The sequence below is a fragment of the Chiloscyllium plagiosum genome, unplaced genomic scaffold (genome assembly GCF_037043375.1).
Source record: "Chiloscyllium plagiosum isolate Xiang-an unplaced genomic scaffold, Cpla_swu_hap1 HiC_scaffold_14, whole genome shotgun sequence".
NCBI classification, from domain to species: Eukaryota; Metazoa; Chordata; class Chondrichthyes; order Orectolobiformes; family Hemiscylliidae; genus Chiloscyllium; species Chiloscyllium plagiosum.
In genome coordinates, this window is record NW_028270152.1 from 17,228,320 (window position 1) to 17,516,677 (window position 288,358).

The window sequence follows — 288,358 nt, forward strand, 5'->3', positions numbered from 1 at the left end:
AAAATAGATTCACTGCCAAGGCTCACTGGGTAACAGCAGTAGATACTAAATATTAATAATTTCTTTACAGACTGTCAAATCTGTTTTCAGTAATTCCAATGGGCTAATTTGAAATCTTTGTACCAGAGCCCATTTAAACTCAATCTGAAGAAATCTTGATCAAAATCAGCCTTTCTGGCTAAAATAGTTCAGGATTAGAGGATTAAATTGTTGATGTGCTCACTGATAAGATTTTTAAAAAATGGCAGGAGATATGGAATTGAAAGGGTTTTGAAGGACGACATCTTTAATTTATTTTACCAGCTGGCTAGAATCAGGAAATTCAGGCATGATGGGCCAAGAGGCTGCTTTCTGTGATTTCTCGTGCTTCTAATGTAGCGATGAAAGACCAGACAGCATTTTTGACATTTAATAATAAGTTCCACTGGTATCTGTCTCTTTCACCAAATTGAAATGGAGAGAAACCAGCTGGATAGTCAGAGACATCCCACGCAGAAGTAAAAAGTTGTTTTTAAAACTGCATCCCATTTTGATAAGAACACAAAATAAAACCCAAATGGAAAATCTCACCTAAATCAAGCAATAATTACAGAATAAAAGACAGTTTCAACTAAAAACCCGATTACTTTTCCAATATAAAGGATAAATTACCTTTGATTTCCAATTACAGTATTAATACAAGATTTAGGAAGCAATTCATGGTTCATAGGAGTTAACCTTCTTATTTTTCATTAATTGGTTTTTGAATAAGTGCTATATTTATGAAGGGCTTTAAAAATATTTAATATTATCCTAAGATTACAACAACTGGAAGATTTTAACCTTATTAGATGCACTTGCTGCCTACGATTTTTAAAGAGGTAGTCTCATCAACAAGGACCATTCTTTTGAAATCATCAAAGGCATCCTCAATCAAAAGTTAAAAATGGTAAGGAATTAGCCACAGTCCGCAAAGGACGAAAGGCATTTTCTCTCCATTTGAGACAATTGTTTGTATATAGTTTGATGGACACTGCTTTTTTGGCACAGTGAAGAAGCAGACATCCTGAATTATCACCGTAAGAATTATGGTTACATGTTACAGCGAAAGTTCAGCACTTGCATAAGCAAAGATTGACTGAAAAACAAATGACTGAGCCTGACAATGGAAAGGGATGAATATCATACAAGCTCCAAGAAGTGTTGAGCCTGCCTTTGTGCTGTTGGCTTTCTCTAGAAATGTTTGTTCAGTATCTGTGTGCACCATCAGGTCATGCTTAGGAACCTGCCCCAGCCAGTTTCCTCAATGCCATCGGTTGTCATATTGAAAGAAAATAGAAACAAAAATGGATCATTACTACAGTCTAACAAGTAGCCTCTACAAAAGTCATTTCACATTACTATAGGACTTGAGAAACAACAGCTAAATCAGTACGTACATTAAGTGTATACTACAGTACAGAGAATTGAGAGCTTACAGATAAATGGCAATGACCCATAGACAGGTGGAGATGTTTGATACCACAGTAAGTTACATGAACTGACTACTTTTGCTGTGTGTTTGTAACATTAACATGACAAACCATTCAAACTCTTCCACTAGCCAGGAGTCTTATGGTGATTGATGTGACATGCGCCACCAAATTGTACACTGATGTGTACAAAGTTAGCCTACTATTTCAAAACGGTGAAAACGTCGCAAATATAAAAAAAAATTTGTTCAAAATGATACTGAAACCTAATAGCCAGTGACAGGAATCTGAAGAGTCCAGACACTACTGCACCCAGTGTTGAACAGACATTTGTATTGAGGAGTCACTGGCATATTATTGTCAACAGGCTGTTCCATTTGTGACTCAAATAGGTAGGTTAACTCAGCCCAGGGATTCAGATGATCCAGAAACATAGGAAGCCCTTCACTAGGTAACCATGAGCTAAACCCTGGGACTCGATTAACTTCAAATCCAACCAGACTTTTGGAATGTCAGTCACTGCTAACAACGTCAATTCAACATGAAATGGACTGGGACTGGCTCAGAAATATTTCTTGCAATAAGTTGCTTCAATATAAGTTTGGATAGTTTCAAAAGTTACAACCTCATAAATTCCTACTTTAAAGCCATTCCAATTTGGCACTGTCATTCAGGGAGGGGCCCACTCAAGCAAACAGGAAAATGTCACACTTGTACAAATAAATAATGGTTGCCTGACACAGCACAGAGATATACTCTTCACCTAACCCATGCTATACTTGACTTAGGGTGTTTGATGCTGGATAAATAAAGTGTATTCTCCAGTACAAATACCTCACAAGCATGAGATAAAGCCAAAGCAATATCTGTTAATATTCATAATACGAGATCTGATTTCAATCAAAGTTCTTCCACTGTTTACAGTGTCACCTTTTGTTGAGTAGGAGTTTTATTTAACATCATGATGATTTCTCCTTTTTGGAATGCCAATAAGTTAATGCTTTCAGGGATTAGAGTAACATCAGTAGGCTGCCTGGAGCTGAAATGGTTCAAACATTGTGAAGAATAACAGGGCTTTTTGACCTTGGGACTATTGACTTAAACAACCCTGTAGTATATTTAGCTTGTCTGTCAGTTAGTGCAGGCCAGCTGCATTTTTCTAGTATGGTTTCAGACACTGGTGTCAACATTAACATGCTACTGCAGACCTGGCATTCAGTTCAAGGTCAAGTTGCATCCCTGAAGTTCCCGAATCAAATCAGGAAATCCTCCAACTTGTGCTGCTTGCAAATAGAGGGCTTGACAGCTGTCCGAGACACCTTCTTCCTCTTTGCCTTTAATGGCAGTGGTCGAATTTCAGTCATTTTGGTCTGAAGGAGTGTTAAAGAAAAGCAATTTTTTAAAACAAAAATGCAATATTTTATAAAGCTATTATTTCCTTCTTGGTATTGTTGAAATGACACATACGATTTGTCCACCAGGAGAATGAAGTTTTCTGGATGAAAAGTTCCTGGCTAGAACACAATCAAACGTAGTGGTTGATAAGAATTGAAAAATATTTTAACTTATCAACTCAGATTTTTCCCCATTTCCCTACCATCTGTCTCACCCCCTCTGTCTGTGATGACAAACTATTTGCTCAATATCCATACTTAGGGGAGCCCCGATTCCCACATATTCTGTCTCCTTGCCACTGATTCCATCCTCCCACTTTACTGTCTGATTGACGAGATGGTTTGCGATTTTGTCGCCAACCTGGAGCCAAGTTTCAGTCTCTATGTCCTCTCTAGCACAAAGTGTGCTGAGCTCCATCATTCACCAGATGCCCCATCTCTGCCCGTCTATTTCATTTCACTCACACAAACAACTTGAAAATCCAGCAAAGGATACAGGTTCGATAAACTTAGTTCTTCCCCCCATTCCATCGAAGCCAGTCCGCACCTAAGGGGACAAAGCAAATTCAGAGAAATTAATACTGGGTTGGATTTTGGGTAAAAATGGTGAGGTTATGGAGGACTGAACTGGACAGAAACTTCCTAACTCTGCACAGAGCACAGTTAAATTGCAAAATCTAAAAGCTTCTATCTGATTTGCTTTACCCCGTAAACTGTACCACATGTGCCTCACTGAGAGGTTCGACATTCAAACACAAAAGAACATAAAGGCCTGGTGCTTACCCACCAGCTACTCATGAAACATGTCAGAGAAAGTGTGCATTTACTCATTCAATTACTAAGTACATTTTTGTTTTAAAAGCATGATTAAATCTTAATTACTAGCAACTAACCTCACTGGTTTGAATATCAGCTTTTAGAATGGAGTCATATTCCTCCATCTTTTAATTATTTTTGGGGATTAAAATATGTTAATTTTCTATTTCTTATAATACTTTCAATCCCATTTTCCCTTCCCTCTCTATTTTGCTCTCAGCACATGATTTTACATTGTACCAAATATTCTAACAACACTTTCTGGTTTAGATTGTGTGTGCCTGATTTTCCAATCTATTTAGTTGAGCAGATGCCCAGGTTTCAGACTGCTTGTGGACGGTACGCTGTCCTGATTGGATAACCTCAAACTGCAGTGAAAGACTCTCAGCAATTCTATGGGCCTGTATGTGCAAAATGAAGAGTAAGTGTCTTGGTTCGCTTTGCAAAATTTGAGCCATTACAAGAGCGATACACCAATTAAAAAAAAAACTGAAGAAAGCATCTGTACCCAGCCTGCTTCTGAACAACAATTCCGAATTTAACAGAAGGCAGGGTGTGAAATTAAGGGATGTTAATTGATGTACTATGATCTATCTCAATACAGTCTAATTCAAGCTGCCTTCTGCAGACGTTTGATGTGACGTTTTGAGCACAATTGAAAAATAATGTGAAGTCCTCCTTTTTCTAGACACTTTCTGAACCACCAGGTCAAAATTGGTGAGCTTGATCCCAAGGTGGATCACCTCAGGATTTAAACTCAGAACCACGTGGGTGCTCAGTGAGTGCTGATACCCAAACTACCTCCCTAACCTCTGATCAGTCATCCAGGCTGTTACTGCTCCTATCTTAGGTTTTTATCATTTTTTGTATGGATATTCCTCCTGCATAACACGTTCGTGAATTTATTATGTAAAAACCAAAATCGCTGTGAGGCAATAATGTCAAATAGTATTTCCTAAACAGCACAAAACCTTAAACCCCTCAATTCCACCCACCCCCCAAATATCTACTGAACAATTAGAGAATTCAGGCACAAGTCTTAACAAAAATGGTTAAGGTTAACAATCCGTCCACGCATCAATGAATTTAATACACGCCGTGACATTGAACAATTCTTCCGTCGCCTCCGCCTCCGAGCTTACTTTCACAATCAGGGCTCCCGCCCACCTTCCGAGGACCCCTTCGCCCACCTCCAACACACTGCATCCACCTGGACACCCCGCGCTGGCCTATTACCTGCCCTTGACCTCTTCATTTCCAACCGCCTCAACCTGTCTACCTACCTCCCTCCCCGACTCCAACCTCTCACCCTCACAACGCACAGCCCCCCAATCCCTCTGCTCCAATCCCAACCTCACCATCAAGCCAGCGGATAAAGGGGGCACAGTGGTAATCTGGCGCACTGACCTCTACACCGCTGAAACGTCAACTCGAGGTCACCTCTTCCTACTGCCCCCTCGACCATGACCCCACCCCCCCATCACCAAACCATCATCTCCCAGACCATACAGAACCTCATCACCTTAGGAGATCTCCCACCCACAGCTTCCAACCTCATAGTCTGGGAACCCCGCACTGCCAGGTTCTACCTCCTTCCCAAGATCCACAAGCCTGACCACCCTGGCCGACACATTGTCTCAGCATGCTCCTGTCCCACTGAACTCATCTCTACCTACCTCGACACTGTCCTATTCCCCACCCCGCCCCCCCCTCCCCACATATGTTTGAGACACCACCCAGGCCCTCCACCTCCTCCAAGACTTCCGTTTCCCCGGCCCCCAATGCTTCATCTTCACCATGGATATCCAATCCCTCTACACCTCCATCCGCCATGACCAGGGCCTCCAAGCCCTCCGTTTTTTCCTCTCCAGACGTCCCCAACAATACCCTTCCACCGACACTCTCATTCGTTTGGCCGAACTGGTCCTCACCCTTAACAATTTCTCCTTTGAATCCTCCCACTTCCTCCAGGCCAAAGGGGTAGCCATGGGCACACGTATGGGCCCCAGCTATGCCTGTCTCTTTGTTGGCTACGTAGAGCAGTTGATCTTCCGTAATTACACCGGCACCACTCCCCACCTCTTCCTCCGCTACATTGATGACTGCATTGGCGCCACCTCGTGCTCCCGCGAGGAGGTTGAGCAATTCATCAACTTCACCAACACATTCCACCCTGACCTTAAATTTACCTGGACCATCTCTGACACCTCCCTCCCCTTCCTGGACCTCTCCATCTCTATTAATGACGACCGACTTGACACTGACATTTTTTACAAACCCAGCGACTCCCACAGCTACCTGGATTACACCTCTTCCCACCCTACCTCTTGCAAAAATGCCATCCCATATTCCCAATTCCTCCGCCTCCGCTGGATCTGCTCCCAGGAGGACCAGTTCCACCACAGAACACACCAGATGGCCTCCTTCTTTAGAGACCGCAATTTCCCTCCCCACGTGGTTAAAGATGCCCTCCAACGCATCTCGTCTACATCCCGCACCTCCGCCCTCAGACCCCACCCCTCCAACAGTAACAAGGACAGAACGCCCCTGGTGCTCACCTTCCACCCTACCAACCTTCGCATAAACCAAATCATCCGCCGACATTTCCGCCACCTCCAAACAGACCCCACCACCAGGGATATATTTCCCTCCCCACCCCTCTCCGCCTTCCGCAAAGACCGTTCCCTCTGTGACTACCTGGTCAGGTCCACACCCCCCTACAACCCACCCTCCCATCCTGACACTTTCCCCTGCCACCGCAGGAACTGTAAAACCTGCGCCCACACCTCCTCCCTCACCTCTATCCAAGGCCCTAAAGGAGCCTTCCACATCCATCAAAGTTTTACTTGCACATCCACTAATATCATTTATTGTATCCGTTGCTCCCGATGCGATCTCCTCTACATTGGGGAGACTGGGCACCTCCGGGATACCCGCAACAATGAACCACACCGCCCCGTGGCCCAACATTTCAACTCCCCCTCCCACTCTGCCGAGGACATGAAGGTCCTGGGCCTCCTTCACCGCCGCTCCCTCACCACCAGACGCCTGGAGGAAGAACGCCTCATCTTCCGCCTCGGAACACTTCAACCCCAGGGCATCAATGTGGACTTCAACAGTTTCCTCATTTCCCCTTCCCCCACCTCACCCTAGTTCTAAACTTCCAGCTCAGCACTGTCCCCATGACTTGTCCGGACTTGTCCTACCTGCCCAGCTCCTTTTCCACCTATCCACTCCACCCTCTCCTCCCTGACCTATCACCTTCATCCCCTCCCCTACTCACCTATTGTACTCTATGCTACTTTCTCCCCACCCCCACCCTCCTCTAGCTTATCTCTCCACGCTCCAGGCTCACTGCCTTTATTCCTGATGAAGGGCTTTTGCCTGAAACGTTGATTTTGAAGCTCCTTGGATGCTGCCTGAACTGCTGTGCTCTTCCAGCACCACTAATCCAGAATAAGGTTAACAATAGTACAGTGTAACAAATATGTGATTTTCTCATTAGGTCTGAAGGAAGCTAGGCTCAGTTTGGTCCCTACAGCACATGAGAATAGGAAGGAAACAATCCCATCACTTACTGATCCTTGGTTTGCGTGTGGATTCATGAAGCTGCCACAAGGTTTTTTTTGGAAGAGCATTGAGTTTTTGAGGAATGCTGGGAGAATATGATCATCCTCATCACTGTTCATTTTCTTAAAGATAAAAGAGAAGCTTTTTTAAGGTTGCTGCAATTCAGATCTGAATTGATTAGATTAGATTAGATTAGATTAGATTAGATTACTTACAGTGTGGAAACAGGTCCTTCGGCCCTACATGTCCACACCGCCCCACCGAAGCGCAACCCACCCATACCCCTACCTTTACCCCTTACCTAACACTATGGGCAATTTAGCATGGCCAATTCACCTGACCCTGCACATCTTTGGACTGTGGAAGGAAACCGGAGCACCCGGAGGAAACCCACACAGACACGGGGAGAATGTGCAAACTCCACACAGTCAGTCGCCTGAGGCGAGAATTGAACCCGGGTCTCTGGCGCTGTGAGGCAGCAGTGCTAACCACTGTGCCACCCACAAATTGCTTGAGGTGAAGTCTCCACCCATCGCTTAACCAGATAAAGCCAATCAAATTGTCAAACCTAACTCATGTTCAGGTTGATAAAGTAAATGCTGAGTTTCAAATCAAAACTAGATGTTTCAGATTTTTATCCAGATTTTTAAAGTACATGCATCAGGTTGCCTTTCCTTCATACACAAACATAATAGTAATGACAATAACTTAAAGTGAAATACAGAATACCAGTTTCTAATAGTTTGGGAGAAGGCAGATGCCTCTTGGTCCAATCCATCAGGAGAGCTGCTTCCAACCTCACCAACAATTTTGTCTAATATTTGGGTTTATGATACTGAACATTACCATAGAGAGGCAACAATTATTCACAGTACAAGATTTCATAGTGAGCCACATTTGTACAAATAAACACATTAAAAGTTTATTAAGGGACATTTTTACATTTGTATGTGTATAGTTTGAGTCAAGAATGACGACCCTGCTGGAACTCTGGCACAGATTTGTCAGGTTTCCCACAAAACAGATGGCACAGTGGGTAATGCTGCTGGATTAACAATCCAGACACACGGGTTAATGCTACTAAAATTAGTGTACAGTGAAAAATGTTATCCAAGATTGCAAAGAGGTCTTGATCAATTGAGTCATTATTGAACCAGTTGGGTTTTCCAACTGGTTTCATGGTCATCAGTAGATTCTTAATTCCAGACTTTTTTTTGTATTGAATTCAAATTCCACCATCTGCCATGATTTGAACCCAGATTCCCAGAACATTAGCTTAGTTTCTGGATTAATAGTCTAATGATAATACCACTAGGCCATCGCCTGCCCTTTACAATTAATACTTAACTGCCATCTGAAACCGCCCCAGCAAATCAGAATTCAAGGACAATTAGGGATAAGTGTGATTTAAGGTGTCAACATTCAGATAGATTTGACATATTTTAACATATATTTTGGAATTTTGATCTTGTGACATTTGGGTTTTCTGTGTAATGGGTTTTAATGACCAATTTATAGGTATTTCTGTAGGCCTGATGATTTCTTTAAAAAAAAAGATAGTTTGTGGAGGTTCATGGAGATTTGTTTATATTGGGAGTGTTTCAGTGAACAAGCCTAAGATTTTCAAATAAAAGATTCTGGAATTTTTTTGAGGGCTTACAAGAAATACCCATAGCTTGGGGACAAAAAAAACCTATTCGTTTCTGATTGGACAGCTTGGCAGAAGGCGGATTTATAAAGCAGCTGCTCCTGTGAAAAGGAGGTAATTTAAAATGGTCAAAAAATCTCAGCTGAGATCAGAACATGAATAACAGGCTTCAATGTTGACTGCTAAAGTGAATATTTAAATATCACATAATAGCATCGAGACTCTTTATTAAGTATGACATATACAAAATTACATTGGTGGCAAGTATTTCATACAGTTACTGCTCCACATGTTGTATTTGTTTCAACAGCATTGCTATAAGTCATCAAAGCTCTTCAGATATGCTACAATTTGACTGTTTTGGTTTTTATTCTGTAATGAGATATCAGCATTGCTGGCTGTACCAACATTTGAACTGCAATAACCTTTGGGGTGTGGGTACTCCAAGGGATTTCTTTCATTCAAACCTAAATTTTGTGACAGAGTGGAACATAATTCCAGTCAGGTTGGAGTGTGACTTTATTAATAATCTTATTTTTACAGCATAATAGCTGCTAATGGCCAAACATCCTGATATGACTCCCATTCTTGTCTGTTATAGATCATAAACTATCTTATAATTTGCTCACAACCATTGTTGAAAAAGGAGCATTTTTGGCTGATGTTTGGTGATTAATATTCAAAACACCACCCATTTAGCATGAAGGACCAAATACATTTTGTCTCAACACACCTTTGTTTGCCATATTAGTTTCATTTTTGGAGTCACATGTCAGGTTCAAAACATGTCAGTAGGATGGGACAAATGACCTGAAATAACCTTACACAAACTGACACTGAATTTCAGGCTCAGGCTGCGTACGCATTATACTCCTGAGGCCATTGTGTAATTTTGATGCATCATAATTACATGATAACACGAGCAATGGAATGCAAGTATATCTCAGAATGTCCTTAGACAGGGAAGAAATTGATCAGTTTTGAAGTGAATATTGGATGGAAGTTAGGCATACTCACTTCTAGGAAGACCAATGAGGGTGCCAACAGAGGGAGTATACTGCCACCCTGTGGGCCCAGCAAGGAGCTTCACTAGGGCAGTAACACGATTTGCTTGCAAGTGCTCCCGTTGAGCACAGAACTGCATTACATTGCAAGATCACTGAACAAAGATTGGTTCATGGAGTAATTATGACAAAGGAGGCCATTTGACCTATTGAGTTCATGCCCTGTTAACATTCATAGCTTTGAGTCTTGGTATCTTTCTTCCTTGTATTTTCAAATTAAATTTCACAGTAAATAGCAGATTCATTGATGACGGTGTTAACTTTGCAGTTATTAATAACCAAGTATGATTTCCACGCATCAGTTAAAGGGCACTGATTAATGACGGTGTATTTATAGTAGGCTGCAAAAACATTTAAAACTACATTGTACAACGTTCCAGGTGGTTAAAATTCCTATAATTTTGCTTGCTTGTTCTGGGTTCCAAAAACAGTCCTGCAATGATTCAACATTGCAACTAACCTTGACATACACCTGAACCTCTGGTTAGATTACATGGCAATTGCTATTTATTTTCAAGACGATTTAGCAAACTCAATCGTCACAGGTAGAGTTGGAACAACTAGTTATGCAAAGTTTGTAAGTAAATACTCGCCTTTGATTTGTCCACTGATTTAGTAGACTGATTTAACCTTGGTAACCTACAAAATAGAAGGGGTAAGGTAGAAAAAAGACCAAATACAATTAGTGTGTCACATTAAGAAAAAGGTAATTTTGGTCTGGCTCAACACTGACACCTTTCAAAAAGGATTATACTGTACCTTACAAAAGCATAACAATCACATTGCCATTAGTACAACATGGAGCCTATAGAATCATGGGTATAACATGGTTATAACATGGTTTCCAATCATCAACTCGATCCTACATGTCTATTTTTGTGTTCCTTACCTAATTGCAATACCACTGTTGCAGATTGACAGTCATTTGTTTAGTTGTGGGAGCACCAACACAAGCTCCATAGCAAAGAGGGAAAACATATAAATCAAGAGATTTGCTAGTCTGATAGATTCAAAGTGAATGGAAACAGTGGATTATTGTTAATCAAATAATAAATCTATTGCTGAATCTGAATAATTTGAATCCAGCCTACTAAAAGGTAATTTAGATTATAGATTACTTACTTACAGTGTGGAAACAGGCCCTTCGGCCCAACAAGTCCACACCGACCTTCCGAAGAGCAACTCATCCAGACCCATTCCCCTACATTTACCCCTTCACCTAACACTACGGGCAATTTAGCATGGCCAATTCACCTAACCTGCACATCTTTGGACTGTGGGAGGAAACCCACACACACACATGGGGAGAATGTGCAAACTCTACACAGACAGGCAGGAATTGAACCCGGCTCTCTGGCGTTGTAAGGCAGCAGTGCTAACCACTGTGCCACCGTGCCGTGATGTAAATAGTGTGAATCCTGGTTAGATCCACGTTTATTAAGCAAAAATATATAACCACAACAATTTAAAGAATTATTAATTTGATGCATATTCTGAAATGATAGAATCAAACTATTTGAAATCCAAATACTGTAGTGACATAGCATTCAGTTTACTCCCTAAAGATATTTTGACTTCAAGTCCGATAGACATTAATGAACTATTGTACTGCACTTACCCAGCTGTATCTAGTTTTATTTTCTTCAACGAAGTACTGAGGGGTTTCGGAGGAACATGATCAGGGGTATCAAAGTCATATGTCAGAGACAAATCAATATCCTCTCCAACAGCTGGCTTGTGCAGTTTAGGGTATTGTAAATCCACGGGAGCAGGGCTGCAAGCACCAGAAATCATTTCAGCATTAGTTGACAATAATAGACCAACATCATTTGTGAAGCTAGCAAAAACTCACGTGTAGTGCTGTAACTCACAGGGCAGTGAACTGAGTGCTAGAACGTGGGATTAAACCGAAAGCTCTTTTCTGCTGGCATAGACACAATGGGTTGAATGGCCTCCATCTCTGCCACAAACTTTCCAAGTGACCTGCAGTGTCACTGAAGCAAACTGAAGAAGTCAGAAATACCTTCCCACAGCAATGAGCCCAGTAAAGGGAAAAATAATACATTTACGTTGCCAGCCCCAGGGACGGTATGCAACGTAGGACAGACACAAAAGAGAATGGGGAGAAACTCCAGGTTTCTTGAATAGTTATAAATCAAAAGCCACAAAATAACAGATATGGAACCTTGAGAGCGAGAATTGGTTCACCCACCTCTCGAAGATTAAGCGGCTGATTGCCTCGTTGGTGCGATTTGGCGTACTGAGGGACTTCTGGAGGAACTCCACCTTCTTCTTTAGGTTCTACAAAATGAATATTTCATATATTTATCAGAACTGGAAAGTGCAGTCCTCTGCAATATGGAGTGGGGAGAGGGGAAGTGTGTAGGATGAATTTAAGGGCAGAAAAAAAGAAAAATGAATTTTTTTAACGAAACTATGGTAGATGTGAATGGGGTTGGGGACTTTGCCCTTTACGAAGTGAACAGATTCCACAATGAGACTTTTTTATTTTAAACAAAAATTGTGCCTACAGCCATGTTTCTCTGCCTAGAAAAGACCGTGAAATTGACCTATGGATAGTATAATGTGTCACTGATGGTCATTTATTTTGACAATGAAATTGACTGGTTTATTTTAAATTTGTTAACGAATATTCAAATAACAAGTCATACAATTGCAGACTAACTCCTGGGCATAACTTCAAAACAAAGGTTTGTAGTTTCTCATCAAATGTGAACTGAAACCACTTAGACTAAAGCACTAGTATGAGATGGAGGGCTTTACAGCTTCTCTGTGACATTGCTGAAGCTCTTTGAACAAAGAACAGGTCCTTCGACCCTTCCAAGGCATCAGTGACACATTTTGCCCTTCCACACTAAAACTGCCTTCACTTACAGGATCCGTATCCCTCATTCCCTTCCTACTCATGTATTCGTCTAGGTGCTTCTTGAATGCTGCTATTGTGTCTGCCTCAACCAGCGTGTTCCAGGCACTCACCACCCGTTGTGTGGAAAAACTTGCCATGCACATCTCTTTTAAACTCCTTCCCCTCGCACCTTGAACTTGTGTCCCCGAGTTATTGACCCTTCAACCTTGGGAAAAAGCCTCAGAAGTTCCACTCTATCCATGCCATTCACAATCTTTTAAGGTCGCACCTCAACCTCCTGCGTTCCAGTGAAAACAAACCCAGTCTATCTAACCGTTCCTCATAGCTAAAATCCCCCATACCAGGCAACATATTGGTAAACTTTTTCTGTACCGTCTCCAAAGCATCAACATCCTATTGTGGTGTGGTGACCAGAGCTGAACGCAATATTCCAAAGTATTCTAACTAAAGTTTTATAAAGCTGCAGCAGAACTTGCCTATCCATATACTCAACGCCTCTTCCAATGATGGCAATCATGTCATTGGTCTTATCTACCTGCGTTGCCACTTTTAGGATTTGTGAATATCGATTGTTCTAAAGGTTCTGTCGTTCACTGTATAATTTCCACCTGTACTTGAGCTTCCAAAATGCATCACTTCATGTTTGTCCAGAATAAACTCGATCTGCCATTTTTCTGCCCATGCTTCTAGTGGCATCCCATCTATAGGGTGTGACAAGCCTCAAATTGGAGTTACAAATCAGAGTTTGCGACAGAGCCTCAAATTAAATCACACATGTAGCTGAGTGAACATCTTACAAGACTTGATAGTCAAATCCCACAACACGTGAGAATGTAACCTATGAGGGAGGTGTAACAACATTAGCTCTTTGTGACCTCGATTAGACATTCAAATTGCTCACCTGTATTTTTTTAATCTCTCTGAAGGCAGACAGAACAAGTGCTAGGTCTGGTGAGGTTGCGTTATTTGGTTTATTTCAAAGCAAATGAACCAGCACAGCCACTGTTTTGATCAGATATCCTAGGTTTAGATGGGAAAACTTACCTTCAACTAATCAAAAAAAAACAGTTTCTCCACATCAGTGGGTCATTTTATTTGATAATCTAGATCATCCTTCTATTTTTAATCATGGCTCCAGTTTCAGGCCTTAAGTAAATGTTTGTAATTTGGAAACCTCCCTATAATTTCATGCTCACCATCACTGAGACTAGATTCCAGATTTAGTAAGGAATTGAAATCCCACCAACCTCTGTAATGGCATTTGAGCCCACGGCCCTGGAGCATTAACCTGGGCCTGTGCATTATCAATCCAGCGACTACACCACCTTCCCTCTTTAAAACAAATATTGGAGAAATGCACACCTCTCTCTGCCTCCAAAATAGACTCAACAAAGGCTCAGTGATAAAACAAAATGCTGGAGGAATTGGCTTCAATTCTCTGGGTCAATTTGCAAACCTACCGTGATCTCTCTGTCAGCATTGCGCAGATCCTCATTTGATGCACGCAGCTCCTCTTTCATTTTCTCCAACTGTGACACATTTCTCTCCAACTAAATAAGCACAAAAAAAAACTGGCTTCTGATTAAAAATGGCAAGGGTTTGCACTGCAACACAAGGCAGCGTCATGTTGGTGGGGACAGCACAACACAATGAAAAATATCAAATAAAGAGTGAGACATTTTAAGTTATCCATAGAGACATGAACTTAAGAGGATAACAATGAGGTCTCAGTGGCTGCCTATAAAGTTTAAATCCATATTCCTAATTATTTCAATTGCTGATCTCGTCATTCTGATTGAATAATTATCCCCAAATTAGCATTAAAAACAGTCCTTTTCAAACAGCCAGAAATCGCAAAAGGGCAACCCAGAGTTTGCAACTATGACTGCAGATAGGCTTCAGAGTGTCTGGGCTTTGAAGGCCAGCTTGTAAGAGCAGCCACCAAATCCTAAGGCTGTCCTTCCCAGCAGTTGTTCACTGTGTGGCAGGATGCACACTGGCCACCAATTTTGTCTCGGATATCATATACATTTACACTGCTCAGGGCAGTGATAAACATCAGTGAACTGCAATCCTTCTCTGAAATGGCAGTTCAATTGAAATGTCACAACGGTGAATTTCTGACTGAAGAGGCTTAGTATTAAAAATAATCCCAAATGTTTCTCTTGGGTTTCAGATGTTCTAATGTTTAATTTAAGGGAGGGTGTGAGGTTGTCTGGAATCAGTTGAGGAATCCACAACTGGGGCTTGCCAGAGGTTGTTCTGATCTAATGGCAGGACAGCTTGCATTCTTTATTCTGTTTTCTATGCCAACTGCATCACCAGCCTCACAGCTTCACTGACAGAAAGACCAGCAACATAAGGCCACAGCCAGGGATGGGTTTCAACAACTGGTAGGGGTAGTGAACGTCTGGTTAAACTTGTCTGGGCACAGACAGAGTGAGAGAATGTGGAAGCAAGAGCGAGACAGATCTGGGATATGAGGGGTGGGTGTGGCGAGCAGCAAATGGGATGGCAAACACACTTGCCTCCCCTTCATGGGGTATTAACATCACAGCTTCTGTCTATCATCAACTTCCAACATCGCTGAAGACAACAGAAGCTCCTTGAGTCTCATTCAGTTAATATCAGCTCGTGCTGCTAGTCTCCAATATAATTTTCAGATGTGGCTATTGAGCTATAGAAGAAAGCAAGATCCCAAACCAAATGAGAAATACCTCAATTCACAAATTAATTTTATCCCTTCTCCTACTCATACTGATTTATGCTTTGAGCACCACAAAATACACAAGATTATGACACTCAGCATTACTGGCTCAGAGACCGACATACTTAACCCATTTAATTACATGGAAAGACACTAAATTGGGCAACAGAGAAACATAAATGGACCTTCCCTATATTTGTGAATCTTATACACAGTATTTAATGTACAGAAACAATCCATTTGACTCAACTTGTCCATATGATGTAAATGTTCTGCTCAAATTTCTTCCCTTTATCTAATCTCCTGAGTATCGCCTCCTCATCTTGCAAATCATCACTGTGTTCAGTGTTTATGAAGTGGCCAACGTATTGGTGCAGCAACCCAGTTATTGTCCAGTACAAGAGACACTGACATGATGAAGTCCATTCTGAATGAGAAAGTCATGCAAGTTTCTTAAACTAGAAAGACTGAACACCACCCATGCTCTCCTTCAACCAAATCCATCTCGACATTAAATGAGAAAGTGCTGGGAAAGCTCAGTAGGTCTGGTAGAACCTATGGAGATAGAAACAGTTAACATCGAATCCAATTTGACACTTCTTCAGAAAGGTTTTGACACAGGAGAAAACCACAGGCAGCTTAACCTAATGCCTACCATAGTGAATCCACTGAGGAGGTTATAGCAGGACTCTTAGAAATTCTTAATGCAGTCAGGCATAGTCAACATGGTTTTGGTGAAAGGGAAATCATGTTTGGCAAATTTATTAGAGTTTTTTAATTCACTTGTGGGATATGGGCATCGCTGGCTGTCCCAGCACTTATTGCCTTGTGGTGGTGACCTTCCTTCTTAAACCATTGAAGTACATGTGCTTTAGGTAGACAGGGAATTCCCTTTAAGTTACGACAAAGGGGAACTGGTGATGTGCTGTACTTCGCCATAAGGAATTTAAGAAAGTGCCACATCAAAGGTTTGTAATGTAAATCAAAAGCTTGCGGTGTTGGGGGTAATATATAAACTCAGATAGGGAACTGGTTGACGAATAGGAAGCAGAGAGTGGGCATTAATGGTTCAATTTCAGATTGTTGAATGTGACGAGTGGTGGGCCTTCGGGTTCAGTGTTCAGGCTTCAACTATTTACAATCTACATAAACGACTTGGATGCAGGAATCATATATACAAAGACAGAGAGGAAAGAAAGTAGTGAAGAGGTCAGAAGGAATCTTCAAAGGGATATAGATAAAGCGAATGGGGAAAAAAAAGGGTAGATGGAGTTTAATGTGGGAAAATGTGAACTTGTCCATTTTGATGGGAAAAATGGAAAAGCAGTACATTAATTAAATGCTGAGAGATCGCAGAAGTTGGAGATAGAGAGGGATCTGGTAGTCCTAACACATGAACTACAAAATTTAGTTTGCAGGTACATAAAGTAATCAAGAAGATGAATAGAATGATGTTATTAATTGCAAGGGGGAATGGAATATAAAAATGGGATGTTATAGAGCAGATGTACAGAGTGTTGCTGAGGTCATATCGGGAGTACGGTCTACAGATTTGGCCTCCTTATTTAAAAAAGAATGTTAGTATGTTAGAAGCAATTCAGAGAGGGTTCCCTCAACTGATATCGGGGATTGGATTATTTTATGTGGAAGGGTTGAATAGGCTTGACTTCTATCCACTGGCATTTAGAAGAATGAGAGGTGATCTTGGAGCTTTGTATCAAATGGAGTTTAAGTGAAGTGATGCATTTTGGGAGGTCAAATGCAAGAGGGAAGTATAAGTAAATGACAGGGTCCTTAGGAGCATTGATAGACAGAGGGATCTTGAGTTGTAAGTCCATAGCTCCCTCAATGAGGCAACACAAGTGGATAAAGTAGTAAAGAAGGTGTATAGCATGCCTGCCTTCATTGTTTGGGGCAGTGATCATAAAAGTTGGCAAGTCATGTTGCAGCTGTGTGAACTTGAGTTAGGCCACATTTGGAATAGCAGTTCTGGTTGCCATGCTATAGGAAGGACGTGGAGGCTTTGGATAGGGTGCAAAAGAGATTTACCAGGATGTTGTCTGTACTGTAGTGTATTAGCTATAAGGATAGGTTGACAAACTTGAATTGTTTTCACTACAGCATTGGAGACTGAGGGGACAACATGATAGAAGTACTTAAAATTATGAAAGGCATGGATAGAGTGGATAAACAGAGTCTTTCTCGCAGAGTGTAACAGTCAAACAGTAGGGGGCATAGATTTAAGGTAAGAGTGGGAGAAGTTTAAACATGTGCGAGGAAAGTTTTTTTTTTACACAGAGGGTACGAGATGGTAGAAGCAGATATATTAGCAAAATGTAAGAGGCATTTATATAGACACACAAACAGATAAGGAATAAATGGATATGGACCATGTGCAGGCAGCTAGGATTAGTTTAAAATGGCATTATGGTCAGCACAGTCATGAAGGGCCAAAGGGCCTGTTATTGTGATGTTCTGTTCTAAGTTCACAAGATGAATGCTTCGAGAATGTTTTACCTTGTGGAGAGACTCAACCCAACACTTTAAAATAAGGGTCTTCCAGTTTAAAGAGAGATGAGGAAGGTTTTTGTCTTTTCTCAGAGGGTTATAAGTCTTTGGAATTCTCTTCCCTAGAGAATGGAGGAAACAGGGTCATTGAATAAGGCAGAGGTCGAACAGCGTCTTGACGAACACTGGAGTCACAGGTTTTTGGGGATACATCAGAACGTGGGGTAGAGACCACAATCAGATCAAATCAGATTTTAATGTAATGTTGGAGAAGGCTAGAGGAGCTGAATGGCTTACTCATGCCCCTAATTCTTATGCCTACAGGTTCATAAACTGGAACATTAACTTTGTTTTGCTCTCTGGAGATACTGCCAGACCGTTACAGTACTTTCAAGCACTTTCGGATTTTACATCATGGCCAGGGTGAGTCAAATGGTCTGCTTTTGTACTTTATCTCCTGGGTAATTCAGTGCGACCACCGGACACCATGGTGAAAATAACTATCAAAGAAATAGTGTTATATATTTGAAAAGATAAAATTGGAAGGGGCATGGAAGAAGTGCAGGGACTCTCCTAAAGAGCAGGCAGAAGCGTGATGGGCTGAATGGTACGGTCAGATTCTTGTTAAAGTATTTAATAAAAGTGGAAAGTTTGGAGTGCTTCTTTTAAATAAAAAAAAATCAATAATGGGAGTTATACTAAATTTCACAACTTCACAGAGTCAAACTTCCAGATTGACAAAAAACCAGTGATAGACGTTTCATACTGTTAACTTCCTGATGTCGTACTAACCTTACAGGTGGTTAAAAAATGTTCTCTTTTCAGCTTCTCAGACACATCAACGGAAGTTTTAAATGTCTCCTTCAGGTTTTCATATTCCCTGTGAACAAATTCAACAGGAACAAGATGAGATAGTGAAGATGGCCACCTGGACCTCAAAAGCAGCTCAGGATCCTGATTAATCAAGGTTTCATTTCATTAAAAAGTGGTCACAATAGACTACTCAGATGTACTATGAAAATGCATTCCAGCACAGACTGGTAATCATGATTATACGTAGGTTACAAGATGCTACACGCTTGTGTTTAACCAGTAACTCATTTGAAAAGCACATTTTTGGGTTAAAGCAGAACAGATCGCTTAGCTGACTTCAAGGCAGAAAACAGAAGGTAGGAGTAAAAGGTAAAAGTAGAAGGCAGAAGTTAGGCGTTTCGTAAGGATCAGCACTGGGACCACTACTGTTCACAGCTTATATTCAGAATTTAGATTTTGGAACTCAAAACAGAACTTCTATATTTGGAGATGACATCAAATTAAGTCAATACGAAGGAGGGCTGCAATAAATCAAACGAGGACATTATAAGCTTGCATAATGTGCAAATATTTTTCAAATGAATGGCAATACAGATAAGTGCGAGGTAGCACACTTTGGTGGGAAGAATAGAAAGATCGCTTATTACTCAAAGATGCAAGTCCATGTGGGATAGAGGGTCAAAGGAACTGGGGAACTCAATCAATAAAAGTTGCATCAGAGGTTACCAAACACTAACTTTTGTTTCTAAAGGGATGGGATTGAGAAGCAGGGACGTTATGCTCAACTTTACTGATTTGAACACGCATAACAGAAATGCTTGCAGTTCTGGTTGTCAAATAATATAAAAGATATAGAGAAGCTGGGTAGGGCATAGTAAAGATTTACAAGGATGACATTGGAACTACATCATCAGACACATTAGGAAGGGATTGACAGGCTGAGGGGTAACTAACCAGAGGCCTTTGAAATGAATAAAGATTTTGATAGAGTGGATTCAAAGAGAATGTTTCATATCATGGGCAACAAAATATCAGAATGCTTTCAATACAAGAGTCACCAAGAAATCCGATTGGGAACTCAGGAAAAACTTGCTTACCCAAAGAATGATGAAAATGTAGAACGTAATATCATAGGGAAGTGGGTGAAGTCAATAGCATAGATGTATTTAAGGGAAACCAGATGAGGGAGAAGAAACATGAGAAGCTCAAGTGCAGCATGAACATCTTCAATGAACTGGTTGGGCCAAATGATCTGTTTCTATGCCATATATCCTATCTATACAGATCAATTTGCAGCCATTTGGAGTTGACCTTTTTTTTAGCCACAGCAGTGGAGGTGTTATAATTGGCCACACTTCCCTCAGCTGGAAAATGGGGAGAGAAAAATTAAATTAGGTGTGTGTTCTAGATTACTAACCAGTGAATACCAATGAAAGGTGTTCTTTTGGGAACAGGGTTTAGCTTAACTGTGATGTTCATCATGTTTAAGCAAGTTGAATTATCTGGGTTACACATCGTAGCAATGCACAGGGTTTGTGATAATTCTGCAGCTGCAGATCAGCAGGCGTTAGAGAGCAGGAGGCATGTAAAAGGCTGCAAGGAAGATTTATGTTACAGAGGTCAAGCACCGGTTCTTGTCTTCAGTTGCAAGTCTCGCTGCCTCTACTGAGTGTTGTTTAGATACATGACCCTGCATTTCCAGGCAGATTACATCCTTACCTTTTATTCTCAAATGGATTCTTGTAGCAATTTAACCGAAAGCACAAGGAGTCACAGACAACTAGACCAACAAGGTTACAAGCTACTCCAGTACTTCAGCAGCATTTGCCATAAGTGTGAATAATTCAATTGTTTTGTTTTTTCAAATTAAATATTAAGAAAACTAAGGCCCTACTTCAAAATCTGGTCCGTAGCTACTGAATCTATCCCTCACCTCGGGATTGAGACATACATGGTCTTTGCAACCTTGGTGTTGTATCTGACTCCAAAATTACCCGTTTACCACACATACATGCCAATAGCAACACTACTTCCATGTCATTATCATCATCTAATATTGCCTGTCTTTGGTTGTCTGCTGCTGGAACCTTCACTCATTCCTTTATTATCTCTAGACTTCACCATTCCAATGCAGTCATCTCTGGTCTCCCATATTGAGGCTCTCCAAAAAACTTGCTGTTCATGTCTTAACAAACAAGAAATCCCACTTTCCCATTAGCCCTGTGCTCGCTGATCTACACCAACATTTGGGCAAGCAAGATTACACATTTAAAACTTCAAATTCCTTCATGACCTCATTCCGTCCCTATCTCTGTAACTTTCTCTTGCTCCACAAACCTGAGATATAAGCCATAAGACCTAGGAAAAGAATAAGGCTGAGTCTGCACTGCCATTCAATCATGGCTGATGTGTCTTTCAACTCATTCTCCTGCCTATGTCTGTCTTAAATATACTTAGTGACTTGGTCTCCACAGCCCACTGAGGCAATAAGTTCCAGATTCACCACCTTTTTGTTGAAGAAATTCCTCATCCCTGTTCTAAAGGGTTGTCCCTTTGAATCCTTGTCTCTCTTACTAGTGGAAACATCTTTCCCACTCTATATTCGAGCACTAGGAAGGAAATTGAAGTACAGGTCCTCAAGGATCATAATCTCTGGATTACTGCCCGAGCCACGTGGCAATTGGAATAGGGATAAGAAAATTAGGGAAGTAAACACGCGGCTAAGGGATTGGTGTGGGAAAGAGGGATTCCACTTCATGGGGCATTGGCATCAGTTTTGGAACCGGGGGGATCTGTACCGTTGGGACAGTCTCCACCTGAACCGATCAGGTGCCAATGTTCTAGCGAAGAGGATAAATAGGGTAGTCAGTAGGACTTTAAACTTCTGAGTTGGGGGATGGGAAAGTGAAAGCAACAGGGAGTATGGAGTTAAATGGAAAGATTTCCAGTGCGAGCAGCAGCGAAGGTAAGACCGTTTGGTTTTAAAAGTACTTACCGGTAGCGAGCAGCGGTGTTTTTTTTTCTCATTCACTCTCTCTTCACAGAAAGAGCGGGAGCACCAGGGGGAAGTGACGACGACCAGAGGGGCAGCCGGGAAGGAAAGCGGTGAGTATTTATACTCACCCTTCGAAGCCGTCGGTCATTTCCAGTGCGAGCAGCAGCGAAGGTAAGACCGTTTGGTTTTAAAAGTACTTACCGGTAGCGAGCAGCGGTGTTTTTTTTTCTCTTTCACTCTCTCTTCACAGAAAGAGCGGGAGCACCAGGGGGAAGTGACGACGACCAGAGGGGCAGCCGAGACCCGGAAGCAGTTAGTGTAAGCTTACCTGGGTAGGTTTTTTCCCCCTTTAAAAGCGCGAAGGAGAGGAACCCGAGGCACTACACAGGTAGTGCCTCCCACCCGCCCTCCTCCTCTAACCTAATAATAACACCTGTTGTGGTAAGTAGGTAAGTGCTGAATTTTGCTTGTTGTATTCTTTAGACCCAGTTTTTTTTAAAATAAAAGTTAGCTTTAGAGGGATGGCAGTGAAGGCAGTGCAATGTTCCTCCTGCAACATGTATGAGGTGAGGGATGCCATCGACGTCCCTGCCGATTACACTTACAGGAAGTGCACCCATCTCCAGCTCCTCCAAGACCGTGTTAGGGAACTGGAGCTGGAGTTGGATGAACTTCGGATCATTCGGGAGGCAGAGGGGGTCATAGATCAGAGTTATAGGGAAGTAGTAACTCCAAAGATGGCAGATAGATGGGTGACAGTGAGGGGGACTGGGAGGAAGCAGCCAGTGCAGGGACCCCCTGCGGCCGTTCCCCTCAAGAACAAGTATACCGTTTTGGATACTTGTGGGGGGGATGACTTACCAGGGGTAAGTAACGGGGCTCAGGTCTCTGGCACGGAGCCTGTCCCCATTACTCAGAAGGGAAGGGTGAAGAAGAGCAGAGCAGTAGTAATTGGGGACTCGATAGTTCGGGGCACAGATAGGCGGTTTTGTGGGAACGAGAGAGACTCACGTTTGGTATGTTGCCTCCCAGGTGCAAGGGTACGTGATGTCTCTGATCATGTTTTCCGGGTCCTGGAGGGGGAGGGGGAGCAGCCCGAAGTCGTGGTCCATATTGGCACCAACGACATAGGTAGGAGGAGTGCCGAGGATGTTAGACAGGCTTTCAGGGAGCTAGGTTGGAAGCTCAGAGTTAGAACGAACAGAGTTGTTGTCTCTGGTTTGTTACCCATGCCACGTGATAGAGATTCGAGGAATAGGGAAAGAGAACACTTAAATGCGTGGCTACAGGGATGGTGCAGGAGGGAGGGATTCCGGTTTTTGGATAACTGGGGTTCTTTCTGGGGACGGTGGGACCTCTATAAACAGGATGGTCTACACCTGAACCTGAGGGGCACCAGTATCCTTGGCAGGAGGTTTGCTAGTGCTCTTGGGGGGGGTTTAAACTAACTCTGCAGGGGCATGGGAACCCAGATTGTAGCTTCAGGGTGCAGGGCCTGGAGTGTAGGGAGGTTAGGAACATGGCATCAATTTCAAAGGAGGGTGCCTGTAAACAGGAAAGTGGCTTGAAGTGTGTATACTTCAATGCAAGAAGTATACGAAATAAGGTAGGTGAACTTGCAGCGTGGGTTGGTACCTGGGACTTCGATGTTGTGGCTATTACGGAGACATGGCTAGAACAGGGACAAGATTGGCTGTTGCAGGTTCCAGGATTTAAATGTTTTAGTAGGGTCAGAGGTGGGGGTAAAAGAGGGGGAGGTGTGGCATTGCTTGTCAAAGATAGTATTACAGTGGTGGAAAGGACGATGGATGAGGACTTGCCATCTGAGGTAGTTTGGGCTGAGGTTAGGAATAGGAAAGGTGAGGTCACCCTGTTAGGAGTCTTTTACAGGCCTCCTAATAGTCCTAGAATCATTGAAGAAAGGATAGGGAAGGTGATTCAGGAGATGAGTGACAGTAATAGGGTGGTTGTTATGGGGGACTTTAACTTTCCTGATATTGATTGGGAAAGCTATAGCTCAAGTTCGTTAGATGGGTCAGTGTTTGTTCAATGTGTGCAGGAGAGTTTCTTGACACAATATGTAGACAGGCCAACAAGAGGTGAGGCCATACTGGATTTGATTCTGGGTAACGAACCAGGCCAGGTGTTAGAATTAGAGGTAGGTGAGCACTTTGGGGATAGTGACCATAATTCGGTGATTTTTACTCTCGTGATGGAGAGGGATAAGTGTGTACGACAGGGTAAGAGTTATAGCTGGGGTCAGGGAAATTATGATGCGGTGAGGCATGACTTAGGATGTGTGGCTTGGAAAAGTAGACTCCAAGGCAAGAGTGTAAATGATATGTGGAGCTTGTTCAAGGAGCAACTATTGAGTGTCCATGATAATTATGTACCTGTCAGGCAGGGAGGAAAGGGTTGTGCGAGGGAGCCGTGGTTTAATAAGGAATTGGAATCCCTTGTTAAATGGAAGAGGGCGGCCTATCTCAAGATGAGACGTGAAGGTTCAATTGGGGCGATTGAGAGTTATAGGGTAGCCAGGAAGGACCTGAAGAGAGAGCTAAAAGCAGCAAGGAGGGGACATGAAAGGTCCTTAGTCGGTAGGATTAGGGAAAACCCTAAGGCTTTCTATAGGTATGTTAGGAATAAAAGAATGACTAGGGTAGGAATAGGTCCAGTCAAGGATAGTAGTGGGAAGTTGTGTGTGGAGGCGGAAGAGATTGGGGAGACACTGAATGAATACTTTTCTTCAGTATTTACTCAGGAACAGGGCATTGTCGTCGATGTGAATACTGAGTCACAAATAAGTAGAATGGATGGCTTTGAGGTATGTAGAGAAGAGGTGTTGGAAATCCTGGAAAAGGTGAAAATAGATAAGTCCCCTGGGCCTGATGGCATTTATCCTAGGATTCTCTGGGAAGCAAGGGAGGAGATTGCAGAGCCATTGGCCTTGATTTTTATGTCCTCTTTGTCTACAGGAGTAGTGCCAGAAGACTGGAGGATAGCAAATGTGGTTCCCTTGTTCAAAAAGGGGAGTAGGGATAACCCTAGTAACTATAGGCCGGTGAGTCTCACTTCTGTTGTGGGCAAAGTCTTAGAGAGAATTGTAAGGGATAGGATTTATGCACATCTGGATAGGAATAATGTGATCAAGGATAGTCAGCATGGTTTTGTGAAGGGCAGGTCGTGCCTCACAAACCCTATTGAATTCTTTGAAAAGGTGACGAAGGAGGTTGATGAGGGGAAAGCGGTAGATGTGGTATATATGGATTTTAGTAAGGCGTTTGATAAGGTTCCCCATGGTAGGCTACTGCAGAAAATACGGAGATATGGCATTGAGGGTGAGTTGGACGTTTGGATTAGGAATTGGCTGGATGGAAGAAGACAGAGGGTAGTAGTTGATGGCAAAGTTTCTTCATGGAGTGCCGTCACTAGCGGTGTTCCGCAAGGATCTGTTTTGGGACCATTGCTGTTTGTCATTTTTATAAATGACCTGGAAGAGGGGTTAGAAGGTTGGGTGAGCAAGTTTGCGGATGATACGAAAGTCGGAGGAGTTGTTGACAGTGAGGAAGGATGTGGCAGGTTACAGCAGGATATAGAGAAGCTGCAGAGCTGGGCAGAAAGGTGGCAAATGGAATTCAATGTAGCTAAGTGTGAGGTGATTCACTTTGGGAAGAATAACAAAAAGATGGGGTACTGGGCTAATGGTCGGATACTTGGTAGTGTGGATGAGCAGAGGGATCTTGGTGTCCATGTACACAGATCTCTGAAAGTTGCCACCCAGGTAAATAGTGCGGTGAGGAAGGCATATGGCGTACTGGCTTTTATTGGTAGAGGAATTGAGTTCCGGAGTCCTGAGGTCATGATGCAGTTGTATAAGACTCTGGTGCGGCCGCATCTGGAATATTGTGTGCAGTTTTGGTCGCCATACTATAGGAAGGATGTGGAGGCACTGGAACGGGTGCAGAGGAGGTTTACCAGGATGTTGCCTGGTATGGAAGGAAGATCGTATGAGGAAAGGCTGAGACACTTGGGGCTGTTTTCATTAGAGAAAAGAAGGTTTAGGGGTGACTTGATTGAGGTGTACAAGATGATTAGGGGGTTAGATAGGGTTGACAGTGTGAACCTTTTCCCGCGTATGGAGTCGGGTATTACAAGGGGGCATAGCTTTAAATTAAGGGGGGGTAGATATAGGACTGAAGTTAGGGGTAGGTTCTTCACTCAGCGAGTCGTAAGTTCATGGAATGCCCTGCCAGTTGCAGTGGTGGACTCTCCCTCTTTATGGGCATTTAAGCGGGCATTGGATAGGTATATGGAGGATAGTGGGTTAGTATAGGTTAGGTGGGCTTGGATCGGCGCAACATCGAGGGCCAAAGGGCCTGTACTGCGCTGTATTCTTCTATGTTCTATGTTCTATAAGCGGCAGGATAGCATAGTGCAGGCAGATTTAAACTTGAGACAGACTGGGAATGCAGCAAAAAGGAAGGATAACTTAGGACATCTAATAACTTCCAATATCTCTAATGATAAGAAAGTTAACATTAAGGCACTTTACCTGAATACTCGTAGCATTCGTAACAAAGCAGACGAACTAATGGCACAAATCATCGTGAATGATTATGATGTGGTCGGCATCACAGAGACGTGGTTACAGGGGGGTCAGGACTGGCAGTTAAACATCCAAGGGTTTTCAACTTATCGAAAAGACAGGGAGGTGGGCAGAGGGGGCGGGGTTGCCTTGTTAGTTAAGAACAAAATTAAATCTATGGCACTGAATGACATAGCGTCGGATGATGTGGAGTCTGTGTGGGTGGAATTGAGGAACCACAAAGGCAAAAAAACCATAGTGGGAGTTATGTACAGACCTCCTAACAGTGGCCAGGACCAGGGGCGCAACATGTACCGGGAAATAGAGAAGGCATGTCAGAAAGGCAAGGTCATGGTGATCATGGGAGACTTCAATATGCAGGTGGACTGGGTAAATAATGTTGCCAGTGGATCCAAAGAAAGGGAATTCATGGAATGCTTACAGGATGGCTTTTTGGAACAGCTTGTCATGGAGCCCACAAGGGAGCAGGCTATTCTGGACCTAGTGCTATGTAATGAACCAGACTTTATAAAAAATCTTAAAGTAAGGGAACACTTAGGAAGCAGCGATCATAATATGGTAGAGTTCAGTCTGCAGTTTGAAAGAGAGAAGGCAAAATCGGATGTAATGGTGTTACAGTTAAATAAAGGTAATTATGAGGGCAGGAGAGAGGAACTGACGAAAATAGACTGGAAGCAGAGCCTAGCAGGGAAGACAGTAGAGCAAAAATGGCAGGAGTTTGTGGGTAAAATTGAGGACACTGTACAGAGGTTCATCCCCAAGAAGAGAAAGATTATCTGGGGAGGGATTAGACAGCCATGGCTGACAAAGGAAGTCAGGAAATCTATCAAAGAAAAAGAGATCCTATAAAGTGGCCAAGAGCACTGGGAAATCAGAAGATTGGGAAGGCTACAAAAACAAACAGAGGATAACAAAGAGAGAAATAAGGAAGGAGAGGATCAAATATGAAGGTAGGCTAGCCAGTAATATTAGAAATGATAGTAAAAGTTTCTTTCAATACATAAGAAACAAACGACCGGCAAGAGTAGACATTGGGCCACTTCAAACTGATGCTGGAAGCCTAGTGATGGGAGATAAGGAAATAGCAGGAGAACTTAATAAGTACTTTGCATCAGTCTTCACAGTGGAAGACATGAGTAATATCCCAACAATTAAAGGGAGTCAGGGGGCTGAGTTGAGTATGGTTGCCATTACAAAAGAGAAAGTGCTAGAAAAGCTAAAAGGTCTTAAAATTGATAAATCTCCTTGCCCCGATGGGCTACATCCTAGAGTTCGGAGGGAGGTGGCTGAGGAAATAGTGGAGGCGTTGGTTGAGATCTTTCAAAAGTCACTGGAGTCCGGGAAAGTCCCAAATGATTGGAAGATCGCTGTTGTAACCCTCTTGTTCAAGAAAGGATCAAGGCAAAAGATGGAAAATGATAGGCCAATTAGCCTAACCTCGGTTGTTGGTAAAATTCTAGAATCCATCATTAAGGATGAGGTTTCTAAATTCTTGGAAGAGCAGGGTCGGATTAGAACAAGTCAACATGGATTTAGTAAGGGGAGGTCGTGCCTGACAAACCTGTTGGAATTCTTTGAAGAGGTGACAAGTAGGTTAGACCAGGGAAACCCAGTGGATGTGGTCTATCTAGACTTCCAAAAGGCCTTTGATAAGGTGCAACACGGGAGGCTGCTGAGCAAGGTGAGGGCCCATGGTGTTCGAGGTGAGCTACTGGTATGGATTGAGGATTGACTGTCTGACAGAAGGCAGAGAGTTAGGATAAAAGGTTCTTTTTCGGAATGGCAGCCGGTGACAAGCGGTGTCCCGCAGGGTTCAGTGTTGGGGCCGCAGTTGTTCACATTATATATTAATGATCTGGATGAAGGGACTGGGGGCATTGTAGCAAAGTTTGCCGATGATACAAAGTTAGGTGGACAGGCAGTGGGGAGGCTGCAGAAGGATCTAGACAGTTTGGGAGAGTGGTCCAGGAAATGGCTGTTGGAATTCAATGTGAGCAAATGCGAGGTCTTGCACTTTGGAAAAAAGAATACAAGTGTGGACTACTTTATAAACAGTGAGAAAATTCGTAAAGCCTCACCGTGACTAGGACCCGTGGACACAGCCTTAGAATTAGAGGGGGTAAATTCAGAACAGAAATGCGGAGACATTTCTTCAGCCAGAGAGTGGTGGGCCTGTGGAATTCATTGCCACAGGGTGCAGTGGAGGCTGGGACGCTAAATGTCTTCAAGGCAGAAATTGATAAATTCTTGATGTCACAAGGAATTAAGGGCTACGGGGAGAATGCGGCTAAGTGGAGTTAAAATGCCCATCAGCCATGATTGAGTGGCGGAGTGGACTCAATGGGCTGAATGGCCTTACTTCCGCTCCTATGTCTTATGGTCTTATTCTTCTATTGCTCCTCATATGACAAGCCCTTCACCTACAGGGTCAATCTATGAACCTCCACTGGACCTTACTCAATGCCAGCATAACCTTCCATAGATACAGGGTCCAAAACTGCTCACAATATTCCAAATGTGGTCTGACTACAGCCTTATACAGCCTCAGCAGTAGACCTCCGCTCTTATATTCTTGACTTCTTGAAATAAATGCTAACATTGTATTTGCCTTCCTAAGGGAATCCTGAATGAGGACTCCCAAGTCTCTTTGTACTTTAGACTTTTGAAGCCTTTCCCCATTTAGAAAATAATGTTTGTTTTTTTCTTCCTACCAAAATGCGTGATCTCACGTTCCCATATTATATTCCATCAGCAACTTGTTTGCCCATTCTCCTAGACTGTCCAAGTGCTCTGCTGCCTCCTTGCTTACTCAACACTGTCTATCCCTCCACCTATCTGTGTCATCTGCACACTTAACAATAATTCCCTTAATTCCTTTGTCCAGATCATTAATGTACAACTTGAACAGTTGTGATCCCAATACCGACCGCTGCAGATTTCCACTAGTCACAGTCTGCCATCTCAAGAAAGACTCCTTTATCCCACTCACTCGAAATTACATTGAATTTGCTCAATCAGAAGATGCTTCAGTGCTTGTGCAGGGTATGACATTTGCTTCCCATTGGACTGCTGGATTCAAATACTTGTATTATTTAACATAGAACAGTTGCACTCACTTTTTTAAGGATACACAATAAATGGACAGCTGCTCCACTGCGGACTGTCCTATTCCTATTTCCCGGATCATTTCCTCAACTTCTGGCCTCTGGCTTTGAAGCAGCACCTGAATACTGGAAACAAGAACAAAACACTAGATGGGTTAAGATTTCAAAGTTTGTGCAGCAGTATCTATAGTACAAACAGAAATGGAGAGTACACAATTCCCCTGAAATTGTCAGATGAGTAATAGAGCCATACAGAGTAGAAAGTTACTAAGTCTGAACTGTGGTTGACACTGCATTAGCTGAACTCATGTTAATCAGAGTTACAACTGCTGTCAACAGGTCTAGAATAGTGGGCATTAGACAAATGACATCCCTGCTTATATATTGGTGAAAGTGAGGACTGCGGATGCTGGAGATTAGAGTCAAGATTAGAATGGTGCTGGAAATGCACAGCTGGTCAGACAGCATCCAAGGAACAGGAAAATCGACATTTCAGGCAGGAGCCCTTCATCAGGAAGGGTGATGAAGGGCTGTTGCCCGAAACGTCGATTTTCCTGTTCCTTGGATGCTGTCTGACCAGCCGTGCATTTCCAGCACCATTCTAATCTTGCTTATGTAAGTGATTGAGGTAGCTCCTCTTGATTTTAATCAAACAATCCTTATTGCAAGTAGTAAATACATCATTCAGGTGTTAAGTGTGAATACCAAGTAAGATGCCAGCACTCACTGTCAAGAATCATACAAAAGACACCAGGCAACTGAAGATAGAATGGACACTTAGCAAAGACTTAACACCTCAGGGTAGTTTGGAGGACAAAATATTGATGAGAAACAAACAAAAAAAAATTGTTCTAACTGGGAGGAAGAAATCTATCCATTAGCAACCTTTGAGAATCAAGACACTTTCTGCACCTTTCCTTTGTCTATGATTATATATTTGTAGAAATTCTGTTTCGCAAGATAATTATTTTTGCACGAAGGCGCAGAATGCCTCTGAGACTTTCTCCTAAGCTCTTAATTTACAAGGTACCACTTGGGCCCCAGCTTTGCCTGCCTCTTCATCGGGTTCATGGAACAGTCCATCTTCTGCAGATGCACCGGCACCGTTCCCCACCCTTCCTCTGCTACAGCGATGACTGCATTGGTGTCACCTCATGCTCCCACAAGGAGGTTGAACAACTCATCAACTTCACGAACACCTTCCATCCTGACTTCAATTTCACCTAGACCATCTCAGGCACCTCCCTCCACTTCCTGGACCTCCCCATCTCCATTTCTGGCAAATGACTCAACATGGGACATCTACGTCAAACCCACAACTCCCACAGCTACCTGGACTACATTTCCTTCCATCTCTTCTCCTATAAAAACATTATCCCTTACTCCCAATTCCTCTGTCTCTGCTGCATTTGCTCCCAGGAGAATCAATTCCACTCCAGAACATCCCAGACGGCCTCCTACTTCAAGGACCACAGTTTCCCCTCCCACGTGATTAACGATGCACTCCGGCGCATCTCCTTCACTTCCCGCACCTCTCCCCTTGAATCCCACCCCACCAACTGCAACAAGGATAGAACCCCTCTGGTCCTCACCTTCCACCCCACCAATCTCTGGATACAACGCATCATCCTCCGCCATTTCTGCCACTGACAGTAAGATCCCACCGCCAGAGATATATTTCCTTCCTCACCCCTTTCAGCATTCCACAGAGGCCATTCTCTCTGAGAGTCCCCTGTTACTTCCATGACCCCCACCAACCCACCGTCCACTCCCAGCAACTTTCCTTGCCACCGCAAGAGGTGCAAAACCTGCACTCACACCTCCCCTCTCACCTCTGTCCAAGGCCCCAAAGGATCATTCTACATCTGGCAGAGATTTTCCTGCACATCCAAACACTTCATCTACTGTGTCCGTTGCTCTTGGTGTGGTCTTCTCTACATTGGGGAGACAGGACACCAACTTGCGGAACGTTTCAGAGAACATCTCCGGGACGCACGCACTAAACAACACTGCCCTGTGGCCAAACACTTCAACTCCCCTCCCCCTCTGCCAAAGACATGCAAGTCCTGGGCCTCCTCCACTGCCAAATCCTAGCCACCCGCTGCCTGGAGGAAGAATGCCTCATCTTCCGCCTTGGGATCCTCCAACCACATGGAATCAATGTCAATTTCACCAGTTTACTCACCTCCCCTCTCCCCCCACCTTATCCCAGATCCAACCCTCCAACCCAGTACCGCCCTCTTGAATTGTCTTATGTGTCCATCTTCCTGCCCACTTATCTGCTCATACCTATCACCAAACTCCCACCCACCTTCATCTACCTACTGCATTCCTAGCTACCTTTCCCCCAACGCCACCCCTCTCCCATTTATTTCTCAGCCCCCTGAGTTCACCATATCTATACTGACAAACAAACACCAAACAACATTAATCCCATTTACCTGCACTTGGCCCATAGCCTACAATGCCATGGCTCAGTAAGTATTCATTCAGATGCTTCTTAAATATTGTGAGAGCACTTGCCTCCACTCTCGCGGGGAGAGTGTTCTATATTTCAGGCACCCTCTGGGTGAAAAAAGAATTTCCTCAGATCTCCTCTAAACCATTTACTTCTCACCTTAAACTTATGCCCTCTGATCTTGGATACAGCTGCTATGGGGATGAGATTCTCACAATCTGTCAATGCCTCTCATATGTTATATACCTCAATCAGATCCCACCCTTCTCTGCTCCAAGGTAAACAAGCGCAGCAGGTCTGGCAGCATCAAAGGAGCAGGAGAATCGATGTTTTGGGCATAAACCCTTCTTAAGGAGTCCTGAAGGAGTCCCATCTTCAGTTGATGCTGCCTGACCTGCTGCGCTTTTCCAGCAACACATTTTTCAGCTCTGAGCTCCAGTATCTGCAGTCCTCACTTTCTCCAAGGTAAACAAACCCAGCTTATCCAGCCTCTCGTCATAACAGACTTTTCATTCCAGGTAATATCCTGGTGTATCTCCTCTGTACTCTGTCTACTGCAATCATGTCCCTCCGATAGTGTAGCGACAAAAACAGCAACAGTTTTTGATCTGTGACCTAACCAATGGTCTATAAAATTATAAGACAACTTTGCTTGCTCTTATAGTCTATGGTCCAGCTATTGAAGGCAAACATCCCACATGTGGCCTTCACCATCCTGTCTAACCAAGCTGACGCCTTCAGGAATCTATGGACTGGTCCCTTTGTTCCTCAGTACTCCCCAGGAATTCAGCATTCATTGTGTATATCCTTTCCTTATTAGACCTCCCAAAATCCCAATTATATCTTCTTTGAAACAATGATTCTGGATCTTGGCATAGGTGTGGTGGGTCAAATAGCCTCTTCTCGTCCCGCTTCACCTTATGATTCCCATTAAATCACTGGGACTTCAACCAAGTAGTACGATAGTCTGAGGATGGCACAGAGTGCTCAGCACAGCTTGGAAAGAGAGAGGACAGAACTAGAAGGAAAAGTTTAAGCTACACTTAATTTTTGTTTAATCTACTGACCATTTCACTTCAACAATTTCTGTAAAGTAGTTATACCATTTAAGAATTGCTGCATGCTTGTAACTTGATCATTCAAAACCATGATGCCCATTGCCTAATTCACACTAAGTCCCACTCACTCCTGTGCTTGTGGCTCGAGTTGACTCCCGTGTTCAATTTTGTTTGCTATCCTCATTGCTGATGCCTCTCCCCATTTCTGTAATCTTCTCCAGCCCTACAACCTTCGAGATTTGTGTTCCTCCGTATCCTGCCTCGTGGTACATTCATGTAAAACTCGGAGCTTAAAAACTGCATGAATTTATGTAAAACTCTGTTATCTCACTTTTTAGATTGGAATCAATCTAAACATCAGGTCATAGACAGAGAACACAGGGGGCTAACACCTTCAACATATTGTCTAGCTATCACCATTGTTAACAGCTAACCTGAGAATGCAACTTTAAAAAAAAGGGTTTTGTGATTTACACATGAAAGAAGTGAAACTATCACTGTATTCTAACAGATGAAAGGCTTAACAGACAATCAATTCTTCAATGTATAATTTCAGTTACATCACACTGCAAATTTTTGCTATAAATTCTGTGTTACGATCGAGCCCTCCACAATCACCTGATGAAGGAGCGTCGCTCCGAAAGCTAGTGTGCTTCCAATTAAACCTGTTGGACTATAACCTGGTGTTGTGTGATTTTTAACTTTGTACACCCCAGTCCAACACCAGCATCTCTGAATCATGCCTGGGATGAAAAGTCTGTTATGACGAGGGACTGGATAAGCTGGGCTTTTTGACCTTGGAGCAGTTTGAGGGAAATAACATTATGAGAGAATGTGGGCATATTGGCGAGGCCAGCATTTATTGCTCATCCCTAAATGCCCGGAGACCACCTGCTGCTATAGTCCAGACCAGGTAAGGGTGGCAGAATCCCTTCTCTGAAGGATATTAATGATCCAGCTGGGGTTTTCTTTTTACAATGGTTACATGATTCCAGATTTGAACCCCTGTTGCCAGAATTTGGTCCTGGGACTCTGGATTGTTAGTCTATTGGCAAGACCACTGTGACAACAACTTCCCTTCACCATATATAGTTATCCCTTCAGCCTAAAGCTCTGTGCTCTGGAATTCCATTCTTATAGTTAAGAGATGGAGAAGAATAAGATGCTCCTTAAAACCTGCTCATCTCCTGTAGATGTGGTTCAAAGTCAAGCCTTGTCTGATGCCCTTCTGGTGATACACTTTGGCCTAAGGAACAACATTAAAGATGTAAGGTAACTGCAACTTGTTATTCTGATGGCTACTGCTGCATGCTGTTGCACATTCTATGTAATTAACAAAGAAATTCACAAGGCTGTTTATGGCATATTTGCAACAACCAGAACCCCTCAAACCAGAATACTCCTAAATGACATCTTCAATACAACCCCCAATCACCAATGTGCACCTCAGTAAATGGAAGACTTTCTGACACAAACTTACAACAGACTGTTGGATAACATTATGATTCAAGTCAGCACTCAAATGCTGTTTTGTGTGTGTGTGTGTGTCGGGGGCGGGGGGGGAGGGTACACTGACAGGCACAGCTTGAAGAACTCTAGACAAAGATGGTTACACTACTGCCATTAATTAGACTTAGGTTAATGCAGTCATAACCAATTATGGATGGATACTTTGCTCACTTATTGGGAATGATGTCACAATTAAACATGAGAAAGCAGCAAGCACTGTGTGTTTTGATTTATCAGCTTGTCCTGGTCCCTGTGTGTGCTGTATACTGCATAATATCAAAAAGCAGATTTCACCATACTTTTCCAATGTTTGCAATTTCTGTCGCAGCCTGCGTGCCTCCTCTTTTGAAGATTTGGAATCATCTTGCTGCTGTTCCAGATATCGCACCTGCTTCTGTGAAAATAAAACCCAGGAGCAAAGTAAAGGCAAAGTCAACAAATGCAAGCATGCAACCTCCAATCCTATTGGAAAGCCAAGGAGATGTACAAATTACCTTGAGAGTCGAGCACAGCATTTCTGTTTCATTCAGTTCCTTGCTCAAAGATTCCACTCTTGCGTTGCGCTCATCCAGTGTGCCCCTCAGTTTATCAATGATTGATTGCCGGTCTATCTTCTCTTTCTCTGAAACCAAATCATCAATCTATGAGCAAACCGCCATCCCCAACCTTCCTTGTACAGTCAACACATTCCCTTCACAAATAGATGGTTGCTTTGTTCAGTTGCTGATACTGCGATATACAAATCAAGACACCATGGGTTTATGATCCACTCTGAAACTAAAATGCATAATCTGTCATTTGAACGCCATACTGAGGAAGTACTGAATTGCTAGTCATGCCACCTTTTGGATTAGGTCCCATCAGTTTGTTCAAATGAATATAAAGGTTCTGTGGCATTACTCAAAGAGCTGAAAATTTTACTATGGCATGTCCTGAAAAGTATTATACCTCAACCACGTTTATTCACTAAAATAGCAAATTAATATGTGCATTGACTCATTTTATAGTCTACGGGATCTTGCTCTACTAAACTTGCTGTCAATGCAATTTAAGTGACTCGTTAGTTGCGAGTCTCAATTGCCCTCTGAAATGGTTTCAAGAATGAATCAGTCTTGGACCTCTGACAATTTCTAACTTATTAATGATGCTCTTGGGTAGATAACATCAAACTAGGAAGCCAATTAGATTTGGAGAAAGTGTTGCAAAAACAGCTTGGAAGAAGAATAGCTTATTACTGGAAAAGTGAGAGTTAGACTATAGACATTCGGTTGGGTAGAGGAACAAAAAGGGATCTCAGAGTACCAGTAGACCAATCACAAAGTGAGGATTGCAGATATTGGAGTTTAAAGTTGAGAGTATGGTGTTGGAAAAGCACAGCAGGTCAGGCAGCATCTGAGGAGCAGGAGAATTGATATTTCGAGCAAAAGCCCTTCATCAGGAATGAGGCTGTGAGTGAAGGGGGTGGTGAGATAAATGGGAAGGGGCTGGGGCTGGGGGGAAAGTAGTTGAGAGTGTGATAGGCAGATAGAGGTGGGGATAATGGTGATAGGCCGGAGAGGAGGGTGGAGCAGATAGATGGGAAGGAAGATGGACACAGTAGAACAGGTCATGAGGGCGGTGGCGAGTTGAAAGGTTGGAACTGGGATAAGGTGGTGGGGGAGGGGGAATGAGGAAACTGGTGAAATCCACAACTATCAATCACAAAGTAACATGACATTAATAAGTTCAAGACACACTAAACTTGATGTATAGAGGGAAAGAATTGAAAAGGAGGGAGATTATGCTAAATCTACATCAAATCTTGATGAGAGATTGGATTACATTTAGAACATTTTGTCCAATTCTGATCGCCTTATTAGAAAAAAGATATAGCAGCACTGGTGAAGATGAAGAAAAGATTTAGAGGATGATTGCAGAAATACCCGGGGATACATTTAGGAAAGGAATGACAGGTTGGGTCCCTCCAGAAAAAGGGAGGTTGACAGATGATCTAACAGAGATAATTAAAATTATTAAAGGTTTGGATAGAATGGACACAAAGAGGGAATATCCCTTCTCATGAGGAAGACCTGAAATGAGGCAGTCAAGAGAATATGGTCACAAAATCCAATAGGGAATTCAGAAGAAATTCCTTTATCTTCAGTGGTGAGAATGTAGAAGCCATGACAGAAACAAAGAAACCAGTGGGTCATTTGGTCTTTTAAGCCTGCTCTGCCATTCAATTTGACCATAGCAAATCCTCTATCACGCCATATTCCTGCTTTCGCTCCACATCTCTTGAAGCCTTTAATATCTATAAACCTATCAATCTCTCTCTTGAATATACTCAGTCAGTCGGCCTTCATAGTCTTCTGTGGTAGCAAATACCCTACGAGTGAAGGAATAGTCCATCCTATGCAATTTACCTCAAGCACGAACATAAGAAATGGCTGAAGTGAATGGAATAAGTGCATTTAATGAAAAGCTAGAGAAGTATGTGAGAAAGAAAGAAACAGAGAATCATAAACCCAGATGTTGAAGACAGAAAGATTGAAGGAGACTCATTTGGAGCAGAAACGTGAACATGAACTGCTGAGCTGAATGACCGATCTCTCCACAATCCGAATGGATTCTATTCACTGTACAAAACACACAAGTGGGCAGAACAACATAATTGACACATTTGATGGAAAAGTCAACCAAATACATTGTGAAGGTACTGAAATAGCAATTAAAGTTGAAAAAGCTGCAGAAGAGTTTTCAGAGAGTCAGCGTGTCAAAATATCATAGAAAGCAGAAACAATCAGTAAGGTCAATAAATTTTCATATTATTTACTAAAATACTAGAATACAGGTCAAAGGAAGTCACAAGCAAACTGTAGTGGGATCACATCCCAGAGTATTTTGACAGATGGGGCAGGAGGGGTATTGAAACTTCAGAATTTATGCAAAAACAAGTAAAGAGAATTATCTCATCATTAGGAAATACCAGCTGCAAGACTGGAAAAATGAGGGCTCTTAAACATTTGCAGATGACACAAAGCTGGGTGGGAGGGTGAACTGTGAGGAGGATGCAGAGATGCTTCATTGTGACAGGTTGAGTGTGTGGGTAAATGCATAGGAGATTAAATATAACGTTGTTAAATGTGAGGTTATCCACTTTAGTGGCAAAACAAGAAAGCAGATTATAATCTGAATGGTGATATATTGGGAACACCAGTAACTGAAATCATGCAGGTGCAGCAGGCAGTGAGGGTGGTAAATAATACACTGCCACTCAGTAAGAGGATTGGAGTACAGGGGAACAGGGGTGCTTTACTGCAATTGCATGGGTCTTTGGGGAGACCACACCTGGAGTAGCATATGCAGTTTTGGTCTCCTTTTTTGAGGAGGAATGTTCTGTATATGGAGAGTGCTGTTTCCTGAAATGGAAGGACTGATGTATGAAGAGTGATTGGATTGGTTAGGACTACATTTACTGGAATTTAGAAGAATGAGGGTGAAGGGGTGTCACAGAAACCTATAAAATTCTAACGGTCTAGACATGGTAATTATACAAAGGATGTCCCTATGATGGTATAGTCCACAACCAGGGGCACATTTTAAAGATTCAGGGTGGGCCATTTAAGACTTAGATGAGGAGAAATTTCTTCAGCTAGAGAGTGGTGAGCCTGTGGAATTCTTTGTCACAGAAATCAGTTGAGGCCAAACCATTGAATATTTTCGAGGAGGAGATGGTTATAATTCTTAGAGCTAAAGGGATGAAAAGATATGGGGAGAAAGCAGGAACAGGACACTGAGCTGAATGCTCACTGCATGATCAAATTGGATGGTAGAGGAGGCTCGAAGGGCCAAATGGCCTACTCCTGCTCCTATTTTCTATGTTTCTATCAAATGTAAAATTTCTAGGAAATGCGTTTCATGGGATGCGGATATAAGATTGCAAACAATCATTTAGTATTGCAGAATTAGAGTACTGCTGGGAAAACATATTGCTGGTGATTTCTCTCGTCAATAATCAGCACTGTTGACACATAGTATAAAATGCTGTCTCTCTTCACATCGGTGTTCTTGTGAATTATCCTAATGGGTGCAGGATGAAGAGTTTGATAACATGTGCCTTGTTTCAGCAATACTCAAGACTGGTAAGTTAAAGTCAAATCTAGAAAATTACTTAATTAGCTGTGCAAGTGGGCCAAAACAAAACTAAAGTTAATTTTAGCAAAGAAATTAGAGATAATTTTTCAGAAGATTCATCATGGAATGGAATCTATGTGGAGTGGAGATAGAAAAAAAACAGGGGTCATTGAAAAAAAAACAAATTAGATTGCACAGATTGTGACTTTTAGAACTGACAGTGAATGCTCTGTACAGCATCAGGGTATTTCATTGAATGAGACAATTACAGAAAGCTTAGAGTATTCCTCCACAGCCAGTAACTGGCAGCAGTTTAAGGGCTGTTTTACCTGACCTGTCAATTACTAACTGATATGCAAGAGCCAAAAGTGAAGTTAGAAAGAGAACACTGGCCACTGAACAGAAACTTTCCAAAACTGCCTTAAGTATACAAACCACAGCTTAGCAATTGTTTTTGGTCAACTTCACACAGGTAAGGTAACAAATCTGCCAGTTCTTGTTCATTTTGCCCTTTTAATACAAGTGAACACTGTTTCAGATTAACACGTTTGGAAACTATAGTTTTAAAATGAAAATAAAAACAGGTATGTCAGATACAGCACATTTTTACTAAAAATGCAGACACCTTACTCTAGTCTAATTTAAACACTTTTTTACACTGAATTTACTCTGATAGTACCACTAAGCAACATCTTTTAAATGTGAATTAAGTTCTGACCTTTCTGTAACAGCTGAGACTTGATCCTGTCCAATTCATTCTGGAAATTCACATCAAAAGAAAGAAGTCAGTCTGACAGAGTCAGACAGCACAGAACAGAAACAACAGTAAACACCTTTTATATTGATTATGAAAATACAAATGAAAGTCGGTGTATTGAAAAACAGTATGTGCTGATAAGATGCTGCAACAATGTACAAGTGATTTGAATTCAGTCCAATTTGAAATGGCTTCATTTGAATTCTATAAATATCTATTAAAATTATGATCATGTGGTTATTGCTTAATTCAATTTTTAAAATCATTTAACTTCTTAAGCAAATAAACCTTCCAATTAAACAAAGTAAACCATTAACGAGTTTTGAGAAGATTTGTAGCTCAGGTTGAGGTTCTGGATGTAGGTTTGCTCGCTGAATAGGGAGGTTTGTTTTCAACCATATTGAAGTATAGGAACAATTTCTAGCCAGAAATGTAGTAATTGTGTGAAAACCAGTTTGGTAAAGTGCAACATTTGAAACATTACTTTCTCAGCCCAAATAGCTCATCCCATTGCGCAATGTCAAGTATTCAGCAGAACTAATCCATAACCTTGGAAGGTAACCCATTGGCAAAAGGTCACTGGTCTTAAACATTAACTCTGCTTCTCTCCTCGGATGCTGTCTGGTTTTCTGAGCATCATGTCCTGGGTATATTTCAGTATTGCACAATCCACACTATTTTATGGTCATGTGCATTCCACAATCTGTATTTTTTTTTTAAAAAACAAAGGTCCAACATTCCTTTTCATCTCTCTACATAGCAAAAACACTGTCATCTCACTCCCTGTAATTATCCAACAAACCTCCAACTGAAACATTAGGTTGCTGATCTTTTGTGTATGCACCATATGACCACAAACGTGGCAATTCAATGGCAAAATGAATTGAAAAATTAACTGAAAGTGGATTGAAGACAAATAGCGTTATTCTAGGATTCATAAAGGCAATTATAAAATCCTTGATGTGTTTCCTAAGATTACAGTTTATTCCTTTGATTAGATTATTGGCTTGCAATCATTCATTATTCTCACAGTCTCAGGAACGTCTAGAAAGGTCCAGCCAACACTAAGTGCGAGTGAATTGATTTGAAGAGCAAAGTAACCCAAATTTTGTAACCGCCTCGGGTTTCTCTCAGTCCTAAGCCATCACTAGCTTTAAGCCACTGAGTTCATTCTGGCTGAGCTGAACCAAAACTGAAACACATCATGTTGCCTCAGTTAAAGCACTGTTTAAATATGCAGACCACAAATCACACTTTAAATTATTTTATATTCATTTTTGAGAACTGCCAGAGACAATATACCTGGAATTGTCTCCAGTTCCAAACAACAAAATACTCAAGATCAGCACCCTATGAGTTATCCTGAAAATTTGATCTGATTACCAAAACTGCAAGCACGAAAAGTAGCCTTACCTGGAGAGTTTCGGCATCTAACACCTGCTCGCTCTCACCTATGTTGAAGAACAGCTTGTTGATGATGTGTTTTGTACTGACCTATCAAAAGCAAGCACAGCATATTCCTCTGTAGTGAGTTTTAATTTAAGAATAAATGATGATCCATGATAAATACAGCATAGGAAGATAAGTATTCTATGCATAATGGAAAAGGAGTCTGTACTGTGACACAAGTGAAAATTAATTCTTTAGTACTCTATAAAATTGATTGGAAGACATCCAATTATTGTGCAGACTATTTCTGTAATACATTCTACTGTAGATCTATTAAGGAATATTGTGACTTAAATGAAGAAACTACAAACCTAAAAAGGGGGCTGTGCCTCCACCATTGAGATTGCAATGACTGACATCATGACAAATTACACAGACAATTTTCATGATAAACATTAACATATAAATTTAACCTGAAAAACCACTGAGATGTCTCAGACAGAGATGCAGCAATGTAATGTAAATTTTATGTTCCTAAATCCTTCGATACTTCTGATAATATCTATAATCGATTAATATTTGCAACAAACAGATGCTTGGCAATGGCTATCTCCGCTGAAACAGATTACAACCTTGGAATAAACCATTAGTAAAAACTGGATCGAGAATATTAGATTTAAGAAATTCAAAATAGGACATGGTGAGTTAAGTCAGCATTGGCAAACTGTTCCATCCCACCCACAATGGAAGGCGAGGTATGGCAGAGCAAAATGCACAGTAAAGTTCCCTAGGCTCACGTTCAGCAATGCTCCTTAGCCCAAACACTGAAAAATAAATCCTTCACCAGCAAGACAATTTGGTGACATTGGTTGCAAACTGTCAGTGTGAGACACTTGTTTGCAACATGTGTAATGTGACTTTCTACTCCTTTTTCTGTCAGACCCTTACAACCACCAGAAACTGGTAATATTTAAGACAAACAATTGCCTGCCAATGGCCATCTCCAATGACAGAGAATCTAGGCATCTCCTCTTGACATTCAGCAGCAGCATCACCACTGATTCCCCTCATTATCAACATCCTGGGGAGTTACCACTGAGTAAAACCTGAACTAAACTCATCAAGTCAATATTGTGGCTACAACAGCAGGTCAAAGGATGGGAGTTCTGCAGCAAGTATCTTCACTGTTAACAAACTACAGTCTCGCTGCCATCTACAAGGAAATGATGGAAATAATCTCCACATGGCTGGATGAATGTGGTGCCAACGATGTTGAAGAAGCTCAGATGAAAGTAACCCACTTGATCCACATCGCATCTACCACTTTAAATATTCACCTCCGCCACTGCTGTCTCAGCAATGGGCATCATTTACAAGAAGAACGACAGCAAATTACCAAGTCTCCCAAAAACCAAACAGGTTGGGACTCTACTAGAGTTGACAAGAATGAGAGATGATCATAGAGGGTTCTTAAGGGGCTTGACACAGTAAATGCTGAGATGACGTTTCCCCTCATGGGACAGTCAAGGACCAAAGCAGCTGGTCTCAGAATTAAGGGACAAAGTTAAGACTGAGATGGGGAGGAATATATTCTTTTGAAAGATTGAGTGTTTTTGGAAGACCTTGCCATGGAGAAATGTTGGGACAGAGTCCTTGTGTACAGGCTGAGAGAGATAGATTCTTGGTCAGTCAGGAAATCAAGGATAACAGGGAAAGGACATGGAACTGGATGCGAGAAATGTTGATCCTACAGAATGACACAGCAGATTCAAAGGGCTGAATGGCCTACTCCTATTCACTTTCTTATGATCTTATGGTCTCCCCTGCCAGCATCTTCCAAACCCATGATTTCTCCCACCAGCAGGGCAGATGATGCAAATTCCCACCCAAGCCACACACCATCCTGACTTGTACTATAATCACTGTTTTTACACCATAGGAGGGCAAAAACCTAGAACTTCCTTCCTAACAGCATAGTGTATGGATCTAATGCTCATGGATAATATGGCTTAAAATGGTGGCAGCCCATCATCACCTTCTGAAGCGCAACTAGGGATATGTAATAAATGATTGCCTTGCCAGCAATACTCATGTTTTATCAAAAAACTAACATAGAAAGGACTTCTAGCCTGGATTCCCAGGTTTAGATGTGAGACAGAGGAGTGCTTTTAATTCATCTTCACTACAATTTTGGATTTTCTAATTCTTCTTGTCACACTGAAAATATAATTTTAAAGTATCAAACTTCAAAATCAATTGAATCACAAGATAGGTGTCAAGATATTTGAAAACATACTTCCATTAAGCTAAAAAGAAATGGGCCTAAAATTGCACATTCTTGAAACAGAATCCATTGTTACATTTGTCTCCTTTGCACTTTTAAAATAACAACTATTTCTAATTTAGTCTCTATTTTCTCCATGCAACATTCTAATGCAAACAGATAGCCAATTACCGATCCTCTGCCCTTTGGTACAGGGCACATTCAGAAACTGGAGTTCAATAGGTGAAGAAATTATGCCCAACACCTTAGGCCTGACACTTGTATTTCCTCAACCAAAATACCTTTGATCAGAACCATTAAATTGCTTTTCACTCCTCACAGATCCTTACTTAGAATCAATAATATTGTATTTTTATTTTAAATTTTCATCAGTCATAGTACCGCATTTCATTTTCTCTCTTCTCATGTGAGTATTAACAGCCTGCAGGTACTCTGCCTGACTACCTATTCTTCAAGAAAGAACTCAGAGTGAGTTTATTGGAAAACTGCTGGATGAGAGATGAGGTCGTTTTCAGATGAGGCAAACCCTCTTCTCACCAATTCCCCCACACTTATGTGTACTTTCTATCAGAAACAATTCTGGTTGATTTTCATCAACCCATAAAACCCTGGTACTCTAGGACAAACCCAGTACTTACATCAGTGCATCTCTGTTCTAATTTTCATAACTGGACCATTTTATGAAAAAGGTCAAAATAGCTTCATGCTCTTACACCAGACAGGCACTGCGTGAAATATGCAATTTCAAGGAGTTTTATTAACATGATTCGTCATAGTACCTTTATTCTACACTGAGGACAGGTCCGAGATGGAGCACTGTGAAACCACTGAGCGAGACTGTAAGGGGCAAAACAAAAACAAAGTTAGTGAATAATCACAGAAATAAACATGGTTTTAAGCTAAAATCTTCCACGCTTGAATAGAATAAAATAATTAAATACTTGCAATGCCTTGAGTAACAATTAAATGGTTTCAGAGTACGCCCTATTGTGTTTGAACAGTTTACTTGCTTTGTTTCTCAGTATTAACCCCGACAAGAAAAGTTATACAAATTGTAAAGCTGTTTTACCACTGCGATAGAGATTTAAACCTTGAAAGCTTCTGAAGTAGGACTTCCCACCGTTCTTGGTTTCATTTAAGTTACAATTCAGTTTTCCACAATTTGAATTCGCACACTCACTCCAAGCAATTTCAAAACCACCCTTCCTAACTCACAAATTATCATCAGGTTGATTGGACATGAATGGAATAAGGAACATTTTTAGGGTCAGTTAGTACATGAGGATATGGTTAATCTTGAATATTGGAGAATACTGACATTATGAATAAGTAACGGCCAGATATTTTTAACCTGATTTTTTCATAATTGATGACTTATAACTCATAATTGATTAATTCATAATTGATAAATATCAACTCCAATCCAGTCCAGTTCTTTAAAGTGCTAAGCAGCATCGATAAAAGCATCTGCTCAGGATACATACTATCTAATTTTCTCTTTCATCTGCTCTCTGTGGGCCATGCAACAACTGTGTCCAGTCAGTAATCTGCTCTTGGTCTCTGCTACTGCTTCTCAACAAACGCTCGGAACTGAACAGCAATAATTGGGTCAACTCTTTCATTCTCCCACGTGAGGTGGCTATTGATCTTGGTGCCTTTCCCCCAATGACTTACATGGGATCAGAAACATCTCTGTTATCAGAGAACCAAACTAAACTCTTCCACATTGCACTGTGCACTGGTGTCCCAATACAATGCATCATCACCTAGGTATGAATATAGGACCATCCCTCCCAAACCATTTCACGAAACAACAATGAAAAATACAGTGGCCGTCTACGAAACAGGTCAGAAATACCGGCAAAGACAATTAAGTGGAGCAGAATTACATAAGAACACAAGACACTGGAGTAAGCCATTTTGTGTTTTGAGCCCAGAATCACTCATTAATGAAATCTTTTACTTCAGCATTACTTCCCTGAACTACCTCTGAATCCCTGGATGTTTTTAATATGCAGAAATGTAGCAATCTCAGTCTTGAACATACTCAACAACTGAGCTTCCACTGCGTCTGGGATACAGAAATTCAAAGATTTAAAATATAAAATGCAATAGCAAAACAGTTCATTCTGCCCAAGTGTCCCATATAGATGATTATGTTCCACATTAGTCTTTTTCTCCATTCACCTATTGTCATACCATTTAAGCACTGCTCGTGATGCCGTTGGTATTAATCATAAAGGGTAAAGACTGAACAAACAGGGCGCGAACAAGATGACCAAGTTTTACTTTGTTCATGGCTTGAAAAAAACCCAGCAGCAGAACAGCCAATCTACTGGTGAGCAGTGGGAAGATTAAAAAAAACATCAATTGACGCTAGTCCCACAATCACATCGTTAACCGGAAGTTCAAATCACTGCATCGCACATAAACAGCCATTTTAATAATAGAGGTAGCTCTAGGCTTATCCAGAATACAATCTCCATTATTTGGCTTGACAAGTTGTATCATTATATCTGCACTCTACAATCATTCCACTCATTTCAAGGACCAGTAATTGCAGGGCTATGCCATTTTCGAACGGCTGTTTATCTCATTTGAAATTAGTTGCTTCTTTTTTCAGTACTCACCACTCATTGTGAAACGTGTGCCCACAATAGATGGCTGCCACATCCCTGAAATTATCAAAGTAATCAGCACAAATTGTGCAGTGGGCGCGGATTGGCATGCTCTCCTCCTTCTACATCAGCAGATCCATTAACCTGTATCCGTTATTACAACAGCAACTGCCGTGGTGGTCCTCCCCTGGCATTTTAAGAAAGAAAGTAAACATTAGTTTTACATTGACACCTGAAAGATTTGTTCATGCGGAAGATTGCAGCCTGAAACAATGGCCCATGCTGTATGATACAATTATGTTAAAGCAAATCCTTCTGTGTGCTCTTTCATGTGACTACATGTAGTATTTGGAAATAAGTGTCTGAGCAACTGCACAATTCTGCTCACTGTGGAAATTTCCAACCAAGCATATAGTATTATCAAATAGATTTCCAAATTGGGATACTGTTATTGGAAATACATAAATACAAATATTTTATGCCGCAAGTACACTTAGGGGAAGCTCATACACTCTTTTAGAAGTTTGAGCAGAAGGTTCCATGGGTCTTCCACAAGAAAGCATTTATACAAGCTCTTATCCAAGTGGCTGCATAGAATGGTCACCTACTAATGCAGAACAATCTCTCTGTGCCCAAATCAAAATACTGCAGATGCAGGATACCTTAAGTAATAAGTGTGGGCGAATTCTCTGTGCTGGCATTCCCTCTTTGACCAGCAGAGTATTTTGCATCTCTAGAGCCTTAACTGGTTTTCTCTAAGCTCATTTTCAGACTAACGCCCCTCTGCTCCTGTTACCCTGCATTTACACCTCCACATTTGACTTTTGTTTCGCTATCAGTCCCATGTATTATACCTCACTGGGGTAGCACGCTCGAAATCAAGCTTCGTTATTTCCACAGTCATCGTGGAGAACTTATTAAAAATAACGACGTATAAATCTCCATTTACCAGTTCTTTAGACTCAGGTTGACAGAAAGCATGGACCAGGTTTCTGTACTTAACAAAAATGACCAATGATTACAAATAAACAGATTCTAGCCACAGATAAATTATTATGAACTGTCAACATAATTCTGCTAGTTAAAAATGCCTCGACATAGACACCCAAACAAACACAAAACAAAACAGACTGGCAGGAAAACTTGGGAAGGCAGCTCAATGCTCCTTATCCACAAGGCTCACTGAGACAATTCTTTTGGTTTGTTCTTACTCTTCAACTCTCTTCTCCAAATTCTTTTACTTGCTACAGGAGATGATGACTGGTTATCACTACAGAGACTTACTGGTGAAAAGTCACAGCTTACAGTAACTGGTAAGGGAAATAAACTGGCCTTTTTCAGGTGCAAGGTGTTTTTTTTAAACTACAGCGATCCCTTTCTGGAGGTCCAATGGCTTCTGACCAAACATTTACACTTTTTAAAAAAAAATTTCATTCACGGGATGTGGATTTCGCCAGTCAGTATTTATTACACGTCCCTAATTGCCCAGAGGGTAATTAAGAGTCAACCAGATTGCTGTGGATCTGGAGTCATATGTAGGCCAGACCAGGTAAGGATGGCGGATGTCCTTCCCTAAAGGACATTAGTGAACCAGATACTTTTTTTCTGACAATTGACAACTGCTTCATGGTCATCATTCCATCTTCATTCCAGATTCTTCATTGAATTTAAATTCCACCATCTGCCATGATGGGATTTAAACCAGTATCCCCAGAACATTAGCTGGGTCTCTAGATTAACAGTCCATGAAAATGCCACTAGGCTATCCCCTGACCTGCAAGCTATCAGTTACTTAAGGGCTATCACAGTTAGTGGGAAGCAGACAGCTTTTGTTGTCAACATTGGGTTGCCATTCCACAGAACACTCAGCTACTTGTTCCCAGCCAAATCCTCCCCCTGGCTGCAGTCCTTCTCACCCTGCTTGAACAAGCAGTATAAATAGCACTGACAATGACTGTCAGATTATTTGCTTTTAAAAAGTGCAGTCATCCTTTCATCCATAAGACCATATGATATCGGAGCAGAATTAGGCTATTGGCCCACTGCTTCGGCTCTGCCATTCAATCATGGTTGATATATTTCTCAACCCTATTCTCCTGCCTTTGCCCTGTGACTTTTGATCTGCTTAGTAATCATGACCGTATTTATCTCTCTCTCTCAAACTCTTAGTAACTTGGCCTCCGCAGCCGTCTGTGGCAATAAGTTCTACAGATTCACCACCCTCTGACTGAAAAGATTCCTCATCTCAGTTCGAAAGGGTGACCCCTTCACTCTGAGACTATACCCTAGGGTCCTGATCTCTCCTACTAGTGGAAGCATCTTCTCCACATCCAGTCTATCCAGGTCTCTCAGTATTCTGCAAGCTTCAATGAGATCTCCCTTCACCCTTATAAAGCCCATAGAGTACAGATCAAGAGTCCTCAACCACTCATCATATGGCAAGCCATTTGCTTCCAGGATCATTTTTGCAAAACCCTCTGAACCCCCTCCAACACCAGCATATCGTTCTGTCGATAGTGGGCCAAAAACTGCTCACAATATTCCAAAGGCAGTCTGACAAGAGCCTTATACAGCCTCAGTAGCATGCCCCTGTTCCTGTATTCCAGACCTCTCAAAATGAATGCTGACATGACATTTGCTTTCCTAACTGCCAGCTGAACCTGCATGTTAATCTCAAGAGAATCCTGAACCATGACTCTGAAGTCAGTTTGTGCTTCAGATTTCTAAAGCCTTTCTCAATTCAGAAAATAATCTATGCCTCTATTCTTCCAAAGTGCATCAACTCACACTTACCCATATTGTATTCCAACTGCCACTTCTTTGCTCACTCTCTGATCCTGTCCAAATACTTCTGCAGCCTCCCCGCTTCCTCAAAACTACCCGGCCCTCTACCCATCTCTGAGTCATCGGCAAATTTAGTAACAATGCCCTCAGTTCTGTCACCCAGAACAACCCTTGGTTTTTTTAAAATGTTCCTTTTCTCATTTCACAATCAAAGATGCAGAAAAATAAAGATAAGGCTTGTATGTTTTATCATTCCCATGGTGCACACCGTCACCCCCTTTGCCATCAAACCTTGCATGCCTATTGCTTTCCTCATTATTAATTCCTCATCCAAGCAGTTGTTTAAAATTTTTAAAACTTTGCCAAATTCCAGTTATGATGGAAGGTTGAACACATGAAATGCTAACTCTTTGTTTCTTTACAGTGCCCTGACCTGCTGCATACTGCCAATAATTTATATGTTGGTGACAGTAGGCAACACATATACATTATTATTTTGTAGGATAATTTCTTTGGGCAAATACAGTTGGTGGTTAGAGCAGTCAATCATCAATACAATTTCTGTCTCTGGTGAATAAAGAATTGTGGTAGAATTGATCAATAGACAGCTGGTGAAAGGGGAAGAGCTGTCCCCTGTCACTGAACACAGCGGCCCACCATCTATCTCCTATCCCAGGATTATAGTGACACTCCAAATCTCCATAATGGGGAGCAGAGTGACCCTCTACATTACCACCCCAGAGAGCCCTATACAGAACTGTGGGATCATAGTATCATTCCAAACCCCAATCCTCAAGAGCAGAGTGACCCTGAATCCCACCTCTGTGACCACGACTATAAAATGTAGGATTAGAATTAGGCCATTTGCTCTATCAGGTCTATTCTGCCATGTGATCATGGCTGATATGCTTCTCAACCCTATTCTTGTGCCTTCTTCCCATAAGCCTTGATCCCTTTACTAATCAAGAATACACCTAAAATGTGTCTGAAATATTTAGAAGTCCGATCTAAAGAGTGTCAGAAATACACTCAATGATTTAATCTCTGCAGCTGTGGCAATGATTTCCACAGATCATCCACTTTCTGACTATAGAAACCAGAAACCACTCCATGCCTGAGGGGCACAGTGATAAGATCTGATGCCACTCTACCTCTCCCTTCTTGGGAACAGAGCACCCTTCCTCCCTGATACCCCTTTAAGGACACAGAGTCAACATCAATCTTTGTCTATGTCCCATGCTTGAGACAACAGACCCGAGCTGACCACCTGAGCAGGATGATCTGCAAGAGGCACAGGGATCCACTGTTTGCCACATCTCATGGAACTATGATTCCCAAACCTTCACCCCACAGGCACACAATGTCCGAACCCACCCTAGGGTCCTAGTGACCTGCAACCGCACCCATCCTGCCCCAACCCAGGGGTGCAGCGACATCCAACGGGCCTCCATCCAGGCTCAGGGGCAGCCCTGACCTGCTGCATACTGCCAATAATTTATATGTTGGTGACAGTAGGCTACACATATACATTATTACTTTGTAGGATAATTTCTTTGGGCAAATACAGTTGGTGGTTAGAGCAGTCAATCATCAATACAATTTCAGTCTCTGGTGAATAAAGAATTGTGGTAGAATTGATCAACAGACAGCTGGTGAAAGGGGAAGAGCTGTCCCCTGACACTGAACACAGCGGCCCACCATCTATCTCCTATCCCAGGATTATAGTGACACTCCAAATCTCCATAATGGGGAGCAGAGTGACCCTCTACAAATCCATCCCTCCCATCCTAGGGGCACAGCAGCTGCCAAATCACTTCCCACCCCACCAGGGTACAGCGATTTCTCACTGGGATTCAGTAACAATAAACTTGAAATCTCCCTCACTCTGCCCCTCAAACCCTCATCCGCCCCATTCTCTCCTCAATCCCTCTTTTCTGGCCCTCTCCCCCCAGTCTCTGCCTCTCCCTGTTATTTGGTGTATATTATCCCCTCACCTCTCTCTCTGTTATTTGGTGTACGGTGTTATCCCCTCACCTCTCTCTCTCTGTTATTTGGTGTATATTACACACATGCCCCCACCACTCTCTCTGTTATTTGGTGCATATTATACACATGCCCCCACCACTCTCTCTGTTATTTGGTGCATATTATACACATGCCCCCACCACTCTCTCTGTTATTTGGTGCATATTATACACATGCCCCCACCACTCTCTCTGTTATTTGGTGTATATTACACACATGCCCCCACCACTCTCTCTGTTATTTGGTGCATATTATACACATGCCCCCACCACTCTCTCTGTTATTTGGTGCATATTATACACATGCCCCCACCACTCTCTCTGTTATTTGGTGTATATTACACACATGCCCCCACCACTCTCTCTGTTATTTGGTGTATATTACACACATGCCCCCACCACTCTCTCTGTTATTTGGTGTATATTATATACATGCCCCCACCACTCTCTCTGTTATTTGGTGCATATTATACACATGCCCCCACCACTCTCTCTGTTATTTGGTGCATTTTATACACATGCCCCCACCACTCTCTCTGTTATTTGGTGTATATTACACACATGCCCCCACCACTCTCTCTGTTATTTGGTGCATATTATACACATGCCCCCACCACTCTCTCTGTTATTTGGTGCATATTATACACATGCCCCCACCACTCTCTCTGTTATTTGGTGTATATTACACACATGCCCCCACCACTCTCTCTGTTATTTGGTGTATATTACACACATGCCCCCACCACTCTCTCTGTTATTTGGTGTATATTATATACATGCCCCCACCACTCTCTCTGTTATTTGGTGCATATTATACACATGCCCCCACCACTCTCTCTGTTATTTGGTGTATATTACACACATGCCCCCACCACTCTCTCTGTTATTTGGTGTATATTACACACATGCCCCCACCCAGTTATTTGGTGTGTCACCCCCTCTCTCTCTGTTATTTGATGCACGTTATCTCCTCTCTCTTATTTGGTATTTATCTCCCCCTATTTGGTATGCGTTCTCCCTCTCTTGCTATTTGTTACTTGGTGCGTATTACCTCTTCCTCTCAGATATTTGGGATGTATTACCTCTCTCTCTCTCTGTCTGAGGAATGTGGTGTGTGTTACCCCTCTCTCTCTGGTATTGTGTGTGTGTTACCCTCCTCTCTCTGGTATTGTGTGTGTGTGTGTGTGTGTGTGTGTGTGTGTGTTACCCTCCTCTCTCTGGTATTGTGTGTGTGTGTGTGTGTGTGTGTGTGTTACCCTCCTCTCTCTGGTATTGTGTGTGTGTGTGTTACCCTCCTCTCTCTGGTATTGTGTGTGTGTGTGTGTGTGTTACCCTCCTCTCTCTGGTATTGTGTGTGTGTGTGTGTTACCCTCCTCTCTCTGGTATTGTGTGTGTGTGTGTGTGTGTGTGTGTGTTACCCCCCTCTCTCTGGTATTGTGTGTGTGTGTGTGTGTGTTACCCTCCTCTCTCTGGTATTGTGTGTGTGTGCGTGTGTGTGTTACCCCCCTCTCTCTGGTATTGTGTGTGTGTTACCCCCCTCTCTCTGGTATTGTGTGTGTGTGTGTTACCCTCCCCCGGGCTGGTATTTGGTGCATTTTAACCCCATCTCTCTCTCTCAGGTATTCGGTGTCTGTTATCCCCTTTCTCCCTCTCTGTGTTATTTTGTATCTGCCCCCCCCCCCGGTATTTCATGTGTGTTGCACCTCCCCCTCGATATCTGGGTGTGTGTTCTCTCTCTATGTATATATGTGAGTGTATATATCTATATTTTATTTATTTTTACATACACCTTACCTTCTCCTCCTGCGCGGTTCAATTTGAAAATCCGAATCACTTCCGCCCGGAACAGACGTAACATCCGTTGACGTCACGGCGCGGGCTTGAGAGGTTTATTTACCCCCAAAACCCCCAGAGTCCAGAGTGAGCAGTCGGAATGGGGGGGGTCAATGGGTTAATATGGGGGTAATGGGGGAATCAATGGGTTAATATGGGGGTAATGGGGGAATGTGGGGGTCAATGGGTTAATATGGGGTTAATGGGGGACAATGGGTTAATATGGGGGTAATGGGGGAATGTGGGGGTCAGTGGATTAATATGGGGGAATGTGGGGGTCAATGCAGGAATGGGGATCAATGCAGGCATGGGGATAATGGAATGTGGGGGGTCAATGCGTTAATATGGGGGTAATGGGGGAATGTGGGGGTCAGTGGGTTAATATGGGGGAATATGCAGGAATGGGGATAATGGGGGTCAATGCAGGAATGGGGATAATGGGGGAATGTGGGGGTCAATGCAGGAATGTGGATAATGGGGGAATGTGGGGATCAACGCAGGAATGGGGATAATGGGGGAATGTGGGGATCAACGCAGGAATGGGGATAATGGGGGAATGTGGGGATCAACGCAGGAATGGGGATAATGGGGGTCAATGGGTTAATATAGGGGTAATGGGGGAATGTGGGGGTCAATGGGTTAATATGGGGGAATGTGGGGGTCAATGGGGGAATGGGGATAATGTGAAAATGTGGGGGTCAATGTGGGTAATGGGAAAATCTGGGGGTCAATGTGGGAATGGGGGCAGTGGGAGAATGTGGGGGTGAATGGGGGAGTCAATGTGGGAATGGGGGTAATGGGAGAATGTGGGGGTCAATGGGGGAATGTGGGGGTCAGTGGGGATAATGGGTAAATGTTGGGGTCAATGTAGAAATGGGGATAATGGGAGAATGTGGGGGGCAATGTGGGAATGGGGGAGTCAATGCAGGAATGGGGATAATGGGAGAATGTGGAGGTCAATGTGGGAATGGGGGAAATGTGGGTGTTAATGCGGGAATGGGAATAATGGGGGAATGTGGAGGTCAATGTAGAAATCGGGAGAATGTGGGGGCTAATGGGGGAATGTGGGGGTCAATGGGTAATGGAATGTGGGGGTCAATGGGGATAATGGGAGAATGTGGGGATCAATGGGGGAATGTGGATAATTGGAGAATGTGGGGATCAACGGGGATAATGGGGGAATGTGGAGGTTAATGTTTAAATGTGATAACGGAGGAATGCAGGAGTAATACAGGAATATGAGGGTAATGGGGAAGTGTGGGGTAATATGGAAATGTGGGAGATAATGCAGAATGTGAGATAAGATACCAATGTTGTGGCTGTAATGTGGGAATGTGGATGTAATGGGATAATGTGGGAATGGGGATTTGAGCAATGTGATAATTTTAGAAGGGTGGTGATTGGGAGTTTGGGAAATAGGGATAATCTGGGAATGGAGATTTGGGGTAATGAGTGGATTTGGGAAGGGAGATTAATGGCAAAGGTTGGGGTGGGGGAAGGGCATTGTTGGGAAAGGGTAGGCAATGGGTAGGGTGGGTGCATCGGTTGGCCATAAGTAATGGGGTGGGGGAAAAGTGGTTGACTCAATAGTGGCTTGGAACAATGATGAGGGAGGGAAGTGTATGACCCATAGAATGGCAGGAAAATCCTGGGTAAGAGAATGAGGGAATGGGATGACAGCAATGCTGACAGGGATGGTGAGAGGCTCGTAAGCAAAAATAATGGTTAGGATTACACTAAGCTTAGAATGAGTATTAGGGAAACAGGAATGGAGAGGTGAAGAATTTGGGGGAGAGAGGAAGGAGGGAGTTGCACTGGGTTGAACAGGAAGGTGAACAAATGGAGGAGGGACTCAGAGCAATTGGAAAAGGTTTTAGGGAGATGCAGAGGGAAAGAGAGCATGACATAACAACATATTCAGAGTAGTTCTTTGAAACTTCTCTGCAATTAATATGATCATAATATTCTGCTTTCACAGCCTATCCATTATCTCGATTCAGCTCTGAGGGCAGTATTAGAAAACATTTCCAGTCCTGATGCTGTCATCAGGTGTCTGGCCTAGAGGTAAATTCACTACCACGGCTTTACAAGACGACCTTGTTGCTTAGAGTCATAAAGATTTATAGCACAGAAACAGACCCTTCGGTCCAACTTGTCCATGTCGACCAGATGTCCAAACCTAATCTAGTCCCATTTGCCAGCACTTGGCCCATATCCTTCTAAACCCTTCCTATTCATACCCATCCAGATGCTTTTTAAATGTCGTAATTGTACTAGCCTACACTAATTCCTCTGGCAGCTCATTTCATACACGCACCACCCTCTGTGTGAAGAGGTTGCCCCTTAGGTCTCTCTTAAATTTTTCCCCTCTCATCCTAAACCTAGGCCCTCTAGTTCTGGACTCTCCCACCCCAGGGAAAATACCTTCTCTATTTACCCTATCCATGCCCCTCATGATTTCATAAACCTCTACAAGGTCGCCCCTCAGCCTCCAATGTTCCAGGGAAAACAGCCTCAGCCTGTTGTGCCTCTCCCTGTAGCTCAAATCCTTGCAACATCTTTGTAAATCTTTTCTGAAGCCTTTCAAGTTTCACAACATCCCTCCGATAGGAGGGAGACCAGAATTGCACACAATATTCCAAAAGTGGCCTAACCAATTTCCTATACAGCTGCATATGACCTCCCAACTCCTGTACTTAATGCTGTGTCCAATAAAGGAAAGCATACCAAGCACCTTCGCTGTCCTATTTACCTGCGACTTCAGGAACTGTGAACCTGCACTCCAAGGTCTCTTTGTTCTCCTTCAATAAGGAGATTGAATCTTTGCACACTCGTGCTGTAGCCTCGCCAAAGTCCAATATAATTGAAGATCTTGACTTCTTGATTGGATACCACAAACCCCTTGCAATAAAAGTTAATGTATCATTTATCTTTTTTGTGGTTCATATACATAGAACATTACAGCACAGTACAGACCCTTCGGCCCTCGATGTTGCGCCGAACTGTCATACCAATCTGAAGCCCATCCAACCTACACTATTCCATGTACGTCCATATGCTTGTCCAATGACGACTTAAATGTACTTAAAGTTGGCGAATCTACTACCGTTGCAGGCAAAGCATTCCACACCCTTACTACTCTCTGAGTAAAGAAACTACCACTGACATCTGTCCTATTTCTATCACCCCTCATTTTAAATCTATACCCCCTCATGCCCACCGTCACAATACTTGGAAAAAGGCTCTCCCTGTCCACCCTATCTAACCCTCTGTTTATCTTATATGTCTCTATTAAGTCATCTCTCAGCCTTCTTCTCTCTAACGAAAACAGCCTCAAGTCCCTCAGCCTTTCTTCGTAAGACCTTCCCTCCATATTAGGCAACATCCTAGTAAATCTCCTCTGCATCCTTTCCAAAGCTTCCATATCCTTCTTATAATGTGGTGACCAGAACTGTACACAATACTCCAAGTGCGGCTGCACCAGAGTTTTGTACAGCTGCAGCATAACCTCATGGTTACGGAACTCAGTCCTTCTATTAATAAAAGCTAAAACACTGTATGCCTTCTTAACAACTCTGTCAACCTGGGTGGCAACTTTCAAGGATCTGTGTACCTGGACACCAAGATCTCTCTGCTCATCTACACTACCAAGAATCTTACCATTAGCCCAGTACTTTGCATTCCGGTTACTCCGACCAAAATGAATCACTTCACATTGCCCGCATTAAACTCCATTTGCCACCTCTCAGCCCTGCTCTGCAGCTTATCTATGTCTCTCTGTAACCTACAACATCCTTCGTCACTATCCACAACTCTACCGCCCCTAGTGTCCATAAGACCATAAGACAAAGGAGCGAAAGTAAGGCCATTCGGCCCATCGAGTCCACTCCGCCATTCAATCATGGCTGATGGGCATTTCAACTCCACTTACCCGCATTCTCCCTGTAGTGACATCTGCAAACTTACCAACTCACCCTTCTACGCTCTCATTCAGGTTGTTTATAAAACTGACGAACAGCAGTGGACCCAACACTGACCCTTGCGGTACACCACTAGTAACTGGACTCCAGGATGAACATTTCCCATCAACCACCACCCTCTGTCTTCTTTCAGCAAGCCAATTACTGATCCAAACTGCTATATCTCCCACAATCCCATTCTTCCGCATTTTGTACAATAGCCTACTGTGGGGAACCTTATCGAACGTCTTGCTGAAATCCATATACACCACATCAACCAGTTTACTTTCATCTACCTGTTTGGTCTCTTCTCAAATAACTCAATAACGTCTGTGAGGCAAGACCTACCCTTCCTAAAACAGTGCAGACTATCCCTAATCAAATTATTCTTTTCTAGAAGATTATAAATCCTATGTCTTATAACCTTTTCCAATACTTTACCAACAACTGAAGTAAGGCTCACTGGTCTATAATTCTCAGGGTTGTCTCTACTCCCCTTCTTGAACAGGGGAACCACATTTGCTATCCTGCAGTCTTCTGGCACTATTCCTGTAGACAATGACGATTTAAAGATCAATGCCAAAGGGTTGGCAATCTCCTCTCTGGCTTCCCAGAGGATCCTAGGATAAATCCCATCCGGCCCAGGAGACCTATCTATTTTCACACTCTGCAGGATTTCTAATCCCTCTTCCTTGTGAACCTCAATCCCACCTAGTCTAGTAGCCTGTATCTCAGTATTCTCCTCGACAACATTGTCATTTTCTAGAGTGAATAATGTTGAAAAATATTCATTTAGTGCTTCCCCTATCTCCTCTGACTCCACACACAACATCCCACTACTATCCTTGATTGGCCCTAATCTTACTCTCGTCATTCTTTTATTCCTTAAATACCTATAGAAAGCCTTAGGGTTTACCCTGATCCTATCCGCCAACAACTTCTCGTGTCCTCCTGGTTCTTCTGAGCTCTCTCTTTAGGTCTTTCCTGGCTACCTTGTAACCCTCAGGGGCATCCAAATGCCTCTGAATCCCAGCATTAGTTTAATTTTTTTTTTAAATCAACCTGTTTGGAAATGTTATTACACACCTTTGGAGCAGGTGGGATTTGAACTCAGGCCTCTTGGTCCAGAAGTAGGGAGACTACTAATGTGCCACAAGAGGGCCTCAAAAATGGTGGGAGAGTTTGTGTTAAAGTTGTATAGGGAATAGATAAAAGGAATGTGGACAGAACCACAGCAATGTGGTTGATCTTTAATTGGCCTCTGAAATAGCCTAACCATTCAGTTGTACCAATCACTACAAAGTCACAAAGAAATGAAAGTGGATGGATCACCTAGCATCGACTGAGACACCGGAAAAAACAACAGTAGAAACAGCCCTGTCAACCTTGCAAAGTCCTCCTCACTAACCACTGGGGGTTAGTGCCAAAATTGGGAGAGCTGTCTCACAGACTAGTCAAATAACAGCCTGACAAAATGATTCCATGGGTATGACACTTACAAACAATGTTCCAGACACCACCATCACCATCCCTGGATATGTCCTGTCTCACCAGCAGAGGTGGCGGCATAGTAGTATACAGTCGGGAGTCCTGACCATTGACTCGAACCCCATGAAGTCTTGTGGCTTCAGGTTAAACATGGGCAAAGAAACATCCTGCAGATAACTATCTACAGTCCTCCTTCAGCTGATGAATCGGTACTCCTCCATGTCGAACAACGTTGAGAGGAAGCACTGAGGATGGCAACAGCACAAAATGTACTCTGGGTGAGAGATTTCAATGTTCACCACCAAGAGTGGCCTGGCAGCAGCATTGCTGATCGAGTTGATCAGGTCCTCAAAAACATGACTGCTAGACTGGGTCTGCGGAATGTGGTGAAGGAACCAACAAGAGGGGAAGACATACTTGACCTCATCCTTACCAATCTGCCAGCTGCAGATGCATCTGTCCATGTCAGTATTGGTAAGAACAACCACCCCACTCAATCATTACCATCAACTCTGGTTCAATGGAGAGTGCAGGAGAATATCCCAGCAGGAGCACTAGGTATTCCTGAAGATGAAGTGTCAACCTGGTGAAGTCACCCAACAGGACTACTTACCTGCAAATGATAAACAGAGCTAAGCGGTCCCACAACCAAATAATCAGATCTAAATTCTACAATCCTGCCACAAATATCCCCGCTCTCAGTGATGGAAGAGCCCAACACATCAGTGCAAAAGATAAGGCTGAAGCTTTTGCAGCAATCTTCAGCTAGAAGTACCGAGTGGATGATCCATCTCAGCCTCCTCCAATGGTTCCCAGCATTACAGATCCCTGTCTTCAGCCAACTTGGTTCAATCCATGTCGTAGCAAGAAACAATTGGAGACACTGGATCTGCAAAACTGTGGGCCTCGACAACGTTCTGGCAATAGTATTGAAGACTTTTGCTTCAGAACTTGCTGCTTCGTTAGCCAAGCTCTTCCAGTACAGTTATAACACTGGCATGTACCGGACAATGTGGGAAATGGGCCAGATATGTCCTGTACATAAAAAGCAGTACAAACTCAACCCAATTAATGCTGCCCCATCAGTCTGCTCTCAATCATCCGTAAAGTGATGGAAAGTTGCATCAACAGCTCCTGCTCAGCAATAACTTGCTCAGTGTCACCCAGTTTGGGTTCTGCCAGGGGCACTCAGTTCCTGACTTCATTACAATCTTGGTTCAAAAGTGGACAAAAGAGCTGAATTCCAATGATGAGGTAAGAGTCATAGCCCTTCACATCAAGGCTGCATTCGACTGAGTGTGGAATCTAGGAGCCCTGTCAAAACCAGAATCAATGGATATCAAAGGGCAAATTCTCTGTTGATTGGACTTATAACTGACACAGAGGAAGATGGTCGTGGTTGTTGGAGGCCAGTCATAGCTCTAGAACATCTCTGCAGGACATCCTAAGTGTAGTGCCCGAGGCCCAATCATCTTCAGCTACTTGACCAATGACCTTCCCTCCATCACAAGGTCAGAATTAGGAATGGTCACGGATGATTGCACAATGTTCAGCATCATTCACGACTCCTCAGATACTGAAGCAGTCCATGTTCAAATGCAATGAGAATTGCACAATATCCCAGCATGGGCTGACAAGTAACATTCATGCTAAACAAGCAGGAGGCTATGACCATTTTCAATAAGAGACAATCTAACCACTGCTCCATGACATGTTCTCATCACTGAATTCATCACTGAATTCCCCACTATCAACATCCTGGGGGTTATCATTGACCAGAAACTCAACTGGACTCACCACATAAACACATTGACTACAAGAGCACGTCAGAGGCTAGAAATAGTGTGATGAGTAACTCACCACCTGACTCCCCAAAGCTTGTCCACCATCTACAAGTCAAGAGTATGATGGAATATTCCTCAGTCGCCTGGATGTGTGCAGCTCGAACAACTCAAGAAGCTTGACAGTATCCAGGACAAAGCCCATTTAATTGGCACCACTTCCTCAAACATTACAGCTGTACTGAGGGAGGATATTTCTGGAAATACATCCAGGGAAGTTATTTGGGTGAAACTGAGAAATAAGAAAGGGACAATCACCTCATTGGGGTTGTAGTACAGACCCTCTAACAGTCAGTGGGAAATTAAGAAACAAATTTGTAAGAAGATCTCAGTTATCTGTAAGAATAATAGGGTGGTTATGCTAGGGGGTTTTAACTTTCCAAACATAGACTGGGACTGCCATAGTGCTAAGGGTTTAGATGGAGGGGAATTTGTTAAGTGTGTGCAAGAAAATTTTCTGATTCAGTATGTGGATGTACCTACTAGAGAAGGTGCAAAACTTGACCTACTCTTGGAAAATATGGCAGGGCAGGTAACTGAGGTGTCAGTGGGGGAGCACTTTGGGGCCAGCAATCCTAATTTGAATAGTTTTAAAATAGTGATGAAAAAGGATAGACCAGGTTTAAAAGTTGAAGTTCTAAACCAGAGAAAGACCAATTTTGACGCTATTAGAAAGAGCTTTCAAAAGCTGATTGGGGGTAGATATTCGCAGATAAAGGGACAGCTGGAAAATGGGAAGCCTTCAGAAATGAGATAACGAGAGTCGAGAGAGTATATTCCTGATAGGGTGAAAGGAAAAGCTGGTAGGTATAGAGAATGCTGGCTGACTAAAGAAATTGAGGATTTGGTTAAGAAAAAGAAGGAAGCACATGTCAGGTATAAACAGAATAGGTCGAGTGAATCCTTAGAAGAGAATAAAAGCAGTAGGAGTATACTTAATAGGGAAATCAGGAAGGCAAAAAGGGGACAAGAGATTGTTTTGGAAAATACGGTTAAGGAGAATCCAAAAGATTTTTACAAATACATTAAGGACAAAAAGGTAACTAGGGAGCGAATAGGGCCCCAAGGCAGCCAATGTGTGGAGCCAAAGGAGATGGGAGAGATGCTATACGAGTATTTTGCATCGGTGTTTACTGTGGAAAAGGTAATGGAAGACATAGAATGTAGGAAAATAAATGGTGACATCTTGCAAAATATCCAGATTACAGAGGAGGAAGTGCTGGATTTCTTGAAACACATAAAAGTGGATAAATCCCCAGGACCTGATCAAGTCTACCCTAGAAATCTGTGGGAAGCTAGGGAAATGATTGCTGAAATATTTATATCATTGATAGTCACAGGTGAGGTGCCGGAAGACTGTAGGTTGGCTAACATGGTGCCATTGTTTAAGAAGGGTGGTAAGGACAAACCAGGGAACTATAGACCAGTGAACCTGACGTCAGTGATGGGCAAATTGTTGGAGAGAATCCCAAGGGACAGGATGTACATGTATTTGGAAAAGCAAGGACTGATTAGGGATAGTCAACATGGCTTTGTGCGTTGGAAATCATGTCTCACAAACTTGTTGAGTTTTTTTGAAGAAGTAACAAAGAGGTAGACGTGATCTATATGGACTTCGTAAGGCGTTTGACGAGGTTACCAGTGGGAGACTGGTTTGCAAGGTTAGATCTCATGGAATATAGGGAGACCTAGCCATTTGGATACAGAACTGACTCAAAGGTAGAAGATAGAGGGTGGTTGTAGAGGGTTGTTTTTCAGACTGGATACCTGTGATCAGTGGAGTGCCACAAGGATCGGTGCTGGGTCCACTATTTTTCATCTTTTATATAAATGATTTGGATGTGAACATAAGAGGTATAGTTGGTAAGTTTGCAGCTGACACCAAAATTGGAGGTGTAGTGGACAACAAAGAAGGTTACCTTGGATTACAATGGGATCTTGATCAGGTGCGCCAATGGGCTGAGGTGTAGCGGATGGAGTTTAATTTAGATAAATGCGAGATGCTACATTTTGGGAAAGCAAATCTTAGCAGGACTTGTACACTTAATGATAAGGTCCTAGGGAGTGTTGCTGAACAAAGAGACCTTGGTGTGCAGATTCATAGGTCCTTGAAAGTGGAGTTGCAGGATAGTGAAGAAGGCATTTGGTATGCTTTCCTTTATTGGGCAGAGTACTGAGTATAGGAGTTGGGAGATCATGTTGCGGCTATACATGACATTGGTTAGGCCACTTTTGGAATATTGTGTGCAATTCTCGTCTCCTTCCTATCTGAATGATCTTGTGAAACTTGAAAGGGTTCAGAAAAGATTTACAAGGATATTGCCAGGATTGGAGGGTTTCAGCTATAGGGAGAGGCTGAACAGGCTGCAGCTGTTTTCCGTGGAGCTTCGGAGGCTGAGTGGTGACCTCATAGATGTTATAAAATCATGAGAGTTTTTTCCCAGGGGGACTCCAGAACTAGACGACATAGGTTTAGGGTGAGAGGGGAAAGATATAAAAGAGACCTAAGGGGCATCCTTTTCACGCAGAGGGTGGTGTGTGTGTGGAATGGGCTGTCAGAGGAAGTGATAGATGCCACTACAATTGCAACATTTAAAAGACATCTGGATGGGAACATGAATAGGAAGGGTTTAGAGGGATATGGGCCGGGTGCTGACAGGTGAGACTAGATTGGATTGGGATATCTGATCAGCGTGGACCAGTTGGACCGATGTGTCTGTATCCATGCTGTACATCTCTACGACTCTATCTACTCCCTCCACCACTGACAGTTGTAACAGTCTACAAGATACACTGCAGAAATTCACCAAATATCCTCCAGACAGCACCTTCCAAAGCCATGATCATTTCCATCCAGAAGGACAAGGGCAGCAGATATATGAGAACACTACTATCTCCAAATTCCCCTCCAAGCCATCCTGACATGGAAATCTAACACTGTTCCTTCACTGTTGCTGAGTGTCCTGGACTTCCCTCCCTCATGGTATTGTGGGTCAACCCACTGAAGGTGGACTGCAGCAGATTGAGAAGGCAGCTCACCACCACCTTCTCAAGGAGCAACTAGGGACGGGCAATAAATGCTGGGCCCAGCCAGTGACATCCACAGCCCATAAATGAATTTTTAAAAATTAACAAGAGTTGGAAGTCAGGTAATGGGACTGGGAGGTAGCGAATAGATCGTCACAACTCTTCCTATAGATATTGACTCTGCAAAGTACAGGCTCCAGGGTTCTGTCTTAAGAAGATATAAGCCTTTTGTTCACTTTGTCATCTGAACCCCCGATGGCACCGAATACCAATTTCACACTGATCCAGTGGTCAACTGATTTCCTTTTCTCACTCCTGTAATTATTGCCCCATACACTCTCCTCAAAGTTGGCACAGCACTGTGCTGATCTTACTTACCCGCACGGGCTGCAACCTCTCAATTTAATATGACCATCTTTGTATTTTTATCTCTCTATTGCATCACCATCCCCGTCTCTGTCATCTCTAGATCGACAAGCTATAGAAATCTCTTCATACTCCTAGTTGTAAGATTTCTGATTGCAATATCTGGATGTGCTTTAAGCATCTGCACCTCTTTAGCTTGCTTTCCATCTTGAAGGTACACCTTAACCAACTCTTCAGTCACCTATCTTGATACCTTCTGCCAGGGCTCAAAGTCAAAAACATTTATTGATAATAGTTCTGTGGTGTTGAGATATTTTTCTGAGTTAGAGAGACTGTCTACATGTAAGTAGATATTAGCCTCAGCTCCATCCTGAGGTTAGGCAAAAGTGAGGACTGCAGATGCTGGAGATCAGAGTCAAGATTAGAGTGGTGCTGGAAAAGCACAGCAGGTCAGGCAGCATCCAAGGAGCAGGAAAATCGACGTTTTGGGCAGAAGCCCATCATCCATCCTGAGATTGTCACCGAGCTTTAAGCAAACCAACATTCTAGTCACAGCTTAAGTCTGCACTGTCAATAAAAAAATCACAAGTTTTCTTTTGTTTGGACTGTGCTTTGCATTCAGAATGCAGAAAGTTTTAAATGAAAATGGCTTCACTTTAGAATTCATTAAGTAATTTGGAAATGGTCAGGAATTATAGTTTTGTATACAATATTTGAACAGCTTTGCAGTATGCATCAGCGAGGTGAATTACAACTGTACTGAAAAGATTAAAAATATAGTAACTTGTAACCATGCCAACCACTGAGTCATCATCACTCTTGGGTATTATGTTTTTTTTTAGTTGCTATGGGCATGTTGTTTCTAAGGCTAGATTTCAGCGTATACACCACATTCTGTTGGATAATACATGAATAATTCAACTCTGCTATTTCTGCAATAACATGACTATTTATTGTGCTGTTTATGTAATAAAATGCCCTGAAGTGCTTCGTAGCAATGAGCGAAAGTACTTGGAGACCAAGCAATGGATAGGAGAAGAGTCGGAAATTCTGACCAGGATAACGAGATTAGTTTTAAGCAGCAACATGACCAGGATAATGAGATTTGTTTTAAACAGCAACATGACAGAGTAGGAGAAAGATAAGACCATAGACATAGAGACAGAAATAGGCCATTGAGTCTTCTCTGCCATTCATTGAGATTGTGTTTGATCTGATAATCCTCCACTCCACCTTACTGCCTATTCCCCATAACCTTGCAAACCTTACAAATTGTGTGTTTTATTAGTTGAGTCTGTTTGCAAGGTTCCCTCAGTTTTGCATACACTTAATTACCCAGTGATCTGTGGTCAAGAACTCCACAGATTCACTACTCTCTGAGAGAAGATTACAACTCTCTGAGAAAAGAAGGGAGGGGTAGCTTGATAAACTTCCCACCTCCTGGTTGGGTATCTTCATGGAGGTTTCAACATGGGGCCTCCAGCCTCAAAGTGACCCAACCAGGCAATGAACCATTTAATTCACAACCCCAATGATCTTATAACTGACTAATAATCACATTCAAAGAAAAGAAAATGTCACATTGACTTTTCATTTGTTTTGCTTATAGAACCCCTGGAGCCTCCATGATAATCCTCATAATTTATAACTTGTTTACATTATGCAACGTCTCTCCATCCCCAAAGAATCTGTCTTTGTCTCTAGCTTACAGAGATGTGATTTTAGAATCATTATCCCACTTATTCTGTTTGAAATAACTCCAAGGAGGCAGGTATCTCATCACCAAGTCATCTTTTCTTTATATGTGCACAGTACATGAACTCTGACTAGATAGCTTAGAGCCAGTCCCTAGAATGAGGTGACTCTGTCAGACTCCTGTTTATTTTGTTTTTGTGGGAAATCATCGACACTGATCCAGCTCCCTCAGAGTCAGTTCTCAGATTGAGCAGAACCCCTGAGACTTCATATTTTTCTTCTCTTTTTTTCCTCACACTACCGCCTAACTGCAGTCGTGCTTATTTTTCCCCAGCACCCATGACGTGTGTGCAGGTGTCGGACACAGAGAAGAACAACAGGTGTATAAATCTCTTCTCCACCACCAGGAAGAAAGGAAACACCCAAGTGGCCAGTGATATGCAGTGCCCTCCTCAAATGGCAATGCTGCGTAATCAAACAGTGAAGGGGAGGGCAGGGACGAAATCAAAATAGAGTTGGAGGGGGAAATAATACACTCCATTCCCTGTGGTCCCATCACTCCGTGAACAGCTCAAGGGTGTTGGTGGACATTGCGTGCTCCTTCTCCAGAGATCCCGGGCTTGAATGTAACCACGGAAGAGGGGCAGGCAATCAGCCATAACGACCCCCTCCACGGCCCACTGCCTGGACCTGTTTATGGTCAGTTTGGCCAGGCCTACGAGGAGGTCCGCTGACCTACTCTCCCCCCTCTGCACCGGGTGTGACTCCTGTTTATTTATTTTTCCTGTTCTTTTTTTTTCTCTCTTACCCCCATACTATCGCCTAACTGCGGTAGTGCTTATATTTTTCCCCCGCACCCATGTTGTGTGTGTGCAGGTGTAGGACACAGTAAAGAACAAGGAGTGCAGAACTCTTTATTCATATTCCACCACCGGGAAAAAAGATACACCTGAGTAGCCAGGGACAGGCAGAGCCCTTCTCATCAAAGGGCAATCGGCCCCTGTTTATTTTTTTTGTGTGAGACACAGTGAGAGACACAAGGTTCACAAATCTTTATTCAATTTCCACCACCAGGAAGATAGGAAAACACCTGAGTGGCCAGTGGCAAGCACTGCCCTTCACATCAAAGGGCAGTGCTGTGTGATCAAAACAGTGAAGGGGAGGGTAGGGACTAAATCAAAATAGAGTTGGAGGGGGAATCAAAATAGAGTTGGAGGGGGAAATAATACACTCCATTCCCTGTGGTCCCATCACTCCGTGAACAGCTCAAGGGTGTTGGTGGACATTGCATGCTCCTTCTCCAGAGATCCCGGGCTCGAATGTAACCACGGAAGAGGGGCAGGCAATCAGCCATAACGACCCCCTCCACTGCCCACTGCCCGGACCTGTTTATGGTCAGTTTGGCCAGGCCTACGAGGAGGTCCACTGACCTACTCTTCCCCACTCTGCACCGGGTGTGACTCCTGTTTATATCTGTCAGGCAGAGCTCCTTGATTGGGGCTGTTAAACTGGGCCAATCAGGGATCACATGCTCAATGAGATCTACATGGCCCTCAGACCAATCACTACACTGTACCAATAGCCTTTTAGTAGAACTGCTTGTTGCTGATGACTAAATTCTATGTATAAAATTCACTCTTGGATTTTCCTTGCAGTTTCTCCTTCAGTAGTTTTGCACCACAGAAAGAAGCTCTCTTGACTTGGAGAAATGTCTTGGTTGAACATAGAACATTACAGTGCAGTACAGGCCCTTCGGCCCTCGATGTTGTGCCGACCTGTCATACCAATCTGAAGCCCATCCAACCTACACTATTCCATGTATGTCCATATGCTTGTCCAATGACGACTTAAATGTGCTTAAAGTTGGCAAATCTACTACCGTTGCAGGCAAAGCATTCCATACCCTTACTACTCTCTGAGTAAAGAAACTACCTCTGACATCTGTCCTATATCTATCACCCCTCAATGTAAAACTATGCCCCCTTGTGCTCGCCAGCACTATACTTGGAAAAAGGTTCTCCCTGTCCACCCTATCTAACCCTCTGATTATCTTATATGTCTCTATTAAGTCACCTCTCAACCTTCTTCTCTCCAACGAAAACAGCCTCAAGTCCCTCAGCCTTTTCTCGTAAGACCTTCCCTCCATATCAGGCAGCATCCTAGTAAATCTCCTCTGCACCCTTTCCAAAGCTTCCACATCCTTCTTATAATGCGGTGACCAGAACTGTACACAATACTCCAAGTGTGGCCGCACCAGAGTTTCGTACAGCTGTAGCATAACCTCATGGTTCTGGAATTTAATAAAAGCTAAAACACTGTATGCCTTCTTAACAACCCTGTCAACCTGGGTGGCAACTTTCAAGGATCTGTGTACCTGGACACCGAGATCTCTCTGCTCATCTACACTACCAAGAACCTTACCATTAGCCCAGTACTTTGCATTCTGGTTACTCCGACCAAAGTGAATCACCTCACACTTGTCCACATTAAACTCCATTTGCCACCTCTCAGCCCTGCTCTGCAGCTTATCTATGTCTCTCTGTAACCTACAACATCCTTCGTCACTATCCACAACTCCAGCGACCTTCGTGTCGTCAGCAAATTTACTAACCCACCCTTCTACACCCTCATCCAGGTCGTTTATAAAAATGACGAACAGCAGTGGACCCAACACCGACCCTTGCGGTACACCACTAGTAACTGGACTCCATGATGAACATTTCCCATCAACCACCACCCTCTGTCTTCTTTCAGCAAGCCAATCACTGATCCAAACTGCTATATCTCCCACAATCCCATTCCCCCACATTTTGTACAATAGCCTAGGGGAAACTTATCGAACGCCTTGCTGAAATCCATATACACCACATCAACCGGTTTACTCTCATCTACCTGTTTAGTCACCTTCTCAAATAACTCAATAAGGTTTGTGAGGCATGACCTACCCTTCACAAAACCGTGCTGACTATCCCTAATCAAATTATTCTTTTCTAGATGATTATAAATCCTATCTCTTATAACCTTTTCCAACACTTTACCAACAACTGAAGTAAGGCTCACTGGTCTATAATTCTCAGGGTTGTCTCTACTCCCCTTCTTGAACAGGGGAACCACATTTGCTATCCTGCAGTCTTCTGGCACTATTCCTGTAGACAACGAAGATTTAAAGATCAATGCCAAAGGGTCGGCAATCTCCTCCCTGGCTTCCCAGAGGATCCTAGGATAAATCCCATCCGGCCCAGGGGACTTATCTATTTTCACACTCTGCAGGATTTCTAATCCCTCTTCCTTGTGAACCTCAATCCCACCTAGTCTAGTAACCTGTATCTCAGTATTCTCCTCGACAACATTGTTGTTTTCTAGAGTGAATAATGTTGAAAAATATTCATTTAGTGCTTCCCCTATCACCTCTGACTCCATACACAACTTCCCACTACTATTCTTGATTGGCCCTAATCTTACTCTCGTCATTCTTTTATTCCTTAAATACCTATCGAAAGCCTTAGGGTTTACCTTGATCCTGTCTGCCCCCAACAACTTCTCATGTCTCCTCCTGGCTCTTCTGAGTTCTCTCTTTAGGTCTTTCCTGGCTACCTTGTAACCCTCAAGCCCCCTAACTGAGCCTTCATGTCTCATCCTAACATAAGCCTTCTTCTTCCTCTTGACCAGAGATTCCACTTCCTTTGTAAATCACGGCTCCCGCGCTCTACAGCTTCCTCTCTGCCTGACAGGTACATACTTATCTCGGACACTCAGGAGCTTTTTCTTGAATATGCTCCACATTTTTAATGTGCCCATCCCTGCAGTTTCCTTCCCCATCCTATGCTTCCTAAATCTTGCCTAATCGCATCGTAATTGCCTTTCCCCCAGCTGTAACTCTTGCCCAGTGGTATACGCCTATCTCTTTCTATCACTAATAGCCGTTTTGCATCTGAATTACAAGGTGTTTGTTGCGGTATGCACTCCAGGCAGGGCTTGAGTGCTCCAATTAAAGCTGATACTCCAGTGCAGTATTGAGTGAGTGCTTCACTGTCAGCACTGTCAACATTTTGGATGAGGCATGTACTGAAGTCTTACCTGCCTGCTCAGGTAGATTAAGATATACCTTAGCATTGTTTTGAAGGTGAGAGTTATCCTCAATGTCCTGGCCCGTATTTTTCCCTCAGTCAATGTGATAAAAAATTATCACTGCTGCTTGTACACGATTGCCGTGCACACGTTGCCTGTTGTCCTTTCTTGGCTTCAAAAAGCACTTTGAATATTTGTCTGGTGGTGATAAGAAACGCAAATCATTTTCTTCTAACATCATACTGACAGATTGGAGAAACCCATTGGTAGGTTAGGCCACTGTTGGAATATTGTGTGCAATTCTGGTCTCCTTCATATTGGAAAGATGTTCTGAAACTTGAAAGGGCTCAGAAAAGGTTTATAAGGGTGTTGCCAGGGTTGGAGGATTTGAGCTACAGGGAGAGGCTGAACAGAATGGGGCTGTTTTCCCTGGAGCGTTGGAGGCTGAGGGCTGACCTCATAGAGGTTTACAAAATTATGAGGGGCATGGATAGGCTAAATAGGCAAAGTGTTTTCTCTGGGGTCGAGGAGTCTAAGACTAGAGGGCTTAGGTTTGGGGTGAGTGGGGAAAGATATAAAATAGACCTAAGGGGCAACTTTTTCATGCAGAGGGTGGTAAGTGTATAAAATGAGCTGCCAGAGGAAGTGGTGGAGGCTGGTTCAATTACAACATTTAAAAGGCATTTGGATGGGTATTTGAATAGGAAGGATTTGGAGGGATATGGGCCGGGTGCTGGCAGGTGGGACTAGATTGGGTTGCGATATCTGGTCGGCATGGGCAAGTTGGGCTGAAGGGTCTGTTTCCATGCTGTACATCTCCATGACTCTATGACCCCATGTTAATTCAGTATATTGGTACAGTTTTGGGGAGCCCATTCTCTGATGATGTTCATTTTACCCTAACAATCATAAATTGACAGACTCGGTAATGTCTTCTAGTGACATAATGAAGTGTAACAGATTGAAAGCCTCGCAGCCTGAAACTGCTTCTTTCTAGTTTTATATCCAGAGTCTTGTCCTCAAAGCGGCTCCTCTCTCCTTAGGAATTAATGTTCCTCCCTCTACAGCTATCTCCCAGCCCTACTTTTTACATTGATGCACCTCCAATGTTGGAGAGCAGCCTCTTTTCACATTCATACATTGATCTAATTCATTAACAATTATTTACAATATGTATTAATGACTTCTTTGAGGGAAGTGAATGTACAATTGCCAGGTTTACTGGTGACTCAAAAATAAATAAGTTGGAAGGCAGATATTGAGAATACAGAGAGACAAAAGAACAGAGGGATATAGACAGTTAATTGACCGAGCAAAATATTAGCAGATGGAGTATAGTGTGGGTAAATGTAAGGTTATGCACTTTGCAGGAATAATACAGGAGCTGAATGTTTTTTTTAAATGGAGAAAGTTTGCAGAAAACTAACACTGAGAGGTTTGAGAATCCTTGCACATAAATTGCAAATTGCAATTTATCCAAGTTCAGTGGATAGTAGGGAAGGAATATGAATCATTGACCTTTATTTCAAAATAAATGGAATTTTAAAATAAGGAAGCCTTGCTGAAACTCTACAAGTGCCTAGATAGATGACACCTAGAACAATGTTTAAGAGTTTTGAGCCCCTTAACTAAGGAACAATATGCCATCATTGGAGGCAGTCCAGTGAAGATTCACTAGGTTGATTCTGGGTATGTAGGGATTTTCCAGAGGGAGGTTGAGTAGATTTGAGCCTGTACTCATTGAAATTCAGAAGGATGAGAGCTGACCTTATGGAAACATCTAAGATTAGAACATAGAAGAATACAGCGCAGTACAGGCCCTTTGGCCCTCGATGTTGCGCCGATCCAAGCCCACCTAACCTATACTAACCCACTATCCTCCATATACCTATCCAATGCCCGCTTAAATGCCCATAAAGAGGGAGAGTCCACCACTGCTACTGGCAGGGCATTCCATGAACTCACGATTCGCTGAGTGAAGAACCTACCCCTAACTTCAGTCCTATATCTACCCCCCCTTAATTTAAAGCTATGCCCCCTTGTAATACCCGACTCCATACGCGGGAAAAGGTTCACGCTGTCAACCCTATCTAACCCCCTATCTAACTTCCCTTTGCTGTGTCTGTGAGGATTCTTCAGGGGTTCAACAGAACAGATGCAGAAAGGTTATTTGCCCTTATGGGAGAGGCTCGAACCAGAGAGTGTACCCTCACTGTCAGGAGTTGCCCATTTAAGACAGAAATGAGGAATTATTTCTCTGAGGATCATGAATCTATGTAATCCCTTACTGCAGAGGGCTGTGGAGGCTGGGTAATCTAGTATATTTGAGGCTGAGACAAATGGATTTCTGATTAGAGTATCAAGGATTATGGGGAAAAGGCAGGAAAATGGAGCGTTATCAGGTCAGCCATGGATCAATCAAATGGCCCACGTCTGCTTTGTGTCTCTAGTCTTATTTAAATTAACTTGACTTACATTACAATGTAAAGTAAAAATTAGCCTTGCCTTTTGGCTGCATAGAGACATGATAATTAGATCATCTTGTAGTGTGGACTTGGTTCACTGCAATAGGATATTTGCAAAGCTTGCTGGAGCTTGTGGTATTGTTATAGTTCCCTTTGCTGTGTCTGTGAGGATTTCAGTTGGTGATATATCTATTTGAGCACAGATAAAACTCTTCAGCACCCCAGAAGGAGCCCTGTAAACTTTCTCAAAATGTCTGTTCTCAACATCGAGATCTTTAGCCCCCTACACACAAGATTTCACTCCTCTCGCTGAGGAGAAATATTGCAAAGCTCCCACCAATGCAATCACTGAAGCTTTCATCCCAGGACTGCTCAGACATTAGTTTAAAATTCTCAATGGCAAATGAAAAGAAAACCAGTGTTAGGATTTAAAGTAACACAAGCAATACTCAAGCTCACTTCAAACTTGGTTTTGTAAACTGACTCAATGAGCCTTGTTAACTACAGAACTGAAACATTAATACAATTCTTCCTCATGTTAAGGAAACATTTCGAAATTCTCATACGCAGACTGATAGATGATTAACTTAGCACTGCTCAGCACTGTCCTTCTGACCTGTCCTACCTGCCAATCTCCCTTCCCATCTATCCGCTCCACCCTCCCTTCTGACCTATCACCTCCATCCCCGCCCCCATTCACCTATTGTACTCTTTGCTACCTTCCCCCACCCTCCTCTCTGACCTATCACCTCCATCCCTACCCCCATTCACCTATTGTACTCTTTGCTACCTTCTCCCCACCCCCTTCCCCCCGCCATTTATCTCTCCACCCTGGAGGCTTCCAGCCTCTATTCCTGATGAAGGCCTTTTGCCCGAAACATCGATTTTTCTGCTCCTCGGATGCTGACCTGCTGTGCTTTTCCAGCACCACCCTGATCTAAACTCTGGTTTCCAGCATCTGCAGTCCTCACGTTTGCCTAGAAGATTAACTTAAGGCTATCCTTTTTGAATAGGGGCCTTGTGACTTCTGGATAAGGTGGCATGGATTCAAGACCCACCCGCTCCAGAATGAACAGGTTGATCAGAAAATATGTTATAAATTTACGGAACCGTTCAAAGTTGCATGTTTCTCATCCATTGCACTGGGAATTGTATCCTGATGTCAGCGCTGGTTCAAAGGGTTGCATTTGTTCAGGAAGGTTGAGGACTCTGATACTTCAATTCATGTTCAGTATCATGAAATAAACTGGCAGTTACAACCCTCCCTACCCACCCCAAGCACATACAAAAAAAGCTTATACAAAATAAAACAAGTCGGCTGATTCATGTTTACAAATCTTTGTTTTTGAATTGTTGAACTCTTACTGCCAATTTGACTGATATATGTTAATCCAGGACAGATCTTCTAAGAATGATCCATAAACCTTCCTAGACTGCACCCATTCTCCTTCATACTATGACCACTTTATTTTTAATAAATGATAGGAGTTATTAAGTAGAGCCTGTCTGTCACGGGTTAAGTAATCTCAGTCAAAATCCCATTGAGATTGCAACAGTTAGTCCCCTGAACCAGAGGAGAGAACATAAATAGGATCCTGGGTTCCCACTGATGATCAAGAGACCACCTACCCTGATAAAGGGCTTTTGCCCGAAACGTCGATTTTTCTGCTCTTCGGATGCTGCCTGACCTGCTGTGCTTTTCCAGCACCACTCTGATCTAAACTCTGGTTTCCAGCATCTGCAGTCCTCACTTTTGCCTAAACCTACCCAGATGACAGATAATGGCAATGTTGAGGCCAACTTCATTGATCTCATAACTACATTGCTTATTGTCCATCACTGCCTGGGATCACACAGGGAAGAACATTTACAAGAAGACAGCTCCAATGGAATGGCACCACATCCACGGGCCACTACCAGCAGAAACAGCAATATTGAGGGACGTAAGTTACATTTTAATAAGGTTTTAAGAAACAATATACAGAAGTCGCAATATTCCATACTTTGTGGTGAGAGATGTAATCTCTAAGTGTGGACACCTAGAAGTACCCAGGACCTGCCATCTAACTCTTTGACCTTCTAAAATTTGCACAAAAGCAGATGATGGTAATGGTGATTTTGTGTCGCAATTTCTGCGTAACTACAGAGGCTGCAAAATATTCTGGTAAAATATTATTATGGGAGTGAGGAGTGGGGTGTTTTACAAGTGCCTGATTGTAAATGCCTGTTGTTGGTCTACTTGAAGGCCGAGATTGCATTTTTCTTGGTCTTTCATTAGCGTCAACTTCTGGAGTTCATTTTGACCAAGGATGTATTAGAAGCAAAGATAGGTGAAGAAAGCATGGATATGGAAGAAGGGTGGCTAAAATCCAGCAGGGGGAGAAAAGGCATGTTTTAAGATTTTCTTTATTTTCTTAAGAGTCAAAAACCTTTTCTTTAAACTGTAGTTGCGTAACTGACCAGTTCGAAACATCTTCACCAATTTTCAAACCATCTTTTTAAACTGACTTGATTATTTTACATGTTACAGCACAAGAAATTACACCATGTTAACCCCACCGTGTTTAGTGTGACAAAATATAAGCGTGAGAACTACGAGCATGCAACTACATGTACATATTACAAGTCGCCCACATGCAACAGCCTTCCTCTGTGCATCCTATTTTCTTCACAGCACAGAAGACTCTGCATATTTCTGCCACAAATATTTTAATCTCTTAACAAATATATTTCCAAATACATACACATTGTTACAAATTTAGCCTTTTTTAAACTATTTAAACTTTTGTTGTTTGAAAGTTTCCGCAGTTTGTCACCTGGCTATATACATAATTCCAAACAGCTTCTAATTTGTGTGTGATGAATCTGTGCCAGGGCACCAACAGACAGGCAGTTTTTGGAATATTTCCAAAGAAGCTGTGTAGAAATTTATACACAAAAGCTTTGCTTAAAATAATGCTTTACCATTACCAGCCTACGAAGTTCACACCATGAAACACTGAATGCCCTTCATCTGCACCCCAAAGCTTTCAAAATACATACATTTTATATCATAGAGTTTCTGTCAACAATTTTTTTCTGCAAAATCTGAAATGCAGGACCTGACTTAAAGAGACACGTGGACCGTAAAATGGCCGATTAAGTGTTACCTTGCAACTCCAATACTAGATATAATTAAAAAATCTACCAGATAACTAAGGACCCCCACATTTTTGACTCAAATTGTCAAATTTGAGTACAAAATGAAGGAGAGTATAATTAACAACAGAAATGTATTGATTCATTTGCTGGGAATGGAGATGTATTGTAAGTTAACCAAACTTTGCGATACAATGGGGAATGCACTAAGGGCTGCAAAAATTCTGCTGGATGGGGGAGCTGCAGAATGTGTAGATATTTTTGATCAACCTGTTCAGATGTGTGATGACATGGGATTTAAATCCAGGCCTTTTGCCTCACAATCTATGGATAGTACCATTGTGTCATAAGAGCTCACTTGAATGTGCTGTATTGTACAATGAAGAGTTTCATTTTCAAAAACCCTTCTAAGATGTGGGGTTTGGAATGGTTCGTTGATTTAGCAGAGGCATTAACCTGTTGGAATTAGGTTCATGGCTTTGCCAGAAAGGATCTCTAGGGCTGACATGTCCAACAGTGTGGTCTCCACACTGAACACATTGGCGACCCTGCTGTTGTGATGCTGGTCAAGTGCACCAGGGGCTGGCTGGTCGGGGAGACTGGGGAGTCACGAGTATCCCTGGCACACAATTCCACCAAACTGAAAATCGCAACGGCTGTGGGTCAGAAGGACAACCTCATCCATGATGGGCCAAACGTCATCCTTCTGCACCATAACAATTATGTGATTCTGTGAGAAACTGGAAATTGAGTTGCAAGAGCTTAGGGTGTCAGCTCCACTAAAATAAAAGGGCAGCCTGATATTAAACATTCTAACTAGGTCTACCCATAGACAGTTCAGAGCAGGGCCACAATAGGGGGGAGCAAAAGTAAAATCTGTGGTTTTAAACAAAAACTGGAATTAAAATAGATTTTTTTTCCCCTAAGTAAAATGATTGAAAAGAATAATAGCCTAGATGTGTACTATGTGGATACACTGTGGGCAAAAGAAAAGATGTCAGGCAGATTTAAGCTTTGGCTACAGCACTCCCTCCAAGTTGCTCATCCTAGATTCACTTTAAGTAAAGACAGTATTCACACATGCCAATTATTGCTTCAAAACCTCACACACTTTTTAACACATGCCTCGCTGGAACTAACTACGGCAATTATCATATCTGAATAATGCTTCAATTTATTTAATTTTCTTGTTAATGTGTATGATCCGTTTGACCATGCCTGCCACTTCTATAACTTTTAAAAATGTGAAACTTTTTTTTAAAATTCTGTACAATAAGTTCTCTCTGTGGGTGGTGACGGTTTCAGCCATTTTGTCCTTCCCATGCTTCGGCGGCGGGTTTGTGGGGGCTGACCGCCTCTCCATTACACCGGGGGGAGGCCTCAGCTGTCACGCCGACCTTCGCAGAGTTGTCCGTCTGGCTGGGTGAAGCCGCGCTGTCACTCGCTGACTTGTTCTCGGCTTCGCTTGATGGAGTGGGCACCGCTGTCGGTGATTTGTTGGCGGTCTCACTTTGCTCAGGCGCCCGCAGGCGTTTCATTATTGTCGTTACTCTCACTGCTTTCTGCATGTCAGAGAGAGAGAAAACAAAGTAAAAAGGGAAAGGGCAAGAGGTATGGACATCATGGGTGAATGAATGATGGATTGACTGATTGGTAAAATATCCACAGGTTGGACCGCTTTCTTGTTTTAATCCACTTCATTGCTTTAGATGACAGAATGAACGCACAACAGTTATCTAAGCTTCAGTGGACTTGAGATAGATATTCCTAATCAGTAAAGGAATCAAAGGTTGTGGAGAAAAGGCCATAAAATGCTGTTGAGGATTGTCAGATCAGCCATGCTGTCAATGAATGGTGGACCAGACTCAAAGGGCTGAATGGCCTCCTTCTGCTCCTACATCATATAGTCACCCTTCATAACCCAGTTTCTGGACTCATATTTAGTTGATTGATTGATTTGATTTATTTATCTAAGTACAGTAAAGAGCTTTGTGAGCAGTACAGGCAGATATTGGCAAACAAGGACATACAGATCATAGGGTGAAAAAAACTTGGACAGAGTGAGGCATACAGGTTACATTGCACAGGACATGCACGAGGCAAGATCAACATTAGCAAGATCAACATTATTTGAAGATGGAGAGTCCATTCATCAATCTAATAACAGCAGGGAAGAAGCTGTTCCTGACCCTGTTGATGCGTGTGTTCAAGCTTCTGTATCTTTTGCTGGATGGAAGAGGTTATAGGAGAGCATTACCGGGGTGGGAGGGCTCTTTGATGATGTTGGCAGCCTTTCCATGGCAACGAGAGGTGTAAATGGAATCCATGGATGGAAGGTTGGCTTCTGTGATGGCCTGGGGCTGTGTGCACACAGCCTTCTGTAGTTTCTTACAGTCCTAGACAGAGAAGCTGCCATACCAGGCTGTTATGCACCCAGACAATGTGCTTTCAGTGGTGCATCTGTAAAAATTGGTGATGGTCCTTATGGACATACCAAATTCTTGGCTTCACGTGGCTTCAGATTTATTCTGACTGATTTAACCACAGAGTCATAGAGCCAGACAACATAGAAACAGACCCTTTGTTCCAACTCATCCATGCTGACCAGTTTTCCCACTTGCCTGGGACTGGCCCATATCTCTCCAAACCTTTCCTATTCATGTACCTGACCAAATGGTTTTTAAATGTCATAATTGTACCTTCATCTAACACTTCCTCTGGCAGTTCATTCCATGTATGCACCACCCTCTGCGTGAAAAAAAATGCCCCTTGGTTCCTTTTTAAATCTTACCCCTGTCACCTTAAACCTATGCCCTCTAGTTTTGAACTCGCCTACCCTGGGAATTTGCAATTCACTTTATCTATGCCCCTCATGATTTTTGTCAAGGTTCTGATATCATACAGAGTCTCATCTGTGCTCTTTATACTAATTCTACCAATGCAACCTTCATTCCAATTATGCCAGTACTAAAGCACAGTACCTCAACCATACATAGATATATGCATCAGAAAACTAACACAATATCAGCAAAATGTATCAATGTGTTTTCATTCTCTTCTGACTGTGCTATTACTATTTAGTGCATTTTAGTGCTCTCATGAACTCCTATTATTACCGCATGAATATATGAATAATGAATATATTCCAGGCCATCAGAAAACAGGGATGAGTGAATTTCATATCTACAATCTGCTCCTTATTCTGTCAAAATATCTTTGCACAATGTATCACATGCTCAGCAGATAACTCAATGGGTAGGCTTCAGTGTTACCTAAGGAGAAAGTGAGGACTGCAGATGCTGGAGATCAGAGCTGAAAATGTTTTGCTGGAAAAGCGCAGCAAGTCAGGCAGCATCCAAGGAACAGGAGAATCGACGTTTCGGGCATGAGCCCTTCTTCAGGAATGAGGAAAGTGTGCCAAGCAGGTGAAGATAAAAGGTAGGGAGGAGGGACATGGGGGAGGGGCATTGGAAATGCGATAGGTGGAAAGAGGTTAAGGTGAGGGTGATAAAGTGAGGGTGATAGGCTGGAGCGGGGGTGGGGGCGGAGAAGAAGATTGCAGGTTAGGAAGGTGGTGCTGAGTTCGAGGGTTGGGACTGAGACAAGGTGGGGGGAGGGGAAATGAGGAAACTGGAGAAATCTGAGTTCATCCCTTGTGGTTGGAGGGTTCCTAGGCAGAAGATGAGGCGCTTTTCCTCCAACCGTCGTGTTGCTATGGTCTGGCGATGGAGGAGTCCAAGGACCTGCATGTCCTTGGTGGAGTGGGAGGGGGAGTTGAAGTGTTGAGCCACGGGGTGGTTGGGTTGGTTGGTCCGGATGTCCACCGCATCTCCTCCACTTCCCGCTCTTCTGCCCTTGAGCCCCGCCCCTCCAATCACCACCAGGACAGAATCCCACTGGTCCTCACCTACCACCCCACCAACCTCCATATACATCGTATCATCCGTTGTCATTTCCGCCACCTCCAAACGGACCCCACCACAAGGGATATATTTCCCTCCCCTCCCCTATCAGCATTCTGAAAAGACCACTTCCTCCGTGACTCCCTCGTCAGGTCCACACCCCCCACCAACCCAACCTCCACTCCCGGCACCTTCCCCTGCAACTGCAAGAAATGCAAAATTGCGCCCACACCACCCCCCTTACTTCCCTCCAAGGCCCCAAGGGATCCTTCCATATCCGCCACAAAATCACCTGCACATTCACACACATCATTTACTGCATCCGCTGCACCCGATGTGGCCTCCTCTATATTGGGGAGACAGGCCGCCTACTTGCGGAACGTTTCAGAGAACACCTCTGGGACACACGGACCAACGAACCCAACCACCCCGTAGCTCAACACTTCAACTCTCCCTCCCACTCCACCAAGGACATGCAGGTCCTTGGACTCTTCCATCGCCAGACCATAGCAACATGACGGCTGGAGGAAGAGCACCTCATCTTCCGCCTAGGAACCCTCCAACCACAAGGGATGAACTCAGATTTCTCCAGATTCCTCATTTCCCCTCCCCCCACCTTGTCTCAGTCCCAACCCTCGAACTCAGCACCACCTTCCTAACCTGCAATCTTCTTCCAGACCTCTCCGCCCCCACCCCAACTCTGGCCTATCACCCTCACCTTAATCTCCTTCCACCTATCGCATTTCCAATGCCCCACCCCCAAGTCCCTCCTCCCTACCTTTTATCTTAGCCTGCTTGGCACACTTTCCTCATTCCTGAAGAAGGGCTCATGCCCGAAACTTCAATTCTCTTGCTCCTTGGATGCTGCCTGACCTGCTGCGCTTTTCCAGCAACACATTTTCAGCAAGGCCTGATCACTGATTCAAGAGTCAGTAGGAACATGAGTCATTTCCATGGCAGACTGTAGTGATTGGAACCAGGTGGATCTTATTGACTATGAGATTCTTGACCGGGGTTGTTAACCTTGGGGTTCAGAATCTCCTCGCTTAAGGGACTGATTCCGAGGTGGCTGGTCACAGCTGGCATACTGTACACAAGTAAATAAAGGGTGAAATGGTGATAGGATACCAGTCTCTGTACAGTTATTTCAGAGACCTGCTCAAATTAACAGTGCAGGCCTCCCCTGGGTTTAAAGATACTGGTGGCGGAAACTCTGTTTGCTGAGAGCTACCAGCCACTCTGAGACAGTGTCACCAAGAGCATTAGCTGCTGCTGGTAGTGCTTCAGGGATCATTGGCTAGATCCCGGGATGCAGGTAAGTAAAGGCAGGATGCAGTTTGTGGAATGGTATTTGCAGAGTTGAGGGCCATGTGACAGGCAAAGCATGTGGGTGTCTTTCAATAACTGCTGCTGCCAGGACTACAGGACGATATGGATGGTTTGTACAGTGGCAAATGGAAATTAATCTTGAAAAAGGTGAGGTGGTGCTTTTGGGATGACTAGCAGGACAAGAAAACAATGAAATGAATGTCCAGTCCAATTTCAAATGAATATCAATTGAAGATTATTTCTGGTGGTACAGTTGAAGGGAGAATATTGGTTAGAATATCAGGAGGATCCCTGCATTTCTACCATGGGATTTTCAACATTGGATTATTTAGAGTTAAAGTAACTTAATGACTATGTTACTGGGCTAGTAATTCAGAGGACGAGACTAATGATTTGGAGACACGTGTTCAAAACTGACCATTGGCAACTGTGAAATTTAAACTCCATTAAACAAATACATCTGGAATTAAAACAGAACTAACATCATACTGGTCATCATGATACTAACAGATTTACTTGGCAGACTCATCTGGTTCATTAACATCATTACAGTGGCATGGTGGCTCAGTGGTTAGCAATGCTACCTCACAGTGCCAGGGACTTGTGTTCGATTCCACCCTGAGGTGACTGACTGTACAGAGTTTTCACATTCTGTGTGGGTTTCCTCCGGTGCTCCAGTTTCCTCCCACAGTTCAAAGATGTGCAGGCTAGGGCTAGGTGGGTTGGCTGGCCGTGCTAAATTGCCCATAGTAGCCAGGGTGCTGCTGGTGGATTAGCCATGGGAAACACAAGGTGGGGTGAGTCTGGGTGGGGTACTCTTTGGAGGGTCAGTGTGGACTTGATTGGCCAAATGGCCTACTTCCACACTGTAGTGATTCTATCTGTGACTCCAGACCAACAGCAGTGTGGTTGATTCTTAAATCTCATTAAAATGGTTGAACAGGTTGGCTAATGTTGATTTTTGGACACCAACATCAATTGAATGAATGAAAATAAAATCCAAATAAGTACATTTCTGGTTTAACCGAACGATGGTAAATTGCCTCTAATGCAGTACACCTTCAGTAATGAACTCCAATATGAGATTAAACCATAATATGTTCTTCATTTTATGAGTCCCACTCTAATTGTCCGGTTCAAGTGGCTGGTATTGTTTGAGTCACTATCTTGCTTATCTGCTGCTGTCAGATTGAAAGTGATGTACAAATCAAGTGGATGGAATGTCGAAGATGAGAACATACTCCACTGCAGACACAAACACCAACAACAACAACGATGTGATCACATAACAACGATTAAAGCCAGGAAAAATGGTATTTACTTCAAGTACCTTCCATTTCGCTTTGGCAAAATTTTTTTCAATTTGAGCACAGACACCATCCTTGATGTTCTTGTCTGAAGCTGCGTTTCCTGAAATCCTGTGTGGGCAAGCAAGGAGACACTTGAAAACAAGTTGGAGTATTCTGACAGACTTTGCTTATCCAAACAAAAAGAAAACTTGCAAATACTCAACAGTTTAGGCAGTAATTATGGAGCAAAACAGAACTAACAGGCAGATTCTTACGAGGCCTCGAGGGGTCTCACCTGCTGGCTGGGGAGTTGGTGAGAGACCCATGGTGCCTCTCTGGGAGGTCATGCTGAAAAGGCAGTGGTGAGGTCACCAGCAGAGCTTTCCATGGCTTCAAGAACCCACGTCCTTTCTCACGGGAGCTAATGGGCAATCAGAGGCTGAGAGGTGCTTAGAAGCACCACTGACAAGACTACTGCCCTGTGTCATTGGAAAGGGAGCATATGGTGCAGACGTAACATTCCTGACAAAGGGCTTATGCCCAAAACATCAATTCTCCTGCTTCTCGGATGCTGCCTGAGCTGCTGTGCTTTTCCAGCTCCACATTTGTTGACTCTGATCTCCAGCATCTGTAGTCCTCACTTTCTCCGAGGGGGCATATAGTGTCTCCCAGTGCTCTACATGCCTTTAAAAAGAGGTGGGCATCACTGCTTTATTTCCCCCTCCCCATTTGATTTAGCCCCTTCCCGCTCTCCCTACCTCTCCCCCTTTCACTTTTGATGGTTCGCATTGCCCAAAATGGGCTTTGCCTGTAAATATTTAATTGGCTGGTGATGGTTGGTAGTTAGAAAAAAGTCATGGTGAATTGGCATTGGGAATGTCACTCAATTCTGTGTGATAGCATTTCTGTGTGTAAAGGAAATGAAGAGAAGACTGCTGCAAGAACGACACCCCACCCCCTCCACCAAGTCCCAGAGTCATAATAGACCCAGGCCAAACGGGTCTAGTTTCAGGACTTCATGTTGCATGGAAAGGGGCAGAAGAGGGAATTGTGTCCCAAGGGCAAGGGGAGTGTCTCTAAACAGTGCCACCCTCTGCCCAATGTTGCACTCATTGCCTTTGATCAAGGGGCCACCAACATCCCCCTCATCCTACAGTTTGAGGTAACAAGTGGCCACATAGTTTGACCACACACCAGGAGGTGACAGGCTTCTTTACAGTTGGATTCATCCCAGTGGTGGCAATATAAGGCTCTTAACTGGTCTATAATTGGCCACAATAGGTTAATTTGATGGCAGGGGCAGCAAGGTCAACCATGGACATTTCCAACCTAGAAAGTAATTTCTGGCAAAATTGGTTGGGGTTCAGGTACATTACCATCCCGTCTAAACCATTCTGCTCTCGAGCTCATTACCAGTGAGAGAAGATCCTGTTCAATGTTTCACATCAAAATGACCTTTCAGCAGATCATTTCAGCTTGAAACGATAGCTCAGTTGCTGAGTATTTCCAGCAGTTTTAGTTTCCGATTTTCAGCATCTGCATGATTTTCCTCTTGCTGATCAAATCTTAGTTCCAGCTTACCATTCATGGTTTATGGCTTCTTGAGCTGTTATCCTTGTGTCCTGGTCAACCTCCATCAAGCGACTCACCAGATCTTTTGCTGGTTAGAAATACAATATATTTAAAAATTGACATGGCAAAGCTATCCTTCCTGTTGTCAACTTTGTTGACAAAACTGTCCTCATGATCAGTTTCCAGATTTAAAATTCATCATTGACAACCACATTGATTGACTTCCTTACAACAAGCTTCTGGTGAGAATTCTCCATTCTCTCGGCTTCTCCAATTATTCAGGTGATGCAACTTTCCATATTAATGAATACATCTTCCTTTTTCCTCAGCCAAAGATTCCCTCCCATCATAAAACTCCCAACCTCTATTTAATGAAGCTTGGCTCTTACCCCTTTCCATCCCTCGCAGAAGTACGATAAGGCTTTCTTTGTTCTCATCTTCCACCATACTGACCTCTCCTTAACACTTCAAGGGGACAGTTCCCTCCATTCCATTCTGTCCTTGGTCTCAGTCAACATTCCCCTCGTCACAGCACCCCTCCAGAGAAAACTCCTAGGTCTTTCTTAAAGCCATGCAATTGCTTCTTTATTTCTCTGTTCCCAAATATTGAGGTCCAGTATGCTATCCAGCTAAAATTATGATTGATTTGTTTTACTTGCCTGTGGCAGTGTTAAATGTGCCTGTTGCTTGCACTCTGACCTTTCTGTCCTTGGTCCGTTCTAATATTTCAGTGCAATTCAGTGCAAACTCGAGGAACAGCAGTTCACTTTTCTTCGGGAACTTTGCAGCCTTATAGACTTCAACAATTCTAGATTATAACCTTTGTTCCCAGTTTTGTTTTCTCTCTCTCATTCTTTTTTCCCCTCGCTTCCAGATATAAACTATTCAGGACCCTACCATTTACACCTCCTCTTGCACCATGTCTTGAACCTTGAAAGCTGTTATTATTTAATCTCTTGTGTCTTTCACTCTATCACAGACCTTATCTTTTTTTTCTCTTTCACTTTCTCAAGTTGCATCACATTTTTAACTTTTCTCAGTTCCAAATGAGTGGTCACAGACCTGAAACGTTAACTCCATTTCTCTCTCTACAGATGGTTGAATCGCATTTATGCACCATAATCTAATTACTTGCCTTTTAACCCTGATTCACTTGTTAACAGCACTTTGTTTGGGCCATTTAACTGCCACCAGAGACTAGAATTAATGAAACAGCTCCAGATTAATTTCACTAATGTAGTGTTTATCGACAATGTGTAGGATTGATTATGTAGAGTTAATGAGTCATAAATGAATAACACAAAGAATGATGATTGTGTTTGAAAAAACAATGCTACTGCTTAAGTAAAAAAAAACTTGACAATTACTCCAAAATTGTTGGCCTTTGGATCTTCAGGTGTATGAAGTTGGGCCAGAAATTTCTTTAGATCTCCTCTCCCTCCTTTGACCTAAATTTGTTAGAAATCAAAAATCAATTGATGCCAGGTTACAGTTCAACAGGTTTATTTGAAATTGCAGGCTTTCAGAGATCCACTCCTTCCTCAGGTGAATCTGAAAGGTTGCAATTTCAAGTAAACCTGTTGGACTATAACCTTTTGATTTTCCACCGGCATCTCCACATCTTTGTTAGAAGTGTGCATTTTTCCGTGTATTTAAGGTTTCTTCTGTACTCCCAGAGAAGTTACAGTGGTTAAATGGGAGCAACTTCAAAGACATTCCTTCTCATGTCATGACCTTCCATGGGAAAAAAAAGGTTGAATATTCATTCAGTGTTTAGAGTTTCCAATAGAGGGGGCTGGAAATCAAGATTTGGTGATTGAACTTTAATATTATACTGAAGGTAGCGGATCAGACTCAGACTCAAAAGCAAGATTTCGATTAATGAAAAAAAATAATACTTTTTTCAACAGAGTCTCTGTGTGGCTCTATTCTTGATGATTCTCTTAAATGGACAATATGTATGGAAAAATACCCTCATTTTCATTCAATCAATACCACTGATTCCTTGAACGAGTCAGTAACCAACTGTATTCCAACCACTAAGTCTTTTAGATTTCCAACAGCCACCTTCTGTAGTGTTGTCCACAGTACAGTATACTGCCTGCCTGCCCACTGATACTATTCACCCAGGTACACACATGGCTTTGAAGCCTTTTCATCAAGGATTAACCCATAAATGCCCCTCACCAGCATAACTCACCACAGTAATTCTCAACCAGAATCGGATTAACTGAGTAGTCGGCCGGTCATGGGTTCTTACTGTTGTAGATGAACTGTATGTCATGTTTTGCCTCAAAACAACAATGACTACGTTTCAAAAGGCTGTTGAGTACATTGGCACCTTTGAGATTTGAAAGGTACTATCAAAATATGACATCTCTGGATGGCAGTTAATTTTCAGCCAAATCCAGTATTTTTCTTTTTGTACATTGGATGTGAGTTTTGCTGGTTCAACCAGCATTTATTGCCCATAGGGCACTTAACAGTCAGCCGCATCGCAGCAGGTCTGGAGTCACATGTAGGCTGGTCAAGGACAGCAGATTTCCTTCCCTGAAGGACATTAGTGGACCAGATGGGCTTTTACAAGAATTGATTCTATGTTTTTGTTGTTCAAGATTTTTATTGAATTCACCTTCTGTCATTATGAGATCTGAACCCATGTCGTCGGAACCTCAAACTTAGATTCTCGATTATTAGATCCAATGACAACTTCCCTCCCAGTAGCAACACTGTCTTCACTGATTGAAATCTGAGAACAATTATTACATTAGGTAATTTTAATTCTGAGATTTACTGGTATTTCTTTAAATCTTAAGGGAGAGAATCTAACTTTACCAAAAGGTTTGAAAAGTTCGGGTTGCACACTGAAAATATTAAACACTTAAAGAGTAGTAGAAATCTGGAGTCCTCACCATCAAAAGATCCTAATGGGGGATAATTATCACTTTGAGGCTGACATCAATAAGGTTTCTATTTGGAGAGGATTTCAAGGGATTTCAAGGGAGAGTAAATGGGACTGAATGGCCTACTCCTGTTTCAATGTCGTAAAGCACCAATTCAATGCTTACCAGCTTCTGAAATGTCATCCCAGTATGGAGAATCAAATTCATAGTCCCCAGCTAGAATTTTTCGGAATAAGTTCTTGTCATGGTTTTCATAATCTTCATCATCATTTTCATCATAAAAAGGTGGGTTCCCTGATAACCTGACGGAAAAAGAACAACCTTAATTCTAAAAGATTCTTAGAATCCCTACAGTGTGGAAGCATCCACACCCACTGTCTGAAGAGCATCCCATCCAGACCTACTTACTACCCTATAATCTGGCATTTTCCATGGTTAACCAACCTAACCTACACATTCCTGGACACTATGGGACAATTTAGCATGGCCAATCCACCTAACCTGCACTTCTTTGGCCTGTAGGAGGAAACCGGAACACCTGATGGAAACCCATACAGATGCAGGGAGAATGTGCAAACTCCACAGACAGTCGCCCAAGGCTGGAATCGAAACTGGGTGCCTGGTGCTGTGAGGCAGGAGTTTCCATTAGTTGGATTCAAATAGCAAACCTGAGTACAGTAATCAATGCAATAACGAGGACATGTTACAAGGTTGTGGTACCAGCCTTCGGACGGGATTTTAAACTGATCCTGTTCTTTAGATGAACAAAAGATATCCCATAGCCTTCAAAGTCTTCAAAGAGCTGCAGGGAACTTCTCCCCAGTGACCTGACCAACACTTAGCCCACAAACTAAGATGAGGCAGCATGATGGATTTGGACAAATTATATGGGGAGAAGCTGTTCCTGTTCATAAAAGGATTAAGAAGGAGAGGACACAGATTTAAAATGATTTGCAAAAGAAGCAAATATGAGGTGAGGATCTTTTCTACAGAGCAAGAAAGCACTGCCCAAAGATATTCAAGAGGGCATTTGGTGTCGGGACACCCACAGTGACAACAGGAAGGAAATTCCGTGATTTCAACCAGCGACAGTGAAAGGACTGTGACTAGCTCCAACTCAGTATTGGTATGTAAAAGGAAAATTTGCAGGAAGCAGTGTTCCAATATATGTCCAGCCCTTATCCTTCTAGATGGTCGAGGTTGCAAGTTTAGAAAGCGCTGTCCTAAGAGCCTTGCTGGGCTGCTGTGCTGCACATTGAGATGGTACACAACACTGCCTTTGCTATCCGGATTAATGTTCATGACAGAAACTTGTTGATTCTACTTCTGTACCACTTTGTCAGCATTGTTTGCTGAGACAGCAGATTACACCTAGAACCATGTGAGAATGAACAATGAATCTTAACATCAGACTTGGAAAAACCATGATTTCTCTTTCTACATGGGCCATCCATATGAATTGCTTGAGTGAGATGCTCAGTTTATTAATGGCCGTCATTTTTGCTTTCCTTAGCAGGAAACTGCATTGGATTTGCTCAGTCCTTATTTCAGCTGAGATCCTTACAAATTGACAGAAAGATAGAGAGAAGCATTTCACTCCATCAATCCATGCTGCATTCAGTCTAGATTTTAAACTGAATGGTTTGTGCTCTCTTCTGATCATGCTGCCTATGCTACCTCAACACCAAACAGGATAAAGCCTTGGCACCACGAATGGTGGTAGACTGGGAAAGGGGGAGGTGCAATGAGACCAGAGTGTCGTTATACACAAGTTGAAAATAAGCGTGCAGGCGAAGAAGACAAATGGTACGTTGGCCTCCCTAGCAAGAGGATTTGAGTACAGGAGCAGAGATGTCTTACTGCAGTTGTACGGGACTCTGACGAGATGCCTGGAATATTGCATTCAACATTGTTTTCCTATAAAATTCTAACAGGACACAGGAAGGATGTTCCTGATGACGAGGGATTCCAGATCCAGGGGTTTCAAACTAAGGACATGAGGGAAAGGCTATTTAGGAATAAGATGAAGAGGATTTTATTCAGCCAGAGATTGATAAGCCTGTGGAATTCTTTGTCACAGAAAGCTATTGAGGTCAACACATAGAATGTTTTCAAGGAGAGGTTAGGTATAGCTCTTCAGGCTGTAGGGATTGAAGGCTGGAGGTGATAGTGGGAACAGCGTCCTGTGTTGGGTGATCAGCCATGATCATTCGAATGGGCACAGCAAGCTCAAAGGATTACTTTATTTTCTATGTTTGTTATGTTTCCTTCTTCCTGGTAAATACAGACATTTGGTTACTTGGCAACACTGCTGTGCCCCGTGAGCTGCGTGACAAGTCCCAAAAATTGAGTCTATTGCAAACCTTGCAGTTCCTCCCAGCATTACCCGGGGAGAGCTGAATTCATGAGAGGTCAATAAATTACTGAGTTAAAAATTATGCTCCAGGAGCAGCTCGACTTTCAATGGCTGAGTGTGAGTAAGTGCATCTGAAGACAAAGTTCTTGACACTCAGAGCTGTTAGCTGCCACCTCAGACAGTGAACATGGATCTGATTGGAACAGGTTGCTATCTGAAACTAGCATGCTGGCTGCCAACCCACTTGGAACAGACTATCACGGAATGCAGTTCTTGCCATCTTTTGGAAATAAACTGTCAACTGGTGCTTTGTTGAACATCCAAATAGGAATTGACAAAAAAGTGTTGCTGATTTGTTACTAAGGGAATGTCTAATTTGAATTTTTCAAACAAGCTGCTTTGTTGATTGCATTAATGCTGAGCTCTGTTTTAATAGATGCTGCTTATTTTTCCCATTTACCAGTTTCCTTGATGTAATACGTGACCAGATAAGCAGCAAATTTTGCCGCAGAGTGCAGTAGAGGCTGGGACGCTAAATGTCTTCAAGGCAGAGATTGATAAATTCTTGATATCATAAGGAATTAAGGGCTACGGGGAGAATGCAGGTAAGTGGAGTTGAAATGCCCATCAACCAGGATTGAATGGCGGAGTGGACTCGATGGGCCGAATGGCCTTACTTCCACTCCTATGTCTTATGGTCTATGGTCTTAAATCAAACCAGGATCCTATCCTTTCCGATCATGCAATGGCACTTCTGGGCTGTCCAGCGTATATTCCAACTTCTGGAATTTTTCAGGATGCTTGTCTACTCCTGACACTGTTCCTTTTTGTTATCACTGACTTCTCCATTGTCTATATTGCTGTGATTACATTGAAGAATCTCCTTACCTGCTTTAATGAGTGCAAATCTGTGGGAGCTCTGTGGGAAGCTAGAGAAGTGATTGCTGGGCCTCTTGCTGAGATATTTGTACCATCGATAGTCACAGGTGAGGTGGCGGAAGACTGGAAATTGGCAAACGTGGTGCCACTGTTTAAGAAGGGCGGTAAAGACAAGCCAGGGAACTATAGACCGGTGAGCCTGACCTCGGTGGTGGGCAAGTTGTTGGAGGGAATCCTGAGGGACAGGATGTACATGTATTTGGAAAGGCAAGGACTAATTAGGGATAGTCAACATGGCTTTGTGCGTGGGAAATCATGTCTCACAAACTTGATTGAGTTTTTTGAAGAAGTAACAAAGAAGATTGATGAGGGCAGAGCAGTAGATGTGATCTATATGGACTTCAGTAAGGCGTTCGACAAGGTTCCCCATGGGAGACTGATTAGCAAGGTTAGATCTCATGGAATACAGGGAGAACTAGCCATTTGGATGCAGAACTGGCTCAAAGGTAGAAGACAGAGGGTGGTGGTAGAGGGTTGTTTTTCAGACTGGAGGCCTGTGACCAGTGGAGTGCCACAAGGATCGGTGCTGGGCTCTCTACTTTTTGTCATTTACATAAATGATTTGGATGCGAGCATAAGAGGTACAGTTAGTAAGTTTGCAGATGACACCAAAATTGGAGGTGTAGTGGACAACGAAGAGGGTTACCTCAGATTACAACAGGATCTGAACCAGATGGGCCAATGGGCTGAGAAGTGGCAGATGGAGTTTAATTCAGATAAATGTGAGGTGCTGCATTTTGGGAAAGCAAATCTTAGCAGGACTTATACACTTCATGGTAAGGTCCTAGGGAGTGTTGCTGAACAAAGAGACCTTGGAGTGCAGGTTCATAGTTCCTTGAAAGTGGAGTCCCACGTAGATAGGATAGTGAAGATGTTATTTGGTATGCTTTCCCTTATTGGTCAGAGTATTGAGTGCAGGAAGTGGGAGGTCATGTTGCGGCTGTACAGGACATTGGTTAGGCCACTGTTGGAATACTGCATGCAATTCTGGCCTCCATCCTATTGGAAAGATGTTGTGAAACTTGAAAGGGTTCAGAAAAGATTTACAAGGATGTTGCCAGGGTTGGAGGATTTGAGCTATAGGGAGAAGCTGAACAGGCTGGGGCTGTCTTCCCTGGAGCGTCGGAGGCTGAGGGGTGACGTTATAGAGGTTTACAAAATTATGAGGGGCATGGATAGAATAAATAGACAAAGTCTTTTCCCTGGGGTTGGGGAGTCTAGAACTAGAGGGCATAGGTTTAGGGTGAGGGGGAAAAATATAAAAGAGACCTAAGGGGCAACTTTTTCACGCAGAGGGTGGTACATGTATGGAATGAGCTGCCAGAGGATGTGGTGGAGGCTGGTACAATTGCAACATTTAAGAGGCATTTGAATGTGTATATGAATAGGAAGGGTTTGGAGGGATATGGGCCGGGTGCTGGCAGATGGGACTAGATTGGGTTGGGATATCTGGTCGGTATGGACGGGTTGGACCGAAGGGTCTGTTTCCATGCTGTACATCTCTACGACTCTATGAATCTATAACTGGCATCTCTCTTGCAATTTAATAACTGAAACATCTAGGCTTGATCCTCTTGGAGTAATGGTAAAGCACTAAACAACCCAAAATGTAAACATTGTTCCGAAATCTCTCACACCTTTTCAGAACGTCTTGAATTTAAGAAACTCTCTTCCCAGAAAACAGTGGAAGCAGCATCATTAAATACTCTAAAAGCAGCAATAGATAGATTCTGACCCAACAATGGATTCAAAGTTTGTCAGGTATTCACAGGAAAATGGAGTTTGAGAGACCACAATCAGATCAGCTCTTATTAAATGGTGGAGTGGGTTTGAGGGGCTAATTGGCCTACTCCTGCTCCTAATTTATATGTTCATAAATCAAGATTTTGTTTTATATTTGATGGGATGTTGGCATCACCGGCAAAGCCAGCATTTGTTGCCCATCTGTCATTGCCCTTGAACGATTGGTTTGTTTGGCCATCTTAGGGTGAAGTTGAGATCCAATCACACTGCTGTGGGTCTGGATTGACAAATGGGCCCAGACCAGGTAAGGACGGAAGATTTCCTTCCCTAAGGGATATTAGTGAACCTGTTGGGTTTTTTTTTATTGATAGTGGTTACATCATCACCACTAAACTAGATTTTAATTGCAGATTTCAAACCCCCTAGAACATTAACTGGGCCTTTAGATACTAATTCAGTGACATGACCACTATGCCACTGCCTTCTTTAGTAAAAACAAATCTTCTCTCCTTTTCGCCTCCAACCTCTCTATCAGAGTCTTATTGGGATGATACTCTGTGAATTAGAGGAAGCTTCTTTTAGTTTGTCCCCAATTTTGTTCATTCCTCATGTGAAGAAGCTAACTCTTTTTACTAGGCAATGGTTCCTTCAGCACTTACATCTATTGCATATGGTTATTATGTGGTTACTCTTGCCCAATATCTGTGAACAACCTATTTCAATCTAAGGCATTGCATTTTGGAAATGTATTACTTTCTATTTTCGTGCACTGGAGCTATACTTCCCACATAGCTGCCCAACCTGCTGATATCTATATATTCTTGCTGCCGGTGCTTGTATGTTCTTTTACAATTTTGCGTAATACTCATTGTAATTTATCACATTGTCAAATTTTGTATTCTACAGCATCTGATCTGGGTTAGGAAAAAGGAGAACCACTTATCTGTTTTCTGTCCCTACCTTTCTTTTAAAATTTATGTAAATATATGTTTAATAAATGAAGCAATGTATTGCTGTGTATATTCTAACAGGAACAATTTAACTTGACTCTCCCCCTGTTCTGTAGGGATGATTCCATCTATACAACTCTATCTAGATTAACATGCTGAATGCTATTTTAATAAAATTGGTGTGACCCATTAAAAATTGCGAAGGAGATAAAATGTAATTGGTGATACCGACGGTTAAATGTTAATACATGGGCTATTATAGAATTTGTTTTCATATACTTGAAAGTAAGCAGAATGTTAAAAACTGATTCCCGAACACTCCTATAATCCTGAGCCCAGAAGAATTAGTACGTACAGTATATACATGATCACTCCAATGGCCCAGCAGTCAACTGGTCGTCCATATTTCTGTCGTCCAACAACCTCTGGAGCTGAAAATATACATGAAAATGACAATTGTAAAACAGAGCGATTTCGGGACAGCCTTCACTCTCTCCATTAGTGTCTAGTTCATATTTATTTTGCTATTATTGTTTATGTATATTTATATACCTAAGAGTATGCGGTCCTTTGTTTAATGACTTTACTGTGTCCATAAAATAATGCTGTAATTAATTCTGGACACTCTTAAAACAAATGTATCCATCAAAATTATGAATGGTTTTGAAAGAGTGAATAAGAAGATGTTCATTTTAGTAACATGTTAGTAAGAAGTCAGTCAGCTTAGTTTGCTGGATGGCTAGTTTCTAATAAAGAGTGATGCCAACAACATTCAATTCCCAAAGTGGCTGAGCTCACCGCCAAAATCTCAGTTTCTCAACCTCATCTGAAGTGTGGTGACCCTCAGGTTAAACTGCCACGGGTTGTCTCTCTCTGAAGCTATAAAAATTTCATCTTTAGTAAACCGAGGACATGGATTTCAAACAATTCATAAACCAACTGATGAGACTGAGGACACTTTTTTTGTCTTGGAAATCTTTTGTGTCTGTGTTGCCCAAAATAATAACATTCACAAGAGAAGGGAAAGGGTATAAGGGTTATGGGGTAAGACGGGGGGGGGGGGGTGGAAATGGACTGAAGTTAATTCACACTATATATAGGCCCCAGTGTTTATGGTGGAGGCAATGGGGTGATCTTGAGAGACCACGATATACTACCTGGAATCAGCCGGAGTTCTTGGTGAACTAACCTAAGATATTAATGCTTTCTCCATTCCTTGCTCGATAGCCAAGCAGGTTGAGAGACTGTCTGTTAGCAAGGCCTATGGTACATGGTTACAGCTGAAGGCCAGAGAGGAGGGAGAGATAGAGGAAGGGTGGATGCAGAGGAGAAGATATGGTGGTAGGGGATAAACTGCAGAGGTGGAGATTATTGGGCAACAGAAATTGCAGAAGCAGATTGACAGACTGTGGTGGGGGCCTTGATGACTTGGATCTTGAGGAGTGAGACCCTAATTAAAATCCAAGTGGGTATTGGTTAAGAGACCCTGGCTGGGGGCAGATTGAATGGAGGGAGGGAAGTCTGGAAGTAGAGGACAGTTACCAGTGAAGGTAGAATTCCTGCTTCTTCTAACTCACAGGCAGTGCAGGAAAACTTACTGGAGGCCAACAGTTCTGGTCTCACTTTAGCTGTGGGATATCCCAAGCTCTGGGAAACCTAGTCTGCGGTTGATTAATGAGCTAAAACCTGAGGCATGCAACCTCATTTAAATATACTGATCCACCTCTCAAGAGTTGCTTCCCTCCCTTCTCCTCATGTCCTTGCAAAACCCACCAGAGCTAAATCCAAAATAGGTGTTTGCATGACAAACTCACATCAGCTTTTATGAGCTTTACCTCCCAGTAATGAGGGAAGATATTCATGGTATATTGGCAGTGTTGATAAACCAAACATGTTCTTCCATATTTGAATGAAGATTGAAGAAAGAAGAGAAACTAAGGGTTGAACTTTCCCAGCCTCTGAGTGAGATGGTAATCCAGTTGGGAACATAAGGCGATTTCAGAGAAATGAAGTTCTTAATGTCATGAAAAAAATGCAACCAAGGTTTGAACAGTGCAATAAGATTCTCACCAGTGAGTGGCAAGTGGCTTATTGGATTAGTTTACATGTCAATCTCACCTCATTGATGTGCAGTTTCCTATTCTCCCACATGTCAGAAAGAAACTAATGTAAAAGTCAGAATGGTACACCTGGCAGCTCTCATTGAATTCTCGATCCTCCTGGCCACCATCTTGGACAATAATCCCTAATATCTCAGGTTATGCTCCAAGAATAGTGACTGTCTGCAACCACAGCCCCCCACCCCCCCACTCCCCCGCCAACACAAACAGATGTCGGCATTGGACAGGCACTAGTCATGGTTGTCAGCAGTGACCAGTCAAGGGATTGGACATGTTGCTGAACATCACTGTGCTACAACAATCTCACACCCCCACCATGTGCCAGCAACTTCTGTGGCGAACACACTGTATGTGCTTTGACCAAATGGCAGTTCTATTTCTGATTTTGTCTACACGAGTTCATTGGAACTGTAACCAATGAAACCAGTCACAGCAGGGGTCATCATTGCAGTTGCTATGAAGGCACAAAGATATGGAGGAGAAAGAGATGTGCCAGCAAACCCAGGAGCAGCAGCAACCTCCAGTGGCTGCTGAACAGCCTCCACATGAAGAAATCACAGCCGAACGTCCCCTCAGGATGAGGTGGTGGTACAGGATGCCCAAAATCTAACGTCCTTGATGGCATCTCCCCCAGATGAGTGAGATGCTTTGCTACCCCAGACTTAGGCTGTCCTGGGACACTAGCACAGAACTATGCCAATTGCTTGTGGCCTGAAGGAGTGAATGGCCATTTTTTTCTCGATGGTCTTCAAGCCGATAGTCGTGCTGAATGTTTATGTATCAGGTTGTTTCCAAGGATCCACTGGGAGCCTGTGTGAGATCTCTCAATCCTCAGCCTAGAAGAGTATCAAGGCTGTTACGAGCAGAATTTGTGCCAGGTCGTATCAGTTCATCTTGTCAGGCTGTGATAAGCTCAGAGCTGGAGCCCAGGCAGGAGTTTTTGCCAACATAGCTGGCTTTCCCCCAAAGGTGCAGGCTGCGATAGACTGAATGCACATCATGTTGAACACACCATATTATAATATAGCAGACTGAATCAATAGAAACACATTCCATTCCATCAATGTGCAAGTCATCTATGATCATTGGTACCATACCTTATATTGGAAAGTACCATGTGCCTATATCCCTGAGAACTCTCATGTTGGAAGGGCCAGATGCCTTATAAGGACGGGTTACTGGGCGATATGACTACCTACAGCTACCATGGCTAATGACTGTGCTACACACACCCTTGACTGGGGCCAAGTGTAGATTCAGTGCAGTCCATTCTTTGATCAGGACTATCGTGGAGTAGACAATGGTCCTCCTGAAGATGAGGTGCTGCTGCTGGGATCAATTTGGGGTCTGGGTAAAAAACAATCCCGATGGAGTGGGCCAAATAATCCTGACATGATGCACCAGGCACAACAGGAACTGACAAAGAGAGGATGTGATGAATGCTGATGAGCTGGGGGAACAGCAGCAGTTTTCTGAGAAGAAAAATGAAGACACTGAGCAGGAGAAACATTACTTTTGGTATGTTATAGTGATGTATCAGATGCAATAAGCCAGATAGGACTTCACCTGCACCTGTTTCTGATAGATGTAAACCGGGTGCAGTGGTCATACATTAAGCATGACTTGTGTGTTGCTCAAAAGGCAAGCAGTCCTTGTTTGTTCCCTGAAGCAAATGCAGCCTTTTTTTTGTCTTTTTGTTTTTGCTGAATAGAAGTGAATGTTTTCAACCATTTGAAGACTTTCCAGTTTGTCATGACCCCATGATCAGGGAAAGAGGAAGCACACCCTCAGACAATGCATTGACTTGGTAAGGTGCCAAGGACAGGGCTTCGACATAGTATGGTGCCAAGGACAGGGCTTCGACATGGTATGGTGCCAAACACAGGGTTCTGACACAGTATGGTGCCAAGGACAGGGCTTCGACATGGTATGGTGCCAAAGACAGGGTTCTGACATGGTATAGTATTGTGGACAGTGTTCTAACATGGTAAGGTTTCATGGACAGGGTTCTGACATGGTATGGTGCCATTGACAGTGTTCTGACACAGTATGATCGAAGGACAGGGTTCTGACATGATATGGTGCCAAAGACAGGGCTCTGACATGATATGGTATTAAGGATAAGTTCCAACACGGTATGGTGCCAAGGACAGTGTTCTGACATGGTACCGTGCCAAGGACTAGGTTCCAACATGGTACGATGCCAAGGATAGGGTTCTGACATGGTACTGTGCGAAGGACAGGGTTCTGACATGGTATGGCGCCATGTACAGTGTTCTGACATGGCATCGTGCTAAGAATACGTGGCCTGTGCCTCTTGATTCTTGTTGCTGCAATTATAATGACAGTCAATTTGACTAGAAATGATGTAAAATAGCAACATATTCAAGAATGTCAGCTTGTATTTGCCATGAAGTGTCACTTGTGCCATCTATTTGTCCTCAGAAGCATTCTTTATCATTCCCTTCCCACTACGTGCACTGCAAAGGGCAGGTTTTGGCTGGCAGTGCTTGACTTGGCACATGACTGGGCTTTAAGTATGGCATTGGGAATCCTAGGAAGTCCTTGCAGTGGTGAGTAAATCACCATTGTTGAGCACACGGTAGGTGAAAGGTGCAATGCATGCATAATGAGGTAAATTGCGGAGATGGTTGATGGAACTGCAGACATAACAGAAACTTACACATCATCAAAGCAAACAACTGTTATGTGTTTGCAATGTTAAAATACTGAAATAATTTGCCTGGGAGAGAGCCAAATGCTTTCTCTAAGACGGATGTTCCTTTAATCCTACTCTGCTATCCCTTCGCATCATTAGTGTTATATGTGACAATTGAACTCTCACTAAACTATATTTAAACTAGGCTGGAATGTCTCAGTTATTGCGCCAGATTGTGTTTTTTTTCTGTAATCAGTGCTGAAAAGAGAAAACAAAATTGGGCAAACCCACTATAAAATGCCTTTTCTCCTTCAATTCTGATTTAAAAAAAAAATCAGTTAATAGATACCTCACAGTAAGCAAAATGCAGTGATGTGAAAAACATGTGTTTTGTGCAATTCACCATCATAAATTAAACTGTAGGTGGAACACTTCAGTCCTAATTGTTGATTGTTGATCATTAGGCTGCCATTTGAATTCCAGGAGTGGATGTTTGTCACTGATATAATGAGCACAGTGATAAAAATTCAAGACATAACAGTTAAATTGTCTCATTTACCACAATCCTTCTCACTTTAGGAAAAAAATTCATTGGATGTGAACAATCCTGCCATTTATTCCTTATCCTTGCTTGTGCTGAGGTGATTCTGACTCAAAGAATTACAGAATTATGGATTATGGTAAATGAGGTGATTCTGACCCGAAGAATTACAGAATAGTACAGGATTATGGTAAATGAGGTGATTCTGACCCGAAGAATTACAGAATAGTACAGCACAAAATGAGACCATTTGTTCAATCAAAACTGTGCTGCCTCCTCCAATGTGCAATCCAATTAGTCCCATGAGATGGCTCTTGCCCAAGATCCCTGCAATCCTCCCCCCCCCTTTTGTAGATCACAATTGAATCTTTTTTCCACACCCTATCAGGCTGTGTATTCCAACTGCTTGTTGTGTTCAAAGGAAAGATTTGTCTCATGTTTTTCAAGTCCATCACCTCACATCTCTGCACTGTCGTCAGTGATCACTCAGCCATTGAAAATAGTTTCTCATTATTTGCTCTGTCAAAACTCCAACACTTAAGGCAGAGGGAGACATAATCTTGACTAATAAGGGATTCAGAGGTTATTGGGAGTAGGTCAGAGTGTGGCGTATTGGCCACAATCAGATGAGTCACAACCTCATCAAATGGCAGGGCAGATTCAAGAATGGTCTTCTCTTCATTCATATCTCACGTGTATGTTTTATTGCAGTTGCATGTGTTGTCTAGACAAGGTAGGGATGGCAGCTTCTCTTTCTTAAAACACATTAGTGAACTTTAAGGGTAGCTTAAATATTACTCACTAGAAATTCTTAGTGTTTCTTGTGGTATTTGGCTCAATGTGTGTGGTTTGTTTGTCTAGTATGCATTCTTGTTTGCCTCCTGAGCCCTGTATTTGGCATGTTCCTGGACTGATAATTACCTTATGAATCATGGAGAGACAGAAAGACAGAGAGGGGGAGAAAGGAAGACCCTGAACATTCCAACTTCTAAGTGGCAGTTATTAGAGCTTTTGGAATTAAAGGGTAATCCATTTTTACAGCTTAGTGGCATCCATTAGAAGAGGATTAAAATACTGACTGGTAGTTTTTCTGAGACTATAGATTTACATTAGGAAGAGTTGTGTAAAGGTTTCAGGACCCTGGAGCAACATTGCAATGATGTCACAGAGGTGAACATTATTGAGTGTAAACATCACTTGGGGTGGCACAGTGGCTCAGTGGTTAGCACTGTTGCCTCACAGCGCCAGGGACCCGGGTTTGATTCCCGCCTCGGGCAACTGTCTGTGTGGAGTTTGCACGTTCTCCCCGTGTCTGTGCGGGTTTCCTCCGGTTGCTCCGGTTTCCTCCCACAGTCCAAAGATGTGCAGGTCAGGTGAATTGGCCATGCTAAATTGTTCATAGTGTTAGGTGGATTATTCAGGGGTAAATGTAGGGGAATGGGTGGGTTGCTCTTCGAAGGGTCGGTGTGGACTTATTGGGCCGAAGGGCCTGTTTCCACACTGTGGGGAATCTAATCTAATCACACTAGAAAACTACACCACACTACATTACAATAGGCTAGAACTTCAGAGAGTCTTAACATGAACAAAGAAGATTGTGTAATCCTCACCTAATAAGATCAAAACATGGTATATCAATGATTACCATGTATAACAGTATGAGCATCAATGTATAACATATAGTATTACTTTGAAGTCTAAGCCTTGCCCATTCCTTAAATAGGCTGTCTGAATTCATCATGTGGTATTAAATCACATGACAAGAAATGATGACAATGACTGCTTAGAAAATTGTGGCATTGGAAAAGATCTAGAGTCAGACCTGAGACTGTCTGGAGAAGAGAAGAATTCAAAAATAATTTTTTCAAGTAATCACTGCTACATCTTTAATGCCTTCTAGCAGCCAGCAAAACCACAGAGCTGAACAGCCACTGAGAAGGAGACATCTCTGAACCGATAACTCTTTCAGCAAAGCCACAAGAATATTTGAAGTCTCAGAAATGCATTATAGGAGAAACAAGCTTTTAAAAAACAATGGAGAAAAGTTAAAGTTCACTAGCTGCTAAGGGAAGAAATCTGAATGGAGTATGCTGTAAAAAGGAACCAATTAGTGGACATCCAAAGCAGGTTCAGTCCCTTTAATGAAAGGAGGGGCAAAAAAAAGGGACAAAGCTGGACTGAGGAGTAGAGTTAAGACTTATAACAATGACTTGACAAATCTTTTAACTATTTGCTCAATGGCAAATTTAACAACAACAAGTTAATATAATTCTTCAGGTTTGGCTTAAAGAACATCAATTTGAGAAAAGGAACAAAGGTTGGAAGTAAGAATCAATTTGAAATATCAGAGCCCTAATGCAGTCTTTATTATTTTGGCAGTTTCAATGACAAATTCCAATTTTTAGTTGACCCCTAGGAAGTTTTGTCAATTTAGTTAGTACAAATATGAAAAGTTGTATCAAGAAAAAGAGCACGGATTTAATCATGTTGTGTCGAATTTGGCATAAAACTGTCTTGGACACTGAAAAAACCCAGCATGATTGCAAATATCTTTAATACAGTCAAAAAACTAATTGAATCTTATTGATTTGCTACCTACTGCTTCTTCGGAAATCCTTCAGCCATCTTATCAAAGGAATATCTTCATTCATCTCTATGAAGCCACCATACTGGTAAAGGAAATCTGACTTTACATTGAAAACAGCTTTGCAATCAGCAGAAACATTTTTCAGTTTTAGAACCTCAACGATCTTGCAATAGTAAAACGTCAAAATCAACACGACCACGAGTACTAAATCCTAATAACATCCTACCAATATTGAAATAAAAAGCAACTTCAAGTGCCTGTCAACGATCAAACAATGCAACAAAATTCATGGTGCAAAACCACAAGATTTAAGCTTTCAGATCCATTTAATAGGTCAGTGAACTGGCAGATATGGAAAGCACAATTCGTAAGATTTCAAACCTTCTGGATTGGACACCAAATCAAATGCTGAACAGCTCAGCACACTTTTCCACTAAATGGAAGGCACATCAGATTGTGTGTTTTATAGACAGCAGATTTATGAGAAATTGCCTAACAGCTGTCGATCAATGTTTTATCTCAAGGACAAAGAGAACACTAACAACAGTGTACTTCAATCGCTGGCATCCACACCAAAGGGAATCTGTAACTGTGCATACAGTTCATTAATGAAACTACCGGAACTATGCCATTGTGAAAATTAACAACAAGAGCTACTTTGCAATGGAATTATCTGCTGAATAAATCAGTCATTGACTGTTCGATCAAAAAGGGCCGAGCTGTAGAATGAGCAAACCAAATTGCAGCAGATAACCGTTCAGGTAACTGTTCAAGAAGCATTATACAACATAGGTTGCATTTAATGGAACACCTTCTGCACAGTGTATTGACTACATAAAGCAACGTAAATCTTCAGTGTCACTGGGTCAACCTCCCGAAGGCCATTGGGGTCTACCTCCACCAGATGGACTGTAGGGCAATTCAGGATGGGCAATAAATGCTAGCCTGGCTAGCAAAGGACTCATCCCATGACTGATCTCTTACGTGAACAATATACTGCATATGGCAACAACAGCATAAAACTATGGGCATTGAGGTTCTAAAATCCCATATCAGTGAAGACAAAACTGACCAGCTTTGCACCAGGAATGTACTTATTGTAGCAAAATAGGTCATTTCTCAAAGATGTACTACAGACTGAGGAACATACCAAGCAACAATTTAAATTGTTCTCAACACAACATGTACATTCATGGCTTGGAACAGATCCTTGAAGAACAAGTCAGTACTGCAAGAGAATAAGCTTCATGTGAAGAATGACAACACATGGATGTACCATTTCGTGTCTTCCTACAGAAGCTAGCAACAGTATCTGAGGCTAATAATAGAGTAGAAGTGGTAAGACCACATTGAAATTTTCATACACTCCTGTAGTTCCTTCAGCCAGATCTTCTTAATCTCTGATCTATTAGAAGCCAGCAGAGAAAATGCAAAATCACCAACTTTACCTCTAGTATGTCTATATCTTGTCACCAGTTTGCCTTACCCACTTACTGACACAGATGAATTAAGTCAAAGACTTGAGGAAGGATAGGAGAGATAAGGAAAAATGTACTGTAAATGTTTTAAAATTGGGAGTATTGAAAATTATTTTAGAATCCATGTAACTGTTAATCAATGTTTATGACAGATAAAGAAGAGTTAGGAGAGGGTATGGTGTAAAGGCTTCAGGACCCTGGAGCAATCTTGCGATGATGACATAGAGATGCACATCACTGTGTACAAACACCACAGTGTGGGCAGAGTTAGAATGACCACACTACAGTAGATTACTACACCAAACTATGCAGTGTAATACAACAACAGATGAGAACTTTAGAGAGTTCTAAGGGCATGTGAATATGGTACAAGAAGAAGACCAAATAATCCTTCTTTAATGTATCAATGTGATCAGAGCCTAGTATGATTACTGTGTACAGCAGTATTTAGTATTAGTATACAATATATATTTTGAAGTCTAAGCGTGAGAATAGTCCTTGACCTTGCTTCCTCCTTGACCAGTCTGTAAAGAATGGAAATTCATGGCGAGGTGTCAAATCACGTGATGAAAGAGGAGGGAGTGGCTATTCATTTTGGTCATTCACAGAATCACAAAATTGTTACCCTGCAGAAGGATGCTATTCATCTCATCATCCCATCATGCCTGTACTGGATTACTGTACATTTTAACTTTGTGCCAATTTCCTGCCTTTTCTTTATTGTTTCTATTTAAATACTCAAGTAATGCCCTTTTGAATGCCTTGATTGAACTCATCCTCACCACAAGTCCAAGCAGTACATTACATATCCTAACTACGCACTGAGTGAAAAGGTTTTTCATCTTACCTTACACTTGCTCTTTTGCAAAACACTTTAAAACTGTGGCCTCTGATTCGCAATTCAGTTATAAATGGGAACAATTTCTCCTGCCTAATCTGTCTAGACACCTCCTGATTATGAAAACTTTCATCAAATTTTCTCTCAGCCTTCTCCTTCAATGTTAGGTGAGTGTATTGTGTAATGGCTTCAGGACTCTGGAGCAAGCTTATGATGATGACATACAGCTGCATGTCACTGAGTACAAATACTATAAATATCTCCGACCTTTCTTGTAAACATCTGTGTACTTTCCAATGCTGTTATAACCCTGTCCATTCTTTCTAATGTCTCCTTCTACAATTAACGTCTAATAGTAATTTTTAAAAATTACCAGAGAAGACTGGGATTCTATACACGGTTCACGATTCAGCCCAGCATACACCTTAACCATTACTCTCTGTTTCCTTTCCCTCAGAAAATTTTGTTTTCAGATTGCTGCTGTCCCTTTTACTCCATGACCTATTACCTTCCTCACAAATCTGTTGTGGCACTGTATCGAATGTCTTTTAGAAGTGCTTGTGCCCCTCATTAATATTATCTCTTCAAAAAATTACTGAAACTTAGACATGATTTTTCCTGAACAAATCCATGTTGACATTTCCAAATCTATACACATTTTTCCATGTGACTATTAATGTTATTCTGGATAATTCTTTCCGGATGTTTTCCAATCATTGAAGTTGAGGTGACAATATAGTTTGAGGAAGAATGTAATGTTTGCAATCGTCCAATCCTCTGGCACCAACCTGAACCCAGATTATATTCAAAGGTATTTGCTTGTGTCTCTGCAATTTCCGCTGATCATTTTGGAAAGGGCTTGTTAGTCAATCAGAGCCACAAAACTCATGGTGGAACTTCAGTATTTCAAGTACATCTCCTCATCTCAGCTCCAATAGTCCATGTGTCTTGCAAACTGTAGGGAGAAGCTGAATGGGCTGGGGCTACTTTTCCTGGAGTGTCAGAGGCTGAGGGTGACCTTATGGAGGTTTATAAAATCATGAGGGGCATGGATAGGATGAATAGCCAAGTTCTTTTCCCGTGGTAGAGGAGTCCAAAATCAGAGGGCATAGTTTTAAAGTGAGGGGGGTGAGATATAAAAGGGACGTAAGGGGCAACTTTTTCATGCAGAGGATGGTGTGCGTATGGAATGAGCTGCCAGAGGAAGTGGTGGGGTGGGTACGATTACAACATTTGAAAGGCATCTGGATGGGTATATGAATAGGAAGGGTTTAGAGGGATATGGGCAAAATGCTGGCAAATGGCACTAGATTAACATAGGATATCTGGTCGACATGGACGAGTTGGACCAAAGGATCTGTATCCATGCTGTACATCTCTATGATTTGAACAGTGACTTAAATTGATGGGAAAATCAGGTGGAACCTGTTAGCCACAGGAAGTGAAATCCAGATATAATGCATGAAGACCTTTGCTAAGAGTGTGACTTTGTATAACCTGGTCTAACATTTTGATTCAAGTCATAAAGAAAAGATTTTAAAGTTAATAATATAAAGACCTAGATTTTTTTTCCAGTCATTTATGAAATGTGGCCATCAATGGCTAGACTAGTGTAAATTATCCCCACAATAGTTATGAAGCAACCATCTTTTAGTGGATCTGGAGTCACATGTCAGCCAGACTTGTTAAGATGGCAGAATTCTTTCCCTAAAGACATTTGTTTTTATGACAATGATCACATGATCACCTTTGAGCTAACTTTTTAATTCCAGATTTTTACTGAATTCAAATTTCACCAACAGCTATGGTGGGATTTGAACTTATATTCCCAGAACATTAGCTTGAAATTCTTGATTACCCATCCACTGATATTACCATTATAATCCCACCTCCCCCTCACCCAGGAATAAACTCTCAATATAAAGAGATTCCTTCAAAAAATACACAAAATCCACTGAGTTAAAATGCAACTCCTTGTAGGAGGAGGTGCAAAATGGCCAATGAAGTCCCCTTACACATGCATCTGAGGTTAAAGGAAAAACATATGGTGCTGGGTGTAAAATAATTCAATTTTGTCCATTTTGTGCGATTATCAGAGTCAAATTTAGTCCATGTCATCTTTTGTCAATACAAGGCTCATTTTGCGTTGGTCTTGGGCAATGATCGCTTTTGAAAATGAATCTATGCTTCCCTTTTGGAAAACGTATTATGAAAGTTAATGGGTGTTTTACGCAAAATGGCATTGGAGATTTTTCTTGCTTGCATCCACGTGGGCTTACCAAGATACTCTGGTGTTCCACAAGGTTCCTTAATCAGCCCATTCTCCAGTTTGGCCAGGTGAAAATCGCTTATGACAATCTTGGAATTTTTTAGACGATTAAAGTAAACTAAGTTCTCCAGCTGACAGCGAAATAGTCAAAAGAGAAACACAGATTAAGGAATGACAGAGAGAAAGAACATAGTTATTATTAGCATTTGCAGATTGTCACACATATTATCAGTTTCCCTTCAGCGAGAGCTGACAGTCCATGGCAAAATGCCGGATTGCCAAATTAAAGTCAGAAGCACAGAAATACAAGAAATAGATATTAATTTGAATGCAAACCCTGGAGGCAGCAATTATGGTGGCCTAGAACTTGCTGCAAAAATGACACTAAGCTAAAGGCTTGTCACTAGTGCATTAACTATCTGAGAGTTGCAAATTGCCAGAAACTGCTGGAAGATCTTTGCCACTCACCTCACTACTTGCCGTACTCAGTCCCATGAACATCCTGGATTGATACAAGCTTCGGGCATCCTCTGATCCCAAAGCAAGCTGCACGTGATTGAAGTTTCTACTTTTAGATTGCGTGTCATTAACTTGGTTGCATTAGTGCTTTGAATTGGCCAAGCTAAATTGCCTGTAAGATCCAGGGATGTGGAGGTTTGGTGGATTGGCCATGCTAAATTGTCCATGGTGTCCAAGGCTGTGGAGGTTAGGTGGATTAGCTGTGGGAAATGTAAGGTTACTGGGATAGTATTGGTGGTGGTGGTGGCGGGGGGGGGGAAGGGGGCACGGTTGTGGTGGTCGTAGTGGTGGGTCTGTGTGGGATGCTGTTCAGAGGATTGGTGTGGACTTATTGGGGCCAAATGGCCTGCTTCCACACTGTAGGGATCCTATGTGGGGATACTAAAAGAAATGAGCCCTCTACAGAAAATTATGGCTGGTACTTAATATGGAGAGGACCCTTTAAGTGACAAGATTTCTTAAAATAACATTTCACCTGAGAACAGCATCAACTGAAACCATGGTATTGCACTCCTGCAGTTAGTACATTTTCCTTTTAACATTGCAGAACAAAGTCTTTTGAAAAATAATATTTTGTCTTTTTTGTTCCTCTCTGCTTTTATCAAATTCTTTATTCTCTATTTACCTCCGTCTGTATCTAATCTGACTCTAACTCATCGTATTTCCCTCTCCATCGCACCTCTGAATGATTTGTCTATTGTTAAATCTCATTGATAGACAGCAGTAAATATGTTGCAAGTTCAGAGATCTGACAAATGGGACAGGCTGTGCAATTCCCCGCTCTATCAACGTCTGCATCTCCACAATGCTTCTTGTGCAGCAAGGCAAAGGTTAAGGCACCACTGACTATCTCTGTGTGAAACATATGGAGCTCCTGTTTATGCAGCAGAGCGAGAATTAAAGAGCTAGTCATAGAGCTTGTTGTGCAGCCATATGGAGCACCTGTTTGTTGAACAGGGGTATATTTTGAACGCTTTTGTTTAAATCATGAGTGCTGGTGACATCATTGGCAGATTGCATGGGAAGAGATCTAAGCAGCTGATGGTTAAAAAAAATACAAACAAAAAATGGCTGAAAAGTCAACATTTTGCTTGTATTTTGTGTTTAATCATCATCGCCGGTAGCGTCAACCTCCAGGTAACTGCAGGATTGGCAACTGTTCCGTCATCACCTACCATTAAGATAAAAATATTTTAATGAAAATCTACATATAGACTCGATGGGAACAGAGGGCTTAGAGGGGTGCTGGTGTTGACAATTTCCTTAAAGGGGTACTCAGGTGGACATTTCTCTTAAAGGTACACATGATTTTTAAAATTTGATTTATTACGTACCTAGGCACAGTGAAAAGTCCTTGGTGCTATGAGGCAGCAATGCTAACCATTGAGCCACCATGCCGTCCCTACTTTGTATGGTATGATCCATCTGTACAGCATGCAAAACAAAACCTGGGTTTGATCCCATCCTTGGGTGACTGTCTATGTGGGGTTAGCACATTATCACTGTATCTGCATGGGTATCTGCTGGGTGCTCCGGCTTTCTCCCACAGTCCAAAGATGTGCAGGTTAGGTGAATTGGCCATGCTAAATTGCCCATAGTGTCCAGGTACGTGCGGGCTAGCCGTGGGAAATGCAGGGGTTCAGAGATAGGATCAGTGTGAGCTCAATGGGCCGAATGGCCTGCTTCCATACTGCAGGGAATTCTATCATTCTCATGCGTATTAGGGTAATAGAACAGAGCATTCTCTTCTGGCTTATTACTCCTTTTTTTCTGCAGGACATGGCTGATTTTTTCTTGATAACAATTTTGTAAAATATTGTGTGAGGCAACTGTTAGTTTAAACATCTTTTACCTTAAGATTTCTGTGCACGATTTTGAGGGAATGTAGATAGGCCACAGCCTCCAATACTTGTCTGATCACATTGCTGGTGTCTCTCTCAGAATAGTAACCTTGGTCCAGGATCCAGTCGAACACCTCTCGGCCTGTGGCACTAGAATAAATCAGGAGCATTATTAATGGATCTTTGCAGTTTAAAACTAAGCCACTGCCCATTTAAGAAACGCTTGGCATAGACAGATGTGAGTCGATGGAACGCACTTCCTAAAGTATAGTGGAAGCAGTCACTGAATATTTTTATGGCGGAGGTACATAGATTCTTAATGAGTGAAGGAACACAAGGTTATGGGGGGAGAATACAAGAACAAGAACACTTGGGGTTACATGGTGGCTCAGTGGTTAGCACTGCTGCCTCACAGCTCCAGTGACCCAGGTTCAATTCCAGCCACGGTCGACTGTGTGGAGTTTGCACATTCTCCCTGTGTCTGTGTGGGTTTCCTTTGGGTGCTCTGGCTTCCTCCCACAGTCCAAAGATGTATGGGTTAGGTGAATTGGCCATGCTAAATTGCCCATAGTGTTCAGGGGGATATGTAGGTTAGGTGCATTAGTCAGGGAAATTGTAGAGTAATAGAGTTGTGGAATGGGTCTGGGTGGATTCAGAGGGTTGGTGTTGATTTGTTGGGCTAAATGGCCTGTTTCTCGACTGTAGGGATTCTATGTAGGAACAGGAAGGGCGGCATGGTGGCCCAGTGGTTAGCACTGCTGCCTCACAGCACCAGAGTCCCAGGTTCAATTCCAGCCTCGGGCGACTGTGTCTGCACATTCTCCCCGTATCAGTGTGGGTTTGCTGCGGGTGCATCGGTTTCCTCCCACAGTCCAAAGATGTGCAGGTCAGGTGAATTGGCCATGCTAAATTGCCCATAGTGTTCGGTGCATTAGTCAGAGGGAAATGGGTCTGAGTGGGTTACTCTTCAGAGGGTCGGTATGGACCTTTTGGGCTGAAGGGCCTGTTTCCACACTGTAGGGAAACTAATCTAATCAGGAATAGGATATTCAGCCCCTCTTCCATTAAATAAGATCATGCCTGATCTCATCTCAGCCTCAACCCACTTTCCTTCCCACCTTTCATAGCCCTTCAACCCATTATTGGATAAAATTCTATCTATCTCCTCAGACAGAATTTATTCAGTATCTCTGCACTCGGGAATAGTGAATTCCACAGATTCATGACTCTTTGAGAGAAGTAATTCCTGCTCATCCCTGTTTTACATCTGCCACTCCTTAGCCTAAACCGATGACCTTTTGTTCTAGATTGCCACCATCTCCCGTTGTGGGGCAATGTGGAGTAATCAGATCAGCCCTGATCTTATTGAATGGGGGAGCAGGTTTGAGGGGCCAAAGGGCCTATTCCTATTTTTAATTTGGTCAGAGAGTACATAACCACAAAGTTGAGAGTGGCAGCATTTGCTTTACAAGGCTGGGTCATATTTTTGGTCTGCCGATTTCTTCTAATACTTGTTACTCTTTGGAATTGTGTAGAACCTCCCTGAGACCCGATTTGAAGTATCTTAATTTGTTTTGGACATCACAGCTCAGAATGAATAAGTTGACTTTGTAGACTCATAGAGACATACAATTTGAAAACATCCTTCAGTCCAACCAGTCCATGCCAGCAATGTTCATAAACTAAACTAGTCCCACCTACCCTGTGCTTAGCCCATATCCCTGTAAATCCTTCCTATTCATGAACACATCCAAATGCCTTTTAACTGTACCCGCATCCACCACTTCCTCTGACAGTTCATTCCACATGCGAACCACTCTCTGTGTAAAAAAGTTGCCCGCGGGTCCTTTTTAAATCTTTCTCCTCTCACCTTAAAAATACGTCCCTTAGTTTTGAACTCACCCACCCTACAGAAAAGACCCTTGTCATTCACCTTATGTATACCCCTCTTGATTTTATAAACCTCAGTAAGGTCATCCCTCAATCTCCTACGTTCCAATGACAAAAGTCCCAGCATTTCCAGCCTAGTTTTAGATCTCAAACCCTCCATTCCTTGCAACATCTTGGTAAATCTTTTCTGAACCCCCTCCAGTTTAATAATATCCTTTCTGTAACAGGGCAACCGGAACTGCACACTGGACTCCAGAAGTGGCCTCACCAATGTCCTGTACAACCTCAACGAGACGTCCCAACTCCTATACTCAAAGGTCTGAGCAATTGTACAGGATACAGTGCAGACCATGCGAATGATATTGGGGATTAGAGGGTTAAATTATGAGTACAACCTGTCAAGAGTTGGGCAGAAGTTGAATAACTGTTTTTTTAACTGAGCTCATAATGCAAAGGCCAGGAATAATGACGTGGAGAAATCAAATCCCATCAAGGCAGCTGGGGAATTTAAATTCAATTAATTCATTAAACAAACTTGGAATAAAATGCAAAGATGAGCAATGATGATCATGAAACTAATGTTCTATGGTAAAAAACCCAATTGGTACATTAGCAACGTTCAGGGAAGGCAATCTGCCATCCTTATTCAGACTTTCGTTTGTAATCGTTCATGAAATGCAGTTGTCACTGGCTAGACTAACATTTATTGCCCATCCCTCACTGCCCTGGAAAAGGTAGTGGTGAGCTTCCTTCTTCCATCTCTGCTGTTCTTGGGGGGGTGCACATTCACCACTCTGCTTTTGGAAAGAGAGTTCCAGAACTCAGACCTAGCTTTTGTGAAGGAAAAATGAGACAGTTCCAAATCAGGTCTGTGTGATTTAGAAGGCGCCTTGCATTTGCTGTTCTAAGCCTTGTAGGTATTAGAGGATGTAGGTTTAGATGATGCTTTTGGAGCAACCCGCGTCATTTCTTGCAGTGCAGCTTGTAGTTGGTATACACTACTGCCACTATGCTTTAGAGGTGAAGGAGGTGGATGTTTGTGGATGTGGTGCTAATCCAACTGTCTGCTTTATCTTTGATAATGTCAAGCTTCTTGAGTGCTTTATGAGCCAGACTCATCCAGCCAAGTAGGATATATTCCATCACATACCTTACTTGAGCCTTGTAGATGCGAGTAGGGTTTAGGGAATCAGGAGATGAGTTGCTCACTGCAGGATTCTTGGCCATTGACCTGCTTTTGTAGCCACAATATTTAAGTGGGTATTCCTGGTTCATTTCTGGTAGCCTTCAGGATGTTGATGGTGGGGGATTCAGTGATGGTTATGGCATTTAATGTCAATAGCAATGGTTAGATTATCTTTTGTTAATGTTGTTAATTTGGTCACTGTTTGCCACTCGTGCGGCACAAATGTTACTTGTCACTTGTCAGTCTAAGCCTGGATATTGTCCAGGTCTTGCTGTATTTGGAGAAGGACTGCTTCAGTATCTGGGCTGCCAACCATTGTACAATCATTAGCAAACATCCTCACCTCCTGACCTTATGATAGAGGAAAGCTAACTGACGAAGCAGCTGAAAATGTTAGGACCTGCGAGACAGCCTGAGGAACTCCTACTGTAGTGTCCCATGACTAAGATAATTGACTTCACAACCATCTTTCTTTGTGCTATGTATGAGTACTGCCAGAGTTCAGCCTTTCCCCTGATTCTCATGCAGTTCAGTTTTCCAAGAGCTCCTCAATGCCAAACATATACAAATGCTGCTTTGCTTTCATGGGCAGGTACTTACACTTCACCTCAGTAGTTCAGCTATTCTGTTTATGTTTGAACCAATGCTGTAAAGAAGTCTGGAGTTGAGTGACCCTGATGGAACCCTTGATAGTGAGCAGGTTATTGCTAAGTAAGTGCTGCTTGATAGCACTGGTGATGATTCCCTCCGTTCTTTGGCTGACGATAGAGAACAGACTCATGGATGGTAATTGGTGGGTTGGATTTGTACTGTTGTTGAGTGCAGAACCATTTTCCACATTGCAGGGCAAATGCCTGGATTAAAGCTGTACTGGAACAACTTGGACAGGGGTGAAATCATTGAATCAGACAGTACTGAAGAGGCCCATCCGCCCATTGAGTCTGTACTGGCAAAAATGTACAACTATTTATACTCGTCCCACTGTCTTGAAAGATATGATACTTCAAATGCTCACCCAAACGCACTTTAAAAGTTGTGAGGGTTTCTACCTCCCAGGCAGTGTGTTTCAGAATCCCACTACCCAGTGGATGAAAAAGTTTTTCTTTAAATTCCCTCTTGCCTCCCGTTTTAAAATTATATTCCCTTGATATTGACTCTTCAACAAAGGGGAACAGCTGATTTTTGTTCACCCTGTCCACATCTCTCATAATCTTGTACACCTCCACCAGGTTCCCTCCTCAACTTCCTCTTCTCCGATGAAAACAGCCCAAGCTCATCCAGCTTCTCTTCGTAGCTAAATTGCTCGATTCCAGGTATCATCCTGGTGAATCTCCTTTGCACCTTCTCCAGTGCAATCGCATTCTTCCCGTATTGTGGTGACTCGAACTGCATGCATTATTTCAGCCCTGGACGAACCTAAGATTTGTACGGCTGGAACAGGACCTTCCTGCTCTGATAATCATGACTCTGATAAAAGCAAGCATCCTATATGCCTTCTTAACTACCACATTAACCTGTCCTGCCACCTTCAGAGATCGAGGGACAAGCACCCCGCATTATGTGTCAGCTTTGGAAAAGTTGCAGAGGTGATTTACTAGGATGTTGCCTGGCGTGGAGAGAAGGTCTTATGAGGAAAAGCTGAGGGACTTGAGGTTGTTTTCATTAGAGAGAAGGTTGAGAGTTGACTTAATTGAAATAAGATAATCAGAGAGTTAGATTGAGTGGATTTTAGAGTCTTTTTCCTTGGATGGTGATGGGTAGCATAAGGGGACAAAGCTTTAAATTGAGGGTGAAAGATATTGGACAGATGTCAGAGGTAGTTTCTTTACTCAGAGTAGAAGGGGCGTGGAATACCCTGCCTACAACAGTAGTTGACTCGCCAACTTTAAGAGCATTTAAATGGTCATTGGATAAACATATGGATGAAAGTGGAATAGTGTAGGTTAGATGGAGCTTCAGATTGGTTCCATAGGTCGGCACAACATTGAGGGCTGAAGGGCCTGTACTGCACTGTTATGTTCTATGTTCTATTCCTGTGTTCCTCTGAGCTTCCTAGTGTCCTGCTATTCGTTGAATACTCCTTTTTTTTGTTCCTACTTCCAAAATGCATCACATTTATCAGGGTTAAATTCCATCTGCCACTGATCTGTCCATCTGACCAAGCTGTTTATCTGTAACCTAATACCTTCCTCCTCACTGTCAACCACCTGGCCAATCTTTGTGTCACCTGCAAACTTACTTATCATCCTCCCCACATTCTCATCCATATCATTTATGAATATCACAAGCAATAAGGTACCCAGCACTGAGCGCTGTGGTATGCCAGTACAGACTGGACTCCAGTCACACAAACAGCCTTTACCACAACCCTCTGTCCCCTGTCACTAAGCCAATTTTGGATTCAACTTGCCATGTGGTAGTCCTGGAGCGCACATCTTTAGTATTGTTGCTGGAATGCTACCAGAACCCAGTGACCCTTTTGACTTGAAACATTAACTCTCCACAAACACAGCCAGACGCTGGATTTCTCCAGAATGTTCGCTTTTTGCATCAGATTTCCAGCAACTGCAGTTCTTTGTTCTTTTTCGTCTAACTTGCTCCTTATTACAGCAGGAGAAAGTGAGGTCTGCAGACGCTGGAGATCAAAGCTGAAACTTTATTGCTGGAACAGCACAGCAGGTCAGGCAGCATCTAGGGAACAGAAGATTCGACGTTTCGGGCACATGCCCTTCTTCAGGAAATCTGAAGAAGGGCATGTGCCCGAAATGTCGAATCTTCTGTTCCCTAGATGCTGCCTGACCTGCTGTGCTGTTCCAGCAATAAAGTTTCAACCTTATTACAGCAGGGCATGCTTTCAGGCAAAGCACATGAGGTTGACTCCCTCTTACCTGAGGGATTGCCACTGATTCAAGGCATTACAAATACGAGCTTAAGTACGTATCAATTAGTCCACAGGCGTACTGTCAAAAATTCCATATCATCACTTGCATCATTTCAGCATAACAAGAAAATTGTACTTCAAGAAGGGGACGAGTAGAAAACATTCCGCCCCATTGCTACTGGCCTAAGATGGCATGGTGGCTCAATAGTTAGCACTGCTGCCTCACAGCACCAAGGATCTGGGTTAGATTCCAGCCTCGGGCAACTGTTGGAGTTTGCAGATTATCTCCGTGTCTGCATGCGTTTCCTCTGGGTTCCTCCCACAGACCAAAAATATTAAGGTTAGGTGGATTGGCCATGCTAAATTGCCTGCAGTGTGCAGGCTAGGTGGATTAGCCATGGTTAATGTGGGGTTACAGGGCTCAGTCTGGGTGGGATACTCTTTGGAGGGTCAGTGTAGATTCAATGGGCCGAATGGTTTGCTTCCACACTTCAGGGATTCTATGATTCTAGAGGACGGGGCCTCTGACATCAGAGGGGATGAATTGGAAGGAGAAGTGAGTGAGACTTACAATGGACCTCCCATTAACTGGCTTATGAAAGCAGGAATACCAGCAAACCGAAATTTGCTATTTTGCTGACTTGGCTGAAGAAGAGTGAGGAGACTTAACAAGGCTTACCAAGCCAATTCAATCCTGGTCTGTGTGTGCGTGTGGATAGATGTTCACTAGTGAGCGGAGGTACACGTGTGTGCCAGTGAGCTGAAGTACACTTGTGCGTTTGCTTGGGTTCGAGCACAGGTCAGCAATGGAGGTCACAGTCAAATAACTACCCAATAGTTGCCCCTGCATTGCAGGTGCATTTGTCTCTTGCTCTGAATGCTAGATGCCAGCTAGCCAGAGGTCACCACCATATGGAAACAGGACAAAAGAATTTCAACTAACTTGTTAAGTGCATTCAGGAAAGTTTCCTCAAGCAGTATATAAGAGGGTCCCACTCAGGAAGGGGCAAAACTCAACTACACTTGGAAAATAGGGCAGGACAGGTGAACGAGGTGACAGTGGGGGACCACTGCAACATTTAAGAGGCATTTGAATGGGTATATGAATAGGAAGGGTTTGGAGGGATATAGGCCGGGTGCTGGCAGGTGGACTAGATTGGGTTGGGATGTCTGGTTGGCCTGGACAGGTTGGACTGAAGGGTCTGTTTCCATGCTGTCTATCTCTATGACTCTATGACACTTTGGGACTAGTGACTATAGTTCTATTAATTTTAAAATAGTTATGGAGAGAGACAGAACTGGTCCACAGGTTCAAGTTCTAAATTGGGGCAAGACGAATTTTGATGAAATTAGACAGGAGCTTGCAGAGGTTGATTGGAGTAGTTTGCAAGCAAAGGGATGTCCAGCAAGTGGGAGGCCTTCAAAAGTGTGATAGCTAGAGTTCGGTCTTTATGTACTTGTGAGGAAGAAGGGTAAGGATGACAGGAATAGGGAAACCCTGGATGACAAGCGATATCAAGGCTTTGACCAGCAAAAGGGAGGTATGGCTCAGGTACAGGCAGCTGAGATCAAGGGAATCCCTGGAGGTATACATGGGATACAGGAGTTTACTGAAGAAGGAAATCAGGAGGGCAAAAAGGGGTCATGAGAAAACCTTAGTTGAGAAGATTGGTTGATGAATCCAAAGAGGTTCTTTAAGTATATTAAAGGAAAAACAAAACTAGAGAGAATAGGACCCCTCAAGGACCAAAGTGGACATGTATGTGTAGAAATGCAGGAGATGGATGAGGTCCTCAATAAAGATTTCTTCTCTGTGTTTACAGTTGAGAAAGACATGAAGACTTGGGAACATGGAGAAGTTAGTGGGCCAAGAAATGGCAAATGGAGTTTAATATAAATAAGTGAGGTCTTGCATTTTGGAAAATCAAATCAAGGTAGGAATTTCATGGTGAATGGTAGGGCCTTAAGGAATGTGGTGGAATAGAGGACCTTGGACTTCAGGTGCATAGTTCTCTGAAAGTCAAGTCACAGGTTGACAGGGCAGTAAAGGCTTTTGGTACAGTGGCCTTCATCAGTCGAGGCATTGAATGTAGAAGTTGGGAAGTTACGTTGCAGTTATATAGAACGTTGGTAAGACTGTACTTGGAGTATTGTGTTCAGTTTTGGTCACCCTGCTATAGGAAGGATGTTATTAAACTGGAAAGAGTGCAGAAAAAATTTACAAAGATGTTGCTGGCACTCAATAGTCTGAGTTACAGGGAGAGGTTGGACAAACTAGAACATTTTTCTTCAGAGCGTAGGAGATTGAGGGGGGTACTTGATAGAGGTGTGTAATATCATGAGAGGCATAGTTAGGGTGAATGGACTCAGTCTTTTTCCCAGGGTTGGGGAGTTGAGGACTAGAGGGCATCAGTTTAAGGTTAGAGGGAAAGAATAACAGGGAACCTGAGGGACAACCTTTTTACACAGAGGGTGGTACGCATATGGAATGAGCTGCTAGCGGAAGTGGTTGAAGTGAGTACATTAACAATATTTGAATGGCATTTGGACAAATACATGGATAGGAAAGATTTAGAAGGATATGGGCCAAGTGCAGGGAAATGAGGTTAGCATGGATGGATATTTTGGTCGGCATGGGCCAGTTTAGGCCGAAGGGCCTGTCTCCATGCTGTGGGACTCTAACTGACCTGCAAAGCCTGCCCACAAAGTCACAAAATGTACTGTTCAGTCATCAATATGTTACTACCTACGCTTCACGAATAATCAATAGGAGAAAGTGAGGGCTGCAGATGCTGGAGATCAGAGTTGAGAGTGTGGTGCTGGAAAAGCACAGCAGGTCAGGCAGCATCCGAGGAGCAGGAGAGTCGGCGTTTTAGGCAGGAGCCCTTCATCAGAATTCTCCTGCTCCTCGGATGCTGCATGACCTGCTGTGCTTTTCCAGGACCACACACTCTTGACAAATAACCAATATTCAAATGTATATCTTTTTTTTTACTTTAACATTACTTTGGACTCACTTCTATTTTCTAACGTGTATCTGTATGTGTTGAATTTTTATTTCTTCTCACATTTTGTAACTGATAAACTCACTCTTTTGTTAACTCAAGAAAACCATGTTAAATTAGCTCTCTTAAAACATAAATTAACATGGTCTAGCATGAATCAAATTAGCTAAAAAGTGGTCTCTGTGGTACTGGGGATTTCCGGAGAAGATTGAGATGTATGCACTCAGCACATCTAGCTGAAGATTGCTGGAAATTAAATGGGAAATCAATTGTAGTGATAGGAACTAAGGGCTTGTCAGGAAAAGGAAGTAGGTGCTAAAAAAGCAAAGAGAATGAACCTGAAATGTTTAGCTCATTTTCTTCAGTAGAAATGCAACATACAGATTGATAGAAATCTTTTAATTCCAAAACAAAGCTTCTTTAATTCCCTGAGAAACAGAATCAAAAACATTTCCTTAGAATGTACTAAGAATGAGGCTACTTTTGGAATATTGTCTGCAATTCTGGTTGCCCTTCTATAGGAAGGATGTTGTTAATCTTGAAAGGGTGCAGAAAAGGTTTACATGCGTGTGGTTGGGATTGGAGGGCTTAAATTATAGGGAGAGGTATCCTGGGCTTTTTTTCCTTGGAGCATCGGAGACGGAGGGGTGACCTTATAGAGGTTAATAAAATTTTGAGGGGCTTGGATAGGGTGAATAATTTTACCCAATAACTGAATTTACAAATTGACTCCCTGTTTCCTAGATCTTTTTCCCTCTGTTGGGGGAGTTCAAGGTTTAAGCTGAGAGGGGAAAGATATAAAAAGGACCTGAGGGGTAACTTGTTCACGTAGAGGGTGATGCATGAATGCAAAGAGCTGCCAGAGAAAGTGATGGGGGCTGGGACAATTACAACATTTGTTGGGTTTATGAATAGGTAGGGTTTAGAGAGACAAGGGCCAAATGCTAGCAGACAGGACCAGGTCAGATTGGGATGTCTGGTCAGCGCAGATGAGTTGGACCAAAGGGTCTGTTTCTGTGCTTTCTGACTGTATGACTCTATACGGGGTGGATGGTACAGGAAAGTTATAAAAATTACATTTCAGAGATTGACAAAGAAAAGCAAACTACTGGAGGTTCTGAGTTTTTAAAATCCTATTCTGTATTTCCTTATGCTTTGAATCAAAGAGTAACCCAACAAAGTAGTTGAGAGGCTCTAGAGCAAGTTAGCCACTGATGCTCGTGGATGGATGCTATTTGTCTAGCAGAGGCATGAATGAATGAGAAGCCGTTAATCGGAGGTATACAGGGAGGTTACAAACCAATATACAGAGTGGGATTAAAGTGTGACTTGATGAACGGAGAAGTTGTAGTGGAAGCATTGAAAGAAGTTCCGATTGAAGGAGTCAAATTTATTTTGGGGAAATTATCTGCCAGGTTCAAACATACTAGCTTCACTGAGGGGACAACCATTGGAGGTAAAAGAGGCTGAAATGTTTAAAAGAAAATATCCTGAATTATTTCCTAATTTTATGGAAGCCACATCAAAAGCTAAGCAGGAAGAAAAGGAGTCTGTGAAATAGGAGATTGGGGAGACACTGAATGAATACTTTTCGTCAGTATTCACTCAGGAACAGGACATTGTTGCTGATGTGAATACTGTGTTACAATTAATTAAAATGGACGGCTTTGAGGTAAGTAGGGAAGAGGTGTTGGAAATTCTGGAAAGGGTGAAAATAGATAAGTCTCCTGGGCCTGATGGCATTTATCCTAGGATTCTCTGGGAAGCAAGGGAGGAGATTGCAGAGCCATTGGCCTTGATTTTTATGTTGTCATTGTCTACAGGAGTAGTGCCAGAAGACTGGAGGCTAGCAAATGTGGTTCCCTTGTTCAAGAAGGGGAGTAGGGATAACCCTAGTAACTATAGGCCGGTGAGTCTCACTTCTGTTGTGGGCAAAGTCTTAGAGAGAATTGTAAGGGATAGGATTTATGAACATCTAGATAGGAATAATGTGATCAAGGATAGTCAGCATGGTTTTGTGAAGGGCAGGTCATGCCTCACAAACCTTATTGAATACTTTGAGAAGGTGACTAAGGAGGTAGACGAGGGTAAAGCGGTAGATTTGGTGCATATGGATTTTAGTAAGGCATTTGATAAGGTTCCCCATGGTAGGCTACTGCAAAAAGTATGGAGGTATGGCATTGAGGGTGAGTTGGAGGTTTGGATTAGGAATTGGCTGGCTGGAAGAAGACAGAGGGTAGTAGTTGACGGTAAAGGTTCATCTTAGAGTGCAGTTACTAGCGGTGTTCCGCAAGGATCTGTTTTGGGACCATTGCTGTTTGTCATTTTTATAAATGACCTGGAGGAGGGGCTAGAAAGTTGGGTGAGCAAGTTTGCGGATGATACGAAAGTTGGTGGAGTTGTTGACAGTGAGGAAGGATGTGTCAGGTTACAGCGGGATATAGATAAACTGCAGAAAGGTGGCAAATGGAGTTCAATGTAGGTAAGTGTGAGGTGATTCACTTTGGTAAGAGTAACAAAAAGATGGGGTACTGGGCTAATGGTCGGATACTTGGTAGTGTGGATGAGCAGAGGGATCTTGGTGTCCATGTACACAGATCTCTGAAAGTTGCCACCCAGGTAAATAGTGCGGTGAAGAAGGCATATGGCGTACTGGCTTTTATTGGTAGAGGAATTGAGTTCCGGAGTCCTGAGGTCATGTTGCAGTTGTATAAGACTCTGGTGTGGCCGCACCTGGAGTATTGTGTGCAGTTTTGGTCGCCATACTATAGGAAGGATGTGGAGGCACTGGAACGGGTGCAGAGGAGGTTTACCAGGATGTTGCCTGGTATGGAAGGAAGATCGTATGAGGAAAGGCTGAGGCACTTGGGGTTGTTTTCATTGGAGAAAAGAAGGTTTAGGGGTGACTTGATAGAGGTGTACAAGATGATTAGGGGTTTAGATAGAGTTGACCGTGAGAACCTTTTTCCACGTATGGAGTCAGCTATTACGAGGGGGATAGCTTTAAATTAAGGGGTGGTAGGTATAGGACAGATGTTAGGGGTAGATTCTTTACTCAGCGAGTCGTGAGTTCATGGAACGCCCTGCCAGTAGCAGTGGTGGACTCTCCCTCTTTATGGCATTTAAACGGGCATTGGATAGGCATATGGAGGATAGTGGGCTAGTATAGGTTAGGTGGGCTTGGATCGGCGCAACATCGAGGGCCAAAGGGCCTGTACTGCGCTGTATTCTTCTATGTTCTATGTTCTATGTTCTAATTTGGAAGTTCAGTTATTGGATAAATGTTTGAATATTTACCTAAAAAGGAAGAAGGAAAAGAAAATGAGGCTGAGATATTTATCCAGGCTTCTCCAGGGGAAATGCAACAGACAGATTTATACCCTACAGCTTAATCAAAAACAACATTTGAGTGCTTGTAACTCTAAAACAAAGTATAAGTGAAGGAAATAAGAAATGAAATAGAAGTGCCAGAGCAACTGGAGAATGACAGAAAACAAAACAAAAAGTAGGAGATCACAGCAGGTCAGGCAGCATCCATGGAGAGGGAGAAAGCCATTGTTTTGAGTCTAGATGCTCTGATGAAGACTCATCTAGACTCAGTGCTAGCTTGCTTTCTCTGCACAGGTACAGCCTGACCCACTGTGATTTCCAGCATTTTTTTTTCCAGCACAGATTCCTGCATCTGCATTAATTTGCTCTTACAATTGGAGAGTGAATCTGAAATGGAAATTTCAAAAGTTAACCCTCCAACGATTGGCTCAGAAAACACAGAGATGCTTAAAAGATTGGATCGTGTCAAGTCTTATTTTCCAGAAAATTATTGAAGTGATTTACAAGGCTTTTACAGAACTATAAATAAATTTTTGGGACTAGATCAGGGAAAATCGTTTTTGCTGTTCATGATGCTAATGTGGGTAATGCGTTACCTGTAAAGAAACACCCATACTGACTCAATCCAAAGGGATTAGCTCTGATGAGGGAAAAATGTTTACATTGGTGAACCAAATCAAAGTAGCGAGAGCTCACCTATCATGATGATGCCAAAACTAAATGGGTCACTGGGATTTTATATTTATTATTGTACAAAGAATAAATTGGATATGCTTGGTTGGTCACAAAAATTGACTTAAGCTGTTTTGGCATGTTCCTTTAACAGAATGAGTCAAAGAAATATTGGCTTCTGCGACAGCAGATGGTTGCTATCAGTACAAAGTAAGATGAATTGGAATGAAAAAATGTACCAGCAACATTTCAATGGTTGACCAATGTAGCAATTGAAGGATTTAATTATTGTACTGTTTATATCAATGATTTGGTGGCTTTTAGCCAAACCTGAGAGAGCATTTACCTCATGTGACTCAACTGTTTAATCAACTACAAAAACCTAATTTTATTAAGAAATTGGTTGAGAATGAATTTGCCAAGGCCAAGCTGTCTAAATTGGGCCATGTCATGGGTCAAAACCAAATGATACTGAGAGAAGCAAAGTATGGGTTATATTCCCATTCCTAAAACCAAACATGGAATTTTACATTATGCTGTCATGAATGGATTCTATCACAAGTTCTGACTTTCAGTACCATACAGTACAGTTCGGTTACTGCATTTTTAACAAACTTGTTGAAACAAAGTAATAGACTTGAACAGACACAAAAGTGTCAAATTGCCTTGGAGAATTTGAAAGCTGTACCTACCACAGCACCAGTGTTAGCTGTGCTGCATTAAACAAAACCATTAGAACTGGCTGTTGATGGCAGCAATGTTTTACAGTAAAACGACAAGATGGCAATTGAATGTCCTACTGGATAATTTTCAAAGAAACTGAACATATGGAAAACAAGATATTGGGTCTTGTGTTGGCTCTACATCATTTTGAAGCTGCCATTAATAACAACATAGAAGAAACTACAATCCTTTGAATTTCTCAGTAAGATTTCAGGGCAAAAGCATAGGATTATTCCACTGGAGTTTAATATTCCAACCCTATATTTTGAACATTTTTCATATGCCTGGAAAGTAGAGATATGTGGTCAAGAGCTGGATAAAAGCAGATTACTGCGGATGCTGGAATCTGAAACCAAAAGAGAAAATGCTGGAAAATCTCAGCAGGTCTGGCAGCATCTGTAAGGAGAGAAAAGAGCTGACATTTCGAGTCCAATTGACCCTTTGTCAAAGCTCTTTGACAAAGGGTCAGTTAGACTCAAAACGTCAGCTCTTTTCTCTCCTTACAGATGCTGCTGGACATGCTGAGATTTTCCAGCATTTTCTCTTATGGTTACGTGGTCAAGAGACCGTGTAAAGTATAAAAATGATTGCTGTACCTCCTGGTGTATATTTGAAGTTAACAGGTTATTCGTGTCAGTATATCATTAATATGAGTGGTAAGGTAACTTTGATGTGTAATGAAAATCTCTCTTTCAGATATTCTTCTATGCAGGGATGTGTGATGAAACTGTGAGGTTTTTGTATATGTATTTTAATATAGTTTACTGCAAATTTGGGTTCTTGAATTTCCAAGTTGAACAAATGCATTTGTCTATGTGTTTGGAGTTAACAATTAGCTCTTAAAAAGTACTCATTATTCCAAGCGAGAGGAAGTTACCCAGAGTTCCTGGAGAACTACACAGAGGGGTTAGGGGTCAACTTTACAGACTCTGACTTTCTTTTTTTAGTTGGTGCTAGGAAGTTATAGTACAGATATTATTAAACTTGAAAGGGTTCAGAAAAAAGTTTACAATAATGGTTGGAGGTTGGAGGGTTTGAGCTATAGGGAGAGGCTGAATAGGCTACGGCTGTTTTCCCTGGAGAGTTGGAGGCTGAGGAGTGAGATTTATAAAATCATGAGGGACATTGATAGGGTGAATAGCCAAGGTCTTTTTCCCAGGGTAGGGGGGATCAAAACTGGAGGCAGCATGGTGGCGTAACGGTTAGCACTGCTGCCTCACAGCACCAGGGTCCCAGGTTCAATTCCAATGTCAGGTGACTGTCTATGTGGAGTTTGCACATTCTCTCTGTGTCTGTGTGGGTTTCCTCTAGGTGCTCCTGTTTCCTCCCACAGTCCAAAGTTCTGCATGTTAGGTGAATTGGACATGTTAAGTTGCCCATAGTATTCAGGCATGTGTGGGTTGGGTGCATTCGTCAGGGGTAAATGTAGGGGAATGGGTCTGGGTGGGTTACTCTTTAGAGGGTCAGTGTGGACTTGTTGGGCCGAAGGGCCTGTTTCCACAGTGTAGGGATTCTATGATTCTAGAGGGTATCGGTTTAAGATGAATGGAGAAATATTAAGAAGTGAGCTAAGGGGCAATGTTTTCATGCAGAGGATGATGCATGCATGGAATGAGCTGCCAGAGGAAGTGGTGGAGGCTGGTACAATTACAACATTTAAAAGGCATCTGGATGGGTATATAAATACGCAGGGTTAAGAGGGACATGAGCCAAATGCTGGCAAATAGGACTACATTAATTTCAGATATCTGGTCGGCATGAACGAGTTGGACTGATGGGTCTATTTCCATGCTATACATCTCTATGACAATGACTCTACGTTGTTCAAGAGTGAAGTTTCAAAAAGAAGCCAAGAAGTTTTCCAATCAATAATACGTGGTAAGCAATGATCTTAAGGAGTGTTAAAAAATGAAATATCTTAGAATAAGAAGTTTGCAGTTTGAAGTTCCCAGACTGCAGTGTTGGGATACAATTAGTGGAAAATAACTGAAGTTTTTGAAGTTTCTTTTTAAATGGGAAAGACGAGAAGGAATTGCAGCATTGGGGTTAGTACAATACTGGAAGGAAGCTAAGTCAGAGCACGATAACAATTAAGGAAGAGCTGTCTACATTTCCAGAATATGAATTGGAATCTTAATTATTTCAAGTCATCAAGATGTTGAAAAAAGTCTCTCTGCCTTGGAAAAGAGCTAGGTCTTGTGAAAGGTATAGCACTGGACTTTCTTAAAATTTCAACAATGTTAGTTACCATTGCAGGGTGTATTCATTTAATATAGAACTGTTGTTTCTGTTCAATCTATAAAACCTCTTTGTTTTATTTCTACATTGTGTTTTTAAATCTTTGAATCTGTGCTATGAGGGAATAAAGTGTTTTTTTCCTTGTTTATCTTCATTTCAGTTTTTAATGAACTTATGTTCAGTTTTATTGTTGCAACAAAGATTACCATATTGCATGGTTATGTTTTTCTAAAAGGTTACTTTGGTAAAAGAAATGACCCATCCAGGCGGGTTCCTTTCGGATACCTGATGTCTAGTATGAATATTGACAGGGTATCACCCCATAACAACTGGGGTTCACTAGATCATAACAAATGCATCTTCCTTGACTATCAGTTCTGCAGTGTGCCTCAAATCTGGAACTTCAGGTTCAGAGTTCAGGACACTACCACTGTGCCACAAGACCAGTGTAGATTTACATTCCCTAGAACTTAGAAGAATGAGAGGTGAATTCATTGAAATAAATTAAACATTTTTAATGGATTTGACAAAGAGTCTGAAAGTAGATGTCACAATCTCGGATTTCAAGATCGAACATTGAGAACCAGGACAGGAAAATCTTCTTGCAGTGGGTTGCAGATATTTGGAATTCTTCACTTTGAAGATATTCAACATCTGACCGTCCACAGTTGTCTAAACAGAGACTGCCAGATTTCTGAATACTGAGGAAATCAGCGCGGACAGGAACACAGTGATAGACTGTAGCTAGGTTAGGGGGTTAGCTATGATTTTATTGAATGGTAATGCAGGGGCTGAATAACCTACCCCTGCTCCTTTTTTTTATTCCTGTGGTCAGATCATGACTCTGTCGTCTAATCCTGAGTGCGAATGGTCAGCTAAACAACCAACAGGCGAAGGAAACTGTTGGGTGAACATACGCAACTTCTACACCCAGTGTATGAGTGAGAATTAAGACTGGAGCATTTGCAGTCATTTTCAGCCAGAAGTTGTTGAGTCCATGATTCACCTCGGCCTCCTCCTGAGGTGACCATCATCACAGCTGCCAGTATTTAGCCAATTCAGTTCATGCCGCATGACAGTAAGTAATTGTTTAGTGCATTTGATGCAATAAGGATGAAAGGCCTCATTGAATAATAGTGAAGAATCGTGTTCTAGAACTAGCCGTGCCTCTGGTCGAGCTGGTCCAGTACAGCTGCAATACTGGCATCTATCCAACAAAGTGGAAAAGTTGCCCAATTGGAAAGAATTGCCCAGTTATCTATATCTTGCTTATGAAAAGCAGGACAAATCCAAGGCAATTCATACATTGCCCCGACAAGCTATTTTGAAAAATATTGATGGAGCATGGGTGTCTCTGGGATGACCGTATTTATTGACAATCCCTAATTGCCCTTGGGACTCATGTCAGCAAATGTAATGGAAGGTGATTTGAAAATCATTCATAGAATGTGGGTATTGCTGGCTAAGCCAGCATTTATTGTCCATCCCTAATTGCCCAGAGGGCAGTTAAGAGTTAACCACTTTGTTGTGGGTCTGGAGTCACTGTAGGCCAGACTAGTGAGGGTAAGAATTTTCTTCCCTAAATGCCATTAGCGAGCCAGATCTTTCCAACAGTCGGTAATGGTCATCATTAGATTCTTAACTCCAGATTTATATTGGAATCAAATTTCACCATCTGCCATTGGTGGGATTCAAACCTAGGTGCCTAGAACTTGAGCTGGGACTCTGGATTAGTCTAGCAATAATACAATTAGGCTACCCCCTATACACTCTCCTGGACAGTGTTAAAGAGCAACACTTAGTTAGCAATATGATGCTCACTAATCTCCACTTAGGTTCTTGCAGGACCACTAAATTCAGACATCATTTCAACTGAGAGTAAAACTTGGAAAAAAGAACTGAATTCCAGAGATGAGAAGAGAGCGATTGTCCTCAAAGCAGGATTTGACCAAATGTGTTATCATAGAGTCCTGGAAAATTGAAGGTAACAGAAACCATGGGGAAAACTCTCTGCTGACTGGAGTCATACCTCACACACAAGATGGGGAGGTTGATCCACCATTACCTGCAACGTCCTTTCCAAGTCACACATTAGCTTGGATGGAAACATGTAAATTTTCAACGACCTCCACTAAGTCCCTTCCTACCTCAACAGCACCATGAGATTACCTTCACTACATGGACTATAGTGACTCACAGTCTCCTTCTCAAGGACAATCAGGAATGGACAATAAATGTTGGCACTATCCACATCATTTTAAAAAAAAAAGCTGTTCCCTTTGTTGAGAGAATGAAGAACATAATTTTAAACATAGAGCTCGACCACTCGGAAATGAAATCAGGAAGTACTGGATCACACAGATGGGAAGTTGAAAATTTGGAACTCTTTGCCAAATGGCAGTGCATGCTGGGATAGTTAAAGTTGCTCAACTGGATACAGTGCAAAATTCAAATACAATGCTGACTTTGGTTTGTTTCTTTGTCTATGGGGAAGGAATCTAATAGACAAATCTCCCCATGTGTTCCCACTGGCAACCCACAAAGCTTCTGTTTGCCTGATCATGACCGTTACCTCTTAAGCTTTAGAAAGCCTTTTCCAAATGCTTTTCCTGTTGAAGGAACAGATTGATCTCCCAATCACTTTTGTTTTCACTCAGACACTGATCGCAAATTCAGAATCATTCCTCTTAACCTGCATTCGTGTTATAATTATGACACTTGTTTGTAATAATATATTGTCATATCCAGGAACATATTCTTGTAAAGTAACTGATTTAATGTAAACGCATTATTACAAATAATCCTTCTATATTCAGAAGCATTTAAAAGGCTATTTACAAGCAGAGCATATGCTCCACACGCCCGTGGATTGATACCAAATGTTTCGAGTGCTTCATAACCAGTCTGCTTGGCACAGACTGTGCCTAAACTGTGTGCATAAATTACAAAGGAGAAATTGACTTGAACATCAAAATAAGATCATGAGAATATTCTCTGAACAATACGGTTATAATCACAATGTAAGTGGACATTTTGACCTTTCCTCTTCTAATTTATGACCGTTCTATTCATCAAATATAATTGATTTAAAAGGTCACAGTGTGCCACATAAATTCAGTGTTCACTTAGTTACAGATGGTTGGATGAGCATACTGCTGGGACCAGTGACTGCCTATAAAGAAATCATTTAGTTCAGTCAGCAGTTATGGAGTGTATCTATAACATCCTACTGGCAGTAAGTCATAGCACATTCCGAGCTACTGTGCAAGTGTGAATGGACTTAACTCAGCAATGATTATTGATAGTTCATTTACTCAAAGTAACAGAGTCTCTTGCAAGCTGCACACTGTTCAAAGTATCAGAAATAAGACTCTTCTCCAGTGGAATAGTTGTGGACTTCCTAGCTTTTTTTCTGTACACTAGCACCATTCTTGTTTCAGACTTGGATCTTTGCTGAAGAAATGCATCTCAGCCAGTGTAAGAGGAAGGGATGCCGCCACTGTCCATATCCATAAAGGACAGAAAGTGATATCTCAATATGGATCCCACTCTGTGCTGGTGACCAATGTTGGACATTGGGTTTGCAACTGCAGATTTTGAACTTGATTCAGGTATACCACAGAAAAGGAAAGGGAAGCATCTTTTTATATAATATGAGGACTCCTAGACAAATAAACCATAGTCCATTTAGTTCTTCTTCTACTATGCTGTTAGACATATGATCTGGTACACTGAGGTGCTACCTTATCATAGTAATCGTAAGTGATCAAGGGGAGGTAGTGGTGTAATGGTAATGTCACTGGACTAGTAAACCAGAACCCTATGCTGCGCTCTGAGGACATGGTTCAAATCTCACTGTGGCAGTTGGTGAAACTTGAAATTAATAAAGGAAATTCTGAGAAGTAAAGCTAGCCTATTGATGACCATTGTCAATTGTTGTAAAAATCTATCTGGTTCACTAATGTCCTTTAAGGAATGAAAGCTGCTGTCCTTAAATGGCTGACATGTGCCTCCAAACCCATTGTGATCTTCCTTGAAAAGGCCTAGCCATTTGCCCGATTCTCCTGCTTCTCAGATGCTGCCTGACGTGCTGTGCTTTTCCACCACCACTCTAATCTTGACTCAAAGCAGTTAGGGTTGAAGAGTGTGGTGCTAGAAAACTCTGATCACCAGCATCTGCAGTCCTCACTTCCTCAAAGCAGTTAGGGGTGGGAAATAAATCCTAGTCTTGTCAGTGATGCCACATTCACCGAATAAAACAGCAAAATTAATCTCTATCAATTAGACTACTCCAGAAGTAGCTGAGCTGTAATGTTGGAAAGCCCAAGGCTACTTTTCCTCCCAACCACACCACATTTGTTATAATATCCTTTCCAAGATTACTTTTGTACTTTGTCTTTAGGATAAGGATCTCATTAAAGATTGAGTCACAATATATAACAGTCTTTCTGATCCATCAATGTGATATTGATTTTAATACTTAGAGAAACTTTTGGCCTGAAATTCTTAGGTAGGGGAGGATACAATTGGAGCTTTGTTTTTGGGCCCAGAAATTTAGGATGGAACCCAGATATTTCACATTCCTTCATTTGCCCTACTTCTGAAATCCCTATTTAGAGAAACAGACTGGCACCTGTTTTGATTAGATTAGATTCCCGACAGTGTGGAAACAGGCCCTTTGGCCCAACGAGTCCATGCTGACCCTCCGAAGAGTAACCCACCCAGACACATTTCCCTCTGACTAATGCACCCAACATTATGGGCAATTTAGCATGGCCAATTCACCTGACCTGCACATCTTTGGACTGTGGGAGGAAACCGGAGCACTGGGGGAGCATGTGCAAACTCCACACAGTCACCCAAGGCTGGAATCAAACCCAGGTACCTGGCGTTGTGAGGCAGCAGTGCTAACCACTGAGCCGCCCTAATGTTTATTGTCTTATTCTTGCACGGGTAGGATATCACTGGCAAGTGTATGTGTGAACATACGGATCAGCAGCAGAGGCAGGTCATTCCATGGTCAGAACCTCAATCCTCATTCCTGTCTATTGCTGATAACCTCTCAAACCCTTGCCTTCGATCCTTGTCTTTAAAAATATTCAAGGTCTCTGCTTCCATCACCTTTTCAGGGAGCAAGTTCCAAAGATTGATAACTGACCCTCTTAGAGAAACAAAAATCACCTAATCTCTCTTTTAAATGTGTGGCCCTTGATTCTTAAACAGTGACCCCGAGTTCTAGATTGTCCCATTAAAAGAAATGTCCACTCTGCAATCACCTTGTCAAAGCCCCTTAGGATCTTATATGTTTCAATCATGTTGCTTTTTGCTCTTCTAAACTCCAGCAGCCTCTTCAAGGTTTCCTCATAAGGCCACCACTCATCCCAGTCAATAGACCACTAAACAATCTCTAAACTGCTTCTGACACATTTATATCCTTCCTTGAGTAAGGTGACCAATATTGTGCAGAGTACCCCAGATTGGCTTGCTAGGCTCTTTCAGAGAGGAGTTAAAAGTCATTCACATTGCTGTGGGTGTGGAATTTTGTGTAAGACTGGAAGATTTCCTTCTCTAAAATAAATTAGTGAACCAGTTTTACTTTTACAACAATCAACAGTACTCCAGCACAATCTGTAACATCATGGTCCGGCATATACCCCACTCAACCATTACCATCAAACCAGGGGATCAAAACCTGGTTCAATGGAGAATGCAGGAGGCCATGCCAGGAGCAGCACTGGACATACCTGCAAATACAATGTCAACCTGTTGGAACCACCAAACAGGGCTACTTGCATGCCAAACGGTGGCATGGTGGCACAGTGGTTAGCACTGTTGTCTCACAGCGCCAGAGACCCGGGTTCAATTCCCGACTCAGGCGACTGTCTGTGTGGAGTTTGCACATTCTCCCCGTGTCTGCGTGGGTTTCCTCCGGGTGCTCCGGTTTCCGCCCACAGTCCAAAGATGTGCAGGTCAGGTGAATTGGCCATGCTAAATTGCCCATAGTGTTAGGTAAAGGGGTAAATGTAGGGGTATGGGTGGGTTGCGCTTCGGTGGGTCGGTGTGGACTTGTTGGGCCGAAGGGCCTGTTTCCACACTGTAAGTAATCTAATCTAATCTAATCTAATCTAATCTAATCTAATCAAACAGCATAAGCAGCAGGTGTTAGTCAGAACTAAGTGTTCCCACAAGCAGCTCATACCTAAGCCCTGTAGTTCTGCCACATCTAGTCATGGATGGTGGTGGACAATTAAACAACTCACTGGAGAAGGAGAGTCCGCAAATACTCCCATCCCCAATGATAGAAGAGCCCAACACACCAGTGCAAAAGTAAGCCTACAGCATTCACAGTAGTCTTCAATCAGAATTGCAGAGTGGATCATCCATCTCAGCCTCCTGCAGTGATCCCTGGCATTACAAATAACACTCTTCAGCGAGTTTGATTCAGTCCACATGATATCAAGAAACGGTTGGAGAAAATTGATATCGCAAAGGCTATGGGCCCTGACAGCACTCCCCAGTAATAATACTGAAGACTTGCACTTCCGAACGTGCCGCTCTCCTTGCCAAGCTCTTCCAATACAGTTACAACAGTGGCATCTACCCGACAATGTGGAAAATTGCCCAGATATGTCCCCTACATAAAAAGCAGGACAAATCCAACCCGGTCAATAACTGCCCCATCAGTTTACTCTCGATCATCATCAAAGTGATGGAAGGTGTCATCAACTGTGTTATCAAGCAGCACCTGCTCAACAATAACCTGCTCACTGCCATCCAGTTTGGGTTTTGCCAGGGCCATTCAGCTCCTGACCGTAATACTGCCTCGGTTCAAATGAGCTGAATACCAGAGGTGAAGTGAGAGTGATAGCCCTTGACATCCAGGCTGCACTTGATTGAATGTGGCATCAAGGAGCCCTAGCAAAACTGGAATCAATGAGTATCGAGGGCAACTCTCCATTGATTGGAGTCATACCTGGCACATTGCAACATGGTCGTGGTTGTTGGAGATCAGTCATCTCAGCTCCAGGACATCTCTGCTGGAGTTCCTCAAGGTAGTATCCCAGGCCCAACCACCTTCAGCTTCTTCAACAATGACTTTCCCTCCATCGTAAGGTCAGAAATGGGGATACTTTTTGATGATTGCACAACATTCAGCTCCATTTGTAATGCCTCAGATGCTGACGTATTCCATATTCAAATACAATATCCAGGACAATATCCAGGCTTGGACTGACAAATGACAAATAACATTTGTGCCACATAAATGCCAGGCAATGACCATCATCAATAAGACACAATCTAACCACAACCCATTGACATTCAATGGTGATACCATTACTGAATGTTCCATTTTCAATATCTTGGGAATTAACATTGACCAGAAACTCAACTGGACTCACCATATAAATGCAGTGGCTACAAGAGCAGGTCAGAGTCTAGGAATATTGCAGCAGGTAACTCACCTCCTGAATCCCCCAAGCCTGTCCTCCATCTAAGGCACAAGTCAGGAATATGATGAAATACTCCCTGCTTACTTGGATGCGTGCGTTTCCAACAACACTCAGCTAACTTGACCCCATCTGGGACAAATCAGCCTGCTTGATTGGCACTACATCCACAAGAATCCACTCCCTCCACCACCAACGCTCAATAGAAGCAGTGTGTACTATCTCCAAGACGCCTTGCAGAAATTCACCGAAGATCCTCATACTGCACCTTCCAAACCCATGACCACTTCCATTGAGAAGGACAAGGGCAGCAGATACATAGGAATACCACCCCCTTCAAGATTACCTCTATGCCACTCACCATGCCAACTGGGAATTATATCACCATTTCTTCACTGTTGTTGGGTCAAAATCCAGGAATTCCCTCCCTAATGGCATTGTGGGTCAACCCATAACAGATCAATGGCAGTGGTTCAAAAAGGCAGTCCCCCACCACCTTCTCGAGGGAATGTAGGGATGGGCAATAAATGCTGGCCAGCCAGCAACGACCAAATCCCACAAATTAATTTTAAAAAATAACAAGTTTCATGGTAAGAATTACTGAGGCTAGCTTTATCGACGACATTTGTTAATTCAGTGGAGTTACTTCAAAGGAATTGGAACTCATGACTATATATAATTGACATCACCAATCCGGTGACATCATCTCTACAGCATCAGTGCCCTGCTGAGAAGGACAGCGAGTTGGAGATGTGTCTGGGTCAGCCTCGGGGTACTTCGGGAATTCCACCCAAATCACTCCTATTACCCCATGTAGAATCATTTCAGCCAGTGCCCGTAGGAATGGGTTTTGCTTTGCACCTACGAAAGATCTCGATAATGTAGCAGGTGATAGTCATCAGTCTTAGGATTGTCAAACATATGAACACGTGAAGAAGAGTCAAGTGTCAGCCACTTTGACTTTGTGCCTTTTAATAAGAACATGGCTGATCTGAAGTTAACCTCAACTCCAAATTCCCGCATGCCCCCTATAATCTTTCATCTCCTTTAGAGAGAGAAGAGAGAGGTACTTGATCTTGACTTGGAATTCTTGCAGTTTTCTCTTTATGTTACATGTACTAGTCACAACAAACTTTAGGAATTCTTTGCATGCGTATAATGTTATCTTCAAATAATGTTAAATGGGAAGCTTGGTGGACCTATCTGACTTGCAGGACTGTTGTTATACTCCTTCTGCTCAGTCCTGGGGTTATCCACCATATCCGGTCTTGTGGTGGATAGGGATGGGCAGCAGTTTAAGATATGCCCCCTTAAAGGTACATGCACATCACCTCACAACAGGACCATCCCTTTCTCCACTGTGACTAAAGGAAAATCCTGGAATTCTGTTTCTATCTGCACTGTGGGTGTGCTTAAACCACAAAGACTGCAACGGTTCACACAGGCAGCTTTCCAACATCTACCCAAGGACAATTAGGGATGGAAAGTAATGCCCACGACCTAAGAAAAATATTAACATTTATTGTGGATAGTTGGATCTGAGTAATGGTCCCTGTGGTACCCCATTAGTCACTGCCTGCCATTCAGTTGACTTTATTGTTATTCTCTATCAGAAGCCTCCATGTAGTTTGATTCCAGAGAAAGATGTCACTTTGCACTCAGCACCAGAATTCCATTTGTTATCTTGACATACAGTCAGGAAATTTTAAAACAAATTAAAACAAACAACTGAGCTTCACAAACAATTGATAATTAAAAGAGGAAGGCGACCCCTGACATTTGTCACAATGACCAGAAATGGATAAGGAATATTAGCCTGACTTGTCAGCCCCCATCCTGAGATCTAATCTTGTCGATCTCTCAGACGCAGAATGACTTGAGAAGAAAATAGTTCAATTCTTTAAATGTATCCCCTTTCATCATCACAAATTTCTGAAAGATAAAATGCTGAGTCTTTTACAGCGTGGCATGGCCTTGGATTCAAAGAAATACCAGAAGCTTAAGTATATTGATTAAACTGGACAGCTGATGATACATGAGAATTAGAATTTCATTTTTAGAAGTGCTTGGCTCTTAATGTTGTGAGTTAATCTTAGAATCCCTACAGTGTGGAAACAGGCCATTTGGCCCAACAAGTCCACACCAACCCTCTGAAGAGTAACCCACCCAGATCTATTGTCCTACCCTATTACTTTACATTTACCCCTGACTAATGCACCTAACCTGCACATCCCTGAACACTATGGGCAATTTAACATGGCCAATTCACCTGACCTTCACATCTCTAGACTGTGGGAGGAAACCATAGCACCTGGGGGAAACCCATTCAGACACGGGGAGAATGTGCAAACTCCACAGAGACAGTCGCCCGAGGCTGGGACTGAACCCAGGTCCCTGGCACTGTGAGGTAGCAGTGCTATACACTAAGCCACCATGCTGTCCCAAAGTTATCTCCTGGTATTGGTTAATATTCAGAAGACTTATTACTTGAGTGTATATGTTTAAATCCAAGAGGTTTTCTCTAGCTATAATCTGAATTTGATGTTAAGTCATTTGTAGAATGAGACTTGGGAGACTGTATGTCAGGATAACACATGGATTTCTGGTGCTGAGTGCAAGGTGACATCTTTCTCTGGAGTCAAAGTACATGGAGGCTTCTGAGAATAACAACAAGGTCAACTGAATGGCAGGCAGGGACTAAACGGGTACTGTAGGGATCATTACTAGGACCCAGCTATCCACAATAAATATTAATGATTTAGATGAGGGAACTAAAGGTAACATCTCTAAGTTTGCAGATGACACACAGCTGGCTGGAAGGGTGAGCTGCAAGGACGATGCAGGGATGTTGCTGTGTGATGGGACAGGCAGAGTGAGTGGGAAAATGCATGGCTGATGCTGTATAATGTGAGGTTATCCATTTTGGTGACAAACACAGGAAGGCAGATCATTATTTGAATGGCTGTAAATTGAGAGAGGAGAATTTTTAACGAGACCTGGGTGTCCTTGTGCCCCAGTTGCTGAAAGTATGTGTGCGGGTACAGCAGGCAGGAAGGAAGACAAACAGTACAGTGGCCTTCTTAACGAGAGGATTCGAGTACAGGAACAAGGAGATCTTACTGCAATTGTACAGGGCATTGGTGGGGACACACCTAGAATATTGTGTGCAGTCTGGTCTCCTTTGGAAGGATATTGTTACGATGGAGAGAGTGCAGTGAAAGTTTACGGATTGATTCCAGGGATGACAGGACTGACGTAAGAGGAGAGTTGTGCCAGTTGGGATTGTATTAATTGGAGTTTAGAAAAATGAGAGGGAATCTCAAATCTATAAAATTTCAACAGGACTAGACAAATTAGATGCTGGAAAGATGTTCCTAATGGTGGGGGTGTGCTGAGCAGGGGTCATAGTTTAACTACAGAGGGTAAACCTTTTAGGACTGAGATGAGGAGAAACTTCGTCACTCAGAGAATGGTGAGCCTGTGGAATTCACTAAGGCAGAAAGTGATTGAAGCCAAATAGTTATGTATTTTACTTACTGCTACTTGTAAAGGGTTTGACTATTTCTTCCAATCCCACTGGAGTTGCTATCCTTCAGGATAGTATGTGAGTTTTGAAGTTTGATTCCTAGCTACTTTTGCAAGCTAGCATATAATCATCTCAAGGTTTTTAAAAAAATGTGTTATGGAAATTTCTGGCCCACTAGTTATTTAAAAATAGGAGATAGAAATAAGGGGTGATTGTGAATCAGTCATGCATTTGCCTGTTTCTTATTTGACTTAGGAAGGCTACCTGCTCAAGGATAAACACGTTTGACAAATAATATGGAGGTTGGATAGAGGAACATTGGCATATGGTGAAATCCCCAGCAGTATGTCCAATTGGGGTTCCCTCTCATAACCTTCACAGAGCTGATGTCTCGCTACACATGTACGAACTTCTCAGGCTTCTGACAGCTAAGGCTAATTAGTTGTCAACTGCAACAATTGTTCTAAACCCCTTGCACATATGAAGAGGTGCAGGGTGCTGGTATACATCGTGTCCATGCTGTCTGTCTGAAAAAGCAACTCACCTCATTCCACTCTCCTGCATTTTCCCAGTAGCTCTGCAAACTGTTTTTCTTCAGATAGTTTCTCAACACTCTTGAGAAGGCCGTCTTTGTCTCTGCCTCCAACATATTCTCAGTCAGCGTGTTATAGATCCTAACAACTTGTCACGTAAAAATATTCTTTCCTCGTGTTGCCCTTTTGCAGACAGCCCTTAATTAAATGCCTGCTTGCTCTTGATCTTACCAGCTCCCTAGCTACTCTGCCCACACCCCTTAGGATTTTGAACACCTGAATCGAATCCCCTCTTAACCATCTTCTTGCCAAGGAAGACAGTGTGGTTTCTCTCATCTATTCAAATGACTTTTTGTCACAGAATGTTGGCATCTTGTTTTTTGCTGGGACTACATTCAAAGAAAATAGAGAAACTAAACCACATCAGATCTGATCCTATTTTCACACAAAATAGACTTCTATTCCTGAGTAAATCAGGAGCAGTATTTCCCTGGTTCCACTCACTTGTGGTCTCACCTCCTTCAGCATGGCAAACATCATGAAATCCACTGCTGCACTTGTTTGCACCAATTCAGAATTTTGTCATTCTGAATTTTATGCTTTTTGAGTTTTAAAAAAATAGAAAGTTGAGAATAAGAAGGAAGGTCCAATAAAACTTTCTTCCATGAAGAATGTGGAAGAAGTTCTGTGTAGATAAGGACATGAGTAGCATAAATAGACTAATAAAGTGGCTACTGCTCATGTGCTGTGAGAAAGGATTGTGCTGGGAAGGCTGGTGAGCTTAACAAGGATATGACTCATTCATTTTAGCTTTTACAACGATGGCGATACAAACGTTTTTAGTCAAAAAAACCCAGCAAATATCCTGCATTATTGAAACATAGTGGTGTATCTCTTCTTTTCGATGGAGTGAATATGCAGAAGCTACTTCCAGTGGTTGGAGAATCAGAGTACAGAGAATTAATTCGATTAACAAATGAGGCAGAGGGTAACAAGAGAAAGAACAAGATTTAATTATGCGATGAACAGTTAGGATTTGGAATGTCCTGCCTAATAAGGTGGTGGATACAGACTTAGAGAGTTACAAATTGCTATAATGTAGTAGGAGGCCATTTTACCCATGGTGTCTGTGCTAGCTCTTCCAATAAGCATCCACGTTGATCCACTCTCCTTCCTTCTCCCTCATGATCCTGCACACATTGTTTCACTTTCAGATAACAGTCTAACTCCCTTTTGAGTGCCTTAATCAAACCATGATGTGAAGGTGCCAGTGTTGGACTAGGGTGGACAAAGTCAGAGGTCACATGACACCAGATTACAGTCCAACAGGTTTACTTGAAGTCACAAGCTTTCAGAGCATTGCTCCTTTGTCACCTTCCAAACTTCAGCTGACAATGGAACAGTGCTCCAAATGCTTGCGATTTTAAATAGAACTGTTGGACCAAATCCTGGCTCTGATCAAACCAGCCTCCTCTACAATCTTTCAGGCAAGTGCATTGCAGGCCCTAACCATTCGCTGTGTGAAAAAAAACAAACAGTAATATTTCATAGGGAATTGAATAAATACTTAATAGAGGAAAAATTGCAGGGATCTGGGAAAAGAGCAAGGGAGCAAGTCAAACTGTGTTGTTTCTGTGCTGTACAGCTGTATGATTCATCGAAGCCAATTTTAGCACATTGCTGCTTTAAGAGGCACAGTCCTGCAGTGAGGTGTGTGAAGTCACATTTGCAGCAACTGGTAGTCCTGCTGGGAGGCACGTGCTGTTTTAAGCTGAACAGTCTCCTCTTGCAACCAGCTACCAGCCTGAATCTGGCCCTATGGCCTTGCAATTAGATTGTCACGGTAGGGGAGCTTGGATCTATGCTTCGGGATATCTCTGTCATCACTAATGATAATGTCCCCTGTAGGTTTTCTGGTCGAGTTAAGATTGCAAGACAAGCACCATGATCAGTTTTGTTTGAGGATAGAAAGATGAGGAGAATTCTTTCCTCTCAGAGACTTGTACAGCTTTAGAACACTTTGCCTGATGTATTCTGGTTAGGGAAAGGAACCAAAGGCTATTGGGGTAAATGGGAATGTGGAATTTGAAAAGCAAATATATCAGCCACAATCTTATTGAACAACAGAGCAGGCTTATGGTCAATTTCTAGTTTTCTGGTGCACTATTGCCCAGACAGGTGAGATGTGTTGGAACAGTTGACAGCTCTCTATTGCTTAGTTGAATTATGACAATGCTGTAGCTTTATCCCGGCTCTGGTACGTCATCCTTGGCAGAATGTGGAGCTCTCATATACTTATGCTCTAATTCCCTCTCCAAAATTCAGCATCTCCAGCTATGCCCCTCTCCATTGGTACTCAGCTGATGTGTTGAGCCTAGATCTTAGAACATAGAACATTGCAGCGCAGTACAGGCCCTTCAGCCCTCAACGTTGCACTGACCTGTGGAACCAATCTGAAGCCTATCTTGTGTACAAGGCTCTAGAGTAGGACTTGAACACAACACCTTCAGGTTCAGGGGGTCAGAGTGCAATTGCTTGCTCTAAAATAAGCTTCGAATTCACAAAATTGAATCCTCAGTTGGATGAAACATAATTTTGGAAGAAGCTACATCACGGTTTGTTCAATGCTGAGGATGATGAGTTTGAACTGGACAATGGTGGACAAGACCACTGTGGGTCTACATGGTTTGGTGTAATGGGGAAGTGGGATTAATCTAAGACAGGGATTTTTTATTTATTCATGAGAAGATGTTAGTAACACTCTCACCATTTATTACCCATCTCCAACCATCCTTGAGAAGGTGGTTGTTAAATGTATATACAAATACTTAATTATATGTAGACAGAGTGCTTTATCCAGGGATTCACTAATGGCTTATAACAAACAATAGAGAAGTGGTTGGGTGAGGAGGAACATATTTGTAATGTCTGTGGGTAATATTTCACAGGCCCATATCCAAATGCTGAATTAAGCAGCAAAAGACTTTCAGAAATTTACAGGAGTTTAATTGTAAATCAATAGTTTAGCACAAGCAACTGTTTCCACCTTTCCCTTCAGCACCCTTTCCCTGTCCAGAAGGCAATTCAGCAGATTTTGTTTTAGTTTAGAAACTCACCACCATTTTCCAATTATTCAAGCATTCAGGTGACCTTTATAGAGGTTTATAAAATCATGAGGGGCATGGATAGGGTGAACAGCCAAGATTGTTTTCCGAGGATTGGGGAATCCAAAAGTGGAGGACATAGGTTTAAGGTGAGAGGGACAAGACTTAAAAGAGGCAACGTTTTCACACAGAGGGATGGTGTGTGTGCGTGTGGAATGAGCTACCTGAGGAGGTGGTGGAGGCTTTATATTTGAAAGGCATCTGGGTAGGTATATGATTAGGAAAGGTTTTGGCGGATATGGGCCAAATGCTAGCAAATGGGACTAGATTAATTTCGGATATCAGGTCAGCATGGATGAGTTGGACTGAAGGGTACTGTTTCTGTGCTGTACAATGAGTCTAAATTACGAATGCTGTCCATCGGGAAGAACCCATCTCGCTTTAAACAAAAAAAAATTGAACACCCACCACCAAGTTAACCAATTACTTAATTAGCAATGAACAAATAACATACACTGAACACAAGTGAAACAAAAATGAAAAGGTGGTGTCAGAAGGGAGGGAATTCAATCAAAATAGTGTTGATGGAGGAGGAGATAATGCACTGCAGCTCCTCCATCTCACTCTCAAAGCATTGAGTGTACTGCTAGACACTCCATGCTCCCTAAGAACACAGCTCTTTCTCTTAAAAACAGCTATGCAATTGGTCCCAATCCTTTGCTCTTTTCCCATTTCCTTGAATTTTTTCTCTTTCAAATGCTTGCTGATATTTGTTTTGAAAGTCATAATTAAATCATTGCATTATAGGGTGGTGCATTCCAAATCCTAACGGTGTATTTTTAATCAGCCTGTTCAGGAATATTATGAAACACCTTTGGAGCAAGGTAGGACTTGAACATAGGCCTTTCCTTTCTTCTTTTAATTTCTATCCAGAAATGTTATTATACACCTCTGAATGTTTTCTTACCACCTGCAAATCCTCTCATGTTTCTAACTAAAATACTGTGAGCCCACAAGGAATAGAAGAATACAGCGCAGTACAGGCCCTTTGGCCCTCGATGTTGCGCCGATCCAAGCCCACCTAACCTACACTAGCCCACTATCCTCCATATGCCTATCAAATGCCTGCTTATATGCCCATAAAGTGGGAGAGTCCACCACTGCTACTGGCAGTGCATTCCATGAACTCACGACTCGCTGAGTAAAGAACCTACCCCTAACATCTGTCCTATACCTACCACCCCTTAATTTAAAGCTATGCCCCCTCGTAATAGCTGACTCCATACGTGGAAATAGGTTCTCACGGTCAACCCTATCTAAATCCCTAATCATCTTGTACACCTCTATCAAGTCACCCCTAAACCTTCTTTTCTCCAATGAAAACAACCCCAAGTGCCTCAGCCTTTCCTCATACGATCTTCCTTCCATACCAGGCAACATCCTGGTAAACCTCCTCTGCTCCCGTTCCAGTGCCTCCACATCCTTCCTATAGTATGGCGACCAAAACTGCACACAATACTCCAGGTGCGGCCACACCAGAGTTTTATACAACTGCAAAATGATCTCAGGACTCCGGCACTCAATTCCTCTACCAATAAAAGCCAGTACGCCATATGCCTTCTTCACCGCACTATTTACCTGGGTGGCAACTTTCAGAAATCTGTGTACATGGACACCAAGATCCCTCTGCTCATCCACACTACCAAGTATCCGACCATTAGCCCAGTACCCCATCTTTTTGTTAATCTTACCAAAGTGAATCACCTCACACTTACCTACATTGAACTCCATTTGCCACCTTTCTGCCCAGTTCTGCAGCTTATCTATATCCCGCTGTAACCTGCCACATCCTTCCTCACTGTCAACAACTCCTCCGACTTTCGTATCATCCGCAAACTTGCTCACCCAACCTTCTAGCCCCTCCTCCAGGTCATTTATAAAAATGACAAACAACAATGGTCCCAAAACAGATCCTTGCGGAACACCGCTAGTAACTGCACTCCAAGATGAACCTTTACCATCAACTACTATCCTCTGTCTTCTTCCAGCTAGCCAATTCCTAATCCAAACCTCCAACTCACCCTCAATGCCATACCTCCGTATTTTTTGAAGTAGCCTACCATGGGGAACCTTATCAAACGCCTTACTAAAATCCATATACACCACATCTACCGCTTTCCTCTCGTCCACCTCCTTAGTCACCTTCTCAAAGTATTCAATAAGGTTTGTGAGGCACGACCTGCCCTTCACAAAACCATGCTGACTATCCTTGAACGCATTATTCCTATCCAGATGTTCATAAATCCTATCCCTTACAATTCTCTCTAAGACTTTGCCCACAACAGAAGTGAGACTCACCGGCCTATAGTTACTAGGGTTATCCCTACTCCCCTTCTTGAACAAGGGAACCACATTTGCTAGCCTCCAGTCTTCTGGCACTACTCCTGTAGACAACAAGGATATAAAAATCAAGGCCAATGGCTCTGCAATCTCCTCCCTTGCCTCCCAGAGAATCCAAGGATAAATGCCATCAGGCCCAGGGGACTTATGTATTTTCACCCTTTCCAGAATTTCCAACACCTCTTCCCTACATACCTCAAAGCCATTCATTCTACTTAATTGTGACTCAGTATTCACATCGGCAACAATGTCCTGTTCCTGAGTGAATACTGACAAAAAGTATTCATTCAGTGTCTCCCCAATCTCTTCAGCCTCCACATGCAACTTCCCACTACTATCCTTGACTGGACCAATTCCTACCCTAGCCATTCTTTTATTCCTGACATACCTTTCGAAAGCCTTAGGGATTTCCCTAATCCTACCAACTAAGGACCTTTCATGTCCCCATGAATAGGAAGAGGTGTAGGCCATTCGGCCCCTTGAATCTGCTCCATCATTCAACAGGATCATAACTGATCTAACATTCCTCATGTCCACTTTCCTGCCCATTTTCCTGATTGTAAATCTACCACAGCATTAAATGTACACAAGGACTCTGCCCCAACCTCCACAGCTCAATGTAGCAAGGACTTCCAAAGACTCACACAATTCCTCCTCATCTTGGACTGTGTCTTCAGAATCCTTAAGGGGGAGGGTGTGCGGCCAGAAGTTGTGGTGCACATTGGCACCAACGACATAGGTAGGAAGAGGGGTAGGGAGGTCATTCAGGAGCTCAGGGAGTTAGGCTGGAAGCTAAAAGCTAGGATGGTCAGAGTCGTCATCTCTGGGTTGTTGTGGGTGCCATGTGACAGTGAGGCAAGGAATAGGAAGAGAGTGCAGTTGAACACATGGCTGCAAGGATGGTGTAGGGGAGAGGGCTTCAGGTATTTGGACAATTGGACTGCATTCTGGGGAAGGTGGGACCTGTACAAGCAGGATGGGTTGCACCTGAACCAGAAGGGCACCAATATTCTAGGGGGTAGGTTTGCTAGCACTCTTCGGGGGGGTTTAAACTAATTTGGCAGAGGGATGGGATCCGGACTTGTAGTCCAGCAAGTGGGTTAGCTGTTTTTCATGATGTTCGAGAATGTAGGAAGGCTGTGAAGAAGGTAGCACTGACAGGGAATACTTGCAGACACAGAGATGGGTTCAAGTGTGTATACTTCAATGCAAGGTCTATCAGAAATAAGGTGGGTGAACTTAAGGTGTGGATCAGTACTTGTGACTACGATGTTGTGGCTATCACGGAAATGTGGATAGAAGAGGGACAGGAATGGTTGTTGGAGGTTCCTGGTTACAGATGTTTCAGTAAGATTTGGGAGGGTGGTAAAAAAGGAGAAGGTGTGGCATTGCTAATTAGAAATGGTATAACAGCTGCAGAAAGACAGTTCGAGGGGGACCTGCCTTTGGAGGTAGTATGGGCTGAAGTCAGAAATAGGAAAGGTGCAGTCACCTTGTTGGGTGTTTACTATAGGCCCCCCAATAGCAGCAGAGATGTGGAGAAACAGATTGGGAAACAGATTTTGGAAAGGTGCAGAAGCCACAGGATAGTAGTCATGAGCGATTTCAACTTCCCAAATATTGATTGGAAGCTCTTTAGATCAAGTAGATTGGACGGGGCAGTGTTTGTGCAGTGTGTCCAGGAAGCTTTTCTAACACAGTATGTAGATTGTCTGACCAGAGGGGAGGCCATATTGGATTTGGTACTCGGTAACGAACCAGGACAAGTGATGGGCTTGTTAGTGGGTGAGCACTTTGGTGATGGTGACCACAATTCTGTGACTTTCACCTTGGTTATGGAGAGAGATAGGTGCATGCAACAGGGTAGGTTTTACAATTGGGGGAAGGGTAAATACGATGCTTCAAGACAGGATCTGAGGAGCATAAGTTGGGAGCATAGGCTGTCAGGGCAGGATGTCATTGAAATGTGGAACTTTTTCAAGGAACAGATACGACGTGTCCTTGATATGTATCTACCTATCAGGCAGGAAAGAGATGGTCTGGTGAGGGAACCTTGGTTGACGAGGGACGTTGAATATCTAGTAAAGAGGAAGAAGGAGGCTTACATAAGGCTGAGGAAAGAAGGTTCAGACAGAGCGTTGGAGAGATACAGGATAGTCAGTAGGGAGCTGAAGAAAGGGATTAGGAGAGCTAAGAGAGGGCATGAAAAATCTTTGGTTGGTAGGATCAAGGATAACCCCAAGGCCTTTTATGCGTTTGTGAGAAACATGAGAATGATGAGAACGAGGGTAGGTCCGATCAAGGACAGTAGTGGGAGACTGTGTATTGAGTCGGAAGAGATAGGAGAGGTCTTGAATGAGTACTTTTCTTCAGTATTTACAAATGAGAGGGACCGCATTGTTGAAGAGGAGAGTATGAAATGGACTGGTAAGCTAGAGGAGATACTTGTTAGGAAGGAAGATGTGTTGGACATTTTGAAAAACTTGAGGATAGACCAGTCCCCTGGGCCTGACGGGATATATCCTAGGATTATGTGGGAAGCAAGAGAGGAAATTGCAGAGCCGTTGGCAATGATCTTTTCGTCTTCACTGTCAGCGGGGGTGGTACCAGGGGACTGGAGAGTGGCGAATGTTGTGCCCTTGTTCAAAAAAGGGAATAGGGATAACCCCGGGAATTACAGGCCAGTTAGTCTTACTTCGGTGGTAGGCAAAGTAATGGAAAGGGTACTGAGGGATAGGATTTATAAATATCTGGAAAGACACTGCTTGATTAGGGACAGCCAGCACGGATTTGTGAGGGGTAGGTCTTGTCTTACAAGTCTTATTGAATTCTTTGAGGAGGTGACCAAGCATGTGGATGAGGGTAGAGCAGTGGATGTAGTGTACATGGATTTTAGTAAGGCATTTGATAAGGTTCCCCATGGTAGGCTTATGCGGAAAGTCAGGAGGCATGGGATAGTGGGAAATTTGGCCAGTTGGATAGAGAACTGGCTAACCGGTCGAAGTCAGAGAGTGGTGGTAGATGGTAAATATTCAGCCTGGAGCCCAGTTACAAGTGGAGTTCCGCAGGGATCAGTTCTGGGTCCTCTGCTGTTTGTAATTTTTATTAATGACTTGGAAGAGGGAGTCGAAGGGTGGGTCAGTAAATTTGCAGATGATACGAAGACTGGTGGAGTTGTGGATAGTGAGGGTGGCTGTTGTCGGCTGCAAAGGGACTTAGATATGATGCAGATCTGGGCTGAGGAGTGGCAGATGGAGTTCAACCCTGCCAAGTGTGAGGTTGTCCATTTTGGAAAGACAAATAAGAATGCGGAATACAGGGTTAACGGTAGGGTTCTTAGTGAGGTGGAGGAACAGAGGGATCTCGGGGTCTATGTTCATAGATCTTTGAAAGTTGCCACTCAGGTGGATAGAGCTTGTAAGAAGGCCTATGGTGTATTAGCGTTCATTAGCAGAGGGATTGAATTCAAGAGTCGTGAGGTGATGTTGCAGCTGTACAGGACTTTGGTTAGGCCACATTTGGAGTACTGTGTGCATTTCTGGTCGCCTCACTTTAGGAAAGATGTGGAAGCTTTGGAGAGGGTGCAGAGGAGATTTACCAGGATGTTGCCTGTAATGGAGAATAGGTCGTACAAGGATAGGTTGAGAGTGCTAGGCCTTTTCTCATTGGAACGGCGAAGGATGAGGGGTGACTTGATAGAGATTTATAAGATGATCAGGGGAATAGATAGAGTAGACAGTCAGAGACTTTTTCCCTGGGTACAACAGAGTGTTACAAGGGGACATAAATTTAAGGTGAAGGGTGGAAGGTATAGGGGGGATGTCAGGGGTAGGTTCTTTACCCAGAGAGTGGTGGGGGCATGGAATGCGCTGCCTGTGGGAGTGGCAGAGTCAGAATCATTGGTGACCTTTAAGCGGCAATTGGATAGGTACATGGATAGGTGCTTAAGCTCGGACAAATGTTCGGCACAACATTGTGGGCCAAAGGGCCTGTTCTGTGCTGTATTGTTCTATGTTCTGTGTTCTATCTGAGTCTTAAATTGATGCCTTTTTACTCTGAGACTATGCCCTCTGCTTCTAGACTCCCAGATCAGGGAAACATGCTCTCAGCATCTATCCCTACAGCCCGTCTGGGACAGTGAGTCTTCTAACTGTTATATTTTTAAAAATCAACCTTATCAGTCATGATACAAAATACCTCTGAAATATGGGAACTTGAAGTCAGGTCTCTCCAGTTCTGGTTTTTGGTCAGATCTGGAAGTGTTATCACACAACCAAATGGCCACAAACCACCTATGGTAACTTTCATCCGTTAGCCACCACCAATCTCCCCAGCACTTGCTTCCTCTCGATACTCAGGAAGGCTCTGAGGCACAATTGGATGGCCTTTTTTTTTCACCCAATCACTGAAAGGTCTTCATCTCTCTCTCTCTCTCTCTGTCTCTGTCTCTCTCTCTCTATCAACCATCACCTGTAAATCATCCATGTTTTCTCCTCAACACTTGCTTTCTTTGATCAACCTGGAGCAGGTGGGACTTGAACTTAGATCTCTTGGCTCAGAAATAGCAACACTACCACTGCACCACAGAGGCTCACCAATTCTTCACTCTGTATTTTTGAATCAACCTGTTCAGAGATGATGTTACACACCACTATAGCAGATAGGACTTGAACCCAGGCCACCTTGTTCAATGTCAGGGACATTACCACTGCTCCACTGCAGCATCTCTCGCTAGCATTTTTCCTTTCTTAGTTCTTTTCTCCCCTATTTTAATATCCAAAAGTGCTTTCACACATAACCAAATTAATTTCTCAACCATCAAATCACCTGGCATATATGCCTATTAACCGCCACCATTAAATCACTCATCTTTTCAATTGTCTCCCCACCTGATTAGATTCCCGATAGTATGGAAACAGGCTTTTGGCCAACAAGTCCACACTGACCCTCCGAATCACCCAGATGCATTCCCATACCCTATATTTACCACTGACTAATGCACCTAACACTATGAGCAATATATCATGGCCAATTCACCTGACCTGCACATCTTTTCTTTTATATCCAGGAGTACTCTTCCACCCATGGTATTTTTTGTCTATTAACAACCACTGGTAATGGATGTAGATTTGCTCACTGAGCTTGAAGGTTCATTTCTAGATGTTTCATCACCCTATTAGGAAACATCTTCAGTGGGCCTCAGACAAAGCACTGCTGTAAATTCCTGCTTTCTATTTATATGTTTGGGTTTCTTGGTTCTTTCTATAAATAAAAAGCAGGAATTTTCAGCAGTGCTTTGCCTGAGGCCCACTGAAGCTGTTACCTAGTAGGATGATGCAACATCTGGAAATGAACCTTCCAGCTCAGCGAGCAAACCTACATCCAAAACCTCAACCTGAGCTACAAATCTTCTCAAACCACTGGTAAATCACCCATGTTTCCAACTGAATAATTTACATGCAAAGATCATTAAGCGAAATACAAACCATCAGAGATGAGTGGAGGAGGGGACAAGTCCCCAGTGCTTAAATATAGAACATAGAACATAGAACATAGAAGAATACAGCGCAGTACAGGCCCTTTGGCCCTCGATGTTGCGCCGATCCAAGCCCACCTAACCTATACTAACCCACTATCCTCCATATACCTATCCAATGCCCGCTTAAATGCCCATAAAGAGGGAGAGTCCACCACTGCTACTGGCAGGGCATTCCATGAACTTACGACTCGCTGAGTGAAGAACCTACCCCTAACTTCAGTCCTATATCTACCCCCCCTTAATTTAAAGCTATGCCCTCTTGTAATACCCGACTCCATACGCGGGAAAAGGTTCACACTGTCAACCCTATCTAACCCCCTAATCATCTTGTACACCTCAATCAAGTCACCCCTAAACCTTCTTTTCTCTAATGAAAACAGCCCCAAGTGTCTCAGTCTTTCCTCATACGATCTTCCATATGAAGTCCAGTGAGCGTTATTTGATCTCAATCAATTCAGAACTGTTCTGCTTGACATTTAACGGGACCTGCATTGATAATTCTGACATATAAAGCAGTAGGGAGCTGTCTTCTTGAACCATGACTAGCTACCTGATGAAGGAGCTGTGCTCTGAAAGCTAGTACTTCCAAATAAACCTGTTGGACTATAACCTGGTGTTGTGCGATTTTTAACTTGTTGAATCATAGCAGTTTGCATGAAGCAGGGATACCCATAGTGCAGGCATGGAGAGGATTCCAGAATTCTGATCCAGCAGCAGTGAGGGAACAGTGATATGTTTCCAAGTCAGGATGGTGTGTGACTTGGAGGAAAACTTACAGAGAGTGAAGTTTCTACATGCCTGCTGCCCTTGGTCTTCTACATGTTAAACCTGCAATCTCCAACATGTCGAGGAGGTCCTGAGAAATCACAAAAGCAACACTAATTCCAGCAAACCTCACCATTCTGAAATATTTTTCCATACGTAGTTCCAGAATTGATACTAATAAGGATTATAATAAAAACAGATTATGGCAGCGGGTTTTGTTTTGAAAACTTCTGTCTTGGGAGGTGGGCATCACTAGTTGTGCCAGCATTTATTGCCTGTCCCTACTTCCCCTTCTTGCATCGCTGCAGTCGATGTGCAGTAGATTGACCAACAATGCTCTTAGGGAGGGAATTCCAGGATTTTGACCAAGTAACATTGAAGGAATGGAGATGTATTTCCAAGTTAGCATCATGAATGTGTTAGAGGGGAACTTGCAGATTGTATTGTTCCCAGGCATCTACTTCCCTTGCCCTTCTAGATGGAAGTGGTTGTGGATTTGGAAAGTGCTGTCGAAGGATCTTGGGTTAATTTTTGCAGTGCATCTTGTAGATAGTACACACTATTACTACTGAGCATTGGTGTGGAGGGAGTGGATGTGGTGCCAATCCTGAATGGTGTCAGGCTTCTTGGAGCTGCACCCATCCAGGTAAGTGGGGAGCATTTCATCACACTCCTGACTTGTGCGTTTTAGATTGTGGACAGAGTTTGGGGAGTCAGCAGGTGAGTTATTCGCCACAGTATTCTGAGCCTCTGACCTGCTTTTATAGCTACTGCAGCAAGTAGAGTTGAGTTTCTGGTCAATGATAGCCCCCAGGGTGTTGACAGTGGAGGGATTCAGTGATGGTAACACCATTGAATGTCAAGGAGTGATGGTTAGATTGTCTCTTATTGGAGACGGCAATTGTGTGATGTGAATATTACAACGGTAGGTGGGGGCAAAAAAAAAGCACTCATTTTATACAAGAGTTAATGATGCCATAGAATGAAGTTTGGGAAGAAACAAACATGATGCTTCCAGAATTGTTCAAAGTTTTTTCAAAACCAAAGGTTTTCTTAAACAAAAAGAGGAAACAGTGGCAGAAAATGTTGAATCAGAAGCACTTTGAACGTGCAATGAATCATACATCAAGAATTTGTCACATAAAGCTGCCTTCAGATTCCTGCAGTAAACACATTACTTCAAACACTTACCACAACCTTGTATGGTCACTGATCCCACTGAGGGGTTTGATATTGTTGGGACTTAATTTCCATCCAGTGTGTGTCTGTACAGAGCTACACCACAAACAACAAACTACAAGGCACAGCAGACTTAGCTCTCATCCTGACACACTGATTTTAGTATGGATGTTTTGGGCTGTTTCCAACATTGGAAGAAACTTAGCTGTGATCAACACATGTTTCAACTTGATGGATGTTTGTGAGACACTGAGTGGATAAGGTTAAGTCTAGGCAGCTAAAAGAGCAACAAAGGACAGAAGTCGCATCAGTCAGTTCTTGATAGGGTCATGTCCTACTCTGGAGATTGCATCCAATAATTTATGCTGACTGGGCATTATGTTTTGGACTTGGGGTGGGGGTGCAATCAGAAGTCACATGACACCAGGTTATAGTCCAACAGATTTATTTGAAATCATAAGCTTCAGGACTTCACCTGACGAAGGAGCAGGGCTCTAAAATCCTTGTGATTTCAAATAGACCTGTTGGGCTGTAACCTGGTGTGACCTTGAGACTAGGCATTGTCAGATGTGTTGCTTCTCAGACGAGGTGTTCGTTTAAAGCTCTCTCTGCTGTCTCAGCTGGAAATGAAAGATCTCATGACAGTATGAAGGAGTGCAGGGGACTTTTGAATGCTGTCTTGATTTTTATTTAAGTCTGAATCAACAATTTATTTTATTCCTGTTTATGTGAGTTCGCGCTCTCTATTTCCTACCATGCTACACAATGATTAGATTCCAAAATCAGGTCATTAAGGGAGAAAAAACAGTAATTCTTTGAAATGAACATATTGATTATACTGGAGCACTATTCTGAGATATACAAAACAAGTTCTACTCAGTACATGTCATTCACAAGTTTAATTTTTTTTTCCTAGGTGACTGTATGACTTTTGTGAAAGATACCAAGTAGATTCAAGATGCTCTTTAGAAGATCCTTCTTTAGGATTAAAAGCCATTGTGATTTTTTTTTGTTCTTTGTATATGAGCTATATCTGACCAAGATTGCTATTATCAATATTTCCTATAATGTGATTTGCTTTTGGGTAGGACCTCTGCCTTTCGAGTGCCATGTGAATACAGCATCCAACTGAACTGACCACTGACCAAAAGCTGTTTCCTTAATCATTAGGACAGGTACTGCATGAGGAACCAGGGCAGACAAGATACGTGGTGCAACATATCAAGCACAATCATGAAGCAGAAGTAAGCAATTTGCCCCCTCAAGCCTCTTCTGCCATTTAACAAGGTCATGGGCAGCATGGTGGCTCTGTGGTTACCACTGCTGCCTTACAGCACCAGGGACCTGAGTTCGAATCCAGGTGACTATCTGTATGGAGTTTGCACATTCTCCCAGTGTTTGCGTGGGTTTCCTCCAGGTGCTCTGGTTTCCTACTTCAATCCAGAGATGTGCAGGTTAGGTAAATTGGCTATGCTAAACTGCCTATAGTGTTCAGGGATGTGTAGGTTCGATGCATTAGTCAGGGGTAAAAATTTACAGTAGTAGGCAAGGGGAATGGGACTGGGTGGGTTACTCTTCAGAGGGTTGGTGTGGACTTATTGGGCTGAAGGGCCTGTTTCCACACTGTAGGGATTCCGTTCTGTGATTCCATGGCTAATCTGATTTAACTTCAAATCCACAATCCCGCCTACCCGAGATAACTCTTCACCCTCTTGCTCACCAAGAATCTATCCATCTCTGCTTTAAAAATGTTCAGAGATTCTATTTCCATCATCTTTCCAGGAAGAGAGTTCCAAAGACTCATGGACCCACAGGGACAAAAAAATCTCTATTATTTTTAAATACTGACCTCTTCTTTTAAATAGTGACCCCTAGATTCTCCCACAAGAGATTCTCCCACATCACGCCTACCACGTCAAGACCCCTCAGGATCTTATCTGTTTCAAAGAAGCTGTCCATAATTCTACCAAATTCCTGCAGATACAAGCCTTTCCTGCCCAATGTTCCCTCATAAAACACCCAACATGGCATTAAGCTTCTATACCTTCACTGAACTGCTTCCAATACATTAACATCCTTCCTTAAGTAAGGTACCCTTCTTTAAGTAAGGTAATCGATACTGTACGGACTTTCAAAATTACTTGCTGTCCCTGCATACTAACCTTTTACATACTAAATACCTCCGCAAATCAGAGCTCGGTCATCTTTCACTATTTAGGGTTTACGGAGCATAAATATATACAAGGGATGGTAAGGCTACATCTCTGAAAGCCTCCAGACTTGGGTCAGTTTGATGGGGTCTTATTTCTGCATGACACATTTTCTCTTGCACAGGTTTAGGAGCTATTTTTAGAGTAAACATGCAGTTAACCCTTTACTCCACACACCCTAGAAACTTTTAAGGAGCTGCTGCTCACGTTAAAGGGAAAAATTTCAAGAATCTTCAAAGCGAGTGGTAGAGTTGGAATGGGGCTTGGCTTTGAGAAAATACCTGTAAGCTACCTTCTTGCCAGCTGATATAGCAGTTGAATTATGTATTAGCAGATGGATATCAGAATAGTTCAAAAATAGCGACAAGAAAGTGTAACATCTACAGACAAGTTACCCTCTTAAAGCTAAATGAGCCAAACTTTGGGAAGGAGTTTCCGATGTGTTGTCTATGAACAGAAGAGTACTGATTGTTGGAAGCATTTTACAAGATTTGTAGGCACATAGTGGATTCCAGTGTGACAATGTTTCTGCCATATATCCCAGAAAGACAATGCCAAGTCAAAACAAAACTGTAACCAGCTGATCAAATCAGCTTTTAGTGAGCATGGAATCTCAAAGGATCCCAGTGATGTTGATCATGATCAAAAGTTCTGGATGTCAACATTCAATCCCAGAATTGAGGAAGGGTCACTGAGGAAGGGTCACTCAACCCAAAACGCTAACTCTGATTTCTCTCCACAGATGCTGCCAGACCTGCTGAGCTTTTCCAGCAACTTCTGCTTTTTGTTTCTGATTTACGGCATCCGCAATTCTTTTGGTTTCTATTTAAGAGCGCAGTTGGCTGGAGTAGGGTTCAAACCATAACTCAATCGAAAATTCCCCAATCATCAAGGACCAAAACTAAAATTGAGTACTGAAGTTGGAAACTGATTTTTAACACTGGAAATATATAATCATTTTGGTCAAACAGCTGTTGACCCTTCTCCCTCCCTAACCTTTGCATTCTTTTGTGTTGCATGTTAACTTACAGTTCCAGGAAAATGAAATATTCCTTGCGTGTTTCAAAGACGTCCACCAGCTGTAATATGTTTGGATGCTTCACCCTGTGAGAGAAAACAAGACATTTCAGCATTGGCTGTAGAAACAAAAAGCTTCTTCTCCCAGATTACTCAAAGAGACCAAGACATACTAATGACAGTGAGATCAGCGAACCTTTGAGAAATCTAGCAACACAGCGCCAGAGACCCGGGTTCAATTCCCGCCTCAGGCGACTGACTGTGTGGAGTTTGCACGTTCTCCCCGGGTGCTCCGGTTTCCTCCCACAGTCCAAAGATATGCAGATAATGTGAATTGGCCATGCTAAATTGCCCGTAGTGTTAGGTAAGGGTAAATGTAGGGGTATGGGTGGGTCACTCAACCCAAAACGCTAACTCTGATTTCGGCGGGTCGGTGTGGACTTGTTGGGCCGAAGGGCCTGTTTCCACACTGTAATGTAATGTAATCTAATTTCAAAATGCAATTGAGCTAAATGGGTTCTCCTGATTTAGGAAACTCATTTGCATTGTCACATTCATTTATTTAAGTTTTTACTGAAAGATGGATCCTAAGAGGTAATCTTCAAGTATACATCCGTGTCTTTGAATGTGTACCAATGGAGTGCAAATTTCAAACTGCCCACGCCACTGCTATTTGGAAAATTTAACTCCATAACATTTAAGCAACATTAATTGGCTGGGCTGTTTCTTGACCTCAATGTGCTGAAAATAAACTACTGCAGCTTTATTAAGCACAAGTTTGTTAGAAGCGGAGACTGTGATGCAGTGATGATATTACTAAAGATACAGTCACCATTATCCCAGTGAACCATAGAGAGAGAAATGATTAATCATAGAGTCAGAGTCATACAGCAAGGAAACGGACTCTTCAGTCCAACCATGCCGAACATAATCCCACAATAAACCAGTCCCACCTGCCTGCTCCTGGCCCATATCCCTCCAAACCATTTCTATTCACGCACTTATCCAAATGTCTTTTTAACATTGTAATTGTACCCATACCCACCACTTCCTCAGGAAGTTCATTCCACACTCAAAACACCCTCTGCATAAAAAAGATGCCCCCTAGACTTTTTTTTAAACCTCTCTCCTCTCACCTTAAAAAATGTGCCCCTTAGTCTTGAAAATCCCATCCTAGGGAAAAGACAACTGCAATTAACTCTATCTATACCCCTCATTATTTTATTACATTTTATAAGGTCATCTCTCAACTTCCTATGCTCCAGTGAAGAAAGTCCCAGTCTTTCTTTATAACTCAAATCTTCCATACCCAGCAACATCCTGGTAAATCTCTTCTGAATCCTCCCCAGCTTAATAATATCCTTCCTACAACTGGGTGACCAGAACTGGACACAGCTTAACCTAAGGGTCACAATGCCTTAGGTGAGGGGTGAGACTGAGAGCTGGAGCAGGAACTGTATCTACACTATTGGCATCATAAGCCAGCTGTCCAAACAACTGAGCTAACCAACCCCACGATGCTGTTGCTAATACTCTGGTGAACCTGGCTAATTCTGTGTGTGTTCAAATCCCACCATGGTGTCTGGTAGGAAATTAAATTCAATGAATTTAAAGCAAAAGAATTGTAAACTTATTTCAAGGTGTCATGAAGCTAGTGTCATAAAAATTGAAAGGCAAAGCAATTTTCAACTTACCACAAATGATTGTTATGAGAATGCATAAAAGGAATGGTACATTAAATTGCCTGTTGTTCAATTTTCTAGTTTGATCTTTGTGGGAACACAAGAGTTAAGGGAGCGAAATATTGTCAGGAAAGCCTGGTAAATTCAGTTGCCTTCTTAAGTTAGGATAGAGGTAATTAAAAGATCAGAGCCTGGAATTATAAGAGGTCAGTTATGAGGTTGGTTCTTATTATAATCCTTCCATTAGAACCAATGTTTCTGATTGTCAAAATACCAGCAGGATGACCATCATTAAGGGAGTCTTGAAGCTTCTTCTGATCTCATGGTTATTGTTGACATCAGGATGCAAGGAACCTTGAAACTGTGTGAAGAATACATCTGAGTGACACTTAACATAAATGAAGGATGTTTAGAGATCTTTAAACAGTCAAAAGGGGCATTTTGAAAGTCCATAGGAACTCTGTCCATGAGGGATGACCAACTTGACCTCTTGCTAGGTGACCATACAGAGAGTCACCAATCCTGCTGAGAGTAAGCCTGCTCTTGAACATGAGTATAGAGGCGTATAAGAAAAGGCAGAGTTGGATGTTGGCCAATGTATCAGAATTGTATCTGATTCCCTGGGTATCCGGCAACACTCCAAAGTGCAAACACAGGCTGGAAGGGAGCAGCTGGGCTGGGTATTGTTCAAGGAAAGTGTAAACATTATCTTTCGGTTAGGTTAAAGAAGGAGTCTGGAAGAAGAGGTGACCTTTTCTTCCTGCAGTTTAATGTAAAAGGATAGAAGGGAGAAGCTTGGGACTATGTAGGAGATTTGACGTTTTGGAAGTAACCCAGACAACTTGATGCATAAACTTTGATTTCATTTGAAAAGTCAGGCCACTTCTCCTGGGGATTGGGAAGGTGCAGCTTTGCAGGGCAATTTTTCATGATAAGGACATCATTGAATTAAAGTAAATCAGATTGTAAGTTCTTTAATTAACCATTTCAGAGATATTATTACACACAGATAGAACTTAAACCCACACCTTCTGCACCACCTCCGACACCTCCTTCCCCTTCCCTGGACCTCTCCGTCTCCATCTTCAGCGACTGACTCAACACGGACATCTACTTCAAACCCAGTGACTCCCACAGCTACCTTTGCTACGCCTCCTCCCAACGCCCTGTCCTGTAAAATCGTGATCCCTTACTGCCAATTCCTCTGCCTCGGCCATTTCTGCTCCCAGAAGGAGCATTTGCACTCCTGGACTTCCCAGATGACCTCCTATTTCAGGGACCACAATTTCCCCTCCCACGTGATCAGCAATGCCTTGCAGCGGATCTCCTCCATTTTCTGAACCTCTGCCCTCGAACCCCACCCCTCCAGTTGCAACAAGAATAGAAACCCCACCCCTGGTCCTCACCTTCCACCCACTAATCTCCGGATATATTGCAACTCTAACCCTATCGCCTTCCCACCTACCTTGTCCCTAGCCCCACCCCTTTCCCTCTCCACATTCCAGATGAAGGGCTTATGCCTGTAACGTCGACTTTCCTGCTCCTCGGATGCTGCCTGACTTGCTGTGCTTTTCCAGCACCACACTTTTCGATTCTGACTCCCCAGCATCCACAGTCATCACTTTCTCCAAGTTGTTCCTGCATGCAGTGCCGTGACATTATGATGGGACACTTTTTCAACACAGACATTTCTGTTGCTATTAATTACAACTGAGCTCTGGCAGCAGGCAGTGATGGCACTGGAGGGCTGTGGGAACAGTTGAACAAAGTGTCTCTGGACAAAAGGGTATCTTTGGTGCAAAAGAGGTCACATTGGAAGGAGGTGCAGATAGGTGTAAGATCTCTCAAACCAATGTAAACCACAGACCTCATTTCAAGTGACTACTGTATGTACTTCCTTGCTTAACCTGAATTTTCCTTTGTTTTTGTAAAGACATGAATGCCAGTGAATAAAGAATCCTGTTTCATGGCCTTCCATGCATACAAATCTAATGTTATGTAATATTATAAAACCTGTTGTTAGTGCTGCCAGCAGATTAAATTGGATGACGTTGGTGAACCAGATGGTTTTTGCACGACGGCCAGTGATAGTTTCATGGTTGCCATTGCTGAGACTAGACTTCAATTCTGGGTTTTGTTAACCAAATTTAAATTCCACCAGTGCATTAGGGTATCGAGGAGTTCACATCCAGGTCAGCCATGATCTCACTGAATGGTGATAAAGCTGAATGACCTGGTACTGTTTCTATATTCCTATGGAAAGTGACAGTTGACTCTTAACAGCATGCAAATAAAATCATTAGGATCAGAAACTGAAGATAAATGTAACAGTTCTTGTTAAACGACTAATCAGGTTGATTTCCTTCCTTTAGGAAAAGAAATGAATATGGCATAAAATTGTAAGCTATCTATATGCCAGCGAAATATACACAGTACCATCCAAATTCCATCTACAGGCAAGTACCTTCACATTAGACATCAAAAAATGCTTTTTCAGATCAATGCGTTTTCAGTTTAATATGAAGAAGCAATCTTTTTGCTACAGAAGACTGTCAAAACATCACAGCATAATTAGTTTGTTCTTTAAAAAGCAGCGCATTATTTACATATTCATTAAAACGAGAAGTTCCCTCTGGACCCTGCTTTGCAGACATGGCGAATGATGTTTAGGGGAGCTGCAAAGCAAAGATAAGGAGAATGTTTGCATGAATTCAAGGATTATGCACTGCTTAATAATTGGGAATTTTTATAACTGAGTTTGCAATGGCAAACTCTTCTGACCAAGTTAAAACATTTGTGATGGCAGTCTGCATGTGAAGTTGGCCCAGAGCTTACTAAAATCAGCAGAGCTGAGTTACCATTTGGACTGGTTGTATTTTGGACAGATTGCTACACGAAAGTACTGTGCAGTTGGGAAAAGTACAGATATATACACAAACACAACACATCCATATGAGACAATACAATTTGTCCAAAATCAATTTGTTTTTGGAGACTGATGTTATGTTGAGGCATCAAAGGACAAGTTATAGTCTGCAATTTCTTTGTACATATAATCATACTTTTAAATCCATCTGTTCTCCAAAATATATTAATAAAGCTCTATCCTGGAATAATTGAGAGAAGGGAGTAATTTGGCTAGTATGGAGTTTAATTTACTATGCCATTAGCTGCAGCAGAAATTATTTTATTCTGGAAGGCTAATCACTCTTATAAAGTATTATATAGTTAAAAATCACAGAACACCAGGTTATAGTCCAACAGGTTTAATTGGAAGCACTAGCTTTCGGAGCGCTGCTCCTTCATCAGGTGGTTGTGGAGTACATGACTGTAATTCTGTGTCTTACAATCGTGTATTCCACAACCATCTGATGAAGGAGCAGTGCTCCAAAAGCTAGTGCTTCCAATTAAACCTGTTGGACTATAACCTGGTGTTGTGTGATTTTTAACTTTGTACACCCCAGTCCAACACCGGCATCTCCAAATCAAAATGATTATAAAGTTGTTTACACAACTGAAACAATTGAAATTGTGTTGTTTTACAAATGAGACATCCACTTTTTTTGAGGCACTGCGAACAATTTTGTTACAGCAACCACAACTTCATGTTGCTTTCAACAATCATCTGTCAAGAGAGACGCCAATTACTTTTGGAAGTCGTAAATGGCCAGTCCAGCCTTATCCACTCTCAAAGAATGAATCATGGAGCAGCACATTCAATGGGGAGGTGATAGCATAATGGTAATGTCCCTGTGCTAGTAATCCAGAATTCCACAGCAATGTTCAAATTCCACTGGTGAAATTGGAATGGTGAAATTTGAATTCAGCAAAAATCTGAAATTAAGAAGCTAGTTTACTGGTGATTATGTAACTGTTAGCAATTGTCATCAAAACCATCTGGTTCACTTTAGGGAGGATCACTCCTATCCTTACATGGTCTGGTCTATATGTGATTCCAGACTCAATGTGGTTGCTTCTTAAACGCCCTCTGGCAGCAACCAGGGATGGGTAATAAATGCTGGCCTAACCAGTGACATCTACATCCCATGAATGAAAATTAAACTATACTGAACAGTGCAATTCAGCCACAATAGGTAGTTTAAATAATGAACTAGTGCAGGTTTGCTTTGGATATACAGTCACTGCTTTGACCAATATCTTCAAGACTTGAAGATCTGAGACTGAGAATGGACTCAATGAATCCTGAAGTATTTAGAGAAATATTGAGCCCCAAAGCCCCAGAATGATCTGAACATATTAGCCTCAGTGACAGGAAATTAGGAGTACAAGAATAAGGGAGTCTTGCTAAAACTGGATAGGGATTTGATGAGACCATATCTGAAATACTGTGCACAGGTTTTGATTTCCATATTTAAGGAAGAATATTGGAGAATTTAAGGAAGAGACCGTGCTTTGTGTTGGAAGGTTTCCTATGATAAGAATCTTAGTAAACTGGGCCAATACCTTCTGGAGTTCTCAGAAGAATGAGAGGTGATCTCCTTGAAAGCATTTGAGGAGACTTGACAGAGTCAACACTGAGAGACTGTTTTCCCTCACTGAGAAATGTAGAAGAAGGCAGGGACATTGCAGGATAAGGCTCAGAGATGAGGAGACATTTCTGAACTTGACTTGTGGTGAATCTTTGGAATTTTCCACCTGAGAAGATTGTAGGTGCTACATACTTAAGGTTGAAGCTGACAGGCTTGTGTCCTGCCAGGGAGTCAAAGGTATGGGAAGCAGACAGGAAGGTGTAGTTGAAACTGATGATCAGCCATGATTGTGTGGAATGGCAGAACAGATTTGAGGGGCCCAGTGCCTACCTTCATTCCTACATCTTATGTACTTCTGCTCTTAAACACTATTCCAGAGGTCTGGTGGGCATGATCCAGAATAATTTGCAGCCTCAAACCTGATTGTCTGTCTTTTCACCATTATGTAGGGTGCTTGGTATCCATAGGCCTGCTCAGATCTGTCTGTGCCAGTCTGAACACTATTGGCTAAGAATGAGGGAGCCTTGGGTTCAACTCCTCCACTAGCATTCAAGCACACAAAATTAAACTGATCTCCAGTGTAGCAAAAAGGAACGTATTGTATTATCAAAAGTGCTATCTTTAAAGTGAACTATTAAATCAAGGTCACACCTCATCATTCCCATGGTTCAGGATGAAAAGGGTCATTATTCAAAAAAAAATCAGAATACCACTGGTGTCATGGTCAGTATTCTCCAATAAACACCACTGCCAAAAGGAGTTCAATGGGTCAATAACCTCATCATTGTGAGCCAGACCTGACTGTGTGCAGATCTGTGCCACTCCGCATGCCACTATCACAAAGCCATTTCCTACTGATTCTGACTGATCTGTGAGAGAACAGAGCAGTGGACATCCAAGAGGTCTTGGAATCATTCTCTCATGGGTTTGTTCATTGCGACACGTTTAAAAATAAAGGAAGCTATCTCTGGAAAGCAAAATGATTAAGATAATAATAATTGCACCTTCGAGCAGAAGTGATTCTCGGTAGTTATCCTTTAAAACAATGCAGCCGCTTTGTATTCAACACAGTGAAAAACTACGATTGTGGTTTTTTTCTAGATGCTTTACTGAACCACCAAAATGTTTTTGGTCATTAAATTTGCTTCACTGATAATTTTACTTCTTCACCGAATTCCTTTCAGAACCCTTCTCCCCAAGGACTCCAAACGTGATCCACCAGCAGCTAGTTTGTATTCCAGGTTTTGAATAAAACATAAGCACATTAGAATGAGAGTGTATTTTAGACATTGGGTACACATATACAGAGCTTGAACACTTCTGTCAGGATGAAGACATCAGTAAAGCATCTAGAAAAAACCATAATCGTAGTTTTTCACTGTGTTGAATACAAAGCGGCTGCATTATTTTAAAGGATTCTAGATCAGTGGTGCTGGAAGAGCACAGCAATTCAGGCAGCATCCGAGGACAGGCAAAATCGACGTTTCGGGCAAAAGCCCTTCATCAGGAATAAAGGCAGAGAGCCTGAAGCATGGAGAGATAAGCTAGAGGAGGGTGGGGGTGGGGAGAGAGTAGCATAGAATACAATAGGTAGGTGGGGAAGGAGATGAAGGTGATAGGTCAGGGAAGAGAGGGTGGAGTGGATAGGTGGAAAAGGAGCTGGGCAGGTCGGACAAGTCCGGACAGGTCGAGTTACTGGAGGTTAGAAACTAGGATGAGGTGGGGGAAGGGGAAATGAGGAAACTGTTGAAATCCACATTGATGCCCTGGGGTTGAAGTGTTCCGAGGCGGAAGATGAGGCGTTCTTCCTCCAGGCGTCTGGTGGTGAGGGAGCGGCGGTGGAGGAGGCCCAGCACCTCCATATCCTCGGCAGAGTGGGAGGGGGAGTTGAAATGTTGAGCCACTGGGCGATTTGGTTGATTTATGCGGGTGTCTCTGAGATGTTCCCTAAAGCGCTCTGCTAGGAGGCGTCCAGTCTCCCCAATGTAGAGGAGACCGCATCGGGAGCAACGGATACAATAGATGATATTAGTGGATGTGCAGGTAAAACTTTGATGGATGTGGAAGGCTCCTTTAGGGCCTTGGATGGAGGTGAGAGAGGAGGTGTGGGCACAGGTTTTACAGTTCCTGCGGTGGCAGGGGAAAGTGCCAGGATGGGAGGGTGGGTCGTAGGGGGGCGTGGACCTGACCAGGTAGTCACGGAGGGAACGGTCTTTGCGGAAGGCGGAGCGGGGTGGGGAGGGAAATATATCCCTGGTGGTGGGGTCTGTTTGGAGGTGGCGGAAATGTCGGCGGATGATTTGGCTCGTTTTTACCTTTTTTACCTTATTTTAAAGGATAACTACCGAGAATCAATTCTGCTCGAAGGTGCAATTATATTTCAGTTGAATAAAGAGAACTATGGAGCTATGAGGGAGGAGCTGGCCAAAGTTCAATGGGGCAATACCTTAGCAGGGATGACAGTGGAGGAACAATGGCGAATATTTCTGGGTATAATGCAAAAGTTGCAGGATCAGTTCATTCCAAAAAGGAAGAAAGATCCTAGGAGGAGGCATGGGTGGCCGTGGCTGACGAGGGAAGTTAAGAAGCATATAAAGTTAAAAGAGAAAAAGTATAACATAGCAACGATGAGTGGGAAAACGGAGCACTGGGAAGCTTTTAAAGAACAACAGAGGATTACTAAGATGGAAATATGCAGAGAAAAAAATGAGGTACGAAGGTAAACTGGCCAATAATATAAAGGAGGATAGTAAAAGCTTTTTTAGGTATGTGAAAGGCAAAAAAATGATTAAGACCAAAATTGGGCACTTGAAGACAGAAACAGGAGAATATATTACGGGGAACAAAGAAATGGCAGAAGAGTTGAATTGGTACTTCAGATCTGTGTTCACTGGGGAAGACACAAGCAATCTCCATGAGGTAACAGTGGCTGAAGGACCTGAACTGAAGGGAATTTATATTTGCCAGGAATTGGTGTTGGAGAGACTGTTAGGTCTGAAGGCTGAAAAGTCCCCGGGGCCTGATGGTCTACATCCCAGGGTACCAAAGGAGATGGCTGTAGAAATCGTGGATGCGTTGGTGATTATTTTCCAGAGTTCGATAGATTCAGGATCAGTTCCTGCAGATTGGAGGGTGGCTAATGTTGTACCACTTTTTAAGAAAGGAGCGAGAGAGAAAGCAGGAAATTATAGACCAGTTAGTTTGACCTCAGTGGTGGGAAAGATGCCGGAATCAATTATAAAGGATGAAATTACGACGCATCTGGATAGCAGTAATAGGATAGGTCAGAGTCAGCATGGATTTATGAAGGGGAAATCATGCTTGACCAATCTTCTGGAATCTTTTGAGGATGTAACTCTGAAGATGGACAAGGGAGATCCAGTGGATGTAGTGTACCTGGACTTTCAGAAAGGCTTTGATAAAGTCCCACATAGGAGGTTAGTGAGCAAAATTAGGGCGCATGGTATTGGGGGCACAGTACTGACTTAGATTGAAAATTGGTTGGCTGACAGGAAACAAAGAGTAGTGATAAACGGCTTCCTTTCGGAATGGCAGGTGGTGACCAGTGGGGTACAGCAGGGATCAGTGCTGGACTGCAGCTTTTTACAATATATATTAATGATATAGAAGATGGTATTAATAGTAACATTAGCTAATTTGCTGATGATACAAAGCTGGGTGGCAGGGTGAAATGTGAGGAGGATGTTAGGAGATTACAGGGTGACCTGGACAGGTTAGGTGAGTGGACAAATACATGGCAGATGCAGTTTAATGTGGATAAATGTATGGTTATCCACTTTAGGCAAGGTCTTCTCCCAAAATCCAGTATACAGCAAGTACTCACCTCCCAGCACACGCACAGGTGTTCACTCTTTACAGAGGCCTAGTCCAACGGTCAGGCCTACCCACATGAACAGTTTATCTGATAAGATGTATTTCTTCACAAGGGCTCAGTCCAAACACCAACAAACAGTGAAGACACAAAAAAACCCAAAGAAAACTAGAGTGCAAGGGCTAAGCACTACCACAAAATCAACATTGTCCTCTTCGCAAAGTAAAAGAGAAAAGAGTAACACACAGGCTGTAACCAGCCAATGAAACAACAATCCCCTAATGAGAACTGAGTTATACCTGAAACACATTGTGCGCATCAGGGGTTTATAAATCAGTCCTCACTAAAGGAATACCAGTTAACAAACTGGCTAAATAATTAAGCCAGTTGAGGAATCAGGTTTCCTTGCCAAAAAAAAGCAGAAACCAACTGCAACAGTAACACACTGACTGTGACCCAGCCAGCACAGAGTCAGTCCCCTAAACTGAGGAGATTCTGAATCTCCTGTTTCTGTCTGTCAGCCAGGGCTCCCTGATTGGCCCAGGTTAACAACCCCAATCAGGGATCTCAGTCAACGAGGTCCACCTGGCCGACTTCTTTCCAATCACCACAAATTGGTTTTGAAGTTGAGAAGTAGCAGTCTTTGGTTGAGGTTATCATGGCATCAGGATATTTTGAAACGTGACTGATAGATAGCTTAGTGGAGAAGTTAGGATTTATTAATTAGTAGAAGAATCTGTAATGGAAATTATAGAAATATGACATGGTAATTACAGGAGTATCCTTGACAAGCTTTTGGAAAAAGTTATGAAAGAACCAACTGAGTTCGAAACAGTCTGAAGAAATTAGCTTATGGTGCACATTTGTGTGCTGAAAGGCTGGATATGGAAAATAAGGTGCTGATAGAATTAGTAAAAGAAGTTCAAGGGTACAAATATTTGCCAACAGGAAAGTAATGTCCTGCATAATGCATAACACAACACAAGGATTGGACTGTCGGCAGACCCAACTCGCAACTGGACAAATTGGATATTGATTTTTAGATGGATGAGAAAATGATTTCTCCTCTGATTTAGCTAAAATCAAACATGTGAAGCAGAAAACATTGAACAGACTGCAGGAGCTGTGTGTCCTATCGCAGGATATTAATGATATAGAAGATGGTATTAGTAATAACATTAGCAAATTTGCTGATGATACTAAGCTGGGTGGCAGAGTGAAATGTGAGGAGGATGTTAGGAGATTACAGGGTGACCTGGACAGGTTAGGTGAGTGGTCAGATGCATGGCAGGTGCAGTTTAGTGTGGATAAATGTATGGTTATCCACTTTGGTGGCAAGAACAGGAAGGCAGATTACTACCTAAATAGAATCAATTTAGGTAAAGAGGCAGTACAAAGAGATCTGGGTGTTCTTGTACACCAGTCAATGAAGGTAAGCATGCAGGTACAGCAGGTAGTGAAGAAGGCTTATAGCATGCGGGCCTTCATAACAAGAGGGATTGAGTATAGAAACAAAGAGGTTCTTCTGCAGCTGTACAGGGCCCTGGTAAGACCGCACCTGGAATATTGTGTGCAGTTCTGGTCTCCAAATTTGAGGAAAGACATTCTGGCTGTTGAGGGAATGCAGCGTAGGTTCATGAGGTCAATTCCTGGAATGGCAGGACTATCTTATGTTGATAGACTGGAGCGACTGGGCTTGTATACCCTTGAGTTTCGAAGACAGAGAGGGGACCTGATTGAGACATATAAGATTATTAAAGGATTGGACACTCTGGAGGCAGGAAACATGTTTCCGCTGATGGGTGAGTCCCGAACCAGAGGACACAGCTTAAAAATATGGGGTAGGCCATTTAGGACAGAGATGAGGAGAAACTTCTTCACCCAGAGAGTGGTGGCTGTGTGGAATGCTCTGCCGTAGAAGGCAGTGGAGACCCAGTCTCTGGATTCGTTTAAGAAAGAGTTGGATAGATCTCTCAAGGATAGTGGAATCAAGGGTTATGGAGATAAGGCAGGAACAGGATACTGATTGAGGATGATCAGCCATGATCATAATGAATGGTGGTGCAGGCTCGAAGGGCAGAATGGCCTACTCCTGCACCTATTGTCTATTGCATTTATATAGTGCCTTGTTCATAGTTAAAAAGGTGAATACAAGCCAAAGGATGAGGTATGAGGACAAGTTAAAGGTACATCTTAAGGGAGCAGAGATTGAAGGAGGGAATATCAGAGCTTATGGCCTCAACAACTGAAAGCACAGCTGCCAATGATGATCGAGGAATGTGGGGATGAGATTCCTAGAATCCTGGGCAGCATGGTGGCTCAGTGGTAAGCATGCTGCCTCACTGCACCAGGGACCCATGTTCGATTCCAGTTTGCGTGTTCTCCCCATGTCTGTGTGGGTTTTCTCTGGGTGCTCTGGTTTCCTACCACAGTTCAAAGATGTGCAGGTTAGGAGGATTGGGCACGCTAAGTTGTCCCTGATGTGTGGATTAGTCATGGGACATACTGGAACAGGGTGGGCTGCTCTTCGGAGGATTGGCTCAGACTCGATGTTCTGAATGGCTTCTTCCACGCTGTGGGGATTCTATGAATATGGAGGGGAAAGGGTGAGATTTGAGCAAAATCATTAATCCAAAAGTTCTGGTAAAATCATCTCTGCACAATTACCTAGTTAAAAATAAACTTTAATTTTGACTGAATATACTGTCAAAGTGAGGAGTGTTGGGAGTGGGTCTAAAGAGTGATCGTTCTAAAATGATCCTGATGGCATTTCCTTGTTGCTAAGCTTCGTGTTGCGCTAACAGTTAGTTACCTCCTAGGGTACACAGTACTGGCCTCACACAGAGAACCAGCAACTCTGGGAGAAGACAGGACAGGAAGAGATGCATTGGCACATCAACCACGTTTTATTATTTTCCAACCACTCAATGTCAGGTCAAGACTGTGAATAAAAAGAGAATAAAACATTGCTTTTAATGGCTTCAATTTTCACTCTATCGATTTTTAACAAAAAGATATACGTTCTTGGCCACTGCTTGCAGCAACTGCAAGGAAAAGAACGAAATGCTGGCAATTCTTATTTCTAGGGTTGAGCTTTTGGCTGACAAAGGATTCAATGTAAGAGACAGACATAGTTTTAATGAGGCTTATGTGTGCCCACCACAGAGCCTAAGTGTAAGAGTTCTGGGGACTTACATGTTTAAAATCATGATTTCGTTCTTTGCAGCCTTCCGAACTTTTCTTCCATCTTTCTTTAAAAACTTCTTGCAAGTGTACATTTTGCCAGTAGATTTTTCTTTTGCTCGGAATATTTCGCAGAATTCCTCCCTGTTTTCAGTAGAGAAAGAGAGAAAATAATTGAGATTCCACAGACCGTCATTGTTCAACCTCATGCTGCAATAATGTGAGAGAATAGGCTTTGTGAAACAAATATATCTCATTAGATCCACTGTGGAAACAATGCACTCAATTGTCTTCTGTTGCCATGAAAAAAGCAAATTTCAAAATTTGGGTAAAATACAATACTTGGCGATATGGAAAGTAATAAGTTGGATAGCAGCAGACCCCAGGAGGACATAGACAGGCTGGTGAAGTGGGCAGACAACTGGCAGATGCAGTTGTGAACTAATGTGAAGTGAGCTTGGCAAAAAAGTAGATATACATGCATTAAATGAGAGGCATGGATAGAGTCAATAGCCAGAGACCTTTCCCCATGGCAAGATTGACTGGCATGAGAGGTCAGGGTTTTAAAATGTTAGGAGGAAGGTTTAGAGGAGACATCAGAGGTAGGTTCTTTGTGCAGAGAGTTGTGAATGCATGGAATACGTTGCCAGCGGTGGTGGTGGAAGCCGAGTCATTAGCGACATTTAAGCGACTGCTGGACATGCACATGGACAGCAGTGAATTGAGAGGTGCATAGGCTAAGTTATTTTATTTTACATTAGGATTAATCCTCAGCACAACATCATAGGCCGAAAGGCCTGTTCTGTGCTGCACTTTTCTATGTTCTATGTTCTAAAGTCTACTTGGTACTATATCATGGCAAAGTGTAAGAACAGAGGATCGGGGGGACAATATTCATAATTTTTCCACGTGGCTAGGTTGGGTAGCAGTTACGGAAATGCTGGATCAGCATTTACTGCCCATCCCTAACTGACCTTGTGCAGGTGGTGGTGAGCTGTCTTCCTGTGGTTCATTGAGGCAGATTATCATCTTCTCAGGGTAGTTAAGGATGGGAAATAAATGTTGACTCAGCCAATTTAGACCACATCCCCTGAATGAATTTAAAAAATATGTCTGGGCTGATTGTCTTTGTAAAGATGGACATTGAATACAAAAACAAGGAGGTTATGGTGAACCTTTCCAAATCATTAGTTAGGCTTCCATTGGAGCGATATGCATAATACCAGGCACCATATAGTCAGAGAGATGTATAGTGCGGAAACAGACCTTTCGGTCCAACTCGCCCATGTCAACCAGATATCTTAAATTAATCTAGTCCCATTTGCCAGCATTTGGCCATTATCCCTCTAAATCTTTCCTATTCATATCCCCATCCAGATGCCTTTTAAATGTTGTAATTGTTCCAGCCTCCACCATTTCATCATGACAGTCTATTCCATACACGCACCATCTTCTGCATGAAAATGTTGATCCTTAGGTCCCTTTTAAATCTTTCCCCTCTCAGCTTAAACCTGTGCCCTTTAGTTTTGGCTCCTGGGGAAAAGACTTCAGCTATTCACCCTATACATGCCCCACATGATTTTATAAACATCAGTAAAGTCACCCCGAGCCTCCAATGTCCCAGGGAAAACAGTGTAATCAGCCTTTCCCTATAGCTCAAACTCTCTAACCCTGACAGCATCCTTGTAAATCTTTTCTGAAACCCTTTCAAGCTTAACAACATTGTTCCTGCAGCGTGCAGACCAGAATTGAAAGCAGTATTCTAAAAGTGTCCTAACCAATGTCCTGTACAGCCATAACATGACTTCCCAATTCCTATACTCAATGCAATGACCAATAAAGGCATGCGTACCAAACACCTTCTTCACTATCCTGTCTACCTGCAACTCACTTTCAAGGAACTATGCACCTGCACTCCAAGGTCTATTTGTTTGGCAGTATTCCTCATGACCTTACCATTTACCTTACCACACTTTAGGAAGAGTGTTAAGGCTTTGTAGAGTGTTCAGAGGTGGTTTACAAATGTGATACCAGGTTTAAAGTACTTTGGATATGTGGTGTGGTTGGAGAGGTTGGGATAATTCTTGAAGGAGAGAACATTGAGGGAGAGATTTTGAGAAATTATTGCTTGAAAGTACAAAAATTATGTATTGCTGAAAAAGAGACACAGAGTCAAAAATTTTCATCCTGTATTCAATGGGATTGAAAAACAAGAAAGCTTGTCTCCTTTTAACAATATCTAAGTTCTGTACTGCCAAGCAATCATTTACATATTTGAGACAAGACTATAACCAAGGTTAAAGAAATTATATCAACAACGTAGTTAGACCTACAGCAAAGATATTCATAAAATAGAGAGAAAGTACTGCTTCGTCACAGTGATTGGTGATTGTTGCTATAAGATAATTGGTCAAAGACCTGAAGGAAAAAAATAGACAGTTTCACAAGGTGGGTGTTAAGATCTGGCCCTTCCTGAAAAAGTTGTCAAATTCAAAAGGGCCACTCCAAAGGGCATGCAATTGAAGAGAATAAATTTGCATACTGATAAGGCAAAATACTGTGTGCAATATCGTTTGGCAAGCTTTTTTCAACAGTCAGTATGCGATGATGTGCCAAACGGACTTTCTTTGCATTGTAAGATTCCATGATCCTAAGTTAGAATAATTGTATAAATAGCAAATCTTGGTTTTCCTGGAATGAGAGGTAAGGGTGAAACGACTGACAGAATACAGTGGATTGTCAGAGGTGTGATGCTGCTGCCCCTTTAAGAAGGTTACTTTGTCCATGATTTTTTTTTTCAAGAGAGTTTGGAGAAGCAGAGGTACCGAATTGTCTACTTTAACAATGGTGGAGGAGTGGCCAGGTCCCTGAGATCAGGTTTTTTCTAGTTTAGTTTAGCTGTAACAGTGAGAAGCTGCTGCAGTGCAGAAAGGTTCGCAGCTTCAGCAGATGGTTCCTGACTGGCTTTGTCTCTGAAATCTCTTTGGACGTTGTTCTCTGCTGCCTGTAAGAACCCGTCTTTGAATTTATCTTTTGCCAAGGGATGTGTTTATGGGATGTTACTGGAATTGGAACAGCTCCTTAACTAAGCTGCAGTATCAAGTCTGTTGAACTTTCAAATAGTTAAGTTATTCTGGTTTCTTTTATTTGTGTTTCGACTGCAGTGTTTAAATAAATTTTGTTTTGCTTTAAGTCGAGTGGTTTGACCAGCTGCATCACACCTGGAACACCCACTTCACATCTGCGTTTAAAACAAGAAAATGTTCGGATCTAGGCTAACTTCTTAAAAGTTTGAGGGGGGGGTGCTGGTCTGATCCACAACATAGGAAAGACCATATGTCTTGTTTGGGTTAACTCCCATTAGATTTCAGTCAGTTTGGCTCTGTAGATCTGACCCTTGTTTAGAGTGTTGCCCTGAATTTAATGCAGTCCCTCCAGATAATAAGAAAATGTATGTGGTAGAAAGGCAAAGGCATCCGGGGATACAAGTAAACAAATCATTAAAAGCAGAAGTGTAGATCGCCAAAGCAATTAAAAATCCTAATAAACAACAAGTGCTTGTTTCTTGCGGTACAATATTCAAAAATACTGAAGATAAATTTATATAGGACCCTGGTCAGGTTGCATTTCTGAGTACTCTGCCCACTTCTGGCCTCTCCAATGGACTCCATATCACAGACAAAAAAAAAATTACAAGATGTTTCTAAAATGGAGAGATTACAACAATTGGGAAGGATTCTTTGGAATTTAAAATGTTACAAATCTTCAACCTGAGGCAACCTGCTGACTTCCAATTTTAGGCAGTGGAGGATGGATTACCAACCCACTCCCTGGGGGCATGTGGATCATTTGACTATTTTAATGAGGCTGCACGTTGCATTTTATTTTCTTTATTTTTGATTAAATTCTGAATGGCAGGGTTTTTTTTGGCCATTGGGAAAATTTGACTCGTGAAAGGAGGTGAGGAATGCTGAATAACTAGGCATGTGATTTCCCAGAGTTTAGATTAGAGTGGTGCTGGAAAAGCACAGCAGGTCAGACAGCATCCGAGGAGCAGGAAAAGTCCTCACTTTTGCCTATGTGATTTCCTAGCACTGGTTGTGCGTCAGGAAGTGCAGGAGTGTTTCCCCTCACACACTCCACTCCCACTTGAAGTTTACCTTCCTGGCCACTTCCTCCCCATGGTCAGGTACCCTCCCACCGCCCTGGACCACATGGCTACCTGAACTCCTTCTGAACTCTGCTCCTAGCTTTATCAATCTCCATCCCATTCCAAACCTGCAATTCCTGTCAGTCTGACAATCTGATTGGCTACAGCCAGGAAATGGGGACAAACAAAATGATAAATGGATTCGACTGTTAAATTTAGTGGGACCTGAGGGAAGTTGTTCCTGGAGCCCAAAACTGTTTCTTCCTCACTTCTTCACCTTCTGGTAATAGAGGTGTTTGGACAAATGGAACATTACCATTTTTAATTTGTTCACTCAGGGGATGTTTGATTGGATTTGATTTATTTATGTGTACCTATGTACAGTGAAAAGTCTGGTTTTGCTTGCAGTACGGGCAGATCATACCATACAAAGTAGGATAATCGAATATAATGCACAATACAATTTACTGGTGCAGAGAAGATGCACAAAGAGTGAGAGCAACATTAAATTTAAAATTTGAGAGGTCCATTCAGAAGTCTAATAACAGCATGGAAGAAACTGTTCTTGAATATGTTGGTATGTGTGTTTAAGCGTATTACTTCTGTCTGATGGGAGAGGTTGGAAGAGAATATAACAATAGTGGATGTGGGCATTGCTAGCTAGGACATTCCTAACTTCCTTTGAGAATGTGATACTGAGCTGTCTTCCTCTAGTGCTGCAGTCTTTGTGTAGTATTCAAGCCCATACTGCTGTTAGGAAAGAAATCCCAGCATTTTGACCCAGTGAATGAATGATGGGATTCCAAGTCAGGATGGCATGAGAGGCTCCGAGGGGAACATGCAGGTAGGTAGTTTCTCCATGTATTTGTTGTCCTGCTCCTTCTAGATGGTAGAGGTCATGGCTTTGGGAGGTACTGTTGACGGAACCTTAATGAGTTGTAGGTGATACATATTGCTGCTTCTGTGAGTCAGTGGTGGAGGGAGTGAATGTTGAAGGTGGTGAATGAGATGCCAACCAAAAGGTAGCCTTGTTCTGGATGGTGTTGAACATCTTGAATGTTGTTGGAGCTGCACTCATCTGGGCAAATGGTGAGTATTCCATCACACTCCTGAATTAGTGTCATAGAGATGTACTACACGGAAACAGAGCCTTCAGTCCAACTCATTCATGCTGACCAGATATCCTAAATTAATCTAGTCTCATTTGCCAAGACTTGGCCCATATCACTCTAAACCTTCCTATTCATATACCCATCCAGATGCCTTTTAAATGTTGCAATTGTCCTAGCCTCCACCACTTCCTCTGGCAGCTCATTCCATACACACCCCATGAAAAAAGTTGCCCCTTAGGTCCCTTTTAACTCTTGCACCTCTCACCCAAACCTGTGATCTCTAGTTCTGGACTTCCTTACCCCAGCAAAAAGATCTCATCTATTTATCCTACCCAACCCTGTTATGATTTTATAAATGTCCATAAGGTCACCTCTTAGCCTCCAATGCTCTGGGGAAAACAGCTCCAGCCTATTCAGCCTCTCCAGCCTCTCCCTATAGCTCAAATTGATGGTGGTAGACTTTGGGGAGTTTGGAGATGAATGACTTACTGCTGAATTCTTAGCATCTGACCTTATTTTATATTTAAATGGTTAGTCCAGTTCAGTTTCTGGTCAACGGTTACTCTCAGCATGATGGTTATTGAAAATCCAGTGATGATAATACCATTGAGCATCAAGAGAAAAAGGTTAGGTTCTCTCTTGTTGAGGGTGGTCATTGTCTAACACTCGTTACTTACTACTTGTTAGCCTAAGCCTGTATGTCATCCAACCCTTGCTGTGTTTAGACACGGACTATTTCAGTCTCTGAGGAGTTGTAAATAGTGCTGAATATTGTACAGTCAATACCAATTATCCAATTTCTGACAGTATGATGGAGGGAAGATCATGTGATTGAGGCTAGAACATTAGTTTGAGGAATTATTGGGGAAATTTGTTGGAACTGAAAGATTGACTTTCACCAATGCATTTAGCTTCCTTTGTCCCTCTTTCCCATTAACTCCAGTTTTGCTTGGGTTGTTGATACACTTGTTGGTCAAATGACACTTTGATGTCAAGGGACAGAAACCGGAATTCAGCTCTTTTATCCATGTCTGTGCGAAGGCTGTAATGTGGTCAGTAGTGAAGTGTCAGTGGTGAAACCCAAACTGGGTGCCAGTGAGCAGGTCACTGCTGAGCAAGTACTGCTTGATAGCATTGTCAAGAATGCCTTCCATCACATCACTGACAACTGAGATTAGAACTGATGGAGTGGTATTTGGCTAGGTTGGGTTTGTGCTGATCTTTGTGTATAATTTCTGGGTGGATTCTGGTATTGTGTCTATACTGCAATGGCTTGACTATGGGCACAGCAGGTTTGGGAGTGCAAGTACTTCACTGAAATGCTATCAGAGCCCAGAGCCTTTGCAATGTCCAGTGCCTTTAGGCAATTTTTGATATTAAAAGGAGTGAAAGGAGCAGGCCGGCGACTGGTGATTGTGGCATTGGCGACCTCCATCTGCTCAGCACTCCTGTTTGAAGGTACCTGCAATGCTTCAGCCTTGACTTTTGTACTGATGTGTTGGTCTCCCCCATCTTTGAGAATTGGAGGATCCTCCTCCAGTTAGTTATTCAATAATCCACTAGCATTCACAGCTGGATGTCGGAGGGTTGCAAGAGTTTAGATCAGATTCAGTGGTTATGGGATTGCTTAATCTCAATGTTTACCACGCATGTGTTGTTGCACACGTAGAATCCTTGACTTCTGCATCCATTAGAATTGCAAAAGCCAACAACTGGCAGAAGTTGGAACATCCAAGTAACAGACTTCCAAGGGGTCGCTGCATTTGACTATTCCAAAATAAATAGTTATAGTCAACATTGGAGGAGGTTGTAAGGTTTTCAACAGGTCACTTAAAACAGTTCATGGGTCACTGAAAAGCAATTCAAAGGTTACAGTCAATTAGAGTCACTGGCAGTCTCCAAGCAGACTAGTGCTGCTGAGAAGGCCCCTGCTCTCTATAGTGGGGTTCAGGGAGAAGTCCCAAGATGGTCAGATGGCTCTGTGCAGCTAGAACTCAGTGGAGCCAGTAGATGTAGCTAAGTTTTGGAAGCAAGGTTCAGGAATGTTCCGGAGCTGCGAGTAGCTCAGAAGAAGCTAGCAAGCAACTAATACTTCAGCACAACAGAGAGTGGGGGATGAAAATTTGTTTGGTGCAAGGGTAGAGTTCAGAAAACAATCTCCAACTGTACTGGCTTGGTGAAGCGAGCAGTCTGTGAAAGGTTGGAGTTATGTCTGCGAGTAGGCACTGTAGTACAGTTTAAAACATTCATGGCAGTGTAGTCTCAGGAAAGGAGGGTGAGTTTCTAGAATGTGAGCAGCTGGATTGACATGACAGGCAGTTTGGAAGCTAGGTTCTTAGAAGAGAAATAAAAATGTTTTAATGCGATTCAATGAACCACAGTATCATTAACATCTGAGGGGCTACTGAGAAGAGGTATCTGTCTTGTCTGCATTTGCTATTTCTTGTCCTCTGTGGGGTGTTCAACCACAGTTTGTCTGTTACCCATAGGTTAAATCTGATGTTAGAATGAGTTGCATATGTTCTAGATTGTATTAGAATTCTAAATTTGTATTGCAAATTTTACTGTCATTTGATCAAAACTGTGGAATATGGTGGTTCTATTCTCTTCATAAGTACCTGGGATCTCAAACTTTGCCCACTTTGTCTATTTGTCTCAAGCTAGACTGTAACATAAGCTATAATAAGCTTCACCAGGTTGACACCTCATGTTTAGGTGTGCTTGATGCTGCTCCTGGCATGCCCTCCTGCACTTTCCATTGAGCCATGGTTGATTCTCCTGGCTTGATGCTAATGATGGATTGATACTAATGGCAGAGTGAGGGATATACTGGTCACTTCAGTGCTTCTGATGGCTCACAGTGCCTCATGGGTGCCCAGTTTTAAGTTGCTAGACAAATTCAAAATCTATCCACAATGGAAGGTATCTTCAATGTGAAGATTGAACATTATCTCCACAAGAATGTCACTCCTGCTGATATTGTCATGGGTACTTTCATCTGTGATCAGTGAGGACAATGTGAAGTAAGTTTGTTCCCTCTATTACTTCCCTCAACTGCTGCAGATCTAGTCTAGCAGTTCTGTCATTTAGGACTCAACCCGTTCATTAGAAGTGGTGCTACTGGGTCATTCTTGGGGATGGGCATTGAAATCTGCCAACCAGAGAATACTCAGTGCTTCTTCCAATTTGTGTTCAATGTGGAGACCAATGGATTTATCAGCTGAAGAGGGGCAGTGGGCACTAGGTGGTAATCAGCAAGAGGTCCTCTTGCTCATCTTTGACCTGATGCCGTGAGATTTCACAACGACTGGAGTCAATGTTAAGAATATGTAAAATTTCCTCATTAGCTTAATAATTAGTAAGGAGTAAGTTCCTTACTCAAAGAACAATTACAGTGGTGACTCCGGAATCCTAACGCCCTGTTGTTCGAACAAATTGGAATCCGAACAATTGTTTCAAAAAACTTTTGCCCTAAAATCCAAACACATTTTCAGAATCCGAACACCACGTATCGTTCAGGTCGCACATTGTTTGTTCAGTTCGTCCTGGGAAGTAGTCGTGAAAGCATCGCTCATGTGTCCATCACTAGTTTACCTTGTGTTTTCACCTTGATTTGTGTTGTTTTTTTTAATTATCACCCTTGTGAATTCACCATGGCACCCAAGAAGAGCAGTGAAGCAAATAAGTACATTCACCATTAGCACTCCTCACTAAGGTAAATGAAGTTATTTTCATGTTAGTACATTTATTTCTTGTTTTTATTATTATTACTTGATATTTAGGTCATTTACTCATCTTATTTTACCTTAACCATGTGTATTTGTAAAAGTGTCTTGAAAATTTTTTTTTGGGTCCAGAAGCAGATTAATTCATTTTCCATTATTTCTTACGGGGAAAATGGTTTCGGAATGCAAACGTTTTGCAATCCGAATAGCCTCCTGGAACGAATTAAAGTCGGATTCCGAGGCACCACTGTACAATGTGGAACTTGCTAGTGAACCACCCATGGGCAAATTGCTTCCAAAAAGTAAATTAGACAATTAAGTTACAGAGATTAAATAGGCTGAGAGGCAGGTGCAGCTGAAGAAGGTATGTCTCAGGTATAAGTACAAACATGGACTACGAGCATAGAATCCTGACACTGTGGAAAGAGGCCATTTGGCCCACTGAGTCCACACCAGCCCTCCGAACAGCATCCAAACCCAGCCCCCTATCCTATCCCCATAGCCTTGCATTTCCCATGGCTAATCCACCTAGTCTTTACATCCTTGTACACTATGGACAAATTAGCATGGCCAATCCACCTAACCTACACATCTCTGGAGTGTGGGAGGGAACCAACACAGACACAGGGAGAAAGTGCAACCTCCATACAGACAGTCACCCAAGGCTGGGATTGAAACTGGGTCCCAGTGGAAACCACTGAGCCACTGTGCTGCCCTCAGTTGGGTTGAATGTTCTGTTATGCTCTATATTTTGTGAATATAGGATCAAGCCTGTGTACTTTGCTATATTATTATCCCATGGACACTTCAGTGGTGCAAAGCTGTTGCGTCCCTTCTGAATCTTGAAATCTTTAAATGGGTCACATTGGAATCATTTATCCAATGAAAACAAATTTTCCGTAACTTTCCCTCAAAACCTATGTTCATAATACCTGGAATCAACTAATTTGTTGCCCTAAACCCTCAAGGGAAATAACTTTCTGCCTGTCCATATGCAACCAAAACATCTTGGAATCTACAGGCAGCAACCTATCCACCATGTTTAGATTTCAATGCTACTCTTTCCCCTAAGTAATCCAATACCTTATTTCCCTCTATACTGGTTGGTGAACCAAATGATCTTTTCTTACGAGGTACTTCTGTAATCATGTTCTTAATTCTAATAATTGCTGAAATTATAATTACCCAAAACATAGCCTGTTTACTCGTGACAAGAAAACCCAGAAATTCCCATTTTAATGAATTGGATTCTATTGCAAGGCCCAGATATCAAAAGGCAAGTTCCAAATTCACTACATCTCCCTGAATTATCCATGTGGCTCATCTTTAGATTTACTATTCTGTAAAATCACATTAGGTCTGGTTAAAGCTCCAGTACCAAATATTGTTCACATCCATCTGCTTCCTATCTCCAACTGTCAAGTTTTCTAACTTACTCTTTAGTTGCATATTTTTCTGTACATAAGTGAAAGGGAGGCAGAAATTATAATCTCAACATATAATCTCTCAGGGATTTTGGTGTATACTTACGTTTTGACTGTTTGTCCCAGATCATATTTGTCTGTGACATCTGAAGGGTTATTATAATCCTTTTTGTCACCAAGCGTTATACAGCCAAAAGGCATTGCTGTAGTTAGTCTGTAAAAAAAGCAAAACCGAAACAATTAGCGAGAAAGTGTATGCGACGATTTGATGGCTTTAAGAACTGTATTTTATCCTTTACTTTTCTGAAGAGAGGTTTTAAGATAGAGGTACTGAGCTGTTCTATTTGAATCCAATAGAGTAAACAGCTTGTGAGGCCTTGGAGTTTTTTTAAACAAGAGAAGCAGCCTGAATTGGTTGGGTCAAGCTCCCCTGAAGTCAGGATTTTTAGTTTTAGTTTTTCAGTAGCAGTTGCTGCTGGGTTCTTGAAGCTGGATGTGGAAGCTGTTTCTTCGCTTTCTGTTACAGCTAAGAGCTGGAGGTTCTCTTCCTGCTGCTAGAATTGCAAGTGAAACAATCTATATTTTGAGGGGGCTTGGTCTGGTCCATAACATGTATTGCATATAAAGCTATTGGATCAACAAATTATCTTTGCAAGGTCTATGCAGATACATCATGGTAATTTTACCCATTTTAGCTCAATCATCTGGAAATTAACTTTGAGTTCTTGCGAAGCACCTTTTCTAGATGGGTCAAAACGTGGCCAGAACACAACATCAATTCTATGACTAGCAGTCTGTTCAGAAGTTCTTTGTGTTGCCAAATATGGTTGTATTGCTACAGTAGTAATCAATCCAACAGAATATGGAAAATCATAGCACGATCCTTTCACTTGCTGAAAAATGTTGGTAAGATAATACGTTCCAGTATGAGTGAAAGGCTGCTGTCTTTGTACAAGAGCACCTGAAGGGACTCAAACTGGCCAGGGGAAAAGCATTGCTAACTAGTCTTTGACTCATACAACACAGGAGAGCATTCAACTCATGGAATTTATATTAGATCTTTGAACGAGCAATCTAACCAGCCTCACTCCCCTCTGCTTTTCTTTTAGTGCTGCACGTTTTCCTTTCAAACACATAACTGATCAGTTAATGTGCATTATGAGCACCCTTTCTCCCCCAGCACTCCACACCATGCCCTCCCCTATTGCATAAATGCTGCCCCCTCCACACTTGATGTCTGCTATGATGAAGAGTCATCTGGACTCGAAACGTTAACTTGCTCTCTCCATGGATGCTGCCTGACCCACTGTGATCTCTAGCATTTTTTGTTTTCAGTACAGATTCCAGCATCTGCAGTAATTTGCTTCTAAATATCTACCTTCCTTGATTACTTACCCTCCTGATCTACCCTATCAAACCTCTCATAATATTCAATCTTCCTTTGTGAACATGTTAAATGATTTCAGTTCTCAGGAGTAGTATATGAAGGCCCTGCCCAGTGAAGACAGGAGTACGACAATAAAAAGGTATCGATAAAATTGGAATTTTATTTTCTATTTTTTAATTGGCTTCCTAGTTGTTAATTAACTGACGAAAAATAGAAGAAGCTTACAACACCTTTGACATGTTGCAGTTTGAATTTTTGTGCGTATTTTTAATTTTTGATTTTATACTTAAATCAATATTGTAACAAAAATATATCTTGCAATATGGCAGAATAAATATGACTGGAAATCCAAGGCTCCCTACTGTGCTAACATTGCCTTTTGCATAAGGCACATAGGATGTCTAACTGAAATCCATAAAGATTCTTTATACATGCGGCTCCAAGACAAGTGAAATATCAACTCGACTAAGATTTCACTATTCCCCTTAACTGACTTCAGACATATGCTTATAATCATATGGTAATAATTTTCAATGAATCATGTTTTAATGACAAGGTCACTGATCTTGGACACTAACCTATTGGCTACCTCATGGTGTGAGATGTTAAACTCATTTGAAACCTTTTCAATTATTCAGAGTTAAAACTGGGCTGAGCACCTCCTAAAATGTTTGTCCATCTATCTTTGCTCCTGTCCTCTTTTCCAGGGTAGACTTCCATTGGATTGGTGCACACTTTTGGCCAAAGTGACGCAGCGGTTTGCTATTGCCTTCTGCGGAATGGTGGACCAGGAATCTCACCCACACTGTCCTCCTGCCATGTTGGAAGCATTTACAGACGGAAAATTGACTTGCTCGGCCATGTGATGAGTGAAACTTGCCTGACTGTCATGGTGCACTTGTATCATCATCCCCCTTCTCATTCCCATCTGAGTCAACTTTGTTGACTTTTATAGAATACCTACAGCGTGGATGCGGGCCATTCAGTCCATTGAATCTACACCGACCTTCCAAACAGCATCCCACCCAGACCCCCCCCATTCTGTAACCCTACATTTGCCCTGGCTAACCCACCTAGCTTGCACATCTTTGGACTGTAGGAGGAAACCAAAGCATCCAGAGGAAACCCACGCAGAGAACGTGCAAACTCCACACAGACAGTCACCCGTGGGGTGGAAATCAAATCAGTGTCCCTGGCACTGTGAGGCAGCAGTGCTAACCACTGAGCCACTGTGCCGCCCAATCGCATGAAAATATTGAATAGCAGAGCAGGAGCGAAGGGCTGAATGGCTTACTTCTGCTCCATTTTCTATGTAAATATAAAATGACACATCTAACTTTGCCACTTACACTGTACGTTAATGGAGGATATGTAAATTACATTTGTGACAGAAAGATAACATTTCACAAGCACATTGCATGTCTTGCAATTTGAGGACAACTCAAGTTGGTTTTGGTGTCATGAAACAAGACAATCCCAGATTGACAAATGGTGCTGTAAAACCAAGGCATGATCATGCTAGGGAATGAAAGCCTTCCCAATTTTGGATGTGCACTGGCATTACGAAGAACTTTCAGCTTAGGTATACATAAGCTGATGAATGGGCAAAGTTTACTCTGCACTGCTCCAACGAGTTGGTGCTGCAGCCATGGGAAAGGGGCATTCTGATTGACAATTTTCATGCCCCTGAAAGCCAACAATGCCCCCCACCCTCCCACTCACTCACCTCTGGCTGCTTTGAAGAAACTATTTGTATTAACAGGAGAGACAATATCCAGAGGGCACATGGTTAAATTAATTGGTGATAATGCTTGGATGTGGGGCTAATCAGGGGACATTTTTTTACAGTGGGTTGTTATGATCTGGATACATTGCCTATACAGGTGATGGAAATAGATTAATTAATAAGTTTCAAAATGGAATTAAATATCTGCTTAAAACGAATAATAAGAAGTACAGGTAGGTCTCCTATAATACCATAGTGACATTCCAGCGAAACCACACTTCATAGAAAATCGCTTCAAAGAAAAATGGGGTCAGAGCAGACCGGCAAGAAATATTACGCAAAATTGTTCAAAAACCACCCAAAAGCCTAACACCAAGTATAGCACAGCCTGAATGAAGGTTTAAATCATATTTATTAATGGAACAATAGTAAATTTAACACATTACATTGAAAAGATATTGTTAACGCAGTGGCAGAGGGTCATCATCATCACCACCTTGAGGTGCAGTTATGGTTGCAGAAGTGGATGGCTGTGGTTGATTGTCTTCTGGCTGTTTCTTAGGGGTTGGTTTAGATTGTGTGATATGCAGGTACAAAATCAAATTAAAAAGACAAATGGAATATTTAAGAGTCATCTCCTCTACATTGGAGAGACAGAATGCCAACTCACGGAGCATTTAAGTGAACACCTCTGGGACTCATGCACCCAACAACCCGATGCCACGTGGCCAACGACTTCAACTCCCCATCCCACTCCAGCAAAGACATGCAAGGTCTAGTCTTTCTCCATTGCCAAATCCAAGCCATCCAACAAATGGAGGAAGAACACCTCACCTTCCACCATGGGACCCTCCAACTCCATGGCATCAACGTCGACTTCTCCAGTTTCCTCATTCCACTGCCTCCACCTTACCCCAGATCCAACCCTCCAATGCAGCACCATCCTCTTGACCTGTCCTACTTGTCCATCTTCCTTCCCACCTATCCACTGCACCCTACCAACCGATCTATTACAATCACTCCCCCCACCTGCATTCACCTATTGCCTTCCCAGCTACCTTGTCCCCAGCCCCAACCCCCCATCCTCCTACTTATCTCTCTGCCTCCTCCCCCACACCCACATTCCAGATGAGGGGCTTATGCCCAAAATGTCAACTCTCCTGCTCCTCAGATGCTGCCTGACCTGCTGTACTTTTCAATTATAAGAGTAATGCAGTCCTGCAGGAATTATTTGGAGTTTATACAAGAATATTCTTGTCTCAGAGGGAAAGCAATGAACATTCGTTCGTTTAATTTTTGAGAAGAAGCTGCTCAATGTATAGTTCTGTACCTCTCATGTTCTGATGGCAGCTGACATTAGCGCATGTACAGAACGAAGTATGTGAAATGATCACCACTGGAATCGCACTATTGCGAACAGAGGTAAGCATTCTCTAAAGTACCATTCCTTAATTCTTCAGCCACGTTATAGCCAAATCACACTGCCAAAAACACACTTTATATGAAAACTACCTGTACAGAGCCATAGAGAAAGAGCAGAGGAGTTGGACTAAATGGTAGCTCCTTAATAGACTAGTAGAGAGTTGATAGGCTGACTGGTCTCCTTGCTGTGTTGCACGATTCAATGATCTTTGTGAGAGTTTGCCACTTAGTATTGTTGGGATTAGTTTGAGATAGCTATTTCAGATTCGATTTAAAACCGTGAAGACATTCATCCCATGTCCCACTCTGGCAATGGCAAAGGTCAAAGGGCAGTATGTTGATGAACTGCAGCACTCACATTCTTTTGTCAATATTTTCTAATTAATTGATTCAGGCATGATATCATGCTCCTCTAGAGTAGATGGGACTCAAACCCGGGACCCTTGGCTTAGGACACTATCACTGCGCCATAATAGCCATGACTGGATTAAGCCAAATTAACAAACAGACCATAATTGGGGGATCTGACTGCATCGTTATAATTATACTTACACTGCAATAAATTTCAAGCCAGGTTGAGTATCTAAACATTAGTCTGGTATATTGTATAAACAATGTTGGAAATTTGTTTTAAATATTGCTTTGGTACTTTGTATAAAGAGGACAGAGATCTACTAAGTATTCAAGGGGAAAACCTCGCAGATATAAAACTCATAAATCACATCATCCTTTTTTGACTTCAGGAACAAATGAGATATCCTGCAACTCTGTCCTGTGTATATCTTCTACATTTTCATGCCAAGCTCTATAAGAAGAGCAGTGTATCCTTATAAATTATGCATGACAAATCACAATGTTGCAGTTTGTATTACATATTAGTGAATTAAAGTAGATGGATGAAGTTTGGCTTGTCTTTCATTTCCAAATTCTTAGCGGATCACTAGTTGAGCCCAGAATGCTCACAGGTGTGGGGGGTACACATAGGAACAGAATAACTTACGATTTAGGAGGAGCTTTCGACCATTTAGCCCTTCAAACTTGCTCCACCATTCAAAAAGAATTGGCTACACTTGCCTTTATTGGTCAATACATTGAATATAGGAGTTGGGATGTTGTATTGCAGCTATAACGGCCATTGGTTAGGCCACCTTTGGAATATTCTCGGTTAACCTTTTTTTAAATTCTGGTCTCCCTGCTATAGGAAAGATGTTGTGAAACTTGAAAGGGTGCAGAAAAGACTTCCAGGGATGTTGCTGGGCTGGAGTGTTTGAGCTATAGGGAGAGGCTGAATAGGCTGGAGCTGTTTTCCCTAGAGCGTCAGAGGCTGAGGGGTGACCTTACAGAGCTCTATAAAATCATGAGGGGCATAGATAGGGAGAATAGCCAAGGTCTTTTCCACAGGGTAGGGGTGTCCAAAACTAGGCATAGGTTCAAGGTGAGAGGGAAAAGATTTAAAAGGGGCCTGAGGGTCAACTTTTTCACACAGAGGGTGGTGCGTGTATGGAATGAGCTGCCAGAGGAAGTGGTGGAGGCTGGTACAATTAACAACAGTTAAAAGGCATTTGGATGAGTAAATGATTAGGAAGGGTTTAGAGGTATATGGGCCAATTGCTGGCAAATGGGACTATATTAATTTAGAATATCTGGTCAGCATGGACGAGTTGGGCTGAAGGGTCTGTTTCCGTGCTGTACATCTCTATGACTCTAAGGCTGTGGTTTTAGCCCCACTTTCTTGCCTGAGCTCCTACCTCCCCATAACCTAAACTCCGCACTGTCAAAAATCTACTAATTCTGTGTCAAATTATTTCAATGATTCAGACTCTACTGTTTTCAGGGCAAGGCAATTCCAGAAACTAACAACTGACAGAAAAAAAAAATTCCTTGAACTTAGAAAAAAAAATCTCTTTTTCTTCAATTACATCTCCCAGTTCTAGCGTCCCCAGAAGAAGAAACTTCCTCCCACTATCCTCCCTCAGAATTGAATATATTTTAAAGAACACCTCCCATTTTTCATTGCAGTCGGTTCGGATATAACGCGATAGTTCCATTCCCGTGCAACCCCGCCTAATAAGAAAATTGCATAAAAGCAGCACAATTTAAACTGATGAGACTGGGATCGTGTTATAGCCAATACACGTAAGGGAATCGTGGTTTGGAGGTGCCGGTGTTGGACTGGGGTGTACAAAGTTTTAAAAAATCACACAACACCAGGTTATAGTCCAACAGGTTTATTTGAAAGCACTTGCTTTCGGAGCGCTGCTCCTGATGAAGGAGAAGCCCTTCGAAAGCTAATGCTTTCAAATAAACCTGTTGGACTATAACCTGGTGTCGTGTGATTTTTAACCAGGTAAGGGAAGTTTGCTTTCTATAAATAATGGTCTAAATTCTTCAATTGACTTATAGCCAATTTGTGTTGAAGAAATACACGTTATACTAATCTGTAAGTAATTACTTAACAGGAATTTGTTTTTCAAAACATCCCATGAATGACAGAAAACATACGATCTTACATTTATAGTTACTTTAATCAACCTGTCTATGACATACCTCTGGGGCAAGTGGAATTTGAAGCTTCGCATCAAAAAAGCTCTACAGACCTTGCAATTTTAGCATGTGAGCTGTAGGACATAGCAGATTTATTTGCAGCCAATTAAATGCCTTGTCAACTAATTCTTTTCTCTTCTGTATGGACCTCCAAGGTTTTTGAAACCAGAAGACAATGTGTTAGCACATTGATTGGCATTCACGGTCCGTCAGGCAGCTTATATGGCCACCAGGAAGCATTGCTCGTGTAGTCCCTTCCAAATGCTGCATCCAATTTTCATGGTCCCACAAACAGCAATGAAGTGAATTGCCACTTGATGTTTTAGGTATTGATTGAGGGATAAATATCACCCGTGGCACTGTGAGAAGTCCACAGCCCCTTTACAAACAGGCCCTATTGTCCAGCTGAGAGGGCGAACACTTGCAAAAGATCGACAATCTGAGGATGCAGCACCTTCTCAGTGCTGCACAAAGGTGTAATCATCAAAGGGCATTAACAAGCTCTTTCTTTCATAACAACATTTTTAAAGGGGGTTCAACCAGTTCTTACCTGAAGCAGAATTCTGAGTGTTTTAGTCAGTCAGTGTAAGAAGGTTTATCTTGAAATTCACTATGTTTCAGGCCATTATTAATACTGAAGCGATGTATCAGAGCCTCACACTGAAGTATCAGAAAATAACTTTTCTTCTTTTCTTCTAAGTGTCAGTCATGGCTTAGTTGGTAATGCTCTTGCCTCAGAAACAGAAATTTTCATACTCAAATCCCACTCGATAGACTGAGCCCAAAATCAAAAACTGATACATCAGTGATGTACTGAGGATGTACCGCCTGTTCGAGATGCTTGGATTGAGATGATAACCCAAATCCTCACCCTCGGCTCAGACAGATTTAAAAAGTCCTCTGGCGCAATTTCGAAAAGCCAGGTCGGTGTGGAAGGAGGAGGTTGAGGTGGGTGAGCTAAGTGGGTACGTGACAAGTGGGCAGGTGGGTCATCTGTTTAGGTTGGGAGGAATTGTCACATTGAGGTTAATTGTATCCTACAGAGAGGGGGTGAGATGGAGGGGATCAGGAATGCATGATCAGAGATTCGAAGGAGCCAAGTGCAGTCAGAAGTCAGGGTCGAGTCAGGAGTGGGGGGAGGGGATGTTGAGTGGGAATAACTGGGTGCTGTGGAGGGGGGCGCTCAGGCGTCAGGGAGGAGATGGGGCTATATTGGGGGTTGTCCTGAGTTGCGAGAAAGTTGGGTTTTTTGGTTGGGAAGGGATGCAGAGTGAGGAAGCAGTTGGTTGCAAGAGTTGGACTAGACTTTCTCCACCTAGTCTTTCCTTGATAATGTTTTATGTGTTGCAAACCCAAAGACTGTGACTTTGTGATTGAGGTAGTTTACTGCAACTATCCCCTTTCTTAACTGGGTCTAAGGGACTTATTGGTTCAAAATAGTCAATAAAAACCACACATGGGTCTTACTGGGAAGATGCTGTTGAACAAGATATTGATAACTGTATGATAGCAATCAGGAACAAGTTACATCAGTAAAATAGACATTGAGACTAAGACTACTGGGTGACCTGGGAGTGTAAATCTTTTTCCTTTGTTATCTTAAGTTATTCTTCCTTTTCCTAACTCAATTCCTTTTCACATCATCACATTGGATGGTGCAATCTCCACCATTAACCCTGTCAGATCCATTACCTTAGACAACATGTAACGACCAGATAAATAAGTCAGAATGGTCCGACTTTAATTCAGACTTAGAGATTTTTTGGAGGGTCTCAAGGAGCAAGGCAATTGCCCATTGGATGCCCAAACATCCCAGGCAATCATCATGGAGTGAGTGCATTGGGAATTCTGTGGGATCCTGCTTACATCTTGTGTCATACATCTGGTTTGCAACTATCTACAGACTGGAAGATCTACATTATTAAATTATTTTATGAAAAACCTAAACTCCTGTCAAAACCATTATCTGGGTCAATTCACTAGTATTTGCACAGCTGGAGCAATACAACAAGTTAAATCACTCCATTTTGTTCAGCCTGATCAGACCTTAGACAAACACTCAGTCATAGAGTCAGACAGTACAGAAACAGGCCCTATGGCCCAACTCATTTTGTGGAGTACTAAAGACAAGCTGCATTTTTTAGAGGTGCCATTTATCAGACAAGATGCTAAATCAAGGGCCTCATGACTTATAAATCTTTTGGCCATTTGCTATGTCCATGCAAGATGCAGAGCAGGAGTCTATACATCCAATACAATGGCCTCAGGTGTGCAAGTTCACTATCACTTTGAATGGGTCTGCCACAGTACACATTGGAAACACTTTAAACACCAGCTAAAATATTTAAATAACACATCTTACACTTAGAAAGATGGCACTCAATTTACTACAAATAATAGGGAAATTGACACCAAATCCAGAACAAAAAGAAATGTTTCCAACAGTATAATTCCATTGGGGTTTAATAATCTTCAGAAGCAATTAAAATTATGAGTAACAGTCTGTGAACCTGTCTCCCACAAATTAAATCTGCAAACTCCTTGTTGTCTGCTGCATTGATATGTCAGGCATGTTCCAAACAGATGCAAGTTTACTTTGAGATACTACCTCAGTCTCAACATTTAGCAGGTCTATTCCCAGCCGTGTTACTTTTAGCATTTTTTTTGTTGTTGATGGCTCAATTTATTCTTTGAAAATGTATTCTGCAATTCCACCTCCTGGATGTACAGTTTTTATTCCAAAAGCCAACACTAATCTCCCAATTCTCTGATGAGTTCACAGTTCTTAGATCAACATCCAATTCTTACGACAAATGCTAATCTATTCACGGAGTGTCTCACAGTGCAAGGAACTAGACAATCTAAATAGCTGACTAGAGGCTCTTTAGAGTAATCTGAACAGAGCAGGAATGAAACTGGTCTTCTTCAAATAAACTCAGGGAAAAAGGCAGGGTCATGGCCCTAGGTGATTTGCACCAGCACAGATGTGGTGTTTATGACTTTGAGCCTAGTGGGACTAGTATAGATATAGTGACGCAGACTTGATGGGCCAAAGGGCTTCTTCTGTTCTGTATAATTCGATGAGACACGATGAGCTGAATGCTCGCCATTTGTGCTGAAACCATTCTTTGATTCTTGAATGTTTTTATTGTGCATGCAGAAATAAGCGGGTCCTGATTATAGCATTGTTGATATGTAGGAAATGTGGAAATTTGCACTCTGATCTGTCTCACTTGAGTTTGGATTTATTCCATGAGGTGATTTTAAAAAAATTCATTCACAAGATGTGGGCATCACTGACAAGACTTGGATTTATTGCCAATCCCTAATTGCCCTTGAGCAGGTGATGGCACTGAATTGACTTCATGAGTTGTTGCCATCAATGAAGTTGCTCCCATAGTGGTGTCTAGAAGGATTGAGTAGTGCTTTGAACAAGTAGTGATGAAAGTGCAGCAATTCGATTATAAAACAGGCAGTTTGGGTCTTTGAGGTCATGGCATTCCTTGTCCTTCTAACCTGTAATAGTCATGGGCTTGAATAGTGCTGGCAAAGAAGCCTTTGTGATTTGCTGCTGTGCAGCCTTGATACATTACCAATGTCAGAGACAGTGTGGGTGTGCCAAATTCCATTGTACTCACGACGTATATCCTCTGGACCATGGAAAGGCTTCAGAGAGCCAGGAAGTGAGCAACTAACTGCAGAATAGCTAGGTACTGACCTGTCCCTGTATTTATGTGGCTGATCAAGTGAAACTTCTGGTCAGTTGCGATCCCCAGACAAAGGCGAAGGGGGATGCATTGATGGATTTTTTTATTCATTCACAGAATGTGAATGTGAAAGTCCTGTGTACCATTGGCAAAATTCAATAAATTCCAAAACTATCCACAAATTGCCCCTATTAAGATATTAATTGAGTTTCTTCTGTTTATTTGGTTTATTTAGAAGCACTAGCTGCTTCTTTACCACTTGATGAATGAGCAGCACTCCGAAAGCTAGTGCTTCCGAATAAACCTGTTGACCATCTTTACCACATAGCTGTAGACCTGGAGTCACATGTGGACCAGACCAGGTAAGGATGGCAGTTTACTTCCCTAAAGGACATTTGTGAACCATTTTGAAGATAATCAACAATGGATTCATGGTCATCATGAAACTCAAAACTCCAGATTTTTATTGGATCTCAATTTCACCACCTACAGTGGGAGAATTTTAACCAGAGTCCCCAGAACATTACCTGGGTCTTTAGAATAGCAGTCCAGCAATAATACCATTGTGCCATCGCCTTCCCAAATCCATTGAATGTCAAGAGGTGATGATTAAATTCTTTCCTGGTGGTGGAGGCCATTGCCTGGCATGAAATGGCGTGAATGTTACTCACCATTTATCACCCAGACTGAATTTTCTCCAGGTCATGCTTTGTGTGGGCTTGCGCTACTTCAGTACCCGAGGAGTTGCAAACAGACTGAATACAATGCAACCACCACTTCTGATCTCTTGATGGAGGAGGGGAAAGATCAGTGTGGTAGCACCTGACGATAGTGAATCACAGACCACAGCACAGTCCAGTGGTTGAGCTGATTGACCTCCAACGTTTGAAACCGTTGTTTTTTGTGTTAGTCATGACTCCAGCCAGTCGAGGGTTTCTTACTGATTTCCACTGAGTTCAATTCTATAGGGGCTCTTTGCTGCATTCTTGTTGAAATTGCTGCTGTCTTGATGTCACTCTCACCAGTTCTCAGGGATTCATGCACATGTTTAGACCAAGACGATAATGAGGTCAGGGGGCAAGCGATCCTGGAGACATGGTGAGCTCATTATTGGTTAGTAAAATACGCTTACAAATGTATATGTATAACACTAATCAAAGTTGCCTTTCATCATTTTGCTGGTGCTTGAGAGTACAGTGGACAGTAAATATCCATATTTATTTGGTTTTCTTGTGGATATATCTACACATATATGGGTAAAGTAACTGAGGAAACAAATAGTACAGAATATATGAATGACATCCATATTGCCTGCAATAATTATCAACTGACCTCACCTGTTTCTAAAATATTCTCCAAATGGAGGAATAATTATTCATACTTTGATGCAGATAATTGAATTCACTTTTGATTCTGACCAAAGCCAATCCGAAGGGTCACAAGATGAGGTTAGAAATAAAATATTGTTAAATACTCAGCTCTCCAAGACCACTGTTTCGAAGATAGTTGGTAAGTTTGGGACCACAATCTCAATGGGTCGAAATCCTGGCACTCCTTACCTGAAAAATACTCTGGGCATTAACTCCATCCACTTACATTTCACATGCAGTAGTTCAAGAAGGTGTCCCACTACCACCTTCTCAAAGTCATTAAGGATGGGTAATCAGCCAAAGATACTAGGAAGTGATGACCTACTGGTATTATCACCAGACTATTAATCCAGAAACTCAGCTAACATTCTGAGATTTGAATCCTGCCATGGCAGATGGTGAATTTTGAATTAAATTATAATCTGAATTTAAGAGTTTAATGATGACCATGAATCCATTGTTGATTGTCAGAAAAGCTCTTCTGGTTCATTAATGTCTTTCAGAGAAGGAAACTCATTCTCATCTGATCTGGCCTACATGTGACTCCAGACTCCTGCCAATGTGGTTGATTCTGAAATAAGCCACTCAGTTCAAGCCTAACAAGCCACTCAGTTCAAGGGAAGCTAGGGATGGGCAATAAATGCAGGCCAGTCAGTGACACCCACAAGTGAAAAAGAAAATCTGGAGACATTCACAATCTATGAAAGGATAAAAGAAAACAGAATGGCAATTGACTGTTTAAAAAATAATGGCTTCCTACCAGTATTGGCATGGTACTGGAAGGGTGTCAATTATATCTAACCAGTATAATTGTGGAGACAGGAAGTTATAGCAGAAGAAGTGCACAGGATGTGTGTACTAATTTATAGATGAGCTTCAGATTAAAATGAATGCTGGTCTTTATACTCAAACCTAAAATACAGCACTAGAGGTGGTTGATTTCCAATATTCTAGGGAGATTATTTTACTCACGAATAAGTTAGGATACAGCCTTGGCCTTGATCTGGGATGAAGGTTAGAGAAGGAAATCACAACAAGTCAAATACTTTCATAACCATTTGACAAATTAAACCAGAGCTCTGTAGGTGATTTCTTGGTAACCCTCTATTTTGAAGATGTTCAGCAGTCCTGAATGTAGGAACACACAAGAAACAGTAGCAGCTGGAGGCCATTCAGCCCTTTGAGTTTAATACACCATTTGAGAAGATCATGGCACCTCTGGTTGTGGCCTCAATTCCTCTTTCCAGCCTGTCGCTCTCTATAATCGTTGAAACTCCCTGACATTCAAAATATATCCAACTGGGCCTTTAATATATCTATTTTGGACCAGCCTTCACTGCTCACTGCTGCAGAGAATTCAATAGACTAACAACTCATGAGATTTAATAAAACAAACTCCTCATTTCAGTTCAAATTTGGAAATCCATGTGTCGTTTTGTGCCAAAGTCCTCCACAGGGAATCATCTGATCAGCATCCATCCTGTCAAGTTCCCTCAGATTCTTACATGTTTCTTTCCAGATGGAATACAATGTGGAAAATATCAGGCCACAAACTGTAGCAGGGAAAATGGAAGAGCTGCATATTATTTAACTGGTGGAAGATTGCAGAAAGCTGCAGCACAGAGGGATTTGATGATCTTCGTACTTGAATCCCAAATAAACTATCTTCAAAGTTCAGCAGGTAGGAGGGAAAGGCAAATGGACTATAGGCCTTTAATTTAAAAGAAATGGAATATAAAAGTAGGGAACTCTGCTGAAACTATACAAGGCCTAGTCAGATCAGAGCTGGAACAGTGAGACCATAAGACCATAAGAAAATGGAATAGGAGTAGGCCATTCAGTCACTCAAGCCTGCTCTGCCATTCACCAGGATCATGGCTGACTGCACATTTCTCAAGTGTACCTCCTACCCTTTCCTCATAACACTTGACATCCTTTGGGCGGCATGGTGGTTCAGTGGTAGGGTGGCACGGTAGCTCAGTGGTTAGCACTGCTGCCTCACAGCGCCAGGGACCCAGGTTTGATTCCTGCCTCGGGCAGGAGTTTGCACATTCTCTGTGTGGAGTTTGCACATTCTCCCTGTGTCTGCGTGGGTTTCCTCCCACAATCCAAACATGTGTAGGTCAGGTGAATTGCCCATAGCAGTTCCTATGGTGCTAAATTTCCCGTAGTGTTAGATGCATTAGTCAGGGGTAAATATGGGTCTGGGTGGGTTGATCATGAATCTATCAACCTCAAGTCTTAAACCAATCAGCATGTTTGGTTCACAGTGTAAGGATGTTGTTCCCATTTACATTGAGATTTTTGTGAATTAGCTTGATCAATGCAAAATGAAAAGCTTTGATAAAATGCATTTTTTTCAGCAATATTCAAGTTCTGTATGACCAAATGATTCTAATGTTAAATACTGGAATAAGAACATGCTGGACTTTCAGTAGGTCAGGCAACTCCTGTAAAGAAAAAACCTAAGGTAGACAAATGATGTTTTCCTCAGACCTGTTTCAGGGCAACAACCTGAAACATGAGCCCAGTTTTGCTCTCCAGAGATGCTGTCTGATCTGCTGAATATTTCCCAATATTTCTTTCCATTTTTCTTTCAAATTCGCAACCTCTTCTGTGTTTTGCTTTAAAATCAACTAGGCCAAAGTGAAGACTGCAGATGCTGGAGATCAGAGTCTAGATTAGAGTGGTGCTGGAAAAGCACAGCATCCGAGGAGCAGGAAAATCGACGTTTCGGGCAAAAGCCCTTCATCAGGAATGAAGGCAGGGAGCCTCCGGGGTGGTGAGTTAAATGGGAGGTTGTGGGCTGGGGGGAAGGTAGATGGAGGTGGGGATGAAGTGATAGTCCAGAGAGGAGGGTGGAGGGGATAGGTGGGAAGGAAGATTGGCAGGTAAGACAGGTCATGAGGATGGTGCTGAGCTGGAAGGTTTGGAACTGGCGTGGGGAGGATGGGGGGGGGAGAGGAAATGAGGAAACAGGTGAAGTCCCTTCATTCCTGATGAAGGGCTTTTGCCCGAAACATTGATTTTCCTGCTCCTCGGATGCTGCCTGACCTGCTGTGCATTTCCAGCACAACTCTGTGTTTTGCTTTAAGTTTATTGAAAAATATTGAAGACAGAGCCATATTACCTTTTGCTGACTGGCACTGTGTACACTTGCAATGTTTCAGATTAAGTTGCAAATAAAGATTACCAGATGCAGGTCCACCCTGACATGCTATTTTCAAAATTGTCTAGGAGCCTTTTGAAAATTAAGAACATGGCGTTGTTGTTAAAAAATCAAGTGTGAATATGTTTCTGATTACCCAAAAGATATACACTCGTAGTTTGAAGAGTCATACAGCACATAAACAGACCCTTCAGTCCAAACTAAACTAGTCCCAGCTGCCTGCGCTTGGCCCAAATCCTTCCAAACATTTCTTATTCATGTATTTATCCAAATGTCTTTTGAATATTGTAACTGTACCCACATCCACCACTTCCTCAGGAAGTTCATTCCTCATACGAACCACTCTGTGCAAAAATATTAGCTGTCATGTCCTTTTTAATTCTTTCCTGTCTCGCCTTAAAAAATATACTCCCTAGTCTTGAAATTTCCCCACACTAGGGAAAAGACACCTGGCATTCACCTTATCTATACCCCTCATGCTTTTATAAAACTCATCTCTCACCTCCTACACTCTAGTGAATAAAGTCCCAGCCTATCCAGCCTCTCCTTGTAACTCAAAGCCTCAATTCCCAGCAACATCCTTATAAACAGAGAAAGAGTGAGAGAACATGACAGAGGATGGAGCTAACAGGCACCACATCTTACCTGGTGGTGTTGACTGTACCATATGGTATGTAAAATGGCTATTACCCAAAGACCTAACATATCCTAACAGCAGAGATCATATGTATCGTGCAGGACACAGTGTACAAAATTATTTTGAACGTGAAAAAATATTTTAAAATCCAAACAGATCGAGGATGCAAAAATAGAAAATGCTCCTTTTGAATACATCTTTATACTGATGAGCACAAACTTAAATTCCTTATTACTAAAGATTAGATTCCCTACAGTGTGGAAACAGGCCATTCGGCCCAACCAGTCACACCAACCCTCTGAAGAGTAACCCACCCAGACACATTCCCCTTCACCTAACTCCATGGGCAATTTAGCATAGCCAATTCACCTGACTTGCACATCTTTGGACTGTGGGAGGAAACCGGAGCACCCAAGGAAACCCACGCAGACACGGGGAGAATGTGCAAACTCCACACAGACAGTTGGCCAAGGCTAGAATTGAACGTGGGACCCTGGTGCTGTGGGGCAACAGTGCTAACCATTGAGCCACCATCCCACCTATAGTTCCAGGAAAAAGGATTGTGAACAGCCTGTAATTAGTAATGTGGTTCACTTCAATCTGAATTAGAGCGGACGACTCACACTCAATGTTATTAACAGTACAATTCTCTGTGGTAATATTACAACAAGCATGGGGTGGGGGGGTGGGAGGTGAGGTGGGGTAGGGGGGTGCCTTGTGGCATAGTGGGTAGTGTTCCTACTTCTGGACCAGAAAGCCCAGGGTCAAATCTCTTGAGGTGAACCAGAAACTATCTGAAGAAGTTGATTAAAAATATCTACAAGTAGGATCAGTGGTTCCCGACACATCAAAGGATTCTAGTCACAGTATTAAATATCTTTTGGTGCAGCGGTAGAGTCCCTACCTCTGACCCATGAGACCCAGGTTCAAGTCCTACCTGAGCCAGAAGTACATCTCTGAACAGGCTAATCACTAATTTTATTAGTATACTACCTGCCCATATATACAGGTCAAGCCTTTTGTTTATTGGCAAGGAAAAGAGAAATGCTATTTTTAATCTCCCCAGTGGGCGGCACGGTGGCAGTGGGCAGCACGGTGGTACAGTGGTTAGCACTGCTGCCTCACAACACCAGAGACCCGGGTTCAACTACCGCCTCAGGCGACTATCTGTGTGGAGTTTGCACATTCTCCCCGTGTCTGCGTGGGTTTCCTCCGGGTGCTCCGGTTTCCTCCCACAATCCAAAAATGTGCAGGTTAGGTGAATTGGCCATGCTAAATTGCCCGTAGTGTTAGGTGAAGGGGTAAACGTAGGAGTATGGGTCTGGGTGGTATACGCTTCGGCGGGTCGGTGTGGACTTGTTGGGCTGAAGGGCCTGTTTCCACACTGTAAGTAATCTAAAGTGGGCAGCACGGTGGCACAGTGCTTAGCACTGCTGCCTCACAGCACCAGAGACCCGGGTTCAATTCCCGACTCAGGCGACTCTCTGTGTGGAGTTTGCACATTCTCCCCGTGTCTGCGTGGGTTTCCTCCGGGCGCTCCGGTTTCCTCCCACAGTCCAAAAAACTGTGCAGGTTAGGTGAATTGGCCAAGTTAAATTGCCCGTAGTGTTAGGTGAAGGGATAAATGTAGGGAAATGGGTCTGGGTGGGTTGCGCTTCGGCGGGTCGGTGTGGACTTGTTGGGCCGACGGGCCTGTTTCCACGCTGTAAGTAATCTAATCTAAAGTATGACACAGAAGCAATGGCTGCACTTACACTTCTAATAGAAAGCAGCCAAATTATGTAATTCACTTTGAGTTTAAATAGCGAGTGAATGTAGGTTCCCTTTGTGTTTATGTCATATGTTTTCATGACCTTTCTAGCAAAGGTTACTGAACAATTAGAATCACAGAGTCACAGAATTATTATGGTGCAACAGGAAGCCATTTGGCCCATCATAACTGTACTAGCTAATAGTTCAGCTTTATTACCTAATCTGGCTTTATTATCTAATAGGTAAAAGTGGGTACTGCAGATGCTTGAGATTAAAGTCAAGATTAGAGTGATGCTGAAAATGCACAGCAGGTCAGGCAGCATCCAAAGAGCAGGAAAATCGATGTTTCGGGCAGGAACCCTTCATCAGAAATGGTGATGAAGGGCTCCTGCCCAAAACATCGATTTTCCTGTTCTTCGGATGCTGCCTGACCTGCTGTGCTTTTCCAGCACCACTCTAATCTTGACTTTATTATCTAGTGCCAATCTCCTGCCTTTTGCCCATATGTCCACTCACAATTACATTGCAAAACATCCAGTGTCCTCTTGAGTGTCCCAATTGAACCTGTCTCCATTACATTTCCAGGCAAGGAAATTCCATATCTGAACCGCTTGCTGTGTGAAATTAGGATAGTGAATTTCTCCCTCACTGGCTCCAGCTCAATGCAGTCAATTACTCAAATCTCAGCAGCCTCCAGGAGAAACTAATTCAGAAGAAATTGCAATTTGGATTTGCAAACCTCTGACTCGCAACGCTCAAGTTTCAGACTAACTTTACCCACTTAGTGGTCGTGGATATGGAGAATTATTGTATATAGTACTGGGGTGTTGACGACCAGAGGTAACTGTCTTGGAAATTCTATTTAAAGTCAAGTTGGCTTGGCAAGCCAGCACCCTGCTGGAAAACAATCTGGTTTTATTTTTTTTAAGAGAGGTTAAATTAGGACTTTTCTTGGAAAAAACTGAAGGGTTTAATAAGATCTGTAGCCTCGATCAAATGTTTCTGTGCAATCAAAGTTTTTCAAAAATACACACGACAATATTGACAACTGCAGTGCAGCTGAACCAATTCCAACAAAGAATCATTGACAGGGAGGTGGCTAAAAATGTCTTTTCCTCATTATTGTTGCTATGAAGACAGTGTGCTAGTGAAGTATCGGCCATCGTAGCAGAGCAATAATGTTAATAGACTAATAATCAGGGATCCAGGCAAATGCTCTGAGGACAAGGGCTCAAATGGCATCTGATTGGACTTAATAAAATCTGGTATTTTGTGATGCAGTGGTAGTATTCCTGCTTCTGTACTAGAGATCTAGTTTCAAATGGGAGGGTTAAAAATATTCACTAAAAATTGGAATTGAAAGCCAATGAAAATCTGCAATAGAACGTCAGTAATGGTGACATGTGACTATCTTGTCAAACAGCCAACTGCTTCACTAATGTGCTTTTGGGAAATAAATCTGCCATCCTTATTTGGTCTGGCTTATAAGTGACTCCAGATCCACAACAATGTGGGCGACTCTTTACTGCCCTTCACCTCAAGGGTACTTAGGGATGGGCAACACCGAATCCTGGTGAAAGAATAAAAATAGTCTGTGCTTCCAAATACTGATTCTCATTAACATTGGCAAAAACACTTACAAAACAATGCTCCTGACTTTATATTCAGGTCCACTCTTTTTGCTAAGACAAGCAAATGCAAGAACATATCTTTATTATTTCATACAGAGATGGGCAAATATTTGAGAAATTTCTTTCAAATGGGAAGTAAAAATTTGTAAAATTAAGGACATTGGTATAAGGCTGTAGTGCCCACGGTTGTTCATTTTAAATTTTAAAAGCCATAAGCAACTCCGACAGAATGAAGCTGTGGTGTACGTTCTTTGACGGTTAACAGCCAAAGAACATTTTGTCTAGTCAATCACAGCACAGGAAACGCTAGCATTTATTCCCCATACTGTGTGATGTGCTTGAGGGGAGTTAAGAGGCACGACATTGCTATGAAACTGGGTCACAAGTGTGCCAAACTGGTGGTCAGAAATGGTTGCAAAGTGATCTCAGCTGGTTTGGAACATAAGAACACAAAAACTAGGAGCAGGAGTAGGCCATTTGGCCCCTCTAGCCTGCTCTGCCATTCAATAAGATCATGGCTGATCTTTTCATGGACTCAGCTCCGCTCACCTGCCCGCTCACCATAACCCTTAAATTCCTTTACTGGTTACAAATCTATGTTTGCCTTAAAACAATTCAGCAAGATTACCTCAACTGTTTCCCTGGGCAAGGAATTCCACAGATTCACAATCCTTTGGGTGAAGAAGTTCCTCCTCAACTCAGTCCTAAACCTGCTCCCCCTTATTTTGAGGCTATGCCCCTAGTTCTAGTTTCACCCACCATGGAAACAACCTCCCTGCTTCTATCTTATCCATTCCCTTCATAATTTATATGTTACATGTTCAAGGCTGTTAAGAAAATCAGGAAGAAAGGCAAAAGCTCTGTTAATAAAAGATAAAATGAAAACCGTCATGCGAAATGCCGTTGTATTGGGGAATCAAACTGTGGTGTAAGTATGTGTGGATATAAAAAATATCAAAAGAAGGAAGTCACTGGTCAGGGGTATCCGCAGGTGGCAAGACATTAGCTACATTGTAGGAATGAAAGTAAATCACGAAATAGTGGGGACCTGTATGAAAAGGTATTGCAATATTCAGGTATTGGATGAATGAATTTGGGGAAAGTAGCTGGCGAGGTGAGTTCGAAGAAAGTATTTAGGACAGTTTCTTAGAAGAATATATCTTAGAAGTAACCAGGGAACAGGTAATTTTGGAATGTACAATAAGCAGGATTAATTAATTTATTGAAACGGTTTGGAGTATTAAAGTGGGAAAGTTACGGCTAGATAGGGCGTTGGTGAGACTATACCTGCATACTATGTACAGTTTTGGTCTCATCTTTTTTTTATAACTCATCTATGAAATGTGGGCATCACGAGTGTTTTTGTGCCCATCCCTAATTGCCCAGAGAACAGTTAAGGGTTAACTCCATGACTGTGGGTCTGGAGTCACATATAGGCCAGACCAGGTAAGATTGGCAGTTTCCTTCCCTAAAGGACATTAGTGAAACAGACGGGTTTTCTCCACAACAATAGACAACAATGTCATGGTCATAATTAGCCTCTTAATTCCAGATTTGTTTTTGTTACATTGAATTGAAATTCTATGAGCAGCCACAGCAGGATTTGAACCCTGGTCCCTCGAAGATTATCTGGTCATCTGTGGTAATGGCTGGTGATAATATGACTAGGCCTTTGTCTCCCCTTAAAGAGGCCAGAGTGTATTGAAAGCAGTTCAGAGAAGGTTCACCCGACTGATTCCCAGAATGGAGGAGTTGTTTAATAAGAAAAGTTCGAGCAGGTTAGGCCTGTTGGAATAGCTACTGGAGATCATTAAAATGAGGAGTGATCTTAAAACGCTTTGAGGGGGCTTGACAGAGTAGATGCTGGAAGGATGCTTCCTCTTGTAGGGGAATTTAACACTAGGACAGAAAGTTTAAAAGGACGTGGCCTCCCATTAAACATAGAGATGAGCAGGATCTTTGTGACTCTCTTCTGCCTTACGAACAGCAGATGTCCTTCCCTAAAGGACATAAATTAAGCAGATAGATTTTTACAACAGTCCATTAATTTCATAGTCACCATTACTGCAACAAGAATGAAATTCAGGAGTCAATAATTAACTGAATTTAAACACCCCAACTGCAGTAGAGAGTTAAGCTTGGTCTTTTGTGGTTACCAATCTACTAACATAACCATCACATTACTGCATCTCACCTGGGGGTTACACCAGTGATGAACCTCAAGTTGGGCTTATCGACAGGGTTGCACTTGTATAAAACTGTTGCATTAAAATCACGAAGACCTCAACACAGTAGCATATCATTACATAATGGAGTTGCGTATACTAATCCCATTTCCTGTTCTTTACAAGTACTCTTTAACATCTTACTTCAAGTATTTACTTCAGTCCTTTACAAATTCATTTTCACTTTCTCTTAAGAGCCATTCACAATAATGTATTCCAAGCAGCAAATGCATTTTGCACAAAAATGCTTTCAAACCTAGCTATTTCTACTTTTGTACAAATCCCAAATATATAGTCCCCTGATCCTGACTTCCTGATCATGGAAATAATTTTTCATCTGATATAATCTCCAACATTTACATGTTTTCACTGAATGCTCCCATTAGCCTGCTTTAGTTATTACGGTCCTATGTTTTCAAGTTTCTCACCTTAATCATAGTTTCGTACAGCATGGAGACCAACTCTTTGATCCAACTAGATCACGCCAACCATGTTCCCAAGTTAAACTAGTCCCCACTTACCTGCATTTGGCCCATATCCCTCCAAATCTGTACTTATCCAAGTATCTTTTAAACAATGTAACTTCACTTGCATCCACCACCTTCTGGTAATTCAATCCTCACACGAACCACTTGCTGTGTAAAAAATGATTGCCCCTCATGTTCACATGATCTCATAGGGTCATAGAGATGTACAGCATGGAAACAGACCCTTCGGTCCAACTCGTCCCAAAGCGATATCCCAACCAAATCTAGTCCCACCTGCCAGCACCTGGCACATAACCCTCCAAACCCTTCCTATTCATATATCCATCCAGATGCCTTTTAAATGTTGCAATTGTATTCGCCTCCACCACTTCCTCTGGCAGCTCATTCCATACATGCACCACCCTCTGTGTGAAAAAGTTGCCTCTAAGGTCTCTTTTATATCTTTCCCCTCTCACCCTAAACCTATGCCCTCTAGTTCTGGACTCCCCCACCGCAGGGAAAAGACTTTGTCTATTTATCCTATCAATGCCCCTCATGATTTGTAAACCTCTATAAGGTCACCTCTCAGCCTCCGACGCACCAGGGACAACAGCCCCAGCCTGTTCAGCCTCTCCCTATAGCTTAGATCCTCCAACCTTGGCAACATCCTTGTAAGTCTTTTCTGAACTCTTTCAAGTTTCACAACATCTTTCCGATAGGAAGGAGACCAGAATTGCATGTAATATTCTAACAGTGGCCTAACCAATGTCCTGTACAGCTGCAACATGACCTCCCAACTCCTGTACTCAATTCTCTGACCAATAAAGGAAAGCATACCAAACGCTTTCATTATTCTACCTGCGACTCCACTTTCAAGGAGCTATGAACCTGCACCCCAAGGTCTCTTTGTTCAGCAACACACCCTAGGATCTTACCATTAAGTGTATAAGTCCTGCTAAGATTTGCCTTCCCAAAATGTAGCACCTCACATTTATCTAAATTAAACTCCATCTGCCACTTCTCAGCCCATTGGTCCATCTGATCAAGATCCTGTTGTAATCTGGGATAACCTTCTTTGCTGTCCACTACACCTCCAATTTTGGTATCATCTGCAAACTTACTAACTATACCTCTTACGCTCACATCCAACCCATTTATATAAATGATGAAAAGTAATGGACCCAGCACCGATTCTTGTGGCACTCCACTGGTCACAGAACTCAGTCTGAAAAACAACACTCCACCACCACCCTCTGTCTTCTGCCTTTGAACCAGTTCTGTATCCAAATGGCTAGTTCTCCCAGTATTCCATGAGACCTAACCTTGCTAACCAGTCTCCTAAGGGGAACCTTGCTGAATGCCTTACTGAAGTCCATATAGATCATGTCCACCATTCTGCCCTCATCAATCCTCTTTGTTACTTCTTCAAAAAACTCAAACAAGTTTGTGAGACATGGTTTCCAACAAACTAAACCATGTTGACTATCTCTAATCAGTCCTTGCCTTTCCAGATACATGTACACCCTGTCCCTTAGGATTCCCTCAAACAACTTGCCCACCACCGGCATCAGGCTCACTGGTCTGTAGTTCCCTGGCTTGTCCACCTTTCTTAAACAGTGGCACCACGTTAGCCAACCTCCAGTCTTCCAGCACCTTACCTGTTACTATCGATGATAAAAATATCTCAGTAAGAGGTTCAGCAATCACTTCCTTAGCTTCCTAGGAGAATTTATATCCAACATGTCCCATGGCTTCTGTATCCTTTCTGTAATGAGGTACACCGAACTGTGACAGAACTTAAATGCTTTATAATTTAATTCTCTATCAGTCATGGTCAGGACAAATGCTAGCTAATATTAAGATTTTTAATGGTCCTGAGTAGTTTTCCCTGAAACAAGACTGTGCTGACCGATCTAGTTTGCAGGCCATTTAAAACAAATATTGTTTATTGGTGGGTCTCACTGACTACGCCAGCATTTAGTGCCCAAAGTTAATTGTTTGTAAGAAGAGGCTGGTGAACTGTATTCTCAGACTCTCGCTGTTTCTGTGGTCTAGGTATTCATGCAGTGCTATTTGAGAGGGCGTTCTAGGATCTTGTCCCAGTGACAATGAAGAAACTGTGATATTGTTCCAAGTCAGAGTGATTCTGATCATTCAAACAGGCACTTGCAGGTGGTGGTGTTCCTGTTCACTTGCTACTCTTTTCCTTCTGGGTATTAAGAGACTGTGGGTTTGGAACATGTTGTCTATGAAGCCTGGGTGAATTGCTACAATGCATCATGCAGATGGTACACACTGCTACCACTGTACATTGGTGGTGTGAGAGATGCCAATGAATTGTTCTGGTTATTGCTGAGGTTCTTGAGTGCTCTCAGAGCTGCACTCATTCAGGTAGGCACAGAATTTCCATTACATTCCTGAATTGTGCTTTGTACGTGATAGAGAGGCATTTGGGCATTTAGGTGAGTTATTCAGCACAGAATTCACAATCACTATCCTGCCCTCATTACCATAATATTTCTGCAGCCAGTCCAGCTCATGTTTTGGTTAGTGATTATAACATTAATCGTGGTTGATTCATCGATGGTAACATTGTTCAATGTGAGAGCCGGTTGGTCAGATTCTATCATGAGGGAGATGGTCATTGCCTGGCACTTCTGCTTGGTAAAAGCTACTTGCTACTTATGGATCTGGGAGTTAGCCAGCTTTTTTTGCATGTTCTGCGTATTTTTGCGACGTTAAAAATGGAACTGTGTTAACCCTCTGTGGACCATTTCCACTCCTGACCTCTTCATATCTCAATCATTAATGTTGGGATTCTTATGATATGTATATTTTGAAAAGGTGGTGATCGAGATGTGTCAGTCACTTTCAGATAGTATTACACTCTCTAAAAGAAAAAAAGAGTTATCTAAAATCGACAGGAACACAATGCTTACAAATCAGAATAACAATCACACATGCCAAAGTAGGTGTTGTGCTCCAGTTAAGAATAAAGTGCAGAAGGCATCCTGCATTAACTTGTTCAAAATCACAGCAACAGAAATATGTGAGCTCAAACTGATGCCAAAAATGTTTTTAATATTATGCTGTAAGATATGAGCAAATGGATTCTTGAATTTTTTTTCCCTGAAACTTCTCCCTCCGGTGTTTTGGGAAAGGTATTAACACATATATGTCAAACTGATTAACACCCCCACACTGAAACTGAACATATTATATGTTAGTACATTATTATCTCATTTCAATCTCAGGATGATGAAGAATTGAGGACATATTAGACATCTTGAGAAGGACAAGGACAAAGCGGTCACTTAGAGTTACGCAACACGGAAACAGACCCTTCGGTCCAACCAGTCTATGCCGACCATAATCCCAAAGCAAACTTGTCCCACCAGTCTGTGCTTGGCCCATATCCCTCCAAACCTTTCTCACTCATGTATTTATCCGAATGTCTTTTAAACATTGCAACTGTACCTACATCGAATGAAGAGTCTAATGATGCCCATGAATCCATGGCCAATTGTTTCAAAAACCCATCTGGTTCATTAATATCCTTTAAGGAAGGAAACTGCCAACCTTACCTGGTCTGGCCTACATGTGATTCCAGACCTACAGCAATGTGGTTGACTCTTAACTGCCCTCTGGGCAATTAGGGGTGGGCAATGAATGCTGGCCTAGCCAGTGATGCCCACATCCCATAAATGAGCAAAGAAAAAAAAATTGTGCCGGTGAGCTGCTTGTGCGTTTGGAGCGAATCACTGATCAGAGGGGTTTGAGCATCAGGTGACTCTACAAAGAAGCCTGGGATAATTTAAAGCTTTGTTGGCAGGAGGAAACAGTGTAGAGAGTCTGCCATCACCAATCCTTTCCTTTGAAATACTTTTGGAGCGGCCTGCAGTAATCTTTCCAAACCATGTCCCAACTTTCTCTGTCTTTTGATGATTCAAAGTTACACTGTGGTTTTCATGGTTTTTACCCATCTTCCCTAATGAGGCTTTGATAAGCACTTTGCTTCCTGTACAAAATGGCTGCTCAGATGTCACTGGTCTTCATGTGACAGTTCCATGGTTAATTCTCATTGAAGTGCCCTAACTGGTGGGCTACGTTCGGAAAGGTGGCCAGCAGGTTCTGCCTCTGATAAAAAGAAAGTTCTCTTAAATGAACAAGTAGTGTAGCTGATGTCCTTCCTGCAGGAAATGCAGTACGTTTAGGGCACAGAGTGGGGGGCAATAATAGCATTGTGCATGACATGGCTACCCAAATCTGAGAAGAATATTTAGAAAAGAGTTGAGGAGAAACTTCTTCACCCAGAGAGTGGTGGATATATGGAATGCTCTGCCACAGAATGCAGTGGAGGCCAAGTCTCTGGATACTTTCAAGAAAGAGATGGATATAGCTCTTAGAGATAGTGGAATCAACGGTTATGGGGATAAAGCAGGAACAGGTTACTGATTGTAGATGATCAGCCATGATCATAATGAATGGTGGTGCTGGCCCGAAGGGCTGAATGGCCTATGCCTGCACCTATTGTCTATTGTCTAGCCTCAGTTGGTATCAGAGCCCTGCAGGATATTAGTGTGATAATCAGTGACTTACAGAGTCTGGTGAGGTCACAAGATGGTGAACATCCCATAATACTGGGGCATATTCTTCAGACCATATACTCTATATTTGGAATGCATCCATGAAGATGGCCTCAACCGTGATCTTGGGTTCATGTTGTGCTACATGTGACCCCACCGTACTGTTCTGTATCTGTAAAATCTTCCTTACAGTCCTGTTTTGACACTGTCACTTTGATAACTTGTTATGAACTCTCTGCCTTAATTAGTTTGTACAGTTTTGGATGACTTGTTACTTTAGTTAGACCCTCAGCATGCGATTCTTATACTTATTACATTATTCCAGTCATTTCGTTTGTCTCCAGCACAACCTTATTTTTAATTTTTTGTAATTATCTCTCTGCCCCAATTAATCAGAGTATAGGTCATCGCTTTGCTTGTTATTAAGCTGTTGACACTTTACTCACACTGTCTGACACTCTTGATCACCTGCAGAGATCTGTTATTCAGCCTATTGATACTCCATTCATATCATTTGTATGATCTTTTGATCTCTCTGATTATGAAGTCTGTCCCTGGATGTTATCTTCACTTCACTCAATGGAGGGACAGCACTCCCAAAGCTTGTAATTTCAAATAAACCGATTGGACTATAATTAGGTGTCATGTGACTTTTGACCAGTCCAACGCCAGCACCTCCACATCAAAAAATAGGGACAATTACTTTTCTATTCTGATCTTCACATTCTTCACTAAGATGTACAAGGCATTGATTAGGCCACTGTTGGAATATTGCGTGCAATTCTGGTCTCCTTCCTATCAGAAGGATGTTGTGAAACTTGAAAGGTTCAGAAAAGATGTTGCCAGGGTTGGAGGATTTGAGCTATAGGGAGAGGTTGAATAGACTGGGTTTGTTTTCCCTGGAGCGTCAGAGGCTGAGGGGTGACCTTATGGAGGTTTGAGAGGCATGGATAGGATAAATAGACAATGTCTTTTCCCTGGGGTGGGGGAGTCCAGAGGTAGAGGGCATAGGTTTAGGGTGAGAGGGGAAAATATAAAAGAGACCTAAGAGGCAACCTTTTTACTCAGAGGGTGGTACATGTATGGAATGAGCTGCCCGAGGAAGTGGTAGAGGCTGGTACAATTGCAACATTTAAAAGGCATCTGGATGGGTATATGAATAGGAAGGATTTGGAGGGATATGGGCCAGGTGGTGGCACATGGGACTAGCTTGAGCTGGGATATCTGATCGGCATGGACGAGTTGGACCGAAGGGTCTGTTTCCGTGCTGTACATTTCAATGATTCAATGACTCTAATATAGACAGGCATCAGGTGATTATTTATCATGCTTCCCCCCTTTTTACATGTCAGGGTCTCAGAGGATATTGTTATCTTGTGTTCAAATAGTTCACAAAATGGGAATTTTCTTTTTTAGCTTCCAGCAATGATTGTCCAAATGTCAACTTACTGGGGCTATATAATGAGGAGCTGACTGTATCTGCGCTGCACAACGTATTGTGATTCTATCGAGCGAGTTCAGTTTGAGAATAAATCATTTGAGAAACAAAATTTACAACAGGAAGTGAAAATTATTCTTCACAAAACTAAAAACAGAAAATGCTGGAGAAACTCAGCAGGTCTGGCAGTATCTGTTGGGGGAGAGAAACCAAGTTAACATATCAAGTTGAAAGAGTCATTTTTGACTTGAAACATTAACCTTGTTTCTCTCTTCACAGGTGCTGAGACTTTTCAGCACTTTGTTTTTATTTCAGATTTTCTTTTGTAATATTTTGCTTTATCTTGTCTGCCTGATTTCTGACTGTATTCCTAAGGTGCTGATATAAAATGCAAATTTCACTATTTATGAACGGTGCTGAGGAAAACTGGAAGACTTTCCCTTCAATACTTGCTAACATACACATCATGTTAATGAGACAGACCTTATGTACAATGCTCAACCTCTACCAGTGCTCCGTCCTATTCAAAATCAATCATTTCCAGCTCTTGGGCCTTTTTTCACTAAAAGATTGTTAATTTTGTTGAATAAAACTCTAACCACTTCCATGAAAACTGTTGCCTGTTGTGCTTGTCTGAAAGAAAACCATCTGCAGACATCAGAAATTTCCTCCCAACATCGTGTCCAAAGATGCACTTATCAACCATGGCTGGAAGCTGACAGAGAAAAAATTTTATTTTGTGAATTATTTCTGTTCTTTCTTTCCCCACACAAGGCATTATCAGACATATATAAGTGTCACAGTGCTGTCTGTATCTTGGTACAGACCCCTGCTCTGTTAGCTGATACCACAGAACCTCTACTCCAGCATCACAATGTCAAGAACAGCTTCTTCTTCCGAACAAATTGACAATAAAACTAGTCCTACTGTGACAGACAATTCAAACTTAGACCAGGAAACCAAACACAATCATTCAATTCTTTTTGTCTGCCTGTCTCCCTATAATAAGGAACATCCAATACACTCCAGTGTCAAAACTCCGTTAAGACAAAAGAGCAGACCTGCTGGTTTTCTGAGTCCACTAACTGGCTTCATCCCAAGTAACAGGATTAACATGAGGTTTCAGTCAATAATTAGCCTTTAATTGACTTTACAAAGTCTGTTGAGACCACTTACTCAAAGAGAGTAGCTTAGCATTGGCTTTTTAGAAATTATAGGCCTGAAGAAGCATGGTTCAATTTCTGGTAGACATACAAAGTGATAGTACTGCAGAATCCCCAGGCAATTCCATGGGGGATCATTACTTTGAAAAATCTAACTGCTGGGTCAGAGAATGCTACCAGGAAGCACAAGATGTGGGTTGCTAGGTCAACCACTGGTAACAGCAATGGGTCTGCATCAGAGCACTTCTAGCTAAATATGCTACAACAAGGGAATTGTAAGCCTAGCCCAATCAGTCTGTCTTGCTGTTACAATCCTTTCTAAAACAACCTGGAATGTCAAAGGATGAGGGGTGACTTTACAGAAGTTTATAAAATCATGAGGGGCATGGATAGGGTGAATAGCCAACGTCTTTTCCATAGGGTAGGGGAGCCCAAAACTAGAGGGCATAGGTTAAGGTGAGAGGGGAAAGATTTAAAAGGGACCTAAGGGGCAACTTTTTCACACAGAGGGTGTGTATGGAATGAACTGCCCAAGGAAGTTGTGGAGGCTGGTACAATTACATCAGGTAAAAAGCGTCTGGATGGGTATATGACTAGGAAAGGTTTCAAAGGATATGGGTCAAATGTTGGCAAATGGGACTAGATATATGTAGGATATCTGGTCGGCCTGGATGAGTTGGACTGAAGAGTCTGTTTCCGTGCTGTACATCTCCATGACACTAAATGCAGTGAATGCAAAACACACAGTGCAGTAGACCTTGCACTTTATTTTGTAAGACCTGCATTTTGTAACATATTTGAATACTGAAATGATCATAATTGTGCATTTGTTCCTTTGTGTTATACTGTATTTTATTTTCATAATCATCTACAACTAGGTTATGAATTATAGTTGCTTGTTTTATTTGTATTGTCATGAACATCACTGTGGTATTTCTTTTCAATAAACCAAATACCTATTGCTTCTCTAAGCCATTCTTCATTGCTGGTGTGGCCAGTGCCACTCAACTGTTATGGATGCCATTCCTGATGAAGGGCTTTTGCCCGAAATGTCGATTTTTCTGCTCCTTGGATGCTGCCTGACCTGCTGTGCTTTTCCAGCACCACTCTAACCTTGTTCTGGATGCCAGTTGAGAGATAAGAATAGGGTGTAGGTTTGCTCACTGAGCTGTAGGTTTGATATCCAGACGTTTCATTACCTGGCTAGGTAACATCATCAGTGGCGACCTCCAAATGAAGCAAAGCTGTTGTCTCCTGCTTTCTACTTATATGTTTGTCCTGGATGGGGTTCTTGGGGTTTGTGGTGATGTCATTTCCTGTTCGTTTTCTGAGGGGTTGATAGATGGTATCTAGATCTATGTGTTCGTTTATGGCATTGTGGTTGGAGTGCCAGGCCTTTAGGAATTCTCTGGCATGTCTTTGCTTAGCCTGTCCCAGGATAGATGTGTTGTCCCAGTCGAAATGGTGGTTTTTTTCCTCCGTGTGTAGGGCTACGAGGGAGAGAGGGTTGTGTCTTTTTGTGGCTAGCTGGTATTCGTGTATCCTGGTGGCTAACTTTCTTCCTGTTTGTCCTATGTAGTGTTTGTGGCAGTCCTTGCATGGAATTTTGTAGATGACGTTGGTTTTGTCCATGGGTTGTACTGGGTCTTTTAAGCTTGTTAATTTTTGTTTGAGAGTATTGGTGGGTTTGTGTGCTACTAGGATTCCGAGGGGTCTTAGTAGTCTGGCTGTCATTTCTGAAACTTCTTTGATGTATGGTAAGGTGGTTAGGGTTTCTGGCTGTGTTTGGTCTGCTTGTCGCGGTTTGTTCTTGAGGAATCTGCGGACTGTATTTTTTGAGTATCCGTTCTCCTTGAATACGTTGTATAGGTGGTTTTCCTCTGTTTTCCGAAGTTCGGAAGTGGTATTGAAGCAGAGTCACTGGGGCACAGAAGGAGGCCTTTTGATCCATCAAGACCATGCTGTATAATTTCAGGAGAGATACTCAGCAAATCCCTTTATAAAGCGATGAAAATAAATCGCTATTCCCAAGCAGTCGAGCACTTTGCATCGAAACTCCCCACAGGACGGTCTAGTGGTCTTATTGCTAGGCTATTAATCCAGAGACCCATGTAAGTTCTGGGGATCTGAGTTTAAATCCCACCATGGCAATTGCTGGAATTTAAATTCAAGAAAAAATCTGGAATTTAGAATCTACTGATGACCATGAGACCGTTGTCAATTGTTGGGAATAGCCCATCTGGTTCACTAATGTCATTTAGGGAAGGAAATCTGTCATCCTTACCGAGTCTGGCCTATATGTGGCTGCAGACCCACAGCATTGTGGTTCACTCTTAACTGCACCCTGCGCAATTGGGGATGGGTAATAAATGCTGACCTAGCCAAAGAAACCACATCCTGTGATTGAATACAAAGTTATTTCTGAGTGTGGGAGAGGAGATGGGATCAGGACTTCTGGTGTATTCTGAGATAAAGCTTCTGGGGTGGGGGGGGTTCCTTCTCCCAGTGAATGTCTGCAGGAAACCTCAGTCTCTGTGTGAGGAGAGAGGCCTGACATTGATGGTCATCAACTATGGCTAAAGCAATGGAGTTCGGGTCCCAAAGCATACCCAGCAGATACACAGCGTTACAGGTCTGGGTCTTCATGGTGGTCAGCAAACTGTCCATGGAGACACACAAGCAGCTGTATTCTTTACTGGCTAGTTTTTCATCAGAGGGAGTGAAGAGGCTGATATTTGCTATATGCCTACCCCCACGACCCAGTCTTAGATCAGACGCCGTACAGTGTGGAAACAGGCCATTTGGCCCAACAGGTCTTCTTGTTGTAAATGAAAACTTAGAGGAGCTGGGATACAGTCTTGACCAGATCAAGATTGATGACATTGATGTGCTGGAAAGTTTGGAAAACATTAAGATTGATAAGTCTCCAGGCCAGACCAGATTTATCCTAGGCTGCTCCGGGAAGCGAGAAAGGAGGTTGCTAAGCCGCTGGCGAGGATATTTGCCTCCTCACTCTCCACGGGAGTGGATTGGAAGGAGGTGAATGTTGTTCCTCTTTTCAAGGATAATAAGGAAATCCCTGGCAATTACAGACCAGTCAGTCTTATGTCTGTGGTCAGCAAAGTTTTGGAAAGAATTCTGAGGGATAGGATTTATTACTATTTGGCAAAGCATAGTGCAATTAAAGGCAGTCAGCATGGCTTTGTGAGGGGCAGGTCATGCCTCACAAATCTCATTGAGTTCTTTGAGGAGGTGTCAAGACAGGCCGACAATGGTTGAGCAGTGGATGTGGTGTATATGGACTTCAGCACGGCACTTGGCAGGGTTCCCCATGGTACGCTCATTCATAAAGTCAGGAATTATGGGATACAGGGAGACTTGGCTATCTGGATTCAGAATTGGCTGCCTGACAGAAGGCAGAGAGTGGTTGTAGATGGAAAGTATTCTGCCCGGAGGACAGTGTTGAGTGGGGTCCCACAGGGCTCTGTTCTTGGGTCTCTGCTCTTTGTAGTTTTTATAAATGACTGGGATGAGGAGGTTGAGGGGTGGGTTAGTAAATTTGCAGACGACACAAAGGTTGGAGGTGTCGCCGATAGTATAGAGGGCTACTGCAGGCTGCAGCATGACAGAGACAGGATGCAGAGCTGGGCTGAGAAATGGCAGATGGAGTTCAACCTGGATAAATGCGAAGTGATGCATTTTGGAAGGTCGAACTCAAATGCTGAATATAGGATTAAAGACAGGACTGGACGGCTTGCCTTACGAAGAAAGGTTGAATAAGCTCAGACTTTTCTCTCTGGAGAGAAGGAAGAAGAGAGGAGACCTGATCGAGGTATACACAATAATGAGAGGAATATTTAGAGTCAATAGCCAGAGACTTTTCCCCAGGGCAGGATTGACTGGTACGAGAAGTCATAGTTTGAAGATATTAGGAGGAAGTTATAAAGCAGATATCAGAGGTAGGTTCTTTACGCAGAGAGTTGTGAATACATGGAATGCGTTGCTAGCTGTGATGGTGGAAGCAGAGTCATTGCAGACATTTAAGCGACTGCTGGATATGCACATGGATAGCAATGAGTTGAGGGCTGCGTAGGTTAAGTTACTATATTTTACATTAGGATTGAATCTCGGCACAACATCGTGGGCCAAAGGGCCTGTTCTGAGCTGCACTTTTCTATGTTCTAGGTCCACACCAACCCTCTGAAGACTAACCCACCCAGACCCATTTCCCTCTGACTAATGCCCCTAACACTGTGGGCAATATAGCATGGCTAATTCACCTGACCTGTACATCTTTGACTTGGGAGGAAACCAAAGCATTCGGAGGAAACCCCCGTAGACATGGGGAGAATGTGTAAACTCTACACAGACAGTCACCCAAAGCTGGAATTGAACCCAGGTCCCTGGTGCTGTGAGGCAGCAGTGCTAACCACTGAGCTGCTGTGCCACTTGATCCTCTTGACAGAGTTGCATTCCAATTTTTTTATGTAATGAGACAAAAGGAGCGATTGATTATAATGGAAAGGATGGATGAGTGGCTAGTGGTGATTCAGGAGCAGGAGAAGGAAAGGTAAGCGTTTAGGAAGCACAGAGGATAGGGAAGGTTTCTAATTTGGGAGGATGAGGTGGGTGAACATGGTTGAGCAGAAATGAGGCCCACAATTTTAAGACTTATAGCCTATGATCCTTGGTGAGATGTGTGAACAGGTGCAGAGGTACACTAAGTATGAGGTAGCAGAGAGAAGATAGTAACACATTTCCCTGTTGAAAGTAGAAGATCATTGACCTTCTTTCTGCACTGCTAGCTTTCCCACTTCACCCAGTTGGCGGCAAAAGTGATGTCGATGATAGAATGTTCCAGCGGGGTGGAAGTGGCTGCCGCGGCAGCAACTACGGGAGCGGGAGCGATGTGCAAGGTAGGTATCGCGTCGGTGCTGGTGATTGAGCGGCGCCGGTGGATCCTGCGATGGTAGTCTTCTCGACAGTTGTGGAGGTGGTTGGGTGAATGGTGATCGGGGAGGAGGTGTGGTTGACAGTGCCTGCGGTCTGTGCAGCGTTAGTGGGGCGGAAGTGACATCATTGATTGCCCTAGTGGTCATGGACAGAGCGGCCAACTCTACACCTCTGAAGCCAGGTGCCAACTCGCAGACACCTCCTCCTACTGCCCCCTTGATCATGACCTCACTTCCCATCATCAAACCATCATTTCCCAGACCATCGACAACCTCATCACCTCTGGGGATCTCCCATCTATAGCCTCCAACCTCATTGTCCGTGAACCCCGCATTGCCCGATTCTACCTCCTGCCAAAGATTCACAAGCCTGACTGTCCCAGTTGACCCATTGTCTCAGCCTGCGCCTGTCCCACTGAACTCTTCTCTTCCTACCTCGACACCGTCCTGTCCCCCTTAATCCAGGAACACCCCACCTACATTCGGGACACCACTCACACCCTTCGCCTCCAATTTTTTCGTTTCCGCAGCCCCCAATGCCCCATCTTCACTGTGGACATCCAGGCCCTGGCAACATCAATCCGCCATGATGAAGGTCTCCAAGCCCTCCGTGTCTTCCTCTCACACCGTCCCAACCGGTACCCTTCCACCAACACCCTCATCCGCCTGGCTGAACGGGTCCTCACCCTCAACAACCTTTCCTTCCAATCCTCCCACTTCCTCCAACCAAAGGGGTAGCCATGGGCACCCGCATGGGATCCAGCTATGCCTGCCTGTTTGTTGGATATGTGGAACAGTCCATCTTCTGCAGTTACACTGGCACCAACCCCCATCTGTTCCTCCGCTACATCGATGACTGTTTCTGCGCCATCTTGTGCTCCCACGAGGTGGTTGAACAGTTCATCAATTTTACCAACACTTTCCACCCTGACCTCAAATACACCCGGACTATCTCGGACACCTCCTTCCCCTTCCTGGACCTCTCCATCACTGACTGGACTGCTAACCGACTAACCAGAGACACATACTACAATCCCACCGACTCCCACAGCTACTGAAACTACACCTCCGAAAAAAGCACCATCTCTTATTCCCAATTCCTCCGCCTCCACTGCATCTATTCCCAGGATGATCAATTTCACCTCAAAGTCCCAGATGGCCTCCTTCTTCCACGATCCCAAATGGTTGACGATGTCCTCCAGCGCATCTCCTCTACTTCACGCACCACCGGCCTTGAACCCCACCTCTCCCAACGCAACAAGGACAGAACCCCCGGGTCCTCACCTTCCAGCCCAACTACTTCTGCATACAATGCATCATCATCCACCACATCCCCCACCTCCAAATGGACCCCAACACCAGATGTATATTTCCCTCCCCACCCCATCAGCATTCTGAAAAGACCATTCCCTACGCGATTCCCTCGTCAGGTTCACACCCCCAACCAGCTCACTACCCCACTCCTGGCACCTTCCCCTGCCACCGGAGGAAGTGTAAAACCTGCGCCCACACCACTCCCCTCACCTCCGTCCAAGGCCCCGAGGGATCCTTCCACATCCGTCAGAAATCTACCTGTACCTCCACCAATGTCATCTCCTGCATCTGTTACACATGGTGTGGTCTTCTCTACATCAGGGAGGTAGGACACTTTCTTGCGGATTGTTTCAGAGAACATCTCTGGGTCACCTGCACCCACCAACCCCTCCGCCCCATGGCTGAACACTTCAACTCCCCCTTCCACTCCGTCAAGGACATGTAGGTCCTGGGCCTCCTCCACCGCCAAACTGTTACCATCCGATGCCTGGAGGAGGAACGCCTCATATTACACCTTGGGACCCTGAAACCACATGTGATAAATGTGGATTTCAACAGCTTCCTCATTTCCCTACCCCTATATTATCCCAGACCCAAGCCTCCAACTCGGCACCGCCCTCCAGACCTGTCCATCACTGCACCCTCTGACCTATCACCTTCTTCTTCACCTTCATCCACCTATCACTTTCCCAGCTACCTCCCCGCAAACCCCACCCTCCCTCCCATTTATCTCTCAGCCCCGACCCATAAGCCTCATTCCTGGTGAAGGGTTTATGCCCGAAACGTCGATTCTCCTGCCCCTCGGATGCTGCCTGACCTGCTGCACTTTTCCAGCACTACACTCTAGATACCTTTACTTTTGGTCAACAATATCCCTTTAACTTAACATTTGCTATTATGTCATTGCCAATGAGGAGAATTTAAAACTATTGGTGTAATCAGCCTTCCTCTTTATTGACACAGAAACAGAAGTTGCTGGAAAAGCTCAGCAAGCCTGGAAGCATCTGTGAAGAGAAATCAGAGTTAACATTTCAGGTCCAGTGACCCTTCCCTCATTATTGAATTCAGCAGAGACATGGATATCAAAACACTGATTTTCAGTAATGAATTATCCTCAGTGAATAATGATTCTGTTACACCAAAAACAGAAATTGCTGGAAAATCTCAGCAGGTTTGGCAGCATCTGTGCAGAGATCATGTTTCAGGGCCAGTGACCCTTCTTCAGTAAATGACCACATTAGTTTATTTAGTTATTCTGTAGTAAGGGAAAGGAACTTCCTCCAAAACAGACTGAGGACGAGGCAAAGGTAAACACACAGGCAGTGGTTCCAAAAATAAAACTCACTCAGAACCTTAAAACAACTTCAACTCTCAGTTTCTCTCATTATATGTTCTGGACACTCATACCTTTTTGCTTATGAATTATTTATGCCACTGCACCTTTCTGTCAATATTGATGCCCTTTGTATCTCTCTCTCTGTTGACTTCTCTCTCTGTCTGACTACTCACCCTTTTCAATTGCGCTCTCAATTAACCTTTTCCCATCTGATGTTATCCTAACATTGTGTGCCTGAACTGTGTTCACCAGTGATTCTATTCTCATGCTATCTCACAGGCTATGTTATGTCATCAGGCTGGTACCCCTGGTAGATTTCATTGTGAAAAACTCAGTCGATTTTGCTAATTTGAGACTTATTCTATGACATGCAACCTTTCCCAGATATTATTTAATTTTGGGATGTTCTGATTAAAATGCCAACACTGGCCAAGAGCTGTGTTTGGTACTCAACACTGACTGTATTGCTCTTGTGTTGCAAAGCACTGCAAGTAACCCACTGGTTTTCAAACGTGACATTGAGCAGAGATGGCTTATTAAGGTTGAATGCATTTATAAGAATTAGGAATCGGAGTAGACTATTCAGATCCTCAAGCCTGCACTACCATTCAATAGGATCATGGCTAATCCAGCATTCCTTACAACCACTTTCCTACTCTTTCCCCATAAATCCTGAGTTATCTAACTAACTATCTCGCTATCTATCCTATCTATCTATCCTATCTATCCCTTAAGTATACACAAGGACTCTGCCCTATAGCTCTCTATGGTAAGGAGTTCCAAAGACTTACAACTATTTAGAGAAGAACATTATAACCCAATACATTTCCATAATTCAAAAGCGTCACAGACATTGCGTACTGGACAATTGCCTTGAGAATCATTTGATATAATATTTAATCAGATGGCTGAGAATTTTCAACATATCCTGAGGAATACATATTCAGTACATTTTTGTGGACTTGAAGGAGTTATTAGCCATGAGATTATCTGACAAGAGAAAATGTAAATGATTACATTTTTTTTTAGATTAGATTACAGTGTGGAAACAGGCCCTTCGGCCCAACAAGTCCACACCGACCCGCCGAAGCGAAACCCACCCATACCCCTATATTTACCCCTTACCTAACACTACGGGCAATTTAGCATGGCCAATTCACCTGACCCTGCACATCTTTAGGACTGTGGGAGGAAACCGGAGCACCCGGAGGAAACCCACGCAGACACGGGGAGAACGTGCAAACTCCACACAGTCAGTCGCCTGAGGCGGGAATTGAACCCGGTCTCAGGCGCTGTGAGGCAGCAGTGCTAACCACTGTGCCACCTTGCCGCCCATTTCTGTGCCCATCTTCTCTAGTTACACCAGAATCTCAGATTCTGTTTTGTCTCTCCACAAGTTCCAGCTATCCTGCCATACATTTCTACCGGTTTCTGCCTTCATTTCATTCATAACAGAAAAAGTAGAACGATGAGCCACTATAAATGGTGAGTTCAGGACAATACATTTAAAATAGAGGCTTTCAGAACTTTCTCCCACCAGGGTGGTGTTAATTATATTCATTGAAATTAAATAAATATTGGTGGAAGGCATTGATTGGATGGTTAGTTAAGCACATATAAAGAGGAGACATAAAGAAAAATTGCTGGAAAAGCTTAGCAGGACTGGCAGCATCTGTGGAGAGAAATCAGGGTGAACGTTTTGGGTGGAATGACCCTTCCTCAGACCCTAAACATTAACTCTGATTTCTCTTCACAGATGCTGCCAGACCTGCTGAATTTTTCCAGCAATTTCTATTTTTGTCTCTGATTTACAACATCCAGATTTCTTTCTGACATATAAAAAGCAACTTACTAACACGGGAGTCAGGAGACATATCCCTGCAAAATTTCACTCGGAGTGAACCCATTTCATAAAATTAAAACTGGCCCTGGTTTCCTCCTTCACTAACAAGATTATAAAAAAGTAGAAAGGACCTTAAGAGAATGGACATGTGTTGGATGATGCCTAGGCATTGGAAGAACTTCCTTGATTTTCAAAAAGATCCTTAATGTCCAACTGAATAGACAGAGAGAGTTTGGCTTTAATATTTCATCTGAGAGAGAACACCTGACATTATGCACAACATATTGCCAACTTAGATTGTTGTTCCAGTCTTGGAATGGGATCTGAGTCACAGATTCCTCACATTCAAACGCTAGCACAGATCAAAGCTGATAGTCACATCATCGTAACCAATTATAATCAGGTCATTCTAGACAGGGATTTGCTTTTACTATCATACATAGTGAATGTGACATACCAGCCGAAATCATGTTTGATTCCTTTAGTGTAACTCCATGCCAGAATCAGCCAGCAGTTTGTGAATTTAAATAGCTAATCCAGAATTGTATGGCAATTTTACATCCTATTCAGCTCAGTCTTGATGATTAATGGAACAGATTTATTGCTTATCACAATATTACATAACTCAGCTGATTTTTTTATAAGGCTTGCTGCAATCATTTAAAAAAGAATAGATCTGTAGTCAATTGTATTCCCTCAAGATCTGTCACTGATCTTCAAGAAGAATTCATGCACATATTATCATTTTTGTCCTGTTCTGTACCTTACAGTAAGTCAGTTAAGCGCCGATATGATGAGTAATTGTATTACGTTACATCTGAAGGAATATCCATCTGCAAAAGGTTAACAATAGTTTGCTTACATTGAGAAGGTCCTCAATGCTGGTTTGTTGAGTACATCATGTTCTCATATTTTTGCCCCAGCTTTAGTACTTGCACTCCCATGTTAGGTACAGTGCAATTTACATGTAAAATTAAACTCCATGAATACTTCAAGTAATATACTTGCCTCAATGAAGCAACATTTTCTTTTCCTTAGTTTTCTGCATCAGATTTCCACTCTTGGTGACTCAGTTTTACCATAAATCATAAGCTGGTTTGCACTTCCTTAAAACCAGGCTGAAACTACACAAAATAATCTTTAAGAGAGGAGAAAGAAACCTCATTATCACAGACCAAGTGAATTGAAGGCTGGATTTAAAAAAACACTGTCCAGTCTATTGCACTACCCAGATCCCCACAAGTTATGTTAATCGAAAAAGTTCTTAATTTTATAACATATAAAAGGAAAATGATGGATGAAGGAGCCAGTTTCATTTTCATGAAGTAGATTCATTCACAGAATGAAACATTGCAGGGGTATATCCATTCCTGTGTTAGTAAGTTCCTCTTTGTATGTGCTGAATTAGTCATCCAATAGTTATATACAAAAATAATTAAGGATTAAATCATTGTCTAACCTGGAGAATGGAGGATGTAAAAACATAAAAGCAGAGTTAAACTGCTCTACCCCATTCATTTGCTTGTGAGTTCAGCAATGAATTGATTTTCTGCATTATGGTTTGGCATGTGCTCACCCAGCTGCTCTGATTCTGAAGACTGTATATTCAATTTCCATTCCATAGACCTGAGGACAGACAGAATTCAGGCGAACACTGTGGTGCAGCACTGCTGTACTGTTGCACGATTGCAGAAAATACTATGTCTCTGATATGTTGTAAAACCAAATCCATTCTCTCAGGTAGAAGTATCAAGATCTTTTGCACAATAGGAAGCAGGGGAGTTGTCCCTGTTGCCTTGATCAATATTAGTCCGTCAACCAATACCAAAACAAACCATTATCTGGTCATTGTCACATTTTGGTTTTGGCTGTGGAAGTTTGCTGTGCACAATTTGGTTCCAACTAATATTACAACAGTGGCAACGACTTAGAAAGCACTTAATTGATTGTAAAGTATTTCGGGCTGTCATGAAGAAGCAAAAGATGCTGTATTAATGTAAGAATTTTCTTCACGTTGATTAGAAAACATCTATATGAAGGCAATCTTTTTAGTGATGTTATTAAGCACCCCTGGAGCAGGTAGGATTTAAACCTGGGTCTTCTTGCCTAGAAATAAGGACACTACCACCATGCCATTGGCTTTTATAGATTTTATTTAATCAGCTTGTTCAGACATTTTACTTCACACCTCTAGAGCAGATGAGAATTGAACCCAGGCTGCCTAATCCAGAGGTAGGAATACTACCACTGCACTACTGACCTTATTTTTTATTTTAATTTATTTTCTAATCAACCTGTTCAGGGATTTAATTACACATCTCCGGAGCAGGTGGGACTTGTACCCGGGCCTCCTGGTCCAGGGTATAGGGACACTACCGCTGCACTACTGGCCTTTACATGTCACCCAATGTTACCGTCTTCAGATGTAACCCTATATCTAGACAGTTGATGAGATGTGGACACCAAGAAAGTTCTTTACTTTAATACCTAATTTCTTCTTCATTCTTATAAATGTGTTTTCTGTGCGATTGGGAAAGAGTCCTGATTCTCCTCCTCTGGAGTAAAATGGGAAATAGAGAAATTGAGGCTTTCTTTCCATATGTTTGAAGTTGTGAAGCTTTAGCCCCTTCTGAGACTCTATATTAAATTTAGAACAGCACTAAAAAAGATTAAAGGGTTGGGCAGCTCAGTGGTTGGCACTGCTGCCTCACAGCACCAGGGACCTGGGTTCGATTCCAGTTTCGGGCGACTGTCTGTGTGGAGTTTGCACATTGCCAGCATAGGTTTCCTCTGGGTTCCCTGGTTTCCTTCTACAATCTAAAGATGTGCAGGTTAGGTGAATTGGCCATGCTAAATTGCCCATAGAGTTTAGGGATGTGTAGGCGAAGTGCATTAGTCGGGGAAATGTAGTGGAATGGGTTTGAGTGGGATACTCTTTGGAGAGTTGGTGTGAACTTGTTGGGCCAAATGGCTGTTTCCACACTGTAGGGATTCCACAATTACTGGGAAATGTAGGTCCAACATTTTGGGCAATTTCTGCCTCCCCCTGTAACACAGTATTATGTCACTGGGCCAGTACTTCAAAGACTTGAACTGATGAGATATGAATTCAAATCTCATCATGGCAGCTGAAGAGTTTAAATTGAAATATTTGAAATCTGTAATGGCAATCAGGAAACTAGCAAGAAAATCATTGGTTCACCAGTGTCTTTTAAGGAAGGAAATCTACCAGCCTGACCCAATTTGGCCAATATGTGACTCCAGACCACAGCGGTGTGGTAAATGCTTATTTACCCTCTAACTCCTGAAAAGCCGTTCATTGTATTTGAGAGGGTGAAAATGTCGGCTCTCTACATTTTGTGAATGAATAAAAGAGGAACATGGTTTCATATTACATTGCTGATTGTACAATGTGGATCACGTTAACATAGCTATTGAGTCATAGAAAGAGATAGCAGAAACAGACCCTTCCGTCCAACCTGTCAATGCCAACCAGGTATTCCCAAACTAAACTAATCTCATTTACCTGTGTTTGGCCCACATCCCTCTAAACCTCTATTCATCACTCTCTCAAGGATGATTGGCAGAAAATACTTCCCCCATCAACTGATTCTACAACACTTTTTAATAAAGACAAACGCAACATGCACCCTGAAATTTCTCAGTTCAGTAAATGTCCAAAAGTGCAGCAATAATACTTTGGACGACTACTGAAGTAGTTACTCAATTTATTTTTAGTAATCTAAATTCCTGGGCCGTCATGACAAGAAACATCCCTGGGCTTTGTCATAAAATTTTTTAAAAATCAACCTGGCTCAGCTAATACCCCACAGGTTAAGCAGGTTTCTACCCTTGTCCTATCTGGCTTTCCGTGACTTGACGTTTAACACCATGAAGTGACGCACACCAAGTGCGCGACTCTTGTCCTTGCTGAACTGGCCTTAGCATAGCTGTTCAGTTGTCCTGCAGTTCACATAAAAGGAGACTCACCACCACTTTTTCAGGATAACTGAGATGGGCAATAAATGCCAACCTTGTTAGGATGGTGTTTTAAGTCAGTGCCCCTTGGTTTAAACCTAAGCAATGCCCTCACATTAGAAATCCCCATTGTGGTTCCAGATTGTGGGCTGTCCTTCAGCAATGGCATGGGAGGTCAGTTAGCACATACAAATACTAACTTAGCAATCTGTCTTTGATATTATTGTGTTTTCATCCCTGTTTACGCCCCATAGGCAGCACACCCCACACACTCTCTGATTTACTTTTCACTTTGGTTATCTGGTATTATATATCACTGACAAAATATTTCCTCTCACATGTACATTGGAGAAAGCTGAAGGAATTTCAGGTTCCACATTGCAAAAACTAGAGACGGAAATCCTGTAGGCTATATAGCTACAGGTCAGAGGGTGACAGCGAGTAATATATGGAAAGTTGTGTGATTCATATTTTATAAATGGATGATTAGTATTTGCTGCAAGCTTTCTTTCAGTAAATAACAGTTTGGGATTCAATACCTAGGAACGTGTGGCATACTTTGGAAGGAAAGGATGACTTTTAACCCAAGGAGTTCAATTTAACAGGTCCCTCAACTGGGACATCTGACTTCCCGAAGGCACAACCATAATGCCTTTTCTTCCCCAGGCGGCTCAGGAAATTTGGCATGTCCATAAGGACCCTCACCAACTTTTACAAATGCCCCATTGAAAGCATAATGTCTGGGGGTATAACGTCCTGGTACGACAATTGCTTTGTCCAGGACTGTAAGGAGGTTAGGTGCACAGCCCAGGCCTTCACAGAAGCCAGCCTCCCATCCATGGATTCCATTTACACCTCTCGTTGCCGCGGAAAGGCTGCCAACATCATCAAAGAGCCCTCCCACCCCGGTAATGCTCTCCTACAGCCTCTTCCATCAGGCAGGAGATACAGAAGCTTGAACACTCGCACCAACTGGTTCAGGAACAACGTCTTCACTGCTGTTATTAGACTGACAAATGGACTCTCTACCTTCAAATAATGTTGGAGGAGAAAGTGAGGTCTGCAGATGCTGGAGATCAGAGCTGGAAATGTGTTGCTGGAAAAGCGCAGCAGGTCAGGCAGCATCCAGGGAACAGGAGAATCGACGTTTCGGGCATAAGCCCTTCTTCAGGAACCTTCTTCATTCCTGAAGAAGGGCTTATGCCCGAAACGTCGATTCTCCTGTTCCCTGGATGCTGCCTGACCTGCTGCGCTTTTCCAGCAACACATTTCCAGTTCAAATAATGTTGACCTTGTTAATGCTAATCTTGCCTTGTGCACGTCCTGTGCAGCGTAACCTGTATGCCTCACTCTGTCCGAGTTCTTTTTCACCCTATGATCTGTATGTCCTTGATTAGTATGATCTGCCTGTACTGCTCACAAACAAAGCTTTTCACTCTACTTAGGTACACATGACAATAAATCAAATCAATCAATCTGTTGTGACTAATATGTTAATTTCCAAGTATTACTGTTTTTTTTTTAACTGTTTCTATCATCTGGAAGGGGAGAGGCTTATTAAATCCAGTGTCTGACCTGGCCACCATTTGTCTGCTGTCCTTGTCAACACAACAATTTTCCCAGCGGCAAGCATGGTGTTTGGCAAGAGAGTCTGCCAGTTGATGCCCAGAAATGGGTGATTAATGGAAACACTGTTGAGAGATACCAGGCATCATTTCCTGCATAGGCCAGCTTTGGCAAGGAGGGTAGGCGCAGGGGAGGTGCTTGGCTTTCTGCAAACCTCTTCCTGAGCTCATTGGAGAGCACCTCCAGTTTCCCCAGCCCCACTCAAACCCCAGCCCAGAGCCTCCCTCGCTAACACCACAGGCACTCAAAGCCTTCCATAAAGCAATGAACTGGGGATGCCGAAGATCTGCAACAGGAACAGAAATTGCTAGAGAAGCTCAGCAGGTGTGCCAGCATCTGGAGAGAGAAAGCCAGATTAACACTTCAAGTGCAGAGTTCTGAAGAAGAGTCACTGGAGTCCACATGTTAATTCTGTTTTCTTACCACAAATGCTGCCAGACTTGCTGAGTTTCTCCAGCAATTTCTGTTTTTGTCTGGATGGTGAGGAGTGAATGGGTCCATATAGTGATCACTCATGCTTTTCATCACTGGGGTTGTTCATATATCATTTCTGTGTCAACTGGAGATTATCTGTCAGATCTATTGCTGTATGAATTAACAACGCTATTGTGTCAACTTAAATTTTTTTTTTACATTTTCTGTGTTTTTGATAGTAAACCAAATTGAGAAAAGACTCCTTTAAAAGAATTTTTAAAAAGCTTGTGGAAGGGATTGCTATACTATTAAAAGCAAGCTGCCAGACTGTTTCAACTGGCAGTAGAGATTTAGGTGCAGACAAACTAGCACCAGGAAGTGTGTACAAAATGAGATTTGACCAGCAACAAGTAACTGATTGGTCTATAGTGCAATCCAGTTGTCAATAGCGAAAGCCTCTGCCGACCAACAACTATATGATTGGCTACTAGGTAGTCCAGCAGCTTGTAGGTGTGAATGAGATGATCCGAAGCCTTGGAACCTCTGGAAAAGAAATTTCTACCTTTTTAACTGCAGTAAAATCACCTCAAAGCTGAAGAGAGTCCACTTATTCTCCCCGACCAGTCCCTATAGGCGATTGCTTTAAAGATGTTAAGTCAGAGACTTTGTAAGTTCTGAGGCAGTCGCTCTGTGCTTCCTGAAAGCAAGTGAAAGCACCTGGAGGTCACCTAAATCCTGGCAAGCCAAAGGGATCGTCTTGGAGAACATAGAGTGTGGACACTGTGGACATAGAGTCATAAAGCTGTACAGCATGGACTACTGAACATTCTTCCCAGTTTTGTGTGCGTGCCTGTGTGTACAGGGGAATTTTTATAAGGTGGTTGGAATTTTAACTAATAGTTAAAAGTTAATGGGTCATATGTGTTTACCTATAAGTAAAATCTATTTATTTTGTGATAAATAGTAATTCTTTTGAAGTACAGAGCCTTGCCCATCCTTTCTATCGATCTGAGACAGGTGAGTTGGGGAATTCTGCATATTACTACAAAGTCTTTAATTTTTGCGATGACCCTGAGAATAGCAGGGCTTGATTTACAGTACGCTACCCTATGAGATGTGACACAATGAGGAATCAGGTTGGTGAGAGACAAACTAGACAGAACTTGGTCAATTTTCTTCAGCAATTCCAATGTTCTTAGCGAAGACAGGCTCAATGGATCAGTTTAAGCTTCCGACCAGGCAGGGTGCCTGAGGAAATAAAGACTCAGGAACCACAATGAATTGAAACACCGGATTAAATCACCACAAATGCCGGTTGGTCCAGGAGCAAGTAGGCTGCAATACTTTCTCTACTTCTTTCTCAATCAGTTTGGAATCAATTGTATACATAGTATCAAAATCGAAGGTAGAAACTTGTATGGCAACAGCAGTTAAGAGGAAACATCAAACTATTATATAAATGGCAAGCAAACAGCACAACAAAGTAAAAGTCCAGATCATTACATGATGGCCCGACAAAATCAATAATTCCTAGTGAGAATCCTCATGATGTCCATTTAGAATGGAAGTAGATTAAGAGATCAGCAGTTTTGCAAAGGCTATGCCACAAAGAAAGCCAATGTAACAAAGTTTAAATCTTCTTTGTATTTTTACCCTTTTTAATGCCACAAAAGGCATTAAGCTAAAGAGGAACACAGATTATAAAATGCGAAGTGTAAAAGGCAACTTTTTCACACAGAGGATGGTATGTGTATGGAATGCCGTGTATGGAATGCAGACTCATTCCTGATGAAGGGCTTATGCCTGAAACGTTGATTCTCCTGCTCCTCGGATGCTGCCTGTGCTTTTCCAGCTCCACACTCTCGTTATCTGCAGTCCTCACTATCTTCTCCCTGTGTATGTAATGAGCTACCAGCAGAAGCCGTGGAGGTTGGTACAATTACAACATCTAAAACACATCTGGATGGGTACACGAATAATAACGTTATAGAGGGATATGGACCAAATGCTGGCAAATGGGATGAGATTAATTTAGGATATCTGGTCAGCATGGTTGAGTTGTTTCCATGCTGTACATTTTTATGACTCTATGTGATCTAGAATCTGGGTCGAGACTGTGGTGCTGGAAGAGCACAATAGATCAGGCAGCATCCGAGGAGCAAGAGAATCGACATTTTGGGCATAAGCCCTTCATCAGGAATTAACTCATTCCTAATGAAGGGCTTATGTCTGAAACATCGATTCTCCTGCTCCTTGGATGCTGCCTGACTTGCTGTGCTTTTGCAGCACCACACTCTCGAGTCTGACCTCCAGCACCTGCAGTCCTCACTTTCTCCTAGTGATCTAGAATCAGGCAGTAGGTTTGATATGGTACCCTGTGTATTGGTGCCTTTGCGTTTTAAACCAAAGAATTAGAAACTGGAGCTGCAGAACATAAGGAAGAATTTTCTGTCTCTATTAAAACAAATTATACGTTTGAAGCTCTGTTTCAGAGCCACACACTTGACAATTGCAGATTCACAGGCTTGAATATTGAAATATCTCACTGAAATTTTGCTGAATTTAACAAAAAAGATGGAGAAACAAGACATCATCTTTGGCGTACAATTTCCTCCTACATTATGCATAAAGCATGAAATATCAGACAATGACAGATTTTCACATTAGTGAATGGAAGAATACATGTAGCAATATACACAGCACCTGCTCAGCTGTGCATTTACTAAAGTTAATTTACCAGCCTGTCACACTTTACAATTTCAACAGGTGTCCTGGGATAATTATAACAGCAAGATTACAATTTTCAAATAATATTTCTGACAAAGATCTCTGATTCCACCTCATATTATTACACCTAACAAATCATTCTGCAAAACCATTATTCTTGCATATTCTGCCCTTTACTGTCTCCTCAACCATCAGTGCCATCATTAGATCTCACTCACACATCTCAGTGCTGTTTCAGAAATCATGCTGCCTTAAAATTTGCCAGTACAGAACCTTAGTAACAACATTCGTTGTGCACAGCTCTTTGTATGCAAAAATACTCCGCGATAATTATGAAATATGGTTTGACGCTATGTAAAGACAAGTAATTCTTGAGAGATTTTTGAGAAAACAGTACTGGATTTTCAAGTAGAAATTAAATTTTTATCTCCTTTTTCCTCAGGAGGTGCTGGCCCCCATTGGACATAGTTCCATAAAAGTGGCTATTCCTCAAGTGTGAATCCCAACAATACTGGGAAGCTATTCTGCTAAAGAAGGCATCAGCGCTTAGCATAATCGTGTCCTCTAATGTTATCCTCTGAGAAACATATCTTTCAGCTGGACAGAATCAAGAACAGGAGCTCTTCCTGATACCCTTCCCTTAGAGTGAAGGCATTGAAGTCAATGTTGACACCCAATGTAATTGGCTTGACTGAAAACAGCTCCTGACTGAACCTCAGACCTTCCTGGTGTGGAAGGGGTTCGACTCATTTCCAACTTTCAGTCTCCTCTCTCTAACTAGAAACCCCCCCCCCCCCCCCCCCACTGAATGTTGCCATGGTGATATCATGACTCCATAAGGGGTTGATCTGAATAGTTATACCCTGGAGTGCAGTGAGGGGCTGGGAGTGCAGCTCTCCAATCCTTGTGTAAAGATTAGAAAAAGGATTTCATTTCTGTAGAAAAAAAGCACAATATTTCAATTTCCACATACAGTGAATTAGTGACAGTAGTTATGTAAGTAAGGGCTGGTAGCCATTTTGAGCATGGTTTAAACATCACCCGCTTCATTGTATCACTTTCTTTAATCTGAATCACACAGTAAATTTTATTTGATTAGGACCTCCTGCAGTTCTACTTCAAAGAAGAATTCTCAAGTACCAGACTCTGACATGCCAATTCAATTATATTTTGTTTAAAAGGAGTATTAATTTTGCTGTTGTCATGTAAAGATTGTTAACGCCTGTGAATGCAGTGTCAAATAAAGGCTCCCAGTGCTAGTGAATGGAATACTTCTGCACTGAGCTCAAGACTTAATGCATTATCCCAAAAGTCAGATGTCAGACAAAAGCTAGCTCTAACAGTGTCAACACACGGTAAGAAGATGGTTAGAAGATGGTAATGTCAGAAGATGATTATCATAATGACATCTAAAACCCATCTTGTTCATCAATGGGCTTTACAGCTGTAAATCTGCTGTCCTGAGCTGGTCTGGGCTATTTGAGACTCCATGCCCAGAGCAATGTGTTTGACTCTCAACTTTTGTATGCATTTGCATCAGACTGCTTTAAAAACCTCTTCTAAAAATAAATCAGAACAGACCACCAAGTTGCAGGCACCTGACGCAACCAAAGGCCCTCTCAGCCTATCCGGCCCTGCAAACCTGTCTCACCAACATTGGAGATGTGCCAGTGTTGGGAGACTGGCCCCATGGACAGCTTCACATGGTCAAGCTCACATGATTATACCCATCAAGCAAAATCCTAGATTCCTCGTCCACCACTTTTGGGTACGTCTGTCTTACTGGCAGGACACCAGAGGTGGCAGCACAGTGGTTTGCAGTCAGGGATCAGTGGCTCTCGAAGTACTCAATATTGACTCTGGACTATCCTGGCATTTGGTCAACATGGGCAAGGAAACCTCCTGTAGACTATCACTAATTGTCTCCCCTAGTGCCTACCCCTAAGGGTGACCCAGTACCACCAATGTGACCTGTCCTGGCTAAATCTTTATGGACCTATCTGCTGAATTAAGCTCATAGCAGGTGATGTGAAAACAAACATCAATACAAAACCGAATTGGTTTCATCCTCCCCAATCTGCCTGTCACAGATAAACTGTTCATGACTGGGTGGGATGCTCTTTGGAGGGTCGGTGTGAACTTGACGGGCCAAACGGCCTGCTTCCACACTGTAGAGGATTCCATGACTGTACTGACAGGAGTAACCAACACGTGGTCCTTGTGAAGACAAATCTGCATCTTCACACTGAAGACATTCTATCGTGTTAGAAATATAGAATGTAGGGACAAGAGTAGGTCATTCAGTGTTTCAAGACTATTCAATATGATCATGGCTGATCATCCAACTCGGTATCCTTTCCCACTTTCTCCCCATACCCTTTGATTCCTGTAGCCCTAGATAGTGATTCCTATAGCCCTCCTTATTGAAAGCAATGTGGTATGGCACTATGCGCTAAATGGGATGGATTCAGTCTGGATTTAGCAGCTCAAAACTGAGCATCCATAAAGTGCCGCCGCAGAATCATATTTCACCACAATCTGTAAGCTCAAGGACTGACAAATTGCTCACTTTACCATCACTATCGAGCCAGAGGACCAGATCTTGATTCAATGAGAAATGTAAGACAAGAGGTCTGGAGCATTGTGTGGTATTCCCAAATAAAACAGAGCACCAACCCGGTAACCTAAGAGTCAAGGCTAAACAGTGGAATTAAATTTGTTGTTGACAAAGTTAGGTGATCCAAAAATCAATGTGAATCCTTCCACATCCAGTGGTGAATGATAGTGGGCATCCTAAATAAATAACTGAAGGAGAAGACTGCATAATATCTCATGATAGCAGAGCCCACTGCACAAGTACAAAAACAAGGCTGAGGAATTTGCAGTAACCTTCCACCAGAAGTGCCAGGTAGATAATCTCTATCAGTCTCCTCCTGAGGTTGTCAGAAACAGTGACACCGGTCTTCACGCAACTTGATTACTTCCAAGCGATAAAGAAATGGCTGAAGGCACTGTAGACAGCAAAGGCTACGGGCCTTAAACAACATCCCGGCTGTAGTATTGAAGAATTTGCTCCAGAGCTTGGCTTTACCTCAATCCAAGCTCATTCCATCAGAACAGGATTGGCATCTCCTGACAATGTGGCATCAAGAGACCCTGGCAAAATTGAAGTCAATGGGAATCAAGGCAGGGCAGTGCAAAGCTGGCTGGAGACATCAGCACAAGAGAACAAAAATATGGCTATTGGAGGGCAACCACCTCAGTCCCAGGAGATTGTGAGGGATTTGTATCAGTGTCTTCAGCCCAACCATCTTCAGGTGCTTCCTCTATGATCTTCCTTCCATCACATCGTCAGAATGGGGATGTGTGCTGATGACTGTGCCATAATTAGTACCATTTGCAATTCCTAGGATAACAAAGCAGTCTGTACCTCCATGCAGAAAGACCTGGACACATTTCGAGTTTCGAAATGATAACTAGTAGATAATAGTCATGCCAGACAAGTGCCTGGCTTTGACAATCCCCAACTGCCGCCTGACCGTTAAGCCGACATACTGGAAACAGATTCACCCACCAGTCAGCTCATTACGATTTGTGGGATAGTTGCTGTCTTTGCTTACAAGTGAGAAGTCACTACACGTCAAAATCAATTCATTCCTCATGAAGCATCCTTAAACTTCACTGAGTGACTTGACAATATGCTCTGTAAATGCACACCTTCCTTTTTATTACTGTTCTAGTACAATAAAAACTGCACCACTTCAATTTTGATTCGTGATGCGCTGACAATGATACCCTCAAATAGAATAATGACCTAGAAATGAGGTTATAGCTTTTCAGCATTGGGAAAAACAAGACTACAATTTCCAAATGGCCCTATAAAATGCGTACAAGTGCATGGACTCATGCACCAGTTGTTAGTTATCTGTCAAACACAAGGAAGGAATTTACAATCCTGCTCCATTGCATTCCATATTTTCTTTGATATTTTTGCATCTCCGTCCCCATCAATCTATCTCAGCCTCGGTGAGTTAACACCCTCACTACTCTTCGCAAAGATGCTGTTTCTCTGTCATTGCTTCTCCCGTCTCTGATATTGCTGACCTACTGCGGCAGAAGTGTCTATCCTTTGACCAGCTTTTCCCAACAAGTGGCAAGACAGATCGGAAACAAGGTCATATCGCCCCTCTTGCACATTTGATGGCTAAGTGGGTTTCATAAAATTTGTCCAATACTTTTTTTAAAAAAAAATAACACTAATTTGTTATTAAAACCTATTATATCAGCAACTATTTCTTAGGTGGAAGTCTCTGTTTTTGGTCACTCACACAACCGTTTGCTAGACTTCAAGAAGGCATCAGCAATGTTGTTCGGTCAGAAGTGAAAAAGATACGACAGACCTCTTAGACCTCTCGCAATGCCATCAGTTTTTATACAATTCATTCTGTCACATGGATTAGAAGCATCTTATAAAAAGGTGTCCCACAAGAAGTATGAAATATTACATCAGCTTCCACTTAAGGAACTGTCAACACCTTTTCACTTTCCAAATTCATTCACAAGCAACCTATTGAATTTGTCTTTCTATAATAAGCGGATGTAGCTTTACTTGTTAACTGAGCTTTTGGTCATCAATCCTAATGTCTCCTGACATGGCTTGTTGTCATATTTTGTTCCATAATGTCACTGTGAAGTGACCCACTGTGTTTTATTATATTAGAAGATGTCATATAAACACAAGTTACCATTCAGATGTGACTGATTCTCTTGCAAACATCATATCTTTGAAAATGTCTATGCGCAAAAACCGAAGCTAGTATTTTTATTATATAGATTACTCATCTTAAAACATTTGCATCTGTCCTCCAAGCAAGCAAAAAAATCATTATACTGGAGGGAAATTTTCTTCCTGCTATTCCCTGCTTTTTTTTAGTCTTTCCTCACCTCTAGAGCTGACAAATTGACAGTTTCGGCTGAATGCGTAGAAAGTGATGTTAAATATAATTTGGCCCAATATTATTCAAAATACATTTCCCCATCCCTTACAAAATCAATTCACTCAAGAGACAAAATGTTCACTATTTACAAGTCAGGAAGTTAGGTTAGTTAAGACTTTAAGTATTTTGAAATAATTGCTTGTTTAGAGATACAGAAAACTAGGAAAGGCTACATACTCACATTCAGATCACCCCAATTACATCAGGCTTAAAACTTATCCATGGACAAGATATCCTTTGACATATGATCAGCTTATTTCTGTGCCCATTGTTGTGTTCTTCCTATTGAGATCTATGCTCAATCAAGAATTGGTCTGTTATTATCCTGCATGTCTCGAACAGTGTAACAAATCATTAATATGCAATAAAATCAGTGACGGCCTTTAAATGAGTTATTCCATTAAAAAAACTGTTTCGGCACTGAGACATTGCTTCCACTGAAGGGTTTGCTGTCACACATTTGAAAGTTAATTTTGAGAAATCTGTCAAGTGACTTTCCATGCCGCAACATTTACCTAAGGAGCAAATTAATATCTTTTTTACTTTATTTCAGCAATTGCTCATTTGTTAATTGTTCACTTAAATGGGCCACCCTGTCTCATAAGTCCTATTGTAATGTAGGCCATGTGAAATCATGATCTCCTGACCTATTATTGCCAAAAGAAGCCAACTAAATACAACTTTGTTCTTATTCTACAGCTGTTTGTAAAGTGTAGTGGAGCAGGGCAGCATTGAAGAGAACATTCGATGCCTATAATAAGAGTGTGGAGGCTCAGACTGAGATTCTGTTAGATTGCAAAATTGACAGTGCTAGTGTTCTCTTTCAAATTAGTATTGGGAAAACTCAGGGAAAGTGCACAGTCCAGAAAGACATCACCAAAAGAAAGATAAAAAAGAATTTGCAACTCACCTTTCCACTGATAAAAATGCCACATTTCAGCATCTCTTTCTTATCTGAACGTATGCAGTGCAGTGTACTTAAAAGTTGACCTAAGGTTTCTGTGATAAGTGACAATGACTAATCTGGGTCATTGCACCTGACTACAATTGACAAGCATAATGGAGAATAAAGGTCACATACAGGACTTTTAAAAAATATTTAAAATCATCAGAAACAGCTAGATTTCCCAGTTTAAAACAGGAATTTTATTGGTCATATCACCGTCATTTGCAAGCTTCTCTGGAGCATAAAACAAGGCATTTATACAACTCAACTTGAGAAAAACCGAATTATCTTTCAGAAGTGACTCTCTGCACTGGTTGAAAACAAAATAAAGGTGGAAGGGATGTTCAAAGGCAATCTGATTATAACATTTCAACCATCGGATTTACTGTGTAGCTTTTATGAAGTAATTCCAACCACAGGGATTAAAATATTTACGACTTCCAGCAAATTGTCACTGCACCCAAAAGAAGATTTATTCTGTAGCTGGTCATTAATTTGAGTCAGGGGCTGGTGGAGGTGGCACATGATGCCCAGGGAAATATTTAACTCATCCCCCCCATAAACGCATCCGCAAACAGGCACAGATTCTAAAGGATCAATAAAGGGGATTTGAGACCAAACCTGCCCACTTCATAACATATTTCCTCCACTTTATTTTTCAGGTCAGCTTCCAAACCAGAACGACAGCAGCTATGTAAACTCGCCTTCAGTTTATCTTCTCCCAGTTACATTGATAAATCCTTTATTTATTGGTAAACCCCCAAACTAAAATACATTTAATGATCAGGATCTTTGCCACTGCAATAGATGATATCAGATGTGAAAATATTTAGCCTTTCTTATGCAAATACACAAGTTACAAATATTCTCCAAAACAAAACAGTCCCTCTGTGTTTAAAGCTGAATATAATGAAACACTATTATTTTAGTTAGTGCTGGGAGTGTTAGAATAGGGAAAAATAAACAGGTCAGTTAAATCACAGTTATATCCTCAGTCAGCGCATTATTGAAATGGAATGGGAAACATTGGAAGACACAAAATGTGACACAAGTGAGGGAGGAAGGAATCTTTGGTAACAGTTTGGTGTTTCGTTTGAGGAAATGAAACTAAATGTGAAGGCTAACACAGACTGGAATGGATCAACCCAGAAGAATGAAGTATCTTTGGACCTGGGAACACACTGGTACGTTCTTGCTAATGACAAGCTGCGAGGAAAGGCTATCTGTCGGCCATGTAGCTGGACAATTGTGTCCAGAATGGAGCATTTGTGAACTCAAGAGTACATTATAAAGTGTAGCTCCAAAAGCAGCAAGCGTTCAACTCGTCAGGACACTGACAAAATACGAAAAATAAAGATCAGCTCGCCTCTCCCTGATCTTGGAAAAGTAACAAATAAAGGTAACCTCAGAAGTGTGTCCAGATTTTGGGAGGGGAGTGGGGGCGATGATGGGAAATCTGGCGCCGGCACATTCCAGATCTCCGCAGTATTATGTAATAGTGAGGAATAAAGCTCTGTTCTTTACGCACACTACCTCTCCAAATTAAATAGGGGCGACAATCAAAGCTAAATAACCGTTAAGCAGGAACTTGACTTTTGCTGTGGAAAATCTTACAAGGAATACATGTCCCAAAATCCAGCCCCTCACACAAACACACACACACGTGCAAACACACCAAAACTGACTAAGTAGGTGCATTTTTCACTGGCACCCCCAGAACAAAGTGTTGTCCACTGTAACTCTGTCAGTAACTACTTTATGCAGACGAGGGTGCTGTTGCACAGTCGAGTCCTCTTCATCCATGTAACACATTTAAACCCCAACACAGTTCTGACGGAAAAAAAAACAAAATCTGGATTGCTATCAGTGGAAGTTCATTTTTGTTTAAAAAAAGGTCCATCTGTTAGAATATTTTGAAAATAAGAGGATTTAAAAAAAACAATCCGCTGTGTCGTCTGGACCAGTCCACAATCACACTGCAACAACAATTCGATTTTTTGACTCAGTCGCAATTTTCTTTCAGCGGAATTTTCTTTCCATTTAAACCCGTTTCCAAACAGAATGACAGGTCCTCGGCTTTGTACGTTCCAACTTTGTTTCAATGTACAAGAGACAACACACACACAAACTGAATACAGCCCCCAAACTGGGAGCATGTCGGCAACAGCCCCAGCATTGGTCACCAGACACGTTTAGAAAATTTTTAGCCAAAACCTAACTCAAAATGAGTCAACGTTAAATGGTATTTTAGATTGCCGCTTTTAACCTGTGAGCCTACAGACAACGTTTGCAGCCAGCACATTGCAAACCTGACAGCACACCGAGATATAATACTTACTTTGTGTGGTGGATGTGTGGTCTAATTCCTGCGGCACCTGTCCGGTTAAACGTGTCCCAAGATTGTGTTTATTTATAAGAGGAGATCAAAGTGATTGGAGACCCCGTTAGCGAGTTCTCTGCTCTGTTTGGATGAGAAATAAGTTGCTCCAAATGGACCACTATCCTGCGAACCATGGGCATCAGTCTCTTCAGCGAGCCACATGTGCTGCTCTCCGATCAGTTGCTGGATGGTGTTTGAGTCGGTACGAGACTGAGTCAGGCGAACACTGTTACTCAGAGAGAGACCAGCGAGAGGCAGAGCGGTGCAGCGCAGGCTGGGTGTACACTGACTGCAAGCGATTAGGCAGAAACGGAGGAGGGGGATGGTTCATTCGACACCCAACACTAGGGGACGGTACATTACACACCCAACACTCGGGGAAAGGTACATGGGGGAAGGTACATCACACACCCAACACTGGGGAGGGTACATTACACACCCAACACTCGGGGAAAGGTACATGGGGGAAAGTACATTACACACCCATCACTGGGGAGGGTACATTTCACACCCAACACTCGGGGAAAGGTACATTATACACACAACACTGGGGGAAAGTACATTACACACCAAACACTGGGGAATGGGTACATTACACACCCAACACTCGGGGAAAGGTACATTACACACCAAACACTGGGGGAGGGTACATTACATGCCCAACACTGGGGAAGAGTACATTACACACTCAACACTGGGGGAGGGTACATTACATACCCAACACCGGGGAGGCTACATTACACAGCCAACGCTGTGGGAGGGTTCGTTATAGACCCAACACTGTGGGAGGGTACATTACACATCCAACACTGTGGGTCAGTACATTACACACCCAACTTTGGGCAGGGCACATAACACACCCAACACTGGAATAGGGTACATTACATACTCCAACACTGGGGAGGCTACATTACACACCCAACATTTGGTGGAGGGTACATTACACACCCAACACAGGGGAGTGTACATTACAAGCCCAATACTGAGGAGGGTACATTATGCACTCACCATAGGGGGAGGGTACACTACACACCCAACACTAAGGACGGTACAGTACACACCCAGCTGGGGTTGAGTATATTACACACCCAACACGCGAGGAGGGTACATTACACACTCAACACTGTGGGAAGGTACATTACACACCAAACACTGGGGGAGTGTACATTACACGCCCAACAATAGGGGAGGCTACATTACACACCCAACACTGGAGGAGCGTACATTACACACCCAACACTGTGGGAGGGTACATTACACACCCAACACTGTGGGAGGGTACAGTACACACTCAACACTCGGGGAGGGTACATTACACAGCCAAAACTGGAGAGGCTACATTACGCACCCAAAACTGGGGAGGCTACATTACACACCCAACACTGGCGGAGGCTATATTATATACCCAACACTGGGGGTGGTAACATTACACACCCAACACAGGGGGAGGGTACATTACACACCCAACACTGGGTAGGATACATTACACACCCAATACTGGGGAGAATACATTACACACCCAACACATGGGAGGGTACATTAAATACGCAAAACTGGGGATGGTACTTTACACACCGAACACTGGGGGAGGGTACATTACACACCCAATACTGGGGAGGCTACATTGCGCACCCAACACTGGCGGAGGCTACATTATATACCCAACACTGGGGGTGGTAACATTACACACCCAACACAGGGGGACGGTACATTACACACCCAACACTGGGGAGGATACATTACGCACCCAACACTGGCGGAGGCTACATTATATACCCAACACTGGGGGTGGTAACATTACACACCCAACACAGGGGGACGGTACATTACACACCCAACACTGGGGAGGATACATTACACACCCAATACTGGGGAGAATACATTACACACCCAACACATGGGAGGGTACATTACACACCCAACACTGTGGGAGGGTAAATTAAACACCCAAAACTGGGGACGCTACTTTACACACCGAACACTGGGGGAGGGTACATTACACACCCAACACTGGGGAGGCTACATTACACATGCAACACTGGGGGAGGCTACATTACATACCCAAGACTGGGGGAAAGTACATTCCACACCCAAAACTGGGGAGGCTACATTACACATCCAACACTGGGAGAGGGTACACTACACACCCAACACTGTGGGGGAGGCTACATTACATACCCAACACTGGGGGTGGGTACATTACACAGCCAAAACTGGAGAGGCTACATTACGCACCCAAAACTGGGGAGGCTACATTACACACCCAACACTGGTGGAGGCTATATTATATACCCAACACTGGGGGTGGTAACATTACACACCCAACACAGGGGGAGGGTACATTACACACCCAACACTGGGTAGGATACATTACACACCCAATACTGGGGAGAATACATTACACACCCAACACATGGGAGGGTACATTAAATACGCAAAACTGGGGATGGTACTTTACACACCGAACACTGGGGGAGGGTACATTACACACCCAATACTGGGGAGGCTACATTGCGCACCCAACACTGGCGGAGGCTACATTATATACCCAACACTGGGGGTGGTAACATTACACACCCAACACAGGGGGACGGTACATTACACACCCAACACTGGGGAGGATACATTACGCACCCAACACTGGCGGAGGCTACATTATATACCCAACACTGGGGGTGGTAACATTACACACCCAACACAGGGGGACGGTACATTACACACCCAACACTGGGGAGGATACATTACACACCCAATACTGGGGAGAATACATTACACACCCAACACATGGGAGGGTACATTACACACCCAACACTGTGGGAGGGTAAATTAAACACCCAAAACTGGGGACGCTACTTTACACACCGAACACTGGGGGAGGGTACATTACACACCCAACACTGGGGAGGCTACATTACACATGCAACACTGGGGGAGGCTACATTACATACCCAAGACTGGGGGAAAGTACATTCCACACCCAAAACTGGGGAGGCTACATTACACATCCAACACTGGGAGAGGGTACACTACACACCCAACACTGTGGGGGAGGCTACATTACATACCCAACACTGGGGGTGGGTACATTACACAGCCAAAACTGGAGAGGCTACATTACGCACCCAAAACTGGGGAGGCTACATTACACACCCTACACTGGCGGAGGCTATATTATATACCCAACACTGGGGGTGGTAACATTACACACCCAACACAGGGGGAGGGTACATTACACACCCAACACTGGGTAGGATACATTACACACCCAATACTGGGGAGAATACATTACACACCCAACACATGGGAGGGTACATTAAATACGCAAAACTGGGGATGCTACTTTACACACCGAACACTGGGGGAGGGTACATTACACACCCAATACTGGGGAGGCTACATTACGCACCCAACACTGGCGGAGGCTACATTATATACCCAACACTGGGGGTGGTAACATTACACACCCAACACAGGGGGACGGTACATTACACACCCAACACTGGGGAGGATACATTACGCACCCAACACTGGCGGAGGCTACATTATATACCCAACACTGGGGGTGGTAACATTACACACCCAACACAGGGGGACGGTACATTACACACCCAACACTGGGGAGGATACATTACACACCCAATACTGGGGAGAATACATTACACACCCAACACATGGGAGGGTACATTACACACCCAACACTGTGGGAGGGTAAATTAAACACCCAAAACTGGGGACGCTACTTTACACACCGAACACTGGGGGAGGGTACATTACACACCCAACACTGGGGAGGCTACATTACACATGCAACACTGGGGGAGGCTACATTACGTACCCAAGACTGGGGGAAAGTACATTCCACACCCAAAACTGGGGAGGCTACATTACACATCCAACACTGGGGGAGGGTACACTACACACCCAACACTGTGGGGGAGGCTACATTACATACCCAACACTGGAGGTGGGTACATTACACACCCAACACTGGGGGAGGCTACATTACACATCCAACACTGGGGGTGGGTACATTACACAGCCAAAACTGGAGAGGCTACATTACACACCAAACACTGGGGCAGGGTACATTACAGACCCAACACTGGGGAGGCTACATTACACACACAACACAGGCAGAGGGTACATTACACACCCAACACAGAGGAGGGTACATTACACAATCAACACCCAGAGAGGGTACGTTACACACCCAACACTGGGGGAGTGCACATTAACACCCAACACTGAACAGGGTACATTACACACCAAAAACTGGGGAGGGTACATTACACACCCAACATTGGGGGAGGCTATATTACACATCCAACACTGGGAAGAGAGTACACTACAAACCAAACACTGGGGAGGCGACATTACACACCCAGCACTGGGGGAGGCTACACTATCATACCCAACACTGGGGGTGGTAAAATTACACACCCAACACTGGGTAAGGGTACATTACACACCCAACACAGAGGAGGGTACATTACACACTCAACACTCAGGGAGGGTACGTTACACACCCAACACTGCGGGAGTGCACATTAACACCCAACACTGAACAGGGTACATTTCACACCCAAAACTGGGGAGGGTACATTACACACCCAACACTGGGGGAGGTTACATTACACACCCAACACTGGGGGAGGGTACATTACACACCCAACACTGGGGAGAGTACAGTACACACTTTCAACACTCGGGGAGGGTATTACACACCCAAAACTAGGGAGGCTACTTTATACAGTGAACGCTGGGGAAGGTCACATTACACGCTCAACACTGGGGAGGCTACATTACGCACGCAAAACTCAGGGAGGATACATTACGCACCCAAAACTGGGGAGGCTACATTACACACGCAACACCGTGGGAGGCTACATTACACATCCAAGATTGGGGGAAAGTACATTACACACCCAAAACTGGGGAGGCTGCATTGCACATCCAACACTGTGGGAGGGTACATTACACAGCCAACACTGTGGGAGGGTACATTACACACCCAACACTGGGGGAGGATACAGTACACACCAAACACTGGGGGAGTGTACATTACACTCCCAACACTAGGGGAGGCTACATTACATACCCAACACTGGGGGTGGGTACATTACACACCCAACACTGTGGGAGGGTACATTACACACCCAACACTGGGGCAGGGTACATTAAACACCCAACAGTGGCGAGGCTACATAACACACCCAACACTGGCGAGGCTACATTACACACCCAACACTGGCGAGGCTACATTACACACCCAACACTTGGAGGAGGATACATTACACACCAAACACTGGGGGAGGGTACATTACACTCCCAACACTAGGGGAGGCTACATTACATACCCAACACTGGGGGTGGGTACATTACACACCCAACACTGTGGGAGGGTACATTACACACCCAACACTGGGGCAGGGTACATTAAACACCCAACAGTGGCGAGGCTACATTACACACCCAACACTGGCGAAGCTATATTACACACCCAACACTTGGAGGAGGATACATTACACACCAAACACTGGGGAGTGTACATTACACACCCAATACTGAGGAGGGTAAATTACGCATTCACCAATGGGGAAGGGTACATTACACACCCAGCACTGGGGTTGAGTACGTCACACACACAACACTCAGGGAGGATACATTATGCACCCAACACTGGGGAGGTTACATTACACACCCAACACTGTGGGAGGGTACATTATACACCTAACACTGGGGAGGCTACATTACATACCCAACACTGGGGAGGCTACATTAGAACGCAACACTCAGGGAGGATACATTACGCACCTAAAACTGGGGAGGTTACATTACACACCCAACACTGGGGGAGGATACATTACACACCAAACACTGGGGGAGGATACATTGCAAACCGAACCCTGGGGGCGGGTACATTACACACCCAACACAGAGGAGGGTACATTACACACTCAACACTCGGGGAGGGTACATTACACACGCAACACTGGGGGAGAGTACATTAACACTGAACAGGGTACATTACACACCCAACACTGGGGGAGGATACATTACACACCAAACACTGGGGGAGGGTACATTACACTCCCAACACTAGGGGAGGCTACATTACATGCCTAACACTGGGGATGGGTACATTACACACCCAACACTGTGGGAGGGTACATTACACACCCAACACTGGGGCAGGGTACATTAAACACCCAACAGTGGCGAGGCTACATTACACACCCAACACTGGCGAGGCTACATTACACACCCAACACTTGGAGGAGGATACATTACACACCAAACACTGGGGGAGGGTACATTACACTCCCAACACTTGGGGAGGCTACATTACATACCCAACACTGGGGGTGGGTACATTACACACCCAACACTGTGGGAGGGTACATTACACACCCAACACTGGGGCAGGGTACATTAAACACCCAACAGTGGCGAGGCTACATTACACACCCAACACTGGCGAGGCTACATTACACACCCAATACTTGGAGGAGGATACATTACACACCAAACACTGGGGAGTGTACATTACACACCCAATACTGAGGAGGGTAAATTACGCATTCACCACTGGGGAAGGGTACATTACACACCTGACACTAAGGAGGGTACAGTACACACCCAGCACTGGGATTGAGTACGTCACACACACAACACTCAGGGAGGATACATTATGCACCCAACACTGGGGAGGTTACATTACACACCCAACACTGTGGGAGGGTACATTACACACCTAACACTGGGGAGGCTACATTACACACCCAACACTGGGGAGGCTACATTAGAACGCAACACTCAGGGAGGATACATTACGCACCTAAAACTGGGGAGGTTACATTACACACCCAACACTGGGGGAGGATACATTGCACACCGAACACTGGGGGAGGGTACATTACACACCCAACACTGGCAGAGGGTACATTACACACCCAACACAGAGGAGGGTACATTACACGCTCAACTCTCGGGGAGGGTACATTACACACGCAACACTGGGGGAGGGTATATTACTCACCCAACACTGGCAGAGGGTACATTACACACCCAAAACTGGGGAGAGTGCATTACACACCCAACACTATGTAACACAGAGGAGGGTACATTACACACCCAAAACTGGCAGAGGGTACATTACACACCCAACACAGAGGAGGGTACATTACACGCTCAACACTCGGGGACGGTACATTACACACACAACACTGGGGGAGAGTACATTAACACCCAACACTGAACAGGATACATTACACACCCAAAACTGGGGAGAGTGCATTACACACCCAACACTATGTAACACAGAGGAGGGTACATTACACACCCAAAACTGGGGAGGGTACATTACACACCCAACACTGGGGGAGGGTACATTCCACACACAATGCTGGGGAAGGCTACATTCCATACGCAACACAGGGGAGGGTACATTACACACCCAACGCTCGGGGAGGGTACATTACACACCCAACACTGGGAGAGGGTACATTATGCACCCAACACTGGGGTAGAGTACATTACACACCTCACACTGGCGAGGCTACATTACACACCCAAATCTGGGTAGGCCACATTATACACCCAATGGTGCGGGAGTGTACATTACACACCCAACACTCTGGGAGGGTGCATTACACACGCAACAATGGGGTGAGTATATTACACATCCAACACTGGGGGAGGGTACATTACACACCCAACACTTGGGGTGGGAACATTACACACTCAAACACTGGGGAGGCTACATTACACACCCAACACTGGGGGAAAGTATATTACACACCCAAATCTGGGGAGGCTACATTACACATTCAATACTGGGGGAGGGTACACTACAAACCCAATACTTTGGAGGTTACATTACGCACCCAACACTGGGGTAAGGTACATTACACATACAGCACTAGGCAGGGGGAATACGTTATACACCCAACACTGTGGGAGGGTACATTACACGCCCAACACTGTGGGAGGGTACACTACACACCTAACACTCTGGGAGGGTACATTACACACCCAACACTGGGGGAGGCTACATTACACACACAACACTAGGGGAGGCTACATTACACACCCAACACTTGGGGATGTTACATTACACACCCAATACTTGGGGAGAGTACATTAACACCCAACAATGGGAAGACAACATTCTATACGCAACACAGGGGAGGGTACATTACACACCAAACAAAGGGGAGGGCACGTTACACATCCAACACTCTGGGAGGCTACATTACACACCCAACACTGGGGGAGTGTACATTACACACCAAACACTCAGGGAGGATACATTACACACCCAAAAGTGGGGAGGCTACATTACACACCCAACACTGGGGAGGATAGATTACACATCCAAGACGTGGGGAGGGTACATTACACACCCAACACTTGGGGAGGGTACATTACACACCCAACACTAGGGCGGCTACATTACGCACCCAACGGTGGGTAGGGTACATTACACACACAGCACTGGGCGGGGGGAGTACGTTATACACCCAACACTGTGGGAGGGTACATTACACACACAACACTGGGGAAGGGTACGTTACGCAGCCAACACTGGGGTATGGTGTATTACACACCCAACACTGAGGTAGGGTACGTTACACAACCAAAAGTGGGGGAAGGTCCATTACACACCCAAAACTGGGGAGGCTGCACTACCCACCCAACACTGGGGGAGGGTACATTACAAACGCAACACTGAAGAGGTTACATTCCAAACCCAACACTGGGGGCAGGTACTTTACACACCCAACACTGGGGCAAAGTACATTCCACACCCAAAACTGGGGAGAGTACAATACACATCCAACACTGGGGGAGGGTACATTACACACCCAACACTAAAGAGGGTACATTCCAAACCGAACACTGGGGAACGGTACTTTACACACCCAACACTGGGGGAAAGTACATTCCACACTCAATACTGGGGAGGGTACAATACACACCCAACACTGGGGGAGAGTACATTACACACCCAACACTGGGGGAAAGTACATTACACACTCAATATTGGGGAGGGTACATTACACACCCAAAATTGAGGGAGGCTGCATTCCATGCCCAACACTGGGGGAGGGCACATTACACACCCAAAACTGGGGAGGGTAGATTACACACCGAACACTGGCGGAAAGTACATTACACACCCAACATTGGGGGTTGCTACATTACACACTCAAACACTGGGGAGGCTACATTACACACCCAACACTGGGAAAGGGTACATTACAGACTCAACATTGGGGAGGCTACATTCCACACCCAACACTGGGGGAAGGTACATTACACACTCAACACTAGGGGAGGGTACATTACGTTCTCAACACTGGGGGAGGGTACATTACACACCCAACACTGGGTTAGGGTACATTACGCACCCAAAACTGGGGGAAGGTTCATTCCACACCCAACACTTGGGGAGGGTACATTACACAACCAACACTGGGGGAGGATACATCACACATCCAACATTGGGGAGGGTACATTACACACCCAACACTGGGGGATCTACATTACTCACCCAACACTGGGGGAGGGTACATTACACACCCAGCACTGGGGGCGGCTACATTACACATCCAACTCTGGGGGAGGCTACATTACACACCCAACACTTGGAGGAGCGTACATTATACACCCAATACTGGGGATTGTAGATTACACACCCAATACTGAGGAGGGTACATTATGCACTCACCACTGGGGGAGGGTACATTAAACATCCAACGCTTGGGAGGGTATAGTACACACCCAGCACTGTGGGAAGATACATTACACACCCAACATTGGGGCAGGTGCATTAACACCCAACACTAGGGAGGCTTCATTACACACCTAGCACTGGGGGAGTATACATTACACACACAACACTGGGGGTGAGCACGTTACATGCCTAGCATTGGGGGAGGGTACGTTACACACCCAATACTAGGGGCGGGTACATTACACACCAAACACTGAAGAAGGTACATTACACACTCAACACTGGGGGAGGGTACATTATGTTCTCAACACTGGGGGAGGGTACTTTACACAACCAACACTCAGGTAGGGTGCATTATGCACCCAAAACTGGGGGAAGGTTCATTCCACACCCAACAGTTGGGGAGGGTACATTACACTCCCAACACTGGGGGAGGCTACATTACACACCCAACACTTGGACGAGGGTATATTATACACACAACACTGGGGGTTGTAGATTACACACCCAATACTGAGGAGGGTACATTAAACACTCACCACTGGGGACGGTACATTACACACCCAACGCTAAGGAGGGTACAGTACACACCCAACACTTGGGTGGAGTACGTTACACACACAGCACTGGGGAGGCTACATTACATATCCAATGCTTGGGAGGGTATATTACACAGCCAACACTGTGGGAGGGTACATTACACACCCAACATTGGGGAGGCTACATTACACACCCAGCACTGGGGGAGGGTACATTACACACCCAACACTGGGGAGGCTACATTACACTTCAAATGCTGGGGAGGGTACATTCCACACCCAACACTGGCGAAGAGTACTTTACACACTCCAACACTGGGGAGGTTACATTACACACCTAATACTGGGGGTGGGTGCATTACATACTCAACACTGGGGAGGGTACATTACTCACCCAACACTGGAGAGGGTACATTACACACACAGGACTGGGGCAGGGTACATTACACATCCAACACTGAGGAGGATACATTATGCACCCAATTTTGGGGGAGGGTACATTACACACCCAACACTGGGGGAGGGTACATTACAAACACAAAACTGGGGAAGAGTACATTACACACCCAACACTGGGGAGGGTACATTACAAATCCAACACTCGGGGAAAGTGCATTGCACACCCAACACTGGGGGAAAGTACATTACACACCCAAAACGGGGAGGGTACATTATACACACAACACTGGGGATTGTAGATTACACACCCAACACTGGGGAGGCTACATTACATATCCAATGCTTGGGAGGGTATATTACACAGCCAACACTGTGGGAGGGTACATTACACACCCAACATTGGAGAGGCTACATTACACACCCAGCACTGGGGGAGGGTACATTACACACCCAACACTGGGGAGGCTACATTACACTTCAAATGCTGGGGAGGGTACATTCCACATCCAACACTGGCGAAGAGTACTTTACACAGTCCAACACTGGGGAGGTTACATTACACACCCAATACTGGGGGTGGGTGCATTACATACTCAACACTGGGGAGGGTACATTACTCACCCAACACTGGAGAGGGTACATTACACACACAGGACTGGGGGAGGGTACATTACACATCCAACACTGAGGAGGATACATTATGCACCCAATTCTGGGGGAGGGTACATTACACACCTAACACTGGGGGAGGGTTCATTACAAACACAAAACTGGGGAAGAGTACATTACACACCCAACACTGGGGAGGGTACATTACAAATCCAAAACTCGGGGAAAGTGCATTGCACACCCAACACTGGGGGAAAGTACATTACACACCCAAAACGGGGAGGGTACATTATACACACAACACTGGGGATTGTAGATTACACACCCAACACTGGTGGAAAGTACATTCCACACCCAACACTGGGGAGAGTACAATACACATCCAACACTGGGGGAAGGTACATTACACACCCAACACTAAAGAGGGTACATTGCAAACCCAACACTGGGGAACGGTACTTTACACACCCAACACTGGGGGAAAGTACATTCCACACTCAACACTGGGGAGGGTACAATACACACCCAACACTGGGGGAGAGTACATTACACACCCAACACTGGGGGAAAGTACATTACACACTCAACATTGGGGAGGGTACATTACACACCCAAAATTGAGGGAGGCTGCATTCCATGCCCAACACTGGGAGAGGGCGCATTACACACCCAAAACTGGGGAGGCTACATTACACACCCAACACTGGGAAAGGGTACATTACAGACTCAACATTGGGGAGGCTACATTCCACACCCAACACTGGGGGAAGGTACATTACACACCCAACACTGGGGGTGGGTACATTACACACTCAACACTAGGGGAGGGTACATTACGTTCTCAACACTGGGGGAGGGTACATTACACACCCAACACTGGGGTAGGGTACATTACGCACCCAAAAACTGGGGGAAGGTTCATTCCACACCCAACACTTGGGGAGGGTACATTACACAACCAACACTGGGGGATCTACATTACTCACCCAACACTGGGGGAGGGTACATTACACACCCAGCACTGGGGGAGGGTACATTACACATCCAACTCTGGGGGAGGCTACATTACACACCCAACACTTGGAGGAGCGTACATTATACACCCAATACTGGGGATTGTAGATTACACACCCAATACTGAGGAGAGTACATTATGCACTCATCACTGGGGGAGGGTACATTACACATCCAACACTGTGGGTCAGTACATTACACACCCAACTTTGGGCAGGGCACATAACACACCCAACACTGGAATAGGGTACATTACATACTCCAACACTGGGGAGGCTACATTACACACCCAACATTTGGTGGAGGGTACATTACACACCCAACACAGGGGAGTGTACATTACAAGCCCAATACTGAGGAGGGTACATTATGCACTCACCATAGGGGGAGGGTACACTACACACCCAACACTAAGGACGGTACAGTACACACCCAGCTGGGGTTGAGTATATTACGCACTCCACACGCGAGGAGGGTACATTACACACCAAACACTGGGGAGGGTACATTACACACTCAACACCGTGGGAAGGTACATTACACACCAAACACTGGGGGAGTGTACATTACACGCCCAACAATAGGGGAGGCTACATTACAAACCCAACTCTGGGGAGGGTACAGTACACTCTCAACACTCGGGGAGGGTACATTACACAGCCAAAACTGGAGAGGCTACATTACGCACCCAAAACTGGGGAGGCTACATTACACACCCAACACTGGCGGAGGCTATATTATATACCCAACACTGGGGGTGGTAACATTACACACCCAACACAGGGGGAGGGTACATTACACACCCAACACTGGGGAGGATACATTACACACCCAATACTGGGGAGAATACATTACACACCCAACACATGGGAGGGTACATTAAATACGCAAAACTGTGGGAGGGTAAATTAAACACCAAAAACTGGGGACGCTACTTTACACACCGAACACTGGGGGAGGGTACATTACACACCCAACACTGGGGAGGCTACATTACACATGCAACACTGGGGGAGGCTACATTACATACCCAAGACTGGGGGAAAGTACATTCCACACCCAAAACTGGGGAGGCTACATTACACATCCAACACTGGGGGAGGGTACACTACACACCCAACACTGTGGGGGAGGCTACATTACATACCCAACACTGGGGGTGGGTACATTACACACTCAACACTGGGGGAGGCTACATTACACATCCAACACTGGGGGTGGGTACATTACACAGCCAAAACTGGAGAGGCTACATTACACATCAAACACTGGGGCAGGGTACATTACAGACCCAACACTGGGGAGGCTACATTACACACCCAACACAGGCAGAGGGTACATTACACACCCAACACAGAGGAGGGTACATTACACACTCAACACCCAGAGAGGGTACGTTACACACCCAACACTGGGGGAGTGCACATTAACACCCAACACTGAACAGGGTACATTTCACACCCAAAACTGGGGAGGGTACATTACACACCCAACACGGGGGGAGGTTACATTACACACCAAACACTGGGGGAGGGTACATTACACTCCCAACACTAGGGGAGGCTACATTACATACCCAACACTGGGGGTGGGTACATTGCACACCCAACACTAGGGGAGGCTACATTACATACCCAACACTGGGGGTGGGTACATTACACACCCAACACTGTGGGAGGGTACATTACACACCCAACACTGGGGCAGGGTACATTAAACACCCAACAGTGGCGAGGCTACATTACACACCCAATACTGAGGAGGGTAAATTACGCATTCACCAATGGGGAAGGGTACATTACACACCCAGCACTGGGGTTGAGTACGTCACACACACAACACTCAGGGAGGAAACATTATGCACCCAAAACTGGGGAGGTTACATTACACACCCAACACTGTGGGAGGGTACATTACACACCTAACACTGGGGAGGCTACATTACATACCCAACACTGGGGAGGCTACATTAGAACGCAACACTCAGGGAGGATACATTACGCACCTAAAACTGGGGAGGTTACATTACACACCCAACACTGGGGGAGGATACATTGCAAACCGAACCCTGGGGGAGGGTACATTACACACCCAACACTGGCAGAGGGTACATTACACACCCAACACAGAGGAGGGTACATTACACGCTCAACACTCGGGGAGGATACATTACACACGCAACACTGGGGGAGAGTACATTAACACCCAACACTGAACAGGGTACATTACACACCCAAAACTGGGGGAGGATACATTACACACCAAACACTGGCAGAGGGTACATTACACACCCAACACAGAGGAGGGTACATTACACGCTCAACACTCGGGGACGGTACATTACACACACAACACTGGGGGAGAGTACATTAACACCCAACACTGAACAGGATACATTACACACCCAAAACTGGGGAGAGTGCATTACACACCCAACACTATGTAACACAGAGGAGGGTACATTACACACCCAAAACTGGGGAGGGTACATTACACACCCAACACTGGGGGAGGGTACATTCCACACACAATGCTGGGGAAGGCTACATTCCATACGCAACACAGGGGAGGGTACATTACACACCCAACGCTCGGGGAGGGTACATTACACACCCAACACTGGGAGAGGGTACATTATGCACCCAACACTGGGGTAGAGTACATTACACACCCAAATCTGGGTAGGCCACATTATACACCCAATGGTGCGGGAGTGTACATTACACACCCAACACTCTGGGAGGGTGCATTACACACGCAACAATGGGGTGAGTATATTACACATCCAACACTGGGGGAGGGTACATTACACACCCAACACTTGGGGTGGGAACATTACACACTCAAACACTGGGGAGGCTACATTACACACCCAACACTGGGGGAAAGTATATTACACACCCAAATCTGGGGAGGCAACATTACACATTCAATACTGGGGGAGGGTACACTACAAACCCAATATTTTGGAGGTTACATTACGCACCCAACACTGGGGTAAGGTACATTACACATACAGCACTAGGCGGGGGGAATACATTATACACCCAACACTGTGGGAGGGTACATTACACACCCAACACTGTGGGAGGGTACACTACACACCTAACACTCTGGGAGGGTACATTACACACCCAACACTGGGGGAGGCTACATTACACACACAACACTAGGGGAGGCTACATTACACACCCAACACTTGGGGAGGTTACATTACACACCCAATACTTGGGGAGAGTACATTAACACCAAACAATGGGAAGACAACATTCTATACGCAACACAGGGGAGGGTACATTACACACCAAACAAAGGGGAGGGCACGTTACACATCCAACACTCTGGGAGGCTACATTACACACCCAACACTGGGGAGGATAGATTACACATCCAAGACGTGGGGAGGGTACATTACACACCCAACACTCGGGGAGGGTACATTACACACCCAACACTAGGGCGGCTACATTACGCACCCAACGGTGGGTAGGGTACATTACACACACAGCACTGGGCGGGGGGAGTACGTTATACACCCAACACTGTGGGAGGGTACATTACACACACAACACTGGGGAAGGGTACGTTACGCAGCCAACACTGGGGTATGGTGTATTACACACCCAACACTGAGGTAGGGTACGTTACACACCCAAAACTGGGGGAAGGTCCATTACACACCCAAAACTGGGGAGGCTGCACTACCCACCCAACACTGGGGGAGGGTACATTACAAACGCAACACTGAAGAGGTTACATTCCAAACCCAACACTGGGGGCGGGTACTTTACACACCCAACACTGGGGGAAAGTACATTCCACACCCAACACTGGGGAGAGTACAATACACATCCAACACTGGGGGAGGGTACATTACACACCCAACACTAAAGAGGGTACATTCCAAACCCAACACTGGGGAACGGTACTTTACACACCCAACGCTGGGGGAAAGTACATTCCACACTCAACACTGGGGAGGGTACAATACACACCCAACACTGGGGGAGAGTACATTACACACCCAACACTGGGGGAAAGTACATTACACACTCAACATTGGGGAGGGTACATTACACACCCAAAATTGAGGGAGGCTGCATTCCATGCCCAACACTGGGGGAGGGCACATTACACACCCAAAACTGGGGAGGGTAGATTACACACCGAACACTGGCGGAAAATACATTACACACCCAACATTGGGGGTGGCTACATTACACACTCAAACACTGGGGAGGCTACATTACACACCCAACACTGGGAAAGGGTACATTACAGACTCAACATTGGGGAGGCTACATTCCACACCCAACACTGGGGGAAGGTACATTACACACTCAACACTAGGGCAGGGTACATTACGTTCTCAACACTGGGGGAGGGTACATTACACACCCAACACTGGGGTAGGGTACATTACGCACCCAAAACTGGGGGAAGGTTCATTCCACACCCAACACTTGGGGAGGGTACATTACACACCCAACACTGGGGGATCTACATTACTCACCCAACACTGGGGGAGGGTACATTACACACCCAGCACTGGGGGCGGCTACATTACACATCCAACTCTGGGGGAGGCTACATTACACACTCAACACTTGGAGGAGCGTACATTATACACCCAATACTGGGGATTGTAGATTACACACCCAATACTGAGGAGGGTACATTATGCACTCACCACTGGGGGAGGGTACATTACACATCCAACGCTTGGGAGGGTATAGTACACACCCAGCACTGTGGGAAGATACATTACACACCCAACATTGGGGCAGGTGCATTAACACCCAACACTAGGGAGGCTTCATTACACACCTAGCACTGGGGGAGTATACATTTCACACACAACACTGGGGGTGAGCACGTTACATGCCTAGCACTGGGGGAGGGTACGTTACACACCCAATACTAGGGGTAGGTACATTACACACCAAACACTGAAGAAGGTACATTATACACTCAACACTGGGGGAGGGTACATTATGTTCTCAACACTGGGGGGGGGTAATTTACACAACCAACACTCAGGTAGGGTGCATTATGCACCCAAACCTGGGGGAAGGTTCATTCCACACCCAACAGTTGGGGAGGGTACATTACACTCCCAACACTGGGGGAGGCTACATTACACACCCAACACTTGGACGAGGGTATATTATACACACAACACTGGGGGTTGTAGATTACACACCCAATACTGAGGAGGGTACATTAAACACTCACCACTGGGGGATGGTACATTACACACCCAACGCTAAGGAGGGTACAGTACACACCCAACACTTGGGTGGAGTACGTTACACACACAGCACTGGGGAGGCTACATTACATATCCAATGCTTGGGAGGGTATATTACACAGCCAACACTGTGGGAGGGTACATTACACATCCAACATTGGAGAGGCTACATTACACACCCAGCACTGGGGGAGGGTACATTACACACCCAACACTGGGGAGGCTACATTACACTTCAAATGCTGGGGAGGGTAGATTACACACCGAACACTGGCGGAAAGTACATTACACACCCAACATTGGGGGTGGCTACATTACACACTCAAACACTGGGGAGGCTACATTACACACCCAACACTGGGAAAGGGTACATTACAGACTCAACATTGGGGAGGCTACATTCCACACCCAACACTGGGGGAAGGTACATTACACACTCAACACTAGGGGAGGGTACATTACGTTCTCAATACTGGGGGAGGGTACATTACACACCCAACACTGGGGTAGGGTACATTACGCACCCAAAACTGGGGGAAGGTTCATTCCACACCCAACACTTGGGGAGGGTACATTACACAACCAACACTGGGGGAGGATACATCACACATCCAACATTGGGGAGGGTACATTACACACCCAACACTGGGGGATCTACATTACTCACCCAACACTGGGGGAGGGTACATTACACACCCAGCACTGGGGGCGGCTACAGTACACATCCAACTCTGGGGGAGGCTACATTACACACCCAACACTTGGAGGAGCGTACATTATACACCCAATACTGGGGATTGTAGATTACACACCCAATACTGAGGAGGGTACATTATGCACTCACCACTGGGGGAGGGTACATTACACATCCAACGCTTGGGAGGGTATAGTACACACCCAGCACTGTGGGAAGATACATTACACACCCAACATTGGGGCAGGTGCATTAACACCCAACACTAGGGAGGCTTCATTACACACCTAGCACTGGGGGAGTATACATTACACACACAACACTGGGGGTGAGCACATTACATGCCTAGCACTGGGGGAGGGTACGTTACACACCCAATACTAGGGGTGGGTACATTACACACCAAACACTGAAGAAGGTACATTACACACTCAACACTGGGGGAGGGTACATTACGTTCTCAACACTGGGGGAGGGTACTTTACACAACCAACACTCAGGTAGGGTGCATTATGCACCCAAAACTGGGGGAAGGTTCATTCCACACCCAACAGTTGGGGAGGGTACATTACACTCCCAACACTGGGGGAGGCTACATTACACACCCAACACTTGGACGAGGGTATATTATACACACAACACTGGCGGTTGTAGATTACACACCCAATACTGAGGAGGGTACATTAAACACTCACCACTGGGGGATGGTACATTATACACCCAACGCTAAGGAGGGTACAGTACACACCCAACACTTGGGTGGAGTACGTTACACACACAGCACTGGGGAGGCTACATTACATATCCAATGCTTGGGAGGGTATATTACACAGCCAACACTGTGGGAGGGTACATTACACATCCAACATTGGAGAGGCTACATTACACACCCAGCACTGGGGGAGGGTACATTACACACCCAACACTGGGGAGGCTACATTACACTTCAAATGCTGGGGAGGGTACATTCCACACCTAACACTGGCGAAGAGTACTTTACACACTCCAACACTGGGGAGGTTACATTACACACCCAATACTGGGGGTGGGTGCATTACATACTCAACACTGGGGAGGGTACATTACGCACCCAACACTGGAGAGGGTACATTACACACACAGCACTGGGGGAGGGTACATTACACATCCAACACTGAGGAGGATACATTATGCACCCAATTCTGGGGGAGGGTACATTACACACCCAACACTGGGGGAGGGTACATTACAAACACAAAACTGGGGAAGAGTACATTACACACCCAACACTGGGGAGGGTACATTACAAATCCAACACTCGGGGAAAGTGCATTGCACACCCAACACTGGGGGAAAGTACATTACACACCCAAAACGGGGAGGGTACATTATACACACAACACTGGGGATTGTAGATTACACACCCAACACTGGTGGAAAGTACATTCCACACCCAACACTGGGGAGAGTACAATACACATCCAACACTGGGGGAGGGTACATTACACACCCAACACTAAAGAGGGTACATTGCAAACCCAACACTGGGGAACGGTACTTTACACACCCAACGCTGGGGGAAAGTACATTCCACACTCAACACTGGGGAGGGTACAATACACACCCAACACTGGGGGAGAGTACATTACACACCCAACACTGGGGGAAAGTACATTACACACTCAACATTGGGGAGGGTACATTACACACCCAAAATTGAGGGAGGCTGCATTCCATGCCCAACACTGGGGGAGGGTGCATTACACACCCAAAACTGGGGAGGGTAGATTACACCCCGAACACTGGCGGAAAGTACATTACACACCCAACATTGGGGGTGGCTACATTACACACCCAACACTGGGAAAGGGTACATTACAGACTCAACATTGGGGAGGCTACATTCCACACCCAACACTGGGGGAAGGTACATTACACACCCAACACTGGGGGTGGGTACATTACACACTCAACACTAGGGGAGGGTACATTACGTTCTCAACACTGGGGGAGGGTACATTACACACCCAACACTGGGGTAGGGTACATTACGCACCCAAAACTGGGGGAAGGTTCATTCCACACCCAACACTTGGGGAGGGTACATTACACAACCAACACTGGGGGATCTACATTACTCACCCAACACTGGGGGAGGGTACATTACACACCCAGCACTGGGGGAGGGTACATTACACATCCAACTCTGGGAGAGGCTACATTACACACCCAACACTTGGAGGAGCGTACATTATACACCCAATACTGGGGATTGTAGATTACACACCCAATACTGAGGAGGGTACATTATGCACTCATCACTGGGGGAGGGTACATTACACATCCAACACTGTGGGTTAGTACATTACACACCCAACTTTGGGCAGGGCACATAACATACCCAACACTGGAATAGGGTACATTACATACTCCAACACTGGGGAGGCTACATTACACACCCAACATTTGGTGGAGGGTACATTACACACCCAACACAGGGGAGTGTACATTACAAGCCCAATACTGAGGAGGGTACATTATGCACTCACCATAGGGGGAGGGTACACTACACACCCAACACTAAGGACGGTACAGTACACACCCAGCTGGGGTTGAGTATATTACGCACTCCACACGCGAGGAGGGTACATTACACACCAAACACTGGGGAGGGTACATTACACACTCAACACCGTGGGAAGGTACATTACACACCAAACACTGGGGGAGTGTACATTACACGCCCAACAATAGGGGAGGCTACATTACACACCCAACACTGGAGGAGCGTACATTACACACCCAACACTGTGGGAGGGTACATTACACACCCAACACTGGGGAGGGTACAGTACACACTCAACACTCGGGGAGGGTACATTACACAGCCAAAACTGGAGAGGCTACATTACGCACCCAAAACTGGGGAGGCTACATTACACACCCAACACTGGCGGAGGCTATATTATATACCCAACACTGGGGGTGGTAACATTACACACCCAACACAGGGGGAGGGTACATTACACACCCAACACTGGGGAGGATACATTACACACCCAATACTGGGGAGAATACATTACACACCCAACACATGGGAGGGTACATTAAATACGCAAAACTGGGGATGCTACTTTACACACCGAACACTGGGGGAGGGTACATTACACACCCAATACTGGGGAGGCTACATTACGCACCCAACACTGGCGGAGGCTACATTATATACCCAACACTGGGGGTGGTAACATTACACACCCAACACAGGGGGACGGTACATTACACACCCAACACTGGGGAGGATACATTACACACCCAATACTAGGGAGAATACATTACACACCCAACACTGTGGGAGGGTAAATTAAACACCCAAAACTGGGGACGCTACTTTACACACCGAACACTGGGGGAGGGTACATTACACACCCAACACTGGGGAGGCTACATTACACATGCAACACTGGGGGAGGCTACATTACATACCCAAGACTGGGGGAAAGTACATTCCACACCCAAAACTGGGGAGGCTACATTACACATCCAACACTGGGGGAGGGTACACTACACACCCAACACTGTGGGGGAGGCTACATTACATACCCAACACTGGGGGTGGGTACATTACACACTCAACACTGGGGGAGGCTACATTACACATCCAACACTGGGGGTGGATACATTACACAGCCAAAACTGGAGAGGCTACATTACACACCAAACACTGGGGCAGGGTACATTACAGACCCAACACTGGGGAGGCTACATTACACACACAACACAGGCAGAGGGTACATTACACACCCAACACAGAGGAGGGTACATTACACACTCAACACCCAGAGAGGGTACGTTACACACCCAACACTGGGGGAGTGCACATTAACACCCAACACTGAACAGGGTACATTACACACCAAAAACTGGGGAGGGTACATTACACACCCAACATTGGGGGAGGCTATGTTACACATCCAACACTGGGAAGAGAGTACACTACAAACCAAACACTGGGGAGGCAACATTACACACCCAGCACTGGGGGAGGCTACACTATCATACCCAACACTGGGGGTGGTAAAATTACACACCCAACACTGGAGGAGGGTACATTACACACCCAACACAGAGGAGGGTACATTACACACTCAACACTCAGGGAGGGTACGTTACACACCCAACACTGGGGGAGTGCACATTAACACCCAACACTGAACAGGGTACATTTCACACCCAAAACTGGGGAGGGTACATTACACACCCAACACTGGTGGAGGTTACATTACACACCCAACACTGGGGGAGGGTACATTACACACCCAACACTGGGGAGAGTACAGTACACACTTTCAACACTCGGGGAGGGTAGTACACACCCAAAACTAGGGAGGCTACTTTATACAGTGAACGCTGGGGAAGGTCACATTACACGCTCAACACTGGGGAGGCTACATTACGCATGCAAAACTCAGGGAGGATACATTACGCACCCAAACTGGGGAGGTTACATTACACACGCAACACCGTGGGAGGCTACATTACACATCCAAGATTGGGGGAAAGTACATTACACACCCAAAACTGGGGAGGCTGCATTGCACATCCAACACTGTGGGAGGGTACATTACACAGCCAACACTGTGGGAGGGTACATTACACACCCAACACTGGGGGAGGATACATTACACACCAAACACTGGGGGAGGGTACATTACACTCCCAACACTAGGGGAGGCTACATTACATACCCAACACTGGGGGTGGGTACATTACACACCCAACACTGTGGGAGGGTACATTACACACCCAACACTGGGGCAGGGTACATTAAGCACCCAACAGTGGCGAGGCTACATTACACACCCAACACTGGCGAGGCTACATTACACACCCAACACTTGGAGGAGGATACATTACACACCCAACACTGTGGGAGGGTACATTACACACCCAACACTGGGGCAGGGTACATTAAACACCCAACAGTGGCGAGGCTACATTACACACCCAACACTGGCGAAGCTATATTACACACCCAACACTTGGAGGAGGATACATTACACACCAAACACTGGGGAGTGTACATTACACACCCAATACTGAGGAGGGTAAATTACGCATTCACCAATGGGGAAGGGTACATTACACACCCAGCACTGGGGTTGAGTACGTCACACACACAACACTCAGGGAGGATACATTATGCACCCAAAACTGGGGAGGTTACATTACACACCCAACACTGTGGGAGGGTACATTACACACCTAACACTGGGGAGGCTACATTACATACCCAACACTGGGGAGGCTACATTAGAACGCAACACTCAGGGAGGATACATTACGCACCTAAAACTGGGGAGGTTACATTACACACCCAACACTGGGGGAGGATACATTGCAAACCGAACCCTGGGGGAGGGTACATTACACACCCAACACTGGCAGAGGGTACATTACACACCCAACACAGAGGAGGGTACATTACACGCTCAACACTCGGGAAGGGTACATTACACACGCAACACTGGGGGAGAGTACATTAACACCCAACACTGAACAGGGTACATTACACACCCAAAACTGGGGGAGGATACATTACACACCAAATACTGGCAGAGGGTACATTACACACCCAACACAGAGGAGGGTACATTACACGCTCAACACTCGGGGACGGTACATTACACACACAACACTGGGGGAGAGTACATTAACACCCAACACTGAACAGGATACATTACACACCCAAAACTGGGGAGAGTGCATTACACACCCAACACTATGTAACACAGAGGAGGGTACATTACACACCCAAAACTGGGGAGGGTACATTACACACCCAACACTGGGGGAGGGTACATTCCACACACAATGCTGGGGAAGGCTACATTCCATACGCAACACAGGGGAGGGTACATTATACACCCAATGCTCGGGGAGGGTACATTACACACCCAACACTGGGAGAGTACATTAACACCCAACAATGGGAAGACAACATTCTATACGCAACACAGGGGGGGGTACATTACACACCAAACAAAGGGGAGGGCACGTTACACATCCAACACTCTGGGAGGCTACATTACGCACCCAACACTGGGGTAGAGTACATTACACACCTAACACTGGTGAGGCTACATTACACACCCAAATCTGGGTAGGCCACATTATACACCCAATGGTGCGGGAGTGTACATTACACACCCAACACTCTGGGAGGGTGCATTACACACGCAACAATGGGGTGAGTATATTACACATCCAACACTGGGGGAGGGTACATTACACACCCAACACTTGGGGTGGGAACATTACACACTCAAACACTGGGGAGGCTACATTACACACCCAATACTGGGGGAAAGTATATTACACACCCAAATCTGGGGAGGCTACATTACACATTCAATACTGGGGGAGGGTACACTACAAACCCAATACTTTGGAGGTTACATTACGCACCCAACACTGGGGTAAGGTACATTACACATACAGCACTAGGCGGGGAGAATACATTATACACCCAACACTGTGGGAGTGTACATTACACACCCAACACTGTGGAACGGTACACTACACACCTAACACTCTGGGAGGGTACATTACACACCCAACACTGGGGGAGGCTACATTACACACACAACACTAGGGGAGGCTACATTACACACCCAACACTTGGGGAGGTTACATTACACACCCAATACTTGGGGAGAGTACATTAACACCCAACAATGGGAAGACAACATTCTATACGCAACACAGGGGGGGGGGGTACATTACACACCAAACAAAGGGGAGGGCACGTTACACATCCAACACTCTGGGAGGCTACATTACACACCCAACACTGGGGGAGTGTACATTACACACCAAACATGCAGGGAGGATACTTTACACACCCAAAAGTGGGGAGGCTACATTACACACCCAACACTGGGGAGGATAGATTACACATCCAAGACGTGGGGAGGGTACATTACACACCCAACACTCGGGGAGGGTACATTACACACCCAACACTAGGGCGGCTACATTACGCACCCAACGGTGGGTAGGGTACATTACACACACAGCACTGGGCGGGGGGAGTACGTTATACACCCAACACTGTGGGAGGGTACATTACACACACAAAACTGGGGAAGGGTACATTACACACGCAACACTGGGGGAGGGTATATTACTCACCCAACACTGGCAGAGGGTACATTACACACCCAAAACTGGGGAGAGTGCATTACACACCCAACACTATGTAACACAGAGGAGGGTACATTACACACCCAAAACTGGCAGAGGGTACATTACACACCCAACACAGAGGAGGGTACATTACACGCTCAACACTCGGGGACGGTACATTACACACAACACTGGGGGAGAGTACATTAACACCCAACACTGAACAGGATACATTACACACCCAAAACTGGGGAGAGTGCATTACACACCCAACACTATGTAACACAGAGGAGGGTACATTACACACCCAAAACTGGGGAGGGTACATTACACACCCAACACTGGGGGAGGGTACATTCCACACACAATGCTGGGGAAGGCTACATTCCATACGCAACACAGGGGAGGGTACATTACACACCCAACGCTCGGGGAGGGTACATTACACACCCAACACTGGGAGAGGGTACATTATGCACCCAACACTGGGGTAGAGTACATTACACACCTAACACTGGCGAGGCTACATTACACACCCAAATCTGGGTAGGCCACATTATACACCCAATGGTGCGGGAGTGTACATTACACACCCAACACTCTGGGAGGGTGCATTACACACGCAACAATGGGATGAGTATATTACACATCCAACACTGGGGGAGGGTACATTACACACCCAACACTTGGGGTGGGAACATTACACACTCAAACACTGGGGAGGCTACATTACACACCCAACACTGGTGGAAAGTATATTACACACCCAAATCTGGGGAGGCTACATTACACATTCAATACTGGGGGAGGGTACACTACAAACCCAATACTTTGGAGGTTACATTACGCACCCAACACTGGGGTAAGGTACATTAGACATACAGCACTAGGCGAGGGGAATACGTTATACACCCAACACTGTGGGAGGGTACATTACACACCCAACACTGTGGGAGGGTACACTACACACCTAACACTCTGGGAGGGTACATTACACACCCAACACTGGGGGAGGCTACATTCCACACACAATGCTGGGGAAGGCTACATTCCATACGCAACACAGGGGAGGGTACATTATACACCCAATGCTCGGGGAGGGTACATTACACACCCAACACTGGGAGAGTACATTAACACCCAACAATGGGAAGACAACATTCTATACGCAACACAGGGGGGGGTACATTACACACCAAACAAAGGGGAGGGCACGTTACACATCCAACACTCTGGGAGGCTACATTACGCACCCAACACTGGGGTAGAGTACATTACACACCTAACACTGGTGAGGCTACATTACACACCCAAATCTGGGTAGGCCACATTATACACCCAATGGTGCGGGAGTGTACATTACACACCCAACACTCTGGGAGGGTGCATTACACACGCAACAATGGGGTGAGTATATTACACATCCAACACTGGGGGAGGGTACATTACACACCCAACACTTGGGGTGGGAACATTACACACTCAAACACTGGGGAGGCTACATTACACACCCAACACTGGGGGAAAGTATATTACACACCCAAATCTGGGGAGGCTACATTACACATTCAATACTGGGGGAGGGTACACTACAAACCCAATACTTTGGAGGTTACATTACGCACCCAACACTGGGGTAAGGTACATTACACATACAGCACTAGGCGGGGGGAATACATTATACACCCAACACTGTGGGAGTGTACATTACACACCCAACACTGTGGAACGGTACACTACACACCTAACACTCTGGGAGGGTACATTACACACCCAACACTGGGGGAGGCTACATTACACACACAACACTAGGGGAGGCTACATTACACACCCAACACTTGGGGAGGTTACATTACACACCCAATACTTGGGGAGAGTACATTAACACCCAACAATGGGAAGACAACATTCTATACGCAACACAGGGGGGGGGGTACATTACACACCAAACAAAGGGGAGGGCACGTTACACATCCAACACTCTGGGAGGCTACATTACACACCCAACACTGGGGGAGTGTACATTACACACCAAACATGCAGGGAGGATACTTTACACACCCAAAAGTGGGGAGGCTACATTACACACCCAACACTGGGGAGGATAGATTACACATCCAAGACGTGGGGAGGGTACATTACACACCCAACACTCGGGGAGGGTACATTACACACCCAACACTAGGGCGGCTACATTACGCACCCAACGGTGGGTAGGGTACATTACACACACAGCACTGGGCGGGGGGAGTACGTTATACACCCAACACTGTGGGAGGGTACATTACACACACAAAACTGGGGAAGGGTACATTACACACGCAACACTGGGGGAGGGTATATTACTCACCCAACACTGGCAGAGGGTACATTACACACCCAAAACTGGGGAGAGTGCATTACACACCCAACACTATGTAACACAGAGGAGGGTACATTACACACCCAAAACTGGCAGAGGGTACATTACACACCCAACACAGAGGAGGGTACATTACACGCTCAACACTCGGGGACGGTACATTACACACAACACTGGGGGAGAGTACATTAACACCCAACACTGAACAGGATACATTACACACCCAAAACTGGGGAGAGTGCATTACACACCCAACACTATGTAACACAGAGGAGGGTACATTACACACCCAAAACTGGGGAGGGTACATTACACACCCAACACTGGGGGAGGGTACATTCCACACACAATGCTGGGGAAGGCTACATTCCATACGCAACACAGGGGAGGGTACATTACACACCCAACGCTCGGGGAGGGTACATTACACACCCAACACTGGGAGAGGGTACATTATGCACCCAACACTGGGGTAGAGTACATTACACACCTAACACTGGCGAGGCTACATTACACACCCAAATCTGGGTAGGCCACATTATACACCCAATGGTGCGGGAGTGTACATTACACACCCAACACTCTGGGAGGGTGCATTACACACGCAACAATGGGATGAGTATATTACACATCCAACACTGGGGGAGGGTACATTACACACCCAACACTTGGGGTGGGAACATTACACACTCAAACACTGGGGAGGCTACATTACACACCCAACACTGGGGGAAAGTATATTACACACCCAAATCTGGGGAGGCTACATTACACATTCAATACTGGGGGAGGGTACACTACAAACCCAATACTTTGGAGGTTACATTACGCACCCAACACTGGGGTAAGGTACATTACACATACAGCACTAGGCGGGGGGAATACGTTATACACCCAACACTGTGGGAGGGTACATTACACACCCAACACTGTGGGAGGGTACACTACACACCTAACACTCTGGGAGGGTACATTACACACCCAACACTGGGGGAGGCTACATTACACACACAACACTAGGGGAGGCTACATTACACACCCAACACTTGGGGAGGTTACATTACACACCCAATACTTGGGGAGAGTACATTAACACCCAACAATGGGAAGACAACATTCTATACGCAACACAGGGGAGGGTACATTACACACCAAACAAAGGGGAGGGCACGTTACACATCGAACACTCTGGGAGGCTACATTACACACCCAACACTGGGGAGGATAGATTACACATCCAAGACGTGGGGAGGGTACATTACACACCCAACACTCGGGGAGGGTACATTACACACCCAACACTAGGGCGGCTACATTATGCACCCAACGGTGGGTAGGGTACATTACACACACAGCACTGGGCGGGGGGAGTACGTTATACACCCAACACTGTGGGAGGGTACATTACACACACAACACTGGGGAAGGGTACGTTACGCAGCCAACACTGGGGTATGGTGTATTACACACCCAACACTGAAGTAGGGTACGTTACACACCCAAAACTGGGGGAAGGTCCATTACACACCCAAAACTGGGGAGGCTGCACTACCCACCCAACACTGGGGGAGGGTACATTACAAACGCAACACTGAAGAGGTTACATTCCAAACCCAACACTGGGGGCGGGTACTTTGCACACCCAACACTGGGGGAAAGTACATTCCACACCCAACACTGGGGAGAGTACAATACACATCCAACACTGGGGGAGGGTACATTACACACCCAACACTAAAGAGGGTACATTCTAAACCCAACACTGGGGAACGGTACTTTACACACCCAACACTGGGGGAAAGTACATTCCACACTCAACACTGGGGAGGGTACAATACACACCCAACACTGGGGGAGAGTACATTACACACCCAACACTGGGGGAAAGTACATTACACACTCAACATTGGGGAGGGTACATTACACACCCAAAATTGAGGGAGGCTGCATTCCATGCCCAACACTGGGGGAGGGCACATTACACACCCAAAACTGGGGAGGGTAGATTACACACCGAACACTGGCGGAAAGTACATTACACACCCAACATTGGGGGTTGCTACATTACACACTCAAACACTGGGGAGGCTACATTACACACCCAACACTGGGAAAGGGTACATTACAGACTCAACATTGGGGAGGCTACATTCCACACCCAACACTGGGGGAAGGTACATTACACACCCAACACTGGGGTAGGGTACATTACGCACCCAAAACTGGGGGAAGGTTCATTCCATACCCAACACTTGGGGAGGGTACATTACACAACCAACACTGGGGGAGGATACATCACACATCCAACATTGGGGAGGGTACATTACACACCCAACACTGGGGGATCTACATTACTCACCCAACACTGGGGGAGGGTACATTACACACCCAGCACTGGGGGCGGCTACATTACACATCCAACTCTGGGGGAGGCTACATTACACACCCAACACTTGGAGGAGCGTACATTATACACCCAATACTGGGGATTGTAGATTACACACCCAATACTGAGGAGGGTACATTATGCACTCACCACTGGGGGAGGGTACATTACACATCCAACGCTTGGGAGGGTATAGTACACACCCAACACTGTGGGAAGATACATTACACACCCAACATTGGGGCAGGTGCATTAACACCCAACACTAGGGAGGCTTCATTGCACACCTAGCACTGGGGGAGTATACATTACACACACAACACTGGGGGTGAGCACGTTACATGCCTAGCATTGGGGGAGGGTACGTTACACACCCAATACTAGGGGTGGGTACATTACACACCAAACACTGAAGAAGGTACATTACACACTCAACACTGGGGGAGGGTACATTATGTTCTCAACACTGGGGGAGGGTACTTTACACAACCAACACTCGGGTAGGGTGCATTATGCACCCAAAACTGGGGGAAGGTTCATTCCACACCCAACAGTTGGGGAGGGTACATTACACTCCCAACACTGGGGGAGGCTACATTACACACCCAACACTTGGACGAGGGTATATTATACACACAACACTGGGGGTTGTAGATTACACACCCAATACTGAGGAGGGTACATTAAACACTCACCACTGGGGGATGGTACATTACACACCCAACGCTAAGGAGGGTACAGTACACACCCAACACTTGGGTGGAGTACGTTACACACACAGCACTGGGGAGGCTACATTACATATCCAATGCTTGGGAGGGTATATTACACAGCCAACACTGTGGGAGGGTACATTACACACCCAACATTGGGGAGGCTACATTACACACCCAGCACTGGGGGAGGGTACATTACACACCCAACACTGGGGAGGCTACATTACACTTCAAATGCTGGGGAGGGTACATTCCACACCCAACACTGGCGAAGAGTACTTTACACACTCCAACACTGGGGAGGTTACATTACACACCTAATACTGGGGGTGGGTGCATTACATACTCAACACTGGGGAGGGTACATTACTCACCCAACACTGGAGAGGTTACATTACACACACAGGACTGGGGGAGGGTACATTACACATCCAACACTGAGGAGGATACATTATGCACCCAATTTTGGGGGAGGGTACATTACACACCCAACACTGGGGGAGGGTACATTACAAACACAAAACTGGGGAAGAGTACATTACACACCCAACACTGGGGAGGGTACATTACAAATCCAACACTCGGGGAAAGTGCATTGCACACCCAACACTGGGGGAAAGTACATTACACACCCAAAATGGGGAGGGTACATTATACACACAACACTGGGGATTGTAGATTACACACCCAACACTGTGGGCAGGTGCATTAGACACCCAACACTGGGGAGGCTACATTACATACCCAACATTGGGGGAGGGTACATTACACACCCAACACTTGGAGGAGGGTACATTATATACACAACACTGGGGATTGTAGATTACACACCCAATAATGAGGAGGGTACATTACACACTCACCACTGGGGGAGGGTTCATGACACACCCAACACTAAGGAAGGTACAGTAGACACCCAACACTTGGGTTGAGTATGTTACTCACCCAACACTGGGGAGGCTACATTACACATCCAACGCTTGGGAGGGTATATTACACACCCAACACTGTAGGAGGGTACATTACACACCCAACATTGGGGCAGGTACATTACACACTCAATACTGCGGAGGCTACATTACACGTCGAACGCTAGTGAGGGTACATTCCACACCCAACACTGGGGAAAAGTACTTTACACACTCCAACACTGGGGAGGCTACATTACACACCCAATGCTCGGAGGAGGGTACATTACACACCAAACACTGGGGGAGGGTAGATTACACACCAAAGACTGGGGGAAAGTACATGCAACACTTGTGGTGGCTACATTACACACTCAAACACTGGGGAGGCTACATTCCACACACAGCACTGGGGTAGGGTACATTACCGAACTCTGAGGTAGAGTGCATTATAAACTCAACACTGGGGGAGGGTACATTACACACCCAACACTGAAGAAGGTACATTACACACCCAACACTGGGGTAGGGTACATTCCATACCCACAACTGGGGGAAGGTTCATTCCACACCCAACACTTGGGGAGTGTACATTACACAACCAAAACTGGGGAGGCTACATCACACACCCATACCTGGGGAAAAGTACATTACACACAACACTCAGGGAGGGTACGTTACACACCCAACACTGGGGGAGAGTGCATTACACACCCAACACTGGGGGAGAGTACAATAAACACCCAACACTGGGGAGGGTACATTACACACCCAACACTGTGGGAGGGTACATTACACACCCAACACTATGGGAGTGCACATTATGCACCCAATACTGGGAAGGGTATATTACACACCCAACACTGGGGGAGGCTCCATTACACACCCAACACTGGGGGAGAGTACATTACACACCCAGCATTTGGGAGGATACATTACACACTCCACACTGTGGGAGGGTACATTACCCACCCAACACTGGGGGAGGATATATACACAACCAACACTGGAGGAGAGTACATTACACACCCAACACTGGGGAAGAGTGCATTACCCACCCAACATTGGGGGAGGGAATATTACACACCGAACATTGGGGGAAGAGTACATTGCACACCCAACACTGTGGGAGGGTACATTAGACACCCAACACTTGGGGAGGATACATTACACACCCAACACTGGGGGAGGGTGGATTACACACTGAACACTGGGGGAATGTACATTACACACCCAACACTGGGGATGGTACATCACACAACATTGGGGGTGGCTACATTACACACCCAACACTTGTGGTGGCTACATTACACACTCAAACACTGGGGAGGCTACATTCCACACACAGCACTGGGGTAGGGTACATTACACACCCAACTCTGAGGTAGAGTGCATTACAAACACAACACTGGGGGAGGGTACATTACACACCCATCACTGAAGTAGGTACATTACACACCCAACATTGGGGTAGGATACATTCCACACCCACAACTGGGGGAAGGATCATTCCACACCCAACACTTGGGGAGTGTACATTACACAACCAAAACTGGGGACGCTACATTACACACTCAACACTGGGGGAAAGTACATCACACACTCAACACTGGGGGAAAGTACATTACCCTCTCAATACTGGAGAGGGTACATTACATACCCAACCATGGGTAAGAGTACATTACAAACCCAACATTGGGGGAGGGTATATTACGCACCCAACACTGGGGGAGAGTACATTACACTCCCAACACCGGGGGAGAGCACATTAAACACCCAACACTGAGGAGGATACATTACACACCCAACACTGTGGGAGGGTACATTACCCACCCAACACTGGGGGAGGGTATATTACACACCCAACACTGGGTGAGGCAACATTACACACCCAACACTTGGGGTGTGCACATTACACACTCAAACACTGAGCAGGCTACATTACATACCCAACACTGGGGAAAGTACATTACACACCCAAAACTGGGGAGGGTACATTTCACACCCAGCCCTGGGTAGGGAACATTACAAACACAACACTCAGGGAAAGTGCATTACACACCCAACACTGGGGGAAAGTACATTACACACCCAACACTGGGGAGGGTACATTACAAACGCAACACTCGGGGAAAGTGCATTACACACCCAACACTGGGGGAGGCTACATTCCACACCCAACACTGGGGAAGGGTAGATTACACACCCAACACTGGGGATGGTACATCACACAACATTGGGGATGGCTACATTACACACTCAAACACTGGTGAGGCTATATTCCACACCCAGCACTGGGGTAGGGTACATTACACACCCAACTCTGAGGTAGAGTTCATTACAAACACAACACTGGAGAGGGTACATTACACACCCAACACTGAAGAAGGTACATTACACACCCAATGCTGGGGTAGGGTACATTCCACACCCACAACTGGGGGAAGGTTCATTCCACACCCAACACTTGGGGAGTGTACATTACACAACCAAAACTGGGGACGCTACATCGCACACTCAAGACTGGAGGAAAATACATCACACACTCAACACTGGGGAAAGTACATTACACACTCAACACTGGGGGAAAGTACATTACACTCTCAACACTGGAGAGGGTACATTACATACCCAACAATGGGGGAGAGTACATTACACACCCAACATTGGGGGAGGGTATATTACACACCCAACACTGAGGGAAAGTACATTACACATCCAACACTGGGGGAGAGTACATTATACACCCAACACTGGGGGAGGGTATATTACACATCCAACACTGAGGGAACGTACATTACACACCCAACACTGGGGGAGGGTAAATTACACATCCAACACTGGGGGAGAATACATTACACACCCAACACTGGGGGAGTGTACATTACACACCCAACACTGTGGGAGGGTATATTACCCAATCAACACTGGGGGAAAGGTACATTACACACCCAACACTGGGGGAGGGTACATTACACACTAAACACTAGGGAGGGTACATTACGCCCCCAACACTGGTGGTGGGTACATTACACACACAACACTGGGGAAGAGTACAATACACACCCAACACTATGGAGGGTACATTACACACATACCACTCGGGAGGGTACTTTACAAATCCAACACTCAAGGAAAGTGCGTTACACACCCAATACTGGGGGAAAGTACATTACACACCCAACACTGGGGAGGGTACACTACAAACGCAACACTCGGGGAAAGTGCATTACACACCCAACACTGGAGGAAAGTACATTCCACACCTAGCACTGGGGGAGGGTATATTACACACCCAACACTAGCGGGGGGGGGGGGGGGGGGGGGGGGGGAGATTACACACCGAACACTGGGGGAGAGTACATTACACACCCAGAACTTGGGAGGGTACATTTCACACCCAACACTGGGGGAGGGTAGATTACACACTGAACACTGGGGGAAAGTACATTACACACCCAACAGTGGGGATGGTACATCACACAACATTGGGGGTGGCTACATTACACATGCAACACTTGTGGTGGCTACATTACACACTCAAACACTGGGGAGGCTACATTCACACCCAGCACTGGGGTAGGGTACATTACACACACAACACTGGGGAAGAGTACATTACACACCCAACACTGGGGAGGGTACATTGCACACCAAACACTGAGGGAAAGTGCATTACACACCCAAATCTGGGGAGGGTACAATACACACCCAACACTGGGGAGGGTACATTACAAACGCAACACTCAGGAAAAGTGCATTACATACCCAACACTAGGGGAAAATACATTACACACCCAACATTGGGGGAGGCTACATTCCACACCCAACACTGGGGAGGATACATTATGTACCCAACACTGGGGGAGGGTAGATTACACACCAAACACTGGGGAAAAGTACATTACACCCCAACACTGGGGATGGTACAGCACACAACATTGGGTGTGGCTACATTACACATGCAACACTTGTGGTGGCTACATTACACACTCACACACTGGGGAGGCTACATTCCACACCCAGCACTGGGGTAGGGTACATTACCCAACTCTGAGGTAGAGTGCATTACAAACTCAACACTGTGGGAGGGTACATTACACACCCAACACTGAAGAAGGTACATTACGCACCCAACACTGGGGTAGGGTACATTCCACACCCACAACTGGGGCAAGGTTCATTCCACACCCAACACTTGGGAAGTGTACATTGCACAACCAAAACTGGGGAGGCTACATCACACACTCAACACTGGGGGAAAGCATATTGCACATTCAACACTGGAGAGGGTACATTACACACCCAACAATGGGGGAGAGTACATTACACACCAAACACTGGGGGAAAGTACATTACACCCTAACACTGGGGATGGTAAGCACACAACATTGGGTGTGGCTACATTACACATGCAGCACTTGTGGTGGCTACATTACACACTCACACACTGGGGAGGCTACATTCCACACCCAGCACCGGGGTAAGGTACATTACCCAACTCTGAGGTAGAGTGCATTACAAACTCAACACTGTGGGAGGGTACATTACACACCCAACACTGAAGAAGGTACATTACGCACCCAACACTGGGGTAGGGTACATTCCACACCCACAACTGGGGGAAGGTTCATTCCACACCCAACACTTGGGGAGTGTACATTACACAACCAAAACTGGAGAGGCTACATCACACACCCATACCTGGGGGAAAGTACATTACACACTCAACACTGGAGAGTGTACATTACACACCCAACATTGGGGGAGGTTATATTACCCACCCAACACTGGGGGAGAGTACATTACACACCCAACACTGGGGGAGAGTACAATAAACACCCAACAGTGGGGAGAGTACATTACACACCCAACATTGGGGGAGGTTATATTACCCACCCAACACTGGGGGAGAGTACATTACACACCCAACACTGGGGGAGAGTACAATAAACACCCAACACTGGGGGAGGCAACATTACACACCCAACACTGTGGGAGGGTACATTACACACCCAACACTGGGGGAAAGTACATTACCCTCTCAACACTGGAGAGGGTACATTACATACCCAACACTGGGGGAGAGTACATTACACACCCAACACTGTGGGAGGGTATATTACACACCCAACACTGGGGGAGGCAACATTACACACCTAACACTTGGGGTGTGTACATTACACACTCAAACACTGAGCAGGCTACATTACACACCCAACACTGGGGAAAGTACATTACACACCCAAAACTGGGGAGGGTACATTACCCACCCAACACTGGGGAGGGTACATTACAAACGCAACACTCGTGGAATGTGCATTACACACCCAACACTGGGGGAAACTACATTACACACCCAACACTGGGGGAGGCTACATTCCACACCCAACACTGGGGGATGGTATATTACACACCCAACACTGGGGGAGGGTAGATTACACACCCAACACCGGGGATGGTACATCACACAACATTGGGGGTGGCTGCATTACACACCCAAACTTGTGGTGGCTACATTACACACTCAAACACTGGGGAGGCTACATTCCACACCCAGCACTGGGGTAGGGTACATTACACACCCAACTCTGAGGTAGAGTGCATTACAAACACTACACTGGGGGAGGGTACATTACACACCCAGCACTGAAGAAGGTACATTACACACCCAACGCTGGGGTAGGGTACATTCCATACCCACAACTAGGGGAAGGTTCATTCCACACCCAACACTTGGGGAGTGTACATTACACAACCAAAACTGGGGAGGCTACATCACACACTCAAGACTGGAGGAAAATACATCACACACTCAACACTGGGGGAAAGTACATTACACACTCAACACTGGGGGAAAGTACATCACACTCTCAACACTGGAGAGGGTACATTACAAACCCAACAATGGGGGAGGGTATATTACACACCCAACACTGGGGGAGAGTACATTACACACCCAACACTGGGGGAGAGTACATTAAACACCCAACACTGGGGAAGGTACATTACACACCCAACACTGGGGGAGGCTACATTACCCACCCAACACTGGAGGAGGGTACATTACACACCCAATATTGGGGTGGATACATTACACACTCAAACACTGAGCAGGTGACATTACACACCCAACACTGGGGTATGGTATATTACACACCCAACACTGGGGGAGTGTACATTACACACCCAGCACTTGGGAGGGTACATTACACACCCAACACTGGGGGAGAGTACATTACACACCCAACATTAGGGGAGAGTATAATACACACCCAATATTGGGGAGGGTACATTACATATCCAACACAGTGGGAGGGTACATTACCCAACCAACACTGGGGCAGGGTTTATTACACACCCAACACTTGGGATGGTATATCACCCAACACTAGGGGAGAGTATATTACACATCCAACACTTGGGGTGCATACATTACACTCTCCAACACTGTGGAGGCTACATTACACACACAACACTGTGGGAGTGCACATTATGCACCCAACACTGGGGAGGGTATATTACACACCCAACACTGGGGGAGGGTACATTACACACCCATTATTGGGGTGGATACATTACATACTCAAACACTGAGCAGGCGATATTACACACCCAACACTGGGGAGGGTACATTACACACCCAACATTGGTGTGGTGACATTACACACCCAACACTGTGGGAGGCTACATTATACACCCAACACAGGGGGCGGATACATTACACACCCAACTCTGGGAGAGAGTACATTCCACACTCAACACAGGGGAGGCTACATGACAAGCCCAACACTAGGCCGAGGATATATTACACACCCAACCCTGGGGAGGCTACATTACCCACCTTATACTGAGGGAGGGTACATTACGCACTCATTAATATGGGAGGGTACATTACACACCCAACGCTAAGGAGGGTACATTACACACCCAACACTGGGGAGGGTATATTACAAACCCAATACTGTGGGAGGGTACATTCCACACCCAACACTGGGGGAGGGTACATTACACATTCAACACTGGGGGAGGGTACATTACACACCCAACACTGTGGGAGGGTACATAATACACCCAACACTGTGGGCATGTACATTAGACACCCAACACTGGGGAGGCTACATTACACACCCAACACTGGGGAAGTGTACATTACACACCCAACACTGTGGGAGGCTACATTACACACCCAACACTGGGGAGGGTTCATTACACACCCAACACTGGGGGAGGGTACATTACATACCCAACACTTGGAGGAGGGTACATTATACACCCAACACTGGGGATTGTAGATTAAGCACAAAATACTGAGGAGGGTACATTACACACTCACCACAGGGGGAGGGTACATTACACACCCAACACTAATTAGGGTACGGTACACACCCAACGCTTGGGTTGAGTACATTACACACCCAACACTGGGGAGGCTACATTACACATCCACCGCTTGGGAGGGTATATTACACAGCCAACACTGTGGGAGGGTACATTACACACCCAACACTGGGGAGGCTACATTAAATAGCCAGCACTGGGGGAGGGTACATTACACACTCAACACTGGGGAGGCTACATTACACATCGAACACTGGGGAGGGTACATTCCACACCCAACACTGGCGAACAGTACTTTACACACTCCAACACTGGGAAGGTTACATTACACACCCAACACTCGGAGGAGGGTGCATTACCCACCCAACACTGGGGAGGGTACATTACTCACCCAACACTGGAGAGGATGCATTACAAACACAGCACTGGGGGAGGGTACATTACACATCCAACACTTGGGGTGTGTACATTACACACTCAAACACTGAGCAGGCTACATTGCACACCCAACACTGGGGGAGGATATATTACACACCCAACACTGTGGGAGAGTACATTACTAACCCAACACTGGGGGAGAGTACATTACACACCCAACATTGGGGGAGGGTATATTACACACCCAACTCTGGGGCAGGGTACATTACACACCCAACACTGTGGGTGGGTACATTAGACACCCAACACTGGGGAGGCTACATTACACACCCAACACTGGGGAAGGGTACATTACACACCCAACACTGTGGGAGGCTACATTACACACCCAACACTGGGGAGGGTACATTACATATCCAACGCTTGGGAGGGTATATTACACACCCAACACTGTGGGAGGGTACATTACACACCCAACATTGGGGCAGGTACATTACACACCCAACACTGGGGAGGCTACATTACACATCGAACACTGAGGAGGGTACATTCCACACCCAACACTGGTGAACAGTACTTTACACACTCCAACACTGGGAACTTTACATTACACACCCAACACTCGCAGGAGCGTATATTACACACCCAACACAGGGGGGTGGGTGCATTACCCACCCAACACTTGGGAGGGTACATTACAGACTCAACACTGTGGGAGGGTACATTATCTACCCAACACTGGGGGAGGGTATATTACACACCCAACACTGTGGGAGAGTACATTACTAACCCAACACTGGGGGAGAGTACATTACACACCCACCATTGGGGGAGGGTATATTACTCACCCAACACTGGAGAGGGTGCATTACACACACAGCACTCGGGGAGGGTACATTACACATCCAACACTGAGGAGGATACATTATGCACCCAATTCTGGGAGAGGGTACATTACACACCCAACACTTGGGGTGTATACATTACACACTCAAACACTGAGCAGGCTACATTACACACCCAACACTGGGGGAGGGTATATTTTACACCCACACTGTGGGAGGGTACATTACACACCCAACACTGTGGAAGGGTACATTATCCACTCAACACTGTGGGAGGGCATATTACACACCAAACACTGGGGGAGAGTACATTATCTACCCAACACTGGGGGAGGGTATATTACACACCCAACACTGTGGGAGAGTACATTACTAACCCAACACTGGTGGAGAGTACATTACACACCCAACACTGGGGGAGGGTATATTACACACCCAATTCTGGGGGAGGGTACGTTACACAACCAACACTGTGGGAGGGTACATTAGACACCCCACACTGGGGAGGCTACATTACACACCCAACACTGGGGGAGGGTATATTACACACCCAACACTTGGGAGGGTACATTACAGACCCAACACTGTGGAAGGGTACATTATCCACCCAACACTGTGGGAGGGTATATTACACACCCAACACTGGGGGAGAGTACATTAATCACCCAACACTGGGGGAGAGTACATTACACACCCAACATTGGGGGAGGGTACATTACAGACCCAACACTGTGGAAGGGTACATTATCCACCCAACACTGTGGGAGGGTATATTACACACCCAACACTGGGGGAGATTACATGAATCACCCAACACTGGGGGAGAGTACATTACACACCCAACATTGGGGGAGGGTATATTACACACCCAACTCTGGGGGAGAGTACATTACACACCCAGCACTGGGGGAGGGTATATTACACACACAACACTGGAGAGGGTACATTACACACACAGCACTGGGGGAGGGTACATTACACATCCAACACTGAGGAGGATACATTATGCACCCAACACTGGGGAGGGTACATTACACATCCAACGCTTGGGAGGGTATATTACACACCCAACACTGTGGGAGGGTACATTACACACCCAACATTGGAGCAGGTACATTACACACCCAACACTGGGGAGGCTACATTACACATCGAACACTGGGGAGGGTACATTCCACACCCAACACTGGTGAACAGTACTTTACACACTCCAACACTGGGAACTTTACGTTACACACCCAACACTCGCAGGAGCGTATATTACACACCCAACACTGGGGGTGGGTGCATTACCCACCCAACACTTGGGAGGGTATATTACTCACCCAACACTGGAGAGGGTGCATTACACACACAGCACTCGGGGAGGGTACATTACACATCCAACACTGAGGAGGATACATTATGCACCCAATTCTGGGGGAGAGTACATTACACACCCAACACTTGGGGTGTATACATTACACACTCAAACACTGAGCAGGCTACATTACACACCCAACACTGGGGGAGGGTATATTACACACCCAACACTGTGGGAGAGTACATTACACACCCAACACTTGGGAGGGTACATTACAGACCCAACACTGTGGAAGGGTACATTATCCACCCAACACTGTGGGAGGGTATATTACACACCCAACACTGGGGGAGAGTACATTAATCACCCAACACTGGGGGAGAGTACATTACACACCCAACATTGGGGGAGGGTATATTACACACCCAACTCTGGGGGAGAGTACATTACACACCCAGCACTGGGGGAGGGTATATTACACACACAGCACTGGGGGTGGGTACATTACACATCCAACACTGAGGAAGATACATTATGCACCCAACTCTGGGGTGGGCGGGGTAAATTACACACCCAACATTGTGGCAGATACATTACACATTCAACACTGGGGAGGTTACATTACGCACCCAACACCCGGAGGAGGGTACATTACACACCCAACACTGGGGAGGGTACATTACTCACCCAAGACTGGAGAGGGTACATTACACACACAGCACTGGGGGAGGGTACATTACACACCCAACACTGGGGGAGGGTACATTACACATTCAACACTGTGGGAGGCTACATTACACACCAAACACTCGGGAGGGTACCTTACGCATCCCACACTGGTGGTGGGTGCATTACACACACAACACTGGGGAAGAGTACATTACACACCCAACACTGGGGAGGGTACATTACTCACCCAACATTTGGGGAGGGGATATCATTCACCCAACTCTGGGGGAGAGTACATTACACAAACAGCACTGGGAGAAGAGTACATTACACACCCAACACTGGGGAGGATACATTACACATCCAACACTGTGGGAGGGTACATTAACCACCCAACACTGGGGGAGAGTACATTACACACCCAACATTGGGGGAGGGTATATTACACACCCAACTCTGGGGGAGAGTACATTACACACCCAGCACTGGGGGAGGGTATATTACACACACAACACTGGGGAGGGTACATTACTCACCCAACACTGGAGAGGGTACATTACACACACAGCACTGGGGGAGGGTACATTACACATCCAACACTGAGGAAGATACATTATGCACCCAATTCTGGGGTGGGCGGGATAAATTACACACCCAACATTATGGCAGATACATTACACATTCAACACTGGGGAGGTTACATTACACACCCAACACTGGGGAGGGTACATTACTCACCCAAGACTGGAGAGGGTACACTACACACACAGCACTGGGGGAGGGTACATTACACACCCAACACTGGGGGAGGGTACATTACACATTCAAAACTGTGGGAGGCTACATTACACACCAAACACTCGGGAGGGTACCTTACGCATCCCACACTGGTGGTGGGTGCATTACACACCCAACACTGGGGAGGGTACATTACTCACCCAACATTGGGGGAGAGGATATCATCGACCCAACTCTGGGGGAGAGTACATTACACAAACAGCACTGGGAGAAGAGTACATTACACACCCAACACTGGGGAGGATATATTACACTTCCAACACTGTGGGAGGGTACATTAACCACCCAACACTGGGGCAGGGTTTATTACACACCCAATGCTTGAACGGTACATCACCCAACACTGGGGGAGAGTACATTACACACCCAACAATTGGGGTGAGTACATTACACACTCCAACACTGGGGAGGCTACAGTGCGCACCCAACACTGTGGGAGGACACATTATGCACCCAACACTGGGGAGGGCATATTACACACCCAACACTGGGGGAGGGTACATTACACACCCAACTCTGGGGGAAGAGCACATTCCACACCCAACACTGGGGTGGCTACATGACAAAACCAATACTAGGATGAGGATCTATTACACACCCAATACTGGTGAGGCTACATTACACACCCAATACTGAGGGAGGGTACATTACACACTTATTACTGTGTGAGGGTACATTACACACCCAAAACTAAGGAGGGTACATTACACACCCAACACTGTGGGAGAGTACATTACTAACCCAACACTGGTGGAGAGTACATTACACACCCAACATTGGGGGAGGGTATATTACACACCCAATTCTGGGGGAGGGTACGTTACACAACCAACACTGTGGGAGGGTACATTAGACACCCCACACTGGGGAGGCTACATTACACACCCAACACTGGGGGAGGGTATATTACACACCCAACACTTGGGAGGGTACATTACAGACCCAACACTGTGGAAGGGTACATTATCCACCCAACACTGTGGGAGGGTATATTACACACCCAACACTGGGGGAGAGTACATTAATCACCCAACACTGGGGGAGAGTACATTACACACCCAACATTGGGGGAGGGTACATTACAGATCCAACACTGTGGAAGGGTACATTATCCACCCAACACTGTGGGAGGGTATATTACACACCCAACACTGGGGGAGATTACATGAATCACCCAACACTGGGGGAGAGTACATTACACACCCAACATTGGGGGAGGGTATATTACACACCCAACTCTGGGGGAGAGTACATTACACACCCAGCACTGGGGGAGGGTATATTACACACACAACACTGGAGAGGGTACATTACACACACAGCACTGGGGGAGGGTACATTACACATCCAACACTGAGGAGGATACATTATGCACCCAACACTGGGGAGGGTACATTACACATCCAACGCTTGGGAGGGTATATTACACACCCAACACTGTGGGAGGGTACATTACACACCCAACATTGGAGCAGGTACATTACACACCCAACACTGGGGAGGCTACATTACACATCGAACACTGGGGAGGGTACATTCCACACCCAACACTGGTGAACAGTACTTTACACACTCCAACACTGGGAACTTTACGTTACACACCCAACACTCGCAGGAGCGTATATTACACACCCAACACTGGGGGTGGGTGCATTACCCACCCAACACTTGGGAGGGTATATTACTCACCCAACACTGGAGAGGGTGCATTACACACACAGCACTCGGGGAGGGTACATTACACATCCAACACTGAGGAGGATACATTATGCACCCAATTCTGAGGGAGGGTACATTACACACCCAACACTTGGGGTGTATACATTACACACTCAAACACTGAGCAGGCTACATTACACACCCAACACTGGGGGAGGGTATATTACACACCCAACACTGTGGGAGAGTACATTACACACCCAACACTTGGGAGGGTACATTACAGACCCAACACTGTGGAAGGGTACATTATCCACCCAACACTGTGGGAGGGTATATTACACACCCAACACTGGGGGAGAGTACATTAATCACCCAACACTGGGGGAGAGTACATTACACACCCAACATTGGGGGAGGGTATATTACACACCCAACTCTGGGGGAGAGTACATTACACACCCAGCACTGGGGGAGGGTATATTACACACACAGCACTGGGGGTGGGTACATTACACATCCAACACTGAGGAAGATACATTATGCACCCAACTCTGGGGTGGGCGGGGTAAATTACACACCCAACATTGTGGCAGATACATTACACATTCAACACTGGGGAGGTTACATTACGCACCCAACACCCGGAGGAGGGTACATTACACACCCAACACTGGGGAGGGTACATTACTCACCCAAGACTGGAGAGGGTACATTACACACACAGCACTGGGGGAGGGTACATTACACACCCAACACTGGGGGAGGGTACATTACACATTCAACACTGTGGGAGGCTACATTACACACCCAACACTGGGGAAGGGTACATTACACACCCAACACTGTGGGAGGCTACATTACACACCCAACACTGGGGAGGGTACATTACATATCCAACGCTTGGGAGGGTATATTACACACCCAACACTGTGGGAGGGTACATTACACACCCAACATTGGGGCAGGTACATTACACACCCAACACTGGGGAGGCTACATTACACATCGAACACTGAGGAGGGTACATTCCACACCCAACACTGGTGAACAGTACTTTACACACTCCAACACTGGGAACTTTACATTACACACCCAACACTCGCAGGAGCGTATATTACACACCCAACACTGGGGGTGGGTGCATTACCCACCCAACACTTGGGAGGGTACATTACAGACTCAACACTGTGGGAGGGTACATTATCTACCCAACACTGGGGGAGGGTATATTACACACCCAACACTGTGGGAGAGTACATTACTAACCCAACACTGGGGGAGAGTACATTACACACCCACCATTGGGGGAGGGTATATTACTCACCCAACACTGGAGAGGGTGCATTACACACACAGCACTCGGGGAGGGTACATTACACATCCAACACTGAGGAGGATACATTATGCACCCAATTCTGGGAGAGGGTACATTACACACCCAACACTTGGGGTGTATACATTACACACTCAAACACTGAGCAGGCTACATTACACACCCAACACTGGGGGAGGGTATATTATACACCCACACTGTGGGAGGGTACATTACACACCCAACACTGTGGAAGGGTACATTATCCACTCAACACTGTGGGAGGGCATATTACACACCAAACACTGGGGGAGAGTACATTATCTACCCAACACTGGGGGAGGGTATATTACACACCCAACACTGTGGGAGAGTACATTACTAACCCAACACTGGTGGAGAGTACATTACACACCCAACACTGGGGGAGGGTATATTACACACCCAATTCTGGGGGAGGGTACGTTACACAACCAACACTGTGGGAGGGTACATTAGACACCCCACACTGGGGAGGCTACATTACACACCCAACACTGGGGGAGGGTACATTACACACCCAACACTTGGGAGGGTACATTACAGACCCAACACTGTGGAAGGGTACATTATCCACCCAACACTGTGGGAGGGTATATTACACACCCAACACTGGGGGAGAGTACATTAATCACCCAACACTGGGGGAGAGTACATTACACACCCAACATTGGGGGAGGGTACATTACAGACCCAACACTGTGGAAGGGTACATTATCCACCCAACACTGTGGGAGGGTATATTACACACCCAACACTGGGGGAGATTACATGAATCACCCAACACTGGGGGAGAGTACATTACACACCCAACATTGGGGGAGGGTATATTACACACCCAACTCTGGGGGAGAGTACATTACACACCCAGCACTGGGGGAGGGTATATTACACACACAACACTGGAGAGGGTACATTACACACACAGCACTGGGGGAGGGTACATTACACATCCAACACTGAGGAGGATACATTATGCACCCAACACTGGGGAGGGTACATTACACATCCAACGCTTGGGAGGGTATATTACACACCCAACACTGTGGGAGGGTACATTACACACCCAACATTGGAGCAGGTACATTACACACCCAACACTGGGGAGGCTACATTACACATCGAACACTGGGGAGGGTACATTCCACACCCAACACTGGTGAACAGTACTTTACACACTCCAACACTGGGAACTTTACGTTACACACCCAACACTCGCAGGAGCGTATATTACACACCCAACACTGGGGGTGGGTGCATTACCCACCCAACACTTGGGAGGGTATATTACTCACCCAACACTGGAGAGGGTGCATTACACACACAGCACTCGGGGAGGGTACATTACACATCCAACACTGAGGAGGATACATTATGCACCCAATTCTGGGGGAGGGTACATTACACACCCAACACTTGGGGTGTATACATTACACACTCAAACACTGAGCAGGCTACATTACACACCCAACACTGGGGGAGGGTATATTACACACCCAACACTGTGGGAGAGTACATTACACACCCAACACTTGGGAGGGTACATTACAGACCCAACACTGTGGAAGGGTACATTATCCACCCAACACTGTGGGAGGGTATATTACACACCCAACACTGGGGGAGAGTACATTAATCACCCAACACTGGGGGAGAGTACATTACACACCCAACATTGGGGGAGGGTATATTACACACCCAACTCTGGGGGAGAGTACATTACACACCCAGCACTGGGGGAGGGTATATTACACACACAGCACTGGGGGTGGGTACATTACACATCCAACACTGAGGAAGATACATTATGCACCCAACTCTGGGGTGGGCGGGGTAAATTACACACCCAACATTGTGGCAGATACATTACACATTCAACACTGGGGAGGTTACATTACGCACCCAACACCCGGAGGAGGGTACATTACACACCCAACACTGGGGAGGGTACATTACTCACCCAAGACTGGAGAGGGTACATTACACACACAGCACTGGGGGAGGGTACATTACACACCCAACACTGGGGGAGGGTACATTACACATTCAACACTGTGGGAGGCTACATTACACACCAAACACTCGGGAGGGTACCTTACGCATCCCACACTGGTGGTGGGTGCATTACACACACAACACTGGGGAAGAGTACATTACACACCCAACACTGGGGAGGGTACATTACTCACCCAACATTTGGGGAGGGGATATCATTCACCCAACTCTGGGGGAGAGTACATTACACAAACAGCACTGGGAGAAGAGTACATTACACACCCAACACTGGGGAGGATACATTACACATCCAACACTGTGGGAGGGTACATTAACCACCCAACACTGGGGGAGAGTACATTACACACCCAACATTGGGGGAGGGTATATTACACACCCAACTCTGGGGGAGAGTACATTACACACCCAGCACTGGGGGAGGGTATATTACACACACAACACTGGGGAGGGTACATTACTCACCCAACACTGGAGAGGGTACATTACACACACAGCACTGGGGGAGGGTACATTACACATCCAACACTGAGGAAGATACATTATGCACCCAATTCTGGGGTGGGCGGGATAAATTACACACCCAACATTATGGCAGATACATTACACATTCAACACTGGGGAGGTTACATTACACACCCAACACTGGGGAGGGTACATTACTCACCCAAGACTGGAGAGGGTACACTACACACACAGCACTGGGGGAGGGTACATTACACACCCAACACTGGGGGAGGGTACATTACACATTCAAAACTGTGGGAGGCTACATTACACACCAAACACTCGGGAGGGTACCTTACGCATCCCACACTGGTGGTGGGTGCATTACACACCCAACACTGGGGAGGGTACATTACTCACCCAACATTGGGGGAGAGGATATCATCGACCCAACTCTGGGGGAGAGTACATTACACAAACAGCACTGGGAGAAGAGTACATTACACACCCAACACTGGGGAGGATATATTACACTTCCAACACTGTGGGAGGGTACATTAACCACCCAACACTGGGGCAGGGTTTATTACACACCCAATGCTTGAACGGTACATCACCCAACACTGGGGGAGAGTACATTACACACCCAACAATTGGGGTGAGTACATTACACACTCCAACACTGGGGAGGCTACAGTGCGCACCCAACACTGTGGGAGGGCACATTATGCACCCAACACTGGGGAGGGCATATTACACACCCAACACTGGGGGAGGGTACATTACACACCCAACTCTGGGGGAAGAGCACATTCCACACCCAACACTGGGGTGGCTACATGACAAAACCAATACTAGGATGAGGATCTATTACACACCCAATACTGGTGAGGCTACATTACACACCCAATACTGAGGGAGGGTACATTACACACTTATTACTGTGTGAGGGTACATTACACACCCAATACTAAGGAGGGTACATTACACACCCAACACTGTGGGAGAGTACATTACTAACCCAACACTGGTGGAGAGTACATTACACACCCAACATTGGGGGAGGGTATATTACACACCCAATTCTGGGGGAGGGTACGTTACACAACCAACACTGTGGGAGGGTACATTAGACACCCCACACTGGGGAGGCTACATTACACACCCAACACTGGGGGAGGGTATATTACACACCCAACACTTGGGAGGGTACATTACAGACCCAACACTGTGGAAGGGTACATTATCCCCCCAACACTGTGGGAGGGTATATTACACACCCAACACTGGGGGAGAGTACATTAATCACCCAACACTGGGGGAGAGTACATTACACACCCAACATTGGGGGAGGGTACATTACAGACCCAACACTGTGGAAGGGTACATTATCCACCCAACACTGTGGGAGGGTATATTACACACCCAACACTGGGGGAGATTACATGAATCACCCAACACTGGGGGAGAGTACATTACACACCCAACATTGGGGGAGGGTATATTACACACCCAACTCTGGGGGAGAGTACATTACACACCCAGCACTGGGGGAGGGTATATTACACACACAACACTGGAGAGGGTACATTACACACACAGCACTGGGGGAGGGTACATTACACATCCAACACTGAGGAGGATACATTATGCACCCAACACTGGGGAGGGTACATTACACATCCAACGCTTGGGAGGGTATATTACACACCCAACACTGTGGGAGGGTACATTACACACCCAACATTGGAGCAGGTACATTACACACCCAACACTGGGGAGGCTACATTACACATCGAACACTGGGGAGGGTACATTCCACACCCAACACTGGTGAACAGTACTTTACACACTCCAACACTGGGAACTTTACGTTACACACCCAACACTCGCAGGAGCGTATATTACACACCCAACACTGGGGGTGGGTGCATTACCCACCCAACACTTGGGAGGGTATATTACTCACCCAACACTGGAGAGGGTGCATTACACACACAGCACTCGGGGAGGGTACATTACACATCCAACACTGAGGAGGATACATTATGCACCCAATTCTGGGGGAGGGTACATTACACACCCAACACTTGGGGTGTATACATTACACACTCAAACACTGAGCAGGCTACATTACACACCCAACACTGGGGGAGGGTATATTACACACCCAACACTGTGGGAGAGTACATTACACACCCAACACTTGGGAGGGTACATTACAGACCCAACACTGTGGAAGGGTACATTATCCACCCAACACTGTGGGAGGGTATATTACACACCCAACACTGGGGGAGAGTACATTAATCACCCAACACTGGGGGAGAGTACATTACACACCCAACATTGGGGGAGGGTATATTACACACCCAACTCTGGGGGAGAGTACATTACACACCCAGCACTGGGAGAGGGTATATTACACACACAGCACTGGGGGTGGGTACATTACACATCCAACACTGAGGAAGATACATTATGCACCCAACTCTGGGGTGGGCGGGGTAAATTACACACCCAACATTGTGGCAGATACATTACACATTCAACACTGGGGAGGTTACATTACGCACCCAACACCCGGAGGAGGGTACATTACACACCCAACACTGGGGAGGGTACATTACTCACCCAAGACTGGAGAGGGTACATTACACACACAGCACTGGGGGAGGGTACATTACACACCCAACACTGGGGGAGGGTACATTACACATTCAACACTGTGGGAGGCTACATTACACACCAAACACTCGGGAGGGTACCTTACGCATCCCACACTGGTGGTGGGTGCATTACACACACAACACTGGGGAAGAGTACATTACACACCCAACACTGGGGAGGGTACATTACTCACCCAACATTTGGGGAGGGGATATCATTCACCCAACTCTGGGGGAGAGTACATTACACAAACAGCACTGGGAGAAGAGTACATTACACACCCAACACTGGGGAGGATACATTACACATCCAACACTGTGGGAGGGTACATTAACCACCCAACACTGGGGGAGAGTACATTACACACCCAACATTGGGGGAGGGTATATTACACACCCAACTCTGGGGGAGAGTACATTACACACCCAGCACTGGGGGAGGGTATATTACACACACAACACTGGGGAGGGTACATTACTCACCCAACACTGGAGAGGGTACATTACACACACAGCACTGGGGGAGGGTACATTACACATCCAACACTGAGGAAGATACATTATGCACCCAATTCTGGGGTGGGCGGGATAAATTACACACCCAACATTATGGCAGATACATTACACATTCAACACTGGGGAGGTTACATTACACACCCAACACTGGAGAGGGTACATTACTCACCCAAGACTGGAGAGGGTACACTACACACACAGCACTGGGGGAGGGTACATTACACACCCAACACTGGGGGAGGGTACATTACACATTCAAAACTGTGGGAGGCTACATTACACACCAAACACTCGGGAGGGTACCTTACGCATCCCACACTGGTGGTGGGTGCATTACACACCCAACACTGGGGAGGGTACATTACTCACCCAACATTGGGGGAGAGGATATCATCGACCCAACTCTGGGGGAGAGTACATTACACAAACAGCACTGGGAGAAGAGTACATTACACACCCAACACTGGGGAGGATATATTACACTTCCAACACTGTGGGAGGGTACATTAACCACCCAACACTGGGGCAGGGTTTATTACACACCCAATGCTTGAACGGTACATCACCCAACACTGGGGGAGAGTACATTACACACCCAACAATTGGGGTGAGTACATTACACACTCCAACACTGGGGAGGCTACAGTGCGCACCCAACACTGTGGGAGGGCACATTATGCACCCAACACTGGGGAGGGCATATTACACACCCAACACTGGGGGAGGGTACATTACACACCCAACTCTGGGGGAAGAGCACATTCCACACCCAACACTGGGGTGGCTACATGACAAAACCAATACTAGGATGAGGATCTATTACACACCCAATACTGGTGAGGCTACATTACACACCCAATACTGAGGGAGGGTACATTACACACTTATTACTGTGTGAGGGTACATTACACACCCAATACTAAGGAGGGTACATTACACACCCAACACTGGGGAGGATATATTTGAAACCCAATACTGTGGGAGGGTACATTCCACACCGAACACTGGCGGAGGGTACATAACACATTTAACACTGGGGGAGGGTACATTACACACCCAACACTGTGGGAGGGTACGTAACACACCCAACACTGTGGGCGGGTACATTATACACGCAACACTGGCGAGGATACATTACACATCCAGCACTGGGGGAGGGCATATTACACACCCAACACTGGGGAACATACATTACACACCCAATACTGGGGGAGGCTACATTACACACCCAACACTCGAAGGAAGGTATATTATACACCCAACACTGGGGATTGTAGATTAGTCACCCAATACTGAGGAGGGTACATTACGCACTCACCACTGGGGGAGGGTACATTACACACCCAACACTAAGGAGCTACAGTACACACCCAACACTTGGGTGGAGTACGTTACACACCCAACACTGGGGAGGGTACATTACACATCCAACGCTTGGGAGGGTATATTACACACCCAACTGTGGGAGGGTACATTACACACCTAACATTGGGGCAGGTACATTACACACCCAACACTGAGGGAGGGTATATTACGCACACAACACTGGGGAGGGTAGATTACTCACCCAACACTGGAGAGGGTACATTACATAGACAGCACTGGGGGAGGCTACATTACACATTCAACACTGAGGAGGATACATTATGCACCCAATTCTGGGGAAGAGTACTTTACACACTCCAACACTGGGGAGGTTACATTCCACACCCAACACTGGGGGTGGGTGCATTACACACCCAACATTGGGGCAGGTACATTACACACCCAACACTGGGGGAGGGTATATTACACACACAACACTGGGGAGGGTAGATTACTCACCCAACACTGGAGAGGGTACATTACATAGACAGCACTGAGGGAGGCTACATTACACATCCAGCACTGAGGATGATACATTATGCACCCAATTCTGGGGAAGAGTACTTTACACAATCCAACATTGGGGAGATTACATTACACACCCAACACTGGGGGTGGGTGCATTACACAGCCAACACTGGGGAGGGTACATTACTCACACAACACAGGAGAATGTACATTACACATCCAACACTGAGGAGGATACATTATGCACCCAATTCTGGGGGAGGGTACATTACACACCATGCACTAGTGAGGGTACATTACGCAGCCAACACTGGTGGTGGGTACATTACACACACAACACTGGGGAAGAGTGCATTACACACCCAACACTGGGGAGGGTACATTACACACTCAGCACTGGGGGTGGGTACGTTACACCCAGCACTGGAGGTGGGTACATTACACACCCAACACTGGGGGACAATACATTACACACCCAACACTGGGGGAGGGTACATTACACAGCCAACACTGGGGTATGGTACATTACACATCGAACACTGGGGGAAGGTACATTGCACACCCAACACTGTGGAGGGTATATTATACACCCAACACTGGGGACAGTACATCACCTAACCCTAGGGGAGGCAACATTATACACCCAACACTTGGGGTGTGTACATTACACAGTCAAACACTGAGCCGGCTACATTACGCATCCAACACTGGTGAAGGGTTTATTACACACCCAACACTAAGGAAGGTACATTACACACTCAACACTGGGGAGGGTATATTACAAACCCAATACTGTGGGAGGGTACATACCACATCCAACAGTGGGGGAGGGTACATTACACATTCAACACTGGTGGTGGGTACATTACACACATAGTACTGGGGAAGAGTACATTACACACCCAACACTGGGGAGGGTACATTACACACTCAGCACTGGGGGTGAGTACATTCCACACCCAACACTGGGGACGCTACATTCCACACCCAACACTGGGGGTGAGTACATTACACACCCAACACTGGGGGAGGGTACATTACGCAGCCAACACTGAAGAAGGTACATTACACACCCAACACTGGTTGGCCATTCCACACCCACAACTGGGGTGAGGTTCATTCCACACCCAACACTTGGGGAGTGTACATTATACAACCAAAACTGGGGAGGCTACATCACACACTCAACATTACATTACACACTCAACACTGGGGGAAAGTACATTACACTCTCAACACTGGAGAGGGTACATCACAAACCCAACAATGGGAGAGAGTATATTACACACCCAACAGTGGGGGAGGGTATATTACACACCCAACACTGGGGGAGAGTACATTACACACCCGACAGCGGGGGAGAATACATTAAACACCCAACACTGGGGGAGGCAACATTACACACCCAACACTCAGAGGAGGGTATATTATACACGCAACACTGGGGATTGTAGATTAGTCACCCAATTCTGAGGAGGGTACATTACGCACTCACCACTGGGGGAGGGTACATTACACACCCAACACTGTGGGAGGGTACATTACACACCCAGCACTGGGAAGGGTACATTACACACCCAACATTGGGGAGGGTACATTACGTGCCCAGCACTGGGGGAGGGTACGTTACACACCCAACACTGGGGGACAATACATTACACACACAACACTGGGGGAGGGTACATTACGCAGCCAACACTGGGGTATGGTACATTACACACCCAACACTGAGCAGGCTACATTACACACCCAACACTGGGGGAGGGTATATTACACACCCAACACTGGGGGAGGGTACGTTACACACCCAACACTGGGGAACATACATTACACACCCAACACTGGGGGAGGCTACATTACACACCCAACACTCGGAGGAGGGTATATTAGACACCCAACACTGGGGATTGTAGATTAGTCACCCAATACTGAGGAGGGTACATTACGCACTTACCACTGGGGGAGGGTACATTATACACCCAACACTAAGGAGCTACAGTACACACCCAACACTTGGGTGGAGTATGTTACACACCCAACACTGGGGTGGCTACATTACACATCCAACGCTTGGGAGGGTATATTACACACCCAACACTGTGGGAGGGTACATTACACACCCAACATTGGGGCAGGTACATTACACACCCAACACTGGGGAGGCTACATTACACACCCACCACTGGGGGAGGGTATATTACACACACAACTCTGGGGAGGGTAGATTACTCACCCAACACTGGAGAGGGTACATTACATAGACAGCACTGGGGGAGGCTACATTACACATCCAACACTGAGGATGATTCATTATGCACCCAATTCTGGGGAAGAGTACTTTACACACTCCAACATTGGGGAGGTTACATTACACACCCAACACTGGGGGTGGGTGCATTACACACCCAACATTGGGGCAGGTACATACACACCCAACACTGGGGAGGATACATTACACACCCACCACTGGGGGAGAGTATATTACACACACAACACTGGGGAGGGTAGATTACTCACCCAACACTGGAGAGGGTACATTACATAGACAGCACTGGGGGAGGCTACATTACACATCCAACACTGAGGATGATACATTATGCACCCAATTCTGGGAAAGAGTACTTTACACACTCCAACATTGGGGAGGTTACATTACACACCCAACACTGGGGGTGGGTGCATTACACACCCAACACTAGGGAGGGTACATTACTCACCCAACACAGGAGAAGGTACATTACACACATAGCACTGGAGGAGGGTACATTACACATCCAACACTGAGGAGGATACATTATGCACCCAATTCTGGGGGAGGGTACATTACACACCATGCACTAGTGAGGGTACATTACGCAGCCAACACTGGTGGTGGGTACATTACACACACAACACTGGGGAAGAGTGCATTACACACCCAACACTGGGGAGGGTACATTACACACTCAGCACTGGGGGTGGGTACGTTACACCCAGCACTGGAGGTGGGTACATTACACACCCAACACTGGGGGACAATACATTACACACCCAACACTGGGGGAGGGTACATTACACAGCCAACACTGGGGTATGGTACATTACACATCGAACACTGGGGGAAGGTACATTGCACACCCAACACTGTGGAGGGTATATTATACACCCAACACTGGGGACGGTACATCACCTAACCCTAGGGGAGGCAACATTACACACCCAACACTTGGGGTGTGTACATTACACAGTCAAACACTGAGCCGGCTACATTACACACCCAAGACTGGGGGAGGGTATATTACACACCGAACACTGGGGGAGAGTACATTACACATCCAACACTGGGGAAGGGTTTCTTACACATGCAACACTAAGGAAGGTACATTACACACTCAACACTGGGGAAGGTATATTACAAACCCAATACTGTGGGAGGGTACATACCACACCCAACACTGGGGGAGGGTACATTACACATTCAACACTGGTGGTGGGTACATTACACACACAGTACTGGGGAAGAGTACATTACACACCCAACACTGGGGAGGGTACATTACACACTCAGCACTGGGGGTGAGTACATTCCACACCCAACACTGGGGACGCTACATTCCACACCCAACACTGGGGGTGAGTACATTACACACCCAACACTGGGGGAGGATACATTACGCAGCCAACACTGAAGAAGGTACATTACACACCCAACACTGGTTGGCCATTCCACACCCACAACTGGGGTGAGGTTAATTCCACACCCAACACTGGGGGAGTGTACATTATACAACCAAAACTGGGGAGGCTACATCACACACTCAACATTACATTACACACTCAACACTGGTGGAAAGTACATTACACTCTCAACACTGGAGAGGGTACATTACACACCCAACAATGGGAGAGAATACATTACACACCCAACAGTGGGGGAGGGTATATTACACACCCAACAGTGGGGGAGAATACATTAAACACCCAACACTGGGGAGGGTACATTACACACCCAACACTGTGGGAGGGTACATTACACACCCAGCACTGGGGAGGGTACATTACACACCCAACATTGGGGAGGGTACATTACGTGCCCAGCACTGGGGGAGGGTACGTTACACACCCAACACTGGGGGATAATACATTACACACACAACACTGGGGGAGGGTACATTACGCAGCCAACACTGGGGTATGGTACATTACACACCCAACACTTGGGGTGTATACATTACACAATCAAACACTGAGCAGGCTACATTACACACCCAACACTGGGGGAGGGTATATTACACACCCAACACTGTGGGAGGGTACATTACAGACCCAACACTGTGGAAGGGTACATTATCCACCCAACACTGTGGGAGGGTATATTACACACCCAACACTGGGGGAGAGTACATTAATCACCCAACACTGGGGGAGAATACATTACACACCCAACATTGGGGGAGAGTACATTAAACACCCAGCACTGGGAGAGGGTATATTACACACACAACACTGGGGGAGGGTAAATTACACACCCAACACTGGGGTAGGGTACATTACACACACAGCACTAGGGGAGGGTACATTACACATCCAACACTGAGGAGGATACATTACGCACCCAATTCTAGGGGAGGGTACACTACACACCCAACACTGGGGAGGGTACATTACTCACACAACATTGGGGGAGGGGATATCATCCACCCATCTCTGGGGAAGAGTACATTACACAACCAGCACTGGGGAGGATACATTACACATCCAACACTGTGGGAGGGTACATTACCCGCCCAACACTGGGGCAGTGTTTATTACACACCCAACACTTGGACGGTACATCACCCAACACTGGGGGAGAATACATCACACACCCAACACTTGGGGTGAGTACATTACACACTCCAACACTGGGGAGGCTACAGTGCGCACCCAACACTGGGGAGGGTACATTACACACCCAACACTGTGGGAGGGCACATTATGCACCCAACATTGGGGAAGGAATATTACACACCCAGCACTGGAGAGGGTATATTACAAACCCAATACTGTGGGAGGGTACATTCCACACCCAACACTGGGGTGAGTACATTACACCCAACACTGGGGGAGAGTACATTACACACCCAACACTGGGGGACAATACATTACACAACACTGGGGGAGGGTACATTATGCAGCCAACACTGGGGTATGGTACATTACACACCCAACACTTGGGTAGGGTACATTCCATACTCACAACTGGGGGAAAGTTCATCCGACAACCAACCCTTGGGGAGTGTACATTACACAACCAAATCTGGGGAGGCTACATCACACCCCCATACCTGGGGGAAAGTACATGACACTCTCAACACTGGAGAGGGTACATTACACACCCAACAATGGGGGAGGGTCATTACACATCCAACACTGAGGAGGATACATTATGCACACAACACTGGGGAGGGTACATTACTCACCCAACACTAGAGAGGGTACATTACACACACAGCACTGGGGTAGAGTACATTA

At 44.0% G+C, this 288,358-nt stretch overlaps 2 protein-coding genes across 3 annotated transcripts in view; both read right to left on the reverse strand.

The window, feature by feature from the left end:
- Positions 1 to 52,369, reverse strand: part of traip (TRAF-interacting protein) — a 53,236-nt gene extending 867 nt beyond the window's left edge. The window contains exons 1-16 of the mRNA XM_087994100.1: positions 52,355 to 52,369; positions 45,765 to 45,939; positions 43,914 to 43,971; positions 40,875 to 40,955; positions 39,423 to 39,462; positions 35,083 to 35,210; positions 34,888 to 34,982; positions 29,576 to 29,689; positions 18,838 to 18,925; positions 14,291 to 14,380; positions 12,156 to 12,244; positions 11,562 to 11,717; positions 10,537 to 10,582; positions 7,240 to 7,353; positions 3,342 to 3,392; positions 1 to 2,821 (exon numbers count right to left, since the gene is read on the reverse strand). The exon at positions 1 to 2,821 is cut by the window's left edge and continues 867 nt beyond it. Of these exons, the coding sequence (XP_087850226.1) occupies positions 2,705 to 2,821; positions 3,342 to 3,392; positions 7,240 to 7,353; positions 10,537 to 10,582; positions 11,562 to 11,717; positions 12,156 to 12,244; positions 14,291 to 14,380; positions 18,838 to 18,925; positions 29,576 to 29,689; positions 34,888 to 34,982; positions 35,083 to 35,210; positions 39,423 to 39,462; positions 40,875 to 40,955; positions 43,914 to 43,971; positions 45,765 to 45,862 (1,365 nt within the window). The 5' untranslated portion in view covers positions 45,863 to 45,939; positions 52,355 to 52,369 and the 3' untranslated portion in view covers positions 1 to 2,704. The remainder of the gene's footprint in view (positions 2,822 to 3,341; positions 3,393 to 7,239; positions 7,354 to 10,536; positions 10,583 to 11,561; positions 11,718 to 12,155; positions 12,245 to 14,290; positions 14,381 to 18,837; positions 18,926 to 29,575; positions 29,690 to 34,887; positions 34,983 to 35,082; positions 35,211 to 39,422; positions 39,463 to 40,874; positions 40,956 to 43,913; positions 43,972 to 45,764; positions 45,940 to 52,354) is intronic.
- A 21,321-nt stretch (positions 52,370 to 73,690) lies between these two features.
- LOC122558854 (caM kinase-like vesicle-associated protein) lies at positions 73,691 to 229,529 on the reverse strand. 2 transcript variants are annotated; one of them, XM_043707701.2, is made up of 11 exons: positions 229,215 to 229,529; positions 173,626 to 173,733; positions 163,121 to 163,252; positions 149,934 to 150,008; positions 106,287 to 106,425; positions 103,926 to 104,046; positions 91,779 to 91,854; positions 85,601 to 85,737; positions 82,542 to 82,620; positions 80,993 to 81,089; positions 73,691 to 76,002 (listed from the first exon to the last, which is right to left on the reverse strand). In XM_043707701.2, exons 2-11 carry the CDS (start codon positions 173,718 to 173,720, stop codon positions 75,742 to 75,744), a joined length of 1,212 nt encoding a protein of 403 aa, XP_043563636.2. In that variant the 5' UTR covers positions 173,721 to 173,733; positions 229,215 to 229,529; the 3' UTR covers positions 73,691 to 75,741. The 2 variants fall into 2 exon arrangements, with proteins under 2 accessions (XP_043563636.2, XP_043563637.2); XM_043707702.2 differs by having other exon boundaries at positions 81,002 to 81,089; positions 229,215 to 229,528.
- Positions 229,530 to 288,358: the final 58,829 nt, after the last annotated feature.

Excerpts from the sequence above, each read along its gene's own strand:
- LOC122558854 (XM_043707701.2), bottom strand. The coding sequence starts at position 173,720 with ATGCCTTTTGGCTGTATAACGCTTGGTGACAAAAAGGATTATAATAAC. Across the intron at positions 106,426-149,933 it reads TATTTCATTTTCCTGGAACT|TGCCACAGGCCGAGAGGTGT; the intron begins GTAAGTTAACAT and ends GATTTATTCTAG. Across the intron at positions 82,621-85,600 it reads GGATGACATTTCAGAAGCTG|CAAAAGATCTGGTGAGTCGC; the intron begins GTAAGCATTGAA and ends ATTTCTAACCAG.